The sequence below is a fragment of the Osmerus eperlanus genome, chromosome 10, assembly GCF_963692335.1.
Source record: "Osmerus eperlanus chromosome 10, fOsmEpe2.1, whole genome shotgun sequence".
In the NCBI taxonomy this organism is placed as follows: Eukaryota; Metazoa; Chordata; class Actinopteri; order Osmeriformes; family Osmeridae; genus Osmerus; species Osmerus eperlanus.
This window is the reverse complement of record NC_085027.1, coordinates 10,000,511-10,287,742: the sequence shown is the minus strand read 5'-3', so window position 1 is coordinate 10,287,742 and position 287,232 is coordinate 10,000,511. Positions and strand designations below refer to the sequence as shown.

Sequence of the window (287,232 nt, the reverse complement as noted above, 5' to 3'; positions counted from 1 at the left end):
TCGAGGAGTCAACCGCAATCCCGTATTCCTATTGCTGGTCCCCACCCCCTCTCTATCTACTAGCTTAGCTGACTGGCTGGTCGAGTCTCTCTGGCAGCCAAGCTCCACTCTACTCTCCCTATTAACCGCATGACAGCTCAGTAATAAACACAGCCTGTCACCTTTCAGGCCTGCCTCGCATTTACTGGAGAACACATAAAACCCTCCACCTTCCTCTCTCTCTCTTGCGCTTCCTTCTTTCCCTTCATCAGCTAGGCTCATTGGAGCTGAAACCAGATTTTGGCCCAGCCGCCTCCAAGGCAGCAAATTCTCCTCAGCACCCAGATAGCCCTGGAAAAGGCATGAATATTAAATGGAATCCATGAATAAATAACTAAAAAAGGACTTCCTCCTTTTCTAAAACCCTCTCTGTGTCCCCAGAAGACAAGCATGGAAAAAATGACAGAAGGAGATAGGGGACAGGGGAAGAAGAAAGGAGAAAAAAATCATGACCACCTCAGGAGAAAAGCTGGACGCTGGCTCGCTAATTGGCTTTCTCTGTTTTCAATCCCATGGTGCCTTATTTTCACACGTGAAACAAAAGGGTAGCCACGAGGTAATAGTACAACTGATGGTTACTACAACAAATTCTCCTCACAACTTCATTGGAAATACCCGGCATTTCTGTATGCAAGCCAGCACCTAAGGGATCAAATCCATAAATATTGCAGTGCTTGTTAATGTAAGCAAACAATGCAAATTACATTATGATTAGAGTGAGAAAAGCACAGAATGTATGGGATCCAACAATACAAACGGAGTAAACAAGTAAACATTTCTTGTGATGTACTCACAACTCCCAAGACATGTAGCTTTTAAGAACTGACAAGTAAATATAGGCCTATGGTAGATTAACATGCTTCAAAATGAATTCTCACAGTATTCCCACAGGCTTTGTCCATAAAAAAGCACACTACATGTTAATACCGATATGTTTCTAGATGAAGCAACTAACACGCAAGTATCAATCTAAAATGTCAGTCAATCCATTGAAGATGAACTTGATTAGATGAACTTTGATGGAATTTTATCAACATAAATATTTTCATTAGTTTCATAAATATAAGTATGGGCCAAATGAATGAACTAAACCATTAAAATCCATGTTAAAGGAGGCCCAGCTAATACAGTGACTGTGAGTAAATGGTGTTACAGACTATTACCTGACCCAAATTAAACTGCAGATACTGGTGGGTCTCAGCTCCAGATTCTGATAAAATGACCTGGCTCTCCGGTGCTCCCTAACTGACAGATTGATTGACAGGTCATCCTTGTTTGGCCATGGGAGCAAAATTGATCCAAATCAACCAGGCTTTGTGTGTATGTGTGTGTGCGTACGTGTGGTCCATTCCTAGCCCTATCACGTATAGTAAGGGTGCTCTCTTACTCTAACAAGTCATATTCACACAGACGAGAGAAAGAAAAGGATAAAGAGATTGCAATACAGAGACACTTGCTCGAATACCCAACAGCTCTAGACATTTGGGGTGACCTTCAGCTTTAACACTGAAATGAAGCGGTGAGTGGTTGAGAGTGGAATGCAGTCCGTGTAACTGGATAAATGAAGGAAAATGCAGCACCTCGTATGAGCCTTCCTAACAAAAGCACACTCTCGCATTTCCCCGTATTGGCATACACAACAAGATACAAAAGTGGTCAAATCAGTATGAAATTGAGTAACTAGACTAGTCAGCTAACAGGCACTAAACCTTCAGCTAGCATGAGTTGGCTGGTTCAGCCAAATTCCTTCATTACCCTCCTGCTATGAAAAGGTAAATCGTGAAAACATTTCTAAAAAGTATTGGATTTTTTTGTTTGTTGACATATGCAGAAGATGTACATATTCATGGAAACTTTCTAAAAAAAGACAAATACACATTTTACCTCAAGATTTCGCTGTTACAGAAAGCATGCTTTTTAATTATTAATATACGATCAGAACTGACCACAAAAGGCATAGAATAAAGATAAGTATCCCCTCAAGGCATGTTATTTTCAGATGTATGTACTGTGGCTCAGTAGATTCAAGCAGGACATAAGGACATTTACCCTTTGGAAGTGTGCCACGATTTCAAACCTTGGCATTCATCTCAAGAAAAACATTATTTATTTGAGCAAAAGGGCATATCAAGCCTTTTTATGATAAATCTTCCAAAAATCTACAGTTGAACTTTAAAGGACCTTAAAAAGGAGCATGCACTGCCTCTTGCTTCTTGAGAGATTTTGAAACATTAAGAAAATCACCTGCAGGTACATTGTTTTTCTGGCCTAGCTACCACATGGGAATGTGCTCAGCCCATTATAAATCACACAATGCACTGACAACATCGCGGAAATTGAGCCTTGCACGTCGCCTGGGTAACAGAATCCTGCCCTTACAGGCGGCTTTTTTGAAAGGCACTAGCATGCATAATAAAAATGTGTTTTTGTGTGTGTTAGAGAGAAGGCGTTTATCTACTACACAAGTGCATATTAATCAAGATCCCATACAAAACATGAGTATTTTATGCGCATGCTTTCTGTCTTGTATCTTTTCGGTATATATATTATTTGTATAGTTTCCATTAGCGTGCAATATAGAATACATCTCAACAGCTTCATTTGTGACATGGAGAAGGAAGGACTTACAGATCTTGTGCTTCCCTTTCATAGGGAACTTCACTACCAGCTCCTGAGGGTTGGTGCAGATGAAAACAAATGGAGATGCCGACTCTTCACAGGTGTTGGGAAACTACAGGGAGGAGACAGTTAAGGGATTTGAGTAGTGAGCTATCAACTCGCAGAGCTGTTTCTCAACTACACACACTTGAAAATGCAGTGCTTCCGTATACGCGAGTGAAGTGATCGTGTCACAAATATGGAAAAACCTAGAGGGAAGACAAAACATACAAATGTGCTCAAATGTGTTGGTACCTCTCCACAAAAAAACAAAGAATGCACAATTGCCACTGAAATCATTTGAAACTGACCAAAGTAAATGGCATCCACCATTGTTGATTCAATATTGAATAGAAATCAGACTTTGCTTTTGATTTTGTTTTCCAACATAATATTGTAAATAATAAAACAAATGAAAATGTCATGGACCAAAATGATGGGACCCTCAACCTAATATTTTGTTGCACAACCTTTAGTGGCAATCACTGCCATCAAACGTTTTCTGTAGCTCTCACTGAGACTTTGGCACTTGTTAACGGGTAGTTTGGCCAACTCTTCCTGAGAAAACTGCTCTTGCTCCCTCAGGTTTGATGGGTGCCTTCTCTTAACTGTGTGTTTTGGGTCATAATGATACCAAACGACACAGCGACTACTTTCAGGTAGATCGTTTCAGGAAGAATGAAGCATTATTTCAATGAGCTGTAAGGGTACCAACAAATTTGAGCATGTCTGTATTAAAATAAATGAATTTTCTGTGTACAAGAGGTGGATAACAATGTTGTCAAAAGACATGATTACCTACTTTGAGTGGTTTCTTGCACCACCTCACAATACACTAAATGCCAAATCAACAAGATCTAAAATAAGCAACTCTATTCGACCCAAACATTGCGAAGACTGCAATGTAGCCCAGAAAGATCTTCTTCTCTGTCTTATTTATCGGCTGTTCCGATGAGAGTGGTGCTGAGGGTGAGGGGTTTACTGACACGTCCATGACAAAGGAGTCATCTTTCCAAATTGTCTGGGGCTAACAGTTTTCAGCTCATCCAATTTCCTCCACCGCTATCAGATAGTGCCAATGATTGCATCTTCGCAGCCAGGAAGCATCAGCTTTTTATGACTGCATGCTTTTTTTTTTTTTTCCTTCTTACAACCTCTGTCTCAATCTCTCTCTGTCTCTGTGTCTCTCTCCCTCTCAAAGGAGCACTGCAGGTTGTGATAAACTCAAGAGCTTTAAGGTGAAAATCGACAAGCACACTGTCTCTCTGTGTGGTCCCTAACAAAGTGAGAAGGATGGTGGAGTTGTTTATCTCAGATTGCAGTCCATGTTGAGGGATTACTGTAATACCCGTTATATGATAAAAGATGTAAACACTTGTGATCCTTGTTGTTCAGGCAGGATTTAAAAAAGGATATATATATACATTTTCCTTATTTGACGCTACACATCAAATAAAGACATGTTCTAGAAATATTTTACTATTTTTGTATGTTTTGTAGAAAACAAAATGGTGATGAAAGTACTGCTGGTCTGTGAATGTAATGTCCCTTTCACACTCAATAACACAGGTAAAACATGGATGAGTCAATAGTGAGCTGACCATGCATGGCTTCTAAACCGGAAATCAGTGAGTTTCCTTCACATTGCTTCAGTGAATGAGGCATTATGGTGAAACATCCCATTTGTGACTGTAGACAACAGCTTGTGCCATGAAAAAATCGGCATGGTTATTATCAGCAGTATATTGGTAAAAAATCACAAACAAGAAGCAAGAAACAATGGTTAGTTGGGAAATTCCCAAAATGAGAGCTCTCAATTTACAATTTTTGTGACAACAAATAATTTCTTATGTGCTTTTGGACTGTGACAACACAATACATTTCCGTGTCATCGGTTAAGTTTGAATGAATCTAAACCAAGTTAAACCTTCATTACATTTTCATGGTAAATCCATACGTTCTTGGGTGTGAAAGAAAGTATAACGAATGGAGTGTAACTGTACTCAAAGTGGCCGAGTGAGCTCATGTTAAATGCAGCTCTTTCTGCCTGCTCTTTCATCCTCCATTAGCTAATTAGCATTTAAAGATGTTGAATCTAGACACTCTGCCTCCCCTCCCCCATTTAATTGTTTCTATATTGTGTTAATAGAAAGGGCATGAAACAAGGGAAGCGTTTGTGGCTGTTACTCAAATCACATAGGCAATAAGCAAATACACATTAAAATTCTAACAACTAAAATGCCAACTTCCATGAAGAGAGTGGTCATAGAACCACTTCTAAACTGCTAAACACAGTTCACACATACAAAATTCATATAAAACTGTTTAACTATGAAAGCCAATTACCATTTTAAGGACACCATTATCGGAGAATAATAATTTGTAGAAAACAGTTTCTTGTAGACAAGCTCAAACCATGTTAAAAGCTATCACAACAGCAGACTGAGATTCTCAAGATTCATGATATTCTAAGTGTCTAGTCAACATAAAGGTTGTGACCTACATCTGCTGCTCCTTAGACTTGGAAAGCAACTTTGCTGCAGCTCAGGATTTTATTGAATGAAAATTCAAGCCCAATAAACAGAGAAAGAAAGCGAATGAAGCAGTGGAAGGGGAAAAAAACATTTGCCATTTGCCTCTGTCAACTCTGCCAAGTCAATAACTGACCCATTCTTTCTCCAAAAACCCATTCTTTTCAATTTGTTGGGATATTGCCAGTGGGACTGCAACAATAACCGGCTGGAATGATATGAAATTTACAGAGAGTCTGCTGAGGAAAGAGAGAACATGGTACAAAGAGGAAAGTCTGGTTGAGGGGGAGGGGGAGATGTTGGTCATACTACATCAGAGGGCAGAGAAAGGACACAGCCACCTCAGTGGCCCACCCAATACCTTTTTCTACAACACTCAAGTAGGCTCCTGTTCCAGGTCTAGGATAATTGACAACAAAGAACTATGTTTATATGAATTTAAGAAAAAAAATGCCCTGAACTGTTTACTCTTGGTTACAAGAACCCAGAACCTTTTGGGTGTAAACTAGTCATGGGACAGTCCAAAAACACACTCTGCTGATGGCAATTATGGCAGGCAGAGACAAACAATCTCCTTCACCAATGGTGGGGTGGGAGGGAGATGGGGAGGGCAGAGTGGGGCCAGGTCAGGTGTCTGTGTGGTAATAGGAGGGCTGTGTGTCTGGCTCGGCCCCCAGCCCTAGCCACGTCCCCGCTTGACTGCATTCAATCTCAGCCCAATGAACACAGCCTTCATTGGCAGTTGAGTGCTACCAAGGCAGGGGAACAGACAGCATGTGGCGAAAGGCTTTTAAAAAATGAGGATGATGTGGAAAGGGGTTGGGGCTGGAAGAGAGGGAGAGAGGAGAAGAGAGAGGAGAAGAGAGCCGGGGAGAGGGAGCCGTGCGACAGGATGGTAAGAGACAAAGGGAGATTTGGGATTAGACAGCAAGGGAGAAATACAGGTGGGGTCACTGAGAGTAGGAGCGAAAAAAAGGGTGAAAAGGAGAGTTGTTTTCTCCAGGGAAGGAAGAGAAAAGGTGAAATAATAAGTAGAGGGTTCTGTCAAGGCTGGTTTAACCCTCAGAATGAAGAAACAGATGGATCCAACTCAGCCCTGTTGATAAGCGACGCCTGTGAGGTGAGAGGGTGTTAACATCTCGGGGGATCACTTCATGAAAGGATGAGAGGCGGTGGTAAAGCTGGCCTGCCTTATCCATATCATTTTTACAATGTTCCAATATCCTATTACATTTATCTTTCACAGTGCCATAATAATAAATTAACTTATCCTAATGTGTAGCTAAATGGGGATATGCTGTATTTGACATACTAATGGTTTTAAAAACTGGAAGTGATTGTTTTGTAACAATAATGTAGACCACTGAAATGTCTAAAACTGCTGGATCAAGGCTCAATATGTCAGATCTTACTGAAAAACTTATGGCAAGAAGGACAATAGATTTGGAACCGAAAATGCAACCATCCCATTTTTTTACAAGCCCGCAAACCCAATTAAAAACCTAACTCATTCCCTTTGAGAGAGCCAACAGCATATAAACACACTTACATGTTGGGGCTGAAAATTTTTATTATAGATTTCTTTGTTCTATCACCACAAAGCTCTACAAGAGAGTAATTCAAATCAATATAAAATTGCTCCATCAGAGTGGGCAGCTTGGGCAGTCCTTCTCCAACTCGTCATATTGAGTTTTGCAGAGATGAGAATTAATAATTCAACACACTCCCTCAGCCACAGAATCAACTGGTGTCAAGTTGGAGAGTGAACATTAATTATCGAAGAGCGTCCAACATAGGCTCTTGAATATTTACATTATTAATACCCTCAACGTGAGGAGAGACGTGTCTAGTTCTAAAGAGCTCAGCACTAGTATTGTTTTTTTCCTTTTCCTGCCATTGTGTCAATGTACTCAACTGCAAAAACACACCCCATTGAGCCATTCAAGGATATATACAATGATATCTGATCTTACAGGCAGCCATCGCCTACTGGCATAAAAGAAAGATTATGTTGTTTTAAGATAACTGTCATTGTTATCAAACTAGACACAAGTACACATTTTGCTTGTATATGCTCATAAAAAGTGCTTCAAATAAAGGAATATCATTTTTTTATGATATGAAAAAGTCAGTTTCAACTTAAAGCCTCATTATATGAACAACATAAGAGTCATTGCTACAAATTGAATATTTTCTTTAAATGTCTCCTGTTAATTAGCGGTGAGGCTCGTTTTCTACCTCTCCTCTCAGCAAACGATTTACTTACAAAGAGGACCTTGCCTCGAGAACAAGACAAACATTAGCCATTTAGCTAGCTCTGGCGATGACAGGTGTAGTGAAGTCATGTGTTTGCGCAGGAGGGAGATTTACACAGGCTGCCTCGCTTAGCCCGGTTCCACTTTTCCCAGCCATGTTTATGACTTCACCTCCCGTGGTGGGCCTTGAGGCAGTAGGAAAACAAGACTGCCTCACAACAGTCAAGCTCTTTTAGACTTAGCAAGTCAAAGTGCTGGAACTTTCCCTGGCATGGGGCTATGTCTCACACACACAGTTGATCCACTGTTAAGGGATATGAAAAGTGTCTAAGAACCATGGAGTGAATAATATCTACTGTACACATACGGACTAAGAAGCAAAGTGTGAGAAATTTTTATTTGTGGCACAGTAGTTGGATAGTTAATGCACTTAGGCCAATGTGGAAAGGAAGTATAGCACATGTTCTAACACTCTTACTGTAATGCTCTTTCTTACACGTAGCAATGGTAAAAGTAATAGAAACAGTACTAGGAAAAAAGCACTTTTAAATTATTGGATAATGGCACACATTTGATTAAGCTGTTGACTTACCATCCATCTGGATCCCATTACAGCTGAGCCAGATAGGTAGTCTAAACTCTTTGCCTAGGACGAGCCTTTAACCCACTTCCTCTACCTACCACACCTACACACTGATCTAACACACACAACTCACAAACACACACATACCTCTCCCCTGGTGACCATTACCATGTCTACCTTCCAACTCAGACATCAAAGAACCCCATGGGAATCTGAAGCATTAAAACTTAACTTCTTATTTCCCCCCCCAATGTGCTTTTATCGCCACCACAAATCCATCCCTTTTTAGCGCAGCCGCTGTCAGTCGAATGGATCCAATTTCAAGTCAGGTAACAAACCGTTTCATGGCGGGCATTTTGATTTCATAATATGGAAATAGAGAAGGAGTGGGACTTTATGACACATCTGTCTCCTGAGGTGAGTATTTGCTTTGATTCTTGTTTTTTCTCTCTTTTTTTGATGGCCCCCCCATCTGTATTCACTCAGACACAGTGGGTAATAGCTGGCTTTCTCTCTCTCCCTCTCTCAGTTTCTCTGTCTGGGTTTCTTTTTTGGCAGCTTGCACATGGAACTGTTGAAAACAGATGTACAGTAGGTACAATATGATTCTAAAGGACTCATATTTATTTGACCTTATGGTTCAAGTGAGGCTTTGGAGTTCAGAAAGGGTGAGATGGTAAAAGAATTGGTTGTTAACACATCTCCAAGGACTGACACAATGAGTAGTTTGGGAATCTCGTTCTCATCTTTCCACAGAGCCGAACATATTAAGTTGATTCTTAAACTGATTAAAAATCCTCAAGGAACACAGCTCAAGAAAACTACACACAATAATTAAAAATATCCTGTCAGAAAGGGATCCCTTAAGATGGAATTTGTCAAATGGAACTACCCATGAATTTGTCAAATGGAACTACCCATGTTCCATAAACATTTACAATACACTTCTCAGTATTATCATATCAATATAATATCACTCTGTTTCCTTTCAAGTTCCATTCCAAGTGTATGTGAGCACGAGAAGAAATGTTATAAACTTGGATTTGACTACAAGAGCATTTTCCTCTGGGACAAACCTGTAGCATTCAATGAAGGCAGGATATCTTTACTGTGCAAGTGACACACAGAGAGATAGGAGGAGGAAGAGATGAGGCGGACGTACTCGTTCCTTTCCAACCCTCTGATCTATCTCAGGGAGGAACTTGCTGAGCAGACAACCCTTAGCCGCCACAACACAATTGAGTTTGTAATCTCTGACCCTGAGGTTCTCATTCTCCTGAGCCCTCTCTCCTCTATCTCTCCTCTCATTCTCCCCCCGCCCGTGTCATGAAGACAGATGCCTGTGGTCGTGATGCTACTGGGCGGAGGCCTGACAGGGTGATGTCCTCTGCACCCATCCTATGAATACACATGGACACACACACACGGACATGAACATATCTCATCCACAGCTAAATAAATCAAAGTTTAAAATAAATAAATAATATGTGACCAAGCACACACAAACTGTGACTGTCCAGCTGTCTCCCTTGAGTTGAAAATATGTTAAAGCCAGTACCCGTGGGCTGCTGACTCAAATAACAATGCTAAAATGTCAGATTGATTTATACTGTGGGTACAATCTTACTCTGAGACAGGAATCAGCGGCTAGTGATGATGACACACCCCTCCGTAAAAGATTAGGCATTGTCAAGCGTCAAACGAGGCAGCAATGACTGCTATGTCAACTGCATTAAAACATTTTACACTGCACATACATGTACATGTTTCCATATTTTGTGAAACTGAAAGCTGAAGTACACACAGGCACATATTCAGACATTTCCTATTTCCAATTAGTGTAAATAGTAGGACAAATGTCTGTTTGGTGTATACATAGACTCACCATCTTCCATGAAAACATTACCAACAGAAAACTGGCACAAACACAGGCCTCACAGCAATACATTTTAGGGCATCCTCCAGTGTGTGAGCCTGATGTGGAGAGATACTGGAGAAAAGAACAGCTAACATATTGACTCTTTGCTTCATTAAAAGCATATAACGGATGGTGTGTGTGTGTGTGTGTGTGGGGGGGGGGGCTTAGCCTTTGGCAAGGTTCTAATGGATTGCAGCATTTCAGGCAAAGGAATTCCTGTTTTCTTCTCCTTGTTAGTCTACAAGTTTTATGAAGACATTAACCTCTTCCTCCCTGGATATTTTCATTGAAGTGTATGAAAAAGATGAATAAACGGAATTAACAGACCCGTAGTAAACCATTAAGTTAGCATTTTATTGTCCAGCACATTTGTACCCAGAGACAGTTAAGGGGAAATACAAGTATAACTTATGTGGCTCTATTACAAAACATTGCAATGCGTCAACATAGCTCTGTTACAATATACTTTGAAACAAGTAATTAAAGGCCACATTTGTACAGATTACACTGCATATTTAATAAAACTCACGTCTAGTAAACTCTTAGGAGGTTATAGTTAAGCATTAGCTTCACTGCTAAAGTGAGTCACCATGAAAGGCATGCACATCAATAACTCCTCAGCTGTCACTGGTAAACTAATGTGAAAGTGCCAGACATAACAAAAGACCCCAACTGACAAGTTTCCACAAACTGAAATGGCAAGCAAGCCACGTTATGTGGTCTGAGAAATTGAAAACAACTACACTACTTACTCTGGCAGATGGCCCTATGCGATTTGGTGTTGTGGTCCTGTGGCAGAGATCCTTGCTGAATGCATTCTACACATGACAGAATCACATGCTGTCTGACCTCTCCACTGTGGCAAACTGCCCAGCATGGAAACGGAGAGGAAGTGTGTGTGTGTGCTCACAAGACTGTAGTCAAGGTTGGGAGAGGGGGGGGGGGTGTACAAATTGGGGTGACTGCTCCAAGTCTGTCTCACTTGCTAACACTCTACTCACATGCACGTGCTTCTACTCACACTCCCTCTCTTCCTCAAGTATGAGCTTGCATACACGCGAACACACACCAGACATAATGAAGCCTGTTCCAGGCAAAATTGAATTCTCCCGTGACCACGTCCACACTCATGGCCCTAACAGGAAAACCGATGTCTTCTCTTGAGGAGGAGAGGGAGAAAAATGAGGAGATGGAAAGATAGAGACAGGGGCAAGGAAAGACAGCAGGCCTACATAAGAGTCATACAGCATTAAAGAGAAAAAAAGAAGAGGAGAAAATAGGCCTGCCTGACTTCGTTTGGACTCTCTCCAATAAATCTACTGTGTGAGAGTGTCTGTGTGTACTTGTTTGTGAGAGTGTGTGTCAAAGTCTGTGTGTGTTTGGTAAGGATGGGATTTTTAACATATAAATATTACATTACTACAAAGAAATGTATGCACCAGTTAGAGCCTTTGGCTGCACTAACAAGGAGAGCCTCTCTAGAGGTCTGACAACTGACAAGCCATACGGAATGTCCCAAATAAGACTCGCCTGCTTAATGCATAACAGTTAAGCATTAGTTTATGACATGTTATTACTTCTGTTAAATATCACATATGTGCCATGCCCACAAAATGCTACTTACTGCAAACCTTTTGATATATTCATCACCGTGTGGTCATGTGCTAACAGAGATAGGGGGTCATTAAGCTATAAATGTTTTTTTCCCAAAGTGTTATTAATCGACAAAGATTGTTGGGGAAAAGCTACTCTATCACATATAAATGTACTCTTACACGTACACATGCACAGAAGCACTGTAGAACCTCTATCCTGAAACAGACTGAAGCTCCCTCATGGTCAATACAAATCAATACAAACACTCAGCTCTCACCGATGGTGAAATAGGGCCTTAGTGCTCTCAATGTGTCTTCTTAAACAGTACAAGACACTGCGCTGCCTCCAGTTTCCATACTGCTTTAAAGACTGCTGTTAAGTCTTTTGAGTGATTTAATTTCCTGAACTTGATCGGACATCAGCTGATGAAAAGACATTGAGGTGACCTCATCTCAATTATCGATATGTTCTACTAAAAAAACAGGTAAACTGTTACATTCTCCTGCTCCTTTGTCTGTGTGCAAATAACCTCATTCATGTATTCCTCTCTCCTCCTGAAGCAAGGTGCTTATTGCATACAAAGTCCACACCCATAAAACCCTTGTAAGGAATTGTCAGGAAGGTTAGACACTTAAAAGCATCTGAATTTATATATTTTTAAACTTGGTGTACAACGTGTATGATCCCAAACTGGGAATACTTAAGAATGTATTTTTCATTTTCATTTAAAGCCTAGCTAAGCTATGCAGCAGAGAGAGTAAATTCAGGCCTTATTATCAGTTCATATCAATCGACTCCATTTGACTTGAGTATGGAGATGGAGACGCTGCTTCAATAGATTGGAGCGCAGTGTGAGGCTGAGTGTGAGGCTGAGTGTGAGGCTGAGTGTGAGGCTGAGTGCGAGGCCGAGTGCGAGGCTGAGTGTGAGACCGAGTGTGAGGCTGTGTGAGGCTGAGTGTGAGGCCGAGTGCGAGGCTGAGTGTGAGGCCGAGTGTGAGGCTGTGTGAGGCTGAGTGTGCAGGATGTGCAATGAGCTGGAGATGCAGAGCTCACATGCACGATTGGGCACACATTGGGGAGCCTACCCTACATGCGTGCATTAACACATGGGATCTTTCCGATTATCTGTCAGATATTAAATGAACTTGATCTCTCAAGCATTGACTGGCTTTGAAATGTTTAATAAATGTAATATAGATCCATTTGGGGGAAAAAATACAAAACATTCAGTCCAATTCAATAAACCACAATTAGACTAATGAGAAGGGACTTCTGACTCTCACTTTGTGTGCTTTGTAAATGGCTCCCTGTCTCTCTTTGCCAAACGTGCATTGAACTGCATGCCTTTCTCCCATGCTGGGTGAGCACAACAGAGAGGGAGGTGGAGAGGAAGGGGTATAGATCATACAGGCCTCCCATCACCAGTGTGTGTGTGTGTGGGGGGGGGGGGGGCAGGGATAGAGAGAGGAAGGCAGAGTGAGAGACGGAGGGACGTAGGGAGAAGATCAATACAGCGGTATGGTTTAATGAAAGGAAGGATTGGTCTGGTCAAGCCGATGTGAATCCTTTTTGACTGAGGGGACAAATAGACCCCTTCTACTTAACACACTATTGTTAAAGCACATTCTCCACTGAGATTCATCTATATTGCTCCATCATACCACTTAAATAGACCCCTCTTGTCGGGTACCCCCTTTCTCAACTGCCCAAGTTTTCCCAACGGAAAGCCCAACCCAACCCATACCACGTTTTACTTGTGTAATAACTTGTACAGCTAAACTGTAATCAAGTGTAACTACATAGAAGTTCATATCTTACTACAATGTTGTTACTATAGGTCCTGCTATGTAATTACATGGTAGTTCATGCAACCTTAATGTAGTGTTGCTGTGAATTCAAAACAAAAGACGTTCTCATACTTTGATTGCATCATGCATTTCATATGTTTCCTATACACAGGCACTAACATGTGTTGCAGCCTCAGTCTCGTAGGACTCCATTTTAACCATCCCCCGACCACACACACACTTACTCCACTCCCTATCCCCAACAAACGCAATTAAGCAGCTAGCTTGCCTGTAACATACGACTAAAAGGGTTAGTGACACGTTATTTTTCCTAGCATACACTACTTAAGTATTAAAATAAGTTAACAAAAACAAGAGTTAAAAGTGATACATTCGCTGCTACATGCTATTTCGACCATGTTTGGTATTGGGTACATTGAGTACACAGTAAGGGTTATAATTACAAGCGTCGGTGCCCCAGTACTGGTCAGCTTGTTTCTCAATGTCGTTCTCTTTCAAGAGCTTTCTGTTCTCCACCCGCTTACTTTCCTCTGAGGGCTTTTGTCATGGAGTACGGTGGAGTGGCGGTGTTATTTATGACCGCCCTATGCACCCCCCCCTCCACACACACACACACACACACAATGAAAGGGCAGTCACACAGCCAGCTAACCCATGATCTTCTGGCCCTTGAAAGAATATAAAGAGGTGGGAAGAATAGACCCTAGGGGATACAGGGTAAAATACTATATAGCACAAAGTATCTTTACCAAACAGGTTGGGAGATAAGCAGAAGCATGACACCCATTTATCAGACCTTCATGCTAGTTCCATGTCTGTCTGCATAAATTATGAGGTCAGATATGAACGATCAGTATCATGGTTACTTACTGTCGACACCCCCCCCCCACACACACACACACACATCATTGCAACCTAATCAGAGGCAATTACATTTCCCTAGTGCAGTTTGTGTCTCAGCAGAAAAGAACCATGTGCAATTTCAACAACTGTGACTGTGTCAATATCTCATTAAAGCTAATGTGTGTGAGAGGGTAGCGTGTGTGTGTGGGGGGGGGGGGTGTGAGAGTAAGGATGTGGTGGAGGCAGGCACAGATGTTTGCACTGTCACAATCACATTGAGGAAATTAAACAAAGAACGAGGTAAATTAGAGGCTGGATGCTTTGCCAGGCTTTATCTGCTCAAAGGCACACGCAGGCAGCCACACACACACGCACACTAACACACACACAAGCACAGGTGCAACCACACAAAGGGATGTGATCAAATATGTATTTATACGTGAACGAAAGGACCAAAGCATATGTTTCATGTTTAAAGAAGCACAGATGACTTTGTAGGTCAACAAAGTGACTGTCACTTTAAGAAAATAAATATATAAGGAAAAATAACCTTCTCAAAATGCACTATGCATTATTTGTATGTCGCTTTGGATAAAACCATCTACTAAACTAATCAAATGTAAAATGTACCCATAAAAAAACGATAACAAATATAAAAAAGCCGTAACAACCCTTTTTAGTGTCACTGTCTACACAACAGCTTTAGAAACATCTTTATTATTTGTGTTTTGACAACACCATTCTTTGCAAAGGATTGTCTAAGGCGGAGGCATGCAGACATTTAAACAGCATGAAAGGCAAAAGATAAAAAGGGTACAGGGAGCAGCAGTGGAGCCTATTGATTTATTATTCATCAAGAATGGAACCAAGTCAATCCAAACCTTCCTGCAATAAGCCCTTTCCTGCATGTAGTACGATCACACATAAGAGTCATCGTAATCTGTGAGTTTCATGTTCATTGTTGCTACAGAGGAGGTAGTGAAAGGATAGGTATAATCTGGGACTGGATTGTGTTGTTGCTCTGTGGGTGGGCAGAAGGGTGGTTGTTGTCTGCAGTGCAAAAAAGAGGGTTGAGAGTGGACTTGTGTGGAGCTGCATGCCCTCTACTGATGGGATGTAGCATAGCAGCAGTACAAATGTATGTATGGAGACTCTGGCCCCAGACCCGATCAGAACAATGATCTTAATTGTAATACTTCAAATAAACAGCTAAGGAATTGAGAATATGTTTACATTTCCGCTCTGGATAAGAGCGTCTGCTAAATGACTAAATGTAATGTCTCCTTCGTCATTATAAAACGAAAGGATAACTACAGCTGCAGGCTAAACGTCCTCTCATTGGTGATAAGTCACCAATGAGAGGAACTTTCCAAGCAGAGTGTGTCAAACGTTTTAGTGTATATGTGTGTTTGTATTGGTACTGATCTTTATAAATGCACACTAACCTGTTCTTTGTAGTCCTCCTGAGTCAAACAGTCTGTCATGTTGACACATCCCAGCAGACAGCTAGTAGGGTAGTCTTTAGGAAATTTAGGATCTGTAGAAATCGGAACAACAGTGAATGAGACATCTGTAAAATATTGCAAGAAAAGGCAGATTACACTAAAATCTTCTGAAGAATTTGAGTCTATGATGTAATGTTAAATTGCATGATTACATGTTTCATTAAACTACATTGTCCATTTCATAACACTGCAAGTTACAGTTGTTCTCTATCTGACCACCGTCTCTGTGTGTACCTCTCTTGAATATTTGCCGATACATGTTTTCCACCTCTGTGATCTCCTGAGGGGTGGCTTTCTTGCCTGCTGCAGCGATCCAAAGACGACCCCGGTGAGAAGTATACCAGGTGCGCCCCTCCACTCTGCATGAACACGCACAAACACACTGTATTCTAACCACAGCGCTAGAGTATCTTGCTCTGATGCCTTTGACCAAGTAAAGATCCTTATTAACATATCATTGAAGGGTATCAATGAATAATGAACCAATTAATATAAAACTTTATTTGTAAAGCGCTTTTTACAAGAAATATCACAAAGGGCATCACAGAAGCCGACAGATCATCACCGATACAGTTAAAACCCCAGAGGAGACAAGGAAAAACTCACCAAAAAACTTAAGAGGCTTAAGTACCTCTTGATGCTTTTGACTAACAATAGATTACTCCTTAACATGCCCTGTGGTATAAGTACCTCTTGATGTCTTTGACCCACTAACATAATGGTCAGTAACTTCCTAACATATGGCTTCAGTACCTCTTGATGCCTTTGACCAAAAGCGAGGCCCATGGTTGGTGCATGCTGAGGCACCAGCCTCCGTCAGCCATCTCCTGCAACTCCCTGTCCTGCAGACGGAGTCTGGAGCGCTCCACCTTGGCAGCCTCCTGCACCGGGCCTTTGCTCTGGTTCTTCCGGTAGCTCTCACCACAGCCTACATTCACCCACTGGCACCACATGGACAAGCTTGTTCACATGCTTAGCATCTTGTCAAACTTCAAAAGCTGCTCTAACAAACTCAAACATATGCAGCATTCCCTCTGAGAGAACAGGGATAGAGAGCTGTTTGTAGCCATTCAGCCCTGTCTGACACTGCTTTGGATAAACTGTGCCTCTTTTTTGATGTGTAGCGGCCGAAGTACAACAGTTTTAAAATATGTACTACAGCAGCTCTTACAGTACACCCAACATTTTTTGAAAATATTATAGTAAAATATGTTGCGCTATGTTAAATTCATCCACAGCTTGCAATCTCGAAATGGATTAGCTGGCAATGCAGCAAGTTTTAAAGAGATCAATTAACAAATCTGTTTCTGAACTCACTGTGTAACATTTGTAATATAACTCACCTCTGGTGCAGACTGCACTATGTTGGGGTTAACCAACTCTCCCATGTGCTGTTGACCTCCTGGTCCCTCAAAGCGTTGTGGTGACTTCACCTGAGAGCCTGTGCTGAGAGCCTTTACTGTCTCATCCAACCTATAAAACATGAAACACAGTAAAGTGTTAAGTATTTTTACACCAAACGCATGGAGGTTCAACCACGTAATCATGAGGAGTCCCTGCAGGTCATTGGGGAAGTAATGGTCTCACTTGTTATAGTATTGGTTAAGGTTCTGTCCTTCATCCAGCACCCGTCTGCCTGCAAAGTCTAGTGTAATTTTCCTGTCCTTCCTGGAGGCGTGGCGAAGCTCACGAAGCTCCTCATCGTGTTTCCTCAGATTATCGCGCTCGCCTGGCGAGAGCCACTGGTTGGAGTCGGTGGCAAAGTAGTCAGACTCATCATCCAGGACTTGGGTTCTCTTAACACTGTTTATATGATGACAAAATCAAAATAAAGCTTATTTCATGTCCTGGCTTTGAACACAAGGACAACGATTAATATGCTTAAAAATACATGAAAAATATGGTTTTCAAAGCATGTTGTTGTAAATCTATAATTGGGTGTGCTCAAGCCTTCGGCGAGAGCACAACCTTTGTTCTCTCACATATATATTTATTTATTATTATTATTTATTTTAGCCCCCCTAAGGATCAGTCAATATTTGGACTATATACACAACGGCGGTGTCAAAAGGTTCGTCTTGGTAGCGATTGCGTTGGTTGTATTTTTATTTACGTTCAGTTGCATGGTTTAAGTAGAAATTGCGTTTTTGTGGTGAAAAGTGAAGCTAACGGTGGCTAATTTGCTAGCCACAGTCACTGACGTTACTAACGTCACTACGTCACTAACGTCACGAAAACACGCGTGACTACCTGTAGCAGAACATTCGTTTCACATCTGTTAACTTGGGGGATAGCTAGGCTAACTACTGATAACTATTTACAAATTTTACTTTGTGATGTGAAACACAATTATGAAATGTAATGTACAATATTAACTGATATTATTAAGGAAGTAGGCCCACATCTACTTTTGGAACCAGGACCAATACCTCACGCCACAAAAACAGTTTCTTCCCTTCCGCTGTTGGCCTCTTCAACAAGGCCAAGGGACCACACTGACTCTAATTGACTTCTTGCTTAAAACACACTGCTTTGCACTGCATTACAAAATGGTATCTTGTACATTTGTATTTTTTGTAATATTTGTATTTTTGTATTTTTATATTGTAATTTACGGCAACTTATATTTTATTTTATTGTATATTTAATTATATTCTAATCCCACTTAGTACTGCTAGTTTATGTACCCTTAGTATAGATAGTCCACATAGTCCACAAATTTTAGGTATATGTTTATTGTATGCACCTTCCGGCCAAAGCAAATTCCTTGTCTGTGCAAACTTTCATGGCGAATAAATCCCATTCTGATTCTGATTCTGAAACGGTAGTCTACTATTTCACTGAAGCATTAGCATCATGACATTAGCCTCTGTTGCCCGGGCAACACATACTACAGTGGTCTATGATGCATCTGTTTTCAATCTTTAAAATAAACATTCCTCACAAATACATTTTCGTTGTAGGATTTATTATGACATTACATTACAAGTAAACGATTTGTGGGTGAAATTATCATTACCTGTGGTTTCAAACCAGTGTTGCTCACTGCAACGCTGTAGCCTACGCGAGACACTACAAAAACATCTACACAGCTGTAGTAAGTCAAACGGCGACAGAACATGTTCGGCACTCCCCTTACTTAAATCAAAAGTCTATCTAACTGCTAACCTTAACTTCATTGCCACAGCCTAAACTTTGTCAATCTGTTCATGAAAATAATTAATTTCAGCCTAAACCATACAACGGAACGTTAAATCCAATTCAACCAACGCAATCGCTACCAAGACGAACACAGCAGTAGTCTACTGTACCGTAGTAGTACAATTTACCGGGGCAGCTTCTCCACACAGGGATAGCGCACTTTGCGTTGTTACTGTTGTTACTTAATGATCGCTACCAGTGAGCTTTTCATGAAAGCGATTTTCCACTAAATAAATGTCAAGCTTATTTACGTTTTTGGGGGCATATTTTCAGTTAGAAGATGGTACTGTTTGAATCGCGATTCAATCTTCTACTGCCGGTAACGTCGTAGAATAATCTTCAAAGGGGGTTCTTTATTCATGAATGAATGCAATGAGTAGGCTAAATGCATGAAAATATCACGAGAAGGGAAAAACTTAAAAGGACGTTTACGTCATAGAGATTAGGTCAATTTTTACACCGGTCTGCCAAATTTATTCGTTTTGATTCAACGATGAGGATGCCTTTTGCAGGGGAAATGAGAAGATCTATTTCATTCTACACTTCACTCGTATTTTCAGTTGTAAATGAGCAGCAAAAAAAATGCTTTTAAATCTATGTAATCTTTATAAATAATAAGTATGCATTTTTATATAAAATATACAGAAATATCAGTTTTAAAAATGTCATTCAAAAACGGACCCCTGTGCAACCGACGCAAGCAAGCACACCCTACAATTTCCCCAGAAATTGTACCCTCTCTAGTTGGTATTATACTTTATTTCATATTCCCAGCGATTATCTAACAACACTCAGCAATTATATCACAGATAGACATTTGGAACGTATATAATGTTTATAAGGTACCTGTTCTTGTCATATTCCAGTAGTTTGTCCTTGTGCTGGAGGGCCTTTTCTAACCCTGCACTCATTCGAGCCTCCTGGTGAGGAAGTTGGTCCCTATCCCCCTCTGGCTCACACAGACATATATTTGGATTACAACTCTTTACTACATTTAAAATTGTACTTTCAACTATTTTGAATGTTTTTGCCTCTTACCTCCCATTAGTTTCTTGCGTAGTTTCTGACTTTTGTTAGAGTCTCTTTGCAAGATTTCTTGCTCTTCTATGGTGCACACCTGATCAAGCAATGGTAAGTTATGTCATTATGACAGAGAGCTAAATATGTTTTTTTAAATGACAAACAGATTTTAAGTGTGTATGAATAAGAGGTTAACTGAATTACATTTAGTAAAGTATAAATATCAAGTATATATATACAACGAATACATTTAAGTACACAAGTCAGGGAAGAGCACAAAACCGGATTCTAACTCATCAGTAAAATCTCTCTCACCAGACTTCCACAGAAGAGGCAGGGGCCAGACCCCTCCTGCTGACACACAATGCGACCACAGCTTATACAGTTATTGATAAGGTTGTGCTTTTGGGCCAGGCAGTCACAGGGGTGGCGCCCAGGGAGCATGATGGCCAGTTTGTCCTGGCCTTCTTTGGCATAGAGATTTACAAACTTGTTCTTTTTCTTTTGTGAGGATGAACTTCCACTCTCTTGGGCCTGTGGGTAACATGGTACATTCGTATTAAAATTATAGATACAAGACGCAACAGAAAGTGGTCAGGATATAACATGTGAACTACTGTGTGTGATGAGTGCATGGTGATGAGTGCACGGTGAGGAATACTAGCCTTCATTAAGTCAATAGGAGTTTTTACTGCTTCAGGTTCTATCTCCACTTGGCTTACTGCCATCACCTCCTGCTTGTTCCTGCCCTTGCGTTTGGATTTCTTTTGACAGTCTTTGGTCATATCTATACCATCTGGAGAAGAAAGAAAATGTTATTAAAGACTTGCCATATTGTGTATAAAGTCATCAAGCCCTCACAGTTATTAATTCACTTGTAGAATTAAGTAAAAATAAAAACTTTGTGTTACAATCATCTTCTTAACAATTAAGGTTGGCAGCATGAGGTTGTGTACACTGTGTTATGAGTGTTATGCATTAGGTTTGAAATCAAGTCCATACCAAAACATTCTTGGTACACAACAGAAATTATGAACAGCATGTCTGTTAAATGTACTATGTCGGGAGAAAGTATGTTACCTGCTCCTGTGACAGAGTCTTTGAGGAGGTACATCCCAGAGTTGTCTGGTGTCTGTCTCAGAATCTTCTGCCACCTGTCCAGCAGCTCGTCTATAAACTGTCTTTTCCTCCCGTCCGTCCCTTGGAGGAGGTCGCCAACATATTCAGCTATCTCATCTGCATTGTCTATGGATAGAATGTATCTAAGGACAAAAATGTATGTTGTCATACATGTAGGCTACATTGACTACCTCTGATGGCCGTATAGCCATCATTGGAGATCGCCCACGTAGTGATATAACATTAATACTTGGCTAACAGTAGGCTTGTAATTAATAAGTAGGCTGGTATGACAGCCATCATCGTAGCCAAGCTAGCTAAACGGAGACTATCTATGTACATATGTACCTCCACCGGCTATCTAGCATGCGTTGCAGGTTTTAATATAGCTGACTAGCTAAACTAGCTAGTAGCTGGTGAGACTTTTTGACAGCTAGCTAGTGTTAGGGTTAGTGTTAGGGTTCGCTAGTGAGCCAGCTGGCTTACACACCATTTTCAAACACACAGTTCACTTACTGGACAATGTCTTCACAAGCTTCCAATCCAAAGGTATGGTGTAATTGGTCCACACACCAACGAAGCAAGGCATCCGACATAATGGAATATAAACTAAATTTGACAAGGCAATAGGCAATAGTCGGAGTCAGGTAGGAGTACAGTAAGATCCGTGCACGTTGCAACATAAATGTCTTCCTGTCAAAAACATTGCTTCGGACACAAAGGTTCCCTGGTAACACAAAGGTAATCTGTCGTGAGAATAGTGTAAAAAATGAATTCTAAATCATCTATATCATTATAAATATATATTCTATAATCTGAAACACTATCAAAATGTATACTTAGATCAACTTAATCGATTCATAAGGTTTCATAGGCTGTCCAGGCTTAGGTTAATAAATAAATGTTTAGTCGCTAGATGGCAGTGTACTACGACATCGTGCGCTAAAGCTCTGAACCATTGTAAAATAATTGATTCTGGTGGCTGTCTTACAGCTTCTCGCAAAACAACCCTCATTTCATGAAACCTAATACCTTTGGTTATATTATATAAATACAATGACCATCCCACGGAAAAGAAGCAGGCCTTGACAAAAGCTAATTAAAAAAGATTTTGGGGTCCCGCCGAGGGGCCCAGCCAAAGGTCTCAAAGGTCAATGGGATGTTGCTCGGGAAACTTCAGGCCACACTTTAGGCACGTCCCTACGTGGAGGTATTGGATGTATGTATGGAGCATCGGAAAGAAGTTGCCTAGGGCCTATGGGGTTTTCTAAATGTCAATTATTATTTGCAAAAGGCTGTCATTTATGTGGCGGACAATTATGCTAACAACATAAGAAAAACAATAAATTGATCTAATTGCAGGTAATGAAAGCTGCACGAAATTATTGTTCTATAAATGAAGTATGGCTTTTTCTATTCACAGTGAACTTGTGAAATACTGTGTCGTTTTAGTACGTAGACTAGCCTACATCAAATGTGTCCTTCTTAGCAAATACAACTCTAGTGTAGCCTACAACTGCCATGTTATTTTGTTTTTTTAAAATCAGATAGACTACACATTTTTCACATCTAGAAAAATACATTTATTTGTGAGAGACCAAAAACACACAAGTGCTGGATTATAGAGTGAAAAAAACAAGCATTGAACAGTGACCAACAAGCATCAAACAGTGACAGAAATGTAATGTTGATAACTAGACAAAAGTCATATTGTCATCATTGTGCCTTCAATTAAAGAAAAAAGTTATTTTAACAAAGCATGAAAAAAAATGTGAACGTTGTTTTGTGACACTTGCTCCTGGTGTACATACACCTTCCAGCTGCAGCAAAACATAACATGACATATATGAAACAACAATAGCATTAGAGCTTGACGATTCAGTATATTAGGGTTTGATGGGGGAGCTCGACTCCTGCAGCTCTTAGTTTTACTGACATGCTGAGTTGAACAATCATGCCACATTGTTTTGTGAGTTGGGCCCATCCATCTCCCAAATGTCCTCCAATTCAACCCTGAACCGGAGTATGCTGATACATATTGTTCCTGTATATAAAGTTATATTTTTTTCCTTGTTAATATGGTGGCGAAACCTCAAAATACTGTACCATTAGTGTTCAATATATTCAAACAACAATCACAACACACTACAATACACAATTATTACTATCCCAGTTACTTTCTTGACACCACTTTACAATACATTATAGCATCATCTGGAGCTTAGTTTAGAATGGATGAAAAACCCCAATAAACTAATTTACTCAAGTACTTAATCTTAACCATAATCTTTGCCCAAGAACTTAATCTTGAACTTAATCCAATGCTAATATTGTAGGGGATTTGGGGGGGGGGGGATATTTAGATGCATTTTTCATTGCCATTTAACATTGGAATTTGAAATAATCCAGTAAGCAACATTGTCCAATATTGCCCCCCCCCTCCCCCCAGAGCAGACTGTATTTAATGTAGGCTATATAATGGACATTATTATGTCCTGAAGAACTCTATAAATTATGGCTATACATTTTATTCTGATGGCTTCATTATTAAAGGCATAGTTTATTTTAAGACAATTGCATACTTGGTTGGTTTAACTTTTTATCTTTTATTTTGTATATAATATATATTTTCTTTGCCAGCCTTTCAAGGGCTGTGAACTATGGGGGTCATATATATATATATATATATATATATATATATATATATATATATAACAATATAACATAGCCTATATTCATATATATAATATATGTGCAATAAAATAAAAAGTATATATAAATATATATTTAACTAAGACCTAGTACTGCCTGCTTTATTCAATAAGCCACAGACATAAGACTCACTGTCTGTAGGAGCGATCCATGTGAATGGAGCTCTGACATCAATCAAGGAAAAAGGAAAGATATTATATGGACAACATATTTTTACTGTCAATAGCAGGTAACATTTTTTGAGTAAGTAGCCTACTTCAAAACGTAAACTCAAGGTAATGGTTTTTGAGTGATATTGCCTTTGTGTGGGGGTTTTTGTGTGACAAGAAAGGCTTTAAGTAGGCCTACTACAATGGTCTCACTATCAAACCTACTTAAAATTATAGAGGTCTAATCGAGAGTTTCTGCGATTGACTATTCAGCAATAGATGCCTTCGAAACACAACAGTGCTCCACGACATGGCTCACGCTGCTATTGCTGTAATAACCAAATGTTAAAATTCAAAAAAATATGGTGGGAGAAGTGGCTGTCTGAAGTTAAAGCTTAGGTAGCCATTGGTTTCGACAAAAGACGTGCAGTGTGTTTCTGACTTATGGTTAATGTTTTGTGTCCTCATGTGAAGAAGTCTTTAGAGATGGCTTCCACAAAGTTAGGCGCAGACATGAGGATGCCGATCGTACAGAGGGTCGTGAAAAGTGAGAAGGCGATGAGGCAGAGCCTGTCAATAACGGATGCCGCAAACTTCCACTCGTTACACACTGACTCCTCCTCATCTTGGTCACGAAAGCGCTTGGCTATATAGCGCACCTCGTCCAGGATCTTGGCCAGCTCGGGCTCCACATTGCTAACCGAAGAGGCTGGCCCTGTGGGTAGGAGAACTTCGTCTTCCCCCGACCTGCCTAGTAGGCGTCCACAAAGTACGCCTGAGTCAGGGGAGGTGGCGGCGGTGGAGTATGGCATGCTCTCAAGGCCTCGGAAGCCAATATAGAGCATGTTGCCATTAGTAGACTGGGGAGGCGATGTGCTGCCATTCAGGTCCACACTAGTGAGGCTACCTCGGGGACGCTTGTTATGGCATGCTGGGCGTACCCGCTCCTCACCAGGGCGCTTCATGCGCAGAAACCAAGCACACCAGTTCAGCAAGATGACTCGTGTCTTTGCATGTGGAGAATAAGAGGATTATACAGGTTATGAGTGTCAACACATTTAGTATGTTCATTCATGATACAAAACAAAAAATTACAGCAAGGCAACATTAGTGCCTGAGCTTTTCTGAACATTTTCTTTTACTCGCATTTACCAGATTTATTTAATTGTAAAGCTTTTAACATGAACACTTCAAGTCAACCATTGAACATGGCTGATCTATTGTACAAAACCCAAATAACAGATAATAGTGTACTATTAGTGTACCCTACAAAGCCTTTTAGAAGGCCTAGGCCTACTTCGTAAATTGATATTCAATATATGTAATTATATATACAAATAACAACTGCATTGGCAGCAGGCCAACTTTAAATAGGGAACATTAGAAATAGGATTGACTAAAATATTTTTATTATGTAAGGGATTTCTCAGAAGAGGTATTGCACTCACCCACTTGGGCATCTTGCAACCATCTGGATCATGGTGATGGTATTGCAAAACCAGAACTGTTGCTATTACTGAAAGACCCACAATCACCATGGTGGTTGCAAAGTACTGTGCTGTAATATACATAAATGCGTAATGAAAAAGGAATGGAACAGGTAAGGAGAAGATTAATAAAAAATGGTAAGGAAAAGGTTGAAGATAGAAGGAGGAAGGGGGAGTTGAGTGAAAGAAAGAAGATAAAGCAAGAAAGCATGATTAGAATGATGGTTAGATCTGAGTAAAAAGTACAAGGCTCTAAATCAGATTGAAATAAAAAGAGATATTGTATGGGTTGCATGACAGGGCAGCCTACATTGGGGGGACACATCCCCCCCAATATTCAAATCTGGTCAAAATCTGGTCAAAATGTCCCCCCCAATATATTGATATAAAAATATAAATGTGCTACGCTACGACAGGCACCACGCACCCTATCCGAAATGATCATAAACAATTTAATTTGTCAATGTTGACTCCATGACTACGGCCTTGGTTCAAGCACACCGTGTAACTCAAGTGTGTCTTACATCGACTTCCCCACAGCGGCTTACCTATTAGAGGCACAGAGTCAGAGGTTGCCGGCATGATTTCCGCCACCAGCAACATGAAGACAGTCAGTGAAAGCAGAACTGTGATTCCTGGAACAAGACAATTGAGTTAGCATTTTCCTAAAGTATTGTCGCTAGCACTTCTCTCTGGGGACTTTCTCACCAGAAGTCTAATATAGGTTGTGAAGCTCCTTATCATAGAGTCAATAAGTCCTGTGATCGCGGGGTGATTTAATAAAAATGGGTGTTATTCAATATCCACATTTTGTTTACGATGCATATTCTAAATTATGGATATTTAATATTTGAAGAAGCTGCAACCGTCTGTGTTTGCTTCCGTCAGATTGGAGTTCAGGGTCCTGGTTCCTTTAACATGCTGAACATAATTACTTTCCAATATGGATCTTGCATTCATTTCTCATTCCATTTTCATTTCACATATCATAGTCAGATGAAAAATGTAAAACTAGTCAAAACGCACATAATTGTTAAAACATTAGTGACAATGACAATTTATAATTTACCTGGGTTAAATCAGTCAGGAATTAAATACAAAACAGTCTTTTCTACAAGTTCTCTCTCAGGTTCAGCATTGTATTTTATTTGTTTTGTTTTGAAATATATAGCCTATGTTGCATTGTCACCTTTCATTTTACTGCCAGTAATATAACTATTATATTCTGGTCTATGCTAATTAGGATGGTCTTCAGAGTGATGGATGCTTCTCTTTTAGGGTTAAAACATTAATGACTAGGTGTTGGTGACACAAGGGATACTAAAAGGCACATGCCTGAAGGCAGAGAGGCTTCGAGAGGTTACCACCACATCAAACGTTGGTGGGCAGATTCGGAAGGTTTAGGGTCTCTCTCCCAGTTGGGTTTGACTAATGAGCTTGCTGTATTGCTAAAATAGTGATATTCAGCATAAGACCAGGGAAAGGAGATCTTCAAGTAAGTATGTGTCAAGTTTTTTTAGAGAACACCGTTACACCTTGAAAAACACAAAGACATCTACCTCTCCATTGCCATGACAACAACTATGTCTTCTTCATAGCTAATAGGACCTCTGAGAGCCTCAGGGGTTGTCAGCAGAAGTCTCAAACCTCAGAACAATTTCTTGACTGACACCACAAATGATGTATCAAATGGTCAACAGGTATTTTTAACAATTGTTTAATAAAAGTTACATTGTTATCCATTACCACTGAACATTTTAAAGTTAAAGGGAGATATATGGTTAAATAACCATATCATGGACAAATATACATTAAAAATAGCACCTGTCATTACCTGAGTGCAACTCATGATTTAAGCATACTGTTGTCCATCTTCCAAAATGTTGGCAGGCATTGGGTCTATCAATCTATGTGTGTGTGGATGTGTGTTAATATCTGGCACATGCTCAATATACTTTTTTTTAATGCAAAAATATTTGTGGTACTGTACTCTGTCCCAACACTTAAATTGTAGCACCTATGAATGTCTTTGCACAATATTTCCTTTTATGCATGGATGAGTCCTGGACGACAGTGTGATGATTGTAATGTAGAGTTGTTATTGTCTTTGATTCTCATGAGAGGTTAATATTCCATAATTAAAATGTGCTGAGCAAATGTATTTATATTTGAACGTTATAATTTAAAGTCTTTAGTCAGAAAGCTTGCTACTTCAATTTTTGTTGCTTGCCGATATTTGTAATCATTCAGACATAACAGGAAGTCATACAGTACAGTATGTTTCCCTTGATTTTAAGTTTGATAAAATGTCAAACATGATTACGTCTTGCCCTCCGCTCCCTGCTGATTTGATTAAAGAGGCCTGACTGAGTCTAGAAACCAAAACAGCTGAACCACACACACACATCTGGCTCTTAAGTACTGCTTTGTTAATTAAGGAAACTGGCAGCATTGCAGGCCCCTAATCTTACGAAGGAGATGTGTCGTCATAAATCCCCACCCTTGCGTGTGCTCTGTTCACCCAAGAAGAATTTCCACAATTTATACAGTTTGAAGTCAGCAGAGGCTTTCCGCCAGAGAGTAGAACTTGTAATAAGACTCTCAATACTCCTCACTGGGTACTGGATGGTAAGTCATTCTCCAGCTGTACATAAACTGAAGACCTGACTTAACAGAAGCGCACATAAATTCACTAGACATAAAACTGCAGAATGTGCTTTTTAAGGCGAAAGTAGAGCAGTAGGTATAATTAAAAAATATGAATAAGACAGGCATCTCTGAGGATTTCACTGCAGGCTTCATGGAGGAATAGGATCAATGGATATTTGAAAATGTTTAAAGATAATGACTAATATCATAATATTATCCTCTTTTTGATGTACAATGTTGCCACCCAAACCACTTTTAACTGACTGACTGACAGACAGACTGTCTGATTGGTAGCTGTTATTGTGTGAATAAAGTTTTAAAAAATTACACTAACACCAATGCAATAATAGGAAACATTAGTGAAATGTAAAAGATTGTGCTTATTGGTGTTCACAAGTGCATGCCAGGAAAGGACAAAAACAGGGTTTGGAAGAAAGAAGATAAGAATGACAGCAGTAGTCTTCTATATCTAATGGATTCCATTGCCTGTTTCTCTTCATGGCCTCAAAAAATGTTTAACATTGCATTATGTGTATCCTTTGCACATACTGTTTGATAACAAACAGGGTTTAGATTTACATCTCTCCTTTTATCGATCCTCAGTCTTGTCTCAGATCCACGGAAATAGCGCCTAGCATGGGCGCTATTTCCACAGAATTACAAGAGATGTCACAGCTGAGAATAAAGGAATCTCTTAATTTCATAAACTGGGCTGTATATCAATTATTATATTCATATTTTTTTCTTTTTGTTTGAACCACTGTTGAGAATTCTTCTGATTTCCACTAAGACCCCCAGGTAAAATTGTATACAATAAAAAAAAATGTAAACCTCTTTAAATCTTTGAGTGGAAAAGCATTCAGGACGGACACAGTTGTTCAGGTTTTGCATTTCACAAAACAACTCGAGCTTAAGACCGCCTTAAGAACAGCAAGTAAGAAACAAACAAACAAAAAACCTCCTCACCCAGGGAGATCTTCTCTCCAGAGTCTGCTGGCAGCAGGAAGACCAGCAGGGCCAGGGTGGAGATGAGGACACAGGGGATGAGCAGATTCAGGCCATAGTAGAGTGTTCGTCTGCGCATCACCACCGTGAAGGTCACGTCAGGGTAGGGCTCCTGACAGCAGTCGTAGAAACGTTCATTTCTCCGTCCAGGGACCTCTGCATCAAACCCACACCATATGGATATGATTTGTTAATGGTTGGAGGTTAAACTGTTTTTTCCTAATGTGGAAAAGGGAGAGGTCTGTGAGGTACTTCATGCACAACTACACTTCTGAGGTGTAAGTCAGCTCCTCTCTCCTCTTGTGGCCCTGGCAGTCTAAATTTAACTCTTGACTCCTAAAAGCATGCGTCTTGTGGTCATTAAATCCAAGACAGCTGCTGTACAAACTAAACAAGTTGAAGAAAACTGGTTTTCTAGGATTCACTTAATGGAATACTTAAAAGCACTGTATTTTAGAGAACCCCCTGCCATACAGCTCTTACCCACAAGGTCCCATTCTCCATTAGCAATGTAGCCGGTTATATCTGCCTCGACCATCTGTAGGTCAAGGGACCAACCCCCATAGGTCCAGGAGCCAAATTTAAGGTCGCAGCTCTGAACATCAAAGGGGAACCAGCGCACGTCGATGTAGCAGGTGCTCTTGAAGATGCCTTGGTGTGTGAAAAATGAAAGAGAAGTGTGGATAATAGTCTCATTAGTCAACAAGGAACACTGTGACAGAGTCATGAATTAAGAGTGTGAGAGAGAGAAGGAAGAGACCAAAAGATACTATACGAGAAAACTAACAGAGATACTATGGGGTTGGAAAAGAGTTAGATTTGTTTTTTGTATTGTAAGTAATAGAGGAACTGTACTGTAGCTTTAGAAAAGGTGAGAGAAGAGTGAAAGAAAAAGTGGTGGGGGCTGTTATGAATACATGACACGCATGAGGAAGTTGGAAAACTCAATTGTCAACTCAAATAAGTATATGAGGTAATATTCTAGACACAACAGTAAAGTCTAATCACACACCCAGGCTGTGTTTTCCTTCAGGAGGAAGACAAGACAGCCACAGAAATAACCCAATTATTTTAAAGAAAAAATATGAGCAGGCGGTAGTAAACAAGCAGACTCCCTCACGGGGGACAAAAGCAATAAAAGAAGAGGCAGAAGGAAATTAATCGTGAAAGACAGAGAGAAGGGAGATGGATGGAGGAAAAGACAGCCCTGTCACTTTAAAGACAAATGTCTGAAAATGTAATTTGGTTCCCCAACACTGATATTTCAATGGAAGGCTTCAACCTGTCACCTCCTTTACCCCACCCAACTGCTCTGGCCTTGCTTGATGACTTAGCAGCAAAGTACTGACAAGAGTTTCGTGGCACAACGGTTTGTAGGATTCAAAGCAAATTCATTTTGAAAAGTTAGGAAGCAATTTGTTCACAGGGCCACTATAAATCCTGAGGAAACCCTGTGATGGAGCTTATTTACACCTGTATTGATTATGATGCTGAGCTAAAGCAGCCCGGCAAAGTATTGCTGCTGAGTCAGGAGAAAAGGGAGAGTGGACTTGGTCAAGAAACAAAGTAGGTAACGCCTGTGATGATGAAGGGGGAGATCATTCTTCTTTGGCTAATTGTGTGTCTGTGGTTGTGTATGTTTGGACTGATCAAAGACAAGTGTTATGAACATTGTGAGCCCTTGTTGAATGACAGGACTGGGTCAGTGGAAGATAGGTTCACAAAAATGTGCACAGCAATAAACACTGATGCGGTCAATCCGACTATAGTGCTTTTCTGCAAAACCAATTCAAATTAATTAAACTAATTGAGCAGCAAACATCGAATTCAGATTCCACATTTCTCACAATACCTTTAAAACACACTGGCAAAGAGACCACACAAGGACTCTAACACTGACAAAGATTTCTTACAGTAAGATTTGCACTATTCTCTAGGAATTGTTCAGTATTTCAAGGTGTAAATATACAGTTCACACAGTATATATATTTTAAAATTGGAGCTTTCAGAAAAGGATATCAAAGCCCGAATTTGGTTATGTATTCTGGATGTCAACAGTATTTAAAACAGAATATTGAATAGAAGGGCTCAAACACTATTCTCTCCCTCTTCAGCTACAGCATCTGTCACCCTTTCATGGCCCAGCTAAAACGGAATGACTGACTGTAGTATAGGCTTGTAGTATAGGCTTGTAGGGAGTCAGGTGGCTGAACGGTTAGGGAATCGGGCTAGTAATCAAGGGTTGCCAGTTCGATTCCCGGCTTTGCCAAATGACATTGTGTCCTTGGGCAAGGCACTTCACCCTACTTGCCTCGGGGGAATGTCCCTGTACTTACTGTTAGTCGCTCTGGATAAGAGCATCTGCTAAATGACTAAATGTAAAATGTGGTGTTCCGTCTCCCTATCTGTGTGTTCTGGTCCTGGTTATGTGTCTCTCTCCTGGCTCCCTGCACAGTAGTGTCACGTTTCCAACTACCCAGCGGTTGTCCATGTGTGATTACCCTCCCCTGTATATATGTTTGCTCCCTTTGTCAGTCCTTGTCGGTCATTGTGTTGATGTTACGTAAGTGAGTATCCCTGCCTTGCTCTTGTTTTGTTTGATGAAGTTCTTGTTACCTGCCGTTGTCTCCTTGCTTTTGGGTCCACCCCCTGCACTCACCTGTGACAGGTACACCCATTCAATGATATATGTACACAATAGTATTCTTTGTTGAGAATTAATCATCTCTTGCTGTACCCTAGAAACTATTTGTACTTATTTACTACATTTTACATAAGTCACTCTGTATTCTTCCCACTTCACCATTTGACCAACAAGCACTAAGCTGTGATGGACCAATGATTCTAGGCCTGTACTTAAATAAAGTTATTTCCCAATCATATATCGTCATTACAATCACTGCTGGACAATATAGAGATCTAAATATGGGGGAAAACAACCGATTGATCTCACCCGGAGGTAAATAGGAGCAGGTTCCAGAGGAGTTGACCAGAATGTTGGTGTGAAAGGTAGCATCAAACCTCTCGTCAGCACTGTGGAAACAACAGACTCTTAATTTAACCTTCTGAAACACACTAGTAATAACATTGTCGCAACAAACACCATAAAGCAATGAAACACTGTAGAGCAGCGGGTGCTCATAGAAGTAAAAAATACACAGGGAAATGTACCCTCTCTGAAACAGTAAGTGTATTTCTGTACAGTGGCACACGTAGGGTACCTCATGAGTAAGTGGTTTCTCTAGTGCAGTAAAGGGTAATTATCTTGGAATGCCTGACTCTTCAGCCATCCACAATTGAGTCCTCTAAATTAACTCCCTGGAGTTTCGATTGAAACAGAGCAAGGTGAGCTGAAGTTCAAAGAGTTGCCGTTCCGACAAAAAAAAAGCAGCTCATGCACCGAGGTGCAATCACATCTAAATCAACGACATTGGAGAATATAACAGCGATGAATGAGGCTTGAAGCTGTGTTTTCTTTCGTTAAAGTGTAAACATTTTGACATTCCCCCTTTATATTAATTTACATTTTCCTCTGCTTAATTTGCTTGCAAATCAGCATTGCATGGAGATAATGTGTTGTATTCTTTTCCATGGTGTCCAATTTGAATTTGATGTTGTATGTGCTTGTGTTGATTTGTTTACTTTACAATCTAGAACAAGTTCTGTAGCACAGAAATTGAATCATCAATTTAAAAGTAGTGCACAAGCTAGAATAGGACTGGCATGGAAGAACCCATTTTTAAAAATCTTATTCTAGCCAATGGCCACAGAAAACAAGTCTGTTGGTTATAAAAGATGCATTTGTCAACACAGAAGATTCTGTACATAAGCTGTTTTAGTTCATATTCTGTGTGAATAGTTACTACGGAAAAGAATCCCCCATTTTAGAGCAGAAAAGAAATGCAATTCCATGCTTCACCTGTTGTACAGGAGGATATCAGGCTTCCAGATGAGGGTATCAGGAAATCTCACATTGGTAACACCTGCGTATTCTGAAGTGTTCCACTGTAGGTAATAATCATTCCAGTACTGGGGAGACAGACATAATGCATGTTTAATTCTACATGCATTTGTACATACAGACAAGCAAACACAGGCAAAATATTCCCCCGTAATACTGAATATTTTGATAAATTAGGTAACTGATTGCGAAGAGACAGCCATCCACTTTTAAGTGAAAAAAAGAAATGTTCATAGGAAAGCTCACATCATTGACATTCTAGCCACATCACAAACTGAAGCAGCTGTCTACTTGCATAGAGAGGATCTATCAACATTTCCCTTGGCACTGAAACAGATTAAACTCTTTTTGTAAATGGTAATGTTTTGTACAATTCATTTGTCTTTCTTTATCCCCACCGACATCATTCCAGCTAGTCTGAAGTATTTTTATACTGACGTCAAATCCACATATTGAAGTTGATGTAATATCCGAAGGGACTGTTGGAGTCTTTCCAATCCTAAAGTTGATTTAAAAGCACCAAAACAGTGTTATACAGTTTGCTGACATGATTGAGTCATGCACTGGACATACAGCCTTGAAACGATGATCTACTTCTAACTTTAGCTTAGTGGGAGAGCTTGTGTACCTGGTGGACAGGAAAGTGGGCACAATACATACTGAATGTGGGAAGAAAGTTGTGGTCTCCTGTTTTCTCTATTCACATATTGGATTAAAGTTGGTCAACCACTGCAGACCATCAGGGAAATATAATGCTATGTTAAATTGGCTTACCAGCTGTAGCCATATGTTGGTTGTAAGCACTTGGTTCTTCTCATCCTAAAGCATCAAGACACATGTTAACATCATCTTGTGATAACAAAACATTGCAATCAAGAGTCTCATGGTAGGGTCAGAATGGCTGCCTGTATTTGGACACCAGACCTTCATAGAGTATTTTTTTTATCTCTGCAACTTATTGTGCTACAGTACTTGTCTTCTCAAACAGTAATGATTTTTTTTTGCTTGCTTAATCCCAAAATATCTATCCCTTTTCAAATATCCCTTGAAATCGAATACTGTGACTTGCTGAATATTCAATGCTTTAAATCACAGTCCTCTAACATTGAGCCGTGAGTCTGCCAACAGCACATGTTGGTAAGCTGGAGTTGATCAGCATTTTCCGACCACTGTTTACTGAGGGCAATCAGCTGACAGCAGGTGAGTTACAGTACTAGGCATGTTGCAGACCAGTCGTAGCTCACCACATCCATGATCTGCATCAGACTGAAGCTGAAGTAGACTGTGAGGGAGTGGGTGTCATTGAAGACGGGCCTCTCCAGAGGGTTATAGTTGACCATCAGATCTCTGTAGAGTCTCCGCTGAGAGTCCCCTTGTAGGGACACTATAAACATTAACATACAAAGAGACAGCTCTGATGAGGGAAATATGAGGATTCTGTATGTTGTCAAAGTAAATTTGTGATCTTTTGTCACCCTTTTAGAGCATACTCCTTGGATACAATTTTACCCCACTGATAATAAATTGGGCATTTGTGCCAACTGCTTTACTTTACTAATGGCTGTAGCACAATTACTCTGAAGACACCCATGGGAACGCACTTAGCTCCATTAATTTGGCAAGGGCAGCCAGAAAGAGCTAGACTGGACTGTTTAGAAATAGTTTCCATCTCCTTTACAAAGCGTTTTTGGTTCTCTGTGTCTCTCATCAGATATGTGTTTCACAGACAAGGGACTGTAACTGAAAGATCAGATAGCTTAAAAGCTCGCCTTTGTTCCTGTGGACTAAAAATCATCTTTGGATCTTTCCCAAGCCATCCACTCACTCTCCAGCACTCACCCCCAACCCTCGGACCAATAATCAAATTTCAGTATTGCCTTCAGCAATATGACATCAATGTTCTATTGTGCAAAATATCTAATTCATCGAGCTGAGCGCATTACTGGCAAGGAGATACAAAAAAGATTTCTGGCGTCTTGCCAATATGAGAGAGAAGTAGCAAGGCACCACAATAAAAGGCACAGCATTACCAGTAACTCAATCAGATTCACTGGTCATACGAATGTTAACTAGATGGACAAAGCTCACAGCAGTCCAATACCAAGTCTTTCTCTCTTTCTTTGTCTTTCAATTTTTCTTTATCTCAGGCCCAATGTCTAACTGAAACAAAACAGAGAAGAATAGTGGTTTTGACGGACAACAGAAGGAAACATCCGTGTTTAAGCTCACACTGTCAACATAAATTCTGACATAAGGATTTGACAGTGTCAAAAACAAAAGCAAGAGACAGTTCAATAACCAGTGGGACACTGGCTTGAACACATGACATTTTGGCATTGCAATTATGTTAACACAGTGTATAGAAATTACCAGGTAAACTGTAGAGTTTTTATAGTCTTGTATGTGATGAAATATGCATTGCCAGGTACAGTGTACAGATTTTAGTGGCCACTTAATTGAACATTTAGCCATCTTGGACATGCAGATATTTTTCGCATGCAGAATTGCGTGTTGTTGATGTTTAACAAGCATGAAAGATGCAACTTACATTTTCTAAAGATGACAGCTACAGGACAGGCTTAAAACTCACAAACGTTTACTGTACATGCATTAAGTAAGCCTTCTCATTATTGATTCAGTGAAACCTTTCAAGGAAGAGTGAATTAAAACAGATCGTCACTTCAAATTCTTGTTGTGGGTCAAATCAAGACTCCTTCTCCGACTGTCATGGTTTTCTTCTCGATTCCATTGATAGGTTCCATTACAGAACAAGGTAATTGAATTTCTAGTAACTTTAATTAGAAGCTCACATAGCCTACTAACATGCCAATGAAGGTATTTCCAATTACATAATTGATATGACGAAGACGCTGATATTAGACATGCTCACATGAATAGAGCGCGAAATAGCCTAGTCATGTTCTTAAAACTAAATTAAAAACATACCCTTACTCACCCTTCAAGAGACATGCGATGGCTGCAATGTATAGCAGCGTATTCCAACCCATTTTAAGGTAGAGTTTCAGTAGTACTAGAGTAGCAGAATAGATATTTCAAGCATTTGAAGTGTTTAACATCGACTATATTTGCCAGCCCCCTGACACATAAGAGACCTCCAAACGGTATAGGATGAGAAGAGGGACGAAGGAGTAAACGATATCAGTTGTCCCACGCCCCCTACTAAATATCCTGTAAGACAATAAAAATAGTTATATCTTTGTGATTTGCAGCCACATCGTGCACTTGCCGATGACATACTGGCGTCTTAGGGAAGATTCACTGTCACCCTACCGCGCGGTGACTGTAGTTAATGTCAAAATAGGCATTGTATTCATTGACTGATTGATATTATTCATTATATCCAGTCAAAACCGTAGATGGCGCTAGTCTTACATTAGGCTTTGCTTTTACATGTTCTATGCAATAGGGTGTGCCTTGCCTTGCCTTCTGCAAGGGCACACCTTTTGTTCTCTCTCATATATATTATTATCACAAAAAATCCTTCACAAAAAGTGAAGGATTTCGTCTTGATATAGCAACCAAACGGAAGAGTGACAGATGTCTCACATCATAATTTCTTTGTTATAGAATTCAAGAGAAGAATGTCAGTTATCTGTGTAAATAACAGATGCACGAAATGCACCCCTTGCTAATTCTGACTAGGAAATTGTTACATGCCTGAAACTTACTGTGGTTACTCATATTAGTCCCCTCAGTGTACAGTAAGAATCATTTGATGCTGGGATATACAGAACAGACAATAGAGGGGGGTGCATTTCATGGCAGGCTTGTATTCCTTCTTGCCACAAAATGCACCCCTTGCTAACTCTGACTAGGAAAGTGTAACATGCCTGAAACTTACTGTGGTTACTCATAGTAGTCCCTTCAGTGTACAGTAAGAATCATTTGATGCTGGGATATACAGAACAGACAATAGAGGGGGTTGCATTTCATGGCAGGCTTGTATTCCTTCTTGCCACAAAATGCACCCCTTGCTAACTCTAACTAGGAAAGTGTAACATGCTTGAAACTTACTGTGGTTACTCATACTAGTCCCGTCAGTGTACAGTAAGAATCATTTGATGCTGGGATATACAGAACAGATAAGAGGGGGGTGCATTTCATGGCAGACTTGTATTCCTTCTTGCCACGAAATGCACCCCTTGCTAACTCTGACTAGGAAAGTGTAACCTGCCTGAAACTTACTGTGGTTACTCATACTAGTCCCTTCAGTGTACAGTAAGAATCATATGATGCTGGGATATACAGAACAGATAATAGAGGGGGGTGCATTTCATGGCAGACTTGTATTCCTTCTTGCTACGAAATGCACCCCTTGCTAACTCTGACTAGTAAAGTGTTACATGCCTGAAACTTACTGTGGTTACTCATACTAGTCCCTTCAGTGTACAGTAAGAATCATTTGATGCTGGGATATACAGAACAGATACTAGAGGGGGGTACATTTCATGGCAGACTTGTATTCCTTCTTGCCACGAAATGCACCCCTTGCTAACTCTGATTAGGAAAGTGTAACATGCCTGAAACTTACTGTGGTTACTCATACTAGTCCCTTCAGTGTACAGTAACAATCATTTGATGCTGGGATATACAGAACAGATAATAGAGGGCGGTGCATTTCATGGCAGACTTGTATTCCTTCTTGCCACGAAATGCACCCCTTGCTAACTCTGACTAGTAAAGTGTTACATGCCTGAAACTTACTCTGGTTACAGGTAATAGCCCCATCTTGTGAAATGCAGACACTCACCAAACTCATTCATGTAGGTAATCCCAAAATAGAAATGAAGCCTTTGTTCCACAAAAGTATAATTTTTAATGCAAATAAACCAGCCTAACAATGATTTAGGCCAAAACAATAAGCGGTTAATTAAATAGCCATATAAACTAAATTAAAGCCTAACCCTAACCCTAACAAATCACATTAGAGGGCAGGGAGGGACGGGATAGCAAAGACGGGGCATCCTTGTCAGACCACACCCGCAGAGAATGGACAGACGGAGGTAGCCTAGATTAAAGGATTTTTTTTTTTTCATAAACCTGCATGTGATGTCGAGTCACATAGATAGGCCTATCAGTCGCCATATGTAGCTAAGGTCCATGTCAATATGGAACTATGGAAAACACTGTCGATTGGGCCTAATCCACAATTTTAAACGACACATTAAACAATTCACACGTCGTCTTAATGTAACAGACAAATAAATTCCAAGTTCCATTTAAGAGGTGAATTCGAAGTGCAGCAGTTAAACTCCGCTTCTCTGAGTGCACGCATGCTCCCGCGGCCAGGGGATGCAATTCCTGGCGGGGATAAGTGCATTGGCACGACACCTGTCACAATGTTGTTAGAATAATCTTCAAAGGGGGTTCTTTATTAATGAATGAATGCAATGAGTCGGGTAAATGCCTGAAAATATCACTATAAGGGAAAAACTTAAGGGACGTTTAAGTCATAGAGGTTAGGACTATTTTTACACCGGATTGCCCAATTTATTCGTATTGATTCAACTTTTCAACTATGAGGCTGCTATATAGCCGATCACCATTCCCTCTTGCAGGAGAAATGAGAAGATAGCTGTTTCATTTTACTCTTCACTCTTAGTATTTTTGAGTTGTAAATGAGAAGCAACAAATGTATGCTTTTAAATCTATGTAATCATTATAAATAATAAGTATGCATTTTTATATAAAATATACAGAAATATCAGTTGTAAAAAAACGGACCCCTCTGCAACCAACGAATGCACACCCCACAATTTCCCCAGAAATTGTACCCTCTCTATTTTAAGCACAAACGCTCTGAACAAATAGGATGTAGGCCTATAAATGATGAAACACAGACATGCTAGATTAAAACCATTAGGTAGATTAGAACCATTGGCGGAAGCTACAGTAGGTTTACCCGTAGGTTCTGTTGAAAGCTATTTCTTTTTTGATGTCACTAGATGCACTAGAACCCGTATAAAACGGTCAAGGAGTAGTTGCGGCACCTCGCCCGGCAAAGGGAAAGCCGTGGAGCCAGACCTGCAAGGGGAGTTCGCCGGCGAGCGTCTGGTGGCCGAGCCTGGACCCATGGGGCTACAAATGGGACTAATTGATGAAGCATCATAAACGTGTCACCGTAGCTAATGTCTTTTTCTCTTTTGTCAGTATTTTAAATTGTTAGTCTAAACAGTTTTTGTAGCTGTGGAAACAAGGCAAGACATCCAGTGTACACACACATGACAACGAGTCCTTTGTCATTTCATTCCATTTTGATTATTGTACATTATATCCTTGTTCCTTCCAATACAATTAATGGGCTGGAATCAAGCTGATATATAGTACGCATAACAATTAACCAGAGATTCAAAGCTACACTGTTCAAGGTTCAAAAATGTCCTTGGCTGTGTGTGACTAATACTAAGAATGTTAACAGAAGGCATTGCATTCAAATGTTGCAATTGCTTTGGAGCCCCAAAGGTCTTAGTTTAAGGTGGAACCCTATGCTGCTTGGCTAGCTCTCGACTGAAGTGCGTGAAACAGATGTTGGCATTTTTAATATCTGAATTACACACAGCATTAGACACATTGCCAGGAGAATATTTGCATCCCTTAATGAAACCTCGAGACCTGTGATATGAAGTAATGAAAATGAAAATTAGAAAAATTTACCTGAGGAGAAATGTATGAAATATAATTTTCCCTTCGATCTGTACCTTTTCTGTCAATGCAGAATACAGAAAAATTATAGTTGGAGATTAGACAAAGCTGTACTGATGAATTGTACACTTGTACAAGTTGGCCAAAAAACACAAGAGAATCAGTCAATATTAAGATTTTCCGACCACTACACAAATTTGATCAATTGGAGGGAACTTCCTGTAATGGACATAAGGGAACAGTAAGGGGCACTGTTTCTCTTAGGCTACAATAAGCAGGGGCGGATCTAGAGATTTTCATTCGGGGTGGCAATGGGGTGGCAGAAGGAAGTTGTTTGGTGGCTTCCTTGAGGTGAATCAAAATCCAAAGTAGGGGGGTACAGTACTCCCTATGGTAAATGATTAGGCTATAACATTGTAGTGTAAATTAAACAGTAACATTAATATTATTTATTGAAATGTTATGTAATGTCATGTTGTTTAATTGTAACTTGTTTCACTACATGTTCTTATGGTTCTTCCCTTTGGGCTTTTTTTTCACAATGTATGCTTTATGTTTTGGCTACCCGCAATGTTTGGGGCTATCTCGTTGTTATGATCAGTGACCTATACACTTTTGTAAAGCTCTCTCTTGGAAGTCGCTTTGGATAAAAGCGATAAAAAAGTTTTTTATTGGGGTGGCAGCTGCCATCCCTTGTCACCCCTTAGATCCGCCACTGACAATAAGCCTCATGCCTGGAATTGCTTGAGCAGAAATTGACTTAATGTGATGACTTGCGCTCACAGAGGACTGTGACAGAGATTTCAATAATCTGATGGATGGCTTTCCCTCAGAAGAGGAGAGATGGTCTTGTTCATGTTTCATTATATAAAATGATCTTCTGTTCAAAAGCTAGTCATCAATAGTTTAAAACTCAGGTTTGACAATATTATGATCCCGCTTTTCACAACTCATACTTTATGCTAACTAAATAAACAATAAAAAATGTGTTACTTACACTCAGTTGTGAGTTAAAATATTATGCAATTAGGAAACACATACTTCTACACCTTATCATACAATTAACCAGCACATTCTTTAATAGTTTGACTTCATGTGATAACATCATTTATTGACAACCTAAAGTTACCCCTGCAATAGCATTTGACAAAATAATATACATATACATGTACGAATGGCTGTGTTGATCTGCATCAACTGAATGAATTCCTTTCCACAATCAAGTAGATAGCATTTGAATTTTGGCGAAGACCGACCCTTCTTGTTGAATATAACTGACAGTGGGATGTTTGCACAACTTTTACCATGGAATTAACTTCCCCTTAGGCTATGAATATATAGAAGCTACAGAAGCCATTTAATAATGGACACTTCTCAAACTAAATGTTTCCCCTAGAGCAGGAAAGTGAGGAAGGCCTGAGGGGCCTTCAACACAATATTTAAATGACTCTCTTAAACAACTCTGTTGTCATGAAAGGTCAAAGTTACATTTGACTTGAGATTAACATTTTGAGGCAATTTTGAGACACTATGATTCAAGTAGAAGAGGCACTGGGCCTGCCCAACACCTGACATGAAAGAGTTGAAACCTGCGACTGCCTATACTGTAGCACCAAGTTATTTTTGCAGCAGTTTCCATACACCAAATGTTTTTTTTGTATGTATTGTTGAATAACTGGTTCAATTACATTAACATGTTTTTTTTTTTTTATCGATCCCTCTGCACTTCACTAACTACTACTGAAAAAACTGCTACGTAATGTTATATCTGTGAATAATCAACAAAGCTGTATGTTATTGAAGGATTTATAAATGAGGATTTCCAGACTTGCACCCACCTTTCTGTTCCCAAGTCTGTTTCGGATATACTGCATAGTGTCAGATGCTAGCGATAGAAAGCATTGTCTGAACAATCTTTCCTTGTTACAAGCTAATAAAGTAAGTTAATACCGTAAAACATATTGGATGCTGAAATCAGTACCCTGGTCAAATCCCATGCTGCTACGGTATGAGCCAGACCTAAATTAAAACACCAATTGCTAGCTGCACGATTCTTCCTCTTTCAAACTCTGGTCCGTAAGTAAAGAAACTGCAAGAGAGAGTCTTTGTGAGGATTGTACGGCAATGACGGTTCAGAACTGAGATAATAGATTAAATACAACATGTATAGTGGTGACAGGCAGTGTCTCCTCCTTCTCTGGGATGGATTGTATTGTAAAACAGTGTGAGTGTCTTACTATGCTACTATGATCCACACAAATCTCAGAGTTCATTTTCACCTACTGATTCCAGAAATACTAACCTGAGAGGACATTTAGAAATAGTATGTAAATGCTGAAATTATTGTCAATAAACATTCAGCACACTATCAATTAATCTTAACTATTACCTGTTAAAGCATTCAAAAATACTTGGTTTATTGTGCAGAAAAGATTATAGATAGGGCCCCTAAAATAAAGTGTAATCCTGATTCACCTTCCAGATAACAAATGCTAAATGTGTGGTAGCCCAGAACCTTAGTTGTGTGTGTGTCCATATGTCTCCATTCACATACTATGCATGTGCATAGAGGGCTATGTGTTCACATGTGGAGGGCTATGTGTTTATGTCTCTCAGAATCTCAGCGACGTGATGTGCGTTCGTTGCCACGGGAATGCTGGCTGCAGGTTCTGCAGCACTGCACCCGAACAGTGGGGAGGTTACAGCGGCCAAGCCACTGAAGGGTCTGACAGAACCGGAATGTGAGCCGGTCCCGAACACACATCACTCCTACAAGAGAGTGAGAAAGAAACAGATCGAGAGAGAAGAGAGAGAATTAATAAAAAGGAAAAGTCTGTTCCCATCATTGTGCAGAAAATGAACAGGGATATACATTATGCTTACACTAATGACGGTTTACATAATACTTTTTACCTATGCCATAAAATAAAGTAACCATCATATTTCAGAATATTAGTGTTTGAAAACACACATTTTCAATACCTATGATAAAACAGGGATCCAATTAGATTGACAGTGGTTGGCAGTTGACCTAGACAGAGTCCGCAGGCTTAACCTAATATAATACTAGGCAGCACAACCCTACCCAGAGCCCAACTCCATCACAGTCAAAGCCTTCCAGATTAAATTACTGTTTCTTGGCTGAGATATGGGTGAAGCTATTCTTATAACTAGAACCATCCAGAATCCTGAGCTGACTCGGGTGAGTTAGGTTTTGCTTGGCAGTTACTTTTTGGGTATTGTTAACTTAAGCTCACTATGGACTATAGCTATTTCTTGAAGATCAAGACTGCTATCAAGAAAGAAACCTGCACATGGAGAATTGTGTCCTTAGGTGATGTTTTAATGATGCCAGACACCTTCAAGCCATATATAATTGGACAGGCAAAGGTTTTGATTTAAGAATGTACAGGACAGAGCAGATATACTCAGTTCTACGAAAGTTTTATTTTTAATCCACCAACCAACATGTTAATTTATGTGGAATTTCAATAAATAAATGCCAGTATCGCACAAATAGCAAAGTTTCCAACCATTAATATGCATGAGAGCAGTGTATTTAGTCAATCAGTCCAGTATGCATTCTTCCAATAGAAAATCATTCATTTGCCAGTCTTTTGTCTCCACACAGCCACCAATTCATCCTCTGCCTCAAAAAGTCTGCTGTCAGGACACACCATCATGTTTTTTCCCATGAAGGCCAGAGAATGATGACATCAGAAGGGTCAGAGTTCACAGCTGCAAGACAGTCGCACAGAATTTCCTGTAAGATGACAGGGACCCACTCCCCCACTAACCCCTCGACCTCCTTTAAACGCACAAAACCTTACCAAGGCTCACACACATAACAGTGAACAACAGAGAATAGAATGACTTCCTCTGTCGCAAAGCTAGCTTTTCCCCACTCACCACAAAGGGCCACTACATCCATTTCCTTGGCTATTTTAGCATCAGGGGGATATTCAAACTCATCTCGGGCTGATGTTCCCTGGCTTGACTCGTATCCCACACTGCTAGTGGAAAAGTAAGGGTTCTTCTTACCAGAATTTTTTTTTATGGTTAGACTGTCAGAGAAACAGCCTATGGTTGTGCGGAGAAGTTCACAATAGAAACTGAGAAGCTAAAGAACAATGCTCTGTCATTTAATCAACAGGAGCTGATTTTTAAATGTCAAACCAAAAAGGCATCTTTTTTTGTATATAGCAACTGTCATATTAGCCGGTAGATGAGCTTTGGTGAAAGAATACGAGCAGCTGGGACATGGCTGCCAGTCTGCCTGTCTTCCTGTCTGTCAGCATTGGTATGTCTCTCCCTAGGTATAGTCTCCCCAGTGTAGCCCTCATTATTGGTCCACGGAAGCTGCTTGTTACTGTCAATACTCTCTTCCCTCTCCAGGAGAGACAGAAGGGGAGGGAAAAGAGTGAAGAAGAATATGGTGGAGACAGAGAGAGATAAGAGAGGCCAGGGCAACAAAGGGGAGGCACATTCAGATGACGTTTGGAAAGACAAGGTTAAATGCTCTATCCCCCTGACGCATGTGAACATGTCTGCCCCCATCCACACTCCCACCTAAATGTGGTAGCTCACTGTGTAAAGTAGCACAATATACAATTCTTCATAATTCCTTGTGAAGCCATTTTTACTGTTTAAGAATGAATTGTCCCAGTTGAAAACCAAATCAACCCCTTCTCAAATAAGTTTGAGATCTGCTGGATAATGTACATATCCATCAACACTCCTAACACTTTAGCAACCTTACCTATTTAGTACATATCCATCGGCACTCCAAAACCTTATATTTGTAATCTTTCATTCTATGTTGTAACTATATTATATGTTCCCCTTCTCCACTGATGGTGTTATTTGTACTGCTACTTTTTGCTGGAATTAGCTATTTTTGATATTTTTGATTTTATTTTGCTGCTAGTGCTTCAAATGAATGTTTCCTATTTTACTATGTTGTTGTTGCTTTCATGTTGTAAGAATTCCATTGTTCAGGATGACCTTTATTACACTGTGCACATAAATCACTTGGACCTATACAATCATAAGTTCTGTGTTTACGTGGGTATATTGGTCATGGTCGTGCCACTGTAGAATCTCAGTATTGAGTATAAAATTAAGGGATTTATTAATTCCCAACTGAGAGTTGTCAGAATCTGGTTCTAACAGACTGAACCGATTTGACCTTGAGACAATCTATCTGGGATAACAGGTCATTTATCTCAGAATGTATTGCCGTCATCCTTCTCCTCACCTCTCCCTTTCTTTTTTTTTATTCATCTATTCAAATAGATCACAGAGAGGAACCAAGACATACAGAAAAACAAGCCACCTCACCCACAAATATGTATTCTCTCTCACAACACGTGTATTCCATGTGCACGTGCATTTACAGATATTGTCTTAATACATGCTCTTTGTTTGAAGCTTTGGAACATAAAACGTATCCGGATACTGCCTCAATATTTTTCTGTCTCTCACCAACAACACCTGCTGTGTCTACAACTGGGATAAACATGGAGGGAGAATTAATGACTTCCCAGCAGGAAGGCTGTGCCACCTCAAATATCTCACTGTACAGACCCAACAGGTGTCCACGTGAGATAACACAGGTCACAATTAGCTGAGCCATTAAACCAGCATTATAGATGGTGTATATTGGCTAGTTTTCGATTCTCCAAGCAATCTCTCACCTTTCTAGCCAAATAAAGTGGATGTCATATTTTTGTGTACTTCCTCTAAGGTATACCAACCTAAAGTGTGAAGGTACAATGAAAGGCTTTGTGTGAAGTCATATTAAAGTGAGCACACTGAGGGGGTGGGTTTTGATCTTCAGTCATATTTTATATATAAAATATGTGACGTTGTAAAATATTGTTTATATATATATAAAATACGTTATTTTTGGCATGACGCATGCCTTGAACAAGAAAGAGAATTGTGACCAGTGCTGGACAAAGTACAAAGTACAATGTACAAAGGCAACTCACACTTTAACCAGAACTTGTTTCAAACTTTGACGTCATGAAATCATGATGTCAATGATGACTGTGTTTGTCATGGGTTGTTGATTCTTGGTAAGCAAAGGATGGTTAAAAGTATTTTGGTAATGAACAACTACCAAGTACAGTACTTACGCTGCATGCCACAAACATCTATCAGTTGAATCTTCTAGCAATGACAGTGTTTCTATGATGCAAACAGGTTGAGGAACATCAGAGCGAAGGCAATGCCAATGCCAATTTCCTTACAAATGATGTCTTCCAGAGACTTGCGAAACAAACATCAACTACGCATGTGATAGTGGTGAATATCAAAGAACATCCCTCCTTTTTTTCAGGATTACTACTTGAATACAAGATGAGAGCTTATGGTCTTGAGCCACAGCAATTTCTTTTGGCAATAATAAAAATACAAATGCCACAGCAAATATAGTGGATCACTGACCTCTTGGATAAGAATCAGAATACAGTTTATTTGCCATGTATGTTACACAAACACAGAATTTACTGTGGCAGGAAGGTGCAGACAAACATATACGGATCTTAAATTAAGTCAAAAACTGTTAAATTAATTCTAAGAACTAAACAATTTAAAAATAAAACAATTCAAAAAATAAAATATATAAGAATAAGAATTTGAATGAGCAGCATGAGTGGGCAAAAGGTGGCTTGTGCGTAGTGCATAGTTAATGTTAGTGGGAGTCCTTGGCCTTGTTGAAGAGGCCAGTAGCAGATGGAAAGAAACTGTTCTTATGGTGTGAGGTTTTAGTCCTGATGGACCGCAGCCTTCTGCCAGAGGGGAGTAGCTGGAACAGGGAGTATCCACGGTGGTAGGAGTCGACCACAATCTTCCTCGCTCGCTTCCTCGCTTTATGCCAGTGCCAGCCAGTCAAGTTGAAGTTTATAAAAAATATGTAGTGTAGTTTATTTGGTTAGGGACATCCAAAAAAAGAGTTAATGTGCCTTCCCCTTCAATAATATTTTTAATAAATACTGAATAATTCATATTTCTTATGGTTGTTCTTAACGAATGTTTGCACAAACGACTATGTTAATACGTGTAGGCTATTTTGCTGTTTGTTACCTGGATTGCGCTGCATCACTGTATGCTGATCACTTGTCAAAGCTAATTAGCCAGGGAATAATTAGCAAATGAAAGAAAAAAACTGTACAATCATACTTAACCAGTTTTTCCTTTTCAATTACCAATATTTGTTTTAACTTTTTGAACACCAAAATCTAATCAGTACATCCTGGAGTCCAAGTGAACGTTTGTGCAGAATATGTAGAAATTCCTTAAGACGTTCCTGAGCTATAGCGGTCACGAGAATGGGACCAACATACGTACGGACAGACAGACATCCGCAAAACATAATGTCTCCGGCCATGGCTGTTGCCAGCGGAAAACATCTGTTCTGTGACTCATGGATAAAAGAGTTATGGACTGTTTTTAAGGACATAGCATACATGTGTGCATGTCACAAAAGAGGACCAGGTAAAATTCCCAAATAATACTTAAGTTAATTCTGACAAATGTATCTATTTTAGAAACATGTAGGGCTAGACAGAAATGCATAGCCAGGGAGAACAGGCTTGACTTCTGTTGATTAAAGGTACTTTATTAGCAGGGGTGTGATAGCCAAGGCAATTATGTACTCAGTAAACTGTTGTTGTAATTACAATTCTATTAATTTTAATGACACTCATTTTAATTATAATGATGCTGCACACATTGGCTTTTTCATTATGCTGATCTTATCTTATTCTAACACAATGATGACAAATGAAATGTTTTCGTGTTTAAGCATAATTTTTTAGTGTTAAATAAACCAAGTGGAAGAGGATGGATGGATTTTAGATGGTCTTTGAATCTCTGTTCATATTTTGAGCTGTACCCAAACAGAATACATCTGTCCTACAGCTAAGAAGACTGAGAATGATTTACAGTTCAACTGACAACTCTGAATTGTTTTAGCTGTCATCCAATTCTCCACATCTCAGGACAACCACAAGTTATGAGCATGAGCATGCTCTGATGCTTTGATTTGATTTTCCAGGAACCCACCCTTTGGTATATACAGTATCCTGCAATGCAACAATACCAGATCACAGCTCTTCTGAGAATGGTGTGAGCCTTGGACATTAACATTCATACATCTCTTCTTGTGAAAGTGAAGAAATCAGAATTCTGCTACAGCCAACCATGAGTCTCTCTCTCTCTCTCTCTCTCTCTCTCTCTCTCTCTCTCTCTCTCTCTCTCTCTCTCTCTCTCTCTCTCTCTCTCTCTCCTCTCTCTCTCTCTCTCTCTCTCTCTCTTCTCTCTCTCTCTCTCTCTTCTCTCTCTCTCTCTCTCCTCTCTCTCTCTCTCTCTCTCTCTCTCTCTCTCTCTCTCTCTCTCTCTCTCTCTCTCTCACTCTCTCTCTCTCTCTCTCTCTCTCTCTCTCCTCTCTCTCTCTCTCTCTCTCGTTATCTTTCTCTTTACATCAAACTCAAAGCTTCAGATGCATTTCAATGAAGTATAAAAGAGGAGCAAAAAAAGTCATGATAATTTCACACTTCGTCTAGAGGGTAGGAAAAAAGTGAAAACACGACATTCCAACTCAAACTACTTTGCTGTCAAGGGATAAGCTGTCACAGGTTAACTTGATTGGAATACATTATCTAAATTAATACTGCAAAGCTTCTGATATCAATATCATTGTGGATATTTGAGTATTGGAAGTATTGGAAATTGAACTTATGTCTAAAAGATTCAGTGTAGGCCGAAATTAATAATGCTTGAATAATAAAGATGAGTGACCCTTGAAGTGAGGACACGTCTTTCACTCAAAGGGGAGGGTGAATTAAAACAGAAAGGATGAAAGGAAGAGGCAGACTTCAAAAAGGTTTCATACAGCTCTACACAGAATTGTTGAGGGATAACATGATCTGAAACTATCTCTATTCTAAACTTCTACCTCTATCCTAAAGACTTGTCTTTCAACAATATCAGTTTGGTGCAAAACACTGTAGCCTTTGAAAGTAATAATGGGGGCTCAATAAACTTCTCATTCAGAACCCCTTGCCCATCATTATACTGTACAATAATCAGATTTTAATTAGCAAAAACTGCTAAGGCAATTTTCTCTTAATGTTTTAAATAAAACCAAGTCATTTTCAAAGGAGTCAAGTGGCTGAGCGGTTAGGGAATCGGGCTAGTAATCAGAAGGTTGGTGGTTCCATTCCCGGCTGTGCAAATGACATTGTGTCCTTGGGCAAGGCACTTCACCCTACTTAACATTTAGTCATTTAGCATACGCTCTTATCCAGAGCTTGGATTGCCACGGAGGGAATGTCCCTGTACTTACTGTAAGTCGCTCTGGATAAGAGCGTCTGCTAAATGACAAAATGTAAATGTAAAGTAATGAGAATCATATTGCAAAAGTCTTGAATGTGGTTTTGAATTTTGATGGATGGAATGACGTGACTGGAATCAGGTAGGATTGAGAGTATGCAAACATATATTGGATACTGCCTCCTCACCCTTTTCCAAGCAGCATTTTATTAAATTGATAAACATATAACTAACAAATAGTTTTGGTAGAGTTTCAAAGTGTCTGACTTAGAGGCAAGCAAGCTTTCTCTACGGGGGAAGTATTCCACGGAAAGGAAATGTTTGGATTGGTAGTGGTGGGCAGTATGCTTCAGTTACCTTGCGAGTTGGTGACCATCAGACACCTAGCTGAAGTGCAAGGGGACAGTTCACCAGTCATGTTGCTGTTAAAGCATTCAATCCCTGCCCGAGGATGTTTATGGCATTCAGGTTGACCCTGGACTGAACCACTCGGGCATTCAACACACATACGCACACACCACAAATCGAGGAACAATTGTCTGCTATGCCAACTGAATGCCATATTTGACTTATTTCTGCAACAAAACTAAAAACCAAAAAAACAGAACAGGGACAAACTTGAATAAATGTATGCAGGGACAGTTGTAGGCAGACCCATCATCTTCACATAGACGGACATATGGACACAAACACAAGTCTTTCAGAACATATAAACAAACCTTTGTTTAAATCAATGTAACACACTGTATGCTGTTTCAAACCAGCTTGGGATGAAAACAGTATGTATGACAGCACAAGGCTGTTCTCCAGATCACCACCATGTTCCTAAGTGACGAACAAATTATGTCAACATCTCAGTAGATGAATACTCTGAATCCTTATTGAGTTAGAATGGTGGCTTGTTTGACTTGCACTGCCTGCCTAACAATGCTAGCCAGCCAACATTAACTAGTGATAAATGAAGCTAATTATGGTGATGTCAGGACTTTCCAGAACAAAACTGACACACCATAATAACACAAAGCAGTTACAGAATTTGGCCAGAGATGTTATAGAAAATGAAACCTAACATTAACCTTAAACTAGCTAGTAAAAAAATCCATAATCAATTTTGCTCTAAAACACATTGTCTTAATGTAGTAATTAAAAGAAATATTTGTCATGTAAACCTTTATAGGTAGGATAACCTATCTTATAGAGATGACTGCATACAGTACACTTACCAAACGTGATGTTTTCACACTCCTGGATATTACACTTTTGAGTATTTTCTGGACAGGATTCATGGTCACACTGAGCACGCTCCTCCTCTTCCTCTGTCTCAGACTTCGAGTTGACACACTTGACTAGTCTCCGTTGCACACCACTGCCACAGGACGCAGAGCACTGCGGGCAAGGAGACACTTTAAAGACTCCCTCGCACTCACACAAAGAGTTTCATTGACAGTGACATGTGATTTGGTCTTTCCCATTTTAACCCTGTATCAGACAGTGATGAAATCCCTGGACAGTGACACACTTGTCTTATTATTCTATCCTACAGCACTTTTGATTTTACATGATACAATCACTGTGGTTAAAGTGTAGACGTTAAGCTTTGATTTGTTTAACCAAGGACATTTTCGAGCATCCAGGAATTCTGTAAATCCACAGGGCTATTAATTATTTTCTTTGACGGATTTGAGAGTTTAGATCAGTGGTCTAAACTATAATAATATAATAATACAATTATAATTAAAATATTATAAAAAAATAGAGCCTAGGTTTTACTCTTAATTACATCTATATTTATGATGGTCTTGTAGGCCAAATCACACAAAGCCAGCATCAAAGCCAGAACCTCCATGCTTCAATCAAAACTGTAGACCGCTTTCAGTTAAGCCTTTGAGGTGAGCATGTGCAAGCCAACACACCCCACACCAGTAGAACTTGGTTTAGAATGTGTCTCTGTGCCCGCAAATATGTGAGCACATGTTGAGCCAGATTGAGCATGTGTTGAAGGAATGAAAGAAAGGTGTTTGTGTGTGGTGTTTATGTATGTGCTTATGGTAGCCTCAAAGCATATAGCATGTATGTAAGAACACAATTTTATATTAATATGTCTACAAAATGCATTATGTGGACGTGTACATTTGAGCAGTATGTGTGATTGTTGGTATGTCATGTTCAACTTGTGCGTGGGTGTGTACTGCGTACTGGACTGGGGGCTTCTGAGGTCAGTTGCACTTTAGAGGATGGCACACAAAAGCACTGGAGGGGGCTACTGGCAGTACTGATGTGTTTAAGAATTAAATAGACTCTCATGATCAAAGGCATGTCAGCTCTTAAACTGGAGAAATGTTTGAAGAGAGGCTTTAGAGAGAGATGGAGTTCAAGGGACATATGCCTCACGCAAGTCATGTAATTGCAGGTGGATAAATGATGCAAGATGAGGTTTGTGCATTTAATTTAATTACAGATAATTAAACTGAATAACTGTTCATATGATGAAGTGCAAAAGCTATTAGCTTAGTACTTCAGTTTAACATATTGTTTTGTGTACATTGTATACTGTGTGTCATGCAATACGTCATCCATCTGTCCGTACCTGTCCCCAGGAGCCAGTGACCCATTGGGCACAGGATTGGCTGTTACAAGCTTGGATGTTGCTGGGAATAACATCCTCATCGCATTGTTCTTCCTCAGGACAGGTAACAAGGCGCTGCTGTTCCCCTCCCCCACAAACCTCTGAGCACTGGCCATCCATAGACATACAAACACACACCATACATATTACATACACTATTACATACACTATTACATACACTATTTTAAGCACATGTCCCAGGGCATGAGGTTGCTTGTGTATCTATACTGAGGGCATCAGCCAAAAGGTGTGATATAGGAAAAGTGTGGATGGAGGTAAGGTCCTGACCTGTCCCCAGGATGAGCTGTACCATTCCAAACAGGGCTGGGGGTTGCAAGGCAGGCGTGCAGTGGGCCTGGGGGAGACCGGCTGGCAGTGGAATGGTCGAAGAGGCCTCTGATCTCTTGTGTCAAAACACTGAACCTCACGCAAGGTCACCCCTCCACCACATTTCTTGGAACACTGGGATGAGGTATTCCACAATTTATATATTTTATTTTTACGTGCGTGTCTTTGGAGTTGCGATGTATTTAGTTTAATGTAGAGATATTACGGAAGATTTGGTTTCAAATTAAACACTCAAGTAAATCTACTGCCTACTTAATGAAAAGGACATGAAAAATAAGGATCACACAAAATTCAGACATGGGACCCTACCTGGCTCCACTGGCCTGTCTTCCAGGCAGAGCAGGGACGCAAGTAGCAGCGACGGGCCGGCACAGGCTTCTTTGCTAGGTCACAGTCTGTGTCCTTACCAGAGCTGCAGACCACCATCCTCCATATGGCTCCCAGGCCACAACTGGTTGAGCACTGCAAAAATAATAGTAGTAGGAGTATATTAAACAATAGGCCACTTTTAGTTTTAGTTAACCACGTAAAAATGTATTTGATTTGGATGAATATGATGGTAACTTGCTTAATGTACTCCCTGAATCAAGCTGATTGACACTGGCAAACTTTTTTTGTGTGCACTGAATTAAACAGCTGACTGTTTACTTTAATTAGAACTAGCTAATAAGGGATGTCACACCTGTTGTTCTGCAGCTCTGTGCGATATCCTGAGTATTCATGGAATAATGAGATTGTCTAGCATAACAAGTATCTAATTTGCACCCATTTTGATGGGGTTGAGCCCTGTGACTCTTTCAGTGGTGTATGCACCAAAAATAATTAACTAAATAAATATGGTACATTTAGTCTTTTTTTTTTTTGGTACCTGTTTTTGTTTTTTTTTGTCCTGCTGTGATAGCACTTTTGTTAGAGAGCATTTTAGAGAGCGAGAGTTGCTCTGAATGTGTCATAGCCATTTTATATTTACAACAAATCTTTGTAATAAGGATTCTGAATTTCTGAACTCAACTCAGAGCATTGACAATTCTATTCACTAGGGAGAGACAATGGCTGTGTTAACTCTGAGATGGCTCATTAGTCATATCTAGTATTTCATATTCTAGAATTTCTCAAAAAGCAGGAGCCAGTGGATTCTATATATTTTAATGGCAGATGTCTTGAAAGCCAGGGGTATTTATAACATTGTAAATGTTGCCATTCTGATTATCTAGTCACTGAAGCAACACTGCTGAGCCTTGTTCCTCACCACTGCACTTACACCTTGGATTTATATGGGATGCATGAACATAGTTGTAGTCACTCACTGCACTCCAGTTGCCAGTAACCCAGTAAGCAGCTGGGGTTGGTGTTGTCATGGTTTGGGACTGTAGCATGAGAGAATGGAGTGACAGATGGGACTGGGTGGTGGACGTGGGACTCGTACCATCCTGGAGAGTGGCTGTGTTAGCTACCGTGGTGACGGCATCTGTCAAGGGTTGATATGTGCTGGATGGGTGGTCTGTGCCACTCAATTGTAACATAGGGGGGATCAGGATTTCATTGTGGTCTATCTCATTCCAAAGATATCTGGAAGGAGTCAGAAGACTATAATATGTTTGACCAGGGGAGACTTCATAATGAGGAATAGAGGGTGTGTAAATCTCTTTCTCAGGCTTAGCTGCAGCAGCAGGCTGGGTCTGGGTCACAATGAACGGAGGTGGAGATACTGTGCCTTCCATATGTGTAGGAAGTAGGGTGTCCTTTCTAGTTGTCCATGAGGTGTTGATGTTCTCCTGGATTTCTGAGAGGGGATGGAGGTGAGCGGGGGTTGGAGGAGGTTTCTCTTGAGAGACCGGATGTGAGGTTACTGTGTAACCTTCTGTGATTCCTAAATGATTATATTTGTTAACAGTGTTGGGATCTGTGATGAAGTCCTGTTGATCAAAATGTGTTTCTTCTTCAGGTGAAAGCACATCATGATTGCCTTCTTCAGTGGAAGTTGGGTTTAATGATGCATATGGAAGAGATGTGGTTATTGAAATAGTCTCAACCATCATTTTATCCCACTCAGACAAAGTTGTACTGAAAAAGCTGTCCTCGTGCATCTTCACCTCAAACATGGTGGCCGGAGGAGGAAAATGGGAATGTGGTGCCCTGCTGTCTGTTTCTCCAAGGGAGTCGGGGAATTGTAGGACTGCTGTGGTTTTTTCATAATAGCTGTGGCCTAACTCCCCCGCCTTTTCTTTCTCCCTACCAATTATCACTGAGGGGAGGCCCTTATTTTTGTACACCTTTTTGACTGGTGTAGTGACCTCGACTGTGTCATCAATATTCCCATAATTGCTTTTTTCTTGGCTGAAATCTTGGAAAAAATCATTGTCTCCAACTGGTTTCTCTTCATGTTGGCCTCGTATTAGGTGCACAGGGGCCACTTTAGTTGTCAATACCAGGTTGTGTGCTGTGCTGGGGTTCAGAGGCAAGCCAAGATTATTGTTGCTTTCTTTCCACATTTTTGAAAAACTGGTGGTTGAACCTGGTGGTGGGGGAGTATTTGCAACGGGCAGAAAATAGTCTTCAGAAAATAAATCGTCCTCCTTTTCCTGGTTCATTTCAATGAGTTTCTTTAGTGATGAACTGCTATTCTCAACATCCTCCGCACTCGGTTTCTGTTGTTTGTCATCTTGTAAATGATAGGGAGTCGTTATTTCAGGCACAGGTGAGGTAGATAAAAGAGAAGTTTCCCTGTCAATATTTTCTTCCACACCTGAACTGGGTTTAGGTTCCTGTTCAATACTATTCTTTTCAGCTTGATCGATGATTCCCAAGTCAAAGTCGTATGAAAGGTCCTCATGAAATTTGATAAAGTTGTAGTCATAGTAGAAGTCATCTACCTTTACATTATTGTCAGTGGGCTTGTTTTGGGCCTTTTCAATTGTATTTCTGGGGGAGAAATCTCCTTCTATTCTATTATACAGTTTGTTGCGGTCTTTTGGCTGTGCTCGTGTTGTGCTGTATTTTGGCAGAGAATTGGCATCAGGGATTGAGTTGATTTCGTTGAAGACTTCTTTGCTGAACGAACCACTTCCAGACCAGTCACTGCCACCAAAGACATCTAGGACCTGGGGACAGTCCCGGAGGTAGCAAGGAGTGACACCACTGGGTTTCTTTCTGAGATCACAGTCGACACCGGTATTTCTTGAGCAGGTCACATTCCGGGTTCGCACGCCACTGCCACATGTTAGTGAGCACTGTGAGGAAGCAGAGGAGGGACTGAGATTAAAACTCATTCTGATCCAAGCAAACTCACATAGAGTTTGAGATTTTAGACCACTATAGAATGGTCAAGAATGACCACAGAATGTACTTAAGAGTTTGTACTGTCCAGAATAAAAAACTATATCGGTCAATTATTTGTTTTGGAAAGGATGTAGAAACATTTAATTGAATTTATATAACTTATTTTGCACTGTACTATGTGGCAGTATCTGCACACCAAGCTGTATTGTTCAAACTTTAAAACTTCACTTGGGTGAAGACAATTTCAAAAGGTTCCAGTCTTCACAGATGCATTTCACACTCAACAAGAACAGGCTAGTTTTACCCCAGGCCCACTCCTCCTTGCATGGCTCACGCCAGAGCTTCAGGAGCTGACTTGACCTACATTCACATCAAACAGCCTCACCTCTGACCAGTTGCCCTCAGTCCAGTCTGCAGGGCAGGGGATGTGTGTGTTGCAAGATGCTACAGGCACAGGCTTGGGCATGTGTTGACACTGGGAAGGCTGTAGGGCTCTTTGCTCCTCCAGACCCACAGCTTGGATGCAGAGCACGGTCCTCTTGGCCAGGCCTAAGCTCCCGCAAGGGGCTGAGCACTTTTGCCACTCCCCCACCCACCATCTGAGGGATCGGGTTAACAATAGGGAGTGTAAAGGGGGAGACATTTCTGGAAGTCTGTTCAATGATGAATTATGTCAAACGTGTTAGGGTTGTTTAACCTTTTGAAGCTCAAGGGAATTTGACTTTCTTATTGTGTGTGTGTGTGTGTGTCTGAACCACTGTGGAGAGAAGTAAGGTTATACTGGATAAAGGTGTTTTTATTGGTGTCCTAATTTGGTGCTGATGCTGCGCGTGCATCACTTGTTTACTGTTTGCATACTGTATCTATCTGTGTGTTATGACTGGTGTGTTTTACTGAGTTTTTGTTTTGTACGTGGCTGCTTGTGCCATAAACTCACATTGCTGGGCAGAGCTCCTCGTTACAGCTGGCCCGTTTGTCATCGGGGCGGGTCAAAGGATCACAGTAGTGCTCCTCAACTATCCCTGAGGTCTTCTCTACACAGTGCACAATTTGACGCTGGACACCTGGAATGCCAGGGAAGAGTGGAAAAGATGTCTGAAATGTTACACACAGACTAACACTCACACACATACACATAGTATAGCTATACAGATATTGTGTCTACACACACTCTTGCACAAACACACACACTATACATAGGTTGTCTAAGACAATAGAAGAAAGTTGCAGAAGTGAACCCTCAAACTCTCACCTCAAAAAGTAGACATCAAAGTAAAAAACAAATGCATGGGCATAAGAAAACAAAAAAATGACACCACTTTGGTGAATAAATAATGTAATTAAATTGTTTCTTTGAGTCTGCTTTTTTTTTTTTACTATCTACACAAGTAGTATGCAGTGCTGTAGCTAACTGACTATGTAATTTAAAATCTATACTAGGGTGACATCCTTGCAAGCTGATGTTGGCAAATTATTACTTCTGTAATCCTAAAAATTTCTGTCTGTTTAGCATACTGTGGTCAAAAGTGCAATACATTCCTCAGATAACATAATAACGGTTGCCAGATCTCTGTCAAATCGTGAGCAAGCGTAAAACCCCCAGTAAAGGGTGGGATGAGAGTTGGTTTCAAACAGCACAAAGTAGCACATGTCAAGACACATCCCCCAGGGTCGCCACAGATTTATCTGTTTCCTCTGATGTTCCTCCCCCTAATTATCCTTTACCCCTAAGGGGCTTCCGACCCAGCTGAGCAGGGGCCTCCTCTCACCTCCCCACTTCCTGTCAGCATGGTCCACTGAGGGTTATACAATACTGTATGTCTGTTAGCTCATTCAGGCTTTTACAGACGACTCTTCAGACAGACAGAAATGAAGGAGGGACGGAACAGGCTTAACCACATGTTCCGTCGCCTTCTTCAGTGTCTGTCCATCTCTTAACAGAAGGAGGACATAAGTAAAAGAGGACTGCTGGGAGGAAGGGGAATGTCATTTGATAAGGTACTAGGGAGACAGGCAGCAGGAGAAGACAGATGGTGGGATAGTGTTGGAGGGCTTTGTTATCAGAGATGCCAATTGGTGCAATGCTCTGGAGAAATGTCTGATGCTTGAGCTGTAGAAATCCTTTTTTTAGCAGATACTGAGTCTCCACTGTTTTCACTCCCTTTCCAGTTTTAACACTATCACAATAAAAGAGTGCAAATCCACAATGTGGACGTTAGCCCCCTGATCATTTTAAATCATATTGGAATCTTAGCCCCAAATATTCACTTGTCTCTTTCAAGAGTCAGGCACTGCAAAGCCCCTCCATTGCAGGAAATGTGGAGCCCTGGAGTCATATTACATTAAACTGAACAATTTAAATGATAAATGCCATATTGTAAAACCCCCTTCTATGGCAGGAAATTAAATGTGTTTGAAATAGCAATAGAAATAGAAAAAACAATAGCTGGCACCAACAGAGCAATATCTTCTTTTAGATCCATTTACCACTGTGAGTATACCTGTAACCTTACCAGGGGCGTAGCCAGGACATTATTTCTGGGGGGGGGCAGCTCTCTGCAGCTGTTTTCTAACGGTATCCAGTGGTTAGCTGCTAGTCTCCATTGAAGCGCTGTCAGAATGCAGGTACGTTGGTTTGCGTCTTGTGCTGTTAATGGGGGCGTGGCCCAACATGTTGCGAATATGGAGCTTGTAGCGTGACAAATGACAATATACGACGACTTTATAAAAAAAATATTAATGCATTTTTTCAGCTTTATACCGTTTCTGTTCAGGAGGGTTTTAAAAATAAAATTAGTGGTGGGCATAGATTAATTTTTTAAATCTAGATTAATCTCACTGTAATCTTGGCGTTAATCTAGATTAAAATGGCTCATTTGAATTCCGCCGAAGGCATTCAGAATATGTGTGCTACCCAAATAATGACTAAAAGTAAGTCTTTGAGAACGGGTTTCTCAAGCCAGGTGGCGCATTAGACCAGGAGCTCATCTCCTGTTTCCAAAATGCATCACAACTGCTTGAGAAAGCTGTTCTACTATGATAATTGGTGATAAAAATAAATTATGTTCAATAAGATGTACTTGTGTTTATTAACTGTTTATTAGATTAGTTAACTTGGCTGATAGAGCTGTGCTGACGAGCTGCCTCGGTTGCACTCAAACATCGTAGTTTGACGACGACTCTTCCCCTGCGCTACATCAGTGCTTGGCCCGGCATCTTCCGCATTAGCTAAGGGATGCTTTGCGTTTAGGTGGTATTTGAGACTGGAAGAACTCCTACAGTAAACAAATTCTGCATAGCACAAGGTGCAAACAACCTTAGTCTTTTTGAGGTTTCCATTGGGAAGCTTCTTAAAAATACATTTTCCCTGAAGCAAACCAGGCGGCATCATAGCTGCATCCATGTTAGCACGTCATGTTTGATGTGATAATTTCATACACAAGGCATACACACAGGTTCGAAGACTCGTTCTCACCCCCTACAGTGCAATTCGGCTAGGTATACATCCGCGCTAAAATATCAAGGTGAAAGTCATCATAGCTTGCGTAGTATAGACCCAGCTCCCAACCCAACTTTGAGAATAGATTAACGGCGATATTTTTTTTATCGCCGATAAGAGTCGCAGCGCGTTAACGCGCGTTAACGCCGATAACGGCCCACCACTAAATAAAATAAAAAACTTGTTTTTGTGAGGTTGGGGGGGCCGGCAGGGTGGCCATTCTCTGACCAATGGTGGCCCCCCCCTGGCCACCACGTGGCTACGCCCCTGAACCTTACTTGGCAAGAAGAAGCTTGGGGGTCTGTTAAAATGAGTTTTTTTTATATTATCTTTGTATTAGCATCTCCTTCACAACATGCCTTGTTTTTTACAAAGGTGTATGCAGCTTTGTGAGTGGTAGTATTGATGGGTCTGTCCTGGCTGTCTTGCTGTGCGGTGCTGAATAACAGATTAAAGTTCCATGGTTGTTAAACATATGTGGTGATGTTCCATGACAACAGAGACTCTTGGATGTAGTAGAGTATGTTCTGTTTGCATATTGCCAAACTTTGCAAATTGTTGTAATGCATTAAGTATCTACATTAAGTTCTTCTAATACGCACACACACACAAACAGAAAAACCCTTATCCTACAAGGTCACACAGTAAAGAGGCTTTACATTTAGGTTACATTAACTGCCATAACAGAACCTAAAGTTAAAACATTGGCCATACTATAGGCATTGGTTTAATTCATGAAATTATATAAAGTTTCAGCGGTATAGGTTATTAAATGTAAATGCACAGTATGGAGGAGGGGTGTAAGGGGTAAGTGGATGTTGTAAAAGGGGAGTTGAAGGTTGTGTTACCAAAAAGAGATCAATGTTAACATCCACTTACAGGTGGAAATCCCAACTTCCCATACCACAATGTACCACTAAACCGTAATGAATATCAATACAAAGCAGTATTGTTATTTAGTTACATAGTAGTTAATGTAGCCTTAATGTAAAGTGTTGGCCAAAATTGTTTCGTAAAACAGTAGCTCCTTCTTCTCTCAAACAGAAATGCAGTACATGCACAGTATGTGGGCAGGACATACAGTATACTGCTTTTAATCAATCCAGCTGAGCAATAGATCAGTAACTCCATTTATATTTCTCATAAAACTAGCACAAGGTAGCAGAGCATCCTTGCCCAAAGAGACATGTCAAATAGTTTTAATGAAAAAGTTTCTAATTTAGCAGGGCCTCCCCACTGGGAAAACATGAGACAACAGTGCAGCATATGTCAGCACACCTCATATCTAGGAAGTTGTGTAAACAAGGTACTGTACTAAACATCCTCCATTATTCAACTGCTAAGATTAAAGCCTCAAGTCTCTTTATTAGAGACTGCTGTGCTGATTGGCCCCATGGTGCTGTTTATTTCAGATTATTTGATGTTCTGTAAACAACTTCTCGTTCATTATTCTTTGGCAATTAACAATGATACAGCAGAATAGTTTACACATGTTTAAATGTACCATGCACATGTTGTGCATGCTTCATTTGCATGTTAACTTCAGGCCTTTATACAGAAGGTCAAGTAATCCAAACAGAGTTGGACGGTTACATAGTCTATACCAATATGTAATTACCAAAGGCACATTCGGGGGAATGTCCCTGTACTTGCTGTAAGTCGCTCTGGATAAGAGCGTCTGCTAAATGACTAAATGTAAACACTGACGTCATTAACAAGCAACTAATATGGTGCCCCAGCGGAGCTAATTAAAAGTTGCGAACCAATGAGGAAAAACAGAGGTATTTTTAGACCTCATCAAGCTATTATTTCAATCAAAGAAAACCTCCAAGGGAGTGGGCTAACGATATGTAGGCTACACTGCAGGAAAACACACATTGCATGAACTATATAAGTAGATAAGCCTTGTTTGCGGAGTAAAACTTCTGGGATTAATATTGTGCCCCAGGGAAACGCCCCATATGAACTGTCCCATGATTCACTAACATAAGGAAGGAAATCAAGTATTAACAATAGCTCACTCACTATTCCTTTGATACATAAAATTGGTGTAAAGCCCGGATAAGGTAGAAGACAGAAGATGATTTCAAACAGTTTGGGAAAAAAAGAATAAAAGTTTATTTCGTTTAGTCATTTAGCAGACGCTTTTATCCAAAGCGACTTACAAGAAAAAGCAAAAGGTGCTAGGTCAATGATCATAAACCACGAGATGTGTTTTGCCAAAATATGAAGCATACATTGTGAAAAGCAAATAACAAATAAGAGCCAATGGGTAGAATCAGAAGAGCATGTAGTTAAACAAGTTACAATTAGACAACATGATCCTCGAAAGTGCCCAGAGTGTATCTGGAGGAAAGCAAGCAACAATAATATAATTCACAGAGAGTACTTAGCGAGAAGTTATTTCATAATGTATTTCATTTCAAATATAATTTAAGATACATTTAATTTAATAGGTCTCCCACAAGTTGTGTGGGTTTTTTATATTATTGTTATTCACTTTTGTTTGTTTTGTATTATTTATTTCAGCCTCTGTCTAAAGACACGTTTTTTTTATTTGAATTGAACGTTTAATTTAATAAGTTTTCCACATGTTAATATTAAACCGTAAATGGTTTTATAAACTATCAATCTTCTAACCAATTATCTGGACTCATCATTCTGATTTTCTGTAGGGGATGCCTGGAGTAAACCAAATGAGCATTCTGCCCTATCATCATTCATCAATTATGTGTTAGTGTAGGGGAATAGTATAGCAACACCACTGAAGCAATGACAACAAGCAACTGTCAAGTCTCAGCAGTAATTGGCGTTCTCATAACAATGTTTTGGTCTACTGTTGTTTAAGAATAAAGTCAGGGAAATTACCAAGAGTCGTCTGGACAGTCAACTGTGAGTTTTTGCAGCTAATTGAAAAGACAAATGCATTCTTCTTCACTCTTATGGATATGAGGAACAAACAATAAATGTCATATGGTACATCTAGTTAAAAGACAGATCCATCCGAAGACTAACATTCTTTTATTGATGATGAAACAACTCCATGGAAAAACTGAAAAACTAAACTGGAGGAAGTGCACAATGAGTTGTGAGGGATGAAACACCTGCTGTCACAGAGGAAGCTGTCAGGCAAGCTTGTTTTTAGAAGGTGCCAGTGATGCTTTAAAGAAAAAATACTTGGGTCTGAACTATGAATATGGAGCTGGAAAATGCAGATATACATAATTTTACAGTTAAGCCTGAAGGGAAGCTTTAATGGAAGCAGCAAGTTGGGTCTATACAGTTATGTTTTAAGTTAACATAGGCATACCTTCCCACTGTAGATATGAATTAAAGGGACAGTTCGCCCCAAATCAGAAATACCAATTTTTCCTCTTACCTCTAGTACTATGTATCCATGTAGATTGTTTTGGTGTGAGTTGCCAAGTTTTGGAGATATCAGACCTAGAGATGTCTACCTTCTCTCAAATATAATGTAACTAGATTGTAGTAGTAAGATTTTACATGTCCAGCAGAGTCACCCTATCAACCTACACAATGGTCAGGTAATGAGGAAAACCCCACCCTCTTTATGCTGCGTTTCAGCTTTTACCTTCAGGCAGATCTTTGGTAGAAAGAAAATAGTTAAACTGCTCACAACAAGGTCTGGGGATTATCTTGAGTTCCTGGGAGCTATGTCTTCAGGATTGTCTTAAAGCCATTACACTTGTTTTGTTACCTGCATTCTAATCTATTTCCAATCCAAGCAGTGTATCACGTAGGACCTGATCTAACCCTAACCCACTAGAAAGTGCCCTAGAGTTCCCAAACCAAAACTCCCACCCAATCATTAGACCTTTCAACCAACTGTTAAAGACAGGCAAGGCTCTGCAGATGATCCAGAAACCTTCAAAGAGTCCCAGAACCAGATAACTAACTCAAATTGAGCACAGAGGGGGTGCCCCACCGCCCCCAACTCCAAATCAGCCCATCATCCCAAGGGCCAGTTGAATAACCTGCCACCTATGGTGCTGTGATATACTGGAGGTGATCAAAAGGTGAGAAGTTGAAGATGATCATTTCCGGCACAAAGTAGCCCTTTCACAACTTGAGACAGAAAGAAGATATTTCTTGTGGGAAGCAGCCAACCAATGTAAAAAAGACAACATGACACTGTACACGATGAATGTGGGAAACACACAGAGTTCTGCCAGAACAGTGCACTAAGCATATTGCTTTAAGACTGTTATGACACAGGAAACTAAAATGAAACACAAAACTGAATGTTAAAACATGTTAGAAAACTTAAACAAATCACATGGTTCCAAAACTAACTCAAAATGTTTGTATAGCCACTACAGTCATTGGTTGGCCCTCAAGTTAACAAGGGTGAAGCAATGGCTAGGAGTGTGTCTGGAATTAAGTTATTTGGCTATCTATTCAGACATGAAGAAGTATCACTGTCAGTTTGCGGTAGCAATGTATCAATCTATCCAGCTCAGAAGGTATTGACACTAGTGAGTTTGATTTGAGTCAGTCCATTCAAACACTGCATGACTTCCCCGTCCCCCAAGATTAGAGGGTAAGTTATGTATTAAAATCAACCAACTTTTCAGTTAACCTACATACATTGAAAAGCTAAAAATAAAATCACACTAACAAACAGTCTGAGAATTTATAACAAATTATATAGTACTAAATTATAAAAATAGATACGTTCAAAATTGCATATCTGTATCGATAACTTACATGCATACATAGGTATACTGTAACTCCTTCAATTATCAAGCTTCGCTTAATAAAGACATAAGCAATTATGCAATGTTCTCATTAGGGTCTTATCTATTGCTATATTGCAAGCAAGGGCAAGCTTGCCCTATATTCTGAGTGGAATGCTATGAAAATAAATTATAGGGCAATGAGATGCTTGACAGTAACTATCAGGAATATATTTGCATATGCAATCAAACAATGGCATCATCAGATAACCCCTTAACACCGGATTGTGTAACAGAAGAGGGACCAACATAGATACCCATCATCTACGCCTCATTAACTTGCCAAATGACACTGGCCTAGTATCGGCTTGACAGAGCTTATTTTTAAATGAAATACTTAACCATAACCTGACCTTTAAATGGCGGGTTTTGTTGTCTACCATAGACATATAGTTGAAATCACAGTTGTAAGGGTCGACCATCGGGTGTGAGAGCCATCAAGTTGAGACCCTGTCGAGCAACTCCAGATTTTAGCATATGAGAGGTGGGGGCAGCCTTACACAGTTAACTTTTGTGAGACGTTTTTCTAGTTTCTACTACATGGAAGGCTGTAGTGTGTATGACAGCTACACATTGACATCAGTACTATAGAACAACGTAATGTACAAAAATCACAAAAATGCCAACTGATAAGTTATATATTGAAAGTGAGGTGGGCATCACTTTATATTCTGCTGCTGTAAAAACATGTTTGGAGTACCACCTTCTTAACCTTGCGAGGCTAAATTCACGGGCAAACGACCATGCAAGAATCTTTCTTGGCAATCCCCAAGTTATCCATTTGTGCTCGAACCACAGTCATTCAGACCAATCAGCTTCATATGAGTAACTACTGCCAACTATGGATGTGGTTGAAGTAAGTCTGTGATAGATGTGGATAGATAGATCCAGCCAATCACCTGCCAAGTATTTTTGTAAGTGCCTGCCCTTTTCCAAACAGTATGGCTTCCTTCAAGGATGACTTCCCATATGGTTATTATGTGTAACAAACCGTTTAACCTTCTGGCTGGTATTAAAAATACAAATACCTGTTAGGAAAATATCTACAAAAGCTATTTCAGAAAGCCAGCCAGCCATGTTTGCAAACAGATGGCCTTTGTCCCAAAGACATCCTTGTGCAACCCTAGGAGAACCAGCACACCACATTGTGCCTTTACCTTTATTCCTCTAAAGTGCTTGGTTTTCAAGCAGAATGAATGTTTGTGACCACACATTTGGCCAATTAACTCTAATCTCTCAAGTCAGTCCACATTTACACCTAAAAGTAATGTCCTTGAGTATTCATCCACAATATTAGCAAATGTGTTGTGACTAAGTGAAACTGTGTATATCCTTTGTATATATGTTTTTGAGAAAAAAGATGGAGAGTAAAAATAGCTACATGATTGATGGAGTGAGGTAAAATATAGTGTGAGGACACTTATCCATACAAATGTTCACAAGAAATGTATAAAATGTATTTACAAAATGACTATTCACTGTCAAGTAAGCATGCAGATTTAATCTTTCCAATCAGCAGGCTAAGTGGTCACCTGTCTCACTCAACTAACCACTGAAGAAAAAGCTTTAACAAATCTCTTTTGCCACATTCCAATACTGTAATAAAAGTGTAGCAGGCTCACAACACCACACTAGTAGTACAGACAAAGACTTTCTGTCATCTTATCAATAAATGTTTTACTTATCATTTCAACCCATATGATGTTAAAATAGAGCTTCTTACCGATACCACAGGTGGTACTACACTCAGTCCATGAGCCGAATTTCCAGAAGAAATCTGAATTGGGGATGTTGTTGTCAGAGTCTTCAGAGACCTCTCTACTGATGGTGTATTCGTAGCGGACTCCAGGGTTGGTTTCCTGGAAGAGAAGCTGAAACACAGAGAATTTAAGATTTGTTTAAGCACAAAAACAGATAACGTAAAATATTACACAATAGCACTGTCAACAAGCACCCATTTTGCTTCTTGCAAAGAGTGATTTATTTTAGGACAAGGCAAATGCAAAGTGTGTCATCTGAATTAACTTCTATTTCATTTGTACTAATTTTCTGAATCTGCAAAAATTAAGTCTGAATAATATTAAGTATTTAAATTGTGATGATATGTGACAAACAAATCTGCACGTATACAATATACGTGTGTGAAACAGGGCGGTCTGATTTGTGAGTTTAAAAAAGTTTTTTTATAATGCATATGAAAATAATCAACAAAGGACTATGAAGTATAAACTCACAAAATAACACAAACTGAAACTGAGAGATCAACACTATATGTGGCTCTCATCTACACCATCACACATACACCAAAACACATACACCAAAACACACACCCAAACAGTACTGTTTTGTAGTAGGCGTTAGGCGGGCCGCATTTGTGATGTTGCTTGTCATGCCCTAATAACTGCATAGAATAGGGTTCGCTTCTCTTGCTAGGCTACCTGTTCGTGCTGCCAGGTATCTCACACTGCCTTGTGGTGCCTGTCACGTGACTTCCATTGAAAATGAAGGGGAGGTTACATTTCCAAACAAAATCCAAGGGGAAACACTGGTACTATTCTAATGACGAAGAAGCAGGATGTGCTACATTTTCTGGTAGTGTTTATGCAGATTCCCCAGAGTAGAGTGAGTGCAATGTGTTAGTTCCAGGGGGCCTGTCTGCCAGGCTGACACCCGCGTTGAGTATGTCTGAGGTGTTGTGCATGTTGTGAAAATACTAATTTCAATGTGTGTCAGCAGTACACTGTGTACTTACAGTAGGGATTACATGTGCACTTGTAGTCTGTAGCAATTTAGGGATGTGGTTACATTTAGTGTGTGTGTGTGTGTGCATGCATGTGTGGGGTGTGTGTGTGTGAGTGGTGTGTGTGTGCATGTGTGTGTGTGTGTATGTGAGGGGGTTGGGGTGCATGCATGTGTGTGTATGCATATAGAAATGTTCTTAGGTGCCACTTGTTAAGGAGAATACCATAAAGGTAAACACACTGCAGGGGATGCTGACCATAGTCCATGTAACCTCCTAGTTCTCCAGAGCCATCAAAGCTTCAGCCATAGAACAGTTCAATCAAAGCCCCAATGTTCACTCACCTTCTTGGATCAATGGTTGCAGGGAGTCCCTGCTAGCCTAATGGAGCTTGTCTCAAATACACTCTTAATGCCAACAAAAGTACAGAGTCTCTGGGGTCATCTTGGGACACTGCATTAAAAGTCTGAGAAAGTCCCAGTAAACAGAGACAGACTTTTGGCTGTGAATACTGAGCTAACATGGATTTATAGGCTTGGGCACAATACGGGATCCCTCCAGCTTAACAGTCTGCCGAGAACAAACCCTGGCATCTAAACTCCAGAAAAACAATGATTTGCTTTGCAAAATCTGTAAAATGCTACAATACAATGAACTGAAACATTTGACAAGCATTCAGAATCTGAATGATCTATCCCATCAGTTATTGTGTGTGTGTGTGTTTTGATTACGTTAAGCATGTGTGTGTGTCAGCATGTGAGAGGGAAAATATTGACAGTACGGTATGTATGTATGTTTGTGCGTGTGTCAATATGCAGTTTGTGTGGAGTGGGATTCAAATCCCACTAAGGGAAAGAGTTCTTTCTACTGTACACCCGCCTGGTGTTGCCCCCCTCCCACCCCCACCCCTCCCAGGCCGGTCCAGTCCACTAATGATGCCAGCCGCCACTTTCATGTGGGCATGACAGAAGCCGCCGCATTCAATTCAAAGAGCCCGAAAAACATGTCCTCAGCATAGTTTCTATAATTAATAAAAGCGATAAGGGGTCAGTTCCACAAAACATCAGAAAAAAAAGTACTGGGGGAGCTAAATAGCTTCACTTCCAGAAGGAGAAATTGTAGTGTCAAAGAGGTTGCAATTTGCCTACACTAAAATGTTTCTCAAGAACCTCATTACAGTCATGAAACAATAACTTCACAACACAACTAAAAGATAAGATGAAGACAGATTCTAAATTGGGGGCACAGTTAGTTTTGGTAGGTTGCTTGACTGATTTAGGGCTCTCTTTGAGACCGACAAGCACTGAGTTAGTGTGAGTCAATGCAAACACCTCTAAAGCCTTCAGTTCAAAGGTCAATTCACTCAGAATAATTACTTGTTTACTAATGCCCATAGTGGGAAACTATCAGTCAACATTTCTTTTGCTGTATTAGATGAGAGAGCTGCAAAGTTTTAGAGCCTGTGAGTGAATAATAATAATCACGGTGAATAATTACATTGCTAAAGAACCTCTGAGCTGAGTAAATAGTCAGTGTGTACAGGTGTGTACTTACCAAATGTGTGTTTTATTGTCCTCAGTTTAACTAGTTTAACGATGGCTTGTGTGTGTGTGAGTGCATGTGTTTGCGTGCATACGTGTGCCTCTCCAACCTGTATCCAAACTGGCTCCATTGTTGGTCCGGGGGAGGTCAGATTCTCCAGGTGCCCTGTCCTCTCATAGGTAAATATTGTCCCTGCTGCTTTGTAGTCTCCATTCCATTGGATAGTCCAACCACCGTTCAGAAAGTACTTTTCCGGGTCATCGCTTCGGAGTGCCAAGAAATTTCCAGCTTCAGCCACCTCCTCAATGCGGATGTCCCGCGCCCCTTCTGGAATCAGTCCGATATCCACGTAGCCTGGAAGACACACAGGAAAAACATTTGGTGGAACAGAAATATTGAGGGATTATCACAGAGACAGATTTTCAAGATGTGCCTTCAACTATGAATGGGATGGCATACTCCCCAAAAATGCCCATGGGTAGTAATCTATTAGTATCTCTCAGTTGGAGTCAGCCTCTGCAAATAGTATTTGCCCTTAGTTTGAACTTTTCAAAGGTTAAAACTGATCAGTGGTTGAAGACAGTGTGCTGTCTTACCAAGTCCTTCGCTCTCCTCAAAAGTCTTCTTCACAGTCTCACAAGTAGAACCATTGCCATTGCATATCCCACAGCGATCCTCCACAGCATTGGAGTCAATTTCATAGTCACAGCCCACATTCTGTAACACACAAACCCAAACATGCATACATAGGTATACTAATTGCAGTGAGCATTGAATATTGACAGCCTGTCTTCAAGGAGGATACAGTGTAGTATGATAACAATGTGCAAATGCTATGATGTTCATCTGTATAGGTTCACCACAGACAGAGGAATGTTTTGCACTTTCAATTTTCTGAAAGCCATTAGAGTCAGATTCACTGAAAAACAGATCTATACAAACTACTAACACAAGCTTTCCAAAACACATTCATACATTTTGTGTGAATAACATTTGAAACCTGCTAGGAAAGCATGCTAACAGCATACAAACAGCAATTTGTATAATCATCTCCCAAGTTAGTTAAAAAGTCAGACCATAGAAAATGTATGCTGTTGAAAGTACAAGATACATCAATGAGCATAGTCTGGTTGAAAAGCAACCATTTTAATACATTAAAATCACATTTGTCAAACATTTACATAATTTCAAAGTTACCAGAAGTTGAACTAAGGCCACATTGTTTCCCCTCTTGCTTCATAAAAGTGTATTAGAGTCAATGTCTAAACCTTTCAACTAAGACAATCTCACTAACTTTACTCAAGTTCTCATTCCTTTTGTTAACGACAGTTAATTGGTTTTCCAAGTGAACTTGGAGTAGATCTATACTGTAGTCTTCCATTCCTTAGATCATATCTGGGAGTAACTTGTCTAAAATACTCAGTTTGAGCTAGGAAGAACACATAAATGGACGATAAAGGATGACGGATCATAACATCAATTCTGAACTAACTTGGTAACTAAGTCTACAAACGTGTAGCCGAAACCATAAAAACAAAGCCAACTGAGCTGCTCAACTGTAGCTAAGATAACAAACCTCCTTTCCTCGTGCTTCAAACGACCAGACTAAACTATCATGGGAAATATGAATTTCATTACATCTGTGTCCAGTCAGGACACCTTTGCAACATTGATTTCCATATAACAGTTAAGGATAGTACAGCATGTGCGAGACCCTTTGTTAGTCTTTCAAGTAACAAAAGTATCTTCATACAGTATGCGAAACATCTGGTGCAATTCTCCAAAGACACAACAAGCAGCAAACTGACACTAAAAATGCACATATCCAATGCAGTCCATGAGCACCATGATAGAATAAGATTAATGAGTCAACAGGATAACCTTGAAAACAAACAGCAGTGACCCTGGTTCCAACCTGGTGATAGATGAGGAAAATTGTAATACATGCATAATGTAGGTAAGATACTAGATGGGTTAGTAGAGGTGGAATTAAATTGAATCACTAATTACCTTACAGATACCATTAATGCACATTTCTCGACTTGTGCTGCCTTCCAAGCACTTGGTTCCATCGATAACTGCGTCCAGCATCTTTTCAGAGAAGTACTCGTTCAGAGGACGGCAGTGTAGCTCACAAGGGTTCACTGACAAACGGAGACAATAAAAGCGTCTCTAAACAAGACCAACGGATAACAAAAACATCACACATTTTATTTAACTATCAATAGCAATGCATCTTAAAGTGTGACAATTTTTTATTGTGTGTGTAGGTCCCCCTTATGCCGCCAACACAGCCCTGATCTGTCGAGGCATGTACTCCACTAGACCTCTGAAGGTGTGCTGTGGTATCTATCTACTGGATTGAAATCTGTGGAATTTGGAGGCCACTTATTCACTGATTTCTTTCTTCGGACCACTTTTGATAAGTACCGACCACAGCAGACTGGGAACACTCCACCCCCTTGTCAAAGTTGCTCAAATCCTTACACTTGGCCATTTTTCCTGCTACTAACACATAAACTTTGAGGAAAAAATGTTCACTTTCATGCCTAATATGGCACCACTGACAGGTGCCATGATAACTAGATTCTATTCACCTGTCAGTGGTCATAATGCTATGGCTAATCGGTGTACAAGCCAAGCTCTGTCCAAAGGTAACACTCACCTTTGTTGTTGACTTGCACCCATTTATAGAACTTTCCTTTGTAAGGCATGGTGTTAAAGTGGCTGCATTGGATGTGCCTGAACGTGGGCTGTCCAGGAGGACACGGAGCACTGTTACAAATCCTGTACCTCCGACGCTCACCCACACAGTATTTCCCTCCATATTTTGGTCTAGAAGATCAGACAGAAGGAAAAACAAACAGGCCTTTTTCAATCCAATAAAATACTTAAAGTTGCTCTGATATGTTAAAGAAGTTCTTTGTGGCTTCAGAAAAACACAATATCACAAATCCCTTTTGAAAACACTTCATTATCCCAAAGTAACTAAGAACAAACACATTGTATTTTATCATACCAAATATGATAATAGGCCATGTGAGACATTACATAACTGACACAGTTGAACGTTTAGCACAGTGCTACAACTTGCAATTACAGTTGCCATCAGTGGCATATCTTCACATCTTTGAATACTAATACCTAGTTTCCAAGTGAGTCCATAACTTAACACTCAACCATTAATATGAGAGGTTTTAAAATCAGGGTAAGGGAATACGGAGGTGTAGACATGGTTTATCCACCAAAGAATATGACAGTTACAGCTGTCCCACCTCCACCCTCTCCCCACTCGCACACTTCAGAGGAAATGGAAAAACGATATGAATTGGCTCCCCCCTTTTCCCACTGGACAGGAAACCAATATTAAGTCCTAATACAGATGCTTTGCTTGCTTGCCATCAATACAAAATGCCTCGTCCTCTCAGAGGATGACAGTCCTTTGGGTGTAGGTTTGGGTTTGGGTTTAGGTTTCCTACGGTTTAGGTCCTTTCCTTTAGGTTTCACCTAAATTAAATGATATTCCATAAACTTAGAAACAACAGGCATTCTGGTACAGAAATCTGGATTATTACTGAGACTGAGATGATGAAAACATTTTTATGAAGTATCAATTCCACTGCACATTTTCAAAATATGAAAGTATTTCTTACCGTCTCCTCATTTACAGTTCCAACACACAAACATCTCACCATTTACAGTTCCAAAGTTGGTTGCAATCCCATGAGAAATAATACTTTTACAGAGGTAGTATTATGGCTTGTTCTATAGGGAAAAACGGAGCTGAAGCAAGAAGTAACCATAGAAGCACACCCATGCAGTAAGATGGGCAGTCTAAAATTGCCTCTTAAGTTCAAAAGAAACTCTGCTTCATCTGTACATGTGACCCAGTGACAATAGTGAGAAGAATGAAAGCCATTCTACTGTCTGTCCAAGAGTTCTTATGAGAAATCTGAATCAGATTCATGTCCATCTCCATGTATATGAAAACGTTTTTGAAACATATTTTAGGGTGTCAAAAACCTTACACAGGGTTGACACAGTCTCTCTGGGCGTTCTGCACTCCGGCCCCGCAGGTTCTAGAACAGGATGTCCACTCACTCCATGGCGCCCAGCCTCCGTTGACATGTTCTGGCCGGGAACCTGCTGCCACACACTCTCCATCGAAACACCACTGAGGGAAACACGCTGCGTTGTTATGTAAAGCTAATAAAACACCATGTTATTTGTGTCGCAAGCACTACAACTGCAGTAGGGGTACAAGTATGTTATGATTCCTTGGATTATGGTTATGTAGTAGTTATTATACTTCATCAAGTAGTAGCAATAGGTAAAGGAGTTCCTAGTAAAAAGAAAAATGGATTTAGTGGCTACAGAATGCATAATTCTCACCTTGTCCTCCCCACACCTGGTCCCATCCACTGCCCCATCCAGCTTGGAGTGGCAGGTTGTCCCCACGGTGCACCACAATGTACTACAGATGTTCTATAGAAGGAGAGCAATTGCCTATCAATTACAGTTTACTCTCCCTATGTGTAAACCATTTAAAACCTACATGTTTTTTGTATTTTACAGTAGTCAGAATGGACATTATTTAGTACTTGGACTGGACATAAAATGTGTTTGTGTATGCGCACGTATTGCATAAAAAATTATAAAGATTACATTCTCCAATAAAATGCTGCATTGACCTATGCAGAAAATATTTACTGTCATTAATACAGTTATTTCCTTAGAGGTTTAGCACCGCAACGGATTAGAGATAGAAAATTGAAGATTTTACGTGAGGCTTACTTCTATATACTTTCTCGATGGAAGGAGAAATTGCCAAATCTAAGTATTTACTGCAAATGTCCATCAAATGGTACCCTGGAGTGTCAAGATTATCTCATATTTCCCTCGATGCATGCTGATGATGCCTTCATGTATGCTTGTGCTCAGCCCTGCAGTCAAAGGAGCCTTTCAGAAAACGTGTGTATTGCAGGGTTTGATAATAATTCTGTTCGGTATACATAATATTTACATTTAGTCATTTAGCAGACGCTCTTATCCAGAGCGATTTACAGTAGTACAGGGACATTCCCCCGAGGCAAGTAGGGTGATGTGCCTTGCCCAGGGACACAACGTCATTGGACACAGCCAGGAATTGAACCGGCAACCTTCTGATGGGTAGCCCGATTCCCTAACCGCTCAGCCATCTGACCCCTACATAATATTGAGAAAGAGCTATATTATATTATATATATTATGTGTTACTAAGGTAGATACCCTGTGGTTAGTTGCACAGCTCAGAGTCTTGTCACCAAGCAAATGGCCAATGTCAGATCTGTTAAATATCTTAATTTTAAGGACTGAACAGGAGTCAGAGATTGTAAGGGCAGTAAAGCAAGACAATATGTTTGGAAGGGAGGGAGAGACACATATGATCATCACATATGATTATTTCCTCAATTAGCAGTGTATGTGCGTTAAGATGGCAATAAGAGCCCAAAGGTCAGTTTCGAGTTTTATCAGAGACAGTAGCTGGGAGATTATCTGAGATGTGGAACTTGGTCTTTTGTTGCTCTCAGGCGGCTGTTGTAGCTTTCAGGTGGTGACATTTGGAGCAAACAACCGGTGGCTATTTTGTCCTTTCTGATTAGACTAGGGTTGTGAGAGCGTTTTTCGATTTTGTCTTTGGCTCTTGGGGGACTTAAATCTGTTGGGCTTGCAGAAGCTGGAAAACAACAATAGATAATTGTACTGAGCTGTGAAGGATCTGATGCCCTTCTATTTAAATGACAATATGTTTGGTGAGACTGATAGTTGGCTGGTAACTATGGAGATAAAATGAGACAGGACAGGGGAAGAGGAAGGTCATACATTACGCAGTTGCTTGTCATCAGGAGTACTGCATGGTGTCTACTGGTAGTACTGCGGGAGTCAGTCAATGGCTGAGCGGTGAGGGAATCGGGCTAGTAATCCGAAGGTTGCCAGTTCGATTCCCGGTCATGCCAACTGACGTTGTGTCCTTGGGCAAGGCACTTCACCCTACTTGCCTCGGGGGAATGTCCCTGTACTTACTGTAAGTCGCTCTGGATAAGAGCGTCTGCTAAATGACTAAATGTAATGTCTAGAAAACATTATAATCATCAATTCATTGGTACCAATGTATTATTATAAAACCAAATACAATCATTTGGGTGTGTATCAGTTAAATATACCATTCCAAAAGTAAAGGGGACAAACACAGAACAACTTTTCTAAATGTGAGAGGGATATTTCCCCTCTATCTTTAGTAAAGTTGTGTCAAAGATTGCAGCACTCATGCATGATTCAATACCTTCCAGGGGGCCAGAGCAAAAATCAACAAAATCAGTTTTATATAAGTGACATTATGTGTTATATCGGAAAATGCTGCTGACGGTGGACAACTAGGGATAAGGGAGGGTGTGACTGTAACCTAAAGTGACCCTTAAGTGCAATACTTTGGTAGTGATACTGCTTTTTGTTGCAGTAAGCCTAACAATAATACCCTACAAGGAAGGTGCATTTAAAGAGAAGTGATAATACTTTAAGGTCAAATTCTGTGTGTAGCCATACCATGCCGATAATACATGCATAATTGAATAATGTCACCTTTTTTCTTGTTGTGCCTCATCTGCATAAACAATACACACGTCCTTACATCTTCTGCTGAAATATTCAACACTCATTAGCCAATCAGGCTTAATCTTAATGTCAAGTCTTACAACTGTTTCGAAGGCTAACTCTTTATGTATTGATAAGTATAAAGGCCAGCATTCTATCTTTACGCCACAGCCCAGCTTGAACGCCCAACCCTAAATACATTTTGACTCTCCATTTTAATCAAGCATTAAATTAAGTGACAGCGCATAGGTTTGTGCCCATGGATTGATAAGAATCTTTCCCTGAATTTCAAAAGTAATTTTCATTCAAAATATTTACAAATGGGATGACAAATGTAGCCCCAACATACCCGTGAACAGGCAACTCAGGGAAATTGGATTGCCCGTTCTTGTTTACAGGCATTGGCACCATATTCTTGGCAAAGCAGGGACTGATGTCTATCCAAAGGTGTCTGTCCTAGTGGGCTTCTTTATAAAACTAATGGTATTCATGGTCATGGAATCAATCCTACCTCTGGCTTGGAGCATTGATGTGTGATACACCTCTCTCCCTCTCCTGTTTGCCCACTCTCTTTGTCGCTTTTCTGTTGCTTATCCTGCCTTGTACACTATCATCCCCTGCTTCATGTCTATTTCTCTTTTATCCTCTTTGTATCCAGTCTTTCCCCTGGGGTCTTTGTGACCCTTTACCTCCCTCTTGCATTGGCTTTCTCTTCTCACTACAGTATCTTTCTTAATTGTACTGTGTTCCTGCTGTCTTTGTTGACATTGTGTCTCTTGTTTTCTTTCTCCCTTGACTCTCTCTTTTCATCCTCTCCTTGCCCCCTCTCCATTATAAAACCTCTCAAAAACGTTACAAACAGCTGTGAACAACCAAGAGGGTGTTTGTTTCTTAATATAATTAAAACCTCACACACGCTCACACACACAATCATGGAACTAGACACCCCATAATAAAGTCAGTTCAGTTAAATCTCAGAAAAAGAACACTATCCATCCCTGACATTGTAATGACTTCTCCAGGTATTTGTCCAATGAGCTCAACTTGTGAGCTCGGCACCCAGCACTGGGCCTGCTCATCGCCCTTCCTCCACAACTTTTCAATCCAGTTGCTTTAACAGTTTAAACTGTCTGTATCGAAGCACCAAATACACATGGTGTTCTTTTTTTCAGGGGCACTTGCAGTAAATCCAGCTTAAATCACAGTCATTCCAGCAGGGATAAGTGAGTATCCATTTTCCCCGTTTGCTTCCACCTCAGACCAAAATGTTATTTGCGGAGGCGAGACGGACGTGAGTTCAGCTTTAAGGTTGCAAGTGGGTAACTCAGCCAATTCCCTCCATTAGTAGTAGGCTAAATAAACACACATGGTTCGTCCCATATGGTCAGTAAAATACCTTTTGCCAAGCGTCCAGGCCATAGCCCCGATTTTGAAAACTGTATTGATTACTGTATTGTAGGTTCCCCCTCCCTGATATAATCAAATCAGAAATGCATTAGAATGCACCAAATGTTCTTTCTTTAACAACTCGGGGTGTTGATACCATTGATTGCATGCAATGATGAAAAGGCTATTTGGGAGGAGGTGTGGCACTCCTCTTATGTATCACTCCTTCTCCTGAGGCCTCCTCCTGACACACCTAGAACTAGCGCCACCTACTCCATGCCCCAAAACATGTTCAACTCTGCAAACAAAGGCTGTTCTCTGCGCAAAGGCATCTGAGGTGGCATGAAAACGATCAAATTCCTGCAATGTTAGCTAGAAAGGTTTCTGAAAGTGGTGGAAGCAAACTGAGGAAAGTGAGTGCAGAGGATCCTATTAAGGATCTAAGGGTATGCTGGTGATCCTCAAAGAGAAAGGGATAAGCGGGAGAGGAAGATGAAGTAGAGGGTTTGGGCGGATAAGTGGGAAAGTGTGGGGGGTTTGTTGGCGTCACATTAAAGATTGTAGATGCATGACGCATGACAGAAGATGAGAGGAGTGGAGGGTGAGGGGGTGTAGTGGTAATAGACATGTGGCTGTTGTATGAAAAAACAATGTTACAGCTGTGTGTGTGCTGGTGTGGTGTGCTTTTGTGTGAGCATGGTTTGTACAGTATGTATGTGTGACTAAAATAGAATTTGTGTGTGGATGTGACACACAAGGCTGTGTGTGGGAAACAGTGCACATTGTATGTGTGTTGTGTGTTAGAGCAAGAGAGCTTGCATCAGATAGAGGCAGCTTGTGCATGTGCTGTGTGCATGTACTGTGTGTCTCTCTGTGTGAGAGAGATAGAGGTAGTGCTTAGGTGTCTTACATCGACGTCATCACAGAGCAAGGACCCAGAGCCATACTGCAGTCGACACTGGTGAGCAGCGTCGTAGAGAACCCCAGCGGGTCTGGTGTTCAGAGCCAGCTCATCTCTCATTGGGGGGTCATCCAAACACCAGCCCCAACCACGACTGTTCAGGGGAGACAATGATACACAGTTAAAGTGGAGTCAGACTCTTTTATAGGCAAGTCAGACACATAAATATAAAAAGACATGTAGAGATGAGTACACAACCATAGATATGATAGATATATGGTAGGCACACATGGATAAAACCACTGGCACATGCATATGCAATCATGCACTAAGTACTTTATGTTACACATACTATACATACATACTGTATATCTACTGATTCAGGACATAACTCGCATTTAGCCTGTCAATCCTATAATTAATTAATATCTCATGGAGTTGAAGAACTCTATGCGACAGTGTTGACAGTGACAGAATTGAAAATAGCTAGAAAAACGTTGACAGGTTGACAGAACGCTAAGTGACACACTTGACAGAAGTTCCCATGACATATCACATTAAGCAAGGCCTTCACAGTTTTTTTTGTAGCTCAATACTTTCCATTTAACCTTGTCGTGAAGGATGAAGCTTTAAACTACTAGTCAAGAACTTAGTGACGATCTAAAACTGCATTTGCATACAATAATCAATTTCCTGACTCCTGTCATTATCAAGAAAGTATGATTAAGTGTTTTCTCCAAAAGCACGAGGTGAATTTCAATAAACTTCCTGGACTGAATGGGTTCACAGTGACCTGAATCCTGTACTAGATCTAACATGGCTTTGATAAAGTATGCATATTGCTGAAATGAATCGGAGGAAGCGATCTAGCTGCTCTGGCCAGCTGGACTAAATAGTCAAATACTCAAACTGCTGACACAGCAGAGCGCATATGTAAAATCTAAGATAAATGTTACCAAGATATTACTGTCACAGCTAAAGCTACCTAAATATACAAGAAATACATAAAAACACACACTAATTACAGATAATTAACTAGGATTAATGGGTTAATCTCAGGGCAGCACTATTTAAAATAACTGCACATAGTGTTTTCCTAAGAAAGGGCAACATTTGTTTCACCTGCTCACCTCACTTTGACCCATACACTAGACTTCCTGCTCAATGCTGCTTCACTGGCCAGTTTTTATGCACAAATCAAATAATCAAACACATTGGGAGACCTACTACTGGCCACTATGCGACAGCAATTAAACTGTTCTCCATGAGTGACTTTGTACTCTGCATGGGGTCTCCTGAATTGAGGTTCACAGGGATACTGGTGGTTGAAAGCAGCTTTTAGAAATGGAAGCTTTCCTGAAAAGGTCCAACATGGTCAAAGAGTAATTCATCAAGGATTTTTCTTCAGAGTCAACACACAAATATGTTTGTAGTTTTAATATTTTATACAGTCACTTTGTTGTGACTAATATTCTGGCAGGTAACGGCAACAAATGTTATGAATTATAAAGGGTGAAAATCAATTAGTTGTACAGTACCAGGAACAACTCAACTTAAAACTTTCACATAGTTCTCCTGTCTAATAAAACCAAACACAAGTCCCTGAAGTCCCACCCAATCGCAATACAGCACACAAATTTGATTATTTTCCCCGCAATTTCCAGGTGTAACTGCACACAAGTTAATTTTTTTACCCACTCAAAGAAAGAAAATATATTTAAACTGCACTGCAGCTTTGGACTAGTATTCAGGATTCAAGCAAATAATTTACGGCAGCCAGATACAGAGGAATAAGTCTTGCAAGACAAAAGCAGAACAAAAGACACACTCTCTGAGATTTCTAACTCACTCACTTTCAGCCAACAGATGCAAACTCCGAACACAGCTTTTCTCTTGGTGCCAATACAGCTATTCAAATGATTATATAATTGAAACATGATTCTTGCAGTATGAGAAATCCTAGGGGACCAATCACTTGGAAGGGGAAAGCGACCAAGGGTTTTCTGGCCAGGCGTTAAGATAAATAATTGATTAGTTGGCAAGCTCTTGCAAAACACATACACGTACTGTACATGCATGCATGTGTGCATACACAGTACACACACATGTACGTGCACACAGTCCCCCATCCATGCAGGCGGTAAGAGGCCTTTGTGTAAGGACTCCCATGAGCGAGTGTTATTCCTCTTCCCTCTTCCCTCACTCGTGGTTTAATGGATTCCATATGGTGCTTTGAGCTGCGGAACTAGGGCAACTTTGACAGGAGATTTAACCCAGACTCGTTGTGGCTAGATGCGCAATGTTTTTTGAGAAGGGGGCGGAAAGGGGATTCCAACCTGTCGGCTCTACATCTGGCAACCAGAAACATAACACTGAGACAGAATTCTACAAGATACTAGGAATTGGCTCCTAGACAAGACTGTAAATAGATTCGTTATGCTGTTCACTTGAACAGAATGCTTGAAGCAGCTTTTAGCAGAGTATCATCGAAATGTATGAAAGGGCCTCTAACAGGCCAACATATAAGGCATTGATAGGCACAAAGCAATTTCCTTGTAATCATCCAGTGCTTATCTTTTATTTCTTGATGAGATGAGTGGGTCCTTATTATATACTTAAAAGCTATGGTTCGAAAGACTGTATGTTAACAGAGAGATGGAGGACTGAGAAGTGGACATGGGAACTATTGGAGACTGGAATGCGTAAGAACACATGACACAAGACACATGAGAAAAAGTTATGAAATTTACAAATGAGAAAGAAATGTGAGATCCCTCTAGCCTTATGTCATTATGGAATGGAAAAGAAAAAAAAATGCAATTAAGTAGAATTCAAAGAATGGTAATTTGAGTGGATAAGAAACATGGTTGGAGACTATGCACAAAGAATATGTAGAAAAGAAAGCAACTTGGTAGAAGTAGAGAAAGATAGAGCAAAAGAGAAAGAAAGTGTTTGAGAAAGAGTCTGAGAAACTTCCAGCAACAAAGTGAGGTGGGGACAGAGACAGAGTGGAGAGACAAGGAGAGAAGGAGAAAGAGAGAGAAAGAGAGAGAGAGAGAGAGAGAGAGAGAGAGAGAGAGAGAGAGAGAGAGAGAGAGAGAGAGAGAGAGAGAGATAAAAAAAAAGAGAAAGGAAATGGGAATGAGGAAGAACATGAGATAAACCAAAATACTCAACACAAACAAAAACTGTAGCTAGAGACAAACCCAGACGGAACAGTCAGGCAGACAGACAGACACACAGACAAACACACAGACAGAGAGACACAGACAGACAGACACACAGACAGACACACAGGGATGTCACAAGCGTGGGCCACTCACTCTAGGAAGCGGGTGATGTACTGGCGGGAGCAGAGTGACCAGCTGGGTGAGACAGTGCCATACAGGAGCTGTGGAGACATGACGAAAGGTCTTTTCCCAATGGGCTCACAGTCATTGCCGTTGCCATCATGCTGAATTCCAAAGCTGCGGCATAGAAGAAGCACATCCCACAGAGACAGTGAGGAGGGAGAGGATGGGCTTGATGGGACAGATACTGCAGGGCAAAATGTAGAACACATATGAAGGCACTATGTGCAATGTACTGTGGAAAGTCTAGAATATATGGCACAACTACTGTCTTACTAAATACTGCTGTCAAAAAGTAGAAAGGGGGTGTGTGCTACACTTTGCATATCCTACATCATCATACAGGGGGTAATGGGTACCTGGTTTACAATCATCACAATCTTTATTTGTCATAAACACACATGCCCAGAGATTATGAGAGTGTGCAAACACATGCAGAGTATAGACAGAATAAAGCTGGTTATTTACAGTTAATGGGTTAACAAAACGTGTGTTTGCTTGGTGGCCCAGTAGGACCGTCCACACACGCATTTGCATACACACAGGACATTGATTTCATCCACACAGACAGATGTTAACCTCATGCTGACATTCCTGACACCACTATCCCCTATGGGCACTGGAGCATGCCCTTTACAATTGATCGTTAAAGGGGGCCTCACAAGTAATACATTTACAAAGGTTTATAGCATACCAGGACACAGGGGCTCCTAAGATCTTAGTTGGAAGTGATCAAGCTCTTTTTCTAAATAATAAGGTCAGAGTCAGTTCAGTCTCCGATAATTTCTAGTTGAATTGAGTTGAGCTTCAGAAACAGTCTATACATTAGGTACATTATTTATACAATACGAGTAGTCTAAATTGAATTTATTTCCAACATAGATTTAATTGCTGCTGTGCAAAAGGTCTGTAGGCCTTGCTTTAATGGTTATTGTAAAACAGAAAAAAAGTAGTTAATACTTGATCCAAAATAATTGTATTTCAGCAATTCTTAAAATGAAAGCACCTGTTGCAGTGTTGTGGCACACCAAAGTGAATGATGTGCTGCAGAAAGAATGACTCATGTATGAGAAATGTATCATATATGGAATACACTACAAGTGTTTGGAATGTGTGTCTAAAAAACTGGGTTGTCTACTACTCTACACTGCACTAAGAGGGCTGTAATCTATCCGTCTAATGGTTGTTTTGAGGGATTTCTTTATACTAAAACTTCACCTGTCTGGTTGGATTTGGGAACTTTTAGTGCAACATGTTAGTATAATTGTGGAACTGAAAGATTGTTCTCCTTTTTTTCAATGTGACATTAAACTAAATTATAAAAAGGTTTAATTTTACGACATTTGACAACTTTTACTCATCTTTGCCAGGGGTGTCAATAATTCCTGAGTTGACTGTATCTGGATTTCCAAGCCAAGACAGTGAGTGGGAGATGCATTTTAAAACACATCTTCAAATATCTGACAGATGACTGACATGTTTTTCAGGTGTTTTTGTTCTAAAGATCTATTTTAACAGTCACATTAGAGACGATAACATGAAGACATTTTGGTGGTATAATTGTTTTTCTTGTATAGGCAGAAATGTCTGAATAAAATTGTTGCTTGGTGGCTCTGCATGACTTATTTGCACACTAACCACATTAAGCTTGTTTGTTTAATTACTATAAACAAACTAGTGTGTAGTTATAATTTAAGTATTTAACATATTGGAAAACTTGCTGAACAAATTATTTCTGCTTAACATCTGAAATGTGCAGACACCCCCACCAATATACTTGGTATTTTAATGTGGTTTCTCATAGCGCATTCTGCAACATGCCATTTTGGCTTGCATCTGAAGACTTAATGCATTATATATATTTGATTGATTAGATCTAATAACATTTTGTTTGTATAGCCCTTTTAACAAGCAATTTTACAGAGGGCTTTAAGGATGTCCATTGAACTGTACCTAAATCAACTTAAACCCTCAAGGAACATGAAACATATGCCATACTATATGAAATGCTCTTTGAACACTAATAGTACAACACTTACTAAGCTCACAAATGTAATATCCCAATATTTAACAACATGATCCCAACACTCGGTTTCTGAAAGAATGATTTAACGATGTACACGACACCAGTGGAAATTTGTGTTTGGTATTTTACTAAACACAAAGGTTTAGTATTGTGTTTAGTATTTTACTAAACACAAAGGTTTAGTATTATGTTTAGTATTTTACTAAACACAAAGGTTTAGTATTGTGTTTAGTATTTTACTAAACACAAAGGTTTAGTATTGTGTTTAGTATTTTACTAAACGCAGGGTCCATCAATTGAAAAGATGTACATGTGACCACATGTACAAGTTGCGAGTGTGCGTGTTTGTGCATGTGCATCTGTATTCTAAGGTGAGCGAAGTGACCTTACTTGTGTCCCAGCTCATGGGCGATGGTGAAGGAGAGTGGCAGACCCGTGTCCTCGCTGATGCTGCAGCTGCGATGTGGCTGACACATGCCCGCGACGTGAGACAGACCCAGAGTCTCGCAGGGCTTATTGATGGCTGCACAGATGTCCTTTCTGTCAGTGGGTGAAAAAGTACAAGGTATGAAGAAAGGACAAAAACAGGATAGATGACAAAGGATGATAGAGAACAAGAAATGATGGCGGACAAAAGAAGATGTAGGACACGAGAAGATCATAATTATATTAATGATTATAAATTGTATTTATAATGGCTCTTTCTTGCACTCAAGATTCTACAGTAGAGTAAAAATTACAATCATGAAACATAATATACAAAACAATAAGAACACAAATTAAATGAACAATTAAAAGCTTGATTAAAAAGGTAAGTTTTAAACAAATTCTTAAAATTACCAAGTAGCATTTCTGATGGAAACAGGTAGTGAGTTTCACAGTTTAGGATGTGTGCATGAGAAGATGGTTTTCAATTTGCAGAGGGGTACAGAGTGATAGTCAGCTGACCGAAGTGCTCGAGAGGGAGTATGAGAATAATATTAAAAGGGGAATCTTATCATCTCACTATCTACCATTCACTATCTCATTTCTGAACACTCTCCCAGTCCCTGCCACAAGATTGCCAGCTCCTTGCTTCACCGTAGGCATAGTACTATCCAGCTCCTGAATGGTACCTGGTTTAAACCAGATGTGTCTTTTCAGTCCACCTTATGCTTTTACTTATGCTTTAATCAACAACAAAAAAACATTTGGGAAACTCACAGTGAGCTGTAACATGCTTTTTACTCAGAAGTGGCTTCATTATGACCCGTCACTATACTATATGATCCCAATGCCTGACTGATGGAGTGCTGTAGAGACAGTTATGTTTTGTAATATATATACACATTTGCAAACACTTCTAAAATGTGTTTTAGAGACTTTCAAATGTGTGCAGTAGTATGATACCTCCTTTTATGAGTCAAGATGTAATAAAACAAAATTGCACAAAAACGTGTACCTACAAACATCAAAAGATAGATGGTTGGTTGGATTAAACAGCTAAAACCAATCAAGATCCAGACATGGCAAAGACAATCTCTGTCTCTCTGTATCATCTAAAAAGGTTAAGAAATGTCGACTACACTGTTGGAACTTCCTTTACCTTATGTTTCTAAAATTTGAGAAACTTCAATTGCTTTCGTGCATCAAACCAAACAAGCAGTCAGTTAATGAGCGGCCATGAATGGGTTGCTAGATTAGGTAGGGAGAGTGAAAGCATGCAAGGACAACAGAGAAAGAGAGAAAGGAAAATAGGCACAAAGAAAGAGAAGACGATATACCAGTACAAAACCACTCTGTAATTGAATAGGGGGGACATGGCTTGATTTCAGGGTGTGTTTTTATATATAACTATATATTCCTATCAAATGTAAACACCCATAATAACTGAATGAGAGTACTACTCATCAATCCTGTATACCATGGGGGAAAGGATTCAGTGCAATCCTAGTAGAATGAACAGGAATGCTACAGAATAAAACACCAAGGTGACATTAAGAAGGACAGCTGAGCACTCCATGGAAAACAATAACAATTAACAACAATTGCCTTAGGATACTCAAAAGGTGAGGGACACATGGTGAGGCCATCTTCTGTGTGGGCTGGAATGTCTCTCTGGAACTTGTCTCAATTCATTCCTTGTAATTCCTTGTCTCAAGTCCATTTCAGAAATACGTCATTTGTAACTCATTGACGGTCAAGGGAACCACATTAAAAAGAAAGGGTACATACATTTTTTAGGTGAATTAAGTGAATGGGCAGTTGAATGGTAGATTGCTAAAGTTGACTTAAAAAGACACTGTCATTCTGTACCTTGTGAGCAGGACAGCTACATCATGATGTACTGGATGCTCATCTCCCTTCATGTTGAGACGTTTCTGCCACTTACAGAAGCTACTCAGGCTGTTGTCAGCATGATGTGTGATCTTCAGTTCTTCCTGTCAAGCACAAGCATGTCCTTGTAGTGTGTATGACATATGGAAATACTGGGTACTGGATAAGTGGTAAGACTATAATTTATACATGTTTAGTTTTCAGAAATGAATAATAACTCATAGGGCATGAAGCATAAATGACTGGCAAAATATATTTAGCATTAATACTTTCACAAAGTGTTTAAATTAATAGCCTGGCTTTACTTTTTTGTTCAGGCTTTGTCACTTGTAAGAAAGCATTACTGCTCTCCGGTAAAAAGAAAATGACAGATACTTGTATGGTTCTCTTTGACTTTGAATTGTAAAATAACATAAATAATTTGGTCTGTAAAGAACTTCAGAAGTTCTCTTCTGGGTAGTGCAGGGATTTAGTTACTTTTACTGTGTGTCCAGTAGGTGTGCTTGCCTGCCTTCCTGCCTGCTGGTCGCCTGACTGACTGACTGTGTGTGTGTGTGTATGTGTGAGGTCAGCTGAGGTCTTTCAACTTCACAAGTTAATGTAGGTCACGGTAGATGAAAGCATCATCTCCATGCCATGTACTGTACAGGGTGCGTGGATGATGTGATTACGCAATGCCTTTCATCCCACGCAACAAAGTTAAGTGTTACCAGTTCATGTATATGCACAGGAATCTCCTGTTTGCTGAATGTGGGACTACAAAAACATTAATCACGGAAAGGTTCTAACATGAGCCAGTAGGAAATGTCAATCTGACAGTGTTTTAGAAACAAAAGAAGAACATGGAAATGTTGCCATCTCTTTGCGTCTGTGAGAACTGTTATGGTCAGGCCAATCTGAGAAAAAATAACAATTTGTTAATTCCAGTTAATTTGTAGTTTTTACTGTGAAGCTATCAAAGCAGCCTTGAATTGTAAGGTTCTCTAAAGTTATGAGATGTAGACTATACTGTATAATATACTGTATTATATACTGTATACTATACTGTATACTGTATACTATACTGTATTCTCAAGAAATAAGAAAATTATACCATCCATCCATCATCTTCCGCTTATCCGGGGGTCGGGTCGCGGGGGCAGCAACCTAAGCAAGGAGGCCCAGACTTCCCTCTCCCCGGCCACTTCCACCAGCTCTTCCTGGGGGACCCCGAGGCGTTCCCAGGCCAGCCGAGAGACATAGTCCCTCCAGCGTGTCCTGGGTCTTCCCCGGGGCCTCTTCCCAGGATTTTATACCATCCAAACAAATAATGTGGTGTAAATTCACTTTAAATATTAGGCTTAGGTGTATTGAAAACCAGGCTATGTTTAGCTTCTGAAAATTGAGAAACACTTTTGGCTTCACAACACAAGTTGGATCAATTTCCATCTTTGATCACCACGTCAAAAATGATCACTGCATGGTGCGTTTCTGCAAACCGCTCTTACCTCATCCTTCTCCAGCAGTATGAGACGAACCACCACAATGTTGACGGCATTGCCAATACTGGCATCACGAAAAATCAGAGACACCTAAAAAAAAATTAAATAGCAATTCATATGATTGCATTTGTACAGTGAGAACATTTTTCTAACAGGAAAAACAGAAAACAGTACTTATTAGGACTACGTAAAAGGTTTCAATTCTACTGAATGGTGAATAAAAGACGTGCTGCTCAAGTGAACAGGCCTCATCTCAGACTTAAACGCTTGAATAAAAATGTGGGATGAATGTGATCGATGGATCTCATGAGAGCATCCCATGGGTTGCAAGTGATATGCAGTGCAGGAAAGTACAAGGCTTCATTCAATTCAAGTCCACGCAAAGGGTTTACAAATATCATTACACAAACTCTTGAAAGGCAAACTATTGATTCAAGACAGTGTGCTGCTTACCAAAAAGATGATGAGTCATATTAAAGATCGAGGGGGAGACAAGGTGCTGCTCCAAGACCCCCCCCCCTCCACACACACACCCCACTTACAAATTCCCCTTAAAACAACATATATACGTATACTATATAATATTATATATATATTCATAGACTTGACTTCTGCAGACATTTGCTTGGACTCTTTTCAAATGTAAAATTGAATAACACTCCAAGTCTCGTTTAATAACATCTTCACAAAGAATCTTCAACTGAATCTTCCAATATTCAAAACCTTGAGGGTTTTGGAGATGTGATCATATACACAGATGCGCACGCATGCATAGACACAGACATACAAACACATGGATGGCAAGACGCCTTGCTGAACAGAAGAGAGAGTTCATCTCGTTAAGTGGCCGAGTACTGGCTTACTCTTCTCCCTTCACTCGACGAGGAGGTTACAACACCCTGGACTGCTAATGTGCTGTCGCCTGCCTGGTTTAGCGCTTGCATTTTAAGTGGTTCATTATATAACTCCAAACTCATCAGAGAAAGGTTTCCTTGCCCCTCCTTGCTACTGTATTTGAAGTCAAACCATCACACAATACGTTCCCTATTCAGAGTGGCAGTCGTGCACATGAGGAATGAGAACACCTTGAAGCCTAAATAACATATGCAAACAAGAGGCTGCTGATGGTATGCCCTTGAGGCAGGGGAGATTGTACAGGGGCAGCTCTCTGTAACTTATCTTTCTATAGAGGCAAAGGGCTGAGGAGTGTCAAGTTTAGCTATTATATATTGGATATTTCTAAAATGTCATGAAATAAAAAAGGTGAGTTCAGTCTTAAACAAAAGTCCTGTGGGGACTCCAAGGCCCCAAAGTTCTACACAAGTTTAGGAAACAATAATGTCACAAGGCAATAAGTCATACCACAGAAGGTTAACACTTGTGCTGCCTTCGGGTCACATGACCCAAAGGTTCATAACGAACCATCGTTGTGTTTACCCAATTTTACCCAATACAAAAACAAATAAAAATAATTTTCTTTTAACCTTCGCAATGTTGGGGGTCTGAGACAGCCCAACGGTTAAAAGAAAATGCTTCACTTTGTTTTTGTATGCGGTAAAGTTGTCGCAATACGATGGTGGGTCACAATGACTGATGGCTCAGAATGACCCGAAGATAACACAAGGGATAAGCAACATGCACTGAAAACATTCAGCCCCGAAGAACATTGTGAAGAAGATTTTTTATGTCTTTCTCTATGTCTTTCAGTTTGCAAAGTTGTCCTGGTTCTGTGAGTTCCAATTCTGTTCAATCTTAGGAGTAAAAGTTAACATTAAACTGGAGTACATATTAGTATGTAAGACTTGAATCTATAATATTAAAAACTGAAAAGTAATACTGCTACTTCTTATAACACATAAAACATACATCTATTCGGTTCTTCTAAATAACAACATCAACTTTTCTCTACTTTAGGTGCCATGTAAAGGAAAACCAACTTTTTAAATGCGCGTTGACTTTTAACAACATTTTCACCAACATCAGGGTCAAATTCCAAACATTGTCCTCGTTGATTTGTAAATGTGTCCACACCACATTGTCTGTGCAGTGGCTTTGTCATTGAGACACTGGAGACCAGCATAGCTTCAAAACAATGTATAATGGAAGTCATTCATCAGCATGCTGTCTATCCATAAGACTCCTCAGCCTTCAACTGGAGAAAAGACAGTTTAAAAAGATGAAACGTACAAACTGAACAGAAAGCACTGTGGTTTCAGTTGAAAAGGCATTGTGCTGACCCAACTTCTCCACCATATTTTTTTAAAGCCTTTCATTTTCAGCCTTCCATTTTCATGAACTGGAAAAACATTATTTCCTAGCCTTACTGTATACAAAATAAAGGGAAATGCAGACCTCTAATAACAGTCGCAGGTCACCTTGACAACTCTGTAGCTTAAAAGTATTTTGTGAAAAGACTCCAGTTTCGTAGCTATAGTGGCTATGCTTACATTTTACTTATTCTACAGCATGAGCATAAATGTAACTCCCCATGTATACTTGTATCCTAGTGTGTCTGTGTTTAGGTCGATATGACCCCATTTGAATCTCTTGAAAACTGTAGTTATAGACCAAACCATCATACGAGAAAATATGAGGACACTATTTTCATTTGACTTTCACTACTATCTTATTCAACCTGCAAGGTGGGTGCTAGGTTTGCCCACAGGATCATTCCAGAGACACGAACATCCTGATAAAATTGTTAACCCCTTTGACAGTTCCACATTTTGGATCAACATCCTTAGACAATGAAAGAGTGGTTGGCCCAGAGGAAGATGATGCCATTTCTGTTTGTTTGGAGTTTGCAAACCATATGCTACAGTTTCCAACCAAAACACAGGTTTGAAGCTTTCAAGTTCAAAGTGGAGATGCAGGGGGCTGAAAAACAAAAGATATTGGAGGATGGGGAGGATAAAGGCTGCTTCCTTTCTGTATTATTTTTTGTGAAGCCAACTAACGTGAGAATACTATGCCATGCGGTCTTCTTTCCTGAGATTGCATCCTTTGCTAGACCATTCAAGCAGCTGTGGCCAGACCAAGCGCACTGTGTTTTGGAAAAAGCAGCTAATGTTCTGACAATGGAAGAGGTCAGCTGGCTTCAGCTTGGCCTCCATCCAGGAAGTGGTAAAAACACAAGGGTCAATGGGCAGAAAGCTGTTGTCATTTAGAACAAGGGAGTATGAATGTTACAGTTGGAAGGCAGCTCCAATACAAATCGAGCATACCCCTGTCCTAACAAATGAGAGTAAGTATGTGTGTTTGCGTGTGTGGATACTTGTGTGTGTTGTTAAGGGATGGGGTGTAACAGATTACAGACAAAGTAGATCTGCCAGGAATATATCCAATCATGCTCTGATAACATGTAAATTACAGCTATAACCATGTTTTTTGGCAAGAGAGGAAAGTCAATGACCCCACTTACACACATCAAAATGGGCATTACAATTTGTCAAGTTGAAATTCTTACAGTGTGTGACTTCTGTAGAATCTTGAATGATTTGTATGAAGGTAAAATATATATATATATTGTGAACTCACAGAAAGAACAGTTCAGATAGACAGTGAGGTTTGTAGAAGGTATAGTTGAATGTTTAGTAGGTGTAATGGGACTTCTGATGGGTACAAGGTCATATGAATAATGTGGGATCAGAGATCAGAGGATGGATCAGATTCACCAGACATATTTTGCCACACTCTGTTTTCACACTTGAGAGAGAGAAAAAGAGAGAGAGAGAGAGAGAGAGAGAGAAAGATATTAGGGTGCCAATAACATAATGATGCATTAACTAGGCTGACAACTCTCAAATCAATTATTAAAATCCTTCCTTGACTAAATATTCAGGAATATCACCACTGAAAACATCATGGTTTACCTCTTCTGGCATCTCCATCGGTTTTGTAGATAAGACGTGATTGGATGTGAAAAAGGAATGAAACCTCCCTTCCTTGGTTGCACACTCATTTAAACAGTATTAGTAACTACAATCATAGTGGCTTGGCTAGCGCTAATATTACTTGGCAACTCACAATGTTCATGATGGCCAGGACATAGCTCTCCACGCCCCCGCTTCCATGGTACTCCACCATCTTGGCATCAGCCACCACCAGAGTCTCCACCCACTTCTCCCTGCTGACGGAGCGCTGGCGAATCTTCCTCCTCCTTCGCTGGCGCCGTTCCCAGCGCTCCCGTTGCCTCTCAAAACGCTCCAAAGCGACATCTGGATCTGGGGAGGAGACCCCAACAGGGACATTCATGTATAAGCAGCACAGTCAGGATTATTGTGTAGTGTCAGATGTTGGATGATCATGCAATGTATGTGTACAGTATGGGGTGCTACAGGGTATTTTCTGGTCACAAGCCCTGTCTTGTAAGTTGTGTTGTACATGTCTGCTGAACCCTCTTCAGAAAACTGTGTATTAAAGGCTGTGTAGCACCAGACAGTATAAGTACAGATGCCAACATCTTTTAGGCACCCTATTAGATGCTACATGCACAACCTCACTCATAGAGACGGTGGCTGTCTCATCCCAGAACAATCCCTTACACTCAAGTAGGAAATTCCTTATGCAATTGTTTTCTTCCATAAAAATGCATTAAACCGGACAAACCTCCAAACCAGTTCAACCATCCTAAGCCATTTGTGGAATATTCAAGAAATCCAACTGACCTATTCTCTGTCCTCGTAGAAAAGAGAATCAAGAACCAATTTGTAAGTCAAAGAAATAGCCTACGGCGGTATGTTAGTTTTTTTTTACATTCAGCTCCAGCTGCAAAGGCTTCACTTGAATTATCAATGTCAGAGTCTCACCTTGTGGGTGTTTTTCTTCGTTTCAGGCTAAATTAAGTCGTCATATTTTCAGCTGTACAAGTAATGAGCCAACTGCCTGGGTGCTTTTTCATTGAGTGTGTGCTAATCAAATATTCTCAAAGAGATCAGGGGAGCATGTGGAATCATTAAGATAATAGTCTTAATTAAAAAAATATATTCACAGACATGACTAGGATTGGTACTGCAGAGGTAGGATTCATGATTTGACCTGCTCAGTTATACTGTCTAATTACTGTCCCTTAAGATAATGTGTGTTATATGATTGAAAAAGATCCCATTTCTGCCTCTGGAGTCACATTTAGGATTGCTCTTGGTAAATAAAAATCTTTTGACAAGTGTTTTAGCAGTGCTTGAATTTGCCTGGTGCCAAGGAACCAATGGTCAGCCAACCAAACTGACAAGAAAGATAAACAATAATTGACTGAGATCCAATTGAGGGTGCACATTGAAGTCGTAATTGTATGTTTCACCTTTGACACCACTTGACACGGTACTGTTGAAAGCCTGCTCTCCAGATAAGGACTGTACAATATGACTGAAGGCAGAGGAGGCATGACGTTTGTAGATAACGTGGGCTTGTGGCCTGCCAGAGTCATCGCTGGACTGCTCCAATGGGCGGATAAAGAATTCATCATTGGTCAGCTTAAACAGTCCGGTCTACAGAGAGGAAGAGGGGATCAAATTTGGTTGCTGTTAGACATAATGAAAATTCTAAGAACATTGATAACGTAGATTATTTTGAAATGCAAGGTTCGATTGCTCTGAAATGAGAACAACATAAACTCCTCAAAAAAAGTTTGGAAATGTTATTTCGGTCGATTATTCCTCCCCTTCAATAATACCAATTGGTATTGTATTGGGATTATATCGTTGGAAAGCCTGATTAGTCACCTTTACAACTTGTAAGGATTGTGCATTCGTGGAATGAGCAATGTGTGGGTACCCGTGTGGGTAGCGGCCCCAAACTTTTTGCCAACATCCCCTGCAATATTCTTCTGTTGGTATTCACGCTCATTTTGAGCTTCAAGTGGGATCAGCTTGGGCGTGCTGTACGTGCCAGAGTGACCAACGCAGACATGTTGTCTGATTTGTGACAATTCCTGGTTGAGGAATGGGATGCCATCCCACAGCAGTGTGTGACCAGGCTGGTGACCAGCATGAGGAGGAGGTGCCAAGCTGTTGTGGCTGCGTATGGATCTTCCACACGCAACTGAGGTCCCTGACAGTGTAAAATGAATAAAGTGTAAAAATGGCCAATATGTGTTGTTTTTTCCTTATTACTGTGGGAGAGTTCATCCAATCCACCAAGCAACTCAAAACGAGAGTGAATACCAACAGAAGAATATTGCGTGGGATTTTGGCAAATTAGGTCACTAGCCATACGGTTAGCTGTGTTGCTCATTCCACGAATGCACGATCCTTACAAGTAGTACCTCGTTGTAAAGGTGAGTAATCAGGCTTTCCAACGATATGAAATACCCTTAAATAATACCAATTGGTATTATTTAAGGGGAGGAATAATCGACCGAAATAACGTTTCTGAACTTTTTTTTGAGGAGTTTATGAAGTGGGAGTGGGGTTCAAAATATTTTGTTATGAGAAACATATCAAGCCCATTACACACAGACGTGTGTGGATCCAAACTTCTTAGGCTTGGCCAAAAATGTTTTTGCACATTCTACAGTATGGGAGAGATGTCAAAATGAATAGAAGAAATAAAAGGCAATTCATTCAGCTGCGTATTAAATACCCATAGAATACAGTATTATACTCATTAAATTACTATTATTAGCATAATTTTCTCTGCCTCACAGGGACCAAAGGCGGACAGAGAAATTGAGTCATAACACAGTGAATAAATTGGAACATAACTCTTCTTTTCTTTTTACTTGGACCAACCGTGTGGACATTTATAAAATTACAGGGCCATGACCTGTCATTACATCCAACTACAATTTTTTACATGGGCGACCACATTTACAAGCCATGTCAGAGGCCTTCACATACGCCCATTTAGATGTACGGAACTGCACCTAAACCAATTGCACCTACACCAACCTAAACCCTAAAAGAAGACAAGGAAAAACTGGGAGTCAGATGGCTGAGCGGTTAGGGAATCGGGCTAGTAATCTGAAGGTTGCCAGTTCGATTCCCGGCTGTGTCAAATGACGTTGTGTCCTTGGGCAAGGCACTTCACCCTACTTGCCTCGGGGGGAATGTTCCTGTACTTACTGTAAGTCGCTCTGGATAAGAGCGTCTGCTAAATGACTAAATGTAAATGTAAATGGATGTTGAAACAGAGTCCAGAAACATCCTGAGTTCCAAATCAGAGATCTGAGTTTCCAATGTGGTATTCAAATAATATTAATAAGAATATATTACATTCCCTCAATGACTGTAAGATTAAATAAAGACCATGTACTTTTGTCTGCATAGAGGATAAGAAGTATTAATCTACACTACCAGGGCGCAACAAAGAAGTTATAGTACCCTTGCGGCCAAGATAGGCTGTAGTATGATATGACAAAATTGCATTTGATCATAACCATTCATTTAGTCTTTCCTTAAACCCTTGAGAATGAGCTGGGCAGGCAACTGGAAAGTTCTAAAAGTCACATTTCCTTAATGAAGCAACAGATAATATAACAATTCATGTTTCCTTTCTTTTCCCCTGAATGTGTAGGTACCAGTGTTCTTTTACTGGTATATCATAAAATCTTTACATCATAATGGCCCCATGAAAAGAGATGTCAGTGTCTCTACTGTGCATACCCTATACTAATAAGGAGCACAGAGGATTGGTTGGTGCAGCCTATTTCAAAGTGCCATGCTATGCTATGCCAGTCAACTCTTAAGGATTAATTCCATCTCAATCTCTCATCTCTTTGCAGTTTTTCCCCGAGATCCTGTTAAACAGTATCCAACCTTGGTTCCTCACAGCTGAGGGGCAAGCTTAATCTTAAGAACTAAAACATGCATCCCCTGTGGGTGCAGGGAACCTTAGTGTGCACTTCTGACAGGAATGGACGAATGGCTCAGGAACATGCAGGCTTCAGTTGTTTTAGTTTTTCTCATTGTTTCACAATGCCGTTCTGATAACAATGTGCGAGTGTAGTAAACACATATCCTTAGCACAAACACTTTTTAAATGTACTAGAATCACACAACAAAGCAATAATAATAGCATGTGATATGGAATTAAGACTAAAAGAGAAGTAAATTGCAAGTTTTTAGTTTATACCCCTGCTCTGTATGAGGCACGTTCATCTGACACTCTCTGAAATCACCCTCTGATGATAATATTGGCAAGGAGATATAAACAGAGCGACCATGTAGACAATTGCGCACGTCGTACATCGTTTCATTTGAGTTGATCTTTAGTTGCTAAATGAAGCAGAATGAAAGGCTTTTTTCTGGTACGTGCACACATTCACACAGATAGACACACTTTATTGTAAACCTGCATCACAGAGAGACGGGCCCCTTATTTTACAATGGAACCTGATTTGACAGTAATAACTGATGCAACACATCCTTGACACACAGAGGTGATGTCCTGAGCACCAAAAGAGGATTAGAGTGTATAGTTTGATGCAATAGCTTAACATTCAATTGGTGTATGAAAAATAAAAGTTATGCTAGAGATTGCAAAAAAACAGGCAATAACTACAAGGCTTTTGCAGCAAGTAAAATCCACTATTCAGACACCAACCTTAATAGAACAACAGAGTGGAGTTCATCCCAAGTTCAAAGCAGCGGTATGCTCCAGGACACATTTTAAGATGCTGCCTTTTTCATCATACTTTCCATCAATGTTCTGTAGCTGAGGTGAGGCATTGCTTCAAAAAGATCAACCCTCGCCACCATTGTCCCTGTGCCCAACAACACCAAGATCACCTGCATGAACGGCTATCGCCCGATAGCACTGACCTCTGCTATCATGAAGTGCTTCGAGCGGCTAGTCAAACCATTCATCTGCTCCTCGCTGCCTCCCACCCTGGACCCTATGCAGTTTGCATACCAGTCCAACAGGTCTACAGACAATGCCATCGCCCTGACGATGCACACCGCCATAGGCGGAAATCCCGGGGGGGGGACAACTTCCCCATCCTGGGAAAAATATGATTTGTCCCCAATAAATCACTGTAAACATAACTATGTAATTTCAATAATATCAATAAAACGCAATGAAAGCGCTTTGCTGATTATGGACACAATGGCGCTTTTTTAATGTGCTATGTGTTACAGCAGTAATTTTGGTGTCCCCATCAGGAATTGCTCTTGAGAAAATGTCATATAATTGTCCCCCCCAAAGTTGATAGCAGATTTTCGCCACTGCACACCGCTCTTTCCCACCTGGAAAAATGGAATACGTATGTGAGTATGCTGTTCATTGACAACAGCTCAGCATTCAACACCATCATCCCCTCCAGACTTGTCTCCAAGCTTGTGGACCTGGGACTAAGCACCTCCCTATGCAAGTGGATCTTCAACTTCCTGACGGGAGGCCACAGGTGGTGAGAATCGGTGACTGCACCTCATCCACACTGATCACCAACACAGGCACCCCCCAGGGCTGTGTGCTCAGCCCTCTCCTGTTCTCCTTGTTCATGAATGACTGTGCGGCAACGCAGTTCAGACCTCCTTGTTAAGTTTGCTGACGACACAACCATTGTGGGCCTCATCTCTGACAGTGACGAGTCAGCCTACAGAGAGGAGGTTGATACACTGACATCATGGTGTCAGGACAATAAACTCTCTCTCAACATCAGCAAGACTAAGGAAATGATTGTGGACTATAGGAGGCGGCAGGAGGAGAAGCATGGACCCCTTCACGTCAACGGATCCAAAGTGGAAAAGGTCAGCTGCTTCAGGTTCCCCGGGGTGAACATCAGCAATGATCTAACCTAGTCTGCTCACACAGACAAGGTGGTCAAAGCGGCCCGGAAACGCCTCTTCTTCTTGAGGAGACTGAAGAAGTTTGGCAGGGACTCAGTCGTTCTCACTAACTTCTACAGATGCACTATAGAGAGCATACTGACTGGTTGCATCACAGTGTGGTATGGGAGCTGCACAGACAGGGACCGCAAGGCTCTATGTAGTGTGGTCAGGTCTGCTGAGTTCATCATCGGCAGGAAGCTCCCTGCCCTACAGGACACCTACCACACACGATGCCTCAGGAAAGCTGGCAGGATTCTAAAAGACTGTTACCACTTCAGTCTTTTTACCCTGTTGCCTTCTGGCAGGCGATACCGAAGCATTCGGTCTCACACACGCATACTGGACTACAGTTTCTTTCCAAGGGCCATCAGGCTTCTCAATGAACATTGATGTGGACATTGATACACTGTCGACACTCACACTAGTCACTTTACACACTGTCACTTCAGCTACTGGTTGCACTTTCAGCTACAGGTTGCACAATCAGCAATATTGCACTAATTGTACCCTACTTGTCTATAGGTTAGTATAGGTTATAAGGTTAGTGCAGGATATTACATGTATTATAGGTTTAGTATACTGTATTGTTTATTATTTTGTATATTTAGGATGTTTATTATCTTATATGTTAGCTTATAAATTCCATCACACAAATTGGGATTCACATTTATGATTTAATATAAATGTGTCTTGATTATTTCATAGCTTGAAACGGGGTTCCACGTGAGACTAACACTGATATCTAAATATATCCCCATCTGTTTGGACAAAGACGTTTAGGCCCTGTTTGTGTCATCCGACTGGTTACATCCTCTTCACTCATTGACACATTATCAGTCAGTACATAAACTCACCAAGCCATTACAGGTACTTATTGCTGCACTCCCCTTCACAGACGCCTCATCCCAAACTTCTCCAGCAAGGTGGCACACCAAAGAGCCTTGGCCACGTATTTTGGCGCCCTCCAAGCCACCGTACCTGCGTTCCGTCAGAAAGCCAGGAGCCAGCAGGTGTGCGTTAGGGGTGAGGTTGAAATGCAGATTGTGGCCGTCATGCTGCAATTGGTAGAACACACGCGTTAAGCTTCCCGGATCCCCTGGGGCCTCCCGCCGCTGTATCCGGCCAGCATGGTGGAACAGGAAGTTGGACAGGAAGTGACCTTTGGCATCCACTCTAGAAGGGTGAACTACTTCGTATTGCTGGAGCTCCCTCAGAAAACTCTCTGTGGGAAGGAGAGAGAGAGGAGAAGGATGTGTGGTCGTTGTCCACTAATTGACTTTGAGTTTATAAACAAGCATGAGAGAAATATAGACAAAACCGTCTGGACATCATCATATGCCTAGTATCTACACTACCATGGGAAGCTCAGACAAATGTGCATCTCAGCTAGGATCGAGGCCTGCCTCACAGACATCTCCGCCTGGATGACCAAGCACCACCGACTTTGTCCTCTCAAAGTTGGACTACTGCAACTCGCTGCTTGCCGGTCTCCCAGCATGCGCAACCCGCCCCCTCCAAAAGATTAAGAATGCGGCAGCCCACCTGGTCTTCAATCTACCCAGACGCTCCCATGTTACCCCACTCCTCATCTCCCTCCACTGGCTTCCCATCACAGCCCGTATCAGATTCAAGACCCTGGTACTGACCTTCCAAGCGGTGAACGGGACTGCACCCAACTACATCAAGTCTATGCTCCAGCCTTACACCCCCATCCGCCACCTACGGTCTTCTTGTGACAACCGCCTGGTGGTCCCACTGCTCAAGAGTGCCCGGTCCCAACATAAGCTCTTCTCCTGTCTGGCCCCCCAATGGTGGAATCAACTCCCCACCTCCATCAGAGACATTGACTGTCTCCCCACCTTAAAGAAAAGGCTCAAGACACACTTGTTCCGGGAGTACAACAGTACTTAGGAATGATTGGCTGGACCTGATGTTTCCTCCAGGATCACAATGACTCTTATTGAGAGACTTGTTGCTCTTGTTAGTTAGTTGTAACTGACTTGAACTTTTGTACTTGCGGTGTAATATATTTTTGTTGCTTGCTTTTTTCCTCAGGTACATCCTTGCACTTGTTGAGGTTCATGTTGTTTAATTGTTTAACTGTAACTTGTTCAACTACATGCTCTTGTGGTTCTTCCCTTTGGGACTTATTTCGTTTTCAGAATGTATGCTTCATGTTTGGCTACCCGCAATGTTTGTGGCATCTCGTTGTTATGATCAGCGACCGATGCACTTTTGTAAAGCTCTCTCTTGGAAGTCGCTTTGGATAAAAGCGTCTGCTAAATGCATAAATGTAAATGTAATTACATTATTGAGCCATTACTGAGGAGGTGTTTCACATGGCACAAATCTCAGTAGTGTGACCCCTGGTGTGCACACAAAAACCACCATAAGAGATTAATACAAGGGTTGGACAGTGCATCTAAACTGGTCTCAAAAACAATATAGGGAATACACGTTCCAAAAGCTTTGCATATCCTGCAGGTTTTCCAACTCTGATAAATTTGGCTTGAGATCCTGTGCCACTATCTCAGCTGGGAATATTGACAGTAAGTCAATCGAAATGCACTGTGCACATGCAAGTCCATGGTTGGCAGGAACATCTCATGTTTGGTCACAGTTGTCAACCCCTCCTCTTTGTATGCTCATCTTGACCCGGCGCGAGTCATTGTCATGGCAACAAGTGTGATTGCAGCAGCACAAGCTTTAACAAAGAGAGGAGGGGGTCCACAGAGCTAGCTCAGCGAGTCAGTTCACACACATAGCTATGTATGTATGTACGCACAAGCGATGTTTCCTTCCACTGACCATTTACCAGACAGACAATAATACAAGCATTGAATACAGCAGTTTGCATGCACTCACGCAGGCACGCAGACTCACACACACAAACAATAGTGTTGAAGGAATGGAAATAATTTTGGGACTGGTAATCTACAGAGGCAGTCATTCATATGACTAAACACAGCACTTTCATGCAAATACACACAAAAGCCACTTCAGCCACTACAAAATGGCTGTGTATCTCTGTTCTCTGTGGGGGTTCTGAGTGTATTTGCAATCCATGAAAGTCATTTGAATGCGCCGTTCAACTTTCTCTGGTATCATTCAGTATTCAGCTCACTTTTGAGTGGAGTGCGAGTCAGATCTTTTTAATGAGTCGCAAACACACAAGCACATCTTGCTGTGCTAAGATGAGTCATCTCTCTTTCTACACAAATACATGTATGTGCATCAACACACACTTGCATACATTTCACTTTGTCCATACAGAAGCACATATGGGAGGTTAAACCCTTGCAGGCAAATTACAACACAGCCTACGATGTACAGTTTATTGTCACTTTGTTTACTTTCATGCTGGACATTCGCACATCATGTTGGTAGGTCTTTCTGTGCAGTAGCTCAGGACAGGGGCACTTTTCTACAAGGATGTGTAGGAGTTGTTTCATGGTTTCTGTAGGGGTGCCATTGTGTCAATGCTGTGCTATGCAGTCTTCTCCGTGACCCAAAACCCTTTCAGCCCAAAACAAACTAATGGAGCATAGTTTCGCCTCTCCAAAAACACTTGCTATGGTTGGTTTTGTAGGAGCCGTGCCACCTATCCCGAGGGTACATCTCTAGACTGTGGAGACATTTTAAAGAGGTCATCTGCAACATGGGATGGGGCTGGGCCGGATAGAGGGGACTAACAAGCTGGCTTACTCACTAAAAAGTGATAAGAGTTTGAATCTTGTGCATTAAGGTTTTTCCAAATCCTCTCTTTTTAATAATCCGGTTGTCTGTCAAGAAAGTATAGAGCAGAGGCCAAAAGTATAAGACTGATTTGGCTTTGCGCTCAAACTAATGAGGGAGAATCTGGGAATTACAGTCAGAAATGATATACCCAGTGATTCCTCTGAAAGCTGTAATGTAGTCTTATGTTGAATTTTGCTGAAAACATTTATACAAACCCCTCCTAAATGAGACAAAGAGCAATAAGTTCAAACTCCTTCTAAATACATGGGTCCTTGCATACAATCAGGCTTCAAATGTATGTATGCATTAGCTGCATTTCCCATTGTCATGTTCTTTGTTAAAAAGATATGCAGGTCGTGTAACTTATTATTTTATGATTGAGGTCATACCGGTGGTTTGCTCATTTTGAATACAGATGGGAGTTGTGTTATTCGATATTACAGAAGCGCGTATGTTTCCTGTTGTATGGTTCTCACAACACATTAAACTAGTCTAGGTGGAACATGTCATTCTCATAATCCCGTGTGCAGTGTAATTGGGCTGTACAGGCGTGATACATGACTATCAACAACTACCTAAGGCCTCGAGAAGGATGTGCTAATATGTCCTTCGGTTGACTGGTAGCCTGACAGTCACAAAATACTACTGCATGTCTCATATAATGTTAGAGACAACGACCTAGCCTACTGTATCGACAACGTATCCAAAAAACATTGTTGAGAAAGAATTACTCCAATCTCAAGCATTACAGAGAATTTGAGAATATTGAATGTGCTGTAAAAGAGGCTGTACAACAGCCCAGCTTTGTTTCAGAACCACAAAAGACAAACCTCAACATCTTCCACTAAACCTAAAGCCGAGGAATTAGAACATGAATTTCACAACGTTGACTTACCAGCCTCTTGGTTAAATCCCAAACTTGGGTTGTTTTCAATGACCGACAAAAAAAACGCTGCGACAAAAAAGTGAAGCGGAGATAGAGTTTGTGCACGAGCTTGAAGGCCGCGGTTGAAGTAAATCATCTTGGTGGAACGATTGTAAACGAAACATTTACCTATTACTTCCCCACGAAAAAACAAATGTCTCTAAATACTTTCCATGAGCAATAAATTACTGTCCTTCGGTCACCATAAATATAAACATTACGAGAAATGGTGACTACCCAACCAAACTTCATTAGTTTGAGACATTGTTCTCCCTTTTGCACAACTTGTCAATTGCGTCTTTTGCATTCCAAGAATGTTAACCAGGTTTTGTTATTTGCTGACCAGACTCTGTCCCCTCTTCCATCCATCGGTCTCTTCAAGCAGCCCATGACAGCTCAGAACTTTCTTTACAAAGCCAAACTTTGCTGAAGAACCGCCCTCTAAAGCAGTGGGAGGGTTGACTTCAGAGAACAATGTGAAAGTTTCTCAATGTGAGTCTGGGGAAATTCAACAAAATTAGCTTTCTAGGGTTGTCTGTTTGAATGAAAACACGTGTACTGACAATGTCAATAATGTTGCATATTTTAGACGAGCTACTGCGGCTTTCAACCCCATTTTATATCGGGCCATCCTCATCAAGGTTATGTGTTTAATCTAGATATTGACAATATTATCTTGTTTGTAAGAACTATACGGCATAATTACGAGGTGCATCAGTCAATGCATGCTTAGGTTAAGAACTATAGGTGCTCGAGGGATTGACTAGTGTCCAATCTGTTGCCCCCTCTAGCGGAAGAGAAATTTCTCCAGGAGATCTCGTCATCATATCCATGCAGGGAAATTAGACTTGTTATAGACAGACGAGATTTACAGCAGCTACTCCCACATTTAACACAAAAAAGAAAGAATACACCTCTTTAGCGCCGCCTTTGATACTGTTTTTTAATCATGTTGCTATTTGTAATGACGTTTCTTACAGTTGACATGTGTGCCTTACCATTTTCCCACATAACCATACAGTTTACCCACCGTGCTCTTCAAAACGTCAGTCAATTCTCTGTAAACCAATCCTTACTTTGCGGGGGAGGGCACTCCGAACGCACACTTGTATAAAACCCTAATCTAGCTCTCATTGCGTTTTCAGTCTCCTGTTTTAGAGACGAAACCTTCCAAAATTACGACACGAAATTAGACTAGAGGTTCTTTACTACCTCGACTTTACATGATACAAGTAACATGTGTCGCACCATGATAACTGGTGTGGCATGAGTTGGGAAGACTGTATGCTGACTTTGATATGCCATCGGTTAACGACCAAGTGCTAGTCGAAGCACCTGTTGTCGTTTACCTATCAGTGAAGATGGGCGAGATCCTCAACCACAATGGGAGCGGGATACTGAACATGACTTCTTTGGACGAGGACAAATTCGGCAGTCTTGAGGATATTGATGTGACCGCAGATGGCACCCCTATTCTTAGGATAGTTATTTCTGTTGTGTACTCTGTGGTGTGCGCAGTAGGCTTAGTGGGCAACCTCTTAGTATTTTTCCTCATGAGGTTAAGACAGGGTCGAAAGAAATCAAGTATTAACTTTTTCATTATCAACTTGGCTGTAACGGACTTTCAGTTTGTGTTGACACTACCATTCTGGGCAGTGGACACTGCGCTTGATTTCAGCTGGCCATTTGGAGACGCCATGTGCAAAATCATTCTGTCGGTCACCGTTATGAACATGTATGCAAGCGTGTTCTTCTTGACTGCAATGAGTGTGACTCGATACTGGTCTGTCGCCTCTGCCCTGAAGAACCGAGTCAGACAGAGATCGTGTTCAGTCAAATGGATCTGTGCAGTATTGTGGGTCTCGGCAACTGTCGCCACAGCGCCAACGACAATTTTCTCTACTGTGACTGTTGTAGCTGGGGAGAAACTCTGCCTTCTCCGGTTCCCAGAGGGCCACGACTGGCTAGCGCTCTACCACATTCAGAAAATTATCATAGCCTTCGTCATACCAATGTTGATTGTTTGTATTTGCTATCTGATGCTCCTACGGTTCATCCGTCTGAGAAGCATGAATAACAACAATAACCCAAAGCGGAGGTCGAGAGTGACCAAATCCGTCACCATCGTGGTTCTATCCTTCTTTTTGTGCTGGATGCCAAACCATGCCATCACCTTCTGGGGCGTCTTGGTCAAATTCAACGCAGTTTATTGGGACAAGTCTTATTACATGGTCCACACCTATGTATTCCCTGTGACTGTGTGCCTTGCGCACGCCAACAGCTGTTTGAACCCAGTATTATATTGTCTCATGCGACGGGAGTTTAGAAAGATGCTCAAGGACTTGTTTTGGAAAATGTCGTCTCCAGCTACCTCTAAGGTCTGCGCAATACGCACGTTCTCGGGTTCCTATAACCCGCCGTGCGATGGCACCCAAGGGGTTATCGCTTTAAACGTCATAGATGCAGAACAATGTCGACTTTCCATTATTGACAGAAAAGGCTTACCCGCCTCCAACATCATCCCGCACATCTAAAGGTGATTCAAGCGCGCTTTCAAGGAACATTAACGGAAAAGCACGATGCGCATAAACTGGGACCTGTATTTGTGCCAGACGTTAAACATTCTAAACCACATCATCAACTGCCAATAGGCTACTCGCAAGCAATTCAGTTGAGCAAAGTGAATGTTGATATCAAAGACTTAGATTGGATAGTCTTTATTTGACGCATTAAATGCACATATTTTGGGGCATGTGTATTGCCAGAGCTGCGTAATCTGGATCTAATGATTTCTGGTTACCTTTACACGTCTATGTAAAAGTTAGGCTACCAAATGGGTTTAATTATTTTCCTGCGCAAAAAAACTTTTAATGTTAAAGGGACATCAAGTCTCTAGCTACAGATAGCTAATAACCCGTTTGGTCAACATCACTGACCGATAATTTTATGGAAGCTTAGTTTTAAGGTGTTCATTTTGTGGTATATTGTTTGAAACCTAGTAGCCTATTTGAATGTATATGGTAGGCATGTAAACAATAAATTGCTATGTCTGTAATGTGAACTGTAATAAAGACTTTATTGATTTGAGTTTGGTGTTACTGCATAGCCAACTCCAATGCGCCTTGGTAACTTTGCCTTTGTGAGGACTGATGTTTCATGTGCCTAAAGATGCAAAAGACAATATTGGGAAAGTTATTTACGCTAGCAATGCGGAGAAACATCTATGAATTGTTTTATTTTCTTATGATTTATTTGATCAAAAATGTGTGTGTTTCTTTATCAATCAGTGGTTTCAGTTTAACATTATCTTTATTAATAATTTGGAGTAAGTATTATTCTGTTAGATAAATAGTATCCTATATGCCTCTTGTTCTTGGTGAAGACTGAACCGACAAAACACTGGCTTTTCCAGGATTTAAGCAACCTGAATTAAAATATATCAGTTCCAATTCAACACCCGAATGCGCAGCTCTGAGCGCACGATCCAGTTTTGTGTGTAATTAATCAAAACAGAGAGAAGTAGAAGTTGTACGTACACTCAGTTAATCTGCACATTTTACCCACAGTCCAGATAAAGTTGCAATCTTGTATGAGTATATTCATGTTAGATGTCGAAATAGTTTTCAGTGCAATTTCTTTCATGAAACTAATACTACTGTATTAGCGCATCTGTAGATAAATAATGAATCAAAACAAAACCCTTTATTTCAGTTATATTTAGTAAATTGTGTTTATCAAAACAGAGTGAATACATTAACAATAATTGTATCTCAGAACACCCCCTCTGAAAATAAGATCATAAATACTGCATGCACACATTTTAGTTGGTGGATGGTCCATACTAATAGATGACCAGTGAATGGACTATACAACTCCATCATTGCTAGTGTCGCCATGATGATTAAGAGGGGCAGATCATATCTGCTCTCAATAGTCAACTGGCGGTAGAGTCACCATCCTGGTGAACTCTTCGTAGTGCACCTTCCCATTAGACTTGACATTGGCCTCCTTGAAAAGATCATCAACTGATAAGAACAGCAAAGAAAACATCATTAGCAACATCAAATAGGCTAATGTCCATTTGATGTCCATACATTCAGTATTGTAGAAAATGACCCCTGGGAGCCTGATCTATCACATTTCAGGAAGTAAATTGCCTAGCCAGGGTACTAGAGAGCTCCAGTAAAGGTGATTTCATTCTCAATTTCTACAACAATAAAAACATTTACGTTCTGGCTTCATAAAATTGTATTTACCCTCTTTATCTGTTAGCTTTTCTCCAAGCTTAGTGAGCTTGGATCGTAGCTCAGAGGCTTGGATGTAGCCCTTGTTCTGTTTATCTGTCATCCTCATGGCCTCCAGGATCTCTGCCTTGGGGTCCTCCTGCTGGATCTGCCTGTGCATCATGGTGAGGAAGGTGGAGAAGTCCACTTCGCCTTTTTTATCTGGGGAAGGACAAGAGAAACCACTTGTGGAATTAGGATGCTTTTTGATGGTGGAGGATCCGTCAATATACTCAATCTATGTGGACATAACATATCATTGTTCATTCAAGTTGAGCATCTGCACTTTAATGCCACAATAACTCTATAATCTATAATACAAAGTGGAATTGGACAAAATAACAAGAACATGTGTGACTGTGTTTGTGTTAAAGGTCTTTCTTCAAAAGCCCCAAAGTTGAGTTGGAACAGCAGACAAACCATCCATGAAATGAAGCTGTGGTAAAGTGGGCCAGAGCCTGATGGAGAAAAGTGCTTAGGAGGACATGGTAGGTTTTGTTAAATTGCACTAACTTGGAAAGTGGACATAGTATATTGTAAAGCCCTTCTCCCATTTTTTTATAAATATATGATTTAACAATTATGAGCATCTGAGAGACACTAAATACATGTTTTCTTCGAATATAAATGGCCTAGGTAATTGCACTAATCTTGTTTTTCTCAATGGCCACATTTTCCATGATGTGTTCACGCAGAGAAAATGATAAACGAACATGTGAGCAATTCCAAAACAACTCATAGGTCCTGTGCTCTGTGAAAATAATGGACGGGAATCAGCCTAATGTCAACTTGCCATGCTTTGCCAATTCAAGTGGTTTTGTAAATGTGTTGATTGCTTTATATATGTGTTCCTTCCCCCTTCTGAAGCTATTTTTTAAATTTGAGATTTACTTCAGTCATCAGCCATAGAACCCTCAGAACTGGATGGAAAGTTAGACAAAATGAAGAATATACTTCATTTTAATATTTTTATGGACATTTTGGGGGTAGGCTGAATGGTCTTTGTTGATTAAGATAAACAATTGGTTCTTTTTGGTGTTCCTCAGAGTTGCATTTTGTGCTTCCACCCTGGAATACTAAGGTAGTTATCTAAATGCTTTATTGTGAACAATTACTGTGTTAATTTTAACCTTTGCCTTAAGGCTTCAGATAGCACATTGTAAAGCCTTACCCTATACCTCACACATTTGGTATTAATGGACAGATCTTGAACACAGTCATAATTTTTTGTATCCCCTATTTATGTTAGTTTCAATAGCTAAATATGAGAAGAGTATTTCAGAGTATTGAGATGATTCCCATATGCAGTGCAGAGGCATGTATTGTTCGAAACAATGAATACCTACCTATCTTGTGGACCTGTAAATGTCGCTCCACCTCGCTGAAGGTCGGACTGGTGCCCAGACACCGCATTACTGTGATCAGGTCCTTGACTTCTATTTTTCCCTTACGCTTCTTGTCATACAAGGAAAAACATTCCTTGAACTCTGTTAGGAGGGTGGATAGCACACTACATTATCACTCTGTGTAGGATTGAGATGTTCAGAGTTTATTAGATATTCCGTGTTTTATAGATCTTTATACAAATAATTTATTATTAAGGACTACAATACTGGATATTCTATTTTAAAGTTGTTGTTACTTAACATAGCCCTCAAATACCCAAAGTGAAAGGAGCATGCAACAAAACTCATCTCACCATTAATATGAGTTTGTGTGAGGAATTTAGCCTGCAAAATAGACACAATTTGGAACAATTTCACAGGACAGTATTATTATTTGTTCTTATTATTTCTTCACTGTGAAAATCACATTGATAATCGTAGAATTCTCTTACCATGTCTTGAGCTGTGTCTCTCGCTTCCTGTAATGATGTGACTCACCTGTGCAGATTCCAAAGTCCACCTCCTGAATGCGTAATCTAATGGCTGTTGCTGTGGAAACCAAATTACAGCCTTCCCAGTGCCATATTACGCTTTCCCACCCTCCAATAAAACCAGCCATTTATGGTCTTATGACATCCAAAGTAAGAGGGACTTGGCAATGATGCACACCACAGTGTTTTTCATAGTATATATGTTGTCAACTTCTGACCATCTTTGCTTCCAGGACAGCCATAGTCTGCAGAGCTGGTTCTACAAAGTATCCGAAACATTCCAAGGAGTTGATCGTCAGTGCTGATGTGACAGCATAACGAGGTTGCTACAGATTGGGCGGCGGTACATTCATGCTGTGAACAGCCGGCTCCATCTCATCCAAAGCATTTTGTCTGGGAATGTGCATTTCAACTGAAGTAAATTAAACTTTCTACATTCTTTGCTTTATAGCGCATTATCCTACTGGACCTATTCATGAAAGGTAAACTATTACCAGGAGGGGATTCATTTTAGCAGAAACAATGTTCAGATATGCTGTCCCATTGAGACTTTGCTCCATTAGTATCAAGGTACCTGAAAACAGTCACTGCTGCCAGTTTGTACTGTTAACACCTTACAGGCTGGGTTCATGGGCTCAAGATACCATTCCATGCACATAATTAACTGACTACAGAGTTAATTTTGAGGTAGTTGCAATTTCTGACATTGTCACTATATGTACTCTAATGATCTATGAATGGGTTAGATATTAGTTATTAAATTCAGAAAAACCAAGACACAAAAGTGGCATGTTTTTATTTATTATAAAACATAACACAAAAAAACTTTGATCATTTAATATGAATATGTTCAAGTATCTCTGACCTTTGCATGTCTTTGGAGTGCAACAGGACGTTTTACAGCAACACTGGAATAGACTACATTGTTGGCCACTCAGGGCTTATAGCTACTCAAAAAGAATAACAAAATAACACTGGGTTTGGGTTGAATCTCAGTTAACATTAAAGCACTTTGTGACAAACAGGGCAGATACGATTCAGTGATGGTCAAGCCAGATTCCACTTGCAATTAAACAGTGCAACTGAAATGAAAAAGGATGTGAACATCAACATTAGCAGACTTGTATCATATACTTTATAACGACCACTTCTACATTTAAGACAGAGAAATAAGATGACATAATAATTGCGTATCCTAACTGTTTTTACCATTTGATCGTTGTGAAGAGAGAGGAAGACAGCCATTAGGTCTACAATGAATTATCTACTTTAGCCATTTACATTTTTTACTTTATGTGCTGAAAAAATTTCACTTAATCATCCTAAAATGAAATATCATCAAACCAAATTGTACATAATCTAGCACCGAGGCCATTGGTTATCATACTCCCTGAAACAGGCAGATCATTAAAAAAAATGCTAAAGCTCACAGGCTACCTTCCTTCCTTCAACGGCTGTCCTTAATGTATAGAGTGTAGTAAGACCAGGGTTCTGGAATATAGATGAGCCCAGGGTACTTCTTGCGTAACACTGGGTCGTTCCACAGGTAGGTTACCCATACCGCCACCAGGCCCATGGTAAGAAAGAAACTGTAAAACAGAAACTCTCCGTTGCTGTCCAAGCTTGAGCCTTTTCGCCATCGGTGCACCACCAAAGCACCCATGGCAAGGAAGCTGAGAAGGAAAAGTTCAAAGATCTGGCCCTCTGTAACCAAATACCTGATGGGATTAAAGAAGGATGGATTAATGATGGACAGATGTGAGGACGATAAGAAGCCAAGATGCTTTAAAAAATATAAGGGAGCCAAATAGTACTTCTTGGCATCCTGAAAGCTGAGTTATCACCATTTGAGCTGATGCAGAGAAAGGGGCCTTCAAACTAGAGATCAGCTACATCTATCAGATTTTTTCGATGCCATTTTATGCATTTACATGCGATGATGATACTGTATGTATACACATATAAGTCAACACAAAGCTGGTACCATGGTAATATATTTTCCATTATTATTACAGAACTGAACAACTGTCAAGTTTACAGTTAAGGGATTCAAAACCCAATGCTGTGGTAAAACCGTTCTATAATTATTGTGACGTTTGTGATGATGGAGTAGAGGCAAAGGAGGATGTGAGGAGGAAACTGACCAATAGTAGAGAGCACTGGGCCAGAGTAACAGCCAACCAGACAAGGGCATTTTCTTCTCCTCTTTGATTTGAGTGAAGCAACCAGTGAAGTATAGGAAGAGTATAAGGAAAAAGGGAATGTACCTACAGGAAGGAGCAGAAAGCGCAGTTTATTTATTAATTTTTTAAGACAACCAAAATCTACTTCTATCATATGTGACACCAAAATAGTTTCATCCACATACCACATTAAATGTCCCAACTGTTCATCGTAATAATAAAGCAGTTCAAAACAATCAATCTAAAAGAGAGAAAACATAAAAAGGCAAAAGTGACAAAATATCTCAAATAAATTATGCGTACTAAACATAAAGAGAGAAATGTATATAAAGGCACAAAACCTCCAAAAAAGGTAGACCTAAAAATTGTTGACACCTACCAACGAGGTGGGTTTAAGATCTTTTATGATGGGGTTCTCCCTGACTGACAGGTGAAGCTGGTAGCCACTCAGGATGAGGCGATGGTTGATGGAGTCTCCCACCAGGTGGATGCTGGCGCCCATGACAAATGTGATGATGCAGAGGTAAACTGACGATTGTGGGAGAGACCTGGGGCTGCGCTCTATCAGCTGGTGAGAGGAAACGTAAGTGTACATATTTCACACACTAGAAAACACATTCATTTATTTATTCCAATCAGTAAATCATACATTAAATGTGTAAGTCACAGATAGTGTTCTTTTCACCATAGTAGCTGTTTATGAGTTCAACATGACCTGACCTGCCTCCAAAAACAACCAGGCTCCAGGACATAGGCTAGGGAAAGAACTACAGTACTAAATGAGCCTCATTGTCCATTTTATGACCTGTGAAATGGATAGACCCCACTCCCTGGTCACGAGAACAAAGCAGGGGTATTTTCACCTTGTCACTTGACTTTTCATTCCTGTTAAGGACCTGAGGGAGTTAATCATTTTCTGTATTCCACAAGTTCGCAGGTCAGGAGATAGTCATAACACAAGACATCCTAAATTATACTGAATAATTATTATAATATATAATAATGCTTTAGTTAAGTGTGAACCATCATCAAGCTCTTCCATTTAGGATCAGTTAATCTCACTGAGTTTGTGGTGTTGGTCTGGTTGGTGTTGCTAGTGTGACGGGTCAGTAAGAGCCGTAGCCACGCTCCGTCTGACTCGGTAGTTCGACACTCACGGGATTCGAACGCTCGGCCTCCGACTTGTCAAGCGCGACCACTACCAACTACGCCAAAGAAAATCTACCTCTTCTTTGACGCGGGTGGCCTCTTACATACCTGAGGAGCGAGTTTCACGGTTCTCACTCCGTTACACTAGTCTCATGATTATGAACCTCAATGTGCTCCAGTCATGTTAAGACTTGTTCTTTATATTTCAGCCACACAAAACAAAGGCATGTCCTTTAACCCTTGTGTTATCTTCGGGTCATTCTGACCCATCAGTCATTGTGACCCACCTTCGTATTGCGACAGATTTACCGCATACAAAGACAAAGTGAAGCATTTTCTTTTAACAGGTAGGCTGTCTCAGACCCCCCACATTGCAAAGGTTAAAAGAAAATTATTTTAATTTGTTTTTGTATTGGGTAAAATTGGGTAAACACAACGATGGTTCGTTATGAACCTTTGGGTCATGTGACCCGAAGGCAGCACGAGGGTTAACCAAACACAAACACACATAGACCTTGTCTTACTGTACCTTTAATAGTAGGAAGGGTGTTAAGACATTGTAAGCCATATGAAAGTAGTCCCCAGCACTAGGCTTGTTTAGGGGAAACCACTCCAGAGGAAGGATAATCTAAAGATAAAATACAAACACGTTACACACTCTGGTTACCATTATTACTGTTACAACCATATGGTCAAGCAATACACACCACATCAACTTGGAACACAAACAAGAGAAGTGATCATACCATAACAATAGGCCTTCCGAAGTCCAGTACCCAGTTCTGTAACATCAGGCAGAACCATATGTCAAAGTGGAAGTTTTTTTTTTCCGATGCCCATTTTTCCCTTGCCCCCGATTTGCTGTTGAGGAAGAGACACGTGATGGACTACAACAGTGGGCTTTGTGTTTGTGGGTATTTAAAATAAACGTGGGTATGTAAAATAATATTCCATTAACCACTTTATATTGGAATTTTTCTGTAAACTGGGCACAAGATTAACCACCAAATTCTCTTTACAAATTTGTGACTCCTTTATAATCGGTTAGTATGCAAGGCTGGCATAAATGTTTGTAACTTTTTCATGTAGGCCTATGCATAGTTATAACTATGCATTCGTGGTTTAAAAAAAAAATAGTTTTAGCTATAGGCTACTCGGGTCTTACTTGGATGGAATCATGTTAAGTTTTTTTGTATTCGCATTGTGGCATGTGCAGACTAGTTCGGGAACCAGGCACAGCCTACATTCAACAAAGTGTAGTTCAACCAGTGATTAATTTAATGTGTATTTTAAATATCCAAACCTATGGTTTGATGTTGGTTGTGCTGCACTGGTTCGTCTTTTTCGTACAACCGTCTGCATTATTTTTCAATTCGAGTTGCATCAAGACTGTCAAACACAACTACAAATCGCTCCAATCCTCCTTTTTCTTCCTGTTACAACTTTGTTCTTGAGTTTTGGTTGGTGGATCGAATCCAACGTTAAGTTGCATCTACCGCCACCTACTGTGCTGGAGTGTAATGCCAGTCATGGCCTCCCTACACTATTCTCATCTACAACCGTCTTTATTGAAAACAACTCCCACCATATAAATACATATTTAGCCTATAGCGAGGCTAGGCCTAGCCTATATGTAGAGCCAACTAGTTCATGAACGACATCCAAACCTACCCCTATCATCCCATCGTTTTCAGCTTCCTTCGTCACCTCTGTCACGTCTTTCTTTAACTAGGGATGTTTAAAATAGGGTGGCCTCCACAGTTATTGGCACATTACCGCCACATGCTGTGCTGGAGTGTAGGCCTGCACATTGACTCCTTTTCTTTCTTGGGATTTCCGATAGACTGGGCGTTTTGACGTGTTGCAGGTTCGTCACGGCTCTAACGTTTAGGCTTTTCTTTTACAGGCGTCATCTGATTGTGAAACCACTTCATGTGACAGTAGACATCACACACTGGCCTTGGCTGCTATATCTGAAACAAATCAAATTAAATAGAGACCCCTCGAGGAGCTCTAAAATTAGACTTTACTAATTTTAGAGTGTAGCCTATGTAACATTCATTGCGACTTCAAACGCCAGTCAGGCCTTCAAAATAGTCTTCTTTAATTTGTCCACAAGGAGGCATCCTTGTGGACAATGAGGAAGTGGCAGGTGGCTTAAATGGTGATTAACTAGCACGCCTCAAGAGGGGGCAAAATATAGCCTCTTATTGAAACGGTGGTGTAGTTTAGCCAGTAGCGGTTTTGGGCACCGGCGAACCAGGCAGGCGCCCGATGCGGCATAAAGAGGGGGGCGGCAATTCCCCAAGTGCATCAAATTAAATTAACCCTCCCGCTATCCTTGAGATTTAAATGCACTACCAGCAGAGGGCGCCAACCGCGACACGTCATATGGTGGGGGGGAGGTGTAAACCTTGCCCCTTGTCCGGGGCGCCAAATGAAATGTGCTAGGACCGCCACTGAGTTTAGCGTCAATTTTTACGGGATTAATTATTTTTGGGTTGTGGGTAGGCCTATAACTAACAACCCTGTACAGATTGTCCTTCGAAAATTTGTGTGCAGGGTACTTTCAATCCGCTTCTAAACAGCCCGCCCTCCCCAAAACAACAAATTTGGTTTGCCTAGCACATCTCACGATGCGGTATCCGCTTTACCTAAAATAGTCCTTAACCCTCGTGCTGCCTTCGGGTCACATGACCCAAAGGTTCATAACGAACCATCGTTGTGTTTACCCAATTTTACCCAATACAAAAACAAATAAAAATAATTTTCTTTTAACCTTCGCAATGTGGGGGGTCTGAGACAGCCCAACGGTTAAAAGAAAATGCTTCACTTTGTTTTTGTATGCGGTAAAGTTGTCGCAATACGACGGTGGGTCACAATGACTGATGGGTCAGAATGACCCGAAGATAACACAAGGGTTAACAAAACCGACAACTGAATGGCGTGATTTCGTTTTCTAATCATGAACCATTAATCAAATAAAACACCCAACTAATACCAAAATCTGAATCTTCAAAACAAATATTGACAAAAAATAGATCTCAAAATATTAATCTTAACATTAGCCTATTTAGCGTTTCAGATGCCATCACTTGATCAATGCCAGTAGGCCTATTCACTTTAATTTATAGTAGTAGCTCCCAAGTAGGCTAGTAGTGTGGAAATATCAACAATAATGTATTTTGAGCAAATTATCTTTTCATATGTAGGCTAATATTCATTCACTGAATAGGCTACATTTATGTCTTTAATTTAGCAGCCACTTTTATCCAAAGCGATTAGCCTATTACTAGGCCACTATAGCTACTTCAGCCTATACTACTAAGTAAATAGATTTATTGTAGCCTACATAAGCCTACAACATTTTATTCTGTGTCATTTTTAAGACATCCACTATTTTACAGATGTCAGTGTTTGCATATCCTATCCAGTCTGCCATTCGCTTTACCGTTTGATGTGTATGACTGCACTGGTCATATGTTGTGCAGTTGCGCTTTTCCTTGCGCTCAACTCAGAGTTTGCTTGTCGATTTAAAATGACAGCAGGAACACGGTTGTCTTTAATCCATAGCCTGCATGTCCCGGCAGGTCTAATTGATTTCCTGTCAGTTCATTCCTGGTGTGAAAGTTATGTTGCCTTTCTTTTCTTCAAAGACAAATATACCTCTCAAAAAGGTAGCCCATTCTTTATGATTAAAAGTAGGCTATTCTTTGGGATAACCATTTTGGCCTCAAAGTTCTCCTGACTGAAGTGTTTTGTGCTAGTGCCTTGATAAACATGAGCTTTGCCATTCTTAAAATGTGACAAGGTTTTAAGCATTGTCCATTGTTAGTGCCTTGAATATAGTTGTACATAGGTGACTATCAGATATCGGACTATAGGATTATCATAGGCTTACTCCCTTGCAAGATAAGGCAAGGGTCAAAGCTCTGAACTTGGGGACATTTAAGTTACCAATTCAGTTCATTATTCACTGAACCTTGCCAAGTTAGTAAGCATAACAACCCACTATAATTAAGCAGCTATTCCTATTGAAATCGACCACTTAAGAGTCTCCTGAGAGGTCATAATGTTTGGTTAAGCAGAACTGCTTACACTTGAGGGCAGAGTATATGGTCAGTTCTGCTCATGATGGAAAACAACACTAATGCAGTAATAACGTTAATAATTCACATGTAATGCAATTTAAAAACAGCTGTCCAGATTGTATAGGATATATGCTAGATCAGCATGGGTGTTTGAATGAAATATTTAAAGGGCCTGAGAAATAAACAAAGTGAGTACTACATTTTATTTAAAATAACCCTGCCCAGCCCTTCAAAAATGAAAACGTAAACATAAAATGCATTCACTTGCTTGTTTAATTCATAAGATGAGAATATTTTTTACATCCTATGCACAGCAGATACAAAGACAAACAGGTTCTAAACCACAAACTGAAATTCCAATCCAACCCTTCCACCCATTTCAAAAATGGCACCCCAAAGCAACCCTTCATGTTTGTAGTCCAGTTTCACATTCTGAAAAGATCAGCATTTGACAGCAATCTCATTTTAGCAGTCAGAATGGCACATGGGACACATTCTGCACACTTCAGTACTTTAACAAAGATACCACTGCCCCACCCCCAACTCCCCTCCCCATTTAGACAAATACAATTGCACTTATACTACTTCAATAGGATTATAGGATCAAAATAACACAAAACACAAAAGGACGACTAAACACCCAACTTATACAGGTTCATCATTTAGTTGCACTAAATGCATAAATATACATCACGCAAAAGAAAAAGTACAAAAATACTTGTACTTTTTTCCTCATATATACTCTTAACTGATGTTATTAATATTTTGGGCAAGACCGGGATTGTCAAAGGGATGCATTCACAAATTCCATGCAAGATAAGCCATTTTCACAACAGCCTAGCTTTCACAGAAGCAAGACCAAACAGGTATATACTGTACAGGAAAAGAAAAGGGCTTCATTGTTTAGCCCAGGTAAAGAGGCAACACAAGCACTAAGAAACAAGGATACACAGAACTCTTCGTTCTAATTCATGCCAAAATACATGCAATGACTCCACTCACGACACCTCCCTCTTGAGCCATGACAACCTATGGAAGTAGTAGCTTAATAATGTTTTAACTCACATCTTACACAGCAAATATAATCCATAGACTTGAGCAAGTTTTTATATTTTAGTTTTTTTTTTTAAGTGCTAAACTGTACCGTAATAGTTGCCAAAAAGGAATCATACGCTCAGGCTGTCAACGGTGAGATGGTTTCAGTTCTCACTTCCCGAGGAAGATATCCAGAGGAGATAAATACTGGATGTTTATATTTGTCCATTAAATAAACCTGATTAATTTTGAGCTTGGCAAACCTCTCTTCAACTGGATGAAGATCTGGTTCCGATGGAGGTCTAAAAAGGGAAAGAAATTCTCATTATTTAATTACCATTCCGTCATTAAAATGTCTTCCTTGTTGCATTCCCTACACACACACACACAGATGACTGAGGTTGCCGTATGACTTCAGTGGAACAGCTAAATTAATACATGCAAAAATAAGAATAAAAACGTACACGTTTTGGTAACTTACTAGATTTAACAAAACTGTCTGGACTTCCATCCAGGCTGGGAAGTCTCAGAGGGAGTAGGGTACCAACGCATCTGGAGTAAAGAAAACAAATATATACACACACCGTGGCTGCAGTTGGTTGCTTGGATATTATTGGCATGCGGAAAACAAATGTGCTTATAAATGGAGCCAAGTTTTACATACTCGCTCTATTGAGAAGTTTGAATTAGCGGAACATTGTGGAAGATCAAAAGCGTTGGTTAGATGGAGTCTGAATAAGCCCTGGTTATTGTGGGTCACATAGCGCCCCAATGGGAGACAATGCTGGTGTAGTAATTAACAAGCATGGAAATTAGGAAAGTACCCACTTCACTGAGTAACCACATTTACACAATTGCCTTCATTGCCACTGAGTAACCGTTGGGTTAAACAATAAGCATTTCCATACCATAGCTGTGCTACAAGCCTGGTTACATAATTGGAAGTCAGCATCAGTTAACTTTGTTTACATGCTACTGGTTGTTGTTGTTGGAAGGGACCCAATTTTGTTGAGCCTTCAAATTCTTGTTTTGTAAACTTGGAAATTTTTTGCTTTTTATGTTGTCCTTTAAAGTGCAACACTGACCATCAGGTAAGGTAGAACGTTATCCATAGCTTAGGAAAGAGGGGCTCAGAGAGAATTCACTGCATATTGGGAATCTTTCACCGGATTGCAATTAGCAGCCTTTTCTTCATTGTCTTCCAACACAGACAGCATATGTTCCAGCCAAGGTTGTGGACAGCAAGTTGGCACCTCCAGTGACGACAGTCATGACTGACAACTGGTCCAAATTAATACCTTGCATTCCTTCGTGCAGGCTCCACTGCGGTGGCACCAAAGATAAACGACCAACATGCCTGCACTCTACTCTAGGGCTACATATGGAATAGAAAAGAGGGGAGACACACCGGTTGGTCCCTCACCTGGGCGTGGAGGGCAGCAGCAGCGGCGGCAGCCGCTGGGTAGGTGAAGGCTGCATGGGGAAGCCCAGGGGTCAACTCTGTGGTGTACAGAGGGTATGGAGTCCAGGCATCAGGGGATGCCGGGATCAGGGCTGCCCCTGTCAGGTCATCTGGAGCGCACAAGGGAAAAATGAGGGGAAAAAAAACAAACAAAAACAACAAAGGCCAATTTGTTTATGCAAACAGCTGACATTTGTTGAGGATACGAAAGGAGAGATTGAGGCTTAGAAAAAGTTACAGATTGCCTAGACTGAAGAAACAGGTAAGGTGTACCTTGCTAAAATCTGAAACCTCCCTGGCTTTCAGTTCAATTAAAATGTACTTTTCCCCCCTCATATTACACTACTACAAACCAGCCACATGGCATCCCATGTTAAACTAATGGTGGACCAGGAAGGTGAGAGCGCAAATAAGTGGGGGAGACATCTATGTGAAATGGTGGAGACTCCATGTCGGAAATAATGCAGAAAGGGTTTCTTTGCAGAAAGGATGACACATGCATGTGTAATGTGAGTTAGTTTTATTTCATTAGCTCTTGGGTTCTATTCTTGCCCTAGTGTTGTTTTTTTAAATTATTTTATAATATACCTAAACAGGCCTGCAGAGGCGATGGGTGCACTGAGGGGAACTGAGGATCGGCACTGCATAGGTGAGAGTGGGTGAGAGCCTAAAGGGGTGCAGCCGTACACTTACATGGGTCCCGTGCAATGAAGTGAGCTCCTAGAGCAGGGTGGATATTTGTGGGGTTCGGTGTGGCCATCAGCTTACTCTTTGCCATCTTCGTGTTGGCTTTAGCAAACTCTAAGCGCAGGGTCTGGGGACTTTCGGGGTCAAAACGGATGCCCTGGGTGGGAGAGACATGAGGGGGGCACAGTATTGTAAGGGAGGTGGGATGAGACTGTGGCTGTATCTCAGTCTTACATAGCTCCCCCCCCTTTCCTAGGCCCTGTTCTAATACTTAGGAAATGCATCCATACTTCCGTTTGGCAACCACTGTTCTGCACGCTATTGGATTGAAAGAGAACAAGTTCATTCAAATTGTTTTCACCACTCCAATTGTGTCAGACACACGATTCCTCTGACTAAAGGGAAGGTTATGAGGAGGCATTTATGAAGTATCTGAACCAAGTTGTCTCCTTTACCCATGAAAATGAGGGGTACAGCACATGGATTGATTTCCACTCATTGCTTCCACTGCTAGAACTCCATTGACTGCAGTTCTTAAAATGGAAAGGAGACTAGGAAAGGGAAGAGACGATAAGACTCTTGGGTGGTGTGTGTGTGGTTGACCCTGCTTTTTTGTGCCCTAAGCGTTGTGCCCACATGCAGGTGAATATCTCAGTGTGTGCGCGTCTGTGTGACTACTCATGTGTCTAGGAAGTGATGCTCACTTAAGGAGAGCTAGGCTTTGAGAGAAGTGTTAGATACTGCCAATGTGGCTAAGTAGTGACAAAGTAAGAGGTTATATATATATATATATACACACACACACACACACACAGACTACAGGACACGTGTTCAAAAACTCTACCAATGTGTCTTTATACAGAATTAAGGCTAAGCAGTGGTTTGCAAATTAGGAAGGCTATTAATACCAGACTATGAAAGACGTGTACCAAGGTTAAAGTAAACTACCGTAAGTCTACAGGATTCTGGTCTCAGTTTCCAAAAATGGCCCTGCCCTTGAATTGTGAGAGAAAATAGTTGGTTTTGAGTGACTGGACGAGAGAAATTTGGTCAGTGATCCCCCATCCATCCCTTGTTACAGAAATAACTCTGAAACTACAAAACATGACAAACACTTAAGGAGGATCCTGCACCGTTGGCCTCAGACTTGCAGGAGACGACCTCAATAAGGAAATGGTGATTCGAGTGAACGTTCACAGCAACATGGGGCTTACATTTAATGCATTTTTCGCAGCTTCAGCTCCAGAACGACTGTCAAAGGTCACAAATCCAACAGGCTGGAAGAGAGAAGAAACATTTCCATTAAACTACGGCATTGTAACGGCACACCTCAACATCATAGAAGGCAAAGAAACCCATGTCATGTGTTGTATACATAAGTAGCAAAAAAAACTGCATGCAAATAGTCACGTCAATACATGTGAAGTTCTCTGAATAAAACCCTGAAGTTGCTGCACTACAAGGACGGAAAGCTTCTCACCTGTTTTGACGTTAACTTAATCAGTGAACCTTCATAACCCTGCGAAGAGAAAATATATCCAATTAAGCAGCATGAAGTCACATGCGGAGAGGCAGGGGGGAATGAACCCATCTTGCCATATGAGGAGAAACCTGCCAACATGGTGTCTGCTAATCTTAAGGGGAGGGGGCAGCAAGGCAAGCAGGCGAGCAGACACAGAGAGCATGTTAGCCATTTCATTGTGTGTTGATGGGGCAAATTGGAAACAATAGTCTTGGAAGAGGGAGGGGTTTCTCCCAACATGGTTACAGAGACTTGAATTACAGTGCAGGCACAATTAAATTCCTATGATGTGTCAGCGAGTTATTGCCTGACAAAAGTACTGATGAATGTTGTGTGTGTGTGTGTGTGTGGGGGGGGTGGGGACGGACGGACTGATTAACAACCATGGACATTTAAATGACACTGCTGTGGATTAAAATATTTATTTTTACTGAAATCTACACTAAATGTAACTAAATGGTCTAACAATCACAAGCAACCTTGTCAAATCCTGCCAACTTATACTTCTTAAAAAAAAAATATCTAAAAAGATCCCAGAACTGACATTTACCTGCAGGACAAGAAAACAGCATTATGATGTCCAGAACATTCTTAGGGTAAGAAGATTAGGATCTACCTTTAATAGACAAGTCATCAATGAAATGTTATAGACAAGAACTAGTTTTAGATATCGTGTACCTAGAATATGATGTGACTTCTAACTCAAGGAACTTGGAATAGACTGCCAACATAACGGCATCTGTTTATATTGTACTTTTTACAATGCCCATGTTTCCATGTTTGGCCCCATTCACCAGAAACTGACAAATTGTATTCTCGCGGACAGGGAGGTAGGTCACTGGGATGGTTGGCCAATAGCTGAGCTACTCATTTACACATTCCACAGGGGCATCCATGTGTAAGGGATACACTTCCAATTTGGATATGTTTGGGGCATTGGTATGGGGATACTTCATGGAATTGGATTGTGAGTCTAAATTACAAACAGCGATGCAGCCTTCTCAGCATTATGTAAATAGCTAGCGATTTATGACTGATGTACAAAATCATCCATACCTTGGACATTTACCGACATCGCACAATGGGGAGTTACTGTGCTCTTGTAGATTTCCGTCAAACTTTTGTAGAGCTAAAGTTACTGAAATACGCATTATCCATTCTTTTTTATATTCACGTTTTAAAAGGGAATGGGACGGAGTAAATTTATAATCTGGTAACAAATTCATGGTGATGGGGAAACGATGCATAACGTTTTATCGAAAAAAGGATAATTAGAACTTGAAAGTCTTCTTGACAAAGGAGCTGTTGAAGCACACTTCTGTCATGTACTGCATTCAAGGATAGTTGCCTGCATCTTCTCCAAAAGTGCTACATTGGGCTTACCTTAAATGGTCTGAACAGCAGGTAAAGCTCACGAGGTTTGATATCCACTGGAAGGCCACTGACAAACAGTGTCCGTACCTGAAAACCAAAATGTATTCTGTAATGCGCTATAAACCTTCACATGGACACATTTGGAACAATATAAAATCAATTATTTACAAATTGTGTGAAATAGAAATTACATTTAACTCAAGAGGCCACCTGATCAGCAAAAAAATTATAAAAAATTGCACTCGGTAATATGTAGGCCTTTAAACCACTTAGGAATATCCAACTAAGAAATTGTTTCTTGCAATCACAAGAGGCCCTGTGGATCCAAATAGAAACAAATCATAACCAACTGGGACCAACTAATGTTGAGTGGCGTGTCCCTTTCAGTAATGACCCCTTTGAGTGCCAAAAACTAAGGTTTTTTTGGAATGCTGCGCACTTCCATCAGTTGACGACACTTATCAGATACAACCAAAGTTATAGATTTAACATCGACACAAACATGGACTGAAAGTGTTACACTGTGGCAGAGGAAATAAACAGGAGTGAGACGGGACCATTAGTTTAGTTCCTCGGCAGGAAGGCCTACAGAGTACAATGGACTGCCAGAGGAACAGCGGTAGACAACAGCGCACAGCATGACACAATTTCCTTCCTTTGACCCGCGCCCGATCACGACGGCGCTACGGAATTTTTCAGGTGGCTCGCAGCTGAAACATGGGACCCTATACAAATCGACACGTACTGTGTGCTGTAACCCAATCACAGAAGGATGCAAACCCGTTGAACTTGTCAATCTCACGCAGTAAGATATTAGTGCAGCAGAGAATGCGGTTTGGTAGGGCCAGGAGTTTATCCACGATGACACAATGAGAAAATGCAATGACTTCATGGGGCATTGCAGATGTATAACAATTCAGGATGTATTCATTAGGTGTCTATCCTACAAGCAAACTATAGGCCTATGCTCGTGTTTTGAAAGATAGCACACTGCGTCACAAGCCTAGTCTCGTCAAAATTGCGTGCAAGGAATAAGTCAACTAAATTCAAGTGATCAGTCATACATTATTTGACCAATCATTTGCCTTAGACAGACCCGGTGACCGTTCAGTAGGAAAAGGACTAGTAGCCTATCAATAGCCTAGATTCTTAGGTAAAAGACTGTCAATGACAATACAAACGCTTCAACTCCAATACAAGTATGGCCACGTGAACAAATGTTACACACTAGCCTTTAAATAACGGGTTTTAATTCACACGCCATGCCTAAATTGTTCAATTATTTGCCCAAACAATGTTTAATAAGATCGGGAGCTTTAGAAGGCACACCCCTTTAACCATAGTATGCCCTTTGGTAACGACTGCTCTCAAACATGACTGTAGATAATTGGCCAACTTTTACGCTGTCGTATAGCAAAAGAAATAATCTTTTCCATTACGACTTCCAAACTAAAGAAACCAGCACTAACTCCACAACACATTAACTGTCTTAATGTTATTAAAAACGCTCTTACCTCTTCCTCAATGGATACGTTGTTATTCGGCTCGGAATCTGATTTAAGGCTCATTTTGAGACTAGCTTCAGCTACAGTTGGAGAAAAAGTGAAGTTTTTTCTTGTTGGATATTTTCCCCAAGTGCGTTTGCAGAGGAATTCTTGGTGGCGTTTGAACTTCAGGAAAGATGTGCCGAAGTGAGTTCGTGCTAAAGAGGAGGAGATATCCAAGGATGTATTGTTGCGAGAGAGAATCATTCATAAAAGAAAACTATAACTTAACAGTGAGAAAGAGGGTAAGTGCACTGTGAGGGTGAAGAGGGGAAAAGAAGTGCGCGAATACCCCTCTGCTCACATCAATGTCGTTGCAATGGGACTCTGGTGGGCGAACAAGTAAACTTTTTCATTGGAGCTCGAATCCGTCGTTGTTCTCTTGCTTTTCAATTAGGACATCAATTATGTTCCAGCCTTCTGTGAGCTGTAATCGTGCTCAAGATTCGCATCAGCTGGCACAAAACCCAGCCCCTTCATAACTTCATCATCGTTTCTATGGGACCCAATGAGCCAATAGAAAACCTTTCCTAGGCCTTCGCATTTCTTTTGTTTTTTATATATTTTTGCTAGGCCTGAAAAAGAACACTCCTCTGCCGTTCACGTTGTAGGATATAGTATGATTTAATCAAATTTCTTCTTTAATGTAATGCAACAATAGCCTAACACTGAGATTGGAGTTTTCAAATCAGGCCAGTCGTTTTGTTTATCGGGCTACATTTTACGAAATTGTTGTAGCCTATCCAAACGATTGTTTATGTTTCATTATGAAACACGTGAAACTTTCATAGCTTGATAAACTGATTTGGATGTTGTAACATTAGATTGATAGTTCTTGCAGTTTGGAATTGTGTAACATTCGTTGAATTTTAACAATGTGAACGGAAAATATAAGATGACAAATATGGGGCAATGTTTTTTGAATTCTGAATACCGTCAAAATCTAGGGGCTAAAAGGGCCATTCAACAATTGGCTACGGGGATTCGTTTGTGAAACATCTTTATTTTTTATTTTGTCTGCCCCCGCTCTATATTTCGTTTATAAAATAATTATGGTAATAATACAATATAACACCAATGTTAAACGTAATGTACCAACAATTAACATTACATAAATTAGACATAGCCTTGCTACATAAATAAACGAAATTATGAAATAAACGAAATCAAACAAATGATATAAAATGAAACCATCTAATTTTGTTTTGGACATCCTGACTGTGGAAAAGCATGTGATCAAGTGTTACTCTCACAATGTATGATTTTAAGTCCTCTTATATTATAGCGTAGGTAAGTAGGCCTAGTTCAAGTTATCTTTTGTATTAGAAGGGTTCAATAGAAATGCGGTTGCTGAAAATTAGGTTAAAACAAGAACAAAAGAAATGTGGTATACTTAGGTCTTGTGCTGGAAGGCTGCTCAGTGTGCTGTATTCCTCAGCCGGACTTGACAGAATCTCAAATAGCAGGCAGTTTCCTGACTTTGTGCAGAAGTAACAGTTAGTTGAAAAACTGTAGGCTACTGGACGAAAGAAAGATTTTGTTATTTCAGAACATTTGGCATGTTTTTTTGTAAAGTCTAAATTTAGCAAAGATTTGTATCCCTCAGTCTTTGACAATGTTTATTGTGCATCTGGGAGTTATGTGCTAAAAATAGGTCAAATAAATCCCATGGGCCAGATATTTATGTGTAGACATTTTAGTGTCAGAGAGCCAAACAAAATTCTTGTACCACTGTAGAAGGAGGAGTCAAAAGTTATGAGACCAGTATTGAGTCCATACTTGATGTATTGAATATAGTCATGATAATTGTCCATACAACAAAAAAAGGGATTTAGTGAGTCACATAAATGCATGTCTTGAACATGTCAGACATGTATTACCTAGTAATATAACTTTGTTGAATGTTTTGTCAGTCTCTGTTATTATTTTTTATTATTATGAAATGTAATTAATAAAAACCTACATCTTTCTTATGACAACCATAAACAGGATCCACAACCTATTGTTAAGCTACTCTGTCCTAATATGATTTAATGAAAGTGAAAACTACAGAGATAAATCATATATATAAGAATTGCCTTTGATATTTCTGATGCTCCGTCAGTGGAAAATGTACATTGATTTGATTCCAAAACCTCAAGAAGGAAAATATCTATTCAACAACAGCTTATTTCTCCGGACTCCATTTGGCAGTGAATATCTAATAGATTTCTGCTAGGTGGTAGGGGTTGGTGCTAGGTTGGGGGGGGGAGTGCGGGGGAGTGCGGGGGAGGGAGGAGGGATCTGGAGAAGTCAAGGCCTTGCTTTTAGCAGTCCTCCAAGGGTCTTCCATCTCACTGCACTTCTTCCACACAGTCGATTCTTCAGCCTCATTACGTTTGCAAAGTTAAAAAAATATTATAAAAATACTTTCTGTCTACATACAGTCTATTCTAGAGGCTGAACAGTGAAGGGTACAGATCAAAACTTGTTATGTAAATGATTATGATTGATACTTGGAAATCAGCGCTAATTGGCAGCCTTGAATCAGTTGTATTCAAGGCTAATTCTAATCAGTTATTGTATACTGTGGTTCAAACTACCAATTAAGAGGTCAAGAGGACATAGGGCGTACATTACGCTCTATCATTGCAGCAAAACTCACTGGCTATAAAATATTGACTCCATTGCTAAGTATTCAGTGATTCATTAACATTGGCAAAGTTTTTGTTTGTTATAGTAGGATGTTGCATGACTCCTATACAATTGGGGTTCTAGACAAGCATCACCATGTATGATGATAAGGATACACACACATACACAATACTATGACAGTTTGACACATTCTTGATTACATTGAAGGCATTAGACTTGGGACAAATTGACTGGCACCAGACCAAGGAAAGAATTTCAATAACATTTGACAAAAGATAAATTACAATATAAATGTGAGGTTTGGTTTCCTTGTGCATTTAAAAAATAATTATAAATATCTGAATTTTATGGCATAAATACACTGATGTATATGAACTGGCTTACTCTGAAAGTTGAACTCAGATGTTTGTTCCTTGTCAGCATTGTCCAAGTCACCTTGTGTAGTTAAATACTGAACTTTAGAAAGAAAAAGTACTGACAAAGAATAGGTTAACTTCATTGCCTTTCAATTAGTCTATTCAAAAGTCCATATAGTCCAAATTAGGTATGTGAGGAACACAATCTTGAATTTCAAACCTCATTTTACCATCAAGCCAGTTTGACAATGTCCACAGATTGACAAACTCATAATCTGAACCCAGGAACTCTCGTGTGATTCCAACCACAGCTCTGAAACATGTGCCTGATGTAAGAACTGTCATGGAAACATCAGATTAAAGCCTGCGATCTCAATACTGAAACCTTTAAAGATCATTCAGTCAGATTTGTCTCTTTATTCTTTTCTAGCACCCTACACAAAGCCTGGGCATACAGTTCAGAGGCTCTTGAGAAGATTCATGTTTTATTTGCGGAAAGCGGCCCCATTGTCCCATAAGTCACCTCACACAGCACTCTTAGGTTGCACGCCACACTGAGCCTGTCCCATCGTTTTAGCATCACCCAGCGTTAAAGCACTTAGCTTGTGTTCCCAGTGTCCTCTGTGGTAGGGCTAAACATCCATTTGGAAGTCCAAGGAAACCGAAGTTCTCACCCACACAGAGTTGCACTAAATCCCTTTCTGATGTTTTGAAGGATACTTGTGGGTAATCAGAGGTTTTCTCTAGCATCGGGCGATGTATGGCTAATATAGCTGGTCATGCTGCTGGTTTGACAGCTTGCCACTGTCATTTTAGAGAACATTAGATAACTAAAGAGACGAGACCAAAACCATTACTGGCTATCTATAGATGGATAGATATGGCCTATCACAAAGCAGGTGCAAGGCTTTTTCAGCTCCAAACAGAATGTAAGCCATAAGTCTCAAAAGTGGATGTAAGAGTTTTGTATTGAAAGTACTCTAGCTACATTGTCACTTTAGATTAAGATTTACTCTAAATAAAATACAATTATTGCTGCATACATAATACATTATTGAATGTCCTCTTTGTCACATGGGGCAGATGAGAAAATTAAACATTTGTAAAAATCTCCTGGTTCTCACATCAACACGACACCCAGCTGTATCAGGTCCACATCACAGCTGAGAGACCACAGCAGTCTTTGACATCTTGGCCATCTTTCACATTCTTGAGATGCAAAACCTTTTGCAAAGTCACTAACTTCAGTTCATTGCCTCCAACCCCTCTCAGCCTCAGTGCTGTTCTGTTTTCCCCTATGACAACAAAGCCTGTTCCAAGATTGACTGTGTTTATTGTTTTATTAAGAAAGAAATTCAACAACCGGGTTGGAATATGACAGGCAAAATTGTCACAATGTTAGCTTTATCCTCAACTCTGTCCTAGCTAAAGTATGAGATCCAGAGGACTACTGTGACTATCTAAAATGCATACAGTAAAACAGAGAGAGAACAACAGATTCCTTTCACGTTACTCCCTTTTCTTTCCTTTCCACCAGTTAGCAAAGAAAGATCATGGAGTGTGGAACGACCGTGGAACTCACCATGGTAAATACTCCTAACATCTAACAGCACAGGAAATGCTTAAGGAGAAAATCTGTCCTTTGGGATGAGTGAAAATAGGACAAATTCTCACATGGAATCTAAAAAGTAGAATAGATGGGAGATCATATTATCTGGAGAAAAACATGGTCAAAGTGGCCAAGTTAAAACATTGGGTAAACATTGGGTAAATGTGTATTGTATGAACTCAACCTTTGACATTGCAAAATAATTTACACACACTTACATATGCACCAAATACAAAGGATAAGTATTTGGTTTGAAGTTGCGGGATGACACAAAAACAAAACTTTTCAGAGTACAACAACTGAAAAATGTTTACAATGAAATATAACAAAACAACAGTAGATTCTGTGCAAACACCAACCATTTCGCAACATCCTGTCTTTGCAACGGTCCTCCTCATTGGCTTTACTTCCTGTTTGTGTGTGGAAAGTGGGGAATGCTATTTCAATCAAAGGGCAACACATTCCCAAAAAGAAATCTTAGTAGAATCTACAACCCTGCTGCCAGTTTCTCAAGGGGAGGGGCTTTGGAATGTGTGTGTATGTGGGATGTGTCGTGTGTGTGAAAGAAGAGAAGTAGTACATATTGCTGAATTACACAAGTCTTCATTCTTGGTATCACTAAACAAGATGGTTTAACCAGACACATGACATTAGCTGCATGACACAACTGAACCACCATCCTTGCGACTCCCCCATCTGTAAATGAAAAATCTCTCCAGATACCAAATGAGAGAACTCAAAGGAAAACAGAGGAAACCTGTTCTTTTGGGACTCTGTAATTGTGAACCACCGCTCACTGACGTCAGCATGTTTATGCTCAGTTGTTACATGGCTGTTATGAGGGAAGCAGGCACGGGCCCATGGCATACTGCCAGCCTCGTAATTTCAAAGACAGGAAGTTCTTTTGGATAAGAATCGCAGCAGTCAGTGATTGAAACGCCCTCAAACAGCATAGCTCTCAAGGTTTGAGGCAGCCCTATCTTGTTCCATGTAATTAAATCACATTTGGACAACTTAAGGATACTTTTCTGTGTTTATAAACATAACCCACTCTATCATTGGCCATCTTTCTGGCATGAAACCACTACAAAAACTACCAACAGGCTCATTTATGTGTTATGTTTTTAATGTATTTATCTTTTTAAGTTGGGTCAGGATAACACAAAGTTCAAAATGTGGGCAAAGACACTGAAAATAGAATTGTATTAAAGTAATATGAAAATGTATAATTTTGTACCTTTCCTTGATTACCCACATCTTAAAAACATTCATAGCTACATTTTGGATTTCTCCCTTATGCCTTTCCTTTTTGCATTAGGACATTTTGCTTAAGGTCAGATGTCTTTTGGATGTTGCCATGGTCCCCCAAAATATGTGTAGAATTAGCAGTGTTTGTGTTGATGTTATTACTGGACTGCCTTGCAAGAGACCGGTGAGTAATGATATTATCGAAGTGTGATCCTGTCAGAAGATAATTTGGTTTCCTTACCATGTAAGGATGTAGGGTATTGTCATGTAATCTAAGGACAAGACATTTTGACTCTATCCCAGGGTTTCCCATTGGAAGTAAGCCTACTTCAGGTCCAGTACTTGTCTAGTTAATTTGACAATGTTTCCAGTCAATTGTTTCAACAAGTACAAAAAAGGCTGCTTTAAAATGTAGGTAAATCAACCAAGAAGCTGTCCCCACTCATCCCACTTCATATTTTGTATTGTTTATGTGGTGTGGCAAAGCTTTTACTTAGTTTGCTTTTAGCAAGGCTACATAGACATTTACTAGGTCCACTTTATATGTAAAACAAAACATCCCTTCCTCTTCTTTTACAAGTCTGGAGCTCTGGAGTCAATGTTGAAGGTTTGTGTCAGTGAAACATCAATCAAACAGCTAAAACCCAAACACACGATTAACCCATTGCCTCCTGTTCTGATCTGTCTTACAAACCTCTGATACTAATGGACAATAACAAGAACTTCATAGTGGCAGTAAGACACAGTCCTACACCACTTAGACAAAGTAAATCAATCTGCTCAAATAAACAAATCTCATCTTGGTCTACTATCTCATCCTCAAACACTAGGTTTTGGAATTTGTGCTTTCCGCTAAGGTTGCAGGGAAATTTAAAAAGCAAAATTAAACACAACAACAAACTAGACAAAGTTAGAGTCAACTTGTCTTACAACTGAATGCTTTAGGTACTTGACAACTTCATAACACAATCAGGGGCGTAGGTTTAATTATACAGACCATTACTGAAAACGGCACCCTTAAAGAAAATCGTATTTAATGATTATTTGATAGAGTTAGTCTTAGTTATTATAAAAAGCTGTCCAACCCACATTTTTAAACAAACCTATGTCCCTGGCCACTATCAGCATTCTTGAAAATTACTTAAAAAAACTGTCAACAAAAGTTTTCATTTGATAAGGATAAAGACCATATGGCGTGGCCTACAACAGAAAAGCAATCTGAATACCAGTATCTCAATTTAGGTCTGTGAAGCACTGAACCGAAGTAACACTGAAGAACCAGTGAGCAGAACTAATCTCATCAAATATTAAACCTGGTTAGACGACTGGTTCAGCCTAGCTGGGTCCTCTGGGATTCCCTGCAGTCTGAAAGAAAAGAGTAGGCCGTTGGATTACGGGATGCAGTGTACAGGAAGTGAAACACAAGCAGCCATTTTGAAATTCATTAGATTACTGTTTGTTTCATTACAAGTGCTGTTTGTTCAATCTGTGGAGGCTATTAAATAAACTAGCACTCTGTACTAAACCTTGAGCTAGAGTTACCCGCCAATGTATATTTCACATTATGGGTGAAACGAGGTCCAGATACTTCCAGTACAAAAAAAAGAAGAAGTACTTCATTGTCTGATATAGAATTACATTTGACTTCTGAGATGTTTTGTAAGTGACCTCTGTTGTTTCACAAGAACTATTACTAACTAAAGTCTTGCAAGTAGATTTTTATAGCGATGTAAGGGGGTGATGAGTGTTGAGGCTGGTGTTCTTGCAACTAACAAGCAGTGATGTGGAGTGGGCCAAGAGGGGAGGGAGCATTCCTGAGGCGTATTGAAGTGCATTACCCGTGGGCGGCCTATGGGCTGGCACCATTACATCGTCCCCCATCACCTCCACTCAGCTCCTGCAGCTGAGACTTACTTAGCACCATCAATATTTCATGCCCACCTTCCCCCTTTGCATGGGCCTGTCATGACGTGTTCTCTCTAACAACTCGACCAAACTCTACTTTTGCCCATAAGAGGATGCTGACATTGCATAATTTAGATGCCACCCGGTGTGTGTGGTGCCCATTGCTAATCAAAAATGTAACAGACTGAGGTACTGGGGAGTACTTTTCAGGGCCAAATGGAAGATGAGCTAGTTGAGACAATGGATGTGGGGGGGTGTAATTGCTACTTTTTCTCAAACTTTCCCCTTAACTGGGATGGTAACATGTACGAGGCATAATAACATGCATGTGTGTGCACACTCATACAGAGCCTAAAGAAGAAACTCAACCCCTGTTTGTTTACTGGAGTGAGTTAAATAAACCCATTTGTGACAATCTACAGTATTAATGCATCTGCAGCTTCCTAGTCTTGACAGGCTTGGATCTTGAAATGTTTGCCTTTGTCAACACAGTTTTCTAGTTCAGTCTAAAATTCCAGTCGTAAATATATTTACATTTGTAGCCATAGAAAAGAGTTTGAATGCTACACGTCCCTCAAGGAGTTGTCAAAGTTTGGTAAAGTTACCATATAAAAATATCAGAGACAAAGACAAATTTTGATTTGATCATCCACAACTACCAGATACCATTTTGACGAGATTTGTCTCACTGTACTTGTGCAAAAATGTCATTGTCTCCGCAGCATCATAGTCAATCATAGTTTATCTACTGTAATGGACATTTTTGCAGAAAATATCTGTGAATATCTGTGAAGAGATTGTGAAGGAAATACACTACATATACTGTACATATCCAGGATTCCTTAAATATGTGAGTGTTTCTAAACTGTGATAAACCAGAAAGAAAATATCTTACAGCAAAGGGCTGAGAGCCAGAGAGTACAGCTACAGATGAACGGTTCAAGGTGAAGGAATCTGTTAATGTACAGTAGAAGAGCAAAACAATCAAAAAGTTGAGAAACACCTGAAGTAAAGTTCTACGTGTAAACATTCTAAACTGTCAATCTAGTAGGTGTAGACAATTTTTATGTCTATAGTTCTAGGTCTTAGGATGCAACATAGCCTTTGTGAGAACCAGAACCCCATTTATTACAATCTCAACAGTCAGTCAAACAGAATAAAAAATTAGCTGTTTTCGTTGCTGCAAACTCTGTGAGAAAGTTATTCAAGGGTCTACCCTACTCTTCTTAAGTCCAACATGCAGTAGATATTGCATCAAGTCTCACGTCAGAAAACATTTAAACTGGATGACTTGTGTTCTGCACAAGTACTGTATCATGTGAGTGGTCGCTCTCTCAAGCCAGTAGAGCTACCAACCAGTAAGAATAAGGATATTAGGTTGAAGGGTTGATATTAGAGTCTATCAACCCTTGTGATTTTGTACTGTAAAAGGTCAAGGGGTCGCATAAAAAGATTTACGCATGCAGGAAGGTTAAGTGGGACTGTAATTATTTGGGAAACAAGCTAGTATTAGCATAAACAGGAAGGCATGCACTTGCACTGTATACGATCTCTCTACCATCTTAATGAAAGTCTGGATACTCAACTTGTCTTTATCTGTCATGGTGTACTTAAATCTAAAATGATCAAACTGATTTAAGTTGCAATGGTATTTAGTATTATGTGTTTATCTTTTAAATTGTAGTGACAGCACACACAATTCTGATGTTGAGAACATTATGTGCTGTTACTTATTAAGATGTAGGTAGTTTAAAGCACTCAGTTCATTTCAGACAATCCGCTTCATAAGGCATATCATCATTATTATTTTGGCAAATGACAAAACTCACAATGTCTCTCTAACATTTCCAGCCTCACGACAATACCTGACTAATTTCACATGAAACTCATGTAGCTACATCATTGCCTTATTTGGTGATGGGTGACAAGCTGTGGGAGCAGAGAGCAGAAACAGACTAGCATCGCAGGAAGAACTGTATGTTCTAAGTAAGAAATAAACTCAGAGATGGAGTCAGTGTGGCTATTGTATTTAATTTTATATGTAAATATTTACCAGTCCTAGCTAAAATACCAATTAGTGCATAATGTAAAATTCTCAGCCTATCCTTTCAACTAAAATCACAGATACAATGAATACAATGAAGGTTCAGTATAAGTTTCTGCCTGGCCATAACAAGACAAGAACAGAGCACCTCTTTCTCCACCAAGCTCTGAAAAGATTCCCCACAATGCAACCTGTTATTATGTGCCAGTATAAACAGTCCCTTAATACAACTCCATACTAGGTCAAGTCCAGAGGCTCGTAATTACTGATGACTTCTATGGAAATAATATTCCCATTTATGGTCAATTAGAATCAATATGAACCAAAAGTCAGTCTTGATTTGAGAAATATTATAAGAGAGTTACATAAGCTGTAATTCTTTCAAAGTTAAATACAAAGAAAAAAGTTATTTTATGTGCATTTCAAAATGATGTGAAAACAAAAATGTGGTATTTGGAACAGAAAGTGTTAGCTAATTCCATGTTCCATGTTTCAACAAAATGGCTCCTTTTTTAAAATCCAGATTATCCTAACTAGTCTTTATATGACTTTACCAGACTCTTATTATGCTAGTGCATGCTAGTGCATATTAGTGAATATCTGATCAACTGCTGTGACAGAGAATGCAAGATGTTTGAAGAGCAAGTTTGTTTCTTCAGGAGACAGTGTATAGGCCAGTGTTAGCACTCCAGAAGGCAGTGGAGAAACAGATCATCTTGTATGCCACATTCCTCCAGCCTGCCCAGGATGCTGTATCTCTTGTGCTGTCGCGCAGTATAAACCATCTCTAAACCTGCTGGGAGTGATTTGTGGCCGGAGTTCACAAGATCAGTGCGGATTTCAAGCTCATGGGCTTTGGTATGGCAATAGTCCCCTTTCATGTTTAGCCTCATATGCTAACGTCTGTTTAGTGAAATCTGGGATAGAGGAGGGAAAAACAGGGAAGCCCGGATTAAAACAGACTGCTCTGTACCACCGTCGTTGTCTTTCCATCTCTACACTCCTCCTTTTTTCCTCTACCTCCTCCTCTTCCTACTCCTCCTTATCTTCCTCCTCCTACTCTACGAGCGGCCTGGTGTACCGCCTGTCTCTTGTTTGGATAAGTTAGTGCTGAGACGTCAACTCTTGGGCTGATGTATACCACCTGCCTTGGCCTCCGTCTGACCTCGTCCTCTAACTCCCACTGCAGAGACATTCCAGGGCCTTTCTAGGCCAGTGTTTACACTGCAACAGATTACCCAGCTCTCCTCTCGCTCTCTCCCTCTGTCTTGCCCTCTATGCAATGGACAGCATTGGGCCTCTCTCTCTGCCTCCCACTTCCCTCTGTCTCTCCTCTCTCTCTCTCTCTATATATATATATATATATCTCTTGCTCTCTCTGCTTCATCACAGTGAACAGCAAATTGGCCTCCCTCTCTCTCGGTTCAGGACTGGGGGCCAAGGGGGTTACTCCACTGCATCAGCTGCCAAGATCCTCTCTTTAATAATCGGGCTTGGACCATAGGTCAACACAAAGAGAGCTTGCACATGACCTCATCGCTTTTTCCCCATCTGAAAGAGAATAAATGTTGATTTACACATTGTGTCCATTGAATTTGAAAGCAATAAGACAACAGATAGTTTAAACACTTTATCACGGTGCTAATGGGAATTGAATATGGTAGTCCTTCACCAAAACAAGAACTGATTGATGTTACCTTTACTGAGTTCTATCTCCATAATTCTAATCTTTAGTTCTGGCATTTTAGTCCAGATACTCCAATGGACTGTTCAAACCCTATAACATAAGCTATGTGTGCTAAGAAGATGAATTATGTGTAAATTATGTAATTGCCCCATTACACTCAACCACAGTTTTCACAAAATTTGGTAAAAGGATCACAGAAAAAAAAATAGGAAAATAAAAGTTTGAATATATCTTTAACATCTCATAACATTATTATATCATTGATGTTATTCTAGGATTGTTGAAGAACTTCCATTTGCAATTTGAAATTTGCATCTGTTCGTACTAAAATATGTGTCTCTTCATTTCTGGTATGGCAACAGCTGGTATCAATAGAGACAACAGGCTTAACCGATGGACTGTAATTGAGTCATTAATACCGACCACACACTGCTAAAACTCATGTTGCTTACTATTTAAAAGGCACCACCTGTTTCAATATTCTATCAATTTAACTTGGTCAGATAAAAAATCATACCAAATGTCAAAGAAATAACTTCTACACATTCTTAATGAATTAGGGATACACTGGGTTACAACTCTTTAATCTTTCACTAAGAGAAGAACAATAAAAATGAATCGACATAAATAGACAACATGGTGGTACAACAAACCACTGACGGATAGGAAAATATAATGTATAAAGAGCTCAAATTAAAATAATTAAAAGAATGTTCAGAATTACATCAAGCATTTGTTAAAAAGCAGATACAACCACAATACCATAGGATGGACACAAGAGTCCACAGTCCATTAAATTATCAGAGTTGCTGCACAGCACCATCAAGTGGCAAAACATACAAAACTCTAAAACCATAATGTTGGTAGACAGATTGTTATGCTTAAAACGATTAAAAATCACCACCAAAACCATTCCATAAAGTAGTGAATAATTAGTAGAAGGCTTCATGATTGACAAACTAGTCTATGTTCACCATTTAAGAGATAGATGACTGGCAACTTAATGGGGCCTGTAAAATCATATAGTACATGCAAAAGTTCCCTATTTTAAACTAAACAAAGCACTTTAACTATATTATTTGTATTCTGTTTGTGACCCCTTTTCTATGACACATTAATGTTGTAACTTCTCCCCTCCCTTGCCATTTCTGTCTTATATGCACCATCTGAAGCTCCCACCAATGCTCAGACATTCCACTTGAGGTGATAAGATAAAAAGGTGGGCTGTCAGATCACTTAATAAGTCATTAATTACATTCTACTGTCTATCAACTCAACATCCCTCCAAAAAGATTAACCATTTCCTGCTGTTGTTCTGGAGAATTCAGTTCCCCTGTTCCCCCTTTCTAGCGCATGCGCAAAATCATCATGTTTCCTCTTGTTGCTTGGTTGAGCTGAATGTGATTTATCGTGTGTGTTAGCTAATTGTGTACTCTACCTACTTTCCATGAGCATAAGGTACATTTATTGATGTTGGTTAGTTAATTTGCACTAAAATACAGTAGTATAGTAAGTTGTATTGCAATCAATCGTTAGTCAGTCCCTGTTTTCACAGTCTGTAACAGCTAGTGCTAATCCATCTAGTGACACTAGACACACACTAGTAATATAGTGTGTACCACCAGCATCACTGTTTTGCGTCCAAAATCATCAGGCTGTAATATACAGGGGGGGGAACCACTTTCCTCGCGCCTCCGGGGAAATCTGTTCCCCCTGTTCCCAGTGTAAAAGACTGGTGTATAGATTAAACTTGTTATACATAATGATCATAGTAACATACATCACCAACATCACTGTATTGCTTTATACATGTCCAGACTGTAATATACAGGGGGGCCTCGCTCCAGGGAAATATGTTCCCCCTGTGTTCTCAGTGTAAGACACAGGGGTATAGATGAAACGTATTACACATTATGATCACTGTAAAATAATGAATGAAAGATGAGTATCTACTACTTATCTTACAGTACAATAGTGTATTTGTGCCTGCAACAAAACGTAAGGTTGTGTGTTATAAACGACACACACACAATAATAAAATTCATAACAATAAACTAAAATATAAACAACCGTCCAAACAAGACAATAATCACGAAGAACTATGCATTTTTCATTTCAAATTGGGATACCTAAGGAAAGTTATTACTTTGATTTAATTAGCCGAGCACAGCCAGCTGAGAAGGTACATACCGCCACCTACTGGTCAGTGAGTCAATGTCAGGGTATATCAACGTAACGGAAAAAAAAGAAAAGTGAGAGATAAATGGAAAGGATTAACAAAATAAATAGACATATAATGCCATAGACGGAATACAAGAATGGAGAATAAAACCACTAATTAAATCCACTGCCTGTAGCCTACTCACACCACCACAACATTCTTAAGACTTAGTTGTTACATCCCCTAAGACAAAATATGCAGTAACCTTTCCACACTGACATCCGTCAAATATATTTAGCATTTGTAGAAAAGTTTTGCATCTGGATTTATTTATTCATTTGCATCTGTAGAAATATTTTTTGCATTTCTAAAAGGTTTTGTATCTGTAAAAATAATTTGTGTGTGTTTTTTACCAAAACATTTTTACAGACGCAATTTACTGAATTTACTGATGCAAACATTTTCTACAGATCGTCAGATCGTACAGCGAAATATATTTGGCCCTTATTTGATCCCATTTAGAATGAGGGACTTCTTCAACTGTCTTTGGAAGAGTCTGAAGCGTTCCACGGGTGAGGTCTCCGCAGTTAAAATCTGTGCTACACACATAACAGTACATGGCAGAAAAAAATTCTCGTATCTAAACATAGCCGCTACGGTACGGTACGCTACGGTACTTACAAGTGATAAAAATGCTGTAATGCAAATAATAGATTTTAGGGGACATTTGTTACTGTATAATTTGGTGATCGGAAAAACAACGTCCAGCGATAATGACGTGTTAACGCATGCGACTCAAAGTAAGCATGAACGATTTAAATAGACCAGAGACCAGGCACATACTGTTGTGGCTGTATGTTCTGGATTTAACGCTGTCTATCCTCTCCCTATAGCCTTTTCTCCTCTGCTGCACTTGTCTGAAAGATACGTCACTGTGTGCACATCGTGTGCACCTCACGGATGGTGAATTTTTCTGTCGAACTTTTGCTAAATAGTTAGGCTATTGTTTCGGTTGTAGGGACATTGCTGTTCATTCTCTGAAAATAATGCTGGATACTGAGGAAAGGTAAGACTTTGCAGACCACAAATGGATGTCTTAGACGTGTTGAACAGGTATCACCAAAACTTCCTATTGATAGTAGAATTCACCATTAATGCTACCAGAACTGTTTGATTTGCAAAAGTTCATATTGTCAACACCATTTTAAAACGATGAATTGGTTGGCCTAATGGACGTTGAGGTATACTAATATAATATCGGCCTATATGATATATTACAGTAGCTATTACAGTTAGCCTATATTATCTATAATAGCTCCAATAAGGCTCCAAAATATGCCCGACAAGAATAGCCTATTTGTTACATATGTTCAACATATGGTTGATGTTATGTTGTTTATTATTACCTTATGTTGTAAAACAAATAGAAATGGAATATAAAATGGAATATTAAAAAAAGTGTCTTATTTTAAAAGCAAATAGTTGTCGAATGCATTGAACTTTAACTTAGCTTATCAATTTCTTGCATTTGAATGGCTTCACATGATTTACAAACAGTGGAGATAGGACAAAACAAGTTATACAATAATAATAGAACATAAACACACCTCTCAGACTCAATGTCAATAAAGACATGTAAGCAATTTTTAAGAAAAGCCAACCACTTTATTCATTCAAAGTCACAGTCCAAAATATCACGTTTCTCACGAAAATCTACCCCACACAATTATAAGACTAGTCTTGCGCAGAGAAAGGTCATAGGAGAATTCATGTCTCAGCACAATCTCTGCCACCCGATCTCTCTCTGTTACACAACCGCTGCTCTATGCGAATGCTCCCAAGAGGACGTTATATAAGACACTTCAAAACCGCTCTTGCTTGACAGTGGAAAAATCCCCCACTCACTCTGCGCGATGTAAATTATAAAAATTTGAGAAATAATGTAAGTATTTGGGTCTTCTCCGTTCCGTGGAAGTTTTGTATAATCTTAGGATGCATGTTTCCCAACCATGGCTATTGAAAAGCCATGGTTGGGAACCATACCATGAAAAGAAACATGCTGTTTTTTATATTACATATTTGATAAACAAATCGTCCTAAATCAAAATCAGTTATTGGATAAATCAAACAATGACTGGACATCTTACCAGTAACATTTTAACAAATTAAAAACAGCGAACACTTATTTTTGCAATTTACAATCTGTGTGCTGCCCATGTGTGCTTAAAATGAAAATACATAAAAAATCTATTCTAGGCCTTATGTCTACTCTTTATTGTCATTCCAGCCCTGTGGCGTTGTTGCTTAAGGCCAATATTTGCTTCCCCAAAGAAGAGGCCCCGGGGCCTCTGTGGTGCTCCTGATGTCCCTCACCCACAGCTGAAGATCCCGGGTGGGAGAGGGACTGGAAGGGATCCTCCTCTCCAAAAGCTCCTCCACAATGTACATTTCTTTACTTGTGTCTTTTTTATAGCTTGGTGTAACATTTTATTTAAAAAAAAATTGGTCAAGAAAACCCATAAGTTGGGTGAATGTTAAAATACAATTCCATTACAAATTAATGCTTATAAGACCAATTACATGAAAATGGAGTCAAATAGTTTTGTGCATGTGTATTGGGGAATATGGGTCACTATATCTGGCATTCAAGATAATCTGGCCTAGAAAGAAACTAAACCACATTATATAAATCCAAGGTTTAGCATTCCATTACTTGATTGGCACCCTCAGACAGCTTTGAAGCATGGGAATTGTGATGTAAAACATGGCTGACTGGGTAAGAGAGAAGAGTAACTAAACAAGAGGCCTCAAGTAGGATAATTGGCTCAGAATAATTGATTCAATGCGATTTGTCTCTGAAGTGGAACATTTATCAAATGCTCGTCATCAATCATCATTGTTTAGAAAAGATTAAGAATATTGGCAATCCCATCATCTCAGAGTGTGCTAAGGTGGATGAGCTAATTTGACGTGCCTAGTTGAATAGAAAGAATATAAAACATAATAAAAGGATGTTACCAATAATGAATCATATTTGTGGGTAATAAATTGGGACTTTCTTCAGGATGGTAGGTTGACGGTGACTCAGGTGACTTCTGTGCATGGAGTCTTTCCCATCCTATACTTTAACTACTGGCTGAGCGAGCACCATAGTGTATGCTGGAAGACGGTGGTGACTGCAGATAACCTCTTCCTGGAAATCCCAGGCACTCTCCCAGAGGGTAGTAAAGAAGGGTAAGGACCTACATGACATGCAAATGCTTTTTATAGTCAGAATGTAATTATGATCCTCTAAGTCTAAGACTTAATGTAAAAGGGCATCTCTACATTTAAATAACTTTAAACTGTAAAATGATTGAGTATCAGTTCTGTTGAAGAAGGAAATACAGCGTTGTAGATTGGAATGAAAATGAAGATGAGTCTAATATTCACTCATCCCTTCCTATTCTCTCTTTTCAGTCTAACCAGTCTTCTCGAGTTTGCAGAGGAGGAGTTGGGAGTCAGCCACGTGTTTCTTTGGTTCTCCAAAAGCAGGGAGGATCGATGTATGTGCATTTCTATCAACATTTATTGCAGTAAACAGACTCTAGTAATAATGGTTTACTGAACACTTTAACCCATGGTACATAATAAAATATACAGGAAATTGCAGTGACACTCCATTTTGTCTGTGTTCCAGCCGTTCTTACCAGAACTTTCCACTACATGGGCTTTGAAGTTGTGAAGCCAGGCCACCCTCTGTTGCCCGTAAGGGCAGACCTTCTTTTCCTAGTCTATTCCATGGCACCGGCCTGCTCTGATGAAGACTGAACTGAAAATATGGATGGATACAGTGGATTGTTATTATTTATTGTGGACAGATATGACAATGATTGAAACTGGAGCAATATTTGATTCCAGATTAACTCTATTTAGAATTATTTAGTGCCTTGTCCCTACAGTCTTACATAGCTTCTTTCATTACCTTAGGTCTGATCTGTAACTGGGTTAGAAAGGATGGAAGTGATGGAAGCTAGTTAAGCCTACTGGGACTGGCTGTATCACCTTTTTTGTCTGTTGTCTTGTTTTATAGTAGCCTACATGTCACTTCAACTGGAAGAAAGCCCTAAATGCTGTAGCTCAAATGCAGACTGGTGGATGTTTTTGGTTAGTCAGTCTTCAAGAATAGAAAAAGTGAAGATTATCCATTTGGTTTTTTGTCTTTTTTCGACTTCTATGTTGCCTGTGTCACAGTTTCAACTCTAAGTGGGTCACTTGGTGCTAAAAATACTAGTTTTTCCTTCTACCTTATGTAGTTGCAATACAAGTCTTAAAGAGTAGACAGTCGAATGATTTTGACTGTTTATAAAGGACAGTATAGCACAAGCTAGCCAGTTATTGGATTTCTGATATCCAAAATGTCTACTTCTAATCATTAGATTTGCTCAGATTTATTCAATAATTTAAACCAGTTCAATTAGTTATATTACTGTGCTGCCATTAGCTGAATCTGTATTCCTGTAGTGAGTGAATTATCTATGATAGCTTTTCAAGACACTCACAAATGCAAAGATTTTCTTGTGCGGTTTGTTTTTTAGAAAGCCATCCCATTGCTCAGTCAGACCTGCAGTAGGGTAGGAAACTCAAGTTAATGCTTGCGAAGCTTTTTTTCCATGGTTGTGCATTTAACCCTCGTGCTGCCTTCGGGTCACATGACCCAAAGGTTCATAACGAACCATCGTTGTGTTTACCCAATTTTACCCAATACAAAAACAAATAAAAATAATTTTCTTTTAACCTTCGCAATGTGGGGGGTCTGAGACAGCCCAACGGTTAAAAGAAAATGCTTCACTTTGTTTTTGTATGCGTTAAAGTTGTCGCAATACGACGGTGGGTCACAATGACTGATGGGTCAGAATGACCCGAAGATAACACAAGGGTTAAGTGAGAGAATTATTTGGCATTTGTGTGAGAACGTATTAGCCACCTTCTGCAAATTTGTAGCTGCACATATTTTTACTTAACCAAGTGCACATTATGTAGCTAGATATCCAAAATTTCACATTCCATACCCATGCAATGGTAATCACAGGGTAGTGTAAATTGTCAAATAAACATCCTATTTTGTCTGACTCGTCTTTGTTCTTTATGAGTACGCTGTTACAATGTTAATACATCATAACATTAGGTGTTGGTTGGTGGCAGAAATAGCTTAGGGATGAGCGGATTTCACTAACAGGACTCCATAACTCTGTTCCTGGAGAGCTGTTATTCTGTTGATTCCCTTCAAACCATTACAGCACACCGGACAGCACAATTGACATGCAAATAAGCCAATTCCGGTTGGTTACATCTAGGGCTTGAATGGCAAATTATAGAAGAGTCACGTTCAAGGAACAGGTTTGGAAAAACCACCATCCTTAAGAGAACAATAGTTCCAAGCATAAATAGAAATAATGTTGGGTAGTCAATGGTGACAAACAAAACCGCCCTCCCGGGAATGAAACAAAGTGTTTTACATATTTTATTAAAGAAAAGACAAAGGTTAAACATGTTAGAGGTGGATGAATCTATTTTTCAATTTACTATCACTTGTGCAATTGACGAGTGCTTATTTGTCTTTCTCCTTCTGCTCCTTCTCCTTCTTGTCCTTCTCTGCCTTTGCTTCCTCTGCCTCATGACGTTTGATGAGCTCCTCAACTTCTTTCAGTTTCAGCACCTTGATCTTGGTCTTGCCATCCTCACGGGTCAGTGTGGCTATTTCCACTGTAGAGGCCAGAACATCCATGAGTCACACATAATCCCATTGACTATTTCTAGCTGTTGTTCAGGATTTGCACGTTGCACTGTGTAACCAAATGAAATTAAAATGGTGTTTCCAGATGGTGTTGACTAATTGTATTCCTATGGATGGGGTTTTATTTGTATATACGGAACACACAAGTTAATGTACTAACCACCATTCCAAACTTTGGAAGCCCTGGACTATGTATATTGTTCTTGGTCTATATCTTGGTATGGACTAGCACACCATAGTGGTGGTGAAGGGCATCACCACGTATTTACATGAGATCTGGTTACAAAAACATAAACAGCCGTGCTCTGAATGCAAAAATAGCATCCCTCAACAGCCATGTAGCGCATGCTAGTCACTTGTCGAGGCATTCGACACGGCTTAGGAAATGTCAACCTCACCTTTCTCTGCTGAGAGCTTGCTGACGTCCATGGTTTTGTTCAGCACTTTAACGGCCAATGCCAGGGCAGAAGACAGGGTCATCTCACCCTCTTTAAAATCCTGCTTGAGCATGGACACTGCAGCCTGAAACAACAGTAGACAACATTTTAACCTCAAAATAATGGATACAGAGGGTCACACTTTTATAGGATAGTTTTTACTAATATTTACTACTTAAATCGCCAACACTACAAATTTTCAAAAACAAATCTAGTGTAATGGCGCCATCTACTGCCAAGACAGTGCCATCTCAGACACTTGCTTTTGTGCTTATGTTTTTTTTAGCATATATCCACCGAGTTAAATGCCTTCACACACTTTTTGTTCTTCACGGGCACTGGAGAACACCAACTACTTCTTTTTACCGTACACAGGCCTATATTTCAGCCAAGTTCATTGAGACTGTTTCTCTACAATACCGTTTTATAGAGCACATGCAGGTTTGAAGAAAGATTTTCAAAGATCACTTTGAAAATGTACCACACCTGCCAGTAAAACGCCAAGGAAAACATGCAATATTGATGGTTTGGACAGACTCACAGCGCTGTTATTGCCAATGCAAGTGGCCTTCCAACCCCCATAGTTCCCACTAGGGTCGCTCTGATACAGCTGGAAGCCATAGTGTTTGTCCCAGCCCATGTACAGCAGTGACACTCCAAACGGCCTCTTGCCTGGAAATCAAACATACAAATTATACATTTTAAAAAGACACAGAATTGCTGTTTAGTTTACCATCATGCTTTATGTCTTGTGTATCAAGTGCTATTTATATACATCCTACATATGCTACAGGGTGCTACCTATCCTATCCATAATTTAATCTTTAGATGGATTACCTCCAAACTGTGTGTAGGCCTGCTTGATGTCACACAGGGCCGTCACCAATTGCTCACAAGGAATTGGCTCCTGGTATTGCAGTAGATATCTGATCAAAACAATTTACAGATATTAGAAATCATCCAGAAAAGAGTACATTTATTTCAGGTAATACTGGAACCCATGTATAGAAAGGGAAGAGTGGACACACATGGTAGATGGTTAATCAAACTACACCACCACACTTACCTCTGTGCAATTAGTCTCAGCTCATTGGTTAAAACATTGGCATCTGATGTTATACCAGCTACACTGCAAGCCATGTCTCTGAAAAACAAAATGCAGATGACATATTGTTAACATTTTTGCAATCAGCCAGACTGCTCATCTAAGAAATAGTTAACTATAATCAAATACATTTGATTTGTATAACCCTTTCTACAAGCAATGTCAAAAAGGGCTTCACAGATTTAATTTAAATGTAAGCTTTTTATACCAACACAAATAGCATGTGTCGTCATCAAGACAGGCCACATCAGATGAATAGATTACTTTCGGTCAAATGACAAGAGGTGACCCACTTCCAATGAACGTCACAACTCCACTTACTCATTGAGCTTGTAGATTTTCTCTGAAAAGAAAACTTCATCGAGCAGCTTGTGGATGTTACGCCTCTCTGCTGCCAACAGCACGCCGTCATTGGCTAGAATCCCCAGACATGTCCCAGCATGACCAATGGCTTCCATGGCATACTCCACCTGATAGAGGCGACCTGTAAAATGTATATTTTGTATTATGTATATTTTGTCGTTGTGTCTAATGCAGCTGAATCAATTTCTCCCCAGGGATCAATAAAGTAACACCATTGAGGTCTTGGCTTAGTTATGGTGCGAGCTACTGCTCAGTTAAGAATGTTAGGAAGAATAGATAACTGTGTCCCAAGACATAGTAGCCCTTTTCTTATCAATTTCTATATTTCTGTTTTGATTACGGTGCAAGAACAGTTTCAAACAATAAGTTAAGAGTAAGGTTAAGATAAAGACAGAAGCCCACACCTTCAGGCGAGAAAATTGTCGTCCGGGAATCATATCTGCGGGACTGGGAAGAGAGACCATTGTTAAGGATGGCACGTGCACCACATTTTTCTTCCAAGATTTCATAGGATACTACTAGCAGAAAAAAAACCTGGCCAAGGAATCCACCCTTGCCTTAGCAATACACTGCATACTACATACCATGAGCAGGTATACTTAAACTTTTGGGGAGACAAATGATCGTTTCTGTTTTCATCTCTGGTCCTGAGGACTATTTTAAAGGATCACAGCAGTGTTAAATCAAAATTGTAACTCTTACCATTCTGCAAACTTTAAGGCAAATTACACCTGTAAAAAAAATATATATATATTTTAGCCACCAAGTGTATCACAGTACTGAGCACATAGAACAACTTGGAGTCAATCATCAAATGTTGTGCTACTTAAACGTTACATGAAAACTGATGCACTGAATCTAATACACTTTACACCTGGCAACTTTTTGAAGCTAAAACTAAGCTAGACTAGCTGACTAGCTGTGACTATCGGTCTGGATATGCGCGTCTGCTAAATGACTAGTTTAGCAATTTTAGCTTTATGTTTCAAATCTCTAGCAACCGAGTGCAAAAACTAAATGTTAACAGCAAACTTGTAAGGTGTAGGCTACATATATGTAAGCAGTCTGCAAAAAAATTAAATAAATGGATTGACTGATGAGATTGCAAACTAATAGCTAGCTTTATATCTTTATTAGCTAGCATGATAACAAAATCATCATGGACGATAACGTCGTTCGCATAAGGTAAGGAAACAGAAAGTAAATTCAGCTAGAAGCTACTAGTAGCATGCTTACTGTAACAATGCTACTAGCTAGCTATATAGCTACCGGTAACAAACCTAACATTTCACAGACTACAACTATTGGTTATATAACTAACTCTAGCTATATTCAAATTACCCAAGGCATTTCAATAAGTTATCAATGAAATAACAAAAACATGTAACTTACAACGATTTCCTCTGACTGATGTCTGCTTTGCTAGCGGTTTGTTGCTGACACACTGTGGGCGTAGAGAAAGCAAGATGAATAGAAGCAGATTTGTTTGTCGAATTTCTCAGTACCGCCATCTGTCGTCGGCTCTGCCTCTGAAAGGAAGGGACGAATTTGTGGATACGCCTGCAAATGTTCAATGCTTTCAAGAATAAGAATACAATTATTATAACCTTTATTTAACCAGAAAGTCCTCTCTGACATTATAAATCTGTGTCCTGGCCAATCCATTTTTTTTATCGAAAATTTTTGATGTCTTCCTGTGGGAATTCTCCCTTTTCCCTTCCATAATATGGTTATTCCCTTATTTTTAAAATCTTTATATGTCTCAACCTCTTAATTGACTCTCTTCTGTAGGCTAATTTATTGCCCTTCTCATTTAATCAGGCACTGACCTGTCTTATCCTTTTGTTCTTTCTTTCTGAAGTTACATAGTCTAATTAATAGTCTTTGCAGCATGTAACTAGCGTGTCTGTTCCAAAATAAGATCTTACTAATATACGAAACAACATATATTATAAATCCCTAATAGTTAATTAAGTCAGTGTGCATGTACATCCAGACATAAGAAATAACATATATTATAAAACCCTATTAGTTATATTCGTCAGTATACATTTACATCCGGACCATACAGTCTATGATCCGGACACGTACCTTATGATAACCTTTCACCCGCATTTGTATGTCGGCTGAGCCTGATGTCGCCGTTAGCAATTGGTTGATCAGCGGCATGACATTTGATGGGAGGAACACTACTAGCTAGCAGCAATCAAACAAGCTAGGCTAACTAGACGTCTTAAGATCATAACATTTAGCTACATCTGTGGGGAATCTCTTCAAATTTGTTGTTGCTTTATCACAGCTATGACATATTATTCTTGATGATGACCTTACCATTTTTGTAAACACCTATCCAACAAGGTAAGTTTTGCTTGGGTGACCATTGGCTAACATTAGCCATTCAGCTAGCTCGGCGAGCAAGCCTGTGCTAGGCCATTAAATCAGCTAAGCTAATGTTTAGCTTGAAGATCAAAATAAATAGCTTGCCAGCCACACAGCTTCGAACGTCGGATTACATTCTGCTTGTCAGTTTAGGTCAAAAAGTAACTCCGTGTATGCATAGGTTCCTAGATGATTGGTACTTTGTGTCAGCTTTCAGAACATTTTGTCCTTTGTGACCTGGGCTAGCTAGGTTAGCTAGTTAGCGAATGAAAGCATCACGTAAACCAGGTTGCCAGAAGCGTTACAAAACAATCACTGATCACTGACAGACTTGGGAATAATGTATCAAAGATGCTCTTATCCAGAGCGACTTACAGTAAGTACAGGGACATTCCCCGAGGCAAGTAAGGTGAAGTGCCTTGCGCAAGGACACAACGTCATTTGGCACGGCCGGGAATCGAACCAGCGACCTTCTGATTACTAGCCCGATTCTTTAACCGCTCATCCACCTGACTCCCAGCATAACAACCTGACTGTCCAGCATAACAAAAAACCAATGGTCACAGGTCTGTAGTCACTGCAGATGCTTGCATAGTAAATGGTTGCTGACCATTTTTCTTTTTGTCATCAGAGTGCTGCTAGTCTGATGAAGGGGCGTCTCTGGGAGGCAGGATGCAACAGAAGAGGAACATACAGATAATCGAATGGGAGGACCTCGACAAGAGGAAGTTCTACTCTTTTGGGGTGTTCATGACCATGTCCATAAGGGCCACGGTATACCCCGCCACCCTAATACGCACCCGGCTACAAGTGCAAAAGGGCAAGTCGCTTTACAATGGGACTTTTGATGCCTTCTTTAAGATCTTGCGCTCCGAGGGAGTGCGGGGCCTCTACCGAGGATTCATGGTCAATACCTTCACGCTAATATCAGGCCAGGCATACATCACAACCTATGAGCTGGTCAGGAAGTATGTTTCCAAATATTCTAATGACAATACCATAAAGTCACTGGTGGCTGGTGGCTCAGCTTCCCTGGTCGCCCAGAGCATCACTGTCCCAATTGATGTGGTTTCTCAGCAGCTTATGATGCAGGGACAAGGTGAGCACCTGACTCGCTTCCAGATCAAGCCCAGAGTGGAAGGTGGAAAGGCCAAAATTACGTTTGGCCAAACCAGGGACATAATTGCGCAGATTTTTGCTGCCGATGGCTTTCGCGGTTTTTACAGGGGATATGTGGCCTCTCTGCTCACTTACATCCCAAATAGTGCCGTCTGGTGGCCTTTTTATCACTTGTATGCAGGTAAAACGAGTTGGTGTACTGTCTTTTCATTGTTGCAGTATAATCCATTAGTAGATACATATATTTATGAAAATTATTTTTAAAGCATTTTAACCCAAATTCATCATACTGAGTTTTTCAATGACTTTCAGAACAGCTTTCCAAAATGGCACCCAGTGACTGCCCTCATCTGATTCTGCAAGCCATGGCTGGACCACTTGCTGCTGCAACTGCATCCACTGTCACCAACCCTATGGATGTGGTTAGAGCTAGAGTACAGGTAGAATTAAGTATTTTAAGAAAAGGAAGATCGGTCAAGTCCAGGGGTGTCACCTGACACTTTCACCAAAAGAGCAAATGTTGGTTGTCAACTTCTAGTCTGTCTCAGTGTTTGCTCCACGTCCTGTAGCAAGATGGATAACGGCCTTAATTCAGGCGTGATTCATTTATCCAATTGCCATCACACTGGCATATTGGAGAAAACTATTTAACAGTTTCCATATATTTCAACGTTTTCTTACTGTAAAACTACTTGCATTTAAGGCCTTTAACAGAAATTGAACACCAATACCTTAAACAAATGTTGCTTAATTGGATGGTAATTTTGTGACTACAGTCTTTGTGTGTTTGACAGGTTGAAGGCAGGACCTCCGTCATTGAGACGCTGAAGCAGCTGATAGTTGAGGAGGGATTCTGGGGGATGACCAAAGGCCTGTCGGCTCGCATCATATCCTCCACTCCCACAGCAATCGTCATGGTGGTCGGATATGAGACCCTAAAGAAACTGAGTTTGCGACCAGAACTGGTGGACTCTAGACACTGGTAGAAGGCACTTTGTTGATGTCAGCACAGTTCCATTTTGGCCCCTGGGGTTTGCATCCAGAGGTGGTCTCGCATACATAAAAGGATTGGACGGGATAAACTAAAATAGTTGCAGATTGAAGGTTTAGGGGCCAAAATGGAAATGAGCCAGAATCTCTCTGCTCTCTTCCTTCATTATGGCTTCCTTGTCTTTTAATTAAGTTCATTTATTTTTGCCTTTTTTGAACGGTTGCCTTTTTAGTAAATTGTGGAGAGTTGTATCAACTCAATTTTGGATTATAATCTGTGTGTGACTCCATAGTGGCTCATTTACTTTATGGTTACCCCAAATGTGAAACAGAATCTCTTACATTTAACATTTGTATGCAACTATAGGGTATCTACGTTAACTTGCTGCCCAATGTAACCATTTATCTCCCCCCATACTTGGTAGTAGAATTAGAAACTCAAATTCTATACTTAACTTGATACTTACCATTACTGCATTGACAACCAAAAATTGGTCAAGTAAAAATGTTATTGCCATACACTAGACTTGTTGGGTTTGGTGCTTAGTGTGGTTTTAAGAATGCTGGATCACCAGCAAACTACTCTGTAAAGGAAACCATGTCAAATGGAAGTGTGTCAGGTGTAAGAAATTACAAGTTATGATTTTGTGTATTGTATCAGTAAATCACTGGAGTGCAATCAGTGTGAATTAAGTCTGATCATTTGGGCTTCAAATGCAGTTGTAGTTTTTTAGAAATATAGTCTTTGACATAAATCCCTTTTAAGTTGTTTTTGTAATATCGTCATTGATATTGATCAAATGACAATTGAGGCCATAATAATTTATTGTTATGATTTTTAGACACTGTCTTTGTAAAGAAATTGTATATGAGTGACCATTTTAAAGGGACAGCGCACCCATTGGATATCTATTACGCCAGTGTTCATCTCTAATTCTTTTCCACAAACACACTTTCCATGCATTCATAGTTTAAGCTTATGGTTGGATCTACAAAACCATATATGGAACTGATCCATTTGCTGTTCTCTGGGCATTAGCAAAGCTGATGCTGTAGCAGATATTGTGGTTATGCTGAAGTAAATTTCTCATGACCAATCCTCAAATATATATTTCCAACATATGTTTCTCTTTTTCTCACACCATTTTCAGTGGGAAAGCCCTGGGTCATTTTCACATAATTATCTCCTCTCTGAAAACTTTCTCTGTGAAATACTTGGCCAAGAGAGCAAGGGAGTAATTTGACTTGAATGTGGACTACTTCTTGGAATGTGTTTCCAACTAAAAGACAAGTGTAACAAGTGTTTAAAACATTATTTGGGTTGTTTCATTTGTGATGGATGGCTGCAATTTTTGGTCAATAAAACTGAACTGGTAAACCAATACATTTCTAGAGCTGTTGCCATTCTAGCAACACTGTCACTAGCACTTAATTCAGCACTGTTCCTCAAAACACCATTGAGCGCACCTGTTTTGCCTTAATTCTCATGATGCTGGTTTGGTCGAATGTAGGATTGAATGTTTTAAAGATCTTTATGCCCATCCTTTGATGACTCCTAAAACATTTTAAAATAGTTAATTTTCCAATGGTTGTATGTTGATTTGGGTGAATATGTTGGGATACAGTCCTAATAGCTAATATCAATAGTTGATGTTATGATAGAGGTCATACATGTGTAACTAAATGTCTCATTTAGCTCGACAGTAGGTTAGAAAAAATTTGTCAATTTAGTTACAATCCAATCTAAATGGTTTCCTCCAATATCACTCCACTTTCATACTGATTTTAGGAAGAAAAACACCCCAGAGACTTGTCTACACAGAATCAATTGCCCAATGAAACCCACATGCAAAATACATTTATTGTTCGAGTTGGCATGCTCCAAAGATGTCCTTTAAATGTGCTACTGTGGCATTTACAGTAATCCATGAGTTCTCTTTCACAAGCAATATAAAAAGTGTTTTGAAAAAATATGTATCTGGGACAGTTCATCCGAGACATGTCAAATATTGTTAATTAGCACTGTAGTTCAGATGATGTTTTTCACTTTGCCTCATGCAGTTTTTCTTCTTTTTTGGGGCCTTTTTTAAAATTAGATTATCAAACCAGGCTAAAAACAATTAGATGTTTAATGAGACAAATTGAGGCAAACATTGGTAACTAGATGGAGCCCTTTAAAAAAAAAAAAGAGACTTCCTGAAGGGATGACAGAGTGCTTCTTGCCCTGCTCCATACATTAATTATCAACCACTGTCTGAAAGGCACTCGGTCAAAGTGACTGATGAAGAGCCCTGGAGACAGAGAACAAGTCAGACTTTGGGTAGTGGTGGTGGGGGAAATGAGTGGGTGCTTGGGTGGGCCACTTACTCTCAAGAGGTGCAGTGCTTTATAGGTTTGGGGGAGTACACAGCTGAACCGACAATGACTTCACCTTTATGGGAAATGCATAAAAAGCCTGGTAAGCTTGGTTTTCAGCACTGCCTTATCTGAACCAAGCAGAAAAATCAGCAATAAGGGGAAATGTTGACTTTCCCCAAAAATGTATCATGTGACATAAGAATGGCCTCATGAATTCCATCATTAGGGAGTATAAAGGGGAATTCACTGCCACAACGGCTCATTCAAATATGTTTCATACAATATAATTTTCCGATTAACATTCTACAGCAATAATGCCACATTGTATGCAATGTGGCATTATTGATGTGGTGACATCATACATTAATGATCATGGCCTCATCATTCGGCTTTACTCGGTCCACTTGAATATGCTATGTATCCATTTATATTACAGCCTGGAAATTAGCCCATCTGAACCTCTATGCATCTGTCATTTGAAATAGTCATTAGAACAAGGGTATTTAACTCACTCAGTTCTGACCATTGAGAGAGATATGAGAAGGGGAAAATGAAGAAAACCAGAGACTGAATGAAGGAAAAAAGGAGGGAGAAATAGAGAGCCATAAAGAGAGGAAGAGGGAAAGAGAGGGAGTCGGAGACAGAGAAAATGTGTGTGTGTGTGTGTGAGGAGGGGGGGGGGGTGATAAAGCGAGGGAGAGGCACACTGTGAAGGATCATTACACAAGGAGAGAGGGAGGAAGAGACTGTGAGGAGGCAGAAAGAGAGCATTCAGACTACATCAAGAGGAAAAGAGACACAGGCAGGTACATCCTCAGCCACCCCAAGAAAATGCCCAATTTCGCCGGCACTTGGAAAATGAAGAGCAGTGAAAATTTTGATGATCTGCTGAAAGCCCTTGGTAAGCCTAAATACTTTCTATTACTGTGCTTTTTAAAGTGAGATCAAATTAAATCTTTACCACAATGTCTAAGGCTCACTGGTTGACTGTGTGTTTGATATCTTAATATGTCTGCTCAACACAGTAGTTATAGATATGTTCAATACGCTATGTTTTGTCAATTTGATTTGAATATATTTAAACTGTTTTCCCTTTCTCTTTTTTTCTGACTCCTATTTCCCCCTCTCTGGTTCTCAATCGTTCTCTATGTTTCTGTCACTCAATGGTCAGAACTAAGAGTGACTTAAATTCCCTGATTATAATCACTATTTCAAATGGCAGATGCATAGCATTCCTATGGGCTTGATTCCATGCATGGAAAAACTCAAAAGTATGTTCTGTGTACAATATGGGCATACAATAGCCTACATGGGTTTTTAGCTGGTGATACAAATCATTTGGAATTATCTCTTTTCTCCTTTACTGCCTTCAAATGATTCCAGCAACCTTCAGTTGAAGGCCTTGAGATTCAATAAGATCATCTGTACTATTGAGCCCAACTAGCACTGAATGGGTGAGACAATTCACTGTGTTTGTTTTCTCCAATTTGTCTCCTGTGACTCCAAATGAGATCTCTCTCCCTGAGCCCAAGGTCTAGCCTACTTATTGGCTGAGACAAAACTCCCCGGCATCATCATTTGTTTTTTTCATTGTCAAACGAAGATGTGAGGGAGAGAAAAGAAAATAACGGAAAGATTGAAATCCCCTCCTTGGGAAACTCAAGTAATGTACACCAGTTTTAATTGCAGTGGAAACAATAAGGCTTTAGTATTGGCCCAGCAGTACTTGAGGCATGGGAAACATGCAGAATTTGGGAAATAAATGGGGCACAGACCGACATTTTCTCATCCAGTTTTTTGTACAGTGACTGTGTGACAGAGGAGGTAAACACTGTATTGCTGCAATCATTTCTCAGGAGGAATATCCATCATGTTCTACGTTATGAAGAAGTTACTTTTATTTAAGCATTACTTAAACACAAATTGCTATACTAACACCAACACTGTCACTGAAATTGTGCATTCTTCTTGTGAGGATACATTTCATGTTTGGAAGGGGAATTTAAATCTCTTTTGTTCCACTCCATGGCGCCAGAAGCAGACAAAAATGTGGTAACTGTATTCATCTCTGCATGATGAAATGAGAAGAAATAGAGGCTTATGAAATCTGGTATGAAATACCAAAATAGTACTGACAGTCGTGTTTTAAGATCTTTTATGGCTTATTTTGTAGTCATCTAAATGTTGCAAACCTATGTAGAATACATTGACTAATTACTTTTGAAAAGTTTATTTGTGAGGCTACTTCACAGTTGCCAGTTAGTGGACCGATGCATTTGTTTCTTTGCTTTGGCTAAGATACATAACATGCACACCTAGTATGTCCAAATGGTGCAATATAGGTCTGCTTTGTAGGGTTCAAATGACCCTTTTGATGTTGGCAGTTTTTATGCTTGGCAGCTTTATTGGATAGAGACAGTTTAAGACAGACAGAAAAGGCAGGGGAGAGAGGGGAAGACATGCAGCAAACGACCCGGGCTTGAATCAAACCCGGGCCACTGCGGTAAGGATTCAGCCCATGTAGTAGGCTCTCTACCCAGTGAGACCCCAGAGCGCCCTGCTCACATCAGGTTAACCCTTGTGTTATCTTCGGGTCATTCTGACCCATCAGTCATTGTGACCCACCGTCGTATTGCGACAAATTTACCGCATACAAAGACAAAGTGAAGCATTTTCTTTTAACAGCTAGGCTGTCTCAGACCCCCCACATTGCAAAGGTTAAAAGAAAATTATTTTAATTTGTTTTTGTATTGGGTAAAATTGGGTAAACACAACGATGGTTCGTTATGAACCTTTGGGTCATGTGACCCGAAGGCAGCACGAGGGTTAACAGATACTGCAATTGTGTGCACAGATTGTTCCTTGGCATTAAACACTGAAATGACTGTCCACTTCAGATCCTTTATTATCTGCTGTGCTTGCTATATGCATGATTTGTTTGTTGCATTGGTAAAACATCATCAGATAAATGAATTAAATATAAAAATGTTGTCTGTACTTCACAGGGGTGAATGCTATGCTGAGAAAGGTGGCTGTGGCAGCGGCCTCCAAACCCCACGTTGAGATCAGGCAGACCGGCGAACAGTTCTACATCAAGACCTCCACCACTGTGCGCACCACGGAGATTAAATTTGTCATTGGCCAGGAATTCAACGAAGAAACTGTTGATGGCAGGAAGTGCAAGGTACCCACTGAGCTAGAGAAGACTGTTTGCAATTATACCAATCTAGACACTATATTTTAATATCTTATGCAACATGACTGAATTACTGAAACTGTGCCCCTTTACACAGCTATTACCAATCAATCATATCGATATAGACAGACCACATTTTCTATATTGGGTCATATTCATGCTTTGCACTTCTGCCCAGAGCCTCGCCACATGGGAGACCGAGAGCAAAATGCTCTGCAGGCAAACCCTTCTGGATGGAAATGGCCCCAAGACATACTGGACCCGGGAACTGAAAGGAGACGAACTCATACTGGTAAGAAACTACCTGTTTTTCATAGCTCTCTTTAACAAACCATTTATGCTGGTCTACAGGATACTGTATTAACCCTTGTGTTATCTTCGGGTCATTCTGACCCATCAGTCATTGTGACCCACCGTCGTATTGCGACAACTTTACCGCATACAAAAACAAAGTGAAGCATTTTCTTTTAACCGTTGGGCTGTCTCAGACCCCCCACATTGCGAAGGTTAAAAGAAAATTATTTTTATTTGTTTTTGTATTGGGTAAAATTGGGTAAACACAACGATGGTTCGTTATGAACCTTTGGGTCATGTGACCCGAAGGCAGCACGAGGGTTAACAATCGCTAATTGTACCTCTACTGCACCCAAATGAGAAAAACGTGTGTAGGTTGCCTAAATAGAACAAGGGATTTGAACCATCAAGTCTTTTTAAGGAATGTTGTAGAAAGGACAGAACATCTGTGATCATCTTTCATAGTCCAGGCTGGACAGAGTTTCTACAACACCTCTGTAAAAACTCCAGTGGGACCTTCAATGAATACTTTGAGGTGCACACACCCAGGATGATATAACACAACCATACGTTTGTTGTTAAACTATCCTCTAACAAAGAGTTGGATGTTCTTTATTCCATCAAAAACACCTCACCTTTGCCAGCACCGGCTGTGATATTACCAAGAGCCATGTGCTTTTTGTAAACATCTGGCCTGTTTTGTTTTACAGACCAAAGGGAGCACAATGACTGGGGCCAATAACTGCATCCTTCCATTTTTATGTGATGAGGACAGTCTCTTTATTGACTCCAACTAACACTAGGGTCAAATTGAGGGGAAAACCTCTGCAAGTAATGCCTTCAACAACAAAAAGTGCAGGGGCTTCGCAACAAATGGGCTTTGAACAACAATGAAATACAGCATTTTCCCACCCAACATAAGGGTGTGTACTTTAGTCCATATTGGATTGATAAGTAATATGATATGGCCTTGAGGTCATGTTGGATGGAAGTCTGGTAAAAAGGGAGAGAGCAGATCAAATGCCTGTTGCTTTGTCAAACTTTTCAACTGTTCTTGTTGCACAGAATATCAAGTCGTCATCTGTTTATCATTAGAAATCAAGGCAACCCTAATTCATTTGTTAAGTCTTTTTAAAAAGGAATTGTTACCACTGTATTTTTTTGGAGCCCTTGTGAATCATTTGTAGATAATTGAGTAATTATTAACATTTGTAAACCATAAATTATCATTGGTAAAAAGTTAATACACAACCATTACATGAGTGAAATAATTCAGATCCTCGTTTCCTGTTGTAGCTGTCTTCACTCTTCAGTAGGCATGGCACAGTTAAACTTCAAACTTATGGGCTTGATTCCTAGATCAACCATTTATGAGTGATTCTATGTATGAGTGATTCTCATACAAAAAACACTGGGGTCTAGAAGCAACCTGAAAAGAAGTTGGAAGATAGGCTACATTTGAACTTGGTCTTCTACAGTAACAGAAAAACAAATATATTTTTAGCATATTTTTATATAACTTTTATGCTTTAGATTTGAAACTAAGAAAATGTCCAACGTTTCCAGGAAATGTAAGCCATAAATGACTGATGCAGGAACATACCAACAACAGTGCAAAGGGGTTGGGGGGGGGGTTCTGGCTGTCGCCCAAGTCTCCTTGCAGTAATGGGCCTCATTGATCATGTTCTGTTGGGGAAATGCCGATGGTCCCTGACGCACGTCGCCTTAATGTCTCCCTTGACGCCCCAACCAACGGCAGATGGACCCGTCTTGCCACCATTCTTCAGAGGCGAGCGATCTTTCTTTGTCCTCCCTCACTTCTATCCCATGTGCTGGGATAGTGATCCGTGGAGCTGGTAGAAGTTCAGATGCACTTTTGTCACGCTTCTGAAACACCCATGCATCTTGCAGGGTTGACAACAAACCGCTTGCAACACACCTTCCCAACGTTTCCCCCCCGCTCTTCCTTGTGCGTTCATTCATTCACAGCGACTGCACTGTTTTTACCAATTACCATGTGACTAACTGCGTGGTGTCCAATGGAAACAAGTTTGAATGTGTAAACACGAGGTGTAAAATCTCCATGCATCTTAAGGCTGCAGTCTGAGGCTTAAAATAATGTTATTAAATGGAATATGAAATTATATATAAATTACTGACCATGTTATTTTTCTCACCTCTTTTCAGACTTTTGGAGCAGATGACATTGTGTGCACGCGAATTTACTTACGAGAGTAGCAGATCAGAAAGAGCTACCTGCAGAGCACAAAAATAACAAAGCTTGCATAATAGAATCACATCTCATTCAACAACATTTCTCTCAAAACATAGTTGACAACCTATAGATGTTTCTGCAAAATAATCATTTGCCACTGACCGCAACATGTATTCCGTTATGTATTTAACGTGCTTTCAGTGATGGAAATAAAAAAATAACTCAGTGTGTGTCGTTCATTCTCTTCTAGCTAATTTTCCAAAAAAAAAAGAGTGGAGCATAGCATTATTCAAGGCCTCTTTAGGAATATGTCAAATGTATAAACATGCTTCTCTTGGACAGGAAGATGACAAAAACAAACCAAAGACACCAAAGTGTGTATCTATTCAAAGGATAGTTTAATGCCAAACACCATACTACACTAAAGTATACAACATCATAGAAGTCAAGAAAAGAGGTGGTAAAGAGACACGGTAAATGGGTTACAAATGCAGTCTTTGTGTTTATGTACAATCCAGCTGCCCGGTAGTTATCCTGTATTTCAATGTATCGACACAGTAAATATATAAAAATAAAAACCAGTCCTAAGATATAAACGGTTCCAAGATTGTCTGTAGCTGGTTACAGTGCTGACAGAGCTGATTTATACACAAGGATTTCTTGAAACTGTTGAAAAACACTTCATTTAGAGTGGAAGGTGAGGGTCTTATATTTCTCTGCTCTCCTAGTAATTGAATTGGAGATTTAAAAGTACAGTCTACTTTTGAGAGTTCACTTGGTTGGTCAGATGATAGCTGAGTGGTCTAGTCCATTGTTCCTTTCTCATATAGGCCTAGTGCCTAATTTGTCATGTGAATTGAGGTCCAAATTGACATCTGGTACCAGACAAAAGTACTGGATTCATTGGTTGGTTCACATGGGACATAAGATGTGCAATATGTTAGTAAGAAATCCATTAAGGGGCAACCTTGTGTTGGTTGATGTTTGCATCAAACTTTAAAAATAAAAGAAATTAAAATAAATCCTTGTCACTAGAAACATTTGAGAGAAAACATTCATATTTGTATTATACAAAACAAAAGCTTGCCATAAAGCATTTTGCATTTATTGCTTGGTTGTTGTTTTAGGACTCTGTAGAGGTTATATGGTTAACAATCACATAATAATTATGTGACAATTTAAACAATTTATACTCTTGGCTAGACTTTAGGAAACTATAATGTCAAATAATTCAGTTGATACTGCAACCATTTTGCAATTGGAACATAATTTATTGTCAACACACACTGTCGAAGGTGTAAGAAGACAAATGTTCCTGTGTTTACCATGTTGTAGTCCATTATAGTGAAGGTTCTTTTTACATGCTGAAAACCCACCAGTTTCTCAATCACAATGTTTAAAGGAACAGGGGCCATAACCAACAGCAACTTTTAAGGAAGATCCATCTCAAATCAGAGACTGAAAAGAGCATTGTTATGCAGGTAAAGACCTATTTACCAGATTTTCAGAACTAACATCTACACTGAAAAGCATGAATTGTTTGATGGCTACATTCATTGTTCAGAAAGTCTGAGTGAGATTTTAAGCCAATGTTTCAGTAACACAACAGTCTTGAAACTGATCCAATTGCTGATTTCAAGATGAAAAGACTTAGCTATGCTTAGAAAGGCTTGTACTACAAAACACGATAACAGAACACAAAGGAAACGCCTAATAAACATCCTTTGGTAAAAACCATCATTAAAATGTTTGCAATATACTTCTTTTCTGCAACTTCTACCTAAGGTTTATACTAAGTTTGTTAAAGTACGCTACACATCAATGTAATAAAAAAGACAACTATAAACAAGCTATTTACAGAAGGTGGACAGTGTGTATGCAGCTGGATGTTACTGAGCTGGACTAGCTGGTGTACTACCAAAGTAATTTTTTTTGTGTGTGCACAATTTCCATAACAATGATGCCAGAGATGTTTGCCAATATATAGTCCACACAGGCCTGCACCACAGGGAAAGAACATTCACAGCCTGTACAACTTTACAGTTTGAGATCAAAACCCTCCTTGTATTTGTGTTCTTCCTATCACGCAAATGGTGACACTTGCTTTGTTTGTTTTTTACTCAATTATTTGTTGGGATGAGTGGTCATTATAAAAACCACAAATACTGCTACAGAATGTCCAATTACTTAGAAAAAAAACACTTTTTTAGTGAGCAGTTCAATTTGTATGATGAAATTTGACAACAAACGTCCATGGCATGCTATATGCTCAAGTTTTCTTACAATCATAATCTACATCTGCTTACAATGGAAGATCAAATTCAAACTCAACAGATTCCAATTACTCATGTCCTTTTACGGTTCATAGTCCCAACAATGCAGCTATTTTCAGAAGTGCACAATTAAAAGCAGGTGCGGATATTGGGAGATTAAGAATTAATGGAAAAGTGGCAGCCCCCAAAATTTGGCGTTTAGTCAAGCAGAAGTAGACCAATCTTCTAAGTCCAAATAAAATCATCAACTATATTACTTTTCCCAGTCGGCGGCATCAAATACTTGCTGACACATGGATTTTTTCTGACAATGATAAGTGATACTATACAAGGATGAATGGGTGGTTATGGTGCTCCATACTTCACACGGTACTTGTTGATGTTCAGGTAATGGAGGATCTCGGGATTGCAGGTTGTAGTGCAAGGCAGCAGACCGTCCCGCCCTTCTCCCATCAGCCACTTGCGGTTGTGTGCAACCATTTCGCTGGTTACATGCTCCTTTGCCCAAGTGTCCACCCAGGCTTGGAAGCGTCTATGCAGGCGAGTGTTCACTCGTTGGTGTGACTGGAGACATATGGGAGATGCTAAGGTGAGCTACCATTTCCTTCTACAACACTCAACATTTTAAGTATTAAAATACTAAACTTACATTACTCCCATTCTCAAATCACTTCACTGGCTGCTGTTTTCTCAGAGAATAGATTTTAAGATCTTACTCTTTGTCTATAAGTCTTTCCATAACACCGCTCCTCTCTAACTATCTGAACTTCTTCATCCCTACTCTCCAATTAGAAGTCTTCGTTCATCTGACCAGGCTATGTTGGTGGTCCCTCGTGTACGGCTCAAGCGTAGAGGAGAGCGTGCCTCTTCTGTGGCCGGTCATAGACTATGGAACTATGGACTATGGAAGTCCAGGCTAAAGACCCACCTATTTTCTCTAGCCTTTTCATGATTGCTCTGGGGTTTATGTTCGTTTATATTTATGTCACTTTCTTTTAAACTGGTTATTTTATTTTGTCTACTTTCTTTTTTTAATAATTCTTAATTTATCTTTTTGAATTCTGTTTTATTGTGTACTTGTGTATATTTAAGTGTATGTGTAATGTCAAACGTATTGTGAAGCACTTTGGCCAGCCATGTGGCTGTTTGTAAATGTGCTATATAAACAAAGTTGAACTTGAACTTGAACTTAAGAGGGGATGGTAGTAAAAAAAAAAAAAAAAGAACCATTTGAAAAAAAAAAAAAAAAGAATTCTACATCAATAGGTATATTACTTTAACATAATACGAAAGACGCTTACCTGGTGAGCTCGTGTCAATGCAGTGCGTCTGTACATGTAGTCCTCCGATTTGAAGACATACACCATCTTGTAAGAGTTCAGCTTGAACATGCACTCCATTTTCAGGTCCTCAGTGCTGTCCTGGGACTTGTCAGATATGCCCTTTGTCATCTTCTCTTGCTGAAGTTGTTCCCAACCCCTCTGGCATTTCCTAATCCGACGGAGATTTCTGATAAAAAATAAAGTAGAGACACACATGACAATGCAGCAGATATAAGTTTAATGTGCCCATAAACCAAGCACTCAGTCATGTTTACAGGGAAAGTTCACGCAAATTTCTAAATATTTCAGGGAAATCATAGTGAAAGATGTAAACACACCACTGGCTTAGTGCAAGTATAAAATAAAACACGTTCACCTAAAGAAAAAAGAGATAATCACAAGTCAACGTTTTTGGTAATGTAACTTGTGACACAACATTGTAACAATCATGATCCCTTTAATTTGAAAGGAGTATTCTGAAATTTGAGAGGACTGTCCCTTAAAACAATTGGCTTGATATCCATGCGTAGCAACTGTCCAGATAATTTATGAAGGAATCAAATCATTAGGGAGGGAGGTTCTATTGTAGCAGCAGCAGCAGCAGCAGCAGTATTTCTGTACAGTGCACTTCCGTTTAACATTCTTTTAATGATTCTATTATTAAAGTCTCAATATCCTTGGCAAACAATATTTTGGTCAATCAAATTTAATCCAATTTTGCAAGCATTAAAAAATGCAATTATACACCCCGCTGGAATGAAAGTTTTAAATGTGTACTTACCACAGAGGGTAGAGGTGAGCGAGGACTGAAACCATGAAGCATATTTTGCATTCAGGGCTCCACTTAAAGACATAAGAGTGAAGTAGCCAATTTTCCAATAAAATGTGACAAACAACACTTTTTATATTGCCGCCAAGAGTTAACAAGCCAGGATATGGGTTGAAATATACTTTGATGTGCACATACTTTCACTGACAATGTACAGAGCGTTATGATCATGCAATGAGGACCAAACTGAACTGCAAAAGAAACTGCTGTTTTTTGTATTTTTTTTTTTTTTTTTTTTTACTGCTGTTCAAAGTATTTCTACGGAAAAGGTTATTTCGTACCGACCTCTTATTTAATATGAAAAACAAAAGATGTGGGTGAGAGCACTGATAAATCATATCTTGTCAAGACAAGTACCAAATTAAGCAATGGGTTTAAAAGAGGAAAACGGAATAAGATTTTCTATTTTGTCTGTTTTTTCCCCCAGCCCATTGAAATGTTTATGATTATGGACAGCCATCTCAAAAAACAGCTACAAGCACTGAAAATCAAAGACAGACAGGCTTGATGTGCAACACTCATCTGGGGCTTAAAACAAGACCCAAACACCCCTCCATGCAATGCTCTGAGACGTCTGGAAAGAAATACACGAACATTTGAACATACAATTCAGACCATTTTATTCACAAGCCCCTCTTCTGTACAAGTGTTGCAGATGTGTGCTTGACCAGCGTTTTCATGAGTTATCAGCACTTGAAAACTTGTATAAAACCTCACCCACAACAAAAATTGCAACGGGAGTGCACTGTATCCTTAAATTGTTTTACACATTATATTGAGTACACCGAACACCCAAACTTTCAAATCGTACAACATTTACAGTTATCTAAACAGTGATTAAATAAGTCACATACAGGACGTCTCATATGAATACAATCACAAACATAGGGCATCTAATGATAGTAAGTTGAAAAAGAAATTATACTTTAATCCGAATCTTTTTCTCTGATATATTTTCACTGTTGGCCTTTAAAGGCATGGTGTCATTCAGTCTCATCTCAATGTCACACAGAGAAAATAGCTGATGTGACATCACATTAAATCATGAGATGGGGTATACCATAATTTGTTCATATAGGCTAAGCTCAACTAAATAGATTTATTCTAACAGAGAAAATATTTGTTGTACAGAACTCCAATATGTGACGGTATAAAAATACTCCCATACTTACATAAGAAATGTGTAAAGTAAACCTATAGGCTTTTACTTTTAAGTTCATGTATCAAACCAATGTAGATGCCCTATCTGCACAATAAAAATTGCATGAAATGCAATACATTTTCAATACTCAAACCCAATGATTTGATAGCTTTTCAGTTGGAAAAGTAGAAAGTTCAAATGAACACTAGTCTACAACTTTAGTCTAAAAAAATACAACACTTATAAATAAAGGGCCCCATTAAAAAGAGACTAAACTAATGCATAAATAAATAGTCCCTCCTATTAAAAAATGTGGCCAGATAAAGTGCAATCTTCATGAGAAAAAGGCAGAGGGATCATAAATTGAGAAAAAAAAGCTTTTGAAGTTCACTTCCAATTATTATTATTATTATTTTTTTTCATTTTTCTTCTTTGTTTGACCCACATAGGAAGACTGGTACTAACAGCATTCCTCCTTCAACTTTTTAAACTAACTTCACTGGCAATTTTATGAGAAAATAATAAAAACAAACATACTTGCAAGTCAACTGTCGACTGTCCATTAGAACGACAGAACCTTTGAACAAGTGCTTTACCAGATGGGCCTTTGGGGCTCAGGTTTGATACTAAGGGGAACCTAGAACCTTCATTACATGGGAAAAGGACTGGCACTGGTTCTGAAATCAGCCATTTTTGTCAGCTGGTTTGGCGTGTGAAACAGTGCCAGGCTAGTCAGGACATCAATTTTGGCAGTGTGTAGACAGAGGGACACACAGCCGAGGCCTCACCTGGGGAGGAACACAGGCTTCTGGGCCAGGTGTTCACGCAGCTCTGGAGACGCCGAGTCTGAGTTCAGGTATCTTCCCACATAGTCCGACCACCGCTGTAAAGAAACAAAAAGATATATAATGTATATTTAAAACTCATTGTTGCATTCAGCAAACCATTCCTGAACCATCTTTGCTTTTCATCAATCTGAGCTACAGTAGCTTGTCTGTTGGATTGGACCACCCCACACCGGCCAGCCTTCACTCCCCACGTGCATCAATGAGCCTTGCTTTTCCTACCTTGGACCACTTTTGATAGGTACTGACCACTGCAGACCAGGAACACCCCACAAGAGCTGCAGATCTGGAGATGCTCTGACCCAGTCGACTAGCCATCACAATTTGACCCTTGTCAAAGTCTCAAATCCTTACACTTGCCCATTTCCCCCTGCTTAACATATATAGCATAACTGCTCTATTTAAACTGTTAAACTAGTAGTTATGTACTACAATACAACTTGTGGATCTGGCATAACCATATATTTGTAATGTAGCGCATGGAACATATTCCTATTGTTCTGTGATATTTTTGTTTCTATTACACTCATAGCACTGCAAGTTGGGATGGGGGGAGCATAGTTTCTTCTTAAAGACTAAATATAGGTTCTTGAATACAAAACACTCAGTTGAGGCTCCATTAAGTATTTGTGATGACACACATACCTCTGCATCAGCAGGCTCATCAGAGTTATCCTCTTCCGTGTCCAGCAGCTCTACGGACAGGTTAACACTTGCTCGACTCTTCACAAATATCAGCTATACCACAAAAGATTAAAATGGAAAGATGTGTTAGAAGGTTAATGGGAGAAAGTTAGAGGATAGGGATGCAGACAACCAGTAGGGTGTTGGCAGAAACTTGGAGCGCAAACACAAACATTATTTAAATGGTCAATGGACTCCTGCCATACCTTTTTTATAAACACAAATGCATGCAAGAAAAACGATTTTTACTGCAGAAGTTCTCCCTGTATATTTGCACATTAGTTTCAAAGTCCTATGAGAAAACAGTATTCTACTTATGGCCATTCATGAACAAGCTCATTGCACCTTGAAGCAGTTTTCATCGGCCATGAGCTGCTCTGCTTTGCGTTGGTAAGCCCCCTCAACAGTGGTCCTGGAAGCCTGGGTGGACAGACTGCCTCCGGTGGCCTTGTTGGCACTTTCGCTCAGGTAGAGGTCAGTCACCCGTACACAAACATCATCACTCACAATGTGCTGGAGCTGGATATTAAGTCAAAAACAAAAATACAGCGACAAGGCAAACAGGTGCAAGTTGGTTAATTAATGGAACAAATAGATATTACAGGCATCTGACACATTTCTCCTTGTCTGTTGTATAATATGTTTCTAAACGGGATTTACTTGGCCTAAGTACACGTTATAGCTTCATTAAGGACATTGAAAATAACTATTATTATAAATATGCATCTTCTGAACTTTTTAACTTGAGTAGCCTGGGTAGATAAAGGTCCAAACATAAGTCTTTGTTCTGACTAACCTGCCGGACAATACTCTGGATGAGCTTGTCCATGGTAAATGCGATGTAGGCGTGGATGGTAAACATCTCCCTCAGGGAGTCTTCATACTGAGCCGGTTCCATATTACCGTCCAGAAGGTTTCGCACCATCTCTAAGAAGGCTGAGTAGTAGTCATCCACGTCAATGTCCACTGCAGGGGAAAGGACAATTAAGTATAGTAAAACATTATATAAGGGGCCAGCTCAGTAGCTCAAGAGGTAGTCAGTTTGAAACCAACGCAGGTGGGTCTCACACACACATACTCTCTCACACCCAATAAATGCATTATTATTATTCTGATGCATTTCTATATAATATTCCCCGTAATGATGAAATGTCGTGCCACATGGTATTATGCTGGTGCTATTATAATTCTCTATTGTATAAAGTGAATACAATTTGAGGGTTTGTATGAAGTTACACATTCTGCTTGTTGCTTAGACAACGTGACAAAATGCCCCCCCCCCCCCCCCATCCTAAACGGAGTATACTGAAACACTGGCGATAACGCATCAATGAACTGTATTGTAAAAATAAATGGACTGCCATTGTTCAATCTCCCTTCGAAATACCTTTTGTTTTACCATCACGTCTATCTGTGTTTTTTGTACAGAAATGTTGTTGCCCTACTTACTAGGCTCCTTCAGTCGGAGCTGGATGGCAGGATTCTCATTTTTATCCCGTTTGACGCCAAGGATCTCCCTTTCCCACTCTCTCTCTCGACAGTCCTCTTCGATCTGTCTCTCGGCCTGGCCATAGATGCGCAGCAAGCGGGAGCAAAGGATTTGGTGCAGACGCAGGAAGATATACCAGTTGTTGTTGACGTAGTACAGGTTGTAGGCATCATCCAGCCCTCGCAACTTCTGGGCACCTGTGTTGTTGAACAGAAGCTTAGACTTTCCGGAGCTACTGCCTGGTAGCCCATTGTGCTTCTTTGCACCATCTTCCTCCATCTCTGCGTCATCTTCCTCGTCTTCATCTTCCTCTTCCTCTACATCAGAAAGCTCCCCACGTCTGGAGAACAGCATGTCAGGGATGAAGTGGTGGATGATCTGTTTGATCTTGTACTTGTCTTCTTTCTGGATCCCCACCTGCCTCTTGACATGGTGGATGATGAGAGCAGCGGCATCCTCCAAGATCTGACTGTCCTCGTAGGTCAAGGTCATGTGGGGGCCGTTGGGTGGGGTGGCTGCGTCTTCAGATGCTTGCTCCTGGCGCTGTGGGACACAAAAAGGTTGGTCCAACTTAAATGAAAAGGGAGATATAGAAGCACAAGAGCACAAAAACATTGATAATTTCCATGTCATCGTGAACAATACACCCAATGTGTACCAACCAACATCAGACCACAATATTGACTGGCTCGAGAAAACACAGACTGCTTCAGGATTCTCAAGAGGTGATCAATGTCGCTTGCTGTCGCTTACCTCATCATATATTGTCTCAATTTCATTGAGTAAGGTCTTTGAGCGAAAGACCTTGGTGTCATTCTGTTTGAAGTTAATGCCTTGATGGTCAAGAGACTTCAGGTAATACTTCTCGTTCTGCTCCCTCCAGATCTTGTTAAAACCTCTCTGAGCTTCACGCCACTCCTCCTCTTTCATCTTCAACCTGGAAACAGATCATCAAAAGAACCAGACATTGACATCAAACCGTTTCTGAAACAAAAATCATAATATAGCTACATTTGTGCAAGACTGCATTCACAACAACTAACCTCTTGAGCACAATGGGGACGGAGACAGCTGGGTTCCTTTTGAGGCCATCAATGATGTCGGACGCCTTGTCCCCATATATCCTCTGGATGGCTTTGCGGTGGATGACCTCTGAGCAGCCACCCATGGAGTTGTCCAGCCTGAACTTGATCTGCTCTTCAGCAGACATGCGCGAGATTCTCTTCTGTACTGTCTCCAAGGCTCGGATGGTGGCCAGGTTAGTCTCCAGCACAACATCCAGCTAACAGGATTATGGGAGAAAAGAGCAATGGGCATAATATGTTACCAGTATGCACGAGGACTAGCTTCTTAACAAGCTGATAGGGTGGATATCCATTGCCAAAACATTCTGAAAGTATGTATGACAGGACATTTAAGGAAACAGCCCTCACCTCAAAACGCTCATCTTCACATCTGTAAATATGCTCCTCGTATTGAGTCTTCTTGGAACTGACGAAGGTAGAGTCCTCCGACCATGAAGGGAAGGACACCCAAGTATCGTTGAGAACCTGATAGGGAATTGATTTATTAAAAACTATAAAACTAAAACTTTCCATAACATGAGCAGAAACAAGAGGCCATCGAAATACCAACTCAAAAGTTCTATAGACCTCTCATAAAACTCACCTCCTTGCACAGTGGAGTCCTCCCTGTGCACTTGGGTTGCTGGTAGCTCTTAGGCAGTGCCCTGTAGCTAGAGCCCAGCCTCTTACAAGAAGCATAGTCAATCTCCATTGCAATGCCCTCGGTTGCTCTTTCTTTGGGAAAGCTCTCGATGTGTGTGGACTCTCTGTAGCCCAAGAAGTTCTTGAACCAAGTGAACAGTTCCGGGAATTTTCTGTGAATGACATTCCAAAACATGTGTTACCAATCCATAGTCAGCTATGTAAATATCCAAAAACGTGAGCATACTTTCGGAAATTCTAATCATGAAAAACAAGATTCGAAACAATGCTACTTGTAAATTTGATGGCATCTTTGTTTTTGTTCAGTATAACTCTTCGACTCTGAAAACATGACTTTGTATGGTTACCCCAGGAATGGTATCACAAGCTGAACCAATTCTGCCCGAGAGATCACTTCCTGGTTGAAGATGAGCAGACATCGCAGGAAGTTGTCGTAGGCCTCGGAGCTCCGGAGGGCTTTCCTCACCTGTGGAATAGCACACACGCACAACCATTATGGCATACATCAGAGAAAACTACATGGGTAAAGCAGAGACATTCTCATGCACACACATGGATAGATTTTGAAAATGTGGCATTTACATTTAAGATTAACATGAAAATAAATATGATCACATTTAATTCATCTGCATAAAATGTTAAACACCACAAAATGAACAAAAAATGTACTGTAGATAGTAACCTTTTCAAAGAAGAGAGACTCGGTGCCACAACTATGTTTGCCGACTTCTGCCGTGGCATGATCTTTCCCCATCAACTTGGGTTTCTTCTGCAGTCAAGTCAAACAATTAATATTAAAACAAGTATTGCAAATGATAACAGATGATCTGCTCAAGATTTATATGTTCTTAATTATGAAGGATTAGGGTGCAATAACATTCACCTAAATAACAATGTTACAACCTTGGGGTGTCTTTTCTTATTTAATAAGAAGGGGTTTACCTTGACTGGGGGCGTGGCACCCACTCCAGAGTGCCTCCGGATTGGAAGGCCATTCTGATTAAGCCTCTGCTTATTATTCAGTAAGGGTCTCTTAACGGTCCCCCCATGGTCGTTGCGCACAGATTCTGCCCGGTCTGCTGTGGTCTTGCTCAAAAGCTGAGGAAACAATTGTACCATTTGAGAAACAATTCTCAACCCGTAGGGCTGGTTTTAGGTGTCTTTTCATAAAGCGTATTATATACAAGTAATTACTTGCAAACAGCATCCCTTACAGTGCAAACAGCTTTGTTTTTGCTCATTGTTCAAGACTCACCACTGAACTGTTTGCATCTGGTAAGAATTGGCCAAATTCTGACAGCAGGTCGTCCTGGTTCTTGAAAAGTCTTGCTACCTGAGCGTAGACCTCCTGCTCTGTTAGCGCTGGAGTGTAGTTTCCCCCTGCTTCTTTAGCATTGCGCTGCTCCTTCTGTAAAAGCATCAAAGATCACCTTTAGGAATTATTCAATACTGAATGGCGGATTTTCTTCCTCTTAACATTAAAACATGTGGAACTTAAGCCCAGCATGCAGATATAAATGCTGCCTGTGCGCATCACTCACTGTTCTGACCTGGTAAGTGTGCAGGATTTCCAGGAAAGCTTTATAGATGTCGGGCTGGCCCTGGAAACGGTTTTTTATCTTGTTTACGTAATTGATGGCATGGTTGAACTCAACAGGCTGGTTGTTTTGCAGAGGTGGGCCACTGGAGGGTGTGCTGCTCACTGGTGTGTGAGACTGGACTGAGGGGGAGCGAGGGGAGGCATATGAAGGGATAGATGGGTTGGGCTGGCTGGTTGGGGTTAGAGCTGGAGACTGAATCGGCTGTTGAGAGATGGGGAAATTACAATGAGCTCTTCCTTCCGATATAAACATCTGTTAGTAATAATAAATAGGACAACACTGAATGCATTTCAAATACACTTGTTGATGCTGTAACTTAAGAAGGACCTTGCTCGTCTTGGCTGGTGTTGGCTGAGAGGGCAGTGCTGGGGCAGCAGAGGTGGGAGGCCCAGGTTGTGGTAGGGCCTGGTGATGGGGCACTGGCTGACTGGGAGGTCCTGTCACAGGAATGTTTTGGACTGAGATCCCATGGGGTGTGATGTAGTGGATCTGACCCGGTGTGGTTACATTGACCAGGTCATTGGTCTGGACCTCAATCTTAAAGCCCGGTGGCAGGAAAGTGTTGAAGCCCATGATGAGATCAGAGTGTCCCTTGAAGAGCTGGGATACTCTGCCTATCACTCCTGGAGTATCAATACTGTTAAGTTAGGGGGGGAAAAAAAATTGGTTAGTACCCAAATGTCAACAAAATGCATCTTCACATCATTTCAGCGGGATTGCAGAGCTATTAAATTTCCATAATTGTACAGTAAGTAAGTAAGTACATTTTACTTATAAAGTACACTAACACAACAAGGCTGACCGAGGTGCCGAACAAAAGCACAAAAAAGACACCATAAAATACATAGTAAAAACAAAATACAAACAGTCAATAACAGTAAAATAAGTAACAATACACCTCAAGAGGTAGCGCAATACAGACACTCCATACAAAACTGCAACCAACCTCTGGGACTTAAACTCCTTCATGATATCAAGGAAGTCATTATAAACTTGAGGCTGATTCCCAAACTGCAATTTTACTTGATCCAGATAGGACAGAGCATCTTCAACCTGTAAACAAGATTTCACAGCAGCATTAATTACAGATGTAGTTAAATTTAACCATAAAACATAGTAATAACCTGTCACATGTTCTTATTGTTAGATGTTAAGTAAATTAGTTGCACCTTCAGTCTTTGAAACTGCTGCTGTCCCTGTGATGCAGCCATGGGGGCAGGGGGGTGAGTGTGGCTTTGGACCACTGCAGGCCCTTGGGATTGGACTGCTGGGCTGTGGGGATGAGGCCCTACATGTGCGGCAGGACTGTTGGCATGTCCGTGTCCACTGGAACTCTGGGGCATGGTAGGAACCTGAAAATAAGAGGGAAAACATTTTATTTCTATTGGTCGCCTACATTTATGGCCCTGAGCCTTACCCTTCATTGTTGTGACATGAGTGTAGGTGACAGGTATAACAATATACCAGCAACTTTAAACTGTCACTAAGAGAGCCGGTGGGAGTACTTGTTCAATCCATTCAGGTCCAGTACAAAAGGTATGTTCTGTGTTAGAAAATGAATTAATGTGCAGACAAAATAAAGAGGAGCAGACCAAACCATACCTGATAGCCCTGGGGAATTGAGTACTGGATGCCAGTGGAAGGCTGCATGTTGTCTGAGACTGCCTCGTATGTAGCTGGGGCTGGGGCTAGGACTCTGTGCTGGAAAGCTTCTGCGGTGCCTGGGACTGGGAGACGACGCTGCTGAGACGCAAATACCGTTTCCTGTTCCTCCAAGCGCCGCTTCATTGTATACTCATACTCAAAGGGGCTGGAAATCATAGACATGAAATAGTTAGCATAGTCCAGTGATAGACTAAAATCTGAATGTAAAAGAAGATGGTGTTTATAGAGCGTTATAGGTTCAAAGCACAGCTAAAAACATTCTGCCAAAAGTTCCTCACCACAAGATTTACACCAAAATCAATACCATATATATACACGTGGTGTTCACAGTATCACAGTATAAATTGTCCAAATATTGTTTGACAATATTCGCTTTGACAATTCGACAATATTTGCATGTGACAAACAACTGACTCCAGGGATCAGCTAACTTAGTCCTGGGTATGAGACTATGCCTTTAGAAGAAAAAATATCACACTGCATTAGAGATTTTTGGCATGTCCTAGAATTTTGTTCTGAGCAGTTCTCTCATTTACAAGATGAAATAGTATAACGTTGCCAACACTATCTTGAAACAGGGACCATGACATAGGCTAGTCCACGTCACTCCATTTAAAATGTACACTACAACCTAGCCAACGGAGCATAGAGCAAACTTTTAGCAACAACAATGCTAACCCCTGTCAAACTCCGTACAACACCTGGCAGTACTTTAGTGGGGGTATTTTGTTACAATTTTACAGCGACTCAAAGGAAAGCTAAATAGGTAACTTGCTAAGTGGATAAATAGGAAGAAAGCTAATGGTCTGCAGAACGTAGTTGTGGAACAATGTTAGTTAGTGATACGGAGCGGTGGTAAGCAGCTAGGTACATGGTGACATATAGGACACTAAATATTACTTATATGGCGTCAAGCCAGCCAACGTTGATAGAGACGTGTTACTACGTGCATTGCTAGTCTGGTAGTAGGGGTGTAGTAGGGGTGTTACAACATTGATCGTATACAAGGTAAAAAAAAAACATAAACGCGGGCCACATCAACAACACAAGCAAGAAAAGTCTAACTTTAGCCATTAAGAAACTGAATAAAAACAGTTTACTACTGGGCCAGTGCTGGTTAACATATAAAGAGTGGATATGCAACGCTTCCCAAAGCTAGCTAGCCACACAAACAGCGCCGCCACACTATCGCTGACGTTAGACCTGCCCATCCCCCTCCTTCCAGGACTTGACGCCATCATCGGACTGCTAGTTCTGCACAACTAGCTGCGCTATGTTTGCTAGCTACTCTCGAGCGCGCCCGAACTTGTGGCTAGCTAGCGATGTCAGGTCAAAAGTGTTTTTGCAACTGTTGCCCCATCAGCTGGTTCAAATAGATTCAACATTTTAACTGAAATATTAACCAAACTGGATGTGTCTTCAAACGATCAATTATGCAATTTTTCAAGGTGTAACGACAACAAATCGACGACCAACAGTCTGACTGGCTAGCCTAGCAACATTCTCCGTTAGCAAGTACCCTACTAGCTCGGCCAAGCTGGCCAACTGGTTGCAGCCAATCAATGCAATTACCTACCGTGAATCAAGTAACACGTTATAATTAGCTAGTACTGCACAACAAACCCATACGCTGTTCTCGATCATCTGTCCAGGGTTAGAAAGAAGACTGGCCAACTCAAGTTGTTGTAGCTTGCTAATGATAGCCACCACGGTACACACGACGGCAAAAAAGCTACTTTGCTAGCTAGTCAGTAAAAATGTCGAAAGTAGCATAGCTTAAGTAGATAGCTAGCTAACCAGCTACATTTCGTTGACGGCAACTTAAATTCATTAAGGGAATCGATTAGCAAATGTCTAAAACGCTATGAAATGTCAATATGATATTTGGTCACGTTGACAAGGTTATGTAGCTAGCAGAGCTCGCTCCCGTCAACTAACGTAAGCGAGATCCAAATAAACTAAGCTAGCTATGGTGTTTGCTTGCTAGCAGGTAGCTAGCGAACAAGCCTTCGAGAGATGGCTAAAACTTACCTCGCAAGACCACCGCCAACACCAACTCGTCGCACAAATGTAGTCGGATACAGTTAGTTGATTTCACAAAAACTTGCACGAAGACTTATCTTCAAAGCTGTTCGAAGTTGATGGTACAATCTTCAATTGAAATGTCTGGAAAAAGAACGGCTCGTGATAGCAAAACCGCTAACAACAATCTGAAGCACTGGCTACGTTCCTTGAACAGTCAGAGGCGTGGTTCCAAAGAAGGCGGGTTAGTCTCCTCCTATTCTAAACTACAATTGGTCAGTCGTCTAGAGTGGGCTGCTTACCCAGAGACAGTAGAGACAGAGAATCCTTCCTGTATTTGCCAGCATGGAGGTTGCATGTATACGTGAATGTGTGGATTACATGTGTGACCATTTGTACACTGGCCGTTCTAATGAACACTTCGTATTGCCGAGCTGGCTTTGCCTTTTTTTGTCACTGTAGGAATTGCCATCTCAGTCAAGAGATAACGCATTTTAACCAACAGCTTTATGTGTAAATGTAGATGGGTCATGTAAGGCACGCACATTTTACATTTATCAAAAGTAGATTCATGTGGGTTGTCTTACAAGCATCTTGTAAGCATAACAATTATACAACTCCAATTGTGGCTGCAGTCTGTTTGTTACCCTACTGCAACAACATGACCCTTTATACACATTGTTCAGTGACTTTTCAGTTCAACAGGTGCAGTTTTGCTGATGTGAAACTCAAGACCAGAGAGACAATGCCAAAGACCTCTTCTGTCTGCATGGTGAGGATGTATGGGGGCCTTCTGGTCTAGGCATCAGAAAGGAGGGAAAGATAGGGTCCCAGCTTTGATGGAACATGTAAAATGCTGTCTGGACATAAACATAGAGGGGGGACAGGAAGGGGGTGTATGTGCTATGACAGTATGTCCCAAAATGGTTGCACTTTATATGTATTGGTTTCAACAGCATGTTCTGCTGTAGAACATACTAAAATGTCTGGATTTAGCCACAATGTATTGTCTAATATGTGGTTTTCACAGTTCCAGGAACCCTTACTGACCAAAGCTCACTTAAGGCTGGGATGACAAATCAGTACAGACCACCATATCCCATATGCTGTAAAAAAAAAATGCTGTTCAAATGCCATTCAAAATGCATGGTTTGGAGCCACCTTGTGGATTTCATGTGGCAGTCAAGAGTGACTATCTGCTGGTGCTTCCAAATACCCATCCTACCTTACCAAAAAAAAATTCAGGTATACTAAATAGAATATCCTAATACATACTATGTCAAATGCACTGTCAAAAATACCAGGGTGTCCTACTGCATCTGGTCACATTTTTCAGTATGCAAGCCATGATGGTTTACTATTCTGAAACCACAATTTTTACATGGTAGCCTAAACAGCATTGCAACTGTACATGTATACAGCATGCTACAGTATTGCAATACCTATATAATATTATATTTATATGTAATATTTTTTTAAGTAAAAATATACATTTAGCAGACACTCTTATCCAGAGCGACTTACAGTAAGTACAGGGACATTCTCCCCGAGTCAAGTAGGGCGAAGTGCCTTGCCCAAAGACACACGTCATTTTGCACAGCCAGGAATCGAACCAAAAACCTTATGATTAATAGCCCGACTCCCTAACCGCTCAGCCACCTGACTCCCTGACCTATCTTTCCCTCCTTTCTGATGCAGGGCGCAGTCTTAACCATTGCCTGCAGTTTGGATAGGTCAAGTGACACTAGATGGATGAGGAAGCTTTTATTGTATCACCAATGTGGTCTCCATAGATAAATGGCTTAAATCTCTGGGTTTTTTACAGAAATAATTGTGTCCTAAAATAACTGACTTATGAATAGCCTGGGCACATTCATTTGCCAGAAAGACAGTCCACCAGGCTGGTTTACTACAGTGCCAAGCCTTACACCTGGTTGTGTTTTGAAGGAAAAAAGTTTATGAAAGACATGTTTTGAAGGCAAAAAGTTTATGAAAGACACAAGACTTCTCAACAAGGAGACAGTTTAATTGATTCAGAACAAAATATTTAATTCTGATGATATTAAGGAATGTCATAATTGTTAGTGTGGCTTAGATCAACCTCCAGGCCTGAGAAGCAAAACATTGTGTACAACTCAAAAGATGGCAGTTCTAGCCTGCCAAATAGGCAATTGGTCCTCTGGAAGTGACCTGACACAGGTCGCCACTAAGCCTGGGCCAAGTCTGACTACAGTGTTCTTTCCTTCAGATCAAATCTCCAGGGGCAACTACCATATATTTTCTTACTTCCAGATAATTTAATCAGTGCTGTCCTCACTCTACAAACTCAGCATTACTTAAAAGGGGCATGAGGCATCTGTTCAGTGGGGCCCATCAAAAGGGCTTAAGGGGAGGATAGGAGTTTGGTCCCTTAGATTCCCACCAAGTGGTAGAAGTCCATCCCAAGGCTACTGACAGTTCTCTACTGGCCATTTTTCACATTCAGCATTTTCTCCTGTGGAGAAAAGAAGACATACCATCAGAATGACTTCGGAATAGCAGAAGCAAAGAATGTCAACTGACTATAAAAATGCTTGTGGTTGACGAAAGGTAAGAGAAAAATAAAAAATCCTGTTCCCTTTTACCTTGATCATGGTTTCCAGCTTGATGGCATCAGCAGCAAACTTGCGAATGCCATCTGAGAGCTTTTCCACAGCCATGCGATCTTCATTGTGCTGCCAACGGAAGTCCTTCTCATCCAGGTGCACCTTCTCTACATCACAGGCCTTGGCTGGGAATAAAAATGTATTAATTGAAAGATTACAGCACAGTCAAATTTAGGATCGTCATCAGAAAGTCTGAGGGGGCTTGTCTAACAATGTCCTTAAGTGGCTTTGAATACTGTAACTAGCATATAACAAAGCTACATTGATACCAGGACTTAATCAAAACTTGACTTCAAGACTTCATCAACAGAATGTGACAAGTACAATACTAACTTTGCCCCTATATCACTACATACACAACTCAATACAACTGAAATTAATGCTACAGAGCACCACGTGGGGCAGTGTGTGACATGTTTTTGCTGCCTCCTCCACATCCTTAAAAGGATAGATTTCATACCATTCTGCAGCGTGAGTGCTGGCTTTACTACAGCATGGTCCTGGGTCAGTTCTCCCAGCAGGCTAGGTGAGATGGTCAGCAGGTCACAGCCAGCAAGGGCCTTCACTTCACCAATGTTCCTGAAGGAGGCACCCATAACTACTGTGCTGTAACCATACTTTTTATAGTAGTTGTAGATCTTGGTCACGCTGACCACTCCTTGACAGGTAGAAAAGGTAAGAAAAAGAAAAAGGATTGTACTTTGATGGTTAAAGTGAGCCTATGGACAAATAATTTGACTCATAATACATCCATTTATACCAAGATAGAAGTCCTATACCTGGGTCCTCATGGGGCTCGTAGCTCTTACGATCTGTGTTTTCTTTATGCCAATCCAGAATACGGCCCACGAAGGGTGAGATCAGTGTGACTTTAGCCTCGGCGCAGGCCACCGCCTGGGCGAAGGAGAACAGCAGCGTCATGTTGCAGTGGACCCCATGCTTCTCCTCCAGCTCTCTGCAAAGACATGCAGGTGGACAGTTGAAGGACACTGACAAGGTTAATGTTTCACTCATATTGTTGCTTTAGGCAAAGTGTCAGTAAAAATTGAAAACAAAAAGGAAGGAAGACTGTACTTTATCTATGATACAGATTACAACAATTGCATATTAGGGATTATAAACCAGTTCAAAAGACATCTAAATGACTGGTGTTGGATCTCAAACAATACTAAACATTTAAGTGTAAAAACAAAGACAGCAGTTCATGTTAAAATGACACCCAATAAACACCAAACGTGCATATTACGGACACATACCTGCCAGCCTGGATGCCTTCCCATGTCGAGGACAGTTTAATGAGAATGCGTTCCTTGCCAATTCCAGCCTCTTCATACAAAGCAATGAGCCTCAGGGCCCTTGCCACCATCTCATCTTTATCATAGGAGAGCCTGAAGTCAGAGGATGTATTAGTGATCTGGCAGTCTCAAATTGTACATTTAAACAAATACGTCTGGAAGAAAGAGCATTACAGTGTATAAAAGGCATCTACCCTTCTGCCATTTCTGACAAATCATGCTTCTAAGTGTAGAGAGGTTTGCACATCATGTAAAGTGTATTTGAAAACAACCTTTGCTTGAAAGTTGGGAATGGGTAATTTGAGACTAATATTCTTAGACGTAATAACTTTACTTTTGGCTACCTTTTGAATGTGCAGAATTACAATACATAATTGCTATTGGCATGATTAATTGCTAACCTGGGGGACTGGATTTGCCGTCTAGGATTATTTTTTTCTTATGCTGAAAACATGAAGGAAGTAAAACCAACAGTGCAGACTGCAGATACCAGCTCAGAGACCAGGGGGTTTCTAGTACCTGGCGTCCACCTCTGTGGAGACCCTTCCTGGGATCTTCTTCAGAATCTCCAAGCCGAAGCTCACAAACAACTTGTCCATGGTGTTGGTCACCTGGACCTCTTCAGATCTGCTGGACAGAAACATAGCATTAGAAATGTTCTTGCCCTGTAGACCCCCCCCCCTCCCCCCAGAGGTGGTGAGATGAATGGCAATCTTACCCGTCCTTGGCAATGCCATATTTTATAGCCTGGTCAAGTAAATGTTGGTAGGCAGGCATCTTGGCAGCAGCCAAAATAAGAGATGGGTTGGTGGTGGCATCTTGAGGCTTGTACTCCTCAATAGCTAATAGGGAAAATTTGAAAACAAAAGGGAAGTTGACCAACTCACAAATATGACCCAAGCAGATATTAGCACACTAAAGTTAGTGGGACAACTTCTTTTAAATTCCTTTTTATTGTTTGTTACAAAAGACTGCATTTTTTCAATTCCTGCCCTTACAAGAACCTAGCCAAAATGTATGGAATCAAAGTTTCCAGTCTGAATAAAAAATAAAAAAAACATTATGCCCAGCCTATTAAACCAAACTAACATGTGGGTTCTGACCCAGACACAGCAATTATGATCTAGGCTACTGAATTACTAGATCTCTTTTTGGAAGAGAAGCAACTGTCAATTAAGAAACAGCATAAGAATGACATTGGTAGTGCAGTACTGATATACATACAGAGCATATGCTCTGAGTTAGTTCTCTATGTTTTATTCCTGTAAAATATATACGCTTAAACACTGCTGTCAGTCCGACAAGGTTCAAGTAGAGATGTTCTCATAGCATCTCCTTCTCAAGATCAAGATAAGGCACAGTTCTTCTGACAAATTGGACCAGCTCCAAATGCCTCTGGACAAAAAGTGGCCTGACAACTACAATGAGAACAAAGGCCTTCAGTGTGTGTGAAAAATGCATAATTCCCATTAGGCCTACATGGTAGGCTACATGAAAGAAATTGGCATTCAAACCCTTAACTGATTTTGTAAAACGTCAGCCCTCTTAGAAAAATAGACCAACTGAGGTGCAGATCCATCTGCAAGTAAACCTGCACTTTAATATTCATCTAACTATTCCCATCGATGAGGCCTAAAGGTGCTTTTACATGAGGATTCAGTGCCATTTATTTGGTCTTACATCAGGTCCAGCATCATCTTGTTATGAGCAGATAATTACACTAACTATAATATTGATAGCTAAGGAGGGCAGAGCACAGCAACGGATGTAAGCTAACAAATTTAAGGCTTAAGTTTGTAATCATTTAATTAAAGCAAACAACCAAACCTCTGCTTTAAAGTTCATTTCACAATATGGTAAAAGCCTTTTACAAGTGATTCAGCATCAATCACCCTTTAATGGTCATGAGTCAAGTGAAGGCCAGACAGTCCTGCATTAAGATCACTTAGGTTAGTGCCCATTCCACATTCCTCACGTATAACTGGACACTGTGCAAGTCACAAAGCATGTCACTGCGGTTTGTATTACAGCTAGCCTACATTACACAGACACAATTTCTGTCTTGTCATCCTGACTCGCAAAGCAAGCATGGCGAAATGTTTGTTTTGCATCACAATGGAAAGAGCAACTGATTACTTCACTTTTACTTCCTCTTCCTTGTACCAACAAGGCATGAGACGACAAAGTATTGATAAAAAGGCACTATGATATTGAAACGATATCTTGGGTTAGTTAAGATTTATTTTAAATCCATACATTAAAACAGGAAGTTTGCTGGTTAGGAAAACATGGCCATGGGCGTGACCATCAACAACAAATGTGCACATCAGGTACAAAAAAACTACTAACCCGCCACATGTGTCAATTTCTGATAACACAAGGTAACTGTACATATACAAATAACAGGTACTGTAATAAGCAAAACAAGTGGTTTTAGCTAGCTCGATCAGTCAACCATCGTTGCCAGTATCAATAGCTCGCCAACTGTCGTTAACACTTTTCGTAGCCGATTAAGCTACAAAGAAACTTCGTGCTAGCAATATCAGTTTGTTAATCATTAGCTAGGTAGCCATACCTAGCTAGTTACCAAGTCATCACACTGCAAAAATTAAGTGTTGATTCGTAGTTATCTACTGTAGTCAAGTTATGCACAATAGATCCGTGGTTTGTCTTGTTTGTAACCAACTTGAATAACCAAACCAGCTCATACTGAAGTCACTAGCATGCTAGGCTACCTTGGTGGGGGATAGCTAGTCTAGTACTAGTCATCAATCGGATTATCAGATTCATCCGAATGCCAAAGTTCAGGCCGAGCTCATTAGCTTGCTAGCTAGCTAAATTTGTACGAGCTACTTTCACTACAATGATTCACTTCTGGCTAGCTACAACCACGACACAAACTAACTACAGTAACGTTAGCTAGCAGCAAACAATTATGTAACTACCGAATATGCCATTTATTACGCATTCCACGTACAGTCACATCCGTCGTCATATGTCATTAGCTAGCCTAGGTATAATGCGCGGCCATCCGAACTATCGAGCTGTTACCATTGAAATCTCCCGTGTCTGCTACAACCACGGTGTATTTCTTCAGTTGGTCCAGCGCTGACTCCATCTTTCGCCGTTTGTCTGGTGACACACTGGACATGTTGAAGGGAAACGGAGAGCTTTTATAAACAGAAAGCACGTGAGACAATAATTTTAGACGAGAACGCCTTGAGGTTGGTTAACGGGTAGCGCTCGGAGGAGATGCAAGATGGGGAGACACCAGCTGATCTCTCGACCAATGGAGAGCAATACTTGCTTACACACCTCCCACTGCAAGACACTTTAGTACTCAAAATAGGCGTCTTATACGACAAGGAAATATATATATATATTTTTTTTAATTTAAGTTGAAAGTATTACATATCAGACATAAATAATAACCGTTTGATTAAACATGCATTTTGCATGTTTATTTGCCGTCCAAGTATACAGTAAATGTATCCTTATAGGGCTAAATGCAGTAGTGAGTGTCTTACAGTTGTGTGATTTATGTTATTAGCTCAGTGTCTGTACATATCATGTAAGCTTTTTTCCACACATTGCAATGAGTGAATTGCAATTCTACTGAATCGCTAACTCGAACGAGTGAAGTTCTAAAATCACCTTGTATTTTTTACAACCAAATTTAAGTCCATAATGTTATAATAGATATGTTAGTACACCTGTATAAGCTACATTATATATGGCAAAAACACTTTAACAAACAATAATTTGTGATTGTAAATTCCAATGGGAATTTCACTGAAATGTAAAGGAAACCAGGAATTTGCAAACAAATCTTTATTAGTTAAAGTTGGAATAAGTTTGATGCAGTCATCAACCAACATCAGTTTGCTTCATTAGCTAGGATAAATACAGTTTTTCAATTATTCGTATTGGACTTATACACAAAACTAACCCTTCTTGTCAGTGTAAGGTGTCTGTTAGGGTATAAGCATTAGTCATCATCTTCAGTCACCTCTAAGTGAAAAGTATCTTTTGAGGATGTGTGTGTCCTCATGTGTATGTTCATGGTTGCCCTTAACCTAAAGCATTTGCCACAACCTTGGCAGCAATATGGTTTTTCCCCAGTGTGAGTTCTCATGTGCTCTGTCATTTTTTCTTTTCGATTGAAGGACTTTCCACAATCTGGGCACACGTGAGGCTTCTCTCCTGTGTGAATCTGCATGTGACGTTTGAGGTGGTGTGCTGATACAGTGCAAATGCCACACAAAGTACACTTGAATGGTTTCTCCCCCACATGGGTCCTCATGTGGACTCTCAGGTTTCCCCTCAGACTGTAACGCTTTCCACATTTTGTGCAGCAGTAAGGTCTTTCCCCTGTATGAACTCTCATATGCTCAGTCAAGTGTTCTTTCCGCTTGTAGCATTTGCCACAGTCATTGCACTGATATGGTTTTTCACCTGTATGACTCAGCTGGTGCCGAACTAAGTGACCTCCCGATTTAAAACATGAGTCGCAAAAAGGGCACTTAAAGGGTTTCTCTCCAGTGTGCACTCTCATGTGCAGAATTAAATCTGCATTTCGACGAAAGCATTTGCCACATTCATGGCAGCAAAACGGCTTATCAGATGTGTGAGTCTGAATGTGCACCTCTAAGCAATACTTGCGATTGAATCTTTTCCCACAGTCTTTACACTGATACGGTTTTTCACCAGTGTGTGTTCTCTGATGGACTTTCAAATGGCTTGGCCTGCTAAAGCATTTCATGCACACATGACAGCTGTGTCGTTTCTTCCCTGGGTTTTCCCTCAGTGTCAGTTCACTGGTTTCGACTTGGGCAGCAGCGGTGTGGTAACTAGTTGTTTTCTCTTTACGTTTTCTTGTGACCCTGGTTCTTTTTGTGCTGGACAATGTCATTTCTCCGTCAACCCCACTAAAACTTTTACTCTCTTCATCTTGAGTGCCGTCTGGTTCTATTGGGGAGTCTTCATCACTTTCTTTCTCTATTGGAATTGCATCCCTCTCCTGCTCATCCTCTTGCTCAGGAACAAACACGTCCTCACTGGCAGGGGCAATGGAAAGCACGCCTGGTTGAAATAAATGGACAGTTCTATAACAGTGAAGAGCTTTAAACATTTTTCTGAATATGCATACTGTTTGCTGTTGCATTTCACACATTATGCAAACACGTGCCTCTCGTTTTGTCTCATTTGGCCACACGGCAACAATAAAAGCGGACTGTTTAGTTCCCATCCTGTAAAAGCAAAAAATGCAACCACGTAGCCTACTGTAGCCCACTTACCGTCTGACTTGTAACCCAAATCTACAAGTAGTTTTCGTAGATGCCTGATCTCCTGTTTAGAATCTGAAATTTGTTCCTGATACTCAACCATCGTCTTCTCTACTGCCCCAAATATCTCTATAGCAGCCGCGGCTAGTCGGTCGGTGAGAAATCCATTCAACCGTTGTAATGTGGCCATTTTCAGTGAAATTGCTAAACGTTGACTAAATACAGCGTATGCTGCAAGCTAACTGAGTACAGTCAGAGAATGTCTAGTACAGTGTTCTCTCGACAATGATTGGTGGATCGCATCCAAGTAGTAGGCTATGCATACACCGCCACCTACTGTGCAGGAGTGTGTGGCCAGTCACGGCTTACATACATGACAACCTAATCTACGACCCTGACGACCCTGACCTCAAACATGACGGTCTTCTATTAGATTTCAGATGTGTATGGTTTTACCTCCAGTGGAGAGTTAATTTATGAATCAGAGTGCTCACTACAGTAGCACAAGATTAATTGTGAGACTTTTGCAGGCTGGTACAAAGGTTGTATTGATCTTGTCTCCACTAGATGTCACTGTTGCTACATTCGACTGGAATCACACGTGTTCAATCTCCATTTGAATGACTGTTTTTGGAAAACCACAGTTTCAATATGTTAGAGAGAGAGAGAGAGAGAGAGAGAGAGGGGGGGGGGGGGGAAGAAAGAGAGAGTGGTTCTAAACAGCTGAGGTATTTAAAAGTTACTCTAACACAACGGACAAGGATACTGTTGAAGTAAACTGAGAACTACAGAGGTGAGCAACATGAAAATACTTTTGTATTTGTCATTTATGAATACTATATTCTGTTGACTGTTTGATATAACGGATTCTCCTGTAGAGTACAGGCAGACACAGACAAACACATTCAGTTTGTTTTACAGTCAAGTACATTACTTTTCTGTTGGTTGCAGCGATCAGTGTATTCTATTTCTGAAATGGCAACATACAGACCACAGTGTCTAGGTTTTTTATACCACTCCCTTTATCATGCCAGCACTGTTACTGTTCAGGGGGACTTTATAATTGTCACACATTCACTTAGCATTTGTACTACGGTCAATATTTATGCTCTTTCCATAGCAACCAAACTGTACATGGTAAAGCAACCATGTTGTAACTGAGAAAGTAATCTCCATGTTATCATATTGATGGGAGAGGAGGGAGGAGAAAATGAAAAGCATAAGCTCTGATTGGTCCATAGAGAGAGGGAAAGAGCAAGAGAGCGTTCCCCTCTGGTTCTCAATGAAAGACAGAAATAAACTTCAGGAAGAGAATAACATTTCGGAATTTCAAGCATTCCAGGAACTGATCCCTCCCTTGGTTTTCTTTTTTGTGTGGAGAGGTTAGAAAGGCAGATGCCTGCCCAAACCATAAGTGCCTGCATTTCAAAGGTAAAATGTAAACGTTGTAATGTGTACTGCCTTAATGTAGTAGGTCTGTTCAACAGTTCTTGTCAGTTGGGTTGTCAAACGGACAATTATTGGAAGCAGGACAGATTAAAGTTAGAGAAACCCAACTTTAAAGTTGGACAGCCCTGTATTAGACCAATAACCAGAACATGGTTGGTTAACTGTTAATGTGTGGTTCAGTTAATTTAGAATTGATTCAAGAGATTACACAAGGCAGAACGTTTCTCAATTGGAATTCTGTCCAAAGTGTTTATGCTAACCTTTGTGCTATGTCTGCAACCTGTAGAACAAAAATCAACCCCATATATTTTGTAAAGCTGTGTATCTCAATGGTACACAGTTAAACACAGAAGAAAGAGACAACCTCCTCCAAATGTGCTCCCACGCTTCCAAATTCAAACGTGGATGAACTGATGAACCCATAACGGCAGCTGGACGATGTTTACAGTTACACAAGTTGAGAGCAAAGGGTTGCTTCCATGTTTGGGCTTTAATATTTTGATTAAGATGTGGAATATGCTTTCACAAGGCAGGCGAAAGTTGACTATTACAAGAGAGAGAGAGAGAGAGAGAGAGAGAGAGAGAGAGAGAGAGAGAGAGAGAGAGAGAGAGATGGAACAGGGTAGAAGGAAGAGTGAGAAAGGAGAGTTACTGTTTTTTTACTCTGGCAGCTGGTGTTTTTCTGTGAGTTTTGTGGCCAACTTGAGGCTCCCTCTAGGTGTGGCAACCCTCTGGATAATTATCCTAAACACTGGCTCCACAGAGAGTGATAAAGCACAACACTGTTGTAGTGCAGCAGTGTGTGTGTGTATGTGTGGCTGGGTGGGTTTTGTGTGAGTAAAGTGAGGGAGTGAGGGACACATGTAATCAATGTGTTTGCATAAGAGAGAGAGAGATGGGTAATGGGAACACATTGAGGTACAAATTAGAGTTAAGCTTCTTTGAGAACATTTTGCTGAAAGTGCTGCATTATGAAAGAAAAATCCAATGATATTCAGATATCAAAAGAGAGTGGGTGTTCACACTACACCACAAGGTTGAACTTAATTGTAATGTGGAGGCCTTTAAAGTCTTTGCTATTGTGTGTCCCTGTCTGCTTGCTTGGAGTCGAGTTGTATGGAAGGCCACATTAGTGTTACTTTCTGATGATGGCTTTCATTCCCTGTGTACTGACATGTATTGTGGAGGGAATACCACAAGCCTGAACCACACTTTTCTTCCCTTTAGTCACACCATCATACCCTGTTATCTACAACAACAACAACAATCTTTGTTTCTCTTTCTCTCTATCACGCTGTCAATATTATGCTGTATTAAGTGTAATGTGTAAGAAAAGAGTGCAAACTTTTTACTGCATGCAACCATGTAACAGCACTCAATTGAATGTTGTCTTGATGTCGCATTTGATCTTGGGGGATTTTAAACATGGAAGTTCCATACAGGAATACTTCTGTATTCCTGACACATTTTGTTTGTACAATAAAACTCATAATACAAGCTAAGATAATGTACTTACTTACACAGAAATGGGCGTGTGGTCCCAGAAGCTGTTTTAAAATAGAAATGATTGTTTCTGTTCTGATGCTGTCAACAGAGCGGCTTTAAATGCACAAATGGCTTGTCCGAGATCTTTACATGATTCAACAGCATAAGAACTTTGTCAACTTGACCCAATACTGCTATTACTAAAGGACAGTGTACCAAAGGGTGTTAATGAGGCCCATGAATATAGAAACTGTTATTCCATGGAAATCAGTCTCAAACTACATAATTGCTTTTGTGTTGGTTAATCCTCACCGTCTTAAAGTTGCAGAATCACATTGCTGCTAATATGACAAGTTCTCATTTAATAAATATCTTATTTTCATGTTGATTCAAGGTGCTTTGTCTAATCATATCCCCAATTAGCTCCCGGTAGCTCATGTCACACGTCATTACCCCTTGTTACCTGTATATTCCCAGCCTGGTAATTAAAGGTTGTGTATCCAAGTTCTGCGAAGCTAGCTATTTTAGCTTCAATTCCAAACGATTCAAACCATAATATCCCTCCCTTCAAAGCTTCTCCCACAAAACTATAGTAATGCGAATTGAGTACAGGGGCAGAGTGCACGCAGGTAGGTAGGTAGACCGACAGACCGTACAATCATTTGTCACGGTACGGCTTAATGATTGGTTGTGTTTATTACAGTCTTGCGACGCCCACAGATGTCGGATTAATTTCATATTACCGTCAAACCTTTATATGTATTGGTTGCTATCAAGATGTTACGTTTATTTAGGCAAATATGACAAAAAGTGCTTCTCAACAACATTGCCTACCCTACCTTTAACCCCATTATACGGTCCTAGAAGCAATGCTTGACTTATAGGCAGAGCCTGCACTGCCACACACACACATACACATTGTAGGAAACCATTAATTTACATTATTCCATGGATCTACAATATCTCCATTGTTGTCTACACCCTTACTGGAAAAAACTGGAGAGAAATGTTTCATTGAAATGGAGGAAACCAGTCAAGAGCATGTTTCTACCATGATTTAGTGGAACTCTCAAGCTGGACAACAAGATAATGTGAAGCTCTCTATGATAATTTTACCAAGAGCTCTCTACCTCAGTAGATCTGAATATGAACAACATTGTGCTGTAGACAGATACAGCTACTATACTTTTGGAGCTATGAAGAAAGCAAACCAATTAGTGTTTAAAAGCTAACCACCTTTACTGGCACCATTATCAGATTTCAGACCACCTTTATGGGAAAATAAATGCTGCTTTGTTCATGATTGACTGGAAAAAAAAGTCTTAGTAAACAAATTCTTGTTTAAAAATGTATCTCAAAGTAGCACTGCCCTTATTAATTGAACATAGACAAGAATAGCTGAGTTCACATGTTAAAAGGGCACATTCACTTTTTGTGTCCAACCACTCTAAAACAGTGCCAATACAATGGCTGTATCGCCAATAAATCACCCACATAAACATAGGTAATTTGTCACGCCAATATAATCTTGATGCACTCAGATAGATTATACACACAAACATAAAGATACACACAGAGAGAGAATCACATACATTCCAAATACAATAAGAAATCCCACCAAATCTGCCTTATATAAATGTGTTGCATATCCCTAACTAGGCCCGTAATGTCATTAGTATTCACGGCTCACCACACAGAAATCCACGGTGACTTGCTTTCATTGAAAAGTTCACAAGGTGCTTTTTTTATTTCCTCAGCTAGGGGCTTAGTTGTCATGGAAACAAATCTGTTGAAAATCAGGACGTATGTGTCCAAATGCTCCAGCTCTTTGTTTTGGTGAAGAAAGTTTGAGACTTGCAGTGTACATACAAGATCCTGGATTTTCTTGTCAAAGCCTCCAATATTGCTTTAGTGCTAGAGATTGTTGTTGATTCAGTTATCATGTTTGGAAGTGTAGTTGTTTTAGGTTGATCAAAGGAGAGGAGTCTGTGTGCATGGAGGCTCAAGGAAAATACGATATCAGAAGAAAATCTCTACATTTTCTTCTTTTCCCTTTTTCTGTATCCCCACAGTCTATTTACAGCATCAAACCTTTTTATGCATCCAATACCCACATTCACATATCACATATACAGTATATCAACACAGATTGAAATAAAGCATACAGGATTTACTGTAGTTTTACTGACTTTTTGAGTTCAGTGTAATTTGCAAGGCAAGGACACCTTGGCTGTCAGTCTTGTCTAATTCCTGTTGGCCCCTTGTGTGAACAGTGTTTATGAGTATTTTGATTTACAGGGAAGTTGATTGAGACACAGGGGACCTGTTGCAACATTAGCAGTGTGCATCATCTACTGTGTGCATAATCCACAGTGTGCTTTACAGATAATGAGCCTTTAGAATGGATGCCAGAAGTGTTGTCTGCATGCAGTGTGTAAATTGGCCACATGGGGGTGAAGGGGTCAATGCGAAAACCCATAAACACTTGGTGGAAGTAGCTCTTTGTGTTTCCCCCCATTGTACATAAAGTCTGTTCCATAATATTGTTTTATAAATGTCCTCCAATTGGAATCCATGTTCAGTTTTAGTTATTTGATACATTGTAGACTTAAATATAATAATGTACATTCACAGAGTTTGGATACCAGCATTTATTGCATTATTATTATTTATTTATTTTTAAACCAAGCACAAATGGGCACATTTAATTCAATATTTGCTCTGTCAAGCTGAATCTGCTGGAGGCACCATTTGCTTTTTCAGACAGCAATATGTCTCGTTTTTCTTCTTTTATCTTGTCATGATTATGCTATTGCCTTGCATCTTTTAACAGTAATTATGAATAACATTTTTATAATTAATAGTTAGGTGTGGTGATGTGGGCTTGGTACCCCAAAACATATATGAGGTAAACCTTTATTTCAAAAATCCTTCAGCATGTGTGAACAGCAGTTCCATTAAAATGATAGTAATCAAACGGAATTAGGAATTACGTGGCATACACATTTTTAATGGTCTTAGATTGCATAAAGCATTGAAGTTGCCAATACAGGATATTTGGTCTTTTGTGCAAACATTACATACATTTTCTTCAAAACATTTCACAGCCTTTGAGTTTATCCAGTTTAACGTGGGTGAAACAAATCTATGCAAGTTCAAATCCAGTTAGAGATATACACACACATCACACTGGCCTACCAGCACTGCAACAGCAACTGCAACAGCAACTGCAACTTTCCTCTTTCAACACCTTTTAAAAGCATGTATTTTTCATGTGGACAGGTCAAGAGGGTGGATGGATGCCCTAAGAAGCAAACCTAGTCAGTAAATGTCACAGTGATAGACTACAGATAATGTGCTGCTTACTATAACATTAATTATTTTCCCAGGACCATAAAATATATAGCAATCTTAGAGCAAGAGATAACTTCAGGTAATGAAAGATTATAAAAAAGCAAGTGCTTAATGTGCACACAAACAAATATATTCACCCACACACACTCTGGACCTGGCTTGGTCTGGCTTGGTACCTTGCCTCCACTCTATCTTTATCAGTAGCCCTGTTTATCACTATGAGGCTCTCTCACTTGAACTCTTTATTGAGGTCCCTAATGGTTGCCTGCCTACGCATATCCACCTGTCACTCAGACTAGTGACAAGATTACTCACACACACAAGCAGGTATTATTTAAATTATCTTTATTTGTTCTCACTTGTGTGTGTGTATATGTGTGTGTGTGTGTGTGTGTGTGTGTGTTTGGACTTGTTTAGCTATTCTTGTGAGGACCAGAAGTCCTCTCAAGAATAGTAAAACTAAAAAGCAGGATAGGCAATTTTAGCTTAAGTTTGAAAGGATTCAAACCAAAATATTGCACCCCCTCCCTTTAACCCTTGTGTTATCTTCAGGTCATTATGACCCATCAGTCATTGTGACCCACCGTCGTATTGCGACAACTTTACCGCATAACAGCATTTTCTTTTAACCGTTGGGCTGTCTCAGACCCCCCACATCGCGAAGGTTAAAAGAAAATAATTTTTATTTGTTTTTGTATTGGGTAAAATTGGGTAAACACAACGATGGTTCGTTATCAACCTTTGGGTCATGTGACCTGAAGGCAGCACAAGGGTTAAAGCCACTCCTCCAAAACACATGAAAGCGTACTGCCTAGAGGTAGACAGACAGACAAGTAGCCAGTCCAATCATTGCATTTGGTCCGAATGCCATCCAATCATTAGTACCGATCCACCCTTAATGATTTGGTGTGTGTATTACAGTCCTGCAACGCTCACAGATATCTGATTTACTAAATTTTACTGTCAAACCTTTTGATTTATTTGTTGCTATCAGGATGTGAAGTTTATTTCAGTAAATATGACAAGAAGTGCTTCTCAACGACATTGCCTACCCTGCCTATAAATGTGGAGAGACTATCTTGATTCTTGGTCTTCAGAAATTAAAATGCTTTTTCTAAGGGGTTTAGGATTAGGGTTAGGAGCTAGTTTTTGGGATTTGATTTAGAGTTCAGGTTATGTTTTGGGGTGAAGGGTTAGGTTTGGGTAAAGTTAGAGTTAAGAGTAAGGGTTATGGGACTGAATTGTGAGTACCCACAAGAATAGCAATACAGACATACAGATATATATTAAATAAATATTTTTCTGAAGCTCAATTCTATTTAACATGTTATGAATATTTCATTTTAAAATCTGAATCACTTCATAAAATTCCAGTATTAAATCCTTTTTGAGATTACTTCTAGTAATTTATGAATACTGTAACTGTATTTGATTGAATTGGTATATGTTTCAAGAGTTTTACACCCTGTCTGAAAATCCAAGGTGGATTTTCTTCACTAATCTCATCTAATTCCTCAAGAGACTAAAGCAGTGGGTTTATAATATGCGATGAGCCAAGCCCTCCTTTAATGTCAACTCTTGTGTAACACACATACCTTCACATTCTTCCTTTCTATCTACGCATAACCACAACAGGCAAATCCTTAGGGTAATCGTCTTCCCACTGTTTGACTACTATAGGGAAGTGGACTGGCAAAAGGGATGAGATGCTTTATGTGAGCCCAGATGGGTTGGCTCTATAATCCTAATGAAAGATGTGACAGATATGCATACAGAATGATTACTGGAGGATCTTTTTCACACTCACCATTCAAAGATGACAAGCGAGATTATTAGCTGACATGGATGTCTCTGACACTTTGGAATCTAAAACAGTCACAACAGTCACAACACCATTGTAACAGCTTCAATTATTAATATTATTAAGATTCAATTATTACACAGTATTTGACATAATTGATTAGCCTACTCACTATCCTATAACCTTATTCCATGTACATGTGAGTGTGAATATGTTTTTGTCTGATACTTTGTCTGAATAAGTGTTGGCTGTAAATTGCTACACAATATAGATTTGATAAATTATTCAGTTTTATTTAATCGCGATTTTGCTGAGCAGACTGGCACAAATACAGATGGAAGTTGATGTTGTGTGATTTTATTTTATCTGGGGTTGTGCTCAGGAAAAAATTGCCAAGAAATAATTAGAGCTGACAAAAAATCTAACTGACAAGAGGGAGTGATTGCCTTCTTTTAAATAACATAATTTGTTGCCTGTGTATTCTTATGTTTTTTTAATGAAGTGAACAGATTTGTAAAGTTTGGAAAAAAACAACCACAAAATAACATGTTTTAAAGTGTCAAAACAGTTCGATGGATGATGTGAAATACACTACAGATGTCTGTTGATTGAATCTGCAAGATTTAGATCTCAGTAAGTGCATTGTGCACATGCTTTTATTGAAAACATCAACCATGGATACCTCTTGTATTAGTGGCTAGAGCACAACATTGATACCCCACAGTCTAACCAAGATTCATGTCTAAAGAGAACAATGTCAGTTTCCACAACATCATCCTGAGAGAAAGACGTTCAATACAATCTGACCCTTATTATGAAAAACCAATACAACTTTCATAAGGATTCATAGGGTATTGACCCAGGGATGTAGAAAGCGCATTGTTATTTTATTTGAGTGTGTGTGTGTGACAGAGCGTTGAGCCAATGTGCTTTTCCCTCCATGTGTTCATGCATATGCATGAAATGGGAAGAGTTGATTGTAACATGGGAATTGAACTATGCAGTGTTGGTGCATGTTACCCTGTCCAGAGGGACTAGGGTAGAAAACATGACTGAAGTGAGGCGTAGCTAGACCGTGGCCAGGTTTTTGTGTGCAAGAACGACCTTAGAATGTGGAATGAGAGTGAGCAGGAAGAGAAAGAGGTGAAGGGAGTGGAGAAAAAGAGACAGAGAAAGAATTGTATATCGGAATGTAAATAGAGAGCGAGAGGAGGAAATGAAGACACTGCACTGGTGCAAGGAAAACATGCTGCATAACCTTGCTGTCTTAACCAAAAAGGAGCTCTCTCGTTCATGCGTTGGTGTGGAAGAGAGTGAGAGAGGTTCTGTATCTGTGTGTGTGTGTGTGCAAGGGAGGATGGGATGCAAGTGACTGATTGGCTCAGCTCCGTAGTAGGGTGTGGCTAGACTGTGAATGACTGCTCCAGCCCATGTCACAGCCAGATTTGGGGACAGTTACTAAGGAGGAGGGGCAGGGGTAGTGGGGGTCTGAGATTGCACGAGTGGAGAAGAGAGTGAGGGAGGGAGGGAGAGAGTGAGGGAGGGAAAGAGAGAGAGGAGCTCCAGGCAGTCAGGCTGGACGGCTGCTAGAACACTGCAGTCTTTTTCTTCTTCTCGCTCTTTCTCCTTTCTCAAAGGAAGCTGTCTTGCTCTTTCTCCTTCACTGCATAGCCATGACCCTGGTGTGCACTTTTATTTTCTCACCCACCTAAGAGGCAGAGAAAGCGCACAGACAAGACGACGACACGAGGAGGAGAGAGGACAGCTTGCCCGTGCAGTTCTGCTTTCAGGACTGGGAATCAAGGACATTTATCTCCATCAGCTCTATTGGAGAGGTAGACAGAGGGAGAGAGTGAAGGAAGGAGAGGTGGAGGAACAAACAGAAAGAGGGAGTGAGAGTGAGGGATAGAAAGGGAGAAAGATAAGCAGCAGGCAGACATGGAAAAAAGGAGCAGTGGTAGGTGGAAAGAGAGAAATATCTGAAGACTTCTAGAAAAAAAGAAAGAGTGGGAGTTGTACAGGAGGCAGAAGAAGAAAAGGAACAGAAGATGGTTTACATTTAAGGCTCACCTAAAGAAACCAAAGACTGCTTTTTCTCATGCGCTTTACATATCACTTCATCTCTGCATGCTGCACCTTGCTTTTAACTTTTTTTATGCATGTCAGCAAAAGTCAAGAACAGGCATTTGTGAGAAATCTATTTCAACTCAATGTGTTTTTGATTGGAAACTAGTACTTGTGCATAGCAGATAGATCTGTGAAAAAGGATTTCCTGTCTGTGTCTGATTTTGATACCTCTGCCAGAGGAACCTGCCCAGGATTCTTTCATGACACCAGGTGTGACACATCCGAGGTGTTCCACCAACCGTCCAGATTGCAGAGGCTTGGGGTGTAAAATGTCTTCCCCATGGTTTTATGGTTTGGGTAAAAAATATGCAGAAATTAAAGTGCTTGTTGGGATATCTTCACAGATCAAGGCAAAGGCGCTGAGGGATTAGCAGAGTGAAGCCAGCGATGAACAGGTGTTAAGGGATTTGCTGAAAATTCCACGTAATTACACAGGTGCTTCACAGGATTAAGATGATGGACTACAGGAATATCCAGATTTTGTAGGATAAGAATTAGAAACTGGATCGAATTGGGAGCAAAACTACTTGGGTTTGGACTTTAATCTTTCAACAGCGATTAAATTCAAATCCTAGAACAGATCAAATGTCAGATTCAGCTATGTTTTTGGTGTTTATACTGTACTGAAAGCCATTTCTTTTTATTTATGTAATTGCTCTCAAATATGCACATTTGTCCTCTGAGCACATGTTTCCTCTCAGATGCTTCCCTCCGTTGGACTTGCATTCCTGCCAATTTGGTTTTAGTCTCTGGCAGTTTTGCAGAAGGTAGCCCAACAAAGAAGACTTTGGTGGGATTTTGAAGAGCTCCGAAAATAAGAAATTACTAGAACACTAACTGACTATAGTCTAGTCCACTGGCCCCAGATGAGGCGCTCAAGCACAGACGAGACCCCCTACCGGCGCAGCCCGTCACTGGACAGCAAGCCAGAGACTCCCCCGTTCAGCTCTGGTTTCCACCGATACAGCGGGGAGTTTGAGTACAAGCGCCCGCCCTTCGCCTTTGGGTTCCACACTGCGGGGCCCGGGCCACAGACCACTAAAGGTCGCTATGGCACCCCCCTTGGGAAGAAGTATGTGGTGTTTTACCTGGACCTCTCCTTCATCTTCCTTCTAGAGCTGCGGCGCTGCAGGATGGCCGAGGGCTGCATGATGGGGCTACGCTATGGAATGGTCTTCTTCAACCTCCTCTTCTGGGTGAGTAATAAAAAATGGTTTACTCTCAAGTCTTTACTGCGTTGCCTGGTCTGTGTGTGTTTGAGGGTGTGTGTGTATGTGTGTGTGTGTGTGTGGGGGGGGGGGGGTTGGTTGGATGGTGCCTTTGGAGTTGAATAGTTACTGGTTTAGGCATGTGTGCTGTTAGTTGAAATAATACAAATGTGCCCTATTTACACACCAAGCCAGAGTGGGCGTAAACATGTTTTTTTTTAGCTGTGGTGTGCTCGAACTGAATCGTGGCTGTCAGTGGATTTAAACGGACACACCAAAAATGTATTACCACCTGCAACTCTTCAGATGGTTCCCAGTGAGTGCTTATCCCTTCTCCCACAAAAGCATTTGCTGTCAGTCTAGTCAGTCAAAGCGATCTTATCTCTTTACCCTTGGGAACTTCTCCCTGTCCCTGTCTGTCTGTTCTTGTCATCTCACAGATAACAACAAACCAACTCACAGTGTTGGCTGTTGGTGTGATACAAATTCCCAGATCTCTGTCTTTTTTTTTTGCGGGGGGGGGGGGGGGTATTCTCAGTCACCACCATCTCACCACCATCCATATGTGGCTCCCTTTCCCTGTGAATGTGTCTGTTCTTTTGGTTATAAAATGAGACCTTGGGCATTGAAAAAGTAATCTCAGCTCCAAGGTCCACTCCTCTCCAGGGACTTCAAGACATCCATACCTTCAAGTATCAGCTATAAACTGCTGTCAGAGAAGGGTCAATGTGTTTGTGATTAGTGGCTTGTCTGTGTGTAGTGTTGCCCAGTGGGGTAGAGGTTAATATGTCCTGAAAGAGGTCTTCTCAATGAATGTGCTTACCCACAAATATAATTAAGCCGAAAATATATATTTTTTTAACTAAAAGCCTGTTTATAGGCTGCGACCAGTAGCTCTATGGCTCCTCAGTCGGTCCACAAAAACGTATAAAAACGTGGGATCAGCTTTTATTTTGCATGAATTATTATACTACCACTGATATGTGCAGGTTTGATAGTGGGTTTCATAAAGGTATAACAAATGCTTATGAAGACCCCCTTCAAGTAAAGTGTTAAGTGTTCAAAGGTAAGAAAGTGATGCAGATGCACTTACTTCTTCTTCTCTCTTTTCTTTGTCTTCATCTTTGTTCTCTTCTCACATGCATGTGCACACACACTCTCTTCTCTGCTCTCCACTCAACGCTTGAATGAAATACAATGTCCTTAACACAAATGATTCACAAGTTGTCAGGGTGAGGCAGCAAGTCATTTTGAAGTCAATGGGTTTAAAAAAGGATTGTGTGTGTCTGTGTCCATGGTGACACTAAGACACTCACATCTGCCTCGGTACTTCATTCAAATTGAAATCCAAGAACTACTCACTTAGTCTGGGGCCATATTCAGTTATCCTTATGTTAATTCCTCTATTACCTTAACAGAGTGAAATAAGCGGAATAGCTGGAGAATTTGTGTCTGCCAAGCTGGGAGAGAAATACTGGTGTATCAGTGCTTTACAGACATGGTTTAAAAAGACCTAAATAAAAAAATATCCTACTTCTCAAGGCAAACAGGAATAATACCTCAGTGTAGCTGAAATTACTTCACAGAGTATTTACAATAACAATGGCCACCCAAAATACTCAAGGATACTTGACGCTAATCACATACTGTCACCCTCAGCTCACTGAGGTGGGATGGGAAGCCCTACACAGTGGCCAACTACCAAATAAGGCTCTCAATTACAGTCACTCCCTAATTAATCTCATTTGCACCATTGTGCCACTTTCATACTGTGGGGACCTGGGGGCAAGAGGAGGCTGATGAGCAAGCGAAAGAAATGGAGGGAGAGAGAAAGAAATTGAAGTTCCGTCTTCAGAAGTGTGTTTGCCTGGGAAATGTAGGTCAGACCCCAGCAGTCAGTGGGATTCTTAAGCACAGTTTGCAGGGCTTCTGATTGGCTTGGGTGGGATCTGTTCCCCTTGATTTTGAGTTTGCCTTCTGTGTGATCTTGGTTTTCCACGTGTCCACTTGGTCAGTCCATTGAATACCTGTAGGACCAATGTGCCAGGACTGCAGTTTGAGGCCACGTTTACACATAGCCGGGTATTTACAGAAACGAATATTTCTGCCCGTCCGTTTTCAAAAATAACGTCGTACACACAAGATCGTTTTCAAAAATGTTTCTGTTTACATTAACCAGCATAAATACGCCGAGCGATATCGTAACTATGCCAAACCTAGGCGGCAGTGTAACGAGAAGGGTAAAGCAATGCAAACCTATCAGAATTCTCAAAATCTACAACTACGAATAACACGATCAACTTCCTTTTCCTTTCAATAGTAAATATAGCGCGAGGTTCATTTGTTTGGATGATTCAGAAATAAATGTAACGCTTTGCACAAATGTATTTCGTGATTCACAAATGTAACGCAATTCACAAATAAATGACCCCATTACATTACTACAAACAGGACGCTCACGACGTGATGCATTTTTAGTCGCATACTGTGACGTTTGAGAACCTAAAACTCCGTTTAACCTAGTGCACAGGCCAACACAAAAACGGAGTTTACAGAAATCTCCACTTTGGCCGGAGTTTTTTAGAAATGATCGTTTTCCGTGATAAAACCTCCGTTTTCGTGTACATGAAAGGCCAAACCGCATGAAAATATATGCGTTTTTCCTCCGTGTAAACGGGGCCCGAGTCTGTTGCTTTTGGCATGTTCAAATCATGCCATTACTCTACAGGTTGGAGCAACAGTCTGTGTGGCTAACTATGTTAGGTTACTTCTGTCATGGAACACATTACTATTATTTCTCTGACAATTTGGAAGTTTGAGAAAATGCATAAATAAGATATGCTTGTAATTAAGTGACCCGGTTTCAGGATTAGCACTTTCCAGGGTAAATAACAGCCAAGTTGTGATAAATGTCTATGGCAAGAATTTTCAGTTTTTATTTGATGTTTCTTTTTGCACTGAGCATCCTGATGTTTGCAAGACATGGTGAGTTGTTGGGTTGAGGCAGACAGCAGACACTGACAAATAAGAGTTGACAGGCCTTAGTCATGAATTATTCACTAAGGACACATTAGGAACTGTGAAGTGTTTGTGGCCTGAGATGTAAACAGGCTACCAGTGTGTCCTTACCAGGGACAATGTGCTAAAAAGGTGGCTGAACCTCTCCTACAGTCGATGTTGGGCGACTTGTTCACAGTATGTTATTCTTCCTTACATCTATGGCTAGTTAAACAATTCTAGCAACATGCATTGTTGACCTGTTACCTGTATGTCATACTGCAATCCTATAAACTGCAGTATGTACATTATTTAATATGTGTGCCGGTAGATACATATTGTAAACTTAGATTGATTTAGTAAATCGTTGTTTAGAATATTCTTGTTTTGGTTTTGGATGCTTTACATGATTTAATAAATGTTTCAGGATTTGATCAATACAGTATGTTCTTAATATCTTTATGTAAATTAGGAACTGTATAACATTATGCAGTTTACCTGCAATGTTTAGGATAGTATTAGATTGGGGGTTATACACTGGACAGTGAAGTGATGTACCAATTTAGTTGTCGGTGTTATAAAGAGCTGCTGTTTTGAGCTGAAAAAAAGCGCACTAGTCTGAAGGAAGAAGCTGTTCCCATGCTGTTACTTACCCATGATCCAAAAATGTATTTAATCAAGGAGACCCAATATTTAACGCTAACCTACATCAGTGCAACAATATCACCAAAACACCTACACAGAGCCAGGAGAAAAGACACAGATTCTCTTTAAACATTAGTCTAAAAAACAAGACAACACGACAGTTTTGCAAAAAGGGGCCTACCTTTGTTTTGAGGTTTACACAACAAGAAGCCTGTCATGGCTACAACCCAGAAACATTTCTGTTACCTTTTACCAGTGTACACCAGTACTGTCATCAGTGAGAGACCCTTGGACCCCGACATCTTTCTCATCCGTGCAGATGGGTAGCAGATGGAGCTTGTGAGTGCTCTCTCCCCCCCCCCCCCCCCCCCACCGCTATCTATGCTGACGCACGGTGCTCAATACTCCTAAATGACAGCACCTTGTCGCTAAAGGAACAGGGGGTGCCGAAGTCCCATTTGGAATGAGTAAACAGCTGGGTGACATTGATAAAACTGGGTGCGTCGTGGGACAATCCCTGTAGCAAAATGGGATTCAAGTGCCCAGTTGGAACCTGTTGTTCTAGAGTTGCAAATGGAAGAGAATCGATGTTAATTAAAAAATATCTCTAAAAGATTGAAAACTGGCCATAATGCCTTGGGAAACACTTTTGTTTGAGCAACAATAAAAGGAAAAGGGGCTCTTCAATTTTGCACAAAACACATGAGCACATGTCAGGAGAGAATGAGAAAAAAATGAGAGAAATGACTTGCTCAGAAAAGAAAAGTGATGAAAAAAGAACAAGATAGAGAATGGTAGAAAAGGTTGTCAGTTAAGGCAAGAAATGAGAGGACAAAGGGGCTCAATGTACAAAAGTTGAGTGACAAATTCTTTATGTCCAAAGAATAAGCCACAGAGGGAAAGTTATGTCAATTTCAAAAAAGATGGATTCTCTTTGATAAATGGCTTCGCTGCTTACTGCGATCTCATTCATCTCTGGATGTGTAAAAAGCTGCTTTTATATTGACATCTCTTGGCCTCAGGCGGTTTCCTATTAGCCCACCACTGCAGAGGAATGTACGAGCAAGATATGTCACCTGCAACTCATTCAGTAAGCTACAATGATCTGGACCACAGATGGAAATACAATGGATACATTTGTCCTGCTTCATCCACAATATGTATGAAGCTAAATCGAATCCTAACCTACATACAATCCCTTCTGGTTGAAATGTCAGTCGCAAGATACATTTATTTAGCCCTTCAATCATTTAATTAGTGCTGTGGGAATATAATTTTAAATTATGTGGCTAATCACACAGTTACAGACAGGAAAAGGTTCCATGGTTAGGGTTGGTTTCTGAGGAGTCTTTGACCTTGTCAAGAACACAGTTAATGAAATTAGATTACGTTAATGACGGCCACCTCATAATTATACACAGCACCTGGCTGCTACACGCAAGCTTTTCTATTATATCACAATAGCAGTACTGGGGAACTGGTGGTAACTGGTAAGGTGGAGACTGTTGAAGTCATTGAACAATGTGTGACACCTCTATTTTTTCCATTGTCATTAGAACAGTCATGTGAATCTAATCATTTTTATATGGCAATAGAAACTGAGACATTCTGATCGGTTAACCTTGAGCTGCAGGGTCATAGACTTGTAGACAAGGGAAGATGATTTACCATCAATGGAACTCACTTGACTCATTGATCTGCCTTGGCATGGAGCAATGATTGTCCATTCAGTACACTATGTGTCTATTTAAGAGGAACGACATGGCCCTTCAATCACTAATATCTCAGTCGACCAATTTATTTACCCCCCCCACATTAAAATTGAATAAAGATAATATCTATATAAATATAATATACTGTGCCATACCATGCCATGTCAGTTATTTACAGATGGTAGTTGAAGGCAATGTTGTGTTGTGGCTGTAAAAATAATAGTTCAGTCTCTCAGTTTCAAACATATTTTGTAGAAAGCTGGTCAGGAAATGGAGGATATTGTACAAGTAAAGACTATGTTGACTTTAAACAGATGTCAAGCAGCTGATGCCATGCTTAACATGATGTACTGACATCTTGATAGAGAAATATACTGTAGAAGCACCAATTTGTGCAGTTGAGCTGAACCATCTGAATTGGCACAGCACAGTGAAGAATCTGCCAAGAAGAGGGCTTCTAATCAAGAATAGGTCAAGGGAGCCACATGGCCCTCTCAGCTTTGAAATAAAGATAATTGTGCATAGGCCCAGTCCCTCCACTTATGTTTCCTCTTCACTTTCTTCTGTCATTTCTTTATATTGATCCTGCAGATAAACGCCACACATCCACCCCCCCTCTCTCTCTGTCTCTGTTTCTCTCTCACACATACACATTAGAAGATGCCAGCCCTGTTTCCTTGCCAGGCTATAAAAAGACAAAATGAGAGAAGGGTGGTTTATCAAGACTAAGGATGGTACAGGATAGGAAATTAGAGAGAAAATAGAGAGGTAGATACTGGGTACTGGGTGTGAGAGCAAAAGACTGATATTGGATGTGTGTGTGAGAGAGAAAGAAGAGAGACACTCAAGAAGTTTCTTGAGAGGAAGTTGGTTTCCATCGATCCAAGCTGAGAGAAAATGAGGAGTAAAAATCCTAAAAGAAATGATCAGAGTGAGGTTGGGGTAAAGGCACAGCATGAAGGAAGGGTGGCTTTCAGCACTAATCCTTCTGTCCAAAGAGAGGAAGAGTGAGAGAGAGAGAGAGAGCGAGAGAGAGAGAGAGGGAGAGAGAGAGAGGGGTACAGAGAGGAAAAGAAGAGGAAGAGACAAAGTCCGAGGGAGGGATTCTGGTTTCATCTGTGCCCTTGTTCTGTAATTGAGCCGTGGCTGTACCGGAGAAATCCTCTGCAAGAACACTCAAACAGCCCAGGGGAGAAAGGTGACCCGTATTAAAGTGACAAACAACAAGCCACCCGGTGGCATAGAAAGACGACCTCCTCATAATGAGGTGGTCGTGAGGTGTGCCGATGAGGGGTCCAAATGGCAGGGAATTAACTGTAAACATGTAAAGACCTGCAAGAAAGCCATACACTTGTGCTAAGCCAGACTGACCACTGTGGAATGAGGGAGTAGCAAGGAAGGGTTAGAGGAGAGATTAAAAGAGGGCATGTTGAGAGGAATAACAGTAGGTCAGGAAGAACAGGTGCAGAAACAGCAGGAGGCAATGTGGGGGGGAAACAAGGATACAGTATACAGAATACCAGTGTGGACTGCATATGTCCTACCTGCTCATCTAATAGCCACAATCGATTGGTGAGCATTGGACTGTCAACTGTCACAAGCTTTGTGTGCTTCAAATAAAAGAACTGATGTTTTCTAGGACTCATTATTTCCCACCCACCATTGATGCATTTAATATTTCCTGATATTTTCACACATAATATGGAGCTCTCCCTGTAGCTCAGCCTTGCAATGTCTGCTAGGTATTAGTGGACTTGAAATAAATGATGACTTGCACTTTACTTTGATTGGTATTTTATACCCACAAAGGATGTGCATATTATATTTACTTATATTTGCCTCAACGTTGTGATACCTGCTTCAGTACTATGTGATAGTTTTCAACATTACTCAAGAGGTAATGTATCTTTCAACCCTAACCTTTCAGTCGTGGATTTGCTAACAGACAGGCTCACCTGGCTAAACCTTGTAACAAAATCCGCCACAAAGATACATAATTTCCTTCTCAAAGGAGATAACTGCATGCCAGCTCGAGCCCATTAAAAAGAATGTGAATATTTTCAAGATGCACTTCTGCCCTGTCTATTGTAGTTGTCATAATGAAGGAGTCAGTGTATTATTGTGCCAAACACGACCCATTTCAAAAGGAAAAGGGGAGAAATATATCTTTCTAGACAGACAAAGCATATAATAGAGAGCTGACTGTCATACTTGGGTAGAATAGCTTTTTCTTTATTGTACTGGATGTATTACATAGTAGATAGTGCCATAGATAATGTTGTTTGTTTACAGATAGCCTATAGCAGTTCAGATTTTAACATGATACTGACAGTACTATTCCGGCAGTCAAAAATAATCTCCTGTGTGGCTAACGAGTTGACGCAGCAGCTGGTGAAATGACTCTTAATTATGAATAGGTTTTTAAAATACCTTGCAAAGTAAGTAGGGCATGTGATATATATCTGAGTTAGACTTGTGCAGCGTATGGTTCTCAACTCCATTGGCAATGTCCTATCTTCATTATTTACTCAATCTGTGACCATATCAATGTATTCTTCTGTTTACAGAGGCTTCTGCAAACAAACTGGCACATATATATAATAAACATGCTGTCAGTTTTCATAGGCAGAACAGGTAGTAGCTTAAAAACAGCAACAAAGACAGCAGCCAAGTAGTGTGCAGCCTCCTTTATATTGTGACTTCAATGTTACAGTAGATGCTCCCTGAGAGTATATGTTTTTATAAATGTGGTGTCAACAACATTGTTCCAACTTTTTCACACTGTAGTTTAGGAGACCAAACATGGTCAACAAGAAAAACCAAACAAACATTTGATGCTCACTAGATCGAACAGAGCAGTTTTGAACAGAATGAGTGTTGTGCTACTGTATTGGTGCAGCTCAGTTGCTAAAAACAAAATGGTTTGATTCCTTCATGAACTACACTCTCCTACCTTCCTGTTGTTGATTCCAACCCTTTTCTTGTCTGTTTGATGCAGAGATCTGTTGAAATATTCATCACTGGCTAACACTCCGTACTCATTACCTGACTGTCCAAAAGAGAAGTAAGGGGCATAAGGCCCCTTTTTATGTGTGCACTGTGTCAGAGCCAGTGTAGCTCTGGTAAAGCCCTCTGCTAATCCTCTTCTTTACTCTTCCTATGCTGCCTTTCAGAACAGTTCTGGTTGTTTTGAGGACTTAGTACCTGGGATCCTGGTTAAATTCTCTTTAACCAGGGCAAATTTACAATTTTTGATTAAGAAGTGTTGAACCTTTGAATATACTGCTGCTGTTGGTGGAGGGTGGAGGTAATTGATAACGGTGGAGGAGATTGGAGATGGAGGGAGAGAAGGTAATGGGGGCAGTAGAAAAAGGGAGAGTGAGAGAGGAGATGGATGGAAAGAGGCAGGAGTAGGAGAGAGCAAAGAGAGGAAAACCGTTATAGAGAAGAAACGGGAATATGGACAGAATGATGATAATTAGGAGAGCAGGTTAGAGGAGAGGAATAGGGAGGGAAATATGGCTGCTCACTCAGCCTAAGCGTGAACACAAACATACATGCAGAGATTGCTAAAAGGCAGTTGCACATACAAACATTCAGTACAGATGAACACACATGCAAGTGAAAACAGACACTCAGGGCCTCATGTACGTACATTCGCAAACGTAGCGTTATTAGCGCCATGGCCAACCCGCAGATTGCGCACGCTGTGATACTTCAGTTTATTCGTATTTACGAAACTTGCTGTTCATCGGGTAATCAGTGCCTTTCTCCGCCCACTATACCGTAAATTGCGAGCATTTAAACGCGCAATTGAATGGTCCTCCTTTCTATCATGGATCAGCCACCAAAGTCAAAACAGCGAAAACAAAGATTTAGTGATAACGAAATTGATGTGCTTGTTCATGAGGCAACATCTCAAATCAAAAATCAAATCAAATTTATTTGTATAGCCCTTTTTACACGCAAGCATGTCACAGAGGGCTTCACATATGCCCATAGAACTGCCCCTCAACCAACCTAAACCCTCAAGGAAGACAAGGAAAAACTCCCCAAAAACTCTCAACAGGAGAAAAAAAAATGGAAGAAACCTTGGGAGGAGCAATTCAGAGAGGGATCCCCTCCTCCAGAGACGGTTGGTGAGAGAGAGGAGCAGAACACAGGCTAAACATAGTCATACAGTGTCGATGGGTTTTTAAAACACCAAAATCCATTGTTCAACTTTATAGATGTAGGACAGGACCGGGAGACTCGCGACCAGGTCCAGCGTTGGCTGACCGACGACCAGGCAGGTGCTGACAACTAAAACCCCCCACACCACAAGGGATGTGTGTGGATGCATCTAATTTAAATATTATACAAGACCGGAATTCCACACCGACACAAAATAATGCAATCTGGACCGAAATTACAAATTCCAGTAACTGTAATATTGCATGGCTGCTTAATCTGTAACGCGTAATGATTTCGTGTTCACTCAACTCAAAAAGTGTGATCCTTGTGGCAAAAATTATTTTGCATATGTCTTCGTCTTGCTCGGGTTACGGCTGCCATTTCACTAGGAGGCATATGCACATCCTGGTTTACGCCTGCTTTTAACAGGCGGAGAATTTTCACCGCAAAATAGAGTTGCGCTTTCACAAGCGGGTTTTGTACATACCGCGGAATACATAATTAGGCGCACTTTACGCATCCCCTCCCATCTCTTTATGGGAAACTCCCACTTTCGCATTGACCCTCCCGTGAATGCATATGCATGACACGGAAAAGCGCAATTTGCCATTTTCAGTTCCCGCGACAAGCAGTCTGCGCTTTTACCTCAGTGCGGCATGTTTGTACATACCTCGCCATGCTTTTACGCGAAAATTGCGAAACAAATACGCCTGAAGTGGGCGCAAAAGCATTAGTACATGAGGCCCTCAGTCTCCCAAACACATTACAAATGCACACACACAGTGGGGGAAGACAGAGGGTGTTGATTGCTAACTAGTGAGTTGGAACAAATTTTGTTATGAGATTCTATTAGCTTTCTCCGTTGAGAAGGCCCCTGGGTGTGTGAATGTGTGTGTTCTGAGTGATTGTGTCCATCCGTTGCAGTAAATGGACAGGAATTGATTAGCTTTAGGATAGTACTGGGACTCTAAATGTGAGGTTGTCTGACTTCCCCTGTCTATTCTTACAGAAATAGACAGGCTCTCATTCTGTCTCTTTCTCCATCCATCAGCCTTTGATTTGTTGTACCGTTTACTTGCTATAGTACAGTAGCCATTGGTCGAGGCGACTCTTTGTCTTTTTCTCTCTCTCTTTTCTTCTTACACCCTCCATCCCTAATTTGTAATTTTTACTGCCACATCTGGTCACTGTCCATTGCCGTTTATATTTATCATCACTCAACCTATCCTCCCTTCATGTCTCCTTCCTGTTTGTTCTCAAACTCCTGCAGGCTGTTTAACCCTGAGATAGCCTCATCCGAGGCACGTCAGCTGCGATGTCTTTATCTACAGAGCACACAGCTATGGACCACTGGAGCTTTACCAGCAACCCCATCTCCATTTAGAAGTTATTTAGCCAGCCACTGGGGCGAAGAATATCGTAGCTCTGTAATGCTATTAGCTTCACCTTAACGCACAAAACTGTTTACTGCGAGGGCCATAATTTATAAAGACTTTTTTTCTAAGACAGAATCACAAGGTCATTGAGGTCTGCTAAGTGTATAGCTCTTGGCTCTGATGTCATGGTTGTTGCGATGGCGATGAAATGCCTCATGAGTGGAGAACACAGACAAGATAAAATGTCCTGGATATGGGACAACATTTTTCAATTCCTTTGTCCACTAGTCAGTCAATACTAGGCTCGTTTAATAAAAACATGTTCTAGTTCTTCTCATAATGTGTATGTAAGCACTGCCACCGTAACTCATGAAATAACAACTCCATAAAATGCTGTTCGATTGCCCTAGCTGTGCTTCTCTCAAATCTTTTTAATAATATGTTCAACCTTGCTGGCACTAAATCACCAAAATGTGAGCCTGTAGTGCTGAGTTGTATTTATTTAGTGTGTATGCATGTACATGTATCCATGCGTGGTATTAAGGAAAATAACCATGGAATATAGGTATCGAGGACTGTACCGTCCCAGTGTGACACGACCGTGGGCTGTCATGGCTGGTGTGACGATGTCTGATAAACTAGTCAGCCTCCGCCACAAATCACTACTCCTCTGCCCAATGTCAATGTAATGACTAGGGACCCAGCCGGGACCTGTGTGTATGTGTGTGTGATTGGGTATGCACACATACTGTACACAGGGCCCGTATGTGTATACAGACAGGGTGCATGTGAATACTGTGTTTGTGCATGTATGCCCACTGTGTTCTGTTTGTGTGCATGCCTGACTGTACAGTGGATGCAATTGTAACAGGGAAGGAGAAAGAGGAGAGGGAAAGAGGGAGGAATTCCCTAGAGATTAGAGTATTATTGATTACCCTTAGCGGGGGCTCTTTTTCTCCCTCTCCCTCCCTCTATTCCTCTCTCTCCATCTCTCTCTTCTTTCTCTCTCTCTGTATATCTGACAAGGTTTATTTATAGGGGTTTTGCAGGAGCTGTTTTGTTAGTGTGGTGCAGTGCTCTAGAGGCTTTGTATCCCATCTCCTGTTATACGGTGTGGCTATTGGAGCTTGTTCTATACGCAGAGATCACAGATCTGTAATTTAAAAAAGGGGCATTGCGCAATGTGCTCCGTCATCAAGTAGGCCAACTACCACACAATCTAGAACAGGATCTATAAGCAGCTCGAGTGATGGAATTTCAAAACAGAACCTGGAAACGTTGAATGCTCCCTGCCCTTCTATGGGAACACCACGATTGAAATGCTCTCCTAGAACACCGCACCGCTCGGAAAATAGCAATTTGCTTCCATTCCCTGTGATTGCATCTTCGATGCAGAGAGCATTTAGATTGGGCACCTTGGAGTGATACATATTTGTATTTGCTTTGTGTGGTTGTGACACTTATGAGTAAAGTTTTCCTCATGCTATCAGGCCCCATGGGACAGGCAAGCAGGGACCATTTTAATGCAGAAGGGCAGAACAGAGGATAGCCATGCTTCTGATGCAGTCTATCTCCACCCCAGTACAATTTCAATATCCTTGCGAGATTGTGCCAGTATTTTTCCTGTTTTCCAGCGTTTACATGTGTTACATTCTTGTTCAGACTTATGCTTGTTTTTTGACCCAGAATTTTGTTTTTTGATCTTGACTGTCCCTGGATTCGTACCCTGTCTGCCATGCTGTGAAGAGTTTATTAAATCCCTTTTCACTGTGGCCATGAAAGGGAATTGAGGGTTGGTGTTCCTGTTCCAAAGATGTAATACATAGGATGCAACACAAAGAAAAAGAATAATAGTTATTTACATTTTTCTGTTTCATTGGTAACTATGTAGATGACTAAGTAGATAAACTCAGAATCCCACAATTGGGGTCGACATGAGGTTTTAGGTCTCCACACAAAGCACGTGGTCCTTGTGTATGCTATGCTGGCACTAAACACTGGCATGCAAATGTATCCAGCTCTTATCCAATTCAAATAGAAGCTGTACATAACAAAAGCACTGACTTACTGTGTTCAATGCACCAGAATAAAAAGACTGCAGAAACACATTCAGCATATGAACATAATGATGTGATGTGTGTGGGAGTTATTGTGAGTGTGTTTGTGTGTGTGTGTGTGTGTGTGTGTGTGTGTGTGTGTGTGTGTGTGTGTGAGTGAGTGAGTGAGTGAGAGAGACACTGTGGCTCACACAACAGATACATAGTTTGTAAGTGTCAGTTCTCCAGCCGACTCATAAATACGTTTGAACTATCAAGTCTGTTTGGCATTGGAACTCGTCACTCTCTAGTCTGCTGGCCCTTCCTGCCACTGTGTTGTTCCTGCCTCTCTGGTTATGTCACTGCTATAAACAGTTTGTGTCCAGGCCATACCCTGGGCCCTTTAACACTATGACGTGTTGCCCGTACATATCATCAGGCTGTTATTGGCTGGGGATGGAGAGATGATTAGGCTCTCCTCTCTCTCTCTCCACTCCTGACAGGATGTGAACGACGGCACGGCGTGGAAGAAGAGAGAGAGAGAGAGAGAGAGAGAGAGAGAGAGAGACAGAGAGAGAGAGAGAGAGAGAGAGAGAGAGAGAGAGAGAGAGAGAGAGAGAGAGAGAGAGAGAGAGAGAGAGAGAGAGAGAGAGAGAGAGAGAGAGAGGAAAATAAATATGTACTGCCTTTGTCTCCCATCAATGTGTGTATATGACATGTGTAAGTGTGTGTGTGCATGTTTGTGTGCACACAACTATGTGGGTGTGTTCCCTGAGAGCAGGGATTTTGGATGGAGATAACTCAAACATGTGGAGAATAACTAGATACCTCCTCTTGAATGCTGATCGGATGTAATCCAGTTCCTTGGCATCAGTTTTTACAGGGAGGACAATCACAAGGGCCAAGGGCGATCCAACTCCCACTCTCCACTTGATTAACATACAGAGAATGATCTGCTCATACTAACTGGTCATTCATTGTAGCAGGGAAGCTAATTTACAACTACTGCAAGAGTCAAATTAAGGGTTTTACTTACTGAATCGATTACTGAATCGTTGTTTAACTATGAAGTTGGTGAGTGAGTGAAGTGAAGGAGTCACGTTTTTGGGCAATTGATGAGCCAAATAAATCACTGAATGCATAACAGCTTCTGAGTCTAACAAATGAATTCCTTAATTAATAAAAATGACTCTTACTGAACTAACTTGCAGCTGTTGGCAAGACATCAACTTTGCTAGATGAAAGAATTAAATAAACTAGTGCACAGTACCCGTGATGCAGACAGTGAATAAGATGTCGGTGAGACACACACACAGATTCCTGGAATTATACACAGGGCACAGTGCCCGTGATGCTGTTGGTAACAATCGTTGCCCTAAAATAAAACTATAAATAAAGTATAGTATGGAGTCAGATGGCTGAGTGGTTAGGGAATCGGGCTAGTAATCAGAAGGTTGCTAGTTCGATTCCCGGCTATGCCAACCAAATGACGTTGTGTCCTTGGGCAAGGCACTTCACCCTACTTGCCTCGGGGGAATGTCCCTGTACTTACTGTAAGTCACTCTGGACAAGAGCGTCTGCTAAATATGTAAATGTAAGTATAGATGTTTTAAAATATAGATGTTTTAGAAAAGTATACATAATGTACCTTATAGCTTGCTTTTATTCCATGAAGAATGCATGAAAGTATAACCAATTGTATTGGCTCATTCACTGCTAATGGCAGGGCTGTAATCATAATGTATATTGGGGTTGGGGGGGGGGATACATCCCCCCCAATATTAAAATCTGGTCAAAATGTCCCACCCAATATATTGATATAAAAATATAAATCAAATATAAATGTTCTACGCTATGACAGGCAACCTCGCAATTTACATTTAAAAATTTAATCGTATTCATAACAAAACGTAAAAAGTTCTCAGGGGGGGCCCTCAGACTCCCCAGCAGATTTCGTCCCCCCAAATGTTGATTCCATGGCTACGGCCTTGGCTAACGGCACAAAAATAGATTTACATATTACTTTTGATGGGGGAAAAAACAACTTCTGCAATGTTAATGTATTTTGCTTCTGGCAGTGACTGGTGGTCAAAAGCAGTTAACGTGGAACAGACAATGAAAAGTAGATGGTAAAACTGGTCACAGAGAAAAGAGATAGTGCTGAAAACCCAAAATGGGCTGTTCTCCTTGAATTCATTTCAAAGCACTGTCTGATAGATGTGTACCAAATTACAGATTGTTGGGAAAGGACATTTTCTTTGGAAAGATATAGTTCTATTTGTTGTGGCTCATTAGGGTCATACAATACTGCTGTGAATCATAGCCTTGTAAGCCTTGTCATAAATTTTAAGAATTAAGGAAAAGTCCTTGTGCAATATTCTGTAGATTAAAAGTAGACTGAAACAGTCCAAGGTGTTGTGTACTTAGAGGTTTACTCATTGATTTCTTATTGTAGGACATGCACTGTGTGTAATGGAACACAAAACAAAATGCTTTACCAGGATGTACAAAGTATGGTTTTTGAAACAAAGTTCCGAAGTTAGGCATAGTAAAAACAATTTTGTTTAACTATTGGTTTTTAATGTTACAAGTTTAACCTTAACCGTCTACCTTTGTAAATAGCTTTTTTTGGTAACCCTGACTTTTTTTGTATGTATGTCTGTATGTCTATCTAGTGGGATGACTAAAGCAACATGGGAAACATACTCAAGCTGAGTGCCAACTGCAACATATGAGTGCTTGTTAAAAGAAACATGGAATTAATAAAACTTTGTTTATGTATATTATTTATTTTATTCAATGCAGAAAGAAAGAAAAACAACGCCTTATTATGTGTGGTCAATCCCACACCTTAATGCACAGGAATTACATTATGTGCAGGCAAGCTATAAAAAGTGTGATGTTGCTGTGTTTATGCTAATTATCAGAATTAATCTGTCTTTCCTAATGGGACTTTTAATTAGGTTCTAAAAACAATGTTAACCCAGTGCAGTTGCTTGTGGATGGGAAAACATTTAGAAACTAGAGAGGGTACAATTTCTGGGGAAATTGTAGGTTGTGCTTGCTTGCGTCGGTTGCACAGGGGTCCGTTTTTGAATGACATTTTTACAACTGATTTCTGTATATTTTATATGAAAATGCATAGTTATTATTGCATAGTTATTATATAAAGATTAAATAGATTAAAAAAAAACAGACAAAAATGCTGCTCATTTACAACTGAAAATACGAGTGAAGTGTAGAATGAAATAGATGTCTTCTCATTTCCCCTGCAAGAGGCAGCCTCATCGTTGAATCAAAACGAATACATTTGGCAGACCGGTGTAAAAATTGACCTAATCTCTATGATTTAAACGTCATTTTAAGTTTTTCCCTTCTCATTATATTTTCAGGCATGTAGCCTACTCATTGCATTCATTCATTAATAAAGAACCCCCTTTGAAGATTATTCTACGACGTTACCCGGCAGTAGAAGATGGAATCGCGATTCAAACAGTACCATCTGCTAACTGAAAATATGCCCCCCAAAACGTAAATAAGCTTGACATTTATTTAGTGGGAAATCGCTCATTCATAAAAAGCTCACTGGTAGCGACCATTGTCAGTAACAACGCAAAATGCGATATAGCCCTGTGTGGAGAAGCTGCCCCGGTAAATTGTACTACTACGGTACAGTACTAGTAGACTACTGCTGTGTTCGTCTTGGTAGCGATTGCGTTGGTTGAATTGGATTTAACGTTCCGTTGTATGGTTTAGTCTGAAATTAATTATTTTCATGAACAGATTGACAACGTTTAGGCTGTGGCAATGAAGTTCAGGTTAGTAGTTAGATAGACTTTTGATTTAAGTAAGGGGAGTGCCGAACATGTTCTGTCGCTGTGTAGTGTAGATGTTTTGGTAGTGTGTCTCGCGTAAGCTACAGCGTTGCAGTGAGCTACACTGGTTTAAAACCACAGGTAATGGTAATTTCACCAACAAATCGTTTACTAATGACAGAATAAATCCTACAACGAAAATGTATATGTGAGGAATGTTTATTTTAACGATTGAAAACAGATAACGCTACATCATAGACCACTGTAGTATGTGTTGCCCGGGCAACACGGGCTAATGTCATGATGCTAATACTTCAGTGAAATAGTAGACTACTGTTTCCGAAAGTAGATGTACTTCCTTAATAATATCAGCTTATATTGTAAATTTTTCGCCACTTTTCGCCACAAAAACTTAACTTCAGCCTAAACCATGCAACGGAACGTAAATAAAAATACAAGCAACTCAATCGCTACCAAGACGAAACTTTTGACACCTAGGTTGTCTATGTAGGCCAAATATTGACAAAGATTTAGGGGGGCAAAAATAAACAATAACTACAAAAGGCTGTTCCTGCGAAACAGCAGTGAGAATGCTGAAAACCTGAATGGGGATAGCTGACCATGCTAAAAAAGCTGAAAATAGTGAAAATTTATTAGAAAGTTATAAGCTGAAGCTTCAAAGCAACCGAAAGGTATTTTTGAAAGGGGCTGGAGCAGCATTCCAACAATGATTTGAAAGGATTTACCATTACTTTTAAAGGGAGAATAATTTGCACAAAAACCTTAATATTTTAAAAAGTATAAAAGTGAGAAATGAGAAAATACCCGCAAGCTGAAATGAATTTCAAAAATGTGTGAGTCACACAAAAGAGGCAGTGTGGAAGCTGAACTGCATCATCTTAACAAAGCTAAGAGCTAAAATAGCCTACAATGTGGGAGAAGCTGAAAGCTGAACTGTCGGCGGAAGAACTAAGAAGTTGATATAATAATAAAGAGAAACAGGAAAACAATAGTGAGAATGCTTAACAGCATTCTCACAAGAAATATATATGTGAGAGAACAAAGGTTGTGCTCTCGCCGAAGGCTTGAGCACACCCAATAATATATATGTGAGAGAACAAAGGTTGTGCTCTCGCCGAAGGCTTGAGCACACCCAATTATACAGGAAAAAATGATCAGTTACAACGAATTAAGGGTTTCGGTAATTTCATCTCTACTCTGAATAGGCAAACCATATTACTTTCATTGTTGTTCAAGAGCTGTTTTGAGTTGCCATCTGTGCATAATCCCTTTATCTTCTTCTCAAAGCCTCTGGCTGACATGATAGTCCAAGCCATTGGTTGGCAGTGTTAGGGGGTGTACAACTCATCATGATCTTTAAGAATGAACGCTGTAAAATATATTGATTTTAAGATACCGTCTCGACACAAGTCTGGGAGCCTGGGTCTTGTTTGGAAACTAATAAGATGAATAGAGAGTGCATGTTGCTCAGTGAACCATGTAAAGTGAAGTAAAGTGTAGGCTAGTGTCTTTCAAGGAGGTACGACAAGGCAGCTCTTCGAAAAACTCTCCAGAGACTCTTTTCTCTCTTCCTTCATCTCATTGGAGCTGTCAGAGTTGTCTGATCTCCTCATCTCTCTCTACCTTACTTTGTTGCTCTCAGTTGAGGCTTAGACCATGGGGACAACATACATATGTTTCAAGCGACGTTCTTAGGTACACTTGTTTTTCCCACATATAATGTCAAACAAATAATCAATCACACATGCACATACTGTATGGTACATGTAGAGTAACAGTACATTAGAACATGACATTTGAGCAATTTAACAATAATCAATTTACCAGCATAAGTGTTCTGTGGCCTAAAAAGACATATTATTATTATTATTATTGTTACTCTACTCCTGTTGTCAGAGATCACATACATTGGAGTGTTTCTTTTCAACACATACCCTCTGAAAAATATCGGGTTAGTCAGCACTTACACTGATTAGTCAAGATCATTGGAAACAAATATGGACATTTATTTGTTGGCATCCACAATATTTATACACAGTGCATTATTACCTACCCTCCTTCCCAATTGTCCACACTGTAGCAGAGTTGTCGGTTGAGAGTCCAGACTAAAGTGTGATTAAAGGCACTTGTCAATCAAACTTGTTTCTAGGTCAACCAATAACTTTCAGTCAGCGGCCTACTGATTGCCATAGTCCATATCAGACCGTTGTGAACATTGTTGTGAAAGAGGGGTCATTGGAGAGAGGTCTGCAGGAGCAGCAATGACAGTAGAAGTATAGGCTATAGTCAAAGCCTTGGCATTCTCTGGCACTTTCTGTTATTAAGATGTTAGGATTTGAACAGTTGAAGAATAGACAAATTCCTGATAGTTTTGGAAGTGGGTTTTCATGAGCATAGCCCAACTCCTGTCCTATAGCATCAAACTGTTGGAAAAAGAACACAATATATGTACAAAAGAGTGCGCTACGCTGTCATCTCTCTTCCAACTTTCATACATCTCTCACTCTCATTTTATCTCACAGTCTCATCATCTCTCCTCATCTCTCTCTCTCTCCCCCACTCTTCCTCTCAGAACACCATTCCCCTGCTGAGTACTCTAAAGAGGGAATAGGGGTTACAATGGGAGACAATGACTGTCCAGCTTCTCAGAACATGGTCACAACACAAACCCTATTTAATCATTTGGGGAACACAATACCTCCATTAAGGCATGGTTTATTTCCTTACATGCCCTACTTTTAGCTCAAGAGTTCATTAAGAGGGATCTAGCATTGTGTTACATTTGGGAATAGACGAGAGAGAAGGGGGAAACAATAATCACATATTTACATATGAAAATCTCAAAGTACTTGTTATGTGTATGTGGAGCAGATGTGCATTTCTAGGCAGCGCCTGGGGAGTGTGTGTGTGTTTGAGTGTGTTTGAGTGTGTTTGAGTGTGTTAGAGATTAGTGATGGGTTTACAATTTGGTATATTTGAGATATAAACTATATTTTGTGTTAGGGTTAGTTTGTTTAATTATCTGTCTTTTTTCTTTTCTCTTCCTCTCTTTTTCCCTCTTTACCTCTCTCCCTGTCTCTTTTTCTGCCTTAGTTGGGGGGTTGTGGAATACTAGGAGTGGGGGTGTGGCTGTCGGTGACCCAGGGGAACTTTGCCACACTCTCATCATCCCTCCCCTCCCTGTCAGCAGCCAATCTCCTGATTGCAGTGGGGACGATTATTATGGTGATTGGGTGCCTTGGCTGCATCGGAGCTGTCAAAGAAAGCCGTCCTCTGTTGTTGAGTGTAAGTATCTGCCATGATAACACTTGCATCATCATCAACATAACAAGGAATGTTAATGCAAATTGGAGCGTGACCTCCAATTTCTTGACTTTTTATCCCGTAGGCTGAAAATAACGTTTGAAAAACAAGATCTTTATCCTTTAATCAGATCTCCACATGAAAACAGCAAACACGCTCACTGTCCTGATTCTTAAATAAGTTTGAGACTCACTCACATCTCATGCCACAGCCAACCATGACCAAACAACAACACATCAACAACTTAAATAAATGTCTTGGAATACAGAACACCACACAGTTGGCAAACCTGATACTTAAAAGTGTTCTTTAGAGAAGCTCCACAATAATCCTGCAAAGAATCGAATCAAATCCAAACCATTTTTATGAAACAGCACAGCAGGGGTTGCAATTATTCAGCAGGACAGTCATAAAAAGAAATTGCAAGACCATGTGCCCGTCATTAGCAGCTGTCATGACATTTCCCTTGGGGCCCTCAAAGGCACAGACTGCTGTGCCAATATAATAAGCCAACCCCTCTATAAAGGCGGGCACATACAGTATAAAGATTGATGGGAGATCATTGTGTGTGAAGATGAAGATTTCAAAAACCTTTGTTTCAAAAAGAATTAAGAGATGTTCAAACATCAGTTTAGTGTAAAGACTTAGTATGTCGTTTGTAGTATGTCTACATATGACGCGTGGTTTATCCAGGACTCTAAATAATGCATCTGTTACTTTCCATCATATCTTCATGTTTTAGTGTTGTCATATGCTTTCATTGGTCATTTGGAATTAGTCATTAACTGAAGGATGGACATTCTTTCATATATGGTAGCTTATTCCCTTTAATTCAACATAGGATCATGAAAGCATTGTCTTAAGAATGTTATTTTAACAACAACAACTACCAGGTAGACTCATCAAACAGAGAACTGGATGTTGTTTATGGTTTGTCAACAGAAGCTGAGTAAATATTCTGTTGATTGTATTTTTTATATTGAAGATCCATAAAGAAGACTGTGGTTCAAAATGTTTATGAATCCATTACCCTTCACCTTCATCAGAAATATTTCTAGCTTTTCTATCCACACCAGTACATTTAATTAGGGTCCAGAAATCCAATCTCCATTGGATTTATTCCAAATTACAATGCGCATTTCACACCTATATAACATGACAGTCAATACTTACTCTGGGTATTAGGCGAGGTTGTGATAACTGGGGGCAGGGGCGTAGCCACGTGGTGGCCAGGGGGGGCAATGGCCACCATTGGTCAGAGAATGGCCACCCTGCCGGCCGTTTTTTTTAAACCTTCCTGGACAGAAACGGTATAAAGCTGAAATAAATACATTAGTATTTTTTTTATAAAGTCGTCTTATATTGGCATTTGTCACTTATGCTACAAGCCCCATATTCGCAACATGTTGGGCCACGCCCCTATCAACAGCGCAAGACACAAACCAACGTACCTGCATTCTGACAGCGCTTCAATGGAAACTAGCAGATAACGACTGGATACCGTTAGAAAACTGCTGCTCTGAGTGATGCAGTGTGAGTTTTAAAATAGTAGTTTTAGACTATCAAGTGCCACCCCAAATAAAAGACTGGCCAGAGCTGGCCCCCCCCAGAAATAATGTCCTGGCTACGCCCCTGACTGGGGGGAGGGGTTAAGTGCACTGAGGCTTTACCTTAATATATTGGAAAACCAAAACCAAACTGCTTACACACAAACAATCTTTTCAGAAAAGTGGACATGCAATTATAACATGTAAGAGTGACATAAGAGAAATAGGCCATCTGAAAGAAAAATAAATTCTGACGACACAGCAAGAACTAAATACCTGTTGAGTTATTACTCCTGGCAGTGCTCCCTCATGTGTTAGCAAGCTGTCCCAACCTGATGGAGCCCAAATGCCATTGATTTGTGAGGCAATGTCCAACTGCGCTGAACTGTCAGCTCTGCATGTCATCAACAGTGTTGGTGTGTATCTATGGACAAAGAGGCACAGCTAAAAGTAGAAATCCTAAGCAGGGACTGAATGTGGGGGAAATCAATTTAGGCACCAGGGCTTTGATTATGCCTCATCCCATGGCACACTCTCCTACCAAGGGATTGATCTCAGCTAAATTGTAATATCAGCAAAGTGTGCACAATGAATCATAACATACACAGTAGTTTGTTTGTGTGTTTGTGTGTGTAGGGTGGGTGGATGGGTGGGTGGTTAAACAGTTTTCACACACACACACACCCACACAAACATAAAAGTAAACTGACACAAATGCTGATGCGTGTGCACACTGATGTGCTCCCACACACTAAAACAAATAAGTATACAGTATATTGTTTGAACAACACATCTAATTACTCAACAGTGTTTGCGTGGGTTCTCATATCTTTTCAGTGCCAGTCATAACAATGTGTCATGCGCAGAAATGTGTCACAAACTCTATGAGTACATGGCATTGACATTGGCATAGCATTGGAGATTTAACATGTGAACATTTCAGTTTGACTACGATGAATGTTGATCAGTTGAGTCCTCGTAAGCTCTCACAATTTTTTTCAAACTGATTTTGATGTGGTTCTCCTTCAAGAATTCACAGACAAATTCCTGTTGACAAATTTGTATAATTAAGTTAGATTAAGACACAAATGTTGAAGGCAGTATCCTCTGGCAGTCAGCATAATTGCCATCCAATTATTGTTTTTATAATTGACATATGATTGTCTCTCTCATTTCAATGGAGCAACACATATCCCTTACAGTATAGTTAGTTTTTAATTTCCTTCTTTTTAATTTTTCTGGTTCACCATATTATAAAAATTATGTCTGAATGCCATTGTCTAGGATTTCCATTAATTTTGCAATGACCATGATTGTACAGCTGAAATCTCTTGAGATATATTTATTGCCTGAGGCAAAACAGGAAGTGCTTAAGTCTACTAAGTTGACCCACATTAAATGTTTACTTCCCAAGAGGCAATTTGCGTCTTTTATTACGTTTTTTTTTTTTGCCCCTGGCCCTATAGGTTGTGCTTCAATAGTTAAGAGACAAGTCCTATGATTTCAGGTGTCATTGACATGATAATGAGCTGACTTGACATGAGTAAGTTTGCCTTTTGGGAAAGGATTAGTAAAAGGTCACAACAGGGTGCACACACACAACAACCCAAAAGTTCAACATAAAATCTGGAAGGAAAGTGTGTAAATTAAATATAGGTTTGGCCATAATTGTTTCTTGTGTCTATCCCCCTCCACAGTATTTCATTTTTACTTTACATGTTTTTCAACATGATTCCATAACTGCAAAGCATAACTAAAAACTTATATCAAGAAACAGTGGGGACAGATCTTTGAATTGAGGACAGATGATTTAAGGACTATGTGGCTTACAATGAGATGTTTCACACCTTCCTATTGTTGATGACTAATGCCTTGTCAATCCTTCAAGCGGTGTGGCTGCTGAGAGGCCTTGAGGGTAAATAGACTGTACCACCGCATCCTGACGCCTGTATCACTTACAATTCACAAATCACATTTCTGGAGAGCTCTCTCACAAAATGAGAAGGATTTGGTGGTAATGCAGCAACCAACACTGACCACCTTCCCTCTTCTTTGTCACTCTCCTTCTCTTTCTGTTTATTGCTCTTATTGCCGTAAGGCCTCTAGAGCTACGCTTCCCTCTATCTCCCTTCACATTTCACTTTCTCTCACTCGCTCCTTTTGCTTCTGATGTTCAATGACAGTGAAGAGGACAGGTGCTCCCTTGTGTGAGGGGTGAGATGTAGTTTTCGCAGAGCGCTTGATGGATTAGTCAGCTAACTGTCTCAATTGCTCACATGGGTCGTCAGGATGGGTGTGTGTATGTGTGTGTTGTCGGGAGCTGTGATGGAGCCCAAAAGTAGATATTCTGTTGTTCCACTCCAACCAGCCTAACTTGGAAGGATTGTTATACATCCATGCTCTCTCTGGGCTGTCAATCATAAACACCAAAATTGAGGGGTTTGTAAGGGTCTAGGATCTCTCGTCTTACAGCAACACTCTCTTCCTGACACCGTGGGCTTCTCCAGCTGTTCTATGCTGCTGTGTTAGACTTCATTCTTCACAGACAGGTGTTGTCACCATAGAGGAGCTCTCCTCCCTTGCTCCTGATAAATTGCACCCATAAATACTTTGTTCTCTCTGTCTCCCTTTCCCCACAGTTTTTCATCCTTCTTGTCCTCATCTTCTTCCTGGAGATACTATCCATCATGCTCTTCTTTATCTACCAAGATCAGGTATGTTTATTGCTAATCACAATTCCATCACCATACTGTTAATTTTTTATAATAAATACATCTTTTCATATAATATAGAAAAATAGGATTGGAAGCATTTTGTGTTATTTTACAAGGAAAGTTGACATTCTAGAAATTCGAGAAATTGCCATTTTAGATGGTTAGTAGTCCTCCTTCAACACATTTTGCTGGGTGTGTGGTTTAAATAAGAAATACTGACCATGACTCCCATCCAAGTTATTTTTGTGAAAATATGGGTTGAAAATCTGCTTTAAATGCTTTCCCTGTGAAATAAACAAGTCAAGTTGAAAACAACCCCAAGAAGTGCTGCCTTTTCAACATTAATATGTAATTTTTGTGCATCAGAGCATTTTTCAAGAGATTAATAATAAAACTCATGGCATTGCAAATTGTATCCATCTTTAACTCCCATGACAAGTTGTCCTCTAATGTATTGACCACATGCTCCATTATGCATGAATTGGGATTTTATTGTTCCCCAAGGTCTGAGGCCAAGTCCGGCAGTGTTTGTATAGCCATGTCTCTCTTTGAAAATACCAAGCCTCTATGTTTGATATCTCCCCCATCCTTGTTTAGTGTATTCTCTTTGACACCGTAGCATTGTACTTTGTGCTGTCTTTTATCTGGCATTATGTAATACCCATGCAGCCTCAATTGGAAGCAGCTATCCATTCTGTATTTCCTTTGCAGTCTGTGTCTTGGTGTGTAATCCTATGAGTGTTTCTGAATTGGCGCTGTCTTCTGGGCTCCCAGCCAATAGGCTCTGTTCTCTATCACTGCTATGAATGTCATCAACACTGAGGACTCAGTGCCTCCCTGGGTCTGTGTTACAATGAATTGCATGGGATCATGCTCCCCACCCACAACGTCTACCAACACACACACACATACACATATTCGTAATTATTCAGTTACAAATCAATCTGCTCTTATTGAGCACATTGATTAGAAATTTAAAAGAAGAAAGTAGAAAGAACTGTTGAAAAAGGTAAATTAGCAAGTCTAGTTGACATGCAGGAACTGCTTGATGGGAAGACCAATAGTGATTTTTCAAAACAGAGCACTCTCACTCATCAGAGAGATACAGTGCCAATGCCTAAAGTGTGTGTTTTTCATGTTCTACTTTTCCATTTGTGGAGGCTTGTGTAATTTATACTGGACTGGATTCAGATAGGTATATCATTTACATTTACATTTAGTCATTTAGCAGACGCTCTTATCCAGAGCGATATAAGCTGATATATATATATATATATATATATATATATATATATATATCAGCTTAATTTCAAGTGTGAATGCTAGTCTGACCAAAAAAATGGACACCTTTGTACCTTGACACTTGTGAACAGTACTTTGGAAGGGAGTTATTTTTACCACATTAGGATGTGCAGGTTTTAAAAACACAAAAGGACATCATTAAACTGCATCATTACCTTTTACTTCCAAGAAAGAGTTTTAAGTTAGTCAATCAGTTTCATCTTTACACCCATTACCCTGCTGCCACATCCCAACTCCCCAACTGATGAAGGTCACGATATAGGAATGGTAATTCTATCCTAAGGCTTATTTCAGGTAAGATCCGGCTCTTACAATATTATTATTCTTGTAGCCTTGGTTTACCACACTGCTTCTCCTCCACTATTGGTTTGGATTTCCACCAGCTGTCTCATGTCACAAGCACACATACACACCTACTTGCACACACATGCATGCACGCACATACAGACACATACAAGTGCACACACGTATGCACATACACACACACACACACACACACACACACACACACACACACACACACACACACACATACATACACACATACATACATACATACATACATACATACATACATACATACATACATACATACACAGAGCCAGCAGTAACCCTTTGTGCCAGTCATACAGCTGTGTATGTGCCATCTCCATCTACACTAACCCCACTCCAGTTCTGGGCATCGGCCTGGCATTGATTACAGTAATACTACCAGAGGCTTCAGGCTCACAATCTGTTGCACTCTAATAGACCATAAAGGATTTTTCTATTTAACATGCTGGGGTTATGTTTTCATAGGGAACACAGTAAGGTATTTGATATTACTAAATACATAGAAAGTTCTCTGTAAAACTAAGTAAAAATATGTGTATTCAAACTATAAAAGCACTGTTACAGTAACACATCAAGCCTACACATCAATACCTGCTTTCCTGTCACTGTAATTAACTCTTTGTTCCGTTCAGAACTTTTTTATTTTATTACTACAAAGTTCTCAAAATCTAATCACTAAAATCTAATCAAGTTAACAAAATAAGTCAAGTTAAATTACTGTCATGTGGACATGTATTTTTATTTTTTATTCTGACTCCTCAGCCACCCACAATGCCTTGGGATGAGTGTGTTTTGTTAATGGGATACTGTCTGTCTTTATTGCTTTCACAATCCCCTCCAACATAGCCTGTATATGAGGAGTATAACACAATCATAGTGTATTGCATTGTTAGGTGTAAGTGGATCTATTGTCAATTTGTATTCTCTGAATAAGGGCTCTGAAGGTACAAGGCTACCATTGAGACCAATGTACTATATTACCGTGGGCATTTTCAATGTCTGGTTGGATGTGGGGACTGTCAATCAAGACACCTGACCTCTCTTCCCTCTGCAGATGGATGGGTCCTAATAAATAGGTGACGGTGAGGTCATAGCGATGTAACAAAATGGTTACCAGTGTAACGATTGAGCTGTGGATGGGAGCCGTGTCTAAATGACAACCTTGTCTCCCAGACTTTTCCCTTCTGTCTTTTAAGTGGCATATGGTTACAACAAATAGGATTTCTGTCATCTCTCATCCCTTCTCTGTAAGGTTTTCTGAGTTGGCTTCTACACCTGTTATGGTCAGCCAAGCATCACCCAGTTGAGTGCTACACAATAGTGAGTGACAGGTTGTACACCACCACCCCATCCTCCTTCTTGTTTCCCTTCGATCATAATTTTAAATTGGGCATTGAAGTAAAAATTGGCAGTTGACTATAATGTCATGACTTCGACTAGATTGGAGACTGAGTTGGTTGAGCATGGTTTCCCATGAAACTGTGTAAAATAACAGAAAAATGTTCATTGGATGTGAGGTGATTATAAATTAAGAAGTTATGCACAACATAAAAGTAGTAATATCACAATTTAATTTATCCTCAGCCTACTCTACATCGCTCTGCTCCCTCTAATCAGATTTGGCATCAACAACCGCCCCATTTGTTTAACATCAGAAACTTTTTTCACTGACATCTGGGACAACCAATGATACCAGGGTTGTGTTACCCGTGACTGATTACATTGTTTCTATTTTATGGCATAGAACTATCGGATTGGTGATGGTGAAATCTCCTACGAATCACATCGCTATTCCCATTACATAAAACTAACATCAATGTGACAATAATCTGAATGTTCCTAATACAGGCTGTATGTTTGTTTGTTTTTGTAGTTTTGTCATTGAAATAAGCATTTTCCAATTAATTTAGTGTAACGATCACAAAATAAAAGGACAATCAGGTAAAGTAAAACAATGATGGGAAAATCGCAGACAGGAAATGCATGTGTAAGGATTCCTATGAATAACTATGAATAAATATGAATGCATTTGAATAAACATATGATATTAAGTGAACTGTGACTACAGGAAGAAATGCAACACAAAGGGCCCCTATTTCGACTACTTTCACAGGGAGCAATTTTACACAAAGCGAAGATAAGAATGTGAGCAATTTTGGGCCTATTTGGGTCTTTGGCTGTTGTTCATATTTCCTGTGTTGCTGAATTGTTGGAGTGAACCATTAAAGCATTATGTGTAACAGTACTATTACTCTCCAAGCAAGCTTGTAAGACGGCTTCTTACAGCATGGGCTATTAAATTACAGACCCTTACAGACTGAAAAAGAGCAGTGTAATTTTCTAATTGGCCAATGCGTTATCAATTGCTACTTGACCCCCTGACTGTAATTGAGTGGCTTTGGCCCTGGCCTATGACAAGTGGGCTAAGTTGTACTCAGAGTCAGGGTAAGTACATTTTAAAAACCAACAATACCTTTCTCTATATGCACATTCAATTTCAAAAGCAAAGTGGTGCTTGTTTTAAACCTGAATTCAGACAGTGTTTCATACTTCTGAGCATCAGGAGAGTGAACTATGTGAGTCAATCAATGGCATGGACATCAGCTGCCATGGAAATCCCAGGGCCAACCATAAATTGTAATAACTTAATAAAAATTGCAAAGCAAGTTTGTACATTTGACTGAAGTCACCTTCATTCTTGAATGTTAACATGAATAAAGGTAATCTAGGTGTATAAATCAAGTCATTTGATTGTCATCACTAGCCACTAGAGAGGGAAACTTGAGTCTGAGACCCAAAACTTGAGACGCACTTATGTTGCAAAGAAATTGATTTGTGAATCGACTTTAAATGAAAGACGTTACAAAAAGTAAATAAAAGGATTGTTTTTTTTTTCTTCTGAATATCATTACATTTTCTAAATTAATTTGTCTAATTATTTGTCTAATAATAGTCTGCTTAAAATGTTGTTTTCAATATTATAAAAAAAATTGAGATACTTCAAAACATTTGTGTGATTCCCGTTTTATTTAGTTAGCATGTAATGTAATGTAATGTAGGGATTGGAAATAACCAAATTATCTTTCACATAATTGTACCCAGATGCACTGAATCTGGAAAACAACCAGACCAACTCTAAAGGCAAACTAGCCAAGTGCTGTAGTTCCCTGCCCTAGGGTAAATGGCATACCATTTATAAAACTTGCAGCATGATAAAGATGCTACTATTAACTACACACCCAAAGAGTATTAATCCTGGAATCAAATAGTATTTTGATTCACAAAAGACAACATCTTATGTATGTATGGGACAACAAACAAGGACAAGGATAATTGATCAAATTAAATGATTCAAATAATTGTCTTAAGATGGTTAAGGTTTATAAAACTGTCCCACAGCAGGTGGAAAAACTATTGCCAAAAGCGGCTGGATAGTTGACTTATGAAGACATGTTTATGGCGTGTTAGCTGTATCTGGGCTAATTAAAATTTGTGCTCAAAAGGGTCATCCAAAGGGATGTGTTCTCTTTGTCCTCAGTATTTTTATTTCTCCCATGTAACTAATCTCTGTCCTTGTCTTTCTTCCCATTTATGATCAAATGGATGGAAACATTACATGTGGGTAGCTGAATTGACACGCTTCTCTTCTAATTTAGTCTTCCTTCTTTCTGCTAGCTCTTTCTCCTCCCTTTATGCCAAGATTTTCTTGCAAATGCTTTTTAATCAGGGATAAAGTCTCCTTAATGTACATTGTTTGGTGTACTTTTAGATGGCAGCAGTTTCCACATAGGGGTGAATTATTCACCTAGGTTTGTTTTCATCTCTTCTGCGTCTTCTGTGTTGTACCATCTCTTCTCCTCATCTCCCTTGTGTGCACTCTCTCCCTCTCTTTCATTCTATCCATCTCATCCCTTAGAACTCTCTCCTAATATCCCCCCTCTCTCTATACCCTTCTCTCATTCTGAATAATTGATTGTTCATTCTCATGTTGCCTGCTGTATTTGAGGGCCACTGCAGTTGCGAAGGACAAAATGCTGTAGACAGGGGAACTTGAGCTTTCAGAGATTTGTGGTGTCTAAAGTTGTAAAAAGGATTACTGGGTTATTTGTCTAATAATAGTCTGCTTAAAATGTTGTTTTCAATATTATAAAAAAAATTGAGATACTTCAAAACATTTGTGTGATTCCCGTTTTATTTAGTTAGCATGTAATGTAATGTAATGTAGGGATTGGAAATAACCAAATTATTTTTCACATAATTGTACCCAGATGCACTGAATCTGGAAAACAACCAGACCAACTCTAAAGGCAAACTAGCCAAGTGCTGTAGTTCCCTGCCCTAGGGTCCAAAACAGAATGTGTAAATGGTCTATAGACAAATTGAACAAGGAGGGGAGAGGGAGTCTGACAGCAGGGTTGGAAGGCATAGTTCTTCCTCTGGGTTGAGATTCTACTGAACCAGACTTAAGGACTGCATTATCCAGTCCCAGTGTTGAGAAGAGGATTCTTAGTCAATGGAGATCATTGAGATCGATGTGTTGTTGACGTTGCCAATGTGTGAGTAAAGTTAAACGGCGCACATTAGTGTGTGTGTGTGTGTGTGAAAGAGATTGAGAAAGAGAGAGAGAGAGAGAGAGAGAGAGAGAGAGAGAGAGAGAGAGAGAGAGAGAGAGAGAGAGAGAGAGAGAGAGAGAGAGAGAGAGAGAGGGAGAAAAGCTATTTATTTTTCTTTGCCAGGTTTTTAAAATAATATTTCAATATAGTTCAATAAAGGTAATCAGTTATGGTCATTTGTCAATATTTCATTGCAAATGTCTTACATGTGATTGTTTACCAGTCTATTTCATGTTTATTAAACTCATCAATACCTTTGCACATCCATGTATGTGTCTAATTGCACTCCAAATGAAGTGTAGTTCAAATAGAGACAAGTCTCAACTGGAAACTCATGACAATCCCTACTGCTCTAGTTCCCTTGAGCACCATAACTAAGTTGGGTGGATTATGTCTACAATTGTTACCCAAATCTGTCAATTAAATCTGGCACTTGCACAAACGTGTAAAAGAAAGGAAGAACAGAAGGAAGGTTGTATTTTTTTATTTTTAAATCACTACCAAGACTAATACTGTACAGTTTATCGTCAAACTGTGATGTGAAGGAGCAAAAAGTAGCACCTGAGGGGTTTGTACAACACAAACCTATAATGTACATATTTTTTTTGATTCCTCTCTCCCTGTCTGCCTTGTTCAGATTGACCACTATGCCCAGAGGGATCTGAAGAGAGGGCTCCAGCTCTTTGGCACCGAGGGGAACGTGGGCTTGACGAATGCCTGGATGATTGTACAAACGGATGTAAGACGCCTGTAGACAGGCTAGGTTTGACCTCTTTAAAGCCCAGCCTCATGTCTTTTCTCCTTAGCCCCCTCTCAAATCATACATCCACATTCAATGAGAAGGTCAGACTGGAGAATTTTCAGGTCCTGTCTTTAAATGTGTGAAAAATGATTTTTCAGATGTAATCATGCTTGCACACATTATCATGCCACTTGTGCTACTTAAAATGCCCCCTGGTGGTAAATTATTAAAATTGGTACATTAAGCTTGGGCTATGAAAAAGGTGGCATAGAAATGTATTGTTAGATAAAGGTATAATTACATGTTTACTTCTACCACCAAGTGGACTTGAAACGATGCAATAAAACCAGATTTAGTGTGAAGCCTTGGGTCTTAAAATAGGTTACCAAAAGTGGAGAAATTAATGCAAATTATAATTACAAACTCCCCCCAATGATCGGAGTTTGTTTACAGCTTCACTTTGATTTTGCTTTTTTGTATTATTCATAGTCAGAAATCTCCACACCAAATTAAACACAAGGTGAGGAAAGATATTTGGATTTAGGAAATGCAACAGAACTTTCACGGTTGTGGTGAAAGTTGTTGGAAAACATCAAACGATGATTCCATGCTGTGGGGTTGTTCCATGATAGAGTGGACTACTTTTACATCACACAGAGATTGTGATGACTGGTTTTTACTTGTAATAAAAGACTGTGATGGGACAGAGGAATGTGTATGAGAGAGAGATTGAGAAAAAAAAAGATAGAAAACAAAGATGGAGAAAAGAAAACAAATGGAGAGAAACTGTTGGTGTGGTTGTGTCTGCACGGACTCTGGGACAGTATATGTTATTTGCTTGAGTAACTGTGCTGATAAACTCACCTGCACAATCACTGTCAGTGTAAGTCAGTGAACCCCAGACTAAGATAGATATTGTGTGTGACATTTCTAGCATTGAAAAAAATCCATTGTACTTAAGATGTTGTATCTATCTGTTTTGCAGTTCCGGTGTTGTGGTGTAACCAATCATACAGATTGGTTTGAGGTATATAATGCCACGCGTGTGCCAGACTCCTGCTGCTTGGAGTACAGTGACAACTGTGGTCTGAATAACCCAGGGACCTGGTGGACTGCAGTAAGTACACTTACACACACACACACACACACACACACACACACACACACACACACACACACACACACACACACACACACACACACACACACAGACTAACAAACAAATTGAAAATTCCTTTTTTTTGCAGCACAGCATAGAGCTATGGAAACTTGTTTGAGCCAAATGTTTCCACAGAGCTTGTTTTTCATATTTGGTTCTGTGTCAGAATCATGGCAACAGTAGGGGGTAGGGGAGCAGGTACATTCAAGCCTATTCATTTGGTGAGAACAACACAAAATGTTGATTATAATTGTACTTTTGTGATCATTGTAGTATCAAACTACCCATATAACCGAATCATTATTGAATCACTTGAGTACTTTAAAACCTTGTGTTTATTTGAAGTGAAGGTAATATATTGAATTGTATCTATATTCTAATGTATTCTTTTCTGTATCTCTGCAGCCATGTTATGAGCGAGTGAAGGATTGGCTAAATGAAAACCTGGTGGCACTTTGGATATTTGCTCTGTGTACTGCTCTCACTCAGGTACAAAACAATAATAATACAGCAGCTACATTCAAAACAAGAGTAATACAGCAGCTACATTCAAAACAAGAAGGTTCAACAGCAGAAGTGATGGGTGATTTGATGTCCATTACATGGATTATTTGTCTCTAATGTAATCTCTGTTTCATCTCTACAGATTCTTGGCTTGGTGTTCTCAATGACCATGTTCTGCCAGGCTGTGAAAGTGGAAACCTTCTATGCCTAAAACCTGGTCGTAAAAGAGATTTGGATTGAACTCAAGGTGGGAGATAGACCTACCCTTTTCCTTCCAAAGACCCGACCCTTGTCTACTCCGTGACACTCAATTTGTTGCCTTGCCGACCAACCCTTATGTTACAGTCCACAACATTTCTGTAAATGTTACGCAGCAACACTAAGTCAATGTAATTATTGGGCTGAGCTATACAGTAGGCTACTCTATGTAAGATTGTACATTCAGTTTTGTGATCAACATACAGGATTACGAACATATATAGAAATGTAACTGTTTTTCTTAAAGATATATTAATTTGTATTTATTTTGACGTAAAACGTTATGATGTAAGTGTTTAAAAAAAGGAAGCTAAGCACCATGCAAGTATGTGTGCATGGTTCTGACAGGTGTGGTGTTGATTAAATGTTTTGGCTCATAACAAGAATCTTGCCTGAGTATAACTGTTCCTGAGAAATGAATATAGCCAATCCACTATAGGCTACTGTGGCGCAGTTCACCTTGACGTTTTTGTATGGATATTGCTTTTTTTTTTTTTTTTTTTTTTTTTTACATAATAAAGGTTTCTTTGCAAACTTAACCTTCAAGGTAGCAACAAAATACTATTCGGGATTTTCTATTACCATTCACATTCATCACCTTTTAGATTCAGCTTCTTAAAAGCTCAGTTTGACTGTGAGTCATCTTCAGTCTTCACTTTATTACACATTGAACAGAAACTCTTCTCTAACCTAGATAGACTTTGCGTGTTCAAATAGTCCAACAGTAGCCTACCTGAACAGCCTACATTTAGCAAAGTACGAAGTAGCCTATATAATTCCATGATTTCTCTTTAACAAGACTGACAAGCATAGGCCTAAATCAGAACTGTGATCTTCCCAAGTAGTGTTTACTTCATCAAATAAACTTTGTTTTGTTAAACACTGACTGCAGATTAGCCAAACCGTTTCTCAGGCTACCCTCGATTGATTTGACAATACATTTGCCTCGTCCTAAAATGTTAGATATAGGTTATGTGCTTTTGATAGGTCGGCAATGGAAACTTAAAACATTTCTTTATCTGAAATCCAACAACCAAAACCAGTCAGTTGTTGCAAATGGCAGGATGACGTTCATAATGGTGGCTCAAAGGCCCAACGTAGTGAGTCAACAAACAACAAACTGATGAATATGATCATTATAATAACGGGAATACATGGTTGAAAAAGGACCATGTTCATCGGGGCCGGGTGGAGAGGTTGGATAAGGGCATTTAAAGTGAAATTAGCATTAGATAAAATTAGCACTAATTGGGATGTAGCCTATTTCTAGGATTTGCAGACCAAAGCCAGTAATCTAGCATGATCTAGGCTGTCCAGGCATCTGGTTGCAATGAAGATAAATCACGTAAACCTACTTTAAGAATATTACAACATAAATAGTCTATTTCGGAACGTGTTCGAACTCCTTCCTCCTCATGTTTGCCACAGCCTTACATTTTCTATGAGACCCCATATCTATTGCTTCTTGAGTTCATCCCCTTCTCTGCAGACCTCTCTTTTCCCTTTCACTCATCTGATTCATAATTCATACCCATGTTCGCCAGCTTTCTCCCTTCCCGCTCTTGATCAATAAAACATACCTGCGCTGCGCTCACTCGCCCTCACCTTTCGATCCCATCGCCTTGTCTCTGAAACAGGCGCCGGAGCGTCTGCATAGCTGATAAAACAGTGTTGACTGATTTTCTGAGAAACCTGACAGTGGTTGTATGCAATCATACGCATTATGTAATTTATTCTGTGGCTCAATCTATGGCCATTGTAGCATATAGTGCTGGCAAAGTAATAGCCGATTGTACAAAACCTCCTTGATGCAACAGCATAGGCCTACTATTCAGCAAGGGCATAACTAAAGCTAATGACCTAAACAAATCTGCAGCACCTGCATACCAGTCTAACACCTCACTGATATGACTGACAAATATCACCTTCCAAACAAATAACTGTGATGGATACTTTAAAGACAGGCATACAGTTACAGGATGACTGCTATTTGTCTATTGCCTAAGATTAAGTGCAAAATTATATTGTTCATTTGTTTCTCAACCCGAGGCCTCTTTTAGGTTTCTTCTGAATAATTACTTCAGAAAACGGACCCAATGTCAAAACCTTAATAAACAAGCATACTAAATAAACTGAAATGCTTTGCTTGTGAACTGAAAATAACATGGCCCTGCTTACCTCATCCAAGGTTTGAAGGCAAACCCAGTCAAAACTGAATCTCAATTTGAAACAGCTCAGACGGGGTACAAAGTGAGCTTCTAGAGTGTACACTGCTATCGTATAATGTTGAATTGACCCAAAGTTATGTGCTGCCGACATCTTCGAAGACGCATTAGCTGGGTTGGACAATAACGAATTTCAATTAAATTATTACTATTAAAAGGTAATTGCTTTAATGCCTCCTAAATTGAGGCTTTAGAATCCAGTTTGGTGTTGAACATCACTTTTCAAAAATACAAGGTTCCTTTGTAAAATCAACCTTGCCATGTCAAATTATCTTCTGATGTACTTGTGGGTGGATGGAATATAGTAGGTGTTTTAGTGACAGGATGATTTAATGTCAAGTACACAAAAGGTTGAAACACAATGCACACAGTACTAAAGCAAACTTTATTTAAAAGAAACATGGAGAACTTGACAAAGACAAAAAGCTAAGAATCTATTGTTTCCTTCCATCCTTCCTCAGCCATTATGTTCTCCAAACTCCAAACAGTTCTACTCAGCGAATGTCAGTTTAAGAGTTTCATCTTGTGTCACTACAGTGATTGTTCCATCAAACTTTATTGTACATTTTGGTGGAGCTCAAAGGTTTTCCTATAATTAAAGCCTAATACAAAGATCCGTAGGGAGTCTTACGACATTAGCACACACCGACCTACAATCACACGCTGACCAATCCCTTTGTTTGCCTCTGGGTTAGCCTACAGGATGCCAGCCATTGAGTCCAAAGGGGTCTTCAAATTCTGTATGCGTGTGATTAGCACCTTTAGATATTAAAAGGTGTCCATTCATTGAGGTTCGAAGGACGGACATGCACACGCTTGGATTTTATTTATAATTATTTACAGAGCCACGAGCGTCTCCCCTCTCACCCCAGCACATTGTGTGCCTGACCCGTGGGGTCCGGGGGCGGGGCTAGTGAATCCTCGTCAGCTCCTCCACGATCTTGATGACTTCGTCCACTGTCGCCTCTCTCTTCATGCCACTGCCATCATCAATCTGAAACAGACAGCGGGCGTCCTGTGTCGTGAACCTTCGTTGCAGCCAAGCTATACATTTACAGCCAACCGTAGAGCAATAACCTATACTTATATTTACACAAGAACTGTATACTACCAGCTGTTTGAGCTTGCTATAAGTTATGTCTGACTGAATGAGTTGGATGAAGTGTGCTTGCTCATACCTGTAGACTGCTGACCACCTCTTGCATCTTAGCTCGGCCCAAGTCAAGGAAGCTCTCAATCAGATCACCGTCGATGAAACCCGTAGCATGCTCAGTCTTGCGCTCTGTGTGGAATGACCTCCAGGTGCCAGGGTGGTCAAGGAACACAAAACAATTGCACAACAAAACAGGATACAAATAGCACCATCTAGCATTCCATGGCAATTTCATACATCAAAACAGAAAGCAAATGGCATTGCAGAGAATTTCACAGTGCAACAAAACTTGGATTCTCAATTAGTTTCACATGATCGCTCTCAGGGACAAGTAGTATTACAGGAAAAGACTTTGGATTGACACAAAAAGTGCTTTAAGACAAGGCAACTGTCAGAATAGCAGGCAAACTGACATGTCACGTACAGTAGTTTCACACTACTTTCAGTTATGGAAGTGTGCTGCCAAAATAACGTGCCAACAATGAGATTCCCATCACATTGACAAGTTGTCATTATTATGCAAGCCATGATGAATAAAGTTGAATAAAATATTTGGGAGAGGCAGTATCCACGGACCAGCCTTGTACACATAACAGCATTTCATACAGCTCCACAGCACTTGTTTCACGCATGGGACACACAGCATGACAAGGTGGCCTGACATTTACAGTTGAGGTGTATTAAGACAACAACCAGCATTCTGACAGCACACCTTCAGTTAGGGGAATCTTGAGCACACACACATATTTTGACAGTGAGTGTGTGGACACCCTGGGTCCAGTGAAAGGATATAAGCTGTGCTCGATCTTGCCCACGCTCTTGATGACCTTGTTAAGGCGGTTTTGTAGGTCCAGTAGGAGGCTGTACCAACCCTCTGACAGGGAGGTTACCAGACCTGTGTAGCACATGGGGGAGATGGAGGGGGAGGGCTGTCAGTCATATAGAGATGTCTCATGGCAGTTAACAATGCATAATCTACAGAGAAACATTTCTCTTCCTCTCCATTTTTTTCTCTCTGTCATGCTTTCAGGGTTTCTTCCTCGCTCTCGATTGTCCCCCCCCTCCCTATATACAGTGCCCCCTTATCTCCATCTTGCACAAACCTTCATTTACATGTTTCTTTAATCTTTGTCCCCTGTCATCTCTTTCATCAAAAATAACAAAAAGTGAAAATCCTATGTGGCAGTCCCATTAGTTTGACAGCAGGATACCTTTGACACAGAATTTGATTTGTGAACGTTGGACAAGAGTAATACAAATCCCTAAAATGGCTGCCTTTTCCCTCTCATCTCGAATACATCATCGCTTATTTGAGAGCAGAAACAATGCGAGGGTGTTCTGTATCCCTTGCTCATTAAAATTCCCTTTGGCTGACCATTGGCAAGAGCAGGCTAGTGCTTCTGTTCAAAACTTTCCAAGGATACTTTCAGAAGAAGCGTGAAGGTGCCAAGGAGAAAAAAATTGTGGTGCACGGTAACGGTAAGGGTAAGATAAGCATGTCCAAATGATTTCACCAACCTCTTTTCAATGATTTCTTGCCCTTACCTTTGGGATGACAGAACTACAATGAGCATGTAATGAGGTGATCATTCTACCCGACTTGCACTTTCTTTCCCTCCTAAAGGATCGATCTGCCCTAAAATGTAAATGTTTTTGTCTCTATGCTTCAAATTGGATGAATAGAAATGCAGTCCAATGCTATGAGAAGACTTGCTGGCTAATAAATCCATCAAACGCCTCTTCAAAGTCATTCACTTACTCTGCTTGTGTACAGTATTTGTGCTTCAAGACAATTTGCCCCCCATTTTTTCTGTATCCAATATATGAGCCAAAGCATTACTATGTGATGTGGAATCAGACCATTCAAACTGGTAGTTTAGAACTCTGTGCTCTGCATGGTACTGAATCATAATGGCGCCCTACCGATCATGCCATTGACTGTGCCAAAGAGCACAGAGCCCTGGGTGGGGGTGGAGCTCTCGCCGAGGTTCTGCAGCACCAGCGAGCCGTGGGAGAAGACATTGACAAACTCGCCCAGGTGAAACACGCCCACTTCCTGCAGGTGCTGGCGCTCCTCGTCTGTGGTGGCGGCGCTGCCCAGGGCAACGATACAGGAAAGAGAGGTGGAGGGAGAGAATGAGTGGAAGGCATTCTGTGGTAAGGGCTATGAGAGTCCACTCCTCGTGTGAAGTTGTTACACGGAGGAGGCTTTAAACTGTCTACCCAAATGATAAACATGGACTCCACCCAGAACCTCATCAAGGCGTACAGTTCACCAACCCAAACAGACACCATGAGCCCTCAGGACAGAAGAAGCACCAAATCCAACACCTGTGTCAGGTTACGCTCAAAGCCTAGAGAAAGCCCATGCCACATATAGTTTGTGTAACAATTAACTTGAACCGGCAAAGAGAAATAATGGTGCCAAAAAAGTGAATAGAAAACTTAAAAGGTCAAATGAATTCAGCCCCCTGCGGCTAGAGAGAGGGGGTTACTAGTGAGAGATGACATGGGCCAGCTGTCCTCACCTGTCCTTCTGACACACAAACAAGTTAAAGGCGTTCTCTGCCCCCAGGAAATTGTCATCATCCAGGATCTCGACGGCGCTCATCCAGTTGGGATTGAAATCACGCGCTATCTGAAATGAGAGTACACAGGTGTCATAAAAGGAAGGAACAATGACTCATTGTGTACCATGAGATAAAAAGGGCAGACTTGTCAGCTTTAATTAGAGGGTATTTAATGTGCACCCATAAACTTAAACATGTAGGAACCTTTGACATTTTATATAGTCAAATTATTGGACCAATTATTTTAAACTTTAATAAAAGTTTCATTTATTACTTTGTGGCATATTCTTTAAATGTTACGACTCCATGAAGTCTGTGACCCATCAGTATCACCCAACTCCTGGTATCTCATTAGCGGTCACTGTCTCAAGCTAATAACTAACCCCTTGTATTTTAATGTCTCTTTGGACTAGACTCTGCTCTTAACTTCCTGCTAGGCTCCACTAAATCAGAAATTTTCCAATAAGCAACCATTACTATGAGCGCTGGCCTCGATCAAGACCCTGGTGCGCTGAAACCCACAGAAAGATTGCAGTAGCTGACTCAAGCCCTGAGATCTTATTTAGTGGAACACGCTAGAAGAGTCAGACCTTCCCTCACCTCCTCGAAGTTGCCCTCCATGGGCTTATAAGCCAGCAGCAGCACAGACCTCATCAGGTCTCCAACCAGGATGAAGTCTCCTTTAGTCTTCAGGTACAGGGCCATGATGTTGTTGTAGTGGTTGCACTCGGTGCGCAGCTCCTTCTCTGCCGTCCACTCATACAGACGCACCTGAGACACACACAGTCCAGGGGATCCAATGTGAGTCGACAAAGACAATTCAATAATAAACAAAGCCAGCTAGTCACTCCTGAATGATGTGGATGGCAAATTCAATGTTTACTCACACTTCTTGTAGGTATTGTTTTGTTTCTGTTGTCACCAACAGGAACTCAAACGGAGTTCATTGCATTTCAGTCTAGCTATAGGGAAAGGGCCCTTTCTACCACATCTTTGTTGCATGTGGGTGAAATATAACAGTTAGTTCTAAGATTTCTTTAATATCTTGACTAGGACAAGTGGCTCCAATAATCAGTTTTCATGGCAAAATGTTTGTTTTTTTACTTGGTCCTTTCTTCAAAATAATAATAAAAAAATAATACTTGAGTTGGGTTAGAATTATTTGTATAACCCCCTTCATTTATAGACCAGAACTTGGCAAAAAGTGTTTAAATGAGACAACACTGGTTAAGATAGCCCAAATTGAATACTGCAGTTTCACACGTTTTTCTTTTTCCATTAGCACTTCAGCAATAGGCCCAGATGCTTTCCAGGTTACATCAGTGTGTTTCAACCACAATTACACACACATACCCACTAGCTCCTCAGTGCCCTCTGGCTGTATCCTGTTCATGGTGTGAGATGTCTAGGGTGGGTGATGAGAACCCAAAAAACTGACTACTTTCAAAAGGCTTCTCCTTGGTTTTTCTCACAAATCAAAATATCATTCACCACAATCTAGTAAAAGTCTAGGTGTTAAATTTGCCTGTGACATTCAATCAACCAACAGGCCCACTCACTGTGCTGTTGATGCTTGCCAGCAGTTTGCCATTGAACTCCACCATAGAGTAAACCGCTCCCTTCACCTCCTTCTCTGCGACCGTCTGAAGCTTACCTGCACAAGGGACACAACGCCAGCATTCAGAACTCAAATCGGTATTCATAATGTCTCTCCACTGTTGACACAGAATAAAACTGACGTTCGTGAGGCCTTTTGAAAAGGAAGATTTCAACTGATGCATACATGTTTACCAGTATCATGGGAGCGAAAACGTGTGTGTGTGTGTGGGGGGGGGGGCAGACAATGAGGAAAGAGTGACACACAGACAGACATCTTAGGGGAGAGACGATCAACGCTAAAACGGTGAGATGGGACTTTAGGGAAGCCAGAAGAGCCAGGGGGAAGGGAGGGGGGCAAAACTAAAAAAAAAAAAAGTTCCAATAAAAGGAAAGACAGCGTGGAAACAGAGAGAGTGGCCTAAATGATAAAGACAGTAAAAAAAGCCACTTGGTTGAAAGCACCATTCTTCAGTCTGCTCACCGTCAGTGTAGTGGAAGACGATAATCCGGCCCTGCTTGGGCTCCGCCTCCTCCGGGTACACCATGGCAGTGCCAACGATGAAGTAGACCGCCGGGTCTCTGCCCAGTTTGCATGAGACCATGCTGAGGGCATACTCACTCTGAAGGAACTGGTGGGCATGGAGGACTGGCAGGAAAATGTATAAGGGCACATATTCATTTGCTGCTTCCGTCTTATCTAAATAACCACTTCATTTTATTTCTGTAGAAACTGTGCGCACAACAGCTGTTGGCATCTACAACTCCAGGCACATTGCCCATTTCGTAAGTGATACGGATCAGGGTTATGGGCATCGGAGGAACCACAGTTATCTTTTCCATGTCACTGTACCTTCAAAGGTGTGCTGGTCAACCACGAGGAGGCTGTGAACCTCTACTTCCTCTCCAAAGGATGTTTCGTGGGGGGAGGTGCTGCTAGGGAACAGCTTGCTGGAGCTCACACTGCTGGACAGGGCCTGGGAAAGGGGGGTGGGAAGAGAGGGTGAGGGAAAGAGATATGAGGACATGAAAACCCTGTCAGGTTTCTATGACAGGATGAGGGGTTGTTGGGAGTGTTTAGTCTCCACAAGTGAAAAGGAGGAAACCACCAGGACATGTCAGGTCGTTATGGAACAGGGGTTTGCTTCTAGACCTCAATAAAACATTTACATTTAGTCATTTAGCAGACGCTCTTATCCAGAGCGACTTACATTAAGTACAGGGACATTCTCCCCGAGGCAAGTAGGGTGAAGTGCCTTGCCCAACGACACAACGTCTTTTGGCACGGCCGGGAATCGAAACAACATCCTTCTATTAATAGCCCGACTTCCTAACCGCTCAGCCATCTGACCCCCGTAACATCGACAAGCATGGCTATCTGGTATATATATTGTCCACTTTGTGCTGTATTGTTGGATTAAATATGTTGAACAACCCAGACAACTATAATCCACAATTTCTCTTTTCTATGATTTTCACTGCGGCGTAATCTTCACAGCTCTTCTTAAAGGATATGTCCTTTACTGCTGAAACAAAGAAGATGAGGAAAATGTTCTCATTATCGCTCTAAGTCTCTGTACAGTTCCTTGTTCGAGTCCCACAGGACAGAATTCCTTTTAACACGAGTGCCAAATTATCCTACTGTGAGCAGTTGCTTCATAAATTGGCACAGAAAAGAAGCAGGACTGGAGCCTGTGAATCCCAAGGCGCACATAGCCTTGAGCTATCAAAGGTTGTGTCATTGAGTCAGACTTGTAAGTGTTGTAAATCCTAAAACCAAACCAGAGTAATTGAATACTACGTTACATCTGAATACCCTATGCTTTTGTCTATGGCAGAAGCTAAGCTTTTACGTTAAGTTATCCTTTGACTTAACTGTGCGCGTGCTAGTGTATCAAACCAAGCACTTGCATAGCAACCGGATTGCTAGAACATATACCTGAGTGCTCGCACTGGGGCGAACAGCCGAGGTGGTTCCACTGGCATCCTGCATTTCCACTCGGCTGGACAGCACCCCAAAACACTGTGACACCTCCTGATAGCAGATCCTCCTGAGACAGGAACAAAGAGAGGGGGGGGGGAATGAGACGGCTGAGCGAGCATTCGATTAAACAAAGCAGGGTGAAGAGGAGGAAATGTGTAGACAGGCCAGAGATGGAGGAACAATTGGTGTAAAAAGAAAAGAAACACAAAACAAGAGACCCATCACTCAATGATAGGAACAGGCAAACAGGATTGGAAGTGAAGAACTATCTAATACGTCTTCAGAATTCTGATTCTGAGAAGCTATCAATTTGCCACTGTTCTCAAATTTGTTCTTGCAGTACTCTGATGAAAATTGTTCAGGACACATGCATAGCCCCATTCCCTACTGTTAAATACTAGCGGTTTGGCCAGAGGGGGGGGTCACCTGGGAGACTCGTAGAGGGGGACAGTCCGAATGTGGAGCTTCTGAATCTCATCGATGGTGCCGATGGTTAGAGTGCTGTTGTTGGCAAGAGCCAGACTGTCGAAGAACGCAAACAGATTACACACCAACCTAATACTACAACATCTCATTAAAACAACCATGGTTTGTCGTTGATTCAGGTAAATTAAAAAGCACATAGGAGTTTAAATGTTATATTGGGAGTCTTGAACAAAATATCAGACTTCAAGAGACTGTTTTCTCTACATTTAGCGTAGCACGACTGTCTTCCGGACGCCACTGACCTGTCAGGGTAGCCCTCCGAGTTCAGCGGACACATGTAATTGACCTCCTTGAGGTTGACGTTGGAGAAGACCAGCTTGTGGTTGCTGGAGTAGATGACGGTGGGCCGGTCGGAACAGGCGAACACATTGGAGGTGGAGAGGGAGCGGAAGGTGCGCAGCACTGTGGGCTGGGTGCCCAGGGTCACCTTCTTACGCTCGCTTAAGACACCTGATACACAGTGGGAGAGTCAATCACAAAACAACAATTTACTACTTTGATTGCCATTATTACAGCTCTTATTGCATTAACTTTATTATTAATATGCATGTATTATTACTGTTTTGTTTAAAAGTGAAAACCCCATTTTAATTAGATATAATGTTGCTGTGGCACACCTTGATTTACAAATTCAGGCCCTTAACATTCACCAGTAAAACATTTTTTATTCAAGCTTTGGTTCTTGACCTGTCTGCAGATCCAGGCCGAAGTAGAAGAGAGCTCCGTCGCCCAGGGCACACAGCAGGTAGTAGCTGCCCTCGAACGTGGTCATTAGGATGGAGCGAGGGATGATCTCTGCAGACACACACACACACGACAGAAATAGTTGAAGCACATATTACTAATTGACTCGTTTTAATATTACACTTCAACCCAAAACCCCCCTTCCATTCAAATCCCTTAAAATTAGCCTGCTTCTATTGTTCTCTATCTCTGCCCATCTCTACACCCACGGTCAATGCGACCATGTTGGAGCTCCCTCCCCTCCTGCTCTCACCTCCTCCCAGCATTTCCTTGTGCAGGGCAGTGAAGCAGGGGAGCTTTAGGACCCTGGCGGAGATGTCTGTCCACAGGCCCACGGCGCAGAGGGGCGACTCCCCTCCCTCCCCCAGGGGAGTGATGTCCAGGCAGGCTACCTCATGTTCCATCTCTGTGGTGCTGGTAGGGGAAGGGGGGGTTTAGCAGGCTACTTGTGATTCATTTTGTGTGTGTGTGTGTGTGTGTGTGCGGAAGAGAGAGTAAGATACCGTGATAATGTGTGTGAGAACACTGCACTTGTGTCAACTGTCTAAGCTGTGTTGGAGGGAGAGAGAGAGAGGAGAGAGAGAGGTGCAGCATTATACACCAAAAAGGGCCTATGAATATCTGAACGTGAGAGACAGGACGAGAGAGACACAGAATGACAAAACGCACAGCTGTAGTTCCACGCTGTATAGGCAGGGGACCAGTTACTGTGTGTGAGTGTCAGTGAGTGTGTCCCTGTATGCTCAAGTGTGAGCGTGTGCCTCAGGTACCTGATCTGTTTGAGCTCCCCAGAGAGGATCTGGAGGTAGTACAGGGCACGGCCCACGGCCAGCACCACCTGGGACGAGTTACAGGCCGCCACGCTGATGTTCCTGCCCTGTGGTTCCTTCCACTCGCTGGCCAGGGCTTTGCTGTCCTGCATCACCAGGCGTACCGAGCCCGACGTGATCTAGGGGGGCACAAAAACAGTGACACACACACCATAATTGACATCAATTGAAAATGTAATGTGGTGACTTTACTGATGTGAGCTAAACAAGCTGGTAGGCTGCTGTTTGAATATTGCATGCACACTAAGTAATCCCTTGAGCATGATAAAACCGCAATTACATACCGCTTACATTTTGCCTTACATAATGTGTAACAACTAGGAAACAGCATGAAACACATCACAGCAGTGATCAAGAGGAATAAGAACTGAAACCATAACAATAATATTCCTGGTTTTAATCTTATCATAGTCTAACCTTATTGTCTCAGTATTATTTGAATATTTCCCCAATGCCCTTAAACAAGACTGCCCCTTTAAATCATGTATGAGCCGACATCAGCAAAGTATATTATATTGAAGAGGGGAAAAAAAATCTATATTTAATAATTGATCACAAATTCATATAAGTTAATATTCAACATAAAGGGACACATTCATGAAACTCTATGAATACTACAAATGACCGAACATTGGAAAAGTACATCTTGAAATAGATTATGAGATTCCAATGATGGAATATCTATTGGGGGTCTAATTGTGGAATAAAGTGTTCATTTACTCCAAAATGTATGGCATGATTGTGTGTACCTGGATGAGCTGTTGGTGCGCCACGTTGCCACAGTAGAAGGTCTGCTGGTTGTCCACAAAACCAGGCAGCTCAGTCTCCTCGACCTCCTCCCCACTGAGCATCAGCACTCTGGGGAAGGACAAATCCCTCATGTCATGACAGACGTAATAAAGCACCCAAATCATGCCTCTTCTACTGGAGCTTTTAGACCCAAATGTTAAAGTTCAAAAGTTCAATCATGGAGGTAACTGGGCCACTGGGATTTTATCTGGAGCTTGTCTGTAGGGGTGATATCGTTGACACTATGACAAATGTTGTATGTACCCTCATATTTTTCAGCCGACACTTACATTTAAAAACCTACCCATGTTAACACTGTCATTAATTAGATAACCATCATGTAAGCTTTGTCATGTTACACAATGCCAAAAAACTGGGCAATTACACCTCTCTATTACCAATATATTTGAAGAGTTTAAATTGATCCAAGCGCTGGAGGCTGGTTATCTCACCTGGTTTGTCCAACGAAAGACAGCACCAGCATATCATCAGTTTCCCTCCCAGCCTCGGAGCGCAGGGGCCACAATCCTGGAACATGAAAAAATATATTGGTATGGGGAAAGAGAAAATAAATGGATCCCTGAACATTCACTATGGGTAAACAGAAAGAGAATACATGCAACTTGGTTTTACCCAAATGTTCAATTTGTCAAAACAGAGGTCCTAGGGGATGTTCTGGGGCTAAAGGTTTTGGTTCAATCTCAACAAGTCATTGATTGGATAAGTGAGTAATTACATCCCATCAAGAAGTCTTAGCTCAAGGTGAGGGAGTCAACGTCTGATGGACCTACTGAGTCCAGTTATTCAATAAACCACCCTAATTAAACAAGAGCCTATGGACCTTAGTGCCACAATTGAATACCAGGCAAATTTTTTTTTTTTTTTACTGAGGGCTCCAAAATCAAGTGTCCAAAACAAAGTCTTAAGTCTTCAGTCTAAAACTTAAACTTGGTGTTTGGACCCAAACATGCTATTTGCAAGCCTTTACAAGACCTGTATAACACATTTCACCAACCAACTACTTAAGGCTATATAAGCGTTTGTGATTAATTATACAATACAACTAGAGAGGGTACAATTTCTGGGGAAATTGTAGGGTGTGCTTGCTTGCGTCGGTTGGACGGGTCCGTTTTTTAATGACATTTTTACAACTGATATTTCTGTATTTTATATAAAAATGCATACTTATTATTTATAAAGATTACATAGATTTAAAAGCATTTTTTTTTTGCTGCTCATTTACAACTGAAAATACGAGTGAAGTGTAGAATGAAATGGATGTCTTCTCATTTCCCCTGCAAGAGGCAGCCTCATCGTTGAATCAAAACAAATACATTTGGCAGACCGGTGTACAAATGGACCTAATCTCTATGACTTAAACGTCCTTTTAAGTTTTTCCCTTCTCGTGATATTTTCATGCATTTAGCCTACTCATTGCATTCATTCATTAATAAAGAACCCCCTTTGAAGATTATTCTACGACGTTACCCGGCAGTAGAAGATGGAATCGCGATTCAAACAGTACCATCTGCTAACTGAAAATATGCCCCCCAAAACGTAAATAAGCTTGACATTTATTTAGTGGAAAATCGCTCATTCATAAAAAGCTCACTGGTAGCGATCATTGTAAGGTAACAACGCAAAATGCGATATAGCCCTGTGTGGAGAAGCTGCCCCGGTAAATTGTACTACTACGGTACAGTACTAGACTACTGCTGTGTTCGTCTCGGTAGCGATTGCGTTGGTTGAATTCGATTAAACGTTCCGTTGTACGGTTTAGGCTGAAATTAATTATTTTCATGAACAGATTGACAAAGTTTAGGCTGTGGCAATGAAGTTCAGGTTAGTAGTTAGATAGACTTTTGATTTAAGTAAGGGGAGTGCCGAACATGTTCTGTCGCCGTTTGACTTCCTAAACAGCTGTGTATGTTAGATGTTTTTGTCGTGTGTCTCGCGTAGGCTACAGCGTTGCAGTGATACACTGGATTGAAACCACAGGTAATGATAATTTCACCCACAAATCGTTTACTTGTAATCTAATGTCATAATAAATCCTACAACGAAAATGTATATGTGAGGAATGTTTATTTTAACGATTGAAAACAGATACATCATGTGTTGCCCGGGCAACAGAGGCTAATGTCATGCTAATGCTTCAGTGAAATAGTAGACTACCGTTTCCGAAAGTAGATGTGGGCCTACTTCCTTAATAATATCAGCTAATATTGTACATTACATTTCATAATAGTGTTTCACATCACAAAGTAAAATGAGTAAATAGTTATCACCCTGGCCGCTTTGCTTGTGGCGTTTCTGCAGCTGCCTTGCAGTAAAGCTATAGTTAGCCTAGCTATCCCCCAAGTTAACAGATGCGAAACGAATGTTCTGCTACAGGTAGTCACGCGTGTTTTCGTGACGTTAGTAATGTCAGTGACTGTGGCTAGCAAATTAGCCACCGTTAGCTTCACTTTTCGCCACAAAAACTTAACTTAAGCCCAAACCATGCAACGGAACGTACATTCCAATAGAAGCAACGTAATCGCTACCAAGACGAACCTTTTGACACTGCCGTTGTGTATGTAGGCCAAATATTGACTGAGTTTTAGGGGGGCGAAAATAAACAATAATAAATATATATGTGAGAGAACAATGGTTGTGCTGTCGCCGAAGGCTTGAGCACACCCAATTATTCTTGGGAACACTGCATGCTAATATGCAGCTGCATACAAAGCTGCTGTCCAGAAAGACGTGTACTGAGGAAGATGAGTTGTTGCTTTGCTTTTGGATTTAACAGCTCACAAGCAAACATGTCTGCAAACAACAATGAATAAACACTGAGGTGCCCAATGTTAAATCCAGTCGACTCTGCTCTTTTGAGCCCCTGAGATCAGGTAAGGCAAAGAAGAAACCCTGCTAATAATCTAAATTCTGGCAGAGTGGAGAGAACAGATCAGATTTGATCCGAGACCTATAAACATCAAGGCACCCGAGAGAGGTATCGACCTTTAATTCCAGGCAGGTCGATGCTGGCGTGCTCGTGGATACCAATTCCGTTTCTGATGATCCTGAGGGATCCTTCTTTGAATGCCCCTGAGCAGGTCACCAACTGTAGGGTCACCAATGAGGAGATAAAAAAGACAGAAAGAGAGAGAGAGGTAGGAAGACAGCGAGAAAGAGAGAAAACGGGTCACGGTCTGCTAGTGTGTGTGTAGGCGCGTGGATTTATCTACCCACCTGGGTATTATTAATTCAGTCCTTAAGTCAGACAAAAATGGAAAATTGACCCTCTCAAGTCTGCTTTTGGATGCCTCTCACTTCAAATACAATGATTGTGAGGTAGGCTAGCTTCTGGGTGTTCTGTACTCTGTTATTTTGGAAAATGTTATATTTCAAATACAATGATTGTGAGGTAGGCTAGCTTCTGGGTGTTCTGTACTCTGTTATTTTGGAAAATGTTATATTTCTAGACTGTGCAGGTAATGAATTATGGGCAAAAACTCTGTTCAATTGAGCTGCTATAATTGGTGCTGTTTGTCAACCGGGACAGCACTGAGACATATTTGGATTTAAGAAGTTACAAAACACTTCAAATGGTTTGTTCAATGCATGGTGATCGTTGGTTGAGCAATTTTAGCCTTGCATTCACCAAATACTGCAAAACAGCCTTCATGTTAGTGTGCTCTTACCTGACCCTGGCCTTGCCTTTCCAGATCCACCACACACATGTCCACAATGGGACCCAGGTTGGTGAAGGTCTCCATCACAGCCACATACGAGCCCTGGTCGTTACTGTCCACGTTGAGCTGTGAGAAACGAGACAAAGTCCTGAATGCGACAAACATATTTCTGACCTGATAAGTACATTATCATGAAGCTTGTGAATGTGAAGAGGTGAACTTCACACAAAATGTCAAATAGTGCCAGTAATCTCTGCGGGTTCTCATTTGGCTCATCTTAAGATCTCGAACTGAGACCCTTAAGTAATCAAGTTAAGAAAGGCCTGTCAAGATCCTAAAACAGCAGTTTAAAGTCTGCGTCATGAGTGTATACAGGCCAGTCCATGAATATTTAGTCAAAATCAGAATTGTGTCATAGTCCAATGACTCAAATATGAACTGCATTCAGACAAGTAAATTCATAATTTTTAAGTATAGACAGTAAATTGTTGATACATGCAGAGGGTTCACAAGTGTTTAATTTTAAGATAGTTACAAGACATAAAATAAAAAAAACACTCACTTTAACCAGCTGGGAATCCCCCAGTCTTGAGCCAACAAATACAACACCATTGTCCAGATAGGTCAGGCACTCTGCAATGGAGGTCTGGGGAGGAAAAAGAACAGCCAATCCGATCATACACGTTATGTGATGATCCATCTGTAATCTCACGCTAATACAGAACTAAACTAGCGATACATTTATTTTCAGGCCCTGTGTTATTCATATACACAAATTAATGTATATACTTGCTAAATAGATTGGTGGAGATAGTCAGACAGAAAGAAAACAGCACCTCTCCGAGCAGCTCCACGCGGAGGTCCTTGAGCACCACGGCCCCGTCCATCAGCTCCTCCTTCTCCAGCAGCAGCATGAACAGACGGCCCTCCATGTCCCCCAGCAGGTAGCGAGAGCCATTAGGGTCCACGCGGTTGTGGCACACAATAGTGCTTTGCTGTGGAGACAGACGTCACATTTCAATAAACCGGCAGACGGTAAGGTGAGAAATTGTCGACCGATTAGGTATGTAGCAGGTTCTTTACCTGCTGCATGCTCTACAAAGTTCAGTTACCTACTCTGTAGTTTACTAGTGAGCGTAGAGAATAGGCTACACCCGTCAAATGAATACAGATGATCATGTTCCCACTATCACAGACAAGAGATGCTGTTTCCCATGTGCGGTTGTTACCTTGATAGTAGGAGGTGCAATGGCCAAGTACTTGTCCCCATTGTGGTAAGTGATGGATTCTTGTCCAATGATAATAGCACCTCCAAATGGCTCTGGGACTACAACATAAACAAAACATTAAATCATCCATGCAGAATGTGCTATTTAAGACTCAATATCCTTTTAAATGATGCTCTCAATGTCATTATTCATCTGCAGTGATTAAATCTGCCTTTTAATAAAGAACAATGTTTAACTCCAACTCTAAACGTTTTCAGACTAAGCTAAAAAAACGGAATAGTTGCGAGTTATGCATTGGAGCTTGTGAGATTATGTCCCTTTATTAACACTTCTAATATTTTATCAATCCCTTCCTCTATCTTTGTGTAGACAAATCTCAAGATTTTACATAGCTGAACGTGAGGACAATTCAATTTTGGTATTTTTCTGTTGGCAGCGGAGGAGGAGTATTTGGGGTAGTGGAACTGGGCTTCTGAGGATTCCTCCTGACCTGGGATGACCATTGAGGCCTCGGCCTCCACGTTCTCCTGCTTCCACGGCCCCTTATTAAACTCCTTCTCTCTTAGGGATACTTCATAGGTCTTCACATGGCGCCCCTGAGGATCCTGAGGCAAAGTAAACATAGAATCAGATATAAGGGAGTACAACGGCACTTAGGAATGCTTGGCTGGACCTGATGTTAGTTTCCTCCAGGATCACAATGACTCGTATTGAGAGACTTGTTGCTCTTGTTGGTTAGTTTTAACGGTTTCAAATTCTTGTACTCGCTGTGAAATATTTTACTGTTGTTTTTTTTTCTCTACAGGTACACTCTTGCACTCTTGTTTAACTCTTGCAACTTGTTTAACTGCATGCTCTTATGGTTCTTCCCTTTGGCACTTATTTGGTTTTCCACAATGTATGCTTCATGTTTTGGCTGCTCGCAATGTTTGGGGCTATCTCGTTGTTATGATCAGTGACCTATGCTCTTTTGTAAAGCTCTCTCTTGGAAGTCGCTTTGGATAAAAGTGTCTGCTAAATGCATAAATGTAAATAAGAGACAGGTACAGCCCAAGAAACCCAAATTGATATATGGTCAATCTCACATTCTTACATCTTAATGCTTGTTCAGCAACCACCCAAAACACACACACACACACTCTCTACCTGGTAAATGAAGCAGACGGTGGGTGCCTGGCAACCGTACAGGAAGTGCACGTCGATGACCTGCAGCTCCTCCAGACGGATGTTGAAGGCCTTCAGCTCGCGATTCTCCCTGTCCAAAGGGATCACCTTGAACAATCCGTCATACAGGCGCAGCCCGATCATGCGGCACTCCGGGTCCACAATGCCAATGATGCCGGTCTCTGACGGGCGGCCAATGCGGTCCTGATGGAAAAAGAGGGTCGGTGAGTGCATGGCAAAATTCCAGAAGACAGCATTCTTTGGTGAGCATTGGGTTGCTCTGCACACACCGGACACGGCACGGCTCACATGGTAGGAAGGTAGATCCTATACATTGATGAATTATACTTTGTTGGCTTCATGAGTGCAAAACAAAAATGTTCTAGAGCAGTTATGTCTTTGGCATAACCGCAATGATTCAGTCAAATCCACAATGAACAGAAACTGATAGTATCTGGCAAGTCCAAACTTCCCTAGTGAGATGACAGCATACTTACACTGAGTTAGTAATGGAAAGGTTCAAGTGGGACTACTGCTTGTGCTTACCTGTACATTGCCATGGGCACGGGTAATAATGTCAATGCTCTCCCCATTCTGTTTGTACTCCAGGATGCAGGCGTTGTACTTAGCCGTGAGAATGAACAATAGATCCTTGCTTTCACCCTAAAAAGTAACATTGTACACAACAAATATACACAAGGTTTATTGATTGGGATAACAATTCATTGAATCAAAGTTTGGCTATGCTTTTCCACCCACCCTGGTACTCACCTTGGGCCTGAAGAGCTCCATGACAGAAATCTTGCCATACATGCCCACCTCTTTAACGGGCCTGAGCCCCTCTGCTGTGACAACATAGATTTCCAACCGTGTGTTTTTTGCTATGAGCAGATTCAGGTCTTCAGCAGAGGTGAAGTGGCCTGAAGAATTGGAAAGACAAAATTCGTCAAACAGCTTTAACTATCTCTGTTGAAGAGCCATGCCCTGGTAGAGAGTAAACCTTTAGGGCCATAATAATAATAACCATAACCATAATAACCCAAATGATACCAACAATTGCTCAAATTTGTCACTGCAATGCTACATTGTTGAGATCAACAATTCCTCTTTTAAGTAAATATTGTCATTGACTTGAATGGGACAACCACAATTTACAATGGCTGGCCGGTTAAATACAGTTATTGAAGAAGTATGTTAACACTGTCACTGTAGTAATATATCATAACTAGGCCAGACTGGACTCCTGTTTTTATATATATCTTGGGTTAATTAAATGTAGGTCGGCTAGCTATCTGGACTAGCTCTAACAAGCTAGCTCACTCGCTGGCTTCACAACTAACTAGTTCATATTTGAAGGCGACACGTGAAAACTAGAGCTAGTCGTTGACGCTAGTGTTGTTGTTTTGAAATCGGTACGTCAAATACCTTATAAACAAACACTCGGATCTCTTACTTTAGGTAACACTAAACGCATTGGCTTCAAAACATCCTGCGTGACACACATCAGTACCAAGCTAGTTAAGTAAGCTAACGAAAGTAAGCTAGCTGACTTTACACACTAACTGAGAGGCAAATACTCTTGACCATATGTCATAGACATTTTTAATTTGACTACGCATGGAAACTCAATTTTGCTACAAAATAGCATCGACAGTTACACGCTGCTACCATTTAGCAAACAATAGCAATTTCAGGGGCCTGCAAGTGCCTGAAGCTTGAGTTCTCGCGCGGGAGCATTTGCGTGCCAGAATAAGGTGCTCGACGATATGTTGATACGAAGCTCTGCAGACAGTCCATACGACATCGGAGGCATACGTGTACCTGTAATGCAGGCATTGACAGCCGTTGGTTTCTGCGCTGTAACCACGTAGTTGTAAGACATGGCGAACACCTACAAAATAGTTTTAGTTCTCCACAAGTCTAGACACCACCATGGATAGGAAGGTGTTAAAATCAGACGGAAGTCAATATCCCAGTTGAGTGCCTAACATCTCCTCACAGCGCCTCTTGTGGTTTGGATGTAAATTTGAATCCATTTCCCATTGGCCCCATTTCACAATTCCAATATAATAGGTTTTTCTGTTTTTGGTCGTGAAGCACAACTATACGATTTTGTTTGGCATATAACCATCAATGCACACTTAGGACCACCCCTTAATTTCGTCACTTTTACTTTGGTGCTGTGATCCTGTAAATGTTCCTATCATTTTCAAGTCTGGTTCCATAACATTACAATAACGTGGTAATCTTTGAACACATACAAAACCCATGCAGATTTTTGGGGGGATTGCTTGTAGCTACTATAGTATTCATACTACACACTCTACTATATTTCTGTACTCTTTGTCACCTTTGTCCCACCTCTTTTTTTTACTTCATACTTACAAATCTTAGTGTGTTTTGGGTGTGAGCATGGGTGTGACTACAGTAACTGAAGGCATGGATGTCAACAGCACTGGCCTAGAGGCTATTTGCAGATGGCTGTCTGTGAAACCTTCAGGCCTCAATCCCTGATTAATCCCAGGGATAAGAATAGAGCCTAGTCTGTTCTCAATGAAGGGTGTGTGAGTGTTTTCATAGCCTCAGTCAGTCTGAATGTTTTCCGCTGACAATCAATTGAACAAGTTAGTAGTACAGCACATGGAGTCTAATAGTAAAACTACATATAAACACACACGTGCAAATGTCGTAAAATGAAAAAAATTGTGTCAGTACAGTTAAGTTGTGTTTGTTTGTATACTGTACATGTGGTACTGCAGTATTAAAAAGGTTGTCATACACATTTTTTTTCCATTTATTACAGTTGTACAAAAGAAAAGAAAAATCAAACAGAACATGCAAAATCACACAACATGAAATAAATAAAATAATAGTATGCCCTTATAAACATAAATGTTGCCCTTATAAACACAAAGGCCTTCCAGACACCACCACACAGACAAGGCAATCTGGCAAACACTTTTCACACTTGTCATTATTCATTTTTAGATTATAGAACATTTTTGTTTTTGTTCTTCGTATCAGTGTTGTGCTTGTTTTGAGCAGCAAAAAGCTCACAATAACTGAATTTAAGAACAGTTTTGTGCTTGTAACTGTGCTTTGCATTAAAACAAGTGAGAGGGATGTGAAACGTTGTCTGAGTTGTACTTTTGTTTGTTTCTGGTAGCTAAGGGGGAGGGTTCACTTTTTAAAGTGCAGGCATCCTGAAATAAATAAAGAGCATGTTGGCAAATTTGGTTAAATTCATATAAAGTATGTACTGCATAGTAGAATTGGTGGGAACAACAACTACACAGCAAACCTTTAACACTTACCCAAAACCTTTAACATAAGTGAACGTATTTATCGCATTTTCAAACAGAGGAGTGTGGTGCTGGTAACAACAATAGTTCCAAAATGTTAGCATCACAGACAACATCATATTAGTAACACATCATGATCCATTTCTTCCTTTTGAATTCCATGTTCCGCTGGTAGATTCACATGGATGCAGATATTGCATTGTTGAGAACAAGCTTGCTTTGACTTCCACATTGTGACTCACACTGCTTTAACTCTCACTTACTATCTGGCATCTCTCGCCTGTGTTGGCTTAAGCTTAGTGGTATCCATTCTGGCAATGCAAATGGGAAAATCTCTTGAGTGTGAAGGAGAAGTCCAATTTGGCTATACTCATGTCAGTTTCATCTCAATGCACATGCTGTCCATTCACTGGCGGGCCCTGGCAAAGGCCTCTCGCAGCCAGGGCGAGTCCTCATAAAGGCGAGGGTCTCCCAGGTACTCTGTAGTGCGCTTGTAGAAGTAATAGTACAACACAGAAGCTGCACACAAGAGACACAAATACACAGTACCATTTACAAACAAATACAGAAATCAGAATTGCAACTAATCAAAGGACAACAAACAAAACTGACAGTCCACTTGGCCAGTTAAGTGAATGAAACTCACACCAATTTGGCACTCCAAGTTCACAGTGCCAAGGTCACACTATATTGGCTGTAATACGATGCTTTATTTTCGATAGTATTTATTTATCTCTCTAGCATTGGGCTTTGCATAGTAACAACAGTCTCACCTGTTCTTTGGAGCACAAACAGCACTTGGAGACCATCAGTCCACACATAGCGGTTTGAATTCAGCCAGCGAAGGTTCTGGTACGACAGAAAAACATGAATTTCGTCTGTTGCCAATTTCAAGGGATATAGTTTGAGAGGTTTCACATTTAACATCTAGCTTGTGTTTACTGTCAACTATACAGCCACCAGATGACTGCTCATTTCTATTTAAAATAGAAAAGAGTTAGCATTAAGTATCTTTAATACAAAACAACCTCCATAACATTTTACATTGACTGTATATTTCTAGCTCCTAAATACCCATGCACATGACTCAACAATTGATATGGTTAAAAATATCACATTTATAAAATATGCTGTTATGTTTTATCTGCCTCTTTCAATTATAATTTCAAAAGACTGGGCAACTAAAAGCTTGGATGGACCCCCAACACAGAGACAGTTTATTTATTCAGTGCATACGTACCACGATCCATGAGTGTAATGAGATACTGAAGGTTAGATAGAGTGCCGACAGCAGCAGCAAAGCTCTGAATCGCTCCAAAAGAAGGGACACAAGCCCGACCTGGAATACGTAGGTGTTGAACAGCATCAATAGAATGATGATTAGGTTGAAAAGGATGGAGATGTCTTGGATACTGGGAAAGAGAAAGGTAAAGTAAGGGAACAAGAAAGTAATGTAAAAGTCTGACATTTGTTGAGTAGATAATTTTCATGGCTTCAAGATTTGTTAGAACCTTAGCACATAGGACCTTACAGCCTGAGCTATGGTCAACTGAATCCCCCCCTGCCCCCTTACATGAAGAGCACGAGCTGGACAACAGGCGCTGCCCTCAGCAGCTCGCTAAAGGAGTTGACAAACAGGTCGAAGGTGAGCAGGCTCAGCTGGATCAGCAGTACTAGGGAGTAGTTGTTGGTCTGTAGCATCTCCGGGCCAAATGCTGCTCGCCCGGGCGGTGAGTGGCTCCACGACGGATCCACGGTTACACACACTCACACTCACCTTATAAAGAAACATAGGAGCACACGATGGTGCCCTGGCTGTCCTGAGCTTTAGCAAAGCAGTCCCCTGATATTGTTGTGTCCACTGTACAGTGCCAGTCCAATTGCTGGTACAGTATGTGGATGTTTACAACGCAAACTCCTGCCTTAGGGCTCCATTTTAAGTAAACTGAATCACTCCCATGGACTGAAAAGCACTGCTGCCTGTTCCAAGTATGTCATTGACTTGAGTCTTTGGAGCAGCTCTCTGGAAATTTTGTCTGTCAACATGGTGGAAATATGCAGCATCTCAGTCCTAGTCCAGAATGTCCTAACAAGATGTGAGGTAGGGTGTGCTCTTTATGTCATGGTGGTGGCTATAATGGCAGGAAAGCAATAGGGGAGAATGCTCTCAAACTTGATATGCATTGCTTTTACTTGATGCATAATTTTTTGATGGTGAGACATCCATTCCACAGCTATACATCAATTGAGCACTGTTTAGGAGACAGAAAAAAGAAAACGTGAATCACATGTAGTTTTAGTGTCTTCAATGTCAAGAGTGTTCTACTTCATTTTGAAATGTTCACATTTTAAAAGATCGCTAAATTTGTATTAAAATGTTTACTCTCATGGAATTCCAGTGACTTTAATGGTCGGCCTTTGCACTATGAGGTAAAAGCACACAGTATAAGAATACTCTACACTTCTTAACCATGTGACTAAGCCACTGCTTATTTCTTACCTATGACAGAGTTGCACAAGGTCATGCATGAGGTAAGCGTGTTACACCGGCAGACAGAAGCAATTAGAGGTCAGGCACTGGATTAAATTCTTAATTTCACTTAGTGGAGAAACCCTTACTATCTGCAGTAATCCCCTTCTCGCCCTCCTTTCAAAGCACCACAAGAACACAGTACCTGTCAGGAACCTGGGGCACACACATACACGTCTTGCCTCGCACAGGCTATTGATTTGGATTCACAAAAACTTTTTGTCCTTCTTTTGGCCAGATTCTGCTCTTAATTACTTTTTAACTGTAGATGACTAAGTGAAGGGACTAAAGTAGGAAGCCAGTAAGTCATGAAATTACCTCACAGCAACTGAGCTTTGTTGTAGGTGTATATTAGAAGGTACTTCTTGTTGTTTTCCATGAAGTTCATTAGAAACTTAGCCAGGAGAAATAAGCTACATATGTACAGCAAACGTCGGCAACAAGGGTAGGATGGTTTGGTAGGCCTACTAGTTTACTACCACAGACTCTGATATGTCAGCCAAGTATTCCATACTGTCCGTACAGCGAAAAAAAATTGTTTGTTATTATCAGCTTTCATGATTGACAGCTAATAAGATAGTGTTGTGATGCTTGAGATTTATATTAAATTATGTTCTGCAATGCATACATATTTCAAGGACTAAAATCTATACTTTGTTGAAAGTAGAATGGCCAATGTTACCTCACAATGCATACATATTTACATATGCTATGTTACACAGCTTTGTGGTAACATGGTGACACAAGGTGGGGCAGAAGCGTCAATAGTAAATTATGAGATATGTACTGGAATTGTAGTATGTGTACAATAAGCTCTTTTCATATGCTTGATTTATAAAACTGTTCAACTCTGTCAGATAATCAGCGCTGGTATTGTGCTACATGTTATTACATTGGCCAAAGAATGTTGCCACATGGATTCCAGACTCAATTGAAATATACTCATCTATTTCATTTTCTAAACATGTGCAAGGCATCTTTTTGACAGAGCTCAAAATAAGTGCATAAGTAATAGAAATAGACATGCCAACATATTTAAACCAGGATTTGGTTTATACACCCTATGGCTATTTCAATTTCTTACCTAAAATCTTGTGTTTAACATGTTTTGGTAATGTAATCCTGAACCTCCTTTGTACTTCCTCTACCTGACAACCATCGCCATGAAGATGTGAACGGTTGACTGAGAACTAAACATTGGAAATCTTGACTAGTGTCAGCTGTTTTGTTTCACTTAGGTTGGAGTAGGATTACAGGCTGGATAAGCCTGTGATCCAAGCCCATGTTCATCGCAATGACCTGTCCAACACCTGCTGAAGCCAGAGAGACTTGAGGATTAAAATAATAACTCTACTGTATGTTAGAAAGTCTACTACATTTCTTCCAGGACTTTCATTGTGCTTTTATCATATAGAGGGCAACAACAGTTCTTGCCAGTTCTGGAATACTTTGGTTGTAACTGATGTGGGCTCTAACTGTTTGTATGATGTATAGTAACTGTTCACCGAATCATCTTGTAACTATAGTTATAGACCTCTAAACATCACAGCTGGAAGTAGATGTCCAATGGAAACTCTTTTGTGAAGATTTAGCTCAAAATGAGGCTGTCACTGCACTGATTAGCTCCCAGCCACGTACAATCATCACTTCATTTTTCACACTGAGCCACACTTGCATCACTCAGTCAAGCCAGAGTGGCACAAGTGAAGTGGTCCTGAAGATGAATCTTTAAAATGTGTGTTCTTAGACCACACATTTCATTGAAATGTATGCACCTCTGAATGATTTGTGCAAGGCACTTAACCCTTGTGTTCTCTTCGGGTCATTCTGACCCATCAGTCATTGTTACCCACCGTCGTATTGTGACAACTTTACCGCATACAAAAACAAAGTGAAGCATTTTCTTTTAACCGTCGGGCTGTCTCAGACCCTCCACATTGCGAAGGTTAAAAGAAAATGATTTTTATTTGTTTTTGTATTGGGTAAAATTTGGTAAACACAACGATGGTTCGTTATGAACCTTTGGGTCATGTGACCCGAAGGCAGCACAAGGGTTAATCATCTTAAGGACCTACCTGGCAACTTGGTGTCTTCTAAAACGATCCACCAAAAGTAAATTGATACTTCAAACCAAAGTAAAGTTAAACTTACCTGGAAAATTATTGGTGATTATTCTAATCGACTAGACGACTCACAGCTTGCGTAGCTACCTCCAAATGACACACTCTAGTGGATTCACAAAGCTGTGAGCAGTCACCAAGCCTTGACCAGTAACAGCTTTAGTACCACCATACCCCTAAAAGAGGTGCACATATTTTTCTGTCCCACAAAAGAGTACACTTTATAATCATATGTATTTTGACACAATTGTATTTTTTTTATTCAGGTTCTTAATCAATTTGGTATGGTAATTCGAAAACTAACCCTAACACCACCGTTAATTTGAAATCCAATTAAGATACTCAAACTAACATGATCTGTGCCTAAAATGTGAAGGGCAGCATGCCCTGTATTTATGTTCTTTTTTGTTGCATGAAAGCAACTCTATAGGTTCAGGTCAACTGGATTACAATGAAAACTAGAAACGATGACATCTAGTGGTAATACAGCATCCCTACTATGTAAAGACATGAGTGCCCATTCCCAAATATTGTCATTATGCCCTTTTTTGCTCTACAGAGTGTAGTAAACATGTACATGAGTGTGATGATGATGTACACATGAGCGTGTGTGCTGGCATTCCTCTGTCTAACAGTCCTTTTTTGCTCATGTCTATCAAATCTTTCCAGAACCAGAAGTGTCTGGTGTCAGGCTTGGGTTAACCCTCGTGCTGCCTTCGGGTCACATGACCCAAAGGTTCATAACGAACCATCGTTGTGTTTACCCAATTTTACCCAATACAAAAACAAATTAAAATAATTTTCTTTTAACCTTTGCAATGTGGGGGGTCTGAGACAGCCCAACGGTTAAAAGAAAATGCTTCACTTTGTCTTTGTATGCGGTAAATCTGTCGCAATACGACGGTGGGTCACAATGACTGATGGGTCAGAATGACCCGAAGATAACACAAGGGTTAAGGGGGTTTTCATGTCATGCTTTTCTTACTTTTGTGCTTCTGTGGACTCACTTCTGAGCCAATTCTGTAACTACATTTTGTATGAGGAAAACCCTGATAGACACAGTAACATGGGAATGTATTTACTGAATTGACAAAGCATGCCACATTTAAACACATTGTAAATATAACATCCTGCATGTAAAGCTATAGTTCTATTTACTAGTGAAACATCATCTTAAAATCTGTCATATCAGTTACATCAAAGTAAAAAAAAAAAGATGTGACTCAAAACTTACAGACAATACAATGCTCCCATTTTAAGATTTAAGGCAGAATGGCAGACCTCAGTAAGGTGCAAAAACAAACCCTCTGGATTTAACATTCAGACCTACACTGAATACCAGTGAACATTATTCCTCAGACCTAAAAATGCTACTAAAACAACACAGGCCTCTTTACTAGACCACAATTAATTACTTAACTACTCTTACCCTAACTTTTAAATGTGTGCCTGTTGTGACCTAGATAACATTGATTGGCTGGTATAAAATGTTCCTGAAAACAAATTTGGGGGTATTTGTCACATGTAAACAAAGTACTTCATGGGGATAAATGAACTGGAATTGTAATTAAAAGCAAATTAATTTACTCCTTTTCTCTTGTTGGAAAAAGGACATAAACATACAACATTGGGCACATTATTCCACTGCAATGTTTTTATTTCCTTCTAAATCATACTAGGACCTGCACCCCTTCTGAGTAAAATTCATTTTCTTGTGTGGATTTTCATGTGTTTGTCCAGGTTTGTGCTGGAACTGACTCCTTTACCACAAACCTGACAAGAATATGGCTTTTCACCAATGTGGATTACCATGTGCTTTTTCAAGTCCTCACTGGTATAGACCTCTTTTCCACACATATGACAGCAATATAGTTTCACTCTGTGTGTACACTTCGTAAACCTCTTGTTACAATCATTACAGTTATACATTTTTCCCCCAGTATGGGTCCTAACATGTTCTGCCAAGTTTCCTCTGGAGGCAAATCCTTTACCACACACATGACAGGAAAATGATTTCCCTCCCATGTGGCTCCTCATGTGCACATTCAAACATCCCCTTTTATTAAATCCTCTACCACAAACTTTACAGAAATGTGGTTTGCCATCAAGTCTGTACTGTAAAGTATTGTGGAATTGTATGTGGGATTTCAATTCAGAGCTCTGTAGGAAGGATTCACCGCAAACACCACAAATACATTTTGCATCATTGGCATGCAATTGGACATGTCTGACCAAGTTACCTTTATAATGAAAAGCCTTTTCACAAATCTTACATGTATAAGGAGCAGTGTGTGGTTTTGACTGCAACAACTTTATGGAATCCAGCTTGCATGCAAGCTCTGTTTTAGTTTGGTTGGTTGGTGTGCCAGGCAGATCTTCTTCACTTTTCTCCAGAGTTCTGCATGGGGGTGTAATTTGGTCCTCACTTCTCACAGACGTTTGACTCAATATGAACTCCTGAGTGTCAACCTCCAGCCCTTGATTATGTTTTCCTGGACTGATTAGAACTTCCTCGTTTTCTTCTTTTACTTGTGGGGCCTTTGGTTCCTCCTTCACTGAACTGAAGCACCACTTCAATTCACCATGCTGCTGTTCTGGGGAAATCTCCTTTTCAGGAGAATTGACGCTACACTTATGCTGGTGGTCTAGGAAGAGACATGGGAACAATACACTTCAGTGAAGCTAGCGTTGCTGCAAGTACACCACTTCTAAGATTCGTATGGTAGCCTACCTAGCTAATTATCCGACTCTGCTGTGTAATAATGAAAATGCACAGTATACAGTGGTTACTCACCGGTTCTATGCAACTTTAACTGGGGTTTGAGGGCAATATCCAGTATTCTGCGTTGATAGTCGAGCTCCTTAGATAAACGGGAAATTTCCACGTGATGCTCGGTAAAAGTTTTCTCCATCATTCCAAATATCTCTTCTGCTGCAGCAGCTAATCGTTCGTTGACGAATAGTTTCAGTGTGTTTAATTGAGACATTTTCACAAACCAATAACTACTGTAGTGCTAATTACTATTAAATATAGCCTACCGAAAGGGATGTTTACACGACAAGGTTTTCAACAAAAAACAGAAAACGTTGAATGCGGTTTGGCCATTCGTTTACACGACAACGGCGCTTTGGTACGGTGGCCCTGAAGTGCAAAACACACCCACTAATGTGAGTACATCCCCAAATGAAAACACTCCCCCAAATATGAGTCAACTCCCCCCAAATAGGATGACTTTCTCACCTCCCCTCAATACAAAGACACGCTCCCCCAAATGGTAAAGGACATTAAATTAACTCAAAACCACATTACATTAACTCAACCCCAACTCGGGTTTGAGTTTTTGCCAGTTTAACATTTTATTACCAAACATATAACTCAATACCAACTACAGACGGCGGTTTTGGCGTTGGAGGGAGAGAAGACAGGAGACAGGGAAAAACATTGGGAGAAAGGGGGTAGTCTGAGAGCAGCTTCAGTACTACAAAGACGGTCTGCCTAGTTGTCTTTTGGCTGGGAAATAGATGTTATGGAAGTAGTGGATGTCGTGCCACTCCCTCAGGAAGTAGTCTCTGTCCCCCAGGAAGATCACGGTGGGCAGTTCAGGGCTGGTCAGGCTGCTGGCTCTCAGAGGCATCATGAAGGCCCGCAGGCTCTGCAGTCTGGAGCCACGGTCCCCAAACACACAGGCCACCACGTGCTTCTGGAGGGCCAGGGCAATGGCACTGTGTCTGGTCTGGAGGGGGGCAGGGGACGTGTGTGTCCTCAGCTCATCAGCTCCCTGGCCCAGTTCCAGCCCTCCTCCAGATCAGGACTGTTAGACAGAGGAACGTCATCATCACACTCATGAACATGTTTTCTACACTGTAGAGACAGTACGTCTGTGGGCTTGGTTGATTGTAGAGCTCCAGAGAGAGAGAGTTGGATTTGTGTGTGTGCAGTGTCTGTGGTGGTAGGTGTCTGTGCCTAAATGCTATAGTGAACATCATAAGGGCAGTCAGATATGAATGTGCTGTGCTAATATTTACAGCACAGAATCAACAGTATGAACAGCAGTATTTATGCCTATGCATACAGTGTGAACACTATGAACAGTATGCAATGTAAATGCTAGGAAATGCAGAGTAACAGCTCAAGGTATAAGAATACAATATGCACAAGTTTATTTGCCATTTGTATCGGTACAGGTAAGCCTACATTGGAATAATTTGGGCCTACTCTTCTATATAACACTATATTAAATATAAGTGTTGTCAAAGTAGTAAATTGTAATGTGGGCTGATGAATAAAAGAAAGGCAGTGTTTATGTTCCATTTACTTAAAGGCAGGGTAGGTAATGTTGTTAAGAAGCTCCTTTTGACATATTTGCTGAAATAAACTTTGCATACTGATTAAATTAAATCAACCCAATATCTGTGGGCGTCGCAGGACTGTAATAAAAACGATCAATCATTAAGTTAACAATTATGATTGCACGGCATTTGGACCGAATGCAATTATTGGACGGGCTACTTGTCTGTCTACCTACCTACCTCTCGGTTATAGTAAGGCAGCACGTTCATGTGTTTTGGAGGAGTGGCTTTGATGGGATGGGTGGGAAATTTTGGTTTGAATCCTTTCAAAGTCAAGCAAAACTTGCCTATCCTGCGTACATCAAATGTTAAGTTAAATAGTCCTCAGTGGCTAGTATAGTAGCCATTTCTAGCTCTACTTTACAATATTCTGTCTAGTGTTATAAGGTAATATGTTAGTATATCAACATGTCGATTTGCATGGAATTCGTATTACTAGTACTAGTATTATTTCAATGTATTCATTCTAGATATTTACCTAAAGTACTTTGAAAACATCTACAAAAAATAATGATGTCCTTCCTCAACTCAAGACTTTAACAGGTCGGAATATGGTTTTCCTTTAATGTGTATTAACATGTGGTTTTTCAAGTCTTCACTAGTGCAGACATCTTGACCACAGATATGACAGCAAAATGTTTTCCCTCCAATATGTATCCTCATGTGGTAATTAAGACTTGTACGCTTAGTAAATGTTTTACCACAATCATTACAAATGTATGGTTTATCCCCTGAATGGACTCTAATGTGTTGAACTAGATTTCCTCTAGAGACAAATCCTTTACCACAGACATGACAAGAAAAAGGTTTCTCCCCGGTATGAGTTCTCATATGCACACTCAAATGTACCATTTGATTAAATCCTCTGTTGCATATGTTACAACAATGTGGTTTCTCTCTGGTGTGTGTCCTTGTATGTACAATCAAATGCCCCATTTGTTTAAATCCTTTGCCACAAACTTTACAACAATGTGGTTTCTCTTCAGTGTGTGTCCTCATGTGCACTTTCAGACTTGAACCATTGACTAATATTTTTCCACAAACAGTGCACTGAAACAATTTATGGGTTCTTAAATGGACTTTCAGTTCAGTGGCCTCTTGGTAGGAGTTCCCACAAACACCGCAACGACATTCAGCATCCTTTGTATGCAATCTTACATGCCTCACCAAGTTACCCTTATAGTGAAAAGTATTTCCACACACCTTACAACTATACACAGACTGACTTTCATCAGGCAATTTTGGATTTGACACCTCAATGGTATTCCGTTTACATGCCCGTTCTTGCACAGCATGCTTTCCTCCCTTTTGATTGGGTAGTTTGTGAGGAGGTTCTTCTGTCATGTTCTTTACACTTCTGGTTAGGTATGTGTTGGAAAACCGAGATTGTTCTTCAAATGTTTGAGTCAATATACATTCTTTTGAATCAGCTTCCAGCCCTTGATTACACTCTTCTTCCTGACTGGTCCGATGTACCTCCTCTTCCTCTTTAATTTGTTGGGGTGCTGGTTCATCCATAAGCAGGATAACATTGTTCCTCCAATCCAAGTCACAGTGCTGTTGTTCATGGCAAGCTTCCTGTTCAGGATCATTGACAATGAACTGCTGTGGGTCTGAAGAGGGCATAGGAACATTAGACTTTTGGAACCAGCATGTATGCTTACATTATTTGCAAGACACCCAACGTCAATTTTTGTTAGACACAGATTTGCTTGCTAGCTAGCTATTCTAGGAATAACGTTGATATCTTTAAAAGGTACTGGCACTTTATACACACGTACGCGTGTACTAGTATCCAAACGTACGCTATTACAATAAAGATGGATATAACTTATCGGTCACTAACCTGCTCTGTGTAATGGTTTGTTTGGGTGTAAAACGGTCTCCAGTTGTCTGCGTTGAATCTTGAGCTCCTCGTTTAAACGGGAAAATTCCGCGTGATGTTCGTTAATGGTTTTCTCAAACATTCCAAATATCTCTTCAGCTGCAGAGGTTAGTCGCTCGTTAACGAACGCTTTCAGAGTGAGTATTTCAGCCATTTTTGCAAAAGAAGAAATTCAACGTAACCATTAATTAATGTAGCCCTATTTTTTACGTCTTCTGGCTCTCGACTGTAGACGATGAGTGCCACCCGAAGTTGCAGAAATATCACTCTGTAACCAACGCGAATTTCTTCTGTTGATTTCCGGTGTTGTGCGATCAGATGCACGGCTTTCATGAGAGGCACCCCCTCGCGAGAGCGCGCGCACAAACCACTCGAATCAAAAAGTGAAAGTTGTCGGCTTGATATTATATTATCGTAACTAAACGGAGAGACAGCTGTCTCACACTGTAATTTGTTGTTAAGAGAATAGAAGAACGTCGATATAGAAAGTCATGTTTACAAAACGTTTAGGGCTGTACAGTGCTAGTAGGATGATAATTCCATCATTTTCGATCTCTTTGACGAAACAGTGGAATAGCGCCCCAGTATGACAGAATAATAAATCGCCAAGGTGCTGGTGGGTGGTGGGGTGGAGTCGACCATGGAGTCGACAGTCACAAACGCAAGATAGACAACTCCCGGGGCGTAACATTTTGCGCTATCCTACCAAGCACTGCCATTATCTCGCAGTCCACATAAAGGAAACCTTCCAGGGGATTTTGGAATGAAAACGTGAGATTTTTTTTGTTTCACATCGTTAACTCTTTACTACATTTGTTTTTGTTTCACAGGTGTCACAGATAGCCTATTATTGTGAACAGACAACAGGTAAGCAGAATATGAACTATGCTAACTTGCTAGCGCTTTGTAACACGGATAAGGCCGTCTCGTTCCCAACAATTACAATGTTGCTTTGTGCAGAAATTAGTTACAGCTTAAGGCTAAACGATTGGTTTGTTTTTTGTTTTTAAACTCGGTCTTATAATTGTTGTTTTGTTGGAAGCAGTTAGATATGTGATTGCTTTCTGATTTAGCTTAGATAGTTAGCCTAGCTTTTCTTTGTGAATTACTTCACCGCACTCAACTGTTGAGATTCTGTGCATATCAACTAGCGTTAATGTTTTGTCTGACAATTTCGTGTTTTATTTTTTGGGGAAGGGGGATATAAACCTCAATAGAGCCTTTATGGCTGACTATGTGTTTTAAATAATTAGGCCTATCAAAATGCAGGCCTCTACTTTTAATGCAACAACGGGATCATACTCTTCATTTTGTGCTTTATTGCATTAATGAAAAGTAATTGACTAAACCTCTTGCATTTCTTTGCATAATTGATACATAATAGCATATTAAAATATATTTACAACATAAATGTTATTAAAATAGACTAATTCGGTGTTATGTATTAATACATATAATTTGGTATTAAAACCTTGTCATGGTTTTAGGTATTGGGGAACAGGGTAAAGTTGAAATGGTACCCTACGTTCCACCATTTTAATTTCGTCATGCAGAACTGAAAAATCATCCATGTCATTGTTATTCTAGACGTGTCTGACAAGCTGTCTGCTGTCTTGTGAAGTGGTCATATAGTGGGAACACACTATAACAGAAATATGGCAACGCCTCATTTAATATAAACATTTAAAGCTAAGAAAGTTAATGATGTCTTGTTAATCTTTCTATGTTTGATTGCTCCTTTTGTAATCAGTCTAGTTTTCTTGACACAGCTGGGGGATGTTTTCGTAAACTATACTGTAATGAAGTGCTGTCAATAAAACTTTGTTTGAATTTAATTGACAGGGACACTCTGAAGAGGTCCTATATACAGCTGGTCAACAAAGCCCAGCTGCTGTTGTCCAAACTGCCCCACAAACTCTCACATAACACAGACATGAGCACAGACACACATTTATTGTTTTAAAATATATTTAAAATGCAAGAATAGGGAAAATAAGTGTTCTCTGCACTTGAATTTCCAGACATATAAAGCTGGTTAAATAAAGCTAATAAAGCATCTTATTATTATTATTAAGTGCAATGTGGTGGTGTGGTAAGAGTAGTATGCCTGTTTAAAAGAAAACCAACATTCAGTCTATGGGTTCTACTTTTATCCACTAAAGTTTTATCTGCAAAGAAAAGTGTTGCTTAGAGGGAAAACTGAATGAGGTTTCAGTCAGTATTCACTGTTGCTTTAAATAGCCTTGATTAGAGGCACAACCATAGAAGGCTGTTTCACACTGCTTAAGTAAAATGATAATTCAGATACAGGCTAGTTTACTTCAGAGTATAGGAATAAGGCTACCAGCCATGAGAAAGGGAAGAGCAGAAAGACCATAGATTGATGACTGAGCAAGAGGTAGTCCAGTTAAAAGTGGGCAAGTCTGGACTTGAGCAGTGAGTAAGCAAGAGAGTTTTGGGCTAAAGATTATCAGACTTGGAAAGAAAAAATATTGTGTCTGTAGGTTTTGCTTCTCTTTATCAAGCAACTTAGTTTAACTTAGTTTCTGACTATTGTAGTGGAACAGTAATATAATCTAAGCTGCTTTACTAAGTCTACCATCTTTGTCAGGTACAATGCAATCTTTGTCAATAGAAATTCTCCCCCTGTATTTGTTTGTTGTTACCATCCCAAATTACAGTGGAAAGTCCTGTGCAAGTCATTTTTAAGTGCTTTTTGCATACTTTTAGGTCTCACTCTTTTTTTTTTCTCTGTATGCTCTAGTGGCACTTTGGCTCAGTCTCACATTGACCCGGCCTCCGGTACTGAGCTCATATCGACACTGCAGGGCTTTACTATCATCTGAGAAAAACACTATTGTAGTAGAGTGAACTGCACTCATGTCAGTCTTCAGCTTTACCCCTTCTCATAAAAACACATAGATTTTCTTTTTGTGTTCTTGTGTCAATGTATTGCATAGATTTTATTGATAGATTGTAGTTGGTGCAACAGTGTCACAGATTGTACCTCCTATTTTCAGTGTCAGGATGCATTTTGTTGGTGTGGCAAAGAATGACGAGTTCTCATCTCTTTTGCGTAGCATGGGAGTGTACGACGAGAAGAAGGAAACATGTGGGACCATCTGTCTGAAATACCTGCTATTTACATTCAACTTCCTATTCTGGGTGAGTGTTTTTTTATTCAAAATAAAGTAAAGAGGCATATGGGTGATGCTTTGGAAGATTTCTGATATGTACAGAAGTGTAATGCGGTAATGTAATACAGCAACTATATGCATAATGTCTGTTTGACCAGTAAATGGTAAATGTAGACCATGACCAATTTCAGTTCTATATTTCAGTGCTTTGCTTACTACTGTGGGGGGCAACATACTTAAATGTCAAGCTAAGGAAGTATTTTGTTATGTGGAATGGAATTTGTTCCTTCATGTAGGCTATGTGTGTGTCGACCCTGTCAGTCAGTGGGTATGTATGTTTTTGTCACCATTTACTTGTGTCAACGTCTTGCTTCTTTAAAAAAAAAAAAAAAGTATTTCTCACTTGGTATGCAAGAAGGGCACATCTCTCAGTCAAGTGCTGACGTGTGAAGTTGCACATCTTTCATGCATTTGAATACATTCCCTGAACCAGAAAACACATTTTACGAAATGTGCTTGTATTCCTAATCACGTTTGAAATACATTAAAACATGGAATCTGCTTTGTCTAAATGTACACAGCCACATAGATGTGCACACATTAAACATGTATGAAGACTAAATGTATTCATGTATAGTCTTTTAGTAAGACATACACACCACCACCTGCTTAAACTGTGTTAGAACTGTTTAGAAACTATGAAAGCTTCATTGCTTAAATATTCTGTGTACACACACACCTAGAGTATGCCTGCAAGCATCTGTTCTCGGATTGGCCTTGCATTAAACATGGTCTAATCAGAGGCTGTCTAAGTGATTGGTTTGGCAATGGGACACATTTTTGGTGCATTGCTGCAACATCTGCTGACTCTGCACAGTAGAGTGGGCTACTAGTATTCACTTGGGCCTACTTTCTAGACATTACATATAAAAGTTTACATGACGTGGATGATGATTGGGTGTGACAATATGCTGTGCTTGTTGTGTAGAATGTATTAAGCCATTTATTTTACAAAGTCAGTGTTGTTACCACAAAAACAGGTCTCCTGAATGGAACACAAAAATAACATGGTCATAGATTCCTCTTTTCTGCTTAGAAATCAAAGTTGTTTACCATTTGCTGGCTGCGTACCCAAGCCAATATTGATACTAAAGACCTCGGGGAACTGCAAACGAGGCAGGCAGCTGTTCAATATTCTACATGGAAGTCTCTTCAAAGTGTACAATATTTAATAATGACAAAATATCCCTTCCTTGTTCCTATGAGTACCTGAACCCTCCACATGGTAGGCTTAAAAAAAATCTACTTATTTTCATGTGCTGTATCCTCCCAGCTGGCAGGGGGAGTAGTAATGGCGGTGGGCATCTGGACACTTGTGGAGAAGAGTGATTACATCAGCCTGCTCTCCTCCAAGACCTATGCTGCCTCTGCCTACATCCTCATCCTAGCGGGGGTCATCGTCATGGTGACTGGAGTGCTGGGATGCTGCGCTACCTTCAAAGAGCAGAGGAGGCTACTAAGAGTGGTGAGAATGGGACACATGCATGTACATTCAGGTGTAAGTTTATATTTAGTGTTCGCACACTTGTGTTAAAGGGTGCCTTAACACACACAATTTGTGATTGTGGGATATGGCGTAGGGGATTTCAAAACAAACGAATGATCTATTATGACACACACCGGGCCATCCATGTAAAATCCCACCAGCTCTTCTGGATGCCATTATACAAAAACAATAACTGGTGACAAGTGCCATTCCACACAAATAGAGAACTACACACCAGGACATCAACATAGTTGCAGTAAGACTGCCTACCTTTATTGCAATGCAGCTAATCAGCTTTAGCAGCAAGATGACCTGAGACATCGGCTATCTGATTTGTAGAAGTTGGCAAAGGGCTGAACCAGAGAGATGGAGCGAGAGGCAAGATGTGCCAATAGGAACACCTGCAGCGCTGGGAAAATGCTTTACTCGCTGTTCAAGCCATCACCTGTAAAATGGAACAGACAGAACTTAATTCTACAGTATGTACACAAACACACTTTTGGTATTTGTTTTACATTTCTGTCCTGCTTGTAATCAAATATGTTACTGTCCAGGCCCATAGTCTCTCATAGTCACCTTAGCAGAGAATAACTCAAATGTACCAACTCACACTCGTGAGACTGTGAGTCAGAAAAAGGGAGAGAGAAGTAGAGGGATGGACAACCTGTGAAAGAGTGGTGTGTGTGTGTGTGTGTGTGTGTGTCAAAACACATAGCCCCATTGTTCATGGGAGAAGTGTCTGAGGAGTGACAAAGGGAAAGGAAAAATTCCATCTTACCAAAGGACCTGAATTGAACATTGGCTGAGTAAGAGCAGAAACCTCCCCCAGGGCCCTAGTGCAAACAGATATACTGACCTCATGTACTCCTATGAACCTCAGTATCTCACTGTTTAACCCCAAAGCAACTGTGTGTGGATATAGGAGAATTATTTTACAAGGACGTAAGCCTTATGGCATAAGGTATTGTCATATAGATTGTGTGTGCGTCTGTAATGTGCATACAAGAAGGGGATAGCGAGTGTTTAGACATCCCTTCTCATTTCACATGAAAATAATTATAATGAGCACAATGCTAGATTCGAAAGCAAGAAACTGCAAGAAACATTAAAATCAATTTCCTTTTACCTTTTTGTTTATAACACAGACCGATATGACCAGAATACATAAATAAAAGTATGCAGAGTTCATGCTGCAGAGTCACGATTATGAGGATGAATCATGCTGAAGTAATGTATTTGTCTGGAGAGAGAGAGCAGCAGAGGTAAAAATGGAAAGGAATGTGGATCTGTGATTATGTGAGCGAGGGAGAGTCAAGTAGAGGAAGGAAAATAAACCTAACCCTCACCCCAAGGAGACAGGAGACTGCTATGGAGTCATTTGAGTTGGTAGACTAACTCAGGTACTCAGCCTGTCAGCACTGTTTGTGTTTGTGTGGAACAAACATGTCTCTGCATGTGTGTGTTTGTCGCTTTCCAGCTCAATCTCTTCCAGCGAGATGGGCACATCAATAAGCATTCAACCATCCACTCAGTATTCAAGCCCTGTCACATTGGGATGCAATCAGAGGCCACTATCAAATCAAAAGAACCCAGTCCACTTAACTCCAAAGATTTTCCATACCAGATAGCATTGGTCTGAAGGAATCAGGTCAAGGTTTTTCCTGATTGCATCTCCCCATGTCCATCTAATTCCAAAAGAAGCTTGACGATGAACCATACTTTCCTTAATACGTTAGTTCCGAAGTGCAGTTCTGAACTTAAAGCATAAATCACACAGGGGATCCAATTTGTCACCAGAAGTGTAATTGTATAGCAAAACCACCTTCTCCTAGGGGGAAACTGATGTTTTGATGCTTACACGTCAAACTCAGCATTGATTTTCTTTGGCTGCAAAAGTGGACTTTTACTTGTAATAATTATTGTTATTGCTATTTAAGTTAATGTTCACAGGGGAGCATCTTGGTCTGAAGTCAACTGCCTTCTAGGTTGGAATAGGACCACTCCACCCCATCTGATTTGTGCCCACATTAAAGGGGAAGTCTTGGGAATGAGTACACACCTATGCAAGCAGAGACAGTGTTCTTTTGAGATACGCTGATATTTCAGAGAAACACTATCCCTCTCTCACACTCTCTAAACCAGATCTTTCTGATTATTCAAATTTTACACCAACAGGCCAGTACAGACCAGTCATTAAGGTTTAGTGGGAGTTTCTACAGCCTAGATAACAGTTCTCCTGAAGGGTCCTTCAACAGAAATATTAAAACAAAAACTCTAGTCTTTCTTTGTCAGCCTTGACCAGACATTGTTTTTAGAGCGTTTAACTATTTCCATCATATTTCCTGTGTGATTAAGTGGTGTCCATAAACTTCCACACACAATGTGATAGAACTGCACAGTCACCATGCTTAACTTCCATACCGAGCTCAGTGTCAAAATAAGACAACTCCATCCTCACTTAATTCAGATTTGCCTTTCATTGTTGTGACCTTGAATCCTTAAGACATTGATTCTAACTAACTTTCTTTCTTTCTCGCTCTGTCTCTCCTCTCTCTCGCTCACCTTCTCCACGCCTCTTTCTTTCTCTACCTCTCTCTACCTTTTTGCTCTCTGGTTTCCCACAGTACTTTGTCCTGTTGCTGTGTATTTTCCTGCTGGAGATCCTTGCCGGTGTCCTGGCCTACATCTATTACCAGCAGGTAATTACTCTGCTGTCCTGACCACCTGATGCCACCTTCTCAGTACCCAACACACACACACACACACACACCATCGCACATCCATATACATTTGTCCAAACACACCATGGAAGGGAATTGCCGAGATAATCACACACTTCAGCAATCACACTTGTGACAAATTTAATGTGATAGTTCAACAGTTTGGTGTATCACATTAAACAATAACAACCCTCCCCCCTTGAAGTTAACTCCTCCATGTTCTTACTGTGATATATAGTGATTTACAGTCCCAAACATTATGGCACATCAAAGGGCAGGAGTGTAAAAATGTGTCTCAGTAAATTTAATTTCCCCCATAATGCTGATGATTAAACAGATGATCCACGACTTGGTTTACCCTTACAAGAACTAACCTAATCAAATATGAAATTCCATTATTCTCTTGCTACCCTTGCTCTTGCTTTTATTGGAATTATTCTTGTCTTCATGCCTGTGTTTAATGTATTCTAACAGTTTTCATAAAGACATATTGTGATTGTGAAGTATCGGAACATAATTTCCCAGAATTTATGGCAACGACTCCCATTCAGATCCATGGTATGTGGCATAGCTGCCCACTTGCATTGTGATTTAATTGTCAATTGGGCAGGTTCTGTCAGAGTAAAGTTAGACACCCGGTAGCTTGTGTGTGAACCCTGCGCCTCCTATCCTGTGCTATTCTCACCTCCCTGCTGCAGTGTTTTCCTTATTGAAGTCAAATGAAAGCCATTTTTTTCTCTTTGCTCATTCATTCTCTCTGTCTGCCGTTCCTTTTTCTTCCCCACTTATTCATTCTCTTCATCTCCCTCCTTTACACTCTTACGTAGTGCTGTAGTTCCTCTTGCGCTGAGGTTACCATAGAAACTGCAGGTGCCAGATCCACCATTTCCCTCTCTGCCAGTGTTGTGCTGTATCTGAAGAACACATGCTATAATGGGTGTTCATATAATGCCCTGTCCAAAACAAGATCTTCAACATGTCAAGGCCACAAAATGTTTATGGAAATGTAACTTTTTTTTTTTTTTTTTTGTATCAGGTGCTTGTCCTAAAAGATTTAAAACAATATTTAGGCCTATTGCTATTATGGTTAAGTCACTTTCAAATCTTAATGTTGTTTTCCTGTAGCTGAATGAGGAGCTGAAGCAGAACCTGCGGGAGACCATGGTCCAGAAGTACCAGCAGCCGGGCCAGGAGCACGTCACTGGGGCTGTCGACAAGCTGCAGCAGGAGGTAAGGCTGCAGTTATGTTGATGTCTTTAGGCCTTTCCTCATGTCATCTTTTTTTATTTTTTTATTAAATTTATTCCAGAATGTTTCAACTTTGCATTTTCAGTAGAAGTATGACTTGCAGTCCTGCCTTAATTAGCATCAGCAGTCAGCGTTTGCAGCAGGAGCTTTATGATGTTCAAATCTCTCCTTTCGCCCCCACGTTCCTTCCACCAGTTTAAGTGTTGTGGCAGCAACAGCTCGTCTGACTGGAACGAGAGTGTTTGGATCCGCTCTAGCGCAGCCAAGGGGCGGGCCGTGCCGGACAGCTGCTGCAAGACCCAGACAGAGAGCTGTGGGCGCCGGGACCATCCCTCCAACATCTACAAAGTGGAGGTAAGGGGAAGAGATGGAGGTAAGGGGAAGAGATGGAGGTAAGGGGAAGAGATGGAGGTAAGGGGAAGAGATGGAGGTAAGGGGAAGAGATGGAGGTAAGGGGAAGAGATGGAGGTAAGGGGAAGAGATGGAGGTAAGGGGAAGAGATGGAGGTAAGGGGAAGAGATGGAGGTAAGGGGAAGAGATGGAGGTAAGGGGAAGAGATGGAGGTAAGGGGAAGAGATGGAGGTAAGGGGAAGAGATGCCACTGGTGGGTCGAGGGAGAGGAGAGTAAAGGGAAGGGGTGTGGTAGGGAGTGGGGTGGTGTGATCTCCAGTTTCAGTCTGTGATTCTGGGGTGTTATGGTGACATGTTATGGTCTTTGTTGGTAAATCTGTACCCGCACACACACACTTGCAGTCTTAAAAAAAAAAGAAAAGGTATCTTGCAATTACATATGCTCATGTCTCATACACACAAACACATACACACAATGTTGTTGCCCTCTCCAGGGAGGTTGCATCACTAAACTGGAGAACTTCATCTTGGACCATTTGAAGATCATAGGAGCAGTGGGCGTTGGTATTGCCTGTGTGCAGGTGAGCAGCACAGACCATCTTGACCTTTTTGTAAAAAAAAATATAATCCCAATCCAAAATGGAGATCAGTGCCACATTTGTTAAACTCGCTGAATTATCACATTAATCTGTGCTTTCGTCTCCCACTGTAAAGCTAATTTAAAAGTTATCGATTATGCTTGGAGGCTTAATCAGGTGGCATGTCCATGACCCCCCCCCCCCCCCCCCCCTCACTGTCAATTTCAGGTCATAGGGATGGTGTTTACATGCTGTCTATATCGCAGTTTGAAAGCAGAGCCATACTGAGGAAGGACTGATTTGTGAAGGAGAGAGAGGGAGATAGTGGTCCAGTCTCCATCACCTGCCAAACCCAAATGGGCCTCTCACAAACACAGTGCCAAACAGAGGATGAGGTGTAAGGGAGTAGAACACTGAGGATTCCATTTATGCAAAATAGCTGTTTGATCCAAATGGTCATCTGGGGAGCAAGCAACAAATGCATCATTTGGGTTATACCCCAATGTGGTGTTCAGATTACTGAACTAAAACAACAACATGCAGATTTCCATATTTACTCATGAGAACCGCTCACCTTACCATTGGAATAATCTTGTCACACAGTTTAACAAGGTAGTGAAGACCTCTTGAGTGGCTGAATACATCAATAACAAACACGTTATTTTATTTTTGTGCTAGTAGATTATTATGCTTTGAAACACTTATTTTTACTGCTGCTTTTATAAAGTAACAACTTTTTTTTGTTTTTCTGGAAACATTACCTTTCTGACACGAGTTGGTGCACTTTATGATGTGTGATTTTGCTTGTTGAAAATCAATAACACCTAATGCAGTCATTAAACATTCTGAAACATATTGAACCCCAGGCATTTTCCTAGCAAAAGTCTTTTGCACACAAGATGTGGCTAAAAGGCAATTTCACACTCCATTACAAGATGTTTCAAGAGAAGTGTCAGCATTATCTTTTTATATGAGGGACTTATCCACTGAAGCCAAAGTTGTCAACCCTGACATTGTGTAAGATCATATCAAACGGACTACTCTCCTGCCAGCCATTTCCAACGTATGTCGATACTGTGTCTGTCTGTGCTTTTGTAGTATTTTTAAAGAATTGAAGTTATCTTTCTTTTATACAAAACACAATTTTATTTAAGAGACCAATATTATCACTGTATCACACAACATGGTTTTGTTTTTATATGTATGCAACACCACTGAATTAATCAAACTGCTGTAGTTCTGTTTGTCTGTCACATTAAATATCTTATACCATAATATTTTCTTGAAATAAACACAACTATGTCATGCATTGTTCAATTCTTAGGGCATAAGAAAAGCTGCATGCAAAAGATGCTTAGAATATATATAAATACATCATGTAAGAATTTGTTATTTGACTTAGTCTTTTTGTCTTGGATATTTTATTGAAGCTCCTGAAACATTTGACCAACACTTCTGTAGTACTTGAACACCAGCTTATGGTCAACAAATCCCTTAAATTGCCATCAGATTTACAGCAAAAGTTAATTGAAGATCAATATATTGCTGCATTATGTTTAGATATATTTTGCTGTATGACTATTCCCATTCAAGTGAAATATGAACCATTGCATACGTGTAATATGAACCATTGCATACATTTTGAATTAAAAAGAAAGCTGCACAGTGTAGAAGTCATACGATTCTCGCTCTCTGCAATTATTTAGCCTTTAATAACCCTATGATGCAACATTGGCCTGCAATGATATCATGCCCATCCTGGTGGTCATTACAGGCTGGAAACACATGATGGCAGCACTTTCCAGCTTTTTGTGCAGACAATGTGCTTTGAGTCTGATGCAAAATCTGATGAAAACAACTGGTAAGCCTGTATCAATACATTTTCTAGGATCTGTTAAAGATTAATAATTCCCCAGTGTGCCTGTCTTGATAATGCCAAATGATGACATTTACTGTCAAATAAAATATGCGCTGTCAAGAAGAAAGTCCATTAGGATGAATTAGTCCATTGTGAATAAAGGTCTTTTCAAGAGCAGGCAGTCATGTAACATGAAGTGACTTCTACTTTGGTAAATTAATCGGCTAGTTCAGCATGGAAATATGTCAGTGAAACTTCCATTGTCTCAAACGTAGCTCAACAAATGGCAAGGTTGAAAGGTCAGCTTTCTGTTACTGGTAATGTTTGGCATTTCTTTACATTATTAGAAGGAAATCTCATTGCATGAATTAGACAATTGCATTGGAGACCATAAGTGTCAACGTCCACAAAACAGAGCCTGTAAGTAAACCCAAAAAGACAATGCCACTTGGTTATAGATTTAATATATCCATATATATGGATATATATATCCAAATAGCCATTACTATTACTATTTTATTTATTATTAAGGTTTACTTATTTAGGTAAGAACCAAGTTTATGTAAAAGTCTATGTGCCCTATATCATAACATGAAATTAAGTGTTCTGGAATTATAGCCGTTATTATGGTACGTAGGATGTTCTGCAAAATCGAGCATAATGTTAAATTACACTAATTGATATAATTGGGAAATATTTGAGATTGGCCAAACTCAATATGTCCTGCTATTAATTTGTTATGGATTTAACCTAATCTAATACTATACCCCCTTCCTTCACACCCCACACCCTTATTTCCCTTGCAAACTATAGGTAAGCCTGGGTGGATTTATTTGTTTTCTTGTCAAAAACCATAACACCCAGCAGCTAGCATCCATAGCATGCTAGCCACACCAGTGCCATGACAAATCATGCATATCTCTTCACACCACTGCCATGACAAATCATGCATATCCTCACGCCAGCGGCATGCCTCCACGGCCAGTTGTCCTCTTGCTGCCCCCTTGCGCCACACACTTATGTTGAGCCCTATTGGCCCAGTGTACTCCAAGACATATTTATGGTGAAGCTCCTACACCCCTGACCTTTAATCTTCGCAGGTGGCGTTTTGGTTTCCATGGTGACGTTAAGAACAAACAAAAGGGACACTCAGTGTAGTTTGTCCCTAGATTTTGACAAGAGGGACTGTCTGCAGGCATTTATTCTCAGGGTCACCTACAGGCAAGGTAACCTCAGGGTGTGTGTGTGTGTGTGTGTGTGTGTGTGAGTGTGTGTGTGTGTGTGAGAGAGAGAGAGACAGAAAGACAGACAGACAGACAGAGAATGAGAGCAACAGAGGGCTTATGTGTGTGTGAGACACAGAGGAGAGGAAGAAAGGAGAGAGGCTTGATGTGTGTGTTTGTGTATGTTTAAAAAGAGGCTTAAGACTGTGTGATTGGATTGACCATCAGGTGTGCAATGACCATGTGGGTTTGTGGAAATGAGTTCCATGTGCACGTTTTGAGAATAACTGCCCTATGCTGAGATTTAGCTGTTGAACTCTTTGGAACCTAGACTGAAGAAGATGCATATACTTTTAGGCAAACCAGAATATACACATGATGTCACCAACAGCACCCAAGTCCCAAAAGAAGATCATCATATAGAATGACAAGAAAAGACAATTCAATGAGCGTTAGATGTTTATGTTCAGTCATAAAATATATGGTATAATACATAGTGATTCAAACGGTAGATGGCAGCAGCATTACTTGGCTCACTAGATGGAAAAAATGACTTGTTTTGACTGTTGAGATCTGCAGACGGAAATGAAAATTAATTGAAAATCTAGTAACATTTTAATCTTTATTGTCATACAAATCTACACAGGTTCAATCTGTCTTGTCTTTCAATGTAGCTCTTGCCCACATTTCCTTTGCCAAAAGAAACACTGTCCTGATAGCCACACTCATGCATGTACATAAACACACACACACACACACAACACTAATGGTTGATGACTTTGGGAAGGAATAATTCATATTTTCTGCAAAAGATACATACATTGTCAGCTTAATTCCACTCCCTTGGCCAAGCTTAAAATTGACTACCTTAAATTGAATGTTAGGCTATTTTTACACTTTTATCAGGGCTGTTGGTAAGTGCTGACTTGACATTTTTCTGCTGCTTATGCAACTCATTAACATTTTCACCAATTGTAGAGTGACTGGCTCAGCTAAGTTTAGGACATTGAGCCATGGCAGCTTTCAAGCTCCCCACAGATGGTTGCCTATGAGAACAACCAAATAAATAAACCCTCTTACAGTCTCTCAACTCTATAGGATTTGAGGTGTACCAGGAACTTAAGTGCTGAATAACACCCCATTTGATGCTTACAAGCCATTTATTAGCAGTATAGCAATCTGTACATATGCTTGAATACTGGCATTACAGTGAAGTCGAATATATGGGCTTGTAGAAGTGAGTCTCAGTAAAATGAGAAGCAAGAAGGGAATAAAGGAAAACCTGAAATTCCAGGTTGTAAGAATTGTAAGGTTATATTTAAAATTATCATTCATGACTCAGGTCTCATTGAATGGATGCCTCTTTGTGCCAGCACCAGATGGTGAATTGAAGGAATACCAAAGCTTGTAAAGTATGTCAACATTTCCATTGTAAACTACTGCATTAATCTGATTGTTCACAAGAGTATTGTCCACATGTAAATATAATCAACCTTAGCAAGTGATTCTTCTGACCAGATCATTATAGTAACCAAACTGAAATTGAGAATTCTATACAAAATAAACATTTCACCAACACAAGACATCCCATTACAAATACAGTAGCATGCATCACTGTTACTGTAATTTAAAGGTAAAACATTAAACACAATTGTTATTATCCCTCTATGATGAGAAGAAAGTAGAATAAGCCTGAAACCATTGGGAAATTATTTCAATTGAAATCATTCTGCAACACTGAACAAAGGCTTTGCACGACCTCCGAAGGGCTAACTCCAAGGAACTGTATTATTGACAGAATAATTAATCTGTTGCCAACCCAATGTTAAAGGGTGAGTCCTCTTCAAGGAATGAAGATGTATTACTCCCCTGGCCTTTGCCTCCCAGACACCCTGCATTTCTTGGAAAACAATCACAGTGATGCAGAGATTAAGACATTTTGTCCTCAACATTTTGGGATTTAGTGTCAAAGACACGTGCATGTGAATGGGAACACATACAGAGGCTAGCAGGCGAGCAATTACATAATCTTGTCCATTCACATAACCAGCACTCTTAAAGACAACACACACACAGGCTTTATTTCACACAGAACCCACATCATGTCTTAACCCAGAGATGCACATGCACAAAGATACACTTACAAAACCAGGATCCCCTCCACAGCATAATTGGTTGATGAAGAAGAAAGTTTGGATGAGTCTCATTATCAAGGAAAGATACACACAATCAACAGTATTCCTCTCCTTTGGCTAAACCTCTCACTGACTGCCTTAACATTACTTTTGATTTTGTTAGATGTTTTTTCTCCAGCAATGCTTTGTTCCTGTCCATTCACATATTGGTCACTCTCAAAGACAAACACTGCATTCACAGAAAATACAGTCACTCGTTCTCACCCCCACCCTTGCCCTCACCTAAAATGGATGGGCCAGCAAATCTACCACTTTGGCACAACCCCCTTTCTCAAATAATATCAGTGCATCTCTCCCTGCTGGAGACGAAGGAGGATCTGACAGTATATAATATTTCAGATTCTCTAGCCCTGTGAAGCCGAGAGCTGCTGTTCCTCTCTCTGTGTCATTGAGGGGGAAAGTGTAGGGAAGAGAGAGAGCCGGTGGGCAGGGACATGTCTGCTTCTGTTTGTCACCATCCACTCCACGGCCGGCCGTCAGTGACGCCTGCCCGCCCAGCACACCGAGGGCTCCTGGGAGCCTCTCGCGCCTGTTTTTCATCCACCTAGGAGGTAGTGATGGACTACCCCTCCAACCCCTGACCACACACACACACATTATGTATACACCCATCCCTGCGTGTGTGTTTGTCCAGGTGTGTATATGATAGACTTGTCAAAAAAAGGTCAGGATGAGGGGATCCATTTGCTTATGTGTATAATTATGTGTGTGTGCAATGTGTGATGGGGTAGTAATGTGGTAGTAATGTGGTCAATAAGTGCCAGCAGGCAGGGGATGTGAGGGAGTAAATCTCAGCCTCCCCATTTCCCTCCCTCCCTCATTCCCCACTCCTCTAGGCCTTTTGCTTCCTTCTGCATGATTCAACTCCCCAACGCACAGGTCATCAGCTCAACATGGTAATGAATGAATGAATTCCAAACCAAGCTGAATTAAACTGCAATCTCAAGACGGGAATGTGATGTCTTAGTCAAGCTGTCTCTTGCATTAAGGTTATATAATTGAGGGAACAGGAGAGGACGGCTGTGCATTGGTATGTGTGTGTTTGTGTGTTTGTGTGTTTGTGTGTGTGTGTGTGTTTGTGTATGTTTCAGAGGCTTGGCTAGCATGACTGCCTCCTTCTTGTTTACAATAAATGTCAGCGTGCTTATTTGAGGATATCTAAAGAGCAGCGTAGAGGCAGTTCTTTAAAAAAGTTCCTCCGAATTTTTGTGTGTACAATCTGTTTAATTTTCTATTCATAAAAAAGTAGACAGAAATAGACGGATAATGTGTGGAGCTACATGGGATATTTGGAGAATTTGACACATTTGCATGATGGAAAAAGTATTCTACAGTTTCCTTATCAGCCTTTCTGCATCTTACTGTAGGACACTGTAGATTAGCAGTTGCAGATTAAATATGTTTCGTAGGTCTTGAAAATATAATGTTCTAAGGCTGTCTTAATAGATAGCTGTGTGAATAGCAGGAGTCCTACATGTAGTAATATTTGTACTGACAATAACATCATAATGGAGAAAATCCTGGGTCCTTAGTTATAAGACAAGCACATTTACGTGGAATGCTGTGTATGGCAAGATGTACAAGATTGTGAATCATTGGTTACATGCTAGTGTACCCATGCAGCCTTGAAGGGTTTGTCCCTGTTGAGGCAGGGCCTCTGCTGACTGGTGCAGATATGTTGCTCCAATCCATTGCTTTCCTGTGCTTAAGCCTGAAGCTGACACTGGTCAGACTGGTAACAAGAGAGAGAGAGAGGGCGGGAGGGAGGGAGGGAGGGAGGGAGGGAGGGAGGGAGAGAGAGAGAGAGAGAGAGAGAGAGAGAGAGAGAGAGAGAGAGAAAGAGAGAGAGTGTGTGTGTGTGTGTTTGTATTCAAGCAAGCACATTACATGTTTTTTTATTTGACATGTGTGGCCATGTCTGGGTTAGTTTAGTGTTTAATGTTATTTTTAGACCAGATGCATTGTGGAAACAGGATCACAGTTCCACCATATTTTATTCTATTCTAGCCTTTGTACCATATAGCCTGCAGCAATACACATTGCTCATTCTGAACAACAGGTCAGTACCATGCACATTCATATCCTTTTTCTATTTGGAGAATTACACCAGAACACCAGCATGCTTTGCGAAGACTGTATCTCTTTCACTCTCGGACAGTCAGTCTATAGAAATGCACATTGTATCAATCAGTCAATGCTAAAGCAAGCTCATACCAAGATGCACTGCACACAGTATATGCCTAGGGGTGGTATGCAACAACATGTTTGTAATCCACAAACATCAACACACACACGCATGGCTCGTTATAATAATTCATTAGGCATTTGTTGATCGTGTTTTTTTTCCAGTTCCAAGGGAGAGTTAGCATGCTGTTACAGTCTACACTGTTGGTTCATGCATGGTGCTTCTTAGGGTATTACACAGGCTTTTGATAATATTTCTATTATCTGTTTGGCAAGATAATCTTCAAGCTGTTTCCCCATCACTGTGGTCACTGCAGTAAGTCAAAGAGTATGTAAATGTGTAGTCATTTTGTTTTAGGGTTTAAGTTAATTTATGAGACGAAGTTGAGACAAGAACCATAATCGAGATCTTGCTGTTGCTATCTACTATAGATCTAGATAATAGTTGCACATTGTAGTTTATTGAAGAACACTGTAGTGTTATTTTTGTTCATCGCAGCTATTAGTGGACAGTAAATAAAGACTGTTCCTTGATTCTGAACCTGATATGACCACCGGAATACTGATCAAATCTGATTCTTGATCAGTTTCTATATGCACTGTTTGTCCACTGTTAGCATAAAGCATTCTCCAAATTAATAAAATGTAACGTTAGAACAGATTTTTTAAAGTCTTTCTGGGATGTTTCCTTGAAAGGCAGAAATTAAATTCAAAAGATGACATTAGTCCCCAGTGTTTTTAATACATTGACACAGAAAGAGCTCCACATTTCAGCAGTTGGGTTTTTACTTGTGGCAGTTTCTTCCAGAACAGTCTTGCAGAAACAACCAGCCCCTTGCTCCTCCCTAGAGGAACAGAAATAAACGGCTGTAATTTTGAACAAGTGCATGGAGGCAAGCGGCTAATGATATCTATTTAGTTTTGTCTCTGAGCAAAGGGCTTTCAGATGTAGGTCACAAGCTGATTCATACAAGAGTCATCCTTGCAAAACAAAAACTCCCATACCGACAATATGGAGATGCTCAGCGTGCAACAACTGAATCTGCCAACACCACCGGCTCTCTCTCCCTATTCCCTCCATTTGTCCAAAGCTAGGAAAATCTTGCAAACCTTCCATGCTTCCTGCAGTACACTCCTCTCATTTGCATTGACTAGGGCCTTACTGGACAAGAATGGCATGTAACAGAATGGAGTGAAATAGAATTAAATGTGTCAACAGTAAAGTTTGTGTGATTTCGGAGTACAATACAATTACCAATAATGTAAAATCTGAGAATGTATAATCCTGGCAAACGTACAATACAACTTAACAAAATAGTATACCGTGTACTTTACATATTTACAGTTATTTGTTTGAGGGTGTGTTCAGGGTCACTTAGGGCTGAAGAGAGACTGTTATGTATGTCATGTCTGTTAAGTAATCACCAAAATTAATCCACACAGAAACAGTGTTGTGTCAAAGTAACTATTCTGAGCAAGTCACGTCATATAGGTGGAATTTCTTTGGATCATAATCGTGATGAAAGCTCTATTTTGGACCAAGCCCCAGTCTTCAGCTAAATTATAGTGACTCATTTGGTTTAAGGGTATAATTCAACAGTGTTCATGTACCACCTTTCAAGCACAACTTTGATAGCATGATTAATTTGAGTGTTTATTGTGTGACAAAAAGTAGCAAAGTTGATTTTGATTGAATAAAAAGACACATTTAGAAGCAGAAATAGGATATTACTATACGTGTCTATCAGGGTCTTCTGTCATGTTAATTAATATTTACTGTATCTTGTCAATGGTCGATACACTAGCTTTCACATCGTTGACTAAGGACAGCAATTCAGGGTCCATCAAATCATAATTAGTTCTCAAAATACATAAATGACATCTTCATCATGTAAAGTATAAGAAATGAGTCAGAATGCCTTTGCTTTTAGTCACAAGTGTAAGTATATTTGGTTTGAGGCATAGACAGCTAGAGGTAGACGTTTGTATCCTTTGACTTTGAATGTGTTGTTGGAGTTGTCCTTGTGCTTGGCCCTTGGCAGAGATTCCAAGATAAACGACCAGACTTTATTAATAGCTTGTCATGTTGAATGGGGCATGTAGTTTTCATTGGTTTCTAAGCGGAATCATGAAATATGGGCATTGGGATCAGTTTTTCATGTTTATGTAATGGCCACAAATGACAACACGCATACACACACACAACCTCACACACAACATTCTGTAACCTTCAATCAAAGCTTCACATGACCCCTTTTTGGCACAGTCTTCTAGACACAGAGTAGATCCTCCCTCTAACATGTAACCCCTACACTCATCACTCAACATTTGCTTGGGTTTTTAATGCTATTTTAAACATGCAGGGTCTTTCATCTCACGACAGGAAAGTCCACCAGCCATAACAGTCACACAATGAGCCTTGACCCTGTCCACCCTCCCGCAGGTGAACAGAGGGTCATCCCCCTGTCATTTAACAAATGCACGGTCATGTGTTTGAAGGAGAAGAAACCTTTATTCATCATGCTATATAACATACTGGGTGCTGGGAGCAGAGACACCAATACACACACACTAGGTCAAATGTCCACAAAGGACATTTTTCTTCAGCATTTTCCCATACTTCCTTCCACTGAGTGTAGCCAGGAGCAGTAATCAACCAGATCACGGCTTCGGGGACCAAGTCCATTTGCTCACCCCATGACTGGATGAGCACATGGACTTGCACATCTTCAACTTCATGTGAAATAGTGTTTAAAGAAACTATTTGTGTTTAGAATAGTGTTTCAGAACAATTCTGAGAAAGATTCATTTTGGCAACTGGGTTTGTCAGTGGCATGATTAAAATAACAAGAAATTAATTAAATGACTTGACACTGCTTCAAGTTATATTCCACCCCCTAACAGTGGTATATTGCCAGAGAAGACAAACAAAATACATTTAACAATCATTGTTATGCTGTTAAAACACATTAGACAGTTTAGCTGTAGATGCATTATTGGCAAGCATCACATTGAGGAGTTCAGGCATGTCTATTCATCACTGTTGCTGCAGTTAACTCCTCAAATTATATATTGGCAAATGATGGATATGGGTCGATTTTATCGGCAAGACTGATGATCAGACCACTTTTGGCAGGCACCTTTGCGAGTCTGCTTGAAGTAGAATTTGAATGAAATATTAAGTTGGCATCCCCTTTTGTAATAGTTTGGTGTTGGCAAAACTAATATTTTTAATGCAACATGAATGTCTGTCAGATTTCTTTCCTTACAAAGTATAGAAGTAAATGGAATAGCATTAACCATTAAAGTATTTTAATCAGTTGACATTGTATTTGAGGCATTTACCAACAAAATTGGTTAATGAGCACTTCACACAATCTTTTGTATATGCTTACCATCAACACATCATGCATGCAAAGTCAATTATGACTTGGTGGGCAAATACACAAGAAATAAAGCTTTTCCTGTATCAACACTGTTTTGGGGGGTTAAAGTAGCTGATATCAATATTGTTCTCATCCACAAACAAATTGCACTTTTACATCATATGCATGGTGGATTGACAAAGTGACTTTAAGTGACCCTTTCACCCTTTAAGATTAATTGTACTTTCAAAGTGCAGTTAAAAGTTAGTTTAACAGGTAACATTTAAAAATGTATGCAAATATGAAAAACGACATACCCAGTTATTTTCTGATTACCTGCGCTTTCCTCCAGCTTGAGTGATTGACAGAGATAAGCTAAGGAGGAAGGCATGGCTGGAAAGTAGCTGCACGCTCCAAAAGTAATAAATTAACATTCCACTGGCAATGTGCTGTCCGTGTTGCTAAACAAATCTCAGAGGGCCTCATTATCTTACAGAACATGTAAAAAGGGGACTTTCATATTTTACTGAAATATTTCCACCTTTAAGGGTTCTAGTTACTCTACTGCAGACTTTTGAAATCCCTATCATAACAACCACATATGGAAAATAAAGTAGCTGTGGAGCCAGTAGTAATAAAATCCTATTAATAACTTGTTTCAGTTTCCACAATTGACAAGTTGGCTTTTGTTAAATGCAGATAATACATGTTTTGTCTGTGGTAACAAGACACTAAGTACATGAAAGGGACAAAGCCAGCTTGCAGATTATCCCTCATTTGACAGCATCACAATGGACTTCTTCCAAAAGTACGGACTAAACCAAAGACGCAAATCCCCAAACTAAAAATGCTGTCAATAAAGGAATCCAAAAAAAAAAGCTATATATTTTTTAACCAGATTGTACAACATGTGTGCATGTTTGGGAGAAGTCCACGTTAGGGAATTTAAGAGAAAAGTGGACCAAAATCACTCACAATCTCAATGAACCATAATTCATGTATCTTTGAGCAGAAGTTGCACAAAAGGGTACAGTATACAATAGCCTACCTATCAATCTGTGTCTGTCAGATGTTGCGTTATTAATGGGAGCTTGAGAGTTCACTAAACCTGTTTCTAACAGAAGGTGGAGGGAGACCTTTGTTATGTAAATATCCAAAGAACATATGGGTGGATTTTGGCAGGGATTTTACAGGCCAATAGACAATAGCTCACCTCCACTCCCACTCAACACTGATTACCTTTGTGTGCTAACTCAAACGTCAGCCTTTGAATGTCTCATGTTCCCATCCATACTTTTTTGGTGTATAACTCATTACTTACTTACTGTATACAGATCTCTGTATTTGTTTGTCAGCTGTTCCAGAATTGTTGACAGTTGAAATTAATTAACAAGGTCTTCTCCACTCCCGGTGTCCTTTTTGATAGGGTTTTGCCAGAGCAGGTTTGTGTAGAACATTGCTGGCACCCTTTCAACCATTTCCACAAATTTTTCCATCCAATTTGTGAACATTCTTCAAAGCATTCAGAAGATTATAACGATTCAGGGTTTCCTCTAAAAAGTATCTTTTGTTAAATCTGTGCTAGTCTTCACGCCAGACTGACACTTCAGTTGTACGTTGTTTTAGTTGAGTTGTTGTCACTGCAGTGCTTACCTGACAGTCTTCCAAGTGCAGTCGTTGACAGGTGGTGTTTACCTCTTTGCTGTTTTGTGGGCCTCTGCTCGAGGACTGTCAGGGTCCGCAGAGTGGGCGTGGAGAGCGCTGGAAAGAGTATGAGTCGTAGGAGGACCCACTAGCGGCCAATGTCAGACAACGTTTCCACAACATCCATGCAATGTTTGAAGCGAAATTGTGTAACAACATTATTTTTTCACATGGTTAACAAATGCACTCTTTCTCATCACTTGTGGTGATGGCTTGAAAATGCATACAGTATGTGAGCTGTATTGAAGAATTGAATGCTGATATGAATTTGCATAGTAACATTATACCATCACACAGGAAACAACCTAATAGGCTGATTATTTAGACCTCCTGTATGTCTAAGGTGTATGTTTTGGAAATGTAAAATTAATGTAAAGTCTAAACCATTTTTAAATGAATTACTTGTTTGTACTACTTAGCACTTTAATACCTTTCTTTGTCAAGTGGTGATTTTGTGGTGGTGCTGTTATTCATCCTCAAGAATATCCAGTCGTGGGAGCTAGACTGGACATGAATGCTGCTGGAAGATGCTACCAGTAACCTGTTCTTCTGATGATAAATAGCAGCAAGCATATGGCAAGATTGTTGCTCTCACACATTTTCATGGGGCGCTAACTCATAATGCTCTGAATTTTGATTTGCCAGCATCTCCTCCCGGCCTTTGCTCAATCCTATTCCGTAAATGACTAAATGGACAAACAATTCTCTTAAAACTGTGAGGTTAAACAACAAAAATAAATAATAATGTAAAAAATAAATATATTTTTTTTAGGGGTCCTCTGTAGGAGGCACTGGAGAGTTGACAATATTTCCTTGGCTTGGCTTTGAAGGGTTGATTTATTGATGAAAGGGGATATGATTTCAAGATGTCACGAAAAAAGAACACTTGTCTTGCTGCGTTAATACACCCCTTTACTGGCAACAGACATGTAGATGGGCAAAATTCCAATTTGCAAATGGAATTTCAATTCATTTTCTAAAATGACTCAGGTTCAAGTTGAATCGATCCAAACTCTGCTACAGTCAACAATATGTTCCCTGAGATAAAGCGCCAGAGAGGTAAGAAGAGGTCAAGTGAAGGTTGGCTATGGTGTTGAATCCTGTGGTGAGATTTGAGCCATTCCTATTGAAAAATAGGCTGTTCACCAAATGACATCTACTTATATTACACTGAATGTTGTCAATCAGTGTCATATGTAATGTTGCATTGCATTTTGTCAACTGTCTTCAATCAACTTATTACGGCATGATGGGTAGCTAACACCAAGCTAGCTAGCTTTATTGTATTATGATTTTCCTGTCTCTGAGACATATTCACTTTTAAAAGGGCTCCACAAGATGTTCTTCTCAATGACTACATGTCAGTCAAGTATAAGGCTCTGGATGCTTGTCAACATTTTGTCAGATCTGTGGAGAGGGGTGTCTGGGGGCATCAGGAGTATGAAAGAAGTTTGTAATCGCCGTATGGGTACATAAAAGCACCAAAAATAGCTGTGCAGATAATGTTCTTTTTAAAATTTCATTTAGCAGATGCTTTCATTCAAAGCAATTTGAACCTGCAACATCTTGATATGCCATCAAATGCTCCACCACTGAGCTATACCAATCCCTGGTGAGCTGTTCCTATCCCTATATTGTATGAGGGATTTTGGAAATTACTATGGGGAGACAATAAAATTCCCAAAAGTAGCTTTCACTCGATAGCAAGTGATGTGTGGGTTTCTGGATTCAACTGCCTTTGCTTTCAATACTGTTGTAGGCAATACTGTGAATCCTGTGTATTATTTCCTGTGTATTATTTTCATTATTTTAATATTGATCATTTTGTAGTATATTTAATTGGGGCTGTGACAGCTGAATTTCCCCTCAGGGATAAATACATAAATACAGTTCCGGCTGACCAAATCCTTCCTACAAGTTTCCAACTACCCTTCTTGTTGTCTCACAACCCTGTCTGTAATTCACCAAACCACAACATAAAGAATATGTAACTTAAACCATCAACCTATCTGGATGATTTCCTGCATATGATCTTACTGGTAACACACACAGAGTGCTAACTTACATTTCACTACTATATCAACTAGGGAAATTTAAACAGGCCAGCTCAAACCATCTAAAACTGGCATCTGTTGCAACCAGAGGTAACAAAGCCTATGTACCCAAACATGTGGTGGGAAATAGATGGAGACATAAGTGGGTAGAAACACTATCATTAATGTTTAATTAGCAAAAATGCTGAAGGGAAAATGTATCCCATCTGTTTGAATATGGCATACCTTGTCCTTCAAAGTCCATCAGAAGGCTGCATTGCATGGCAGCCTACTGAGTACAGGTCATTTGCCATAAAGGGTGTGTTGTGAAAGCATGACGGACAACATTGCTCAGGACTTGTATTGTACATGAAGACAAATATCGATTCCCAGATAGAATAAATGTTGGACAAACCTATCCACATGATATTGTGTAGAGGTAACTTTGTGAGTTGAGCAAAACAGCACACCATCTGATATGTAAATGAGAAAGCTTTTTAAAAATGTTAAACGTTTAATGGCTTGTATTACGTTTTCTTCATGTAAAACATGAGGACTGACATTGCAGTTGATTTTAAATAAAACCACCAACGCCTACTCTGGAACATTCTGAAACAAAACAAACTGCGTGTTTGCTTGTCACTTTCCTGTTGCATTTCATTTTTATGATTTCGCAATTTTTATGAGTTGTGGAATCACTGAACTGTGGGTGGCAATGGAGGTGAGACAGACTACAGAAAATCTTCTCCATATGTCAAGAAACATCCGTGGCTGCCCCAGTTTCCATTACAGTTCCATTCTCTCCGCAAGTCTGGCTGCCCAAGCAGACGCTCCTAGCTTATAGCATATGATTCCCCAGTGCTGCGGCCGCAGAGGAGCATTTGGCGTCTCAGAGAGAACGGTGAAGGGGGCCGGGGAGCCTCCGTCCTCTGGCAGGGGCCTCAGGGTCGGCCGACAGGCACAAGTCGGCACACCATCTGCCGCTCTACGCCAAATCAACTCGAGTCTCCCTCAGTCTCCCCCAGCCTCAGAGCTTCCCTACAACACAGCTTTGTGAACCCCATGGGGGGTCTCTGACGGCATCCCACACTCTCAAATCTATCACTAATACTCACCCCAAAATAGCTCAATCATCAGTCTATTGAGTGCCCTGCTTTCTTCAGTTGCTGTTTGTTATCTAACGGTTCAACAGTGGCTTTGTTTTTACCCACAATTCCCTTTTCTTTCACTGTGTGTGCATTTTGCGTTCCTGATCTGGATTTGACATGGATGGCTGATCATTTTGCTGGGGGAGCTTTAAATGAGATTGTCAGCCATCCTATAGTGTGCTCCTCCTTTCGAGTTGGTGGTTGTGGGGAGGATCAGTGAAACTGCTAGTTGACATGCAAACAAGAAGTCATAGGAAAAATGTTCATTGGATGTGAGGTAAATATAAGAAAGCATTCTTACTGTTTTGGCCCTTCAGGTAATTTTCCAGTATCGACAGGCTTAAAAGGAAGGTCAGCTATTTTGCAGACATACAATACTTCAAACAATTTTTGCCATGGTGTGATAGTTTTGGGTATAGAAAAATATTCGATCAGCCCAGGTCAATTCTGTGACCTGTCCTATGCGAAGATAACAAACAGTAACTGTGCTGTAAATGATGTACATTCTGAAACCACTGGGTTAGCATCACTTTGGACAGGGAATTTCCCATCATGCTCCAATGCTTTGGAGCATTTCTTGCCTCTGGATCCAGGGATGGAAAAAACATCTTACAAGAACAAGCTCATGGATTAGTTTTGTCACATTTTCTCAGAATTTGGAAAATACAGCCCGACACTCAAGGAGTCAACCTGAACATTCCTACAATGTTCCCAGAATGTCACAGAGTCTGTCAGCTTAGCTGCTCCCATGCCAGCTCCCGTCAGGCCTTTGCTGTCAACCCTGCTCATCACCTTTGCGGCTTTAACGCAAAATTCATTAGGCGGTGAGGTTTGGGAAATGAAATAAGTCTCTTTTTCTGCTTCATCAGTATGATTCAAACTGAGCGTGGGTTATGTAAGCACGGCTAAATTTATCAATGCTCATTTTATGCAAAGCCTGAGCTCCCTGTTGCAGCCTGTGTGATGCCTCAACTGGAGTGAATGCCTTTTGTTCCCCTGCAAGCCATTTGTTACTATTTTCATCTACAAAAAAAAGACAAAAAATAAAACATTTTGTAAAGGTCATGCTAATTTTATCTCTGTTTTTTTCGAGGGTAAATATGTATGCCTTTCAGTTTACAATAAATGCAGACAATCAAAGAAGACTTCAGTCATATTTTAGCTGGGGCTGTGGAGAATCATTTTGTACTGAAGAGTAAATGTGAGGTAAATGCTGCGTCCTGATATGGTGCATGCCTTAGTTGTCTGTGTGTGTGTGTGCTAATGTCTAATGTCATATTGTTGTACTTTGTGACCGCTTTATAAAAGCAATAGCTCTCACAGCCGTTATATTTGGTTATTACCCTGTCTGTGGCTAGAGGGCTGTGATACATTATGTCCAGGCCGGAAGTGAGTAAGTATAGCGTTTCTCTGTAGCCTAATATCCATATAGCATTTGGTACACCAGTTGTATAGCATCAATAGAAGCTCAGCATCAATTTCAGCCAACTCTATGAGGTACACTATTCCAAGATCAGATACACTGTCATATAACTCAGATTTGATTGTGTAGCTACTGGATAAAAATGTAGGCTATATAATCATATTTATACCATGGTATGGGTATGGGAATACTCGATTCCGATTGGCTGCACCTTAGCTTTAAATATGTGCGTAAAATAGACCATTTCCACCTTTTCATGACCATTCATGGCCATTCAGTTTTCTGACTGTATGAAATCCATATAGTATTGCTGATCTGCGAAATTCCATTTCTGGGGACCGTTTTCTTAAGCTTCAATAATTGACAAAATATATGGTATGCCTTTTCAACATGATGAACATTTCTTTTAAAATGGAGAAGGAGGAGAGCTCTACCAAACAAGTGCTGGAATCTGATTAGACCCTTTGCCAGGGTATGTTTTTGCTCTAGTCGAACTAGACTAGTCTAGACGAACCACACTGGCAGTTACCATGACAACAAACAGAAATTTCCATTTTCACTTCACCCAAGTGCATTTTACCCACCAGAGTGACACAGCTCCAGTTTCCCCTCCACGTTACAAACCTCTTCACTCCTGTAGCGATAGCGCAATTTCAGGTTGGCAAGGGAATACTCCTCTGCTGATATCATGCTGCCAATGGGAGCAAACATCGCATGACTGACAGAGTTATTTAGATTAGTAGGGTACCTCTCTCTCTTGCTTTGAATCAATTTCATTGTGACAATTCCAGTGTTTTACAATGTAGGAAATATCTTCCACAGTGGAGAGTGATAGCCTACACCTGAATGGCCATTTGAAAAGATTAAATGATAACCATATTCACACTCTTGGTCAAAGGCTATAAATATATTTATAGCATAGCATCAAGCAAGAAGGTAGTTGAAGGTGACACAGTTTTATCGTCCAACAAAACATAACAACACATTTTTACTAAAAAGGTATTGGCTACAATTCACAACAACATTGAACTTGCCTTGAATAAAGATGTATTGTACAGGAAGTTAAATATAGGCCTACAGTTAGCCATTCATGAGGAGTCATTGGAACTGGCAGACATTACTTCACTTTGATGGTTTTTCTTTGACCTTTTGATCTGCAATGCAGAGGAGTCATGATGAATGAAGCTCTATGTGTTAGTGTTCACTGACAATTACACTACAAGATTCACTTTTGTTTTCACTTTTATAAATTATAAAAATACAAATAGATAGAAATCATATTGAATGTGCTATGTATTTCATGGCTAGTAAATATATACACATATTGTACATTTAAGATAAAAAATAAAAAGTCAACAAAAAGGTAGTCAAGTTTCAATGCGTATGCTCCTCGATCACAAATGTTTTGAATCTCTTTAACTGTCATTTTAATAAATCTAGAATGAAAGTAATTTGCCAGGGGGTTGTTGTCCAAGGCCACTGAAAGTGTCACAGATGAACAGCCCTTTGGGGAGGTCAAGAGCCTGACACCACCTTTCTCTTCATACTGTTGTTTTTCAACCCTAAAAAAATGACTTCACCCCTCAAAAAACTCAATGTTTTGGTCTGGTAGGACTCCCCTGGTTCTATTACAAGAAAAAGGAAGGGGATGGAACATTGCTGTATTGTCAAGAAGTGTACCTGTGCCTTTTGGGGATTTGGAAGGTGTCAAATGTCCAGAGCCTGTAGAGTACTGTACCAGGGGGCATTATGTTTCCAGTGCTGTGCTGGGGACAACAGAAACGATGAACACATTGGCTGGCATGCAGCGTAACGTTGGGCCTACCATGTGCTGGGATATTGTTCCCTGTCAGGTTTCATGTTACGCCTTTGAGTGATGGGGCCTATTCCTGGAAGACATATGCAGGCGCTAACAAAAGCAATGGAACCGGCAACAAACATTATTCCATATGTGGTCTGTGTGCATGTGAAAACACGTGTGGAGGTTTGAGGTTAAAGGTACATGCAATGGCTTGTTAAGATATGTGTATTGTGTAAATGACTAAATGAAATGACTAAATGTGTAGTTTTGGAATGTGCATATGTGAGTAGCCTACATGTGTTTGTGTTTGCATACACACAGATTGCACCTTGTGTATCACCCACTGTAGGTTCACCCAATGTTTAGAGACAGCTGTGATGACTGTCTAGCTATATATAAACTCCACACAGGTCTAATTTACATCCCTGTGGTAGCCTAGTGTTATACTCTGACCTTTTCAAGAGAACACCATCACACCCAATGACAAATGCTTCACTTCTTTTTTTCTCACATGGTGAAACATGATGAAGCAAGGGTATGGACTAAAGCATTATGTATATACTGTAATATTTTAAGTTGTAATTTTTAGCATTGTATACATATTTCCTATCTTTAAAATATTCAATGTATACTTTGTGAAGTATAATTTATATGTGGGTACTATTCACTCATGGACATTGAGTGTTGTCATATGTGAGCATTCTGTCAATGCATCCCTGTGGATCTCTGTTCTTGAGGTAAGCACTAGGAACAGGTAGCACTGGGTGCATTGTTCCTTTGTTGGAGGCTTGACTGATGTGCTGGCTCAAGTCCACAAATCAAGTAATTGCACCACAACGGACCCATTTAAAATATTTAAACAGTGTCGAACATGAATGCCTCAGGCATCAGGTTTCAAAACCAACCACCTAAAGGTCCCCTCTGAATAAGAATGTCCTGTCATCCTGATATTCTGCCCCTGCTGACAGACTTGATCCTCAGTGAGAGACACAAGGGGCTGGTCATAAAAATATGCTGCATCATTTCATCTCTCTGGACAGTCGCTAACTGAGACACTCAGTGCCTGAGATATACACACACAGTAGAAGGGGCTTTGGCAAATTAGCCTCCATCCAAGTTGGCAACAAATGTTTCACTGAATGACATTAGC

General features: G+C 40.3%; 20 protein-coding genes across 40 annotated transcripts in view; 6 read left to right on the top strand and 14 right to left on the bottom strand.

Moving 5' to 3' along the window:
- The window catches only part of trip4 (thyroid hormone receptor interactor 4), a 39,192-nt gene extending 17,399 nt beyond the window's left edge, over window positions 1-21,793 (bottom strand). Inside the window, exons 1-12 of the mRNA XM_062471775.1 lie at window positions 21,593-21,793; window positions 21,038-21,219; window positions 20,623-20,753; window positions 20,273-20,491; window positions 19,976-20,054; window positions 19,784-19,886; window positions 17,324-17,539; window positions 17,080-17,209; window positions 16,490-16,677; window positions 15,971-16,095; window positions 15,677-15,768; window positions 2,668-2,770 (exon numbers count right to left, since the gene is read on the bottom strand). Of these exons, the coding sequence (XP_062327759.1) occupies window positions 2,668-2,770; window positions 15,677-15,768; window positions 15,971-16,095; window positions 16,490-16,677; window positions 17,080-17,209; window positions 17,324-17,539; window positions 19,784-19,886; window positions 19,976-20,054; window positions 20,273-20,491; window positions 20,623-20,753; window positions 21,038-21,219; window positions 21,593-21,759 (1,735 nt within the window). The 5' untranslated portion in view covers window positions 21,760-21,793. The remainder of the gene's footprint in view (window positions 1-2,667; window positions 2,771-15,676; window positions 15,769-15,970; window positions 16,096-16,489; window positions 16,678-17,079; window positions 17,210-17,323; window positions 17,540-19,783; window positions 19,887-19,975; window positions 20,055-20,272; window positions 20,492-20,622; window positions 20,754-21,037; window positions 21,220-21,592) is intronic.
- An 842-nt stretch (window positions 21,794-22,635) lies between these two features.
- On the bottom strand, window positions 22,636-36,143 carry LOC134028403 (neuronal acetylcholine receptor subunit alpha-7-like). Its single transcript, XM_062471926.1, has 10 exons — window positions 35,996-36,143; window positions 34,284-34,423; window positions 33,814-33,858; window positions 32,998-33,107; window positions 32,032-32,111; window positions 29,562-29,729; window positions 29,040-29,234; window positions 25,973-26,059; window positions 25,386-25,495; window positions 22,636-24,944 (listed from the first exon to the last, which is right to left on the bottom strand). Exons 1-10 carry the CDS (start codon window positions 36,045-36,047, stop codon window positions 24,402-24,404), a joined length of 1,530 nt encoding a protein of 509 aa, XP_062327910.1. The 5' UTR covers window positions 36,048-36,143; the 3' UTR covers window positions 22,636-24,401.
- A 4,615-nt stretch (window positions 36,144-40,758) lies between these two features.
- On the bottom strand, window positions 40,759-100,738 carry LOC134027683 (A disintegrin and metalloproteinase with thrombospondin motifs 7). Of its 2 annotated transcripts, none has more exons than XM_062470662.1 (24): window positions 100,326-100,738; window positions 96,547-96,914; window positions 91,222-91,408; window positions 89,949-90,145; window positions 85,929-86,012; window positions 84,421-84,545; window positions 82,516-82,665; window positions 80,073-80,216; window positions 76,759-76,903; window positions 72,225-72,317; window positions 71,861-72,006; window positions 70,498-70,667; window positions 69,843-69,976; window positions 68,429-68,549; window positions 67,942-68,186; window positions 65,274-65,421; window positions 56,232-56,358; window positions 55,680-55,893; window positions 53,323-55,245; window positions 52,325-52,477; window positions 51,956-52,129; window positions 51,629-51,775; window positions 50,265-50,427; window positions 40,759-42,471 (listed from the first exon to the last, which is right to left on the bottom strand). In XM_062470662.1, exons 1-24 carry the CDS (start codon window positions 100,450-100,452, stop codon window positions 42,323-42,325), a joined length of 5,634 nt encoding a protein of 1,877 aa, XP_062326646.1. In that variant the 5' UTR covers window positions 100,453-100,738; the 3' UTR covers window positions 40,759-42,322. The 2 variants fall into 2 exon arrangements, with proteins under 2 accessions (XP_062326646.1, XP_062326647.1); XM_062470663.1 differs by having other exon boundaries at window positions 89,949-90,139.
- A 782-nt stretch (window positions 100,739-101,520) lies between these two features.
- rxfp3.3a2 (relaxin family peptide receptor 3.3a2) lies at window positions 101,521-103,437 on the top strand. Its single transcript, XM_062470664.1, has one exon. It carries the CDS (start codon window positions 101,654-101,656, stop codon window positions 102,887-102,889), a length of 1,236 nt encoding a protein of 411 aa, XP_062326648.1. The 5' UTR covers window positions 101,521-101,653; the 3' UTR covers window positions 102,890-103,437.
- Window positions 103,438-104,034: 597 nt separating this feature from the next.
- Window positions 104,035-106,515, bottom strand: LOC134027686 (calmodulin-like protein 4). The gene is made up of 5 exons (XM_062470669.1): window positions 106,476-106,515; window positions 106,338-106,368; window positions 105,985-106,125; window positions 104,612-104,800; window positions 104,035-104,380 (listed from the first exon to the last, which is right to left on the bottom strand). The coding sequence occupies exons 1-5, from the start codon at window positions 106,476-106,478 to the stop codon at window positions 104,283-104,285; spliced, it is 462 nt and encodes a 153-aa protein (XP_062326653.1). The 5' UTR covers window positions 106,479-106,515; the 3' UTR covers window positions 104,035-104,282.
- A 778-nt stretch (window positions 106,516-107,293) lies between these two features.
- Window positions 107,294-113,396, bottom strand: LOC134027685 (ceroid-lipofuscinosis neuronal protein 6 homolog). Of its 3 annotated transcripts, XM_062470665.1 has the most exons (8): window positions 111,491-111,532; window positions 111,150-111,451; window positions 110,593-110,707; window positions 110,376-110,474; window positions 109,077-109,265; window positions 108,883-108,938; window positions 108,659-108,781; window positions 107,294-108,232 (listed from the first exon to the last, which is right to left on the bottom strand). In XM_062470665.1, exons 2-8 carry the CDS (start codon window positions 111,206-111,208, stop codon window positions 107,962-107,964), a joined length of 912 nt encoding a protein of 303 aa, XP_062326649.1. In that variant the 5' UTR covers window positions 111,209-111,451; window positions 111,491-111,532; the 3' UTR covers window positions 107,294-107,961. The 3 variants fall into 3 exon arrangements, with proteins under 3 accessions (XP_062326649.1, XP_062326650.1, XP_062326651.1); XM_062470666.1 differs by lacking the exons at window positions 111,150-111,451; window positions 111,491-111,532 and adding an exon at window positions 113,298-113,396; XM_062470667.1 differs by lacking the exon at window positions 111,150-111,451 and having other exon boundaries at window positions 111,518-111,541.
- Window positions 113,397-115,048: 1,652 nt separating this feature from the next.
- rbpms2a (RNA binding protein, mRNA processing factor 2a) lies at window positions 115,049-122,012 on the bottom strand. 8 transcript variants are annotated; one of them, XM_062470985.1, is made up of 8 exons: window positions 121,854-122,012; window positions 121,532-121,719; window positions 120,027-120,104; window positions 118,602-118,640; window positions 118,336-118,398; window positions 117,128-117,278; window positions 116,381-116,544; window positions 115,049-115,524 (listed from the first exon to the last, which is right to left on the bottom strand). In XM_062470985.1, the coding sequence occupies exons 2-8, from the start codon at window positions 121,583-121,585 to the stop codon at window positions 115,459-115,461; spliced, it is 615 nt and encodes a 204-aa protein (XP_062326969.1). In that variant the 5' UTR covers window positions 121,586-121,719; window positions 121,854-122,012; the 3' UTR covers window positions 115,049-115,458. The 8 variants fall into 8 exon arrangements, with proteins under 8 accessions (XP_062326969.1, XP_062326962.1, XP_062326963.1 ...); XM_062470978.1 differs by having other exon boundaries at window positions 115,049-115,274; window positions 115,437-115,524; window positions 121,532-122,011; XM_062470979.1 differs by having other exon boundaries at window positions 115,049-115,274; window positions 115,454-115,524; window positions 121,532-122,011.
- Window positions 122,013-136,026: 14,014 nt separating this feature from the next.
- On the top strand, window positions 136,027-140,313 carry oaz2a (ornithine decarboxylase antizyme 2a). The gene is given in 7 exon segments (XM_062470575.1): window positions 136,027-136,271; window positions 137,493-137,565; window positions 137,567-137,647; window positions 138,270-138,439; window positions 138,665-138,750; window positions 138,885-139,878; window positions 140,134-140,313. Coding segments are annotated over 6 exon segments (561 nt in total). The 5' UTR covers window positions 136,027-136,251; the 3' UTR covers window positions 139,016-139,878; window positions 140,134-140,313.
- Window positions 140,314-140,695: 382 nt separating this feature from the next.
- On the bottom strand, window positions 140,696-144,402 carry psma4 (proteasome 20S subunit alpha 4). Its single transcript, XM_062470574.1, has 9 exons — window positions 144,279-144,402; window positions 143,589-143,617; window positions 143,291-143,333; window positions 142,845-143,007; window positions 142,485-142,562; window positions 142,256-142,344; window positions 141,960-142,090; window positions 141,380-141,503; window positions 140,696-140,950 (listed from the first exon to the last, which is right to left on the bottom strand). Exons 2-9 carry the CDS (start codon window positions 143,589-143,591, stop codon window positions 140,796-140,798), a joined length of 786 nt encoding a protein of 261 aa, XP_062326558.1. The 5' UTR covers window positions 143,592-143,617; window positions 144,279-144,402; the 3' UTR covers window positions 140,696-140,795.
- Window positions 144,403-144,982: 580 nt separating this feature from the next.
- Window positions 144,983-148,289, top strand: LOC134027642 (solute carrier family 25 member 44-like). Its single transcript, XM_062470573.1, has 4 exons — window positions 144,983-145,244; window positions 145,897-146,565; window positions 146,697-146,824; window positions 147,179-148,289. Exons 2-4 carry the CDS (start codon window positions 145,938-145,940, stop codon window positions 147,368-147,370), a joined length of 948 nt encoding a protein of 315 aa, XP_062326557.1. The 5' UTR covers window positions 144,983-145,244; window positions 145,897-145,937; the 3' UTR covers window positions 147,371-148,289.
- Window positions 148,290-150,440: 2,151 nt separating this feature from the next.
- On the top strand, window positions 150,441-155,674 carry LOC134028483 (cellular retinoic acid-binding protein 1). The gene is made up of 4 exons (XM_062472067.1): window positions 150,441-150,633; window positions 152,738-152,916; window positions 153,107-153,220; window positions 155,410-155,674. Exons 1-4 carry the CDS (start codon window positions 150,564-150,566, stop codon window positions 155,458-155,460), a joined length of 414 nt encoding a protein of 137 aa, XP_062328051.1. The 5' UTR covers window positions 150,441-150,563; the 3' UTR covers window positions 155,461-155,674.
- Window positions 155,675-155,812: 138 nt separating this feature from the next.
- LOC134028481 (paired amphipathic helix protein Sin3a-like) lies at window positions 155,813-171,262 on the bottom strand. Of its 6 annotated transcripts, none has more exons than XM_062472062.1 (21): window positions 171,045-171,262; window positions 168,951-169,158; window positions 168,518-168,700; window positions 168,295-168,401; window positions 167,676-167,985; window positions 167,289-167,549; window positions 167,003-167,155; window positions 166,690-166,845; window positions 166,430-166,513; window positions 166,095-166,213; window positions 165,689-165,899; window positions 165,454-165,570; window positions 165,064-165,302; window positions 164,774-164,957; window positions 163,981-164,590; window positions 163,328-163,497; window positions 162,877-163,050; window positions 162,493-162,585; window positions 161,791-161,885; window positions 159,012-159,219; window positions 155,813-158,274 (listed from the first exon to the last, which is right to left on the bottom strand). In XM_062472062.1, the coding sequence occupies exons 2-21, from the start codon at window positions 169,134-169,136 to the stop codon at window positions 158,056-158,058; spliced, it is 3,879 nt and encodes a 1,292-aa protein (XP_062328046.1). In that variant the 5' UTR covers window positions 169,137-169,158; window positions 171,045-171,262; the 3' UTR covers window positions 155,813-158,055. The 6 variants fall into 6 exon arrangements, with proteins under 6 accessions (XP_062328046.1, XP_062328044.1, XP_062328047.1 ...); XM_062472060.1 differs by having other exon boundaries at window positions 166,430-166,516; window positions 171,045-171,261; XM_062472063.1 differs by having other exon boundaries at window positions 166,430-166,516; window positions 167,298-167,549; window positions 171,045-171,261.
- Window positions 171,263-173,040: 1,778 nt separating this feature from the next.
- taldo1 (transaldolase 1) lies at window positions 173,041-178,228 on the bottom strand. 2 transcript variants are annotated; one of them, XM_062471029.1, is made up of 8 exons: window positions 178,027-178,228; window positions 175,694-175,817; window positions 175,495-175,605; window positions 174,937-175,068; window positions 174,460-174,635; window positions 174,141-174,338; window positions 173,660-173,805; window positions 173,041-173,529 (listed from the first exon to the last, which is right to left on the bottom strand). In XM_062471029.1, exons 1-8 carry the CDS (start codon window positions 178,124-178,126, stop codon window positions 173,497-173,499), a joined length of 1,020 nt encoding a protein of 339 aa, XP_062327013.1. In that variant the 5' UTR covers window positions 178,127-178,228; the 3' UTR covers window positions 173,041-173,496. The 2 variants fall into 2 exon arrangements, with proteins under 2 accessions (XP_062327013.1, XP_062327014.1); XM_062471030.1 differs by having other exon boundaries at window positions 175,495-175,602; window positions 178,027-178,227.
- Window positions 178,229-178,554: 326 nt separating this feature from the next.
- LOC134027912 (zinc finger protein 501-like) lies at window positions 178,555-180,640 on the bottom strand. The gene is made up of 2 exons (XM_062471141.1): window positions 180,273-180,640; window positions 178,555-180,057 (listed from the first exon to the last, which is right to left on the bottom strand). Exons 1-2 carry the CDS (start codon window positions 180,448-180,450, stop codon window positions 178,964-178,966), a joined length of 1,272 nt encoding a protein of 423 aa, XP_062327125.1. The 5' UTR covers window positions 180,451-180,640; the 3' UTR covers window positions 178,555-178,963.
- A 284-nt stretch (window positions 180,641-180,924) lies between these two features.
- tspan4a (tetraspanin 4a) lies at window positions 180,925-225,092 on the top strand. 3 transcript variants are annotated; one of them, XM_062471144.1, is made up of 8 exons: window positions 180,925-181,053; window positions 191,593-191,672; window positions 211,553-211,744; window positions 215,949-216,023; window positions 222,909-223,010; window positions 223,999-224,130; window positions 224,578-224,661; window positions 224,819-225,092. In XM_062471144.1, exons 2-8 carry the CDS (start codon window positions 191,610-191,612, stop codon window positions 224,885-224,887), a joined length of 717 nt encoding a protein of 238 aa, XP_062327128.1. In that variant the 5' UTR covers window positions 180,925-181,053; window positions 191,593-191,609; the 3' UTR covers window positions 224,888-225,092. The 3 variants fall into 3 exon arrangements, with proteins under 3 accessions (XP_062327128.1, XP_062327130.1, XP_062327127.1); XM_062471146.1 differs by lacking the exon at window positions 180,925-181,053 and adding an exon at window positions 181,581-181,691; XM_062471143.1 differs by lacking the exon at window positions 180,925-181,053 and having other exon boundaries at window positions 189,905-191,672.
- A 2,433-nt stretch (window positions 225,093-227,525) lies between these two features.
- On the bottom strand, window positions 227,526-245,356 carry ddb1 (damage-specific DNA binding protein 1). Its single transcript, XM_062471139.1, has 27 exons — window positions 245,203-245,356; window positions 244,153-244,301; window positions 243,928-244,044; window positions 243,364-243,585; window positions 242,708-242,822; window positions 242,218-242,315; window positions 241,825-241,983; window positions 241,551-241,634; window positions 240,998-241,114; window positions 240,315-240,417; window positions 237,764-237,839; window positions 237,272-237,380; window positions 236,463-236,641; window positions 235,946-236,106; window positions 235,636-235,743; window positions 235,191-235,398; window positions 234,889-234,984; window positions 234,418-234,529; window positions 233,332-233,455; window positions 232,963-233,127; window positions 232,442-232,536; window positions 231,483-231,653; window positions 230,841-230,950; window positions 230,236-230,405; window positions 229,105-229,207; window positions 228,338-228,461; window positions 227,526-228,153 (listed from the first exon to the last, which is right to left on the bottom strand). The coding sequence occupies exons 1-27, from the start codon at window positions 245,261-245,263 to the stop codon at window positions 228,070-228,072; spliced, it is 3,420 nt and encodes a 1,139-aa protein (XP_062327123.1). The 5' UTR covers window positions 245,264-245,356; the 3' UTR covers window positions 227,526-228,069.
- Window positions 245,357-246,159: 803 nt separating this feature from the next.
- On the bottom strand, window positions 246,160-251,438 carry LOC134027916 (transmembrane protein 138-like). 2 transcript variants are annotated; one of them, XM_062471150.1, is made up of 5 exons: window positions 251,365-251,438; window positions 248,257-248,935; window positions 247,924-248,095; window positions 247,457-247,532; window positions 246,160-247,202 (listed from the first exon to the last, which is right to left on the bottom strand). In XM_062471150.1, exons 2-5 carry the CDS (start codon window positions 248,382-248,384, stop codon window positions 247,090-247,092), a joined length of 489 nt encoding a protein of 162 aa, XP_062327134.1. In that variant the 5' UTR covers window positions 248,385-248,935; window positions 251,365-251,438; the 3' UTR covers window positions 246,160-247,089. The 2 variants fall into 2 exon arrangements, with proteins under 2 accessions (XP_062327134.1, XP_062327133.1); XM_062471149.1 differs by lacking the exon at window positions 251,365-251,438 and adding an exon at window positions 250,298-250,994.
- Window positions 251,439-252,376: 938 nt separating this feature from the next.
- LOC134027913 (zinc finger protein 235-like) lies at window positions 252,377-254,480 on the bottom strand. The gene is made up of 2 exons (XM_062471142.1): window positions 254,128-254,480; window positions 252,377-253,978 (listed from the first exon to the last, which is right to left on the bottom strand). The coding sequence occupies exons 1-2, from the start codon at window positions 254,318-254,320 to the stop codon at window positions 253,038-253,040; spliced, it is 1,134 nt and encodes a 377-aa protein (XP_062327126.1). The 5' UTR covers window positions 254,321-254,480; the 3' UTR covers window positions 252,377-253,037.
- A 989-nt stretch (window positions 254,481-255,469) lies between these two features.
- Window positions 255,470-257,894, bottom strand: LOC134027910 (zinc finger protein OZF-like). Its single transcript, XM_062471140.1, has 2 exons — window positions 257,530-257,894; window positions 255,470-257,296 (listed from the first exon to the last, which is right to left on the bottom strand). Exons 1-2 carry the CDS (start codon window positions 257,720-257,722, stop codon window positions 256,212-256,214), a joined length of 1,278 nt encoding a protein of 425 aa, XP_062327124.1. The 5' UTR covers window positions 257,723-257,894; the 3' UTR covers window positions 255,470-256,211.
- Window positions 257,895-258,079: 185 nt separating this feature from the next.
- LOC134027915 (CD151 antigen-like) lies at window positions 258,080-268,454 on the top strand. 2 transcript variants are annotated; one of them, XM_062471148.1, is made up of 8 exons: window positions 258,080-258,435; window positions 260,649-260,733; window positions 262,039-262,230; window positions 264,876-264,950; window positions 266,097-266,201; window positions 266,415-266,573; window positions 267,065-267,151; window positions 267,377-268,454. In XM_062471148.1, exons 2-8 carry the CDS (start codon window positions 260,650-260,652, stop codon window positions 267,434-267,436), a joined length of 762 nt encoding a protein of 253 aa, XP_062327132.1. In that variant the 5' UTR covers window positions 258,080-258,435; window position 260,649; the 3' UTR covers window positions 267,437-268,454. The 2 variants fall into 2 exon arrangements, with proteins under 2 accessions (XP_062327132.1, XP_062327131.1); XM_062471147.1 differs by having other exon boundaries at window positions 258,083-258,339.
- Window positions 268,455-287,232: the final 18,778 nt, after the last annotated feature.

Bases quoted from the DNA above. Each gene is read 5' to 3' on its own strand.
- LOC134028403 (XM_062471926.1), bottom strand. From the start codon at position 36,047: ATGGGTTGGAATACGCTGCTATACATTGCAGCCATCGCATGTCTCTTG. The intron at 33,108-33,813 runs GTAAGCCAATTT...CTGTCTCCCCAG, and splicing joins CCAACATATGGCTACAGCTG to TACTGGAATGATTATTACCT. The intron at 25,496-25,972 runs GTAAGCCGCTGT...TGTATATTACAG, and splicing joins TGACTCTGTGCCTCTAATAG to CACAGTACTTTGCAACCACC.
- LOC134027683 (XM_062470662.1), bottom strand. From the start codon at position 100,452: ATGATTTACTTCAACCGCGGCCTTCAAGCTCGTGCACAAACTCTATCT. The intron at 55,894-56,231 runs GTGAGTTTATGG...CCGATCCCTCAG, and splicing joins GAGGAGCTCTGCCCAGCAAT to ATGGTGGGTGGGGGAGTGGC. The intron at 55,246-55,679 runs GTGAGGCTGTTT...GCTTCCTCACAG, and splicing joins CTGAGGGCAACTGGTCAGAG to TGCTCACTAACATGTGGCAG.
- rxfp3.3a2 (XM_062470664.1), top strand. From the start codon at position 101,654: ATGCCATCGGTTAACGACCAAGTGCTAGTCGAAGCACCTGTTGTCGTT.
- LOC134027686 (XM_062470669.1), bottom strand. The intron at 106,126-106,337 runs GTGAGATGAGTT...CCCTCCTAACAG, and splicing joins CACACAAACTCATATTAATG to AGTTCAAGGAATGTTTTTCC. The intron at 104,381-104,611 runs GTAAATACAATT...TGTTCTTATCAG, and splicing joins AAAGCTAACAGATAAAGAGG to TTGATGATCTTTTCAAGGAG.
- LOC134027685 (XM_062470665.1), bottom strand. From the start codon at position 111,208: ATGCAGACGGTTGTACGAAAAAGACGAACCAGTGCAGCACAACCAACA. The intron at 110,708-111,149 runs GTTTGGATATTT...CTTCCTCAACAG, and splicing joins CAACCAACATCAAACCATAG to CAAATCGGGGGCAAGGGAAA. The intron at 108,939-109,076 runs GTAGGTGTCAAC...TCTCTCTTTTAG, and splicing joins ATCTTAAACCCACCTCGTTG to ATTGATTGTTTTGAACTGCT.
- rbpms2a (XM_062470977.1), bottom strand. From the start codon at position 121,768: ATGATTCTCTCTCGCAACAATACATCCTTGGATATCTCCTCCTCTTTA. The intron at 120,105-121,531 runs GTAAGAGCGTTT...TTTGGTTTTCAG, and splicing joins ACGTATCCATTGAGGAAGAG to GTACGGACACTGTTTGTCAG. The intron at 116,545-117,127 runs GTAAGTGTACGG...TGTGCGCTCCAG, and splicing joins CTTCATTGCACGGGACCCAT to ATGACCTGACAGGGGCAGCC.
- psma4 (XM_062470574.1), bottom strand. The intron at 143,008-143,290 runs GTGTGGGCTTCT...TACATTTTACAG, and splicing joins GACAATTTTCTCGCCTGAAG to GTCGCCTCTATCAGGTGGAG. The intron at 140,951-141,379 runs GTGAGGTTGACA...TGGCCTCTACAG, and splicing joins CAAGCTCTCAGCAGAGAAAG to TGGAAATAGCCACACTGACC.
- LOC134027642 (XM_062470573.1), top strand. From the start codon at position 145,938: ATGCAACAGAAGAGGAACATACAGATAATCGAATGGGAGGACCTCGAC. The intron at 146,566-146,696 runs GTAAAACGAGTT...AATGACTTTCAG, and splicing joins TTTTTATCACTTGTATGCAG to AACAGCTTTCCAAAATGGCA. The intron at 146,825-147,178 runs GTAGAATTAAGT...TGTGTTTGACAG, and splicing joins TGGTTAGAGCTAGAGTACAG to GTTGAAGGCAGGACCTCCGT.
- LOC134028483 (XM_062472067.1), top strand. From the start codon at position 150,564: ATGCCCAATTTCGCCGGCACTTGGAAAATGAAGAGCAGTGAAAATTTT. The intron at 152,917-153,106 runs GTACCCACTGAG...ACTTCTGCCCAG, and splicing joins TTGATGGCAGGAAGTGCAAG to AGCCTCGCCACATGGGAGAC. The intron at 153,221-155,409 runs GTAAGAAACTAC...ACCTCTTTTCAG, and splicing joins AAGGAGACGAACTCATACTG to ACTTTTGGAGCAGATGACAT.
- LOC134028481 (XM_062472060.1), bottom strand. From the start codon at position 169,136: ATGAAGCGGCGCTTGGAGGAACAGGAAACGGTATTTGCGTCTCAGCAG. The intron at 168,701-168,950 runs GTATGGTTTGGT...TCTTATTTTCAG, and splicing joins CAATTCCCCAGGGCTATCAG to GTTCCTACCATGCCCCAGAG. The intron at 167,986-168,294 runs GTTGGTTGCAGT...CTAACTTAACAG, and splicing joins AAGGAGTTTAAGTCCCAGAG to TATTGATACTCCAGGAGTGA.
- taldo1 (XM_062471029.1), bottom strand. From the start codon at position 178,126: ATGTCCAGTGTGTCACCAGACAAACGGCGAAAGATGGAGTCAGCGCTG. The intron at 175,606-175,693 runs GTAAGATTGCCA...GTTTCTGTCCAG, and splicing joins TATGGCATTGCCAAGGACGG to CAGATCTGAAGAGGTCCAGG. The intron at 174,339-174,459 runs GTATAGGACTTC...CTACCTGTCAAG, and splicing joins CGAGCCCCATGAGGACCCAG to GAGTGGTCAGCGTGACCAAG.
- LOC134027912 (XM_062471141.1), bottom strand. From the start codon at position 180,450: ATGGCCACATTACAACGGTTGAATGGATTTCTCACCGACCGACTAGCC. The intron at 180,058-180,272 runs GTAAGTGGGCTA...TATTTCAACCAG, and splicing joins TTTGGGTTACAAGTCAGACG to GCGTGCTTTCCATTGCCCCT.
- tspan4a (XM_062471143.1), top strand. From the start codon at position 191,343: ATGAGGCGCTCAAGCACAGACGAGACCCCCTACCGGCGCAGCCCGTCA. The intron at 223,011-223,998 runs GTAAGACGCCTG...TCTGTTTTGCAG, and splicing joins GGATGATTGTACAAACGGAT to TTCCGGTGTTGTGGTGTAAC. The intron at 224,131-224,577 runs GTAAGTACACTT...GTATCTCTGCAG, and splicing joins CAGGGACCTGGTGGACTGCA to CCATGTTATGAGCGAGTGAA.
- ddb1 (XM_062471139.1), bottom strand. From the start codon at position 245,263: ATGTCTTACAACTACGTGGTTACAGCGCAGAAACCAACGGCTGTCAAT. The intron at 234,530-234,888 runs GTGACCCCCCCC...TTCCTGTCTCAG, and splicing joins CCCCTCTACGAGTCTCCCAG to GAGGATCTGCTATCAGGAGG. The intron at 230,406-230,840 runs GTGAGGACAGCT...TGCCCTGGGCAG, and splicing joins TTTGTGTGTCAGAAGGACAG to CGCCGCCACCACAGACGAGG.
- LOC134027916 (XM_062471150.1), bottom strand. From the start codon at position 248,384: ATGCTACAGACCAACAACTACTCCCTAGTACTGCTGATCCAGCTGAGC. The intron at 248,096-248,256 runs GTAAGGGGGCAG...TCTCTTTCCCAG, and splicing joins GTCCAGCTCGTGCTCTTCAT to TATCCAAGACATCTCCATCC. The intron at 247,533-247,923 runs GTACGTATGCAC...CTGTCGTACCAG, and splicing joins CATTACACTCATGGATCGTG to AACCTTCGCTGGCTGAATTC.
- LOC134027913 (XM_062471142.1), bottom strand. From the start codon at position 254,320: ATGTCTCAATTAAACACACTGAAACTATTCGTCAACGAACGATTAGCT. The intron at 253,979-254,127 runs GTGAGTAACCAC...GTCTCTTCCTAG, and splicing joins GTTAAAGTTGCATAGAACCG to ACCACCAGCATAAGTGTAGC.
- LOC134027910 (XM_062471140.1), bottom strand. From the start codon at position 257,722: ATGGCTGAAATACTCACTCTGAAAGCGTTCGTTAACGAGCGACTAACC. The intron at 257,297-257,529 runs GTTAGTGACCGA...TGCCCTCTTCAG, and splicing joins CAAACCATTACACAGAGCAG to ACCCACAGCAGTTCATTGTC.
- LOC134027915 (XM_062471147.1), top strand. The intron at 260,734-262,038 runs GTGAGTGTTTTT...GTATCCTCCCAG, and splicing joins CATTCAACTTCCTATTCTGG to CTGGCAGGGGGAGTAGTAAT. The intron at 264,951-266,096 runs GTAATTACTCTG...GTTTTCCTGTAG, and splicing joins CCTACATCTATTACCAGCAG to CTGAATGAGGAGCTGAAGCA.